This window comes from Onychomys torridus, chromosome 1, assembly GCF_903995425.1.
Source record: "Onychomys torridus chromosome 1, mOncTor1.1, whole genome shotgun sequence".
In the NCBI taxonomy this organism is placed as follows: domain Eukaryota; kingdom Metazoa; phylum Chordata; class Mammalia; order Rodentia; family Cricetidae; genus Onychomys; species Onychomys torridus.
In genome coordinates, this window is record NC_050443.1 from 63,907,640 (window position 1) to 64,195,997 (window position 288,358).

General features: G+C 46.7%; 2 protein-coding genes, 1 long non-coding RNA gene and 1 other non-coding gene across 4 annotated transcripts; 1 reads left to right on the forward strand and 3 right to left on the reverse strand.

The window, feature by feature from the left end:
- Positions 1-18,854: 18,854 nt before the first annotated feature.
- On the reverse strand, positions 18,855-178,737 carry LOC118591108 (cell migration inducing hyaluronidase 1). The gene is made up of 29 exons (XM_036199195.1): positions 178,503-178,737; positions 90,097-90,206; positions 86,277-86,423; positions 85,657-85,795; positions 84,220-84,456; positions 80,846-81,025; positions 77,950-78,020; positions 76,845-76,940; positions 76,287-76,408; positions 73,228-73,360; positions 72,283-72,474; positions 60,713-60,888; positions 58,109-58,318; positions 50,810-51,015; positions 49,765-49,834; positions 48,197-48,325; positions 45,241-45,326; positions 44,335-44,466; positions 42,223-42,258; positions 41,986-42,141; positions 39,391-39,571; positions 38,026-38,241; positions 34,810-35,021; positions 32,964-33,149; positions 29,711-29,915; positions 29,447-29,533; positions 27,968-28,125; positions 23,295-23,395; positions 18,855-21,672 (listed from the first exon to the last, which is right to left on the reverse strand). The coding sequence occupies exons 1-29, from the start codon at positions 178,553-178,555 to the stop codon at positions 21,545-21,547; spliced, it is 4,155 nt and encodes a 1,384-aa protein (XP_036055088.1). The 5' UTR covers positions 178,556-178,737; the 3' UTR covers positions 18,855-21,544.
- Positions 91,246-178,115, reverse strand: LOC118591115. Its single transcript, XR_004945903.1, has 3 exons — positions 177,537-178,115; positions 175,228-175,418; positions 91,246-92,669 (listed from the first exon to the last, which is right to left on the reverse strand). It is a non-coding gene; the product is annotated as an uncharacterized LOC118591115 (long non-coding RNA).
- A 22,231-nt stretch (positions 178,738-200,968) lies between the features above and the next one.
- Abhd17c (abhydrolase domain containing 17C, depalmitoylase) lies at positions 200,969-240,777 on the reverse strand. Its single transcript, XM_036189248.1, has 3 exons — positions 239,934-240,777; positions 206,024-206,203; positions 200,969-202,418 (listed from the first exon to the last, which is right to left on the reverse strand). Exons 1-3 carry the CDS (start codon positions 240,494-240,496, stop codon positions 202,199-202,201), a joined length of 963 nt encoding a protein of 320 aa, XP_036045141.1. The 5' UTR covers positions 240,497-240,777; the 3' UTR covers positions 200,969-202,198.
- Positions 240,778-258,282: 17,505 nt separating this feature from the next.
- LOC118576961 lies at positions 258,283-258,443 on the forward strand. The gene has a single exon (XR_004944147.1). It is a non-coding gene; the product is annotated as a U1 spliceosomal RNA (small nuclear RNA).
- Positions 258,444-288,358: the final 29,915 nt, after the last annotated feature.

Here is a 288,358-nt window from a genome sequence, read left to right on the forward strand (position 1 = left end):
AACCAGACTGATTTGGTGGCTGAGTTGTGACTGGACAGCTAGATGGAAGACCCAGGGACTTCTGTTACAGAGGAGTCTAGACGGGCTCTGAGTTTCTGCCCTGGGTTGTGTTGATTTGGGTTGCTATTGAGTTCTGAGAGTTCAAAATCCATGAGGGCAAATTTGGAGAGGCTCCTGCTTTTCTGACTTCTACTTCCTCCCTGACTTACCCTTCTTTTGTTCAATTCACATGGAGGAGGAGCACACATAGCTTGCGTTGGTCCCTGCTCGTTCCTCGCTGCTAAGTGGCTTCCCTGTTACTTCTCAACTTACAGTTCCTGCTGAAATTAGTCCTCTCATGTTAATTTGGAGGTCACCAAGGCAAAGATGTCTTCTACTATACGTTGCCACTTACATGCCTATTCACCAACCCATGGTGGGAGCAGATCCATCAATCCAGGTGCCCAGTGGGATCAGGCCATATTGTCCACTCACAAAAACAAACAAACAAACAAACAAACAAAAAAACAAACCAAAACATTCTGCCCACTGTGCTGAGTAAAAACCAGTTCCTAGTCAGTGAGATGGCTCAGCTGGTGGAGGTGCTTGCCGCCAAGCCAAACCTCCTGGCCTTGACCTCCAGAGCCCACCTGATAGAAGGAGAGGACTGACTCACACAAGCTGTCCTCTGACTTTCCCATGCCTGCCGTGGTGTGTGCACATTCTCCTTCACCACAGTAAATAAATGCGACATGGTGGCACACACCTTTAATATCAGCACTCTGGAGACAGAGGCAGGAGGATCTCTGTGAGTTCAAGGCCTTCAGGTCTACAGAGCAAGATCCAGGACAGCTAAGGTTGTTACACAGAGAAACCATCTGGAAAAACAACAAAAACAAAAAACCAAGAAACAAAACAAAAGTATGTTTTTAAAAGCCATTTTTTGTTGTGAAATAAATTTCCTTTCCTCCTTCTCCAACATTTATTTATTTGTTTGTTTGTTTAATTTATCTATTTCTTGAGGGAAGTTACTTTTGTTACGGGGTTTTTTTTGGGGGGGGGTTGTTTGTTTGTTTGTTTTGAGACAGGGTTTCTCTGTGTTGCTTTGGAGCCTGTCCTGGAACTCACTCTGTAGCCCAGGCTGGCCTTGAACTCAGAGATCCGCCTGCCTCTGCCTCCTGAGTTTTTGTTGCCTTTTTGAGACAAGATCTCATTATATAGCCTTGGCTAGCCTGGAGCTTGCTATGTAGCCCAGGCTGGCCTTGAACTCAGAGAGATCTGCCTGTCTCAGCCTCCTGAGTGCTGGGATTAAAGGACTATGTCACCAGGCATAGTGGTGGTCTCTGTTAATGAAAAACATTAAAAATGGCAAGGATGAGGCCAGCAGAATGGATCAGCTGGTAGAGGTACTGCTACTGAGCCTGACAACCTAAGTGTGTTCCCTGGAACCATATGGTGGGAGGGAAGAACAATTCCTGCAAGTCTTGGACATCTGAACACTTGGTCCCCAGTTGGCACTGGGTAGGTTTAGGAGATGTGGCCTGAGGTTTCAAAAGCCATACACCATTTCTAGAGCACTCTCTCTGCTTCCTGTTTGTGGTTCAAGATGTGAGCTCTCTGCTGCTGCTCCAGCCACCTGCTCCCTCCACTCCACCACCATGGAATTGTAAACCAAATAAATACGCTTTCTTCTATAAATGGCCTTTTGCATGGTGATTTATTGTAGAAACAGAAAAGTCACTAAGACCTAGCATGCACAAAGTCCTGGGTTTGATTCTCAGCACCACATAAACTGGTGTGGTGTCACGTGCCCATATCCCAGAATGTAGGAAGTGGAGACAGGAAGTTTGGAATTTAAGGTTATTCTAATTGCCCAGAGATTTCAACACCACGTGAGGCCACATGAGACTTGAGATCTGTCTCAAAAGAGGGGTGTGTAGGGAGGACCTTCACTATGCCTACGGTAACAAGGGAAAGAGAGGGTTCACCGAGAATGTAGTGAAGAGAGCCAGAGACTTATAACCAAGAGCAGATGTACAGGTCCGTGAGTGGCAATGACTAAGAGGCATTTGATTAGCTATCAAGGATGGAGGAATTCTTGTTAAGCTGGCTTATGATTGGAGCTAAGGTGGTTTCCACAGGCCAATTGGAGTCAAGAGGAGGCAAGAAAGAGGCTCCGGTGAGCTTGACTGAAGTTCTGTTTTGTTTTTGAGACCAACTATTGCTGTGTAACCCAGGCTGGCTTTGAACTTGAAATCCGCCCCCCTCAATCTCCTGGGTGCTGGGATTGTAGGTGTGGAACACCTTGGTGAGCTTCTAATGGAAGTTATGCAGGGGAAGATGGCCTTTCTTACCTCTGACACTCTGCAATAATGTATACAGTCATTCTTGTACACAGGCATTAACTCTTGACTGTGAGAGATGGTAAAGTAGGGTCCCACAGGGAAAATCAGAATCCTTTAGGATTGGAATCTGATGGAGAGTCTTCTCCTTGACCAACCTTCAGTCAGGCTCCTTCAAGTTCACTAGGCCTCAGCCATTAGCATGCATCTATGGCAAATTTATATTGCCCAGTTTAGCAAGAATCCTGTCAAGTCAGATCTAGAATCCCTTACCCCTGATATCTGACCACACTTCATATGGATTATGTTTTAAATGTGAAATGTCTCCCACAGGGTTATGTAGTCAATACGTGGCCCCCCGAGCTGGTGGCACTGTTTTAGGATGCTCTGGAAAATATAGAAGATGGGACCCAGTTGAAGGAGGAGCTCACTAGGAGGCATGCCTTTGAAGGCTGTATCTGGTCCCCAACCCCTTCCTCTCTAGTTCTGTTTCTATGAACAACTTCCTCCACAAGCTTCCACTGCCATCATACTCCACCCTAGTGCACGGGACCAAGCAACACGGGGCTGAAGCTGTGAAGAGAACAGCCTGTTCAACCCGTCCATGTCAGACACATGTGAAGAGATACAAGAAAGGTGGCATGGTAGCGATGAAGTTTGCATCCCCTGCTGCCCCTGACATGATGTTTTAGCGAGGACCCATTCCTGGTGTACTCTGCCATCTTCATCCACCGGCCATACCCTGCCTCAACTATAAATCCCAGCTGCCCATGCTGTGTTCAGAACACTCTCTTCTGTTGCAATAGTTCCTGATTATAAACCCATTTTTAGGGTTGGGGATTTAGCTCAGTGGTAGAGTGCTTGCCTAGCAAGCGCAAGGCCCTGGGTTTGATCCTCAGCTCAAAAAAAAAAAAAAAGGAAAGAAAAACATTTTTATCACCTTCATACTATCAGGCTTGGTTTTCTTTCACAGAGTCTGAAAGGAAGAGGTCCGGAAGAACTGGGCATGCTGATGGCTTTGTGGAATTTCTGTTGCAGAGCTGTGTGCAGCAGAGAGCATGTTCTTGGCCAGTGGTTCTCAACCTTCCTAATGCTGAAGTTTCTTAGTACTGTCCCTCATGTTGTGGTGACCCCAACCATAAAATTAGTTTCGTCGCTACTTCATGACTGTAGATTTGCTACTGTTATGAATCATAATGTAAACAGCTGTGTTTCCCGATGGTCTTAGGGGACCCCTGTGAAAGGGTCATTTGACCCCCAGGTTGAGAACTGCTGTTCTAGGCGTTAGTGCTTATGCTCAGGATCACAGCAGCCCCACAGCTGAGATGATATAGCTTATTTACAGCGCAGTGGGCTGAGGCAGAAAGGGTAGTGATGATGTACCAAGCAATGAGAGTTCCACCTCCTTCACAAGACTCCTGTCAATCAGGTGGCGGCACACCCCTGAAGTCCATGCACTGGAGAGGCTGAGGCAATAGAAGTGTGAAAACTTATTTTTTTAAAAAAGAGACTCTGGTCTATTAATGTAAACTTTTACATTCTCTCTTCTTTATAGTCTGAAAAACAAAACAGCTCTTGGGAAGCGGTTTGCAGTCACTCTCAACAGTCTTCCTGTTAGGAGCCAATTTGTAATTTGTGGTGAGTCCACTAGGGGGCAGCAAAGACTGTTCGTGGCTGTTGCTCCAGCCTGTGGGCTTTTCCACCGAAATCCTCTGGTGAGAATTCTTTAGTTATTATTCAGTGCTCAGTCGTGTTCAAAGTGTCCTGTGAAAATCTGTCTGCAATTTATCTTTGAAATACAAATGGTCATTTGACCCCTGTGCATCCTTTGGTGGAACATAAATTAATTTAGGTTGGTGAGACTGTTTGGTGGGGAAGGGGACCTTGACACACCATGCTGATGACCTGTGTTTAATCTCAAGGTTCACTCGGTGGAAGGAAAGGACCAACTCCGAAAAATTGTCTTCTGACTTACACACAAGCACCATGGCACGTGATCACTCAATAAATTTTTAAATAATTTATAGCACCCTCAGCAGCTCTATGTGGTAGTAGACACTGTATCTATCACCTTACACACAGAGAAGCCGAGGCCCTGAGAAGTTAACATCCCCCCCTCCCCCGAAAGTCCAACCACAAATAAGTGACAAAGGCAGGATTTGAACTCCTGTGTTTGGCCTCTGAAGTCTGCCCTAGCTCCTCTAATTTGCATGGGGATTCTGTTCCATGGGCCTTTCTGCAGACCCACCAGCTTGCTGGTCCAAACACTTCCTAACAAAGCGCTGGGCACTGCTGATCCTGGGGAAATGAAGGTGTTGGGAATGGACAAGGCAGGCAAGTCCCTTCCTTCCGGCATTTACAGACTTCATTGCGTGATATGACATGCCACTTCTGTACAGTTGTATCCTACTGGCTGGGCATAGGTCTTCAAACCTTGGCTCTCTTTTCTCCCTCAAGGTGGCTGTTGGCCAGCCTGAGGCCTGAGGCCTGCTGGCGCAGTTAGCCCACCCAGCTCTGCCTTCATGAACTGGACCATACTGGGCAAGTCACTGAGGCCCTTGCCTATGACTGCCACCAGGCACTCATGAAAGTTTCTACCTTGGAGAACTGTTGTGAGGGTCAAGTGAGCTAACCCACCCAAATATTTCTATTACCATCACAGCCTTTGTGGTGGTTTGAATAGGAGTGACCCCCAAAGGCTCCAATATTTGAATGCTTGGTCATTAGAAAGTGGTGCTACTTGAGAGAGATTGGGAAGTGTGGCCTTGTTGGAAGAAGTGTGTTACTGGGGTGGGCTTTGGGTCTCAGAAGCCCAGGCCAGGCCCAGTATCTCTCTCTCTCTTCCCGCTGCCTGCTGATCGGGATGTAGAAGTCTCAGCTACCTCTCCAGCACCATGTCTGCCTGTATGCCACTGTGCTTCTTGCCATGATGATAATGGACTAAACCTCTGAGACTGTAAGTGAGCTCCTAATTAAGTGCTTTCCTTTATAAGAGTTCCCATAGTCGTGGTGTTTCTTCACAGCCATAGAACACTGACCAAGACAGCTTTCCTTGTTTTTTGCTTGTTTGTTTTTTATGATAGGAGCATACACAGAGGCTTACAAGAGTTAAATGCAGTTTAAATTTACCAGTCATAGCAGCCCCTCTGCGGCATTCTCCTTTAGAGGATGTGCTGGCTAATTTTATGTCAACTTGACACAAGCTAGAGTCATCGGAGAGGAGGGGACCTCAGTTGAGAAACTGACTCCATAAGATCCTGCTGTAAGACATTTTCTCATTAGTGACTGATGGGGCAAGACCCAGCCCACTGTAGGTGGTGCCATCCCTGGGCTGGTGCTCCTGGGTTCTATAAAAAGGCAAGCTGAGCAAGCCATGATGATCAAGGCAGTAAGCAGCAGCCCCATGGCCTCTGCATCAGCTCCTGCCTCCAGGTTCCTGCTCTGTTTGAGTTCCTGTCCTGACTCCCTTCAATGATGGACTCCAATGAGGAAGTATAAGCCGAATAAACCCTTTCCTCCCCAACTTGCTTTTTTGGTCATGGTGTTTTGTCGAAGCAGCAGAAACCCTAAGACGGAGGGCCAGGACTCTTTTCACTGTGGTTTTAAACCCTGAAGTAGATGGAGTAGCATGACTGTCTGGGCCGCGGAGATTGTTCTAGAAGGATGGCCATCTGCCCAGTGTGTATAGCACAGATTCCTTCCAGGCAGGACCGCGTGCTGTTCCCACTGCTGTGGTACCTGGCTGAGCCTGTGGCAGTGGCTTTCGTGCCCAAGTGAGCTGGCTTTGTTTGAGGGACCAGATTAAGGCAGAGTCCCAGAGTCCTCCATGACTAGCAGGAGGCTGTGGCTGACTGTGAGACTGGCTGACACAAAGACATTTCCAGCCTGCAGATTTTTAAGAGGTCCTACCCAGTGCTATAAAGCCAGATACTCAAGAGGCCTTCCCATTGGGTTCCAGTCTGGGGAGAACTGAGCTGGCAGCTGGGTCCCTGGCAGAGTCTCCAGAGAGTTTGCTGAGCTCACACAAACCTGGCCTTTCTGAACACTGTAGTCCTCAACAGCTTGCTTGGCACATCCCTGCTGGATGCTCACCACCAAACCCAGAATGCTTTTGTATTTTTTCCCCTCTCCAGGAGTCTCCCGAGGTCCCCCAGGTGACATCATAGAATCAATGGCTTAGGGCCTGAGGGGCTGTTCTGAGTAGAAAGCTGGGGATGCCAGACCATGTGGTCTGTTGAGTCTGCCCCTGCCAGCCTGTGTGCTTCCCAACTCCAGGCAAGCCTGACACACTGAGGCCTCTTTGATGCTGTCCTCACTTGGGCCCCGAGCTGGTTACTGTGGCTGCCATTTCCAAAGTTCTACAATTAACCTCTTCTATGAGCAGGGGTGACTAGGCCTCTGGGCTTGAGATTTCTATCTCAGAAGAAATGGCACAAAGGGGCCCTCATCTCAATGCAAGGAGGTCCCTTACTCCTTTAGAACAGACCTTCATTGTGAACTCCCTAAGACCCATGTTCCTGTGCTTGAACCCTAGCAGGGTGAAGATGGACATTTCTGTCTTTGAGCTCTTCTTGACAGTATCTATCACAATGCTTTCTGGGCCAGAATGTGTCACTTGTCTGGGCCTCAGCTGGAGTTTAGCCAAAGGTACAGCTCACCAGGGAGGAGTTTGCCACTTTTTTTTTTTTTTAAAGACTTTTAAAAAAAATTATTAAGACATTTTCTATTTATTTTATATACCAACTACAGATTCCCCTGTCCTCCCTCCTCCCACCCTCCTACCCTCCAGCCTTCCCCCACAACCCACCTTCCATTCCTGCCTCCTCTGAGCTAGGTCTTTCATGGGGAGTCAGCAGAGCCTTGTATATTCAGTAGAGGCAGGGTCCAGGCCCCTTCCCCCTGCACCAAGGCTGCACAAGGTATCCCACCTTAGGCACTAGGCTCCAAAAAGCCTGCTCATGCAGCAGGGATGGATCCAGATCCCCTGTGCCTGGGAAATGGGAGGTTTGAGCTGGAACAGGGACAGAGTGGGAGAGCAAGGAAAGACATACCATGATAAATGAGGACATTATGGGAATAGGGAGGAACAGGGTGCTAGGGACTTCTGTTCTTATTTCATGTATATGGACGTCTTGCCTCCCTGGTGGCCATAGAGATCAGAAGACACTGGGTCACTTGTAACTGGAGTTACATACTTGTGAGCCACCATGTGGGCACTAGGAACAGAACTTGGGTCCTCTGAAGAAACATTCAGTGAGTGCTCTTATCCACTGAGCCATCTCTCCAGCGTTGCCACTTTGGGCCCACCTCTTTAGGGTTTTGAGATGAACAGCTGAGGTGGAGGAGGTGCAAAACTCTGGGGGCAGAGACAGTGGGGTATAAGAAGAGGCCAGAAGCAAATCAGTCCAGCAGAGAGTCAGCTGTGAATGGACCTGGGAAGCTCGCAGGGGAGGCGTTGCCAGGGAAGTCAGGGCAGATTTCCCACCAAGTACAACCCAGCTGAGATGCCACCTCAGGGGAGACTGTCCCAGGGATGTGTGTGTGTGTGGGGGGGAGGTTCCCAGAACAGTCTCTAACCAAGTAGAGAATGAAGCAGGTATGAGTACCAAGCTGTGAGAGGGATGGGACCACAGCCTTAGGTAGAGGTGAGAGAGCTGTGTGTGGAAAAAGTGTGCATATATGTGTACAAGAGTAAATGAGTGTGTGAATATGCATGAGGGAATATTAAGTGAGGTTGCTTATGAGTGTACATATGATTACAAATGTGTATGGTGGTTTGAATGAGAAACAGCTCCCATGGGCTCATGCATCTGAGCATTTGGTTGGTGCCCAGTTGGTGGTGGTGTTTGCCTACAATATGCAATATTTAGGAGGTAAGGCTTTTTGGAGGAACGATGTCACTGGGGGAGGGAGGGCTACTTCCCTGTTGTGGAATAATCTTTTTGTACACTGTGAAGATGTGTCTCTGCCAAGGCACCTTCTGATTGGTTTAGTAAAGAGCTGAATAGCCAATAGGCAGGAGAGGATAAGTGAGATTTCCAGGGAGAGAGAGGAAAAGGAGGAGGAATCTAGGCATGAAGAGCTCACCAGCAGACTCGGAGCAAGTTGGACATACCGTACTAAGGAGAGGTAACTGAGTCATGTGGCACAATGTAGATTAGTAGAAATAGGTTAAATTAAGTTATAAGAACTAGTTGAAAACAAGTCTAAACCAAAGACCAAGCTTTCATAATTAATAATAAGTCTTTGTGTCATTATTTGGGGGCTGGCGATCCAAAGATAGTCCTATAAGAAAACTTAATACATTTCCTGTTCTTCTCACACTCTCTGTCTCTGATTCATGAAATGCGATCTCTCTGCTGCCTGCCTTTGCTGCCGTGCTTTCCCACCCTTCTGGAGTCTATTCCTCTAGAACCTTAATCCAAAACTCAATCCTTTCTTCCCTGCATTGCTTTTGTAAGATTATTTTTATCACCACAACAGAAAAGTAGCTGATACAGTGTGTGTGTGAGTAGGTATGAGTATGGGTGTGTAAATGTGTGTGGGTAGGTATGAGTGTATGTAAATGTACATGTAAGGATGGGTGTGTGTATGTGTACACACCATGAACATCCCTAATGTAAGGAATGCTGGTCCAGCAGAATTTGGAGGTCTTTCAGTCTGGAATATTCCATGACTTCCAGACCTCACAGGCCTACAATTGACTGCAAACAGTAATGTGTTATTATCAACCCTCTGTTTATCATCAATGAGATGTAACAGTGAGACCATCATTTACTTAGTCAACCTGTGTAGCTGAAGGTGTAGGTTCTTTAAATCTATTGAATGTTTAGAAAAATGCTACACATCCTTATACCTCAGCTGTATCACCTTGGGCTAAATTCCCAGATAAGTAATAAGTAATTAATAGGTGAAAGAAAAAAGCTACTTTCTAGGATATTGGTTTGTAATGCTAAATGCATTCTGAATTGGTTATTTCTACTTTTCAAGATTTGTCATGGAAATACTCTAAACGAATACATAAAAAAATGGAGTGAGTGGTGTGATGCGTGTTCTGATGTTGGCTTTAATAGTCACTGACATTTCGATACTCACTTGACCCTTCCAGTTGGGAGGGTGCTGAATTAGCCAGTCTCTGATCACTGTTTGGATTATTTCGAGATGTTCACAACCACCTAAAACATTGCAGGGTGTGTTCTTTTCAAAATCCTTTGCATCACTGCAGCATGTTCTTTGGGAAAAAGCCAAAATTTTGGAGACGAAATCTGCATGCTTTTTTGAAATTGTTTTTATACAATGCTGCGGAAAAGTTGCTCCGAGTGATTCTTCTAACATCACTCTCCAGGAGTGTCTAGTTCTTCTTTTTACATTTTTTTAAGTGTTTATTTTCTAGTTCTTTTCACAGCTTGCTTGTTTAACAGTTCAATAGACGCATCACACTGTTGTTGCAAATAGTATTGTATCGTCGCAGAAGACACAGACAGACATGGAATTTTGACACTTAATTTTCCCTTATGGGAACTGGCCACTCCCTTGAATGCTTTTGGTGGTTTCTTCTTTTATCTTATTGCTTTGTGGGAAATATCTTTATATGTGAAGTGTTACGAGTGTCTAATTGTCCTAGCTATATGGGAAGTTGAGGCAGGAGGTGGGAACACTTGAGCTTACAAGCTTGATACCAACCTGGGCAATATAGTGAGACCCTGTCTCAAGAAACAGGAAGAAGAGGAGGGAAATGGTGTGAAGAGGTGGGGCTTTGGGGAAAAGACTAGACTAAGTCATTAAGGTGGAATCCCTATAATTCACAACTGGTTGCTTTTTGAGGAGAGAGTCCAAGTAGAACCAAGTGCACAGCAACCTCTGAGCACTGAGAGCCCTTGCCATGGTCTACATACACCACATGTTTGAATGGCCACTCATGAGCTACATAAACCTCTTGCCTTAGAAAGTATCTAGCCTAAGGTATTTCATAATACACTAAGGAGCTGAGTAAAACAGTGTGGTATGAGAATGGGTGTGGTGACATCAGATGAGCAGGCATCCAAAGACATCCATCTCCTACTAAGTTTACACATTTTAAATCATTTCCTCAGTACGTTTTTGTTCCGTATTATTCAGTTTTAGTAATCTGACATAATTGTATCAGCTTGCCTTTTTAAAAGACTTATATTTATTCTTTTAATTATATATAGATGTGTGTCAGCATGTGAGTATGTGTGCCATGAAGCTGGAGTTATAGACACTTCTGAACTGCCTGACATGGGTGCTGGGACATAAACTCAGTTCTCTGGAGGAAAAGCAGCAAGTGTCCTTAACCACTAAGCCATCCCTTTAGTTATGTATCAGTCAGTCTTGATGATATGCACCATTGGTAGTGTGCTTAGGAAGACTGTCCTCATCTGTATTAGTTGGGGTCTATAAGGGACAGAACTGATAGAATGAACATATATATGCGTATGTGTGTATATATATGTATATATACATATATGTGTACACACACACACACACACACACACACACACACATATAAAATGTTGTCCAGTCCACATGACTGGATGTCCCAGCAGTCCCAACCTAGTGCTGAAGTCCCAGTGATGTCCTAGAGAGCTGCCAGTTTTCAGTCTACATTGGAGTTCCAAAGAAGAGGATCCTAACCCCAGTGAAGGAGTGAGTGATGGCAAATGGTAGACAGCACCAACTCCCCTCTTCCCCATCCTTTTAATGGGCTACCCACCAGAAGATGTAACCCAGATTTAGGGTGAGTCTTCCAACTTCAAACGATTTAGATTTAGGTTATGTCTTCCATCTCAAATGATAAAACCAAGAAAAACCCTTACACAGGAGTGCCCAGCTGCTTGGGTCTTCGTTAATTCCAGATGTAGTCAGGCTGACAACCAAGATTAGCCATTGGACTACCCCAAAAGTTACCATCATTCAACCAAATTCAGAGTGTTTTCACTCCTGAAGATGAAGGAAGACCGGTCTATGTAGCGAGCACACGGAGCTGGGCATGGTGGTGCAAGTCTGTAATGTCGGGACTTGGAAGGCAAGGCAGGAGGATCAGAAGTTCAAGGTATTCCCTAGCTCCATAGCGAATTTAAGGCTAGCCTAGACTGTTTGAGAACTTCTCTCAAAAAACAAAAACAAACAACCAACCAAACCAAACCAAAACAAGACAAAACCCAAACTAACACACATACATAAGCAGAATCCCATCTTGGAGACTTAGCTCTTTCCTGGAGTGTGAACTCGTGGAGTCCCCTGTGCTTTATGTGATTGCTTGACTTGTGGGCTGATCTTATAGGCGCAGGTAGATATTCTCGTTTTTCTCAGGCTGTGTTCAAGAGCATCTCTGTTAACTCAGCCTTCCGGGTGACTGGCCACCTAGTACCAGCTTGTGAACAGTTTTTACACAGGGATTTTTTTTTCTTTTTCTTTTCTTTTCTTTTTTTTTTTTTGCAAGCTATCCAGCCTTTGCTCACCATGGTGAAGGATTTGCTCTGTGGAAACAAAGAAGTGCTACAACCAAGGACTTCCTTCTGCCCGTCATTTCTCCTGCTCTCTACTTCCCTAGCCCTCTTTCCTGACCACCCACAGATGAGGGTGAGACATTGACTCTTTTTTTCTTCTCCATTGCTTTCCTCCCCCATCCTTCTCCATTGTTGATGGGCTGGCCCAGAGGGAAGAGTGAAGGAAGACGCTTAGGAAGTCTTCAATAGCATATGCTGTAATGTGCTTCTAAGTGGCCTGTGTTATGGCAGGGTCCTGTGTTGGCTCTATGCATAGGGTTTTGGGTTACTGTGAGGACCCACATACTCACTGTGATCTCAGCGAAGAATTTTCAGCTGAATACTGCTGGAACACCCTTTTCCTGCAACCCCTGCCTCTGGAAAAACCCCAGCTACTTTGGGACAGCAATCCCTTCCCGGGCCTTCAGTCACCTGGGACTGATGCCTTTAGCTTTGTGTATAACGTGGACAGACTAGCCTCCACTGGGTGCAGGGCCTATAAGAGTCCTCGCTCTCCCTGCCAACCAAAAGGCAGAAGTTTGTTCACTAGAGGCTGACTTTTTTTTTTTTTTCCTGAGACAGGGTTTCTCTGTAGCTTTGGAGCCTTTCCTGGACTAGCTCTGTAGACCAGGCTGGCCTTGAACTCACAGAGACCTACCTGCCTCTGCCTCCCGAGTTAGAGGCTGACTTTTGCCGTTCCAGGCTTCAAGGGGAGCTCCCACCTCTGCCCACTTGGTCACCCCTAGTGGAGGCACCTTATGGGTCCCCCATCCAAGGCGGCAGGTGGGTTTGATGGGCTGCTAGTTTTCCCTTTGCATGCCCACTATCCCCCAGACCAGTTCTTTTGGGACAGCATGCAAGAGAAATAGAAACTCATGGATTTATGTGCATGTGTATGTGCATATGTGTGCATGTATGCACTACAAGTGTGTGAGCATATATGTATGTGTATGTATGCATATAACTGTGGCATGTGCTGTGGGCACATGCATGTATCCATGTATGTGTATGTGTGCAGTAGGGAGGAGGTACAGAGTTTCTGAATCACAGAAGATTCAGCTGTTTTGTTTAATCACAGGTAGATAAAAGTGGTCTCTGAAAGCTAATAATATGATAACCAATGTTCATAGTAGCAATCCAGTAGCCAGCAAATAACATAATTCCTTTGTCAATGACTCACTAGGTCTTTGTTGACAGGGCAGCTTGTTTTTGTGCTGTTGGGGTTGCTGCTTGGGTTGGATCCCTTCTGCCCACTGCCCACATGCCAGAAGGTCAGTGATTCTTCTGTTCCCTTTCTGAGAAGACTGCATTTTGTTTGCTTTTATCTTCTGCAGTGGTTTAGAAAGGAGACGTCTTATTTTGAGTAGGACTAATTATCATCATTAGTTTTTGTTTGCATTCCTAAACCTGCAATTACAGACCTATCAATGTCTAGGACAACATGCCATGCTTTCCTCCCACAGGGAAGAAGGAGAATCTGCACAGCTTCTGCTACCTGTTCCCTCCCCTGCCTGTGCTCTTCAAGAGTACTACAGAAACCCAGCCTTTCCTTCCGAAGATTCTCATCAGCTCCCTTGGGTACCCTGGCCTTGGGTACACCGGCCTTGCCCTCAGGCTGGCCTGATATCTGCAAAGCTTGTTCTATGTCTCTGTCATTTCAGACTTTGCTGCCAGCTCCTCTCCTGACACCGCTTCCTCATTCTGCAATTCTTAGTATTGTGGCATCTCATTTAGAGACTATCTCAATGGCATCTTTTCAGGAACAGCACCCAAGGGCTACCCATCCCTCTCAAGTGCCTGGATGTCAGACCTAGTTTCTTTTGCTCTTACTCTGGGTGGTGCCTAAGGCCAGTGTTTCTGTAGACTTGTTAGTCCCTTTTCTTTATGAATTTAGTGAGGTGGAGATCTGGGAGATGACAAGAGAGAGGCTGGTAGGGAGGCAACACCTGGACAGCTTCTGGTTTTTCAGCCTTGTTGTCATAATGGCCAAGCAGCTCGTTTATCACATATGGGGCAAGCCTGTTTCCTAGGCTGTAGACCATGCTCAAAGCCTTGCCTGTCACACTTGACCATGCAACCGCCTGCTCTGGGGCTCATTTAAGATGCAGCCTGTGTAGCTGGAGAGTTGACTCAGTGGTTAAACACATGCACCGTGTTTGAAGAGACCCAACTTCAGTTCACAGCACCCATATTAAGTGGCTCACAACAGCCTGAAACTCCAGTTCCAGAGTGATCTGAAACCTTCTTGCCTCCTGAGTACTCATGTGAACATTACAACCCCCTCATATATAATTAAATAGTGAGATAGTTTTATTTTGTTCTATTTATGTATATATCTGTGTGTCTTAGTCAGGATTACTATTGCTGTGATGAAACACCATGACCAAAAGCAACTTGGAGAAGAAAAGGTTTATTTCACTCACACTTCCATGTAACAGTTCATCATCAAAAGCAGTGAGGGCAGGAACTCAAGTAGGGCAGGAACCTGAAGGCAGGAACTGATGCACAGAACATGGAGGGGTGCTGCTTGCTGTCTTGCTCCCCAGGACTTGCTCCTGCTGCTCTTTTATAGAACCCAGGACTACCAACCGAGGGGTGGTCCCACTCACAATGGACTGAGCTCTCCTACATCAATCACAAATTAAGAAAATGCTCTACAGGCTACCTACAGCCTGACCTAATGGAGGCATTTCTCAGTTTAGGCTCCCTTTTCAAATCTGGTGACGATAGCTTGTATCAAGCTGACACACAAAATTAGCCAGCACAATGTGCTACAGATGTGCAGACCTTCAAAAGCCAAAAGAGGCTATGGGTGTTAGACATCTGCTCCCACTCCCCTGAAGAGCTGGAGTTACTGGTGGTTGTGAGTCACTCAACATGGGTACTGGAATCTAAACTCTGGTTCTCTGGAAGGGCAGCCTGTGCTCTTAACCACTGAACCATCTCTCCAGTTCCCGAACTGTTATTTTATTTTGGATTTTTGTTTGTGTGTCTGTTCCTGTGTTTCTGTGTGTATATGTACTGTACATGTGAGTGAAGTTCCCACATAAGCCAGAAGAGGGCATCAAATGTCCCAGAGCTAGAGTTACAAGCTGTTGTCATCTACCCAACATGCTTCCTGGGAACCCAACTCTCAGCAATTTGTCCAGCCCCGACACTGGATTTTACACGGATGCTGGAGATCTGAATTCAGGTTCTCATGTTCACACATATGCACTTCGCAGAGCAAGCCGTCTCCTCAGATACATCTTTTAAAATAAGATAAAACAGAATGCAACATGTGTTGTGCACATGGTAGGGAGTGCTGAGAATTGAACTTTTTTTCAGTGAGGACCAAACTCCTCAGGTCAAGTGTTCTACCTCGGAGCTAAATCCCCAGCCCCAGTAGCCTGCGTTCCTGACTTTGGTGGTAAGCAGCAGCTGCTGCAGACAGAGCTGTGACAGGTCTCTCATGAGGCTTCTTGATTCTGAGAGGAGGCCATAACCTGCAGGGAAGGGTGAGTTCACAGATGCTGCAAACCCCAGGATCCTGGGCCAAGGGCTGGGCTGGGGTTCTTTGTGGAGCCCTGTGGAGTGATGATTCTCATGAGCAAAGTCAGAGGATGAGGGATGGGTGTGCCAGGTGAAGGAGACACACGGATCTTTAAGCCCCAGGGAGAGGAGAAAAGATAAGCGTTCTGTGCACTTGGGACTTAGCTGGTGACAGGAGGTAAGTAAGAAGTAGTGGTGGCGATGCGGGCATTTGCCACCTAAGGACACTTTTGTGTGCAGCCAAGACTGTCCTGTGAGTAAGAGTTCTTCCGAGGACTTGCCAGTGCATTTAAACAGATGCCCTTAGCTGCAACCCCCCTGACTGCCAAGGGCCAGCCCATGTTTCTTCCGAGTGACCCTCCCTCACCGTCTCCTCCCAGCCTGCAGGAAGGCCCCCCATTCTCTTTCCCTCCAGGCTGTATCTTGAGGTCCTTGGGAGGCAATGTCCTCCAGAACCTTCACCAGGGCATCTTGTTCCTTCCATGGAGCCTCCTCTGTGTAGTATGGATCTTAAAGATTCTTATTAATAAAATCAAACCCAAGGCCAGTTATTAGGGTGAGTGCTGGAATATCAGAGAGACAGAACAAGCCACAGCTACCTCACCTTGCTAGTTCCTCAGCTGGTCTTGTTTCCTCAGACTGAATGCCTCTGAGTCCTCGTCAAGAATGGATTTCAGCTGAACTGTGCTGCTCCAAAGCCTAAAACAAGCCTGGCTGTTTCTAGTGTGGCCTTGAACTCAGAGATCCAGAAGTATTTCTGTCTCTGAAATGCTAGGATTAAAGGCATGTGCTACCACTGCCTATCCTCCTGTTTATTATTGTGGCCATCCTGTTCTCTGACCCCAGATAAGTTTATTTTGGGGAACACACAATATTTCGGGGAACACAATACCACCACACCTCTGCATATCCAGCCAGCCAGCCTCCATCTGGGGGCAAGGAGCTTACCTAGTTAGTGCCTTGACAGTGCCTCCTCCTCATGGGGACCTGGTGACTGTGTCAGAAGCAACCAAAGGTCATCAGGGTTCACTCTCATCACATGTTTCTCTCACTTTGGATCCAATTGGCAGTGGTAGTCACCTGTCAAAAGCTTCCCTACAGTTCTTTCAGGGGTCTTTGTTACTGACTGGCCTTGCTGGTTGAGCACTTATTTGTACAGTTATATGATAGTATAAGTTGATAAAGAAAAAGTGTATAGATCTGAAAAATGAAAATGTATTTCACTTTTTCTTCTTCTTCTTCTTTTTTTTTTTTTTTTTTTGGAGCTGAGAATCAAACCCAGGGTCTTGAGCTTGCTAGGCAAGCGCTCTACCACTGGGCTAAATCCCCAACCCCTAAAACATGCTCTTTTTTTTGTTTGGTTGTTTTTGTTTTTTGCTTTTTGGAGACAGGGTTTCTCTGTGTAGCTTTGGAGCCTGTCCTGGATCTCACTTGGTAGACCAGCCTGGACTTGAACTCACAAAGATTCGCCTGGCTCTGCCTCCCAAGTGCTGGGATTAAAGGTGTGTGCCACCACCGTCCAGCTCACCTTATTTTTTAAATAAGCCAAATAATGTAAAACTACTTGCTAGAGTTATAATATGTTTCATTCACAAAACTCCAGTAATTTCCAAAATGCTTGCAAATTTGGTATTTTGCTGTAGAAGTCTTTCATATGACACGGGCATCCCTGCTTCTCTCTTAGCCACTGATTCATATAGGTAAGGGTATCAAACTGTTACAGTGAATCCCCTACTAAAGTGAGGGGTGGGGGAAAGGGGACATTTTTGGCTGGGAAATCTTAGGGTGTGTCCCTCCATCATCAGATCCACCGTTTGTCTGGCCCTGCCCCGCTTCCTACCGTCCCTCTTGCAAGGCAACATGTTTTATACTGAGATGTGCTCAAGTCTTCAAACCCTGGTCACTGCCCCTGCCCAGACTGTCAAGGTCCCTTTTTTGTCCTACATGACTCCGAGGTGAACTCTGGTATCTCTGCCAAGTCCATTGACCTTCCTGATGATTCTAGCTGACAATAATTCCTCCCTATTTAAAGAATCTTGCTACACCCCTCCCTGGGCATGCCCTGACATAGTCTACTGTTTCTTGTTGCTTTTTTGTGCATGATGTCTGGCATAGCACAAGAGTACAACTGTGATTGCTTCCCAATGCTAACATTTCTCCCCCGCTCCCCTGTTCTCCTTTCTCCAACCCCTCTCCTTTCTTTCCTTGAGACTAGGCCTTTAAAAAATAAATTGTGTGTGTGTGTGTGTGTGTGTGTGTGTGTGTGTGTGTGTGTGACAGTACATGGGTTTTGGGGATCAAACTGAGGTCATGAGGCAAGCACTTTTACCCACTGGGTCCTCTTATAGGCCTAAATAGGACCATGCAACTCCCAGGAGGATCCAAAGCAAAAGAAGCAATACATGACCAGAGTGTACCCTGGGCACATTGTGTTGCTCCTGACACAGTCATCAGGAACCCATCAGGAGGAACTGGAGGCATTAGGTAAGCAGTGTGTAGTTCACTCTGCTCTCCACCCTCACAATCTTCCTGCCTCATCCTCCCCAATGCTAGGATTGCAGATATGAGCCATCCTACTCAATGACGACATCCTTAATGCTTGGGTCATGTATTTGTCACTGTATTGATTACACAGTGTATTCATCAATGGATCATGTAATTAACTGTTTACTGACAGCTTTGGCACCACTAACCTGGTACCAGCTCCCTTAAGCAGATTATGTACACCCATAGTCACCCTCTCTTGCTCACACTAGGGGCATAGATTTTTTTTTTTAATGCCAGTGTGTAAGTCTCAGCAGCTTTCTGGACAGTATCAATAGAGGACCTTTCCATGATGGTGAACATGTCTTATATCCATGCAGTCTACAACGGTGGTCACCAGATTTTGATGACTGTGGAGTATCTGCAGTGTGGACAGTACAGACAAGGAGCTATATTGTTCTTAAATTAATTAAATGTCATCCACAAGTGGTCCAGACCAGCTCCCTCTGCTCAGACAGTGTACCTCCTCACTCCTCTCCAGAACCCATTCCACCTATCCCTACCCCTTGTCTTGAGTTCAGGTTGGACTTGTTTGTCTACCTCTGTGCCCATGCCCCCTCTCAGATGTGGAGTTTGTCCTCTGGTCAGAACCTGAGACCAGTCTGAGACCCCCAGTCTGATGCCTTCCCCAGATTCCCTAGTAGGAGGGAATGATTGAGGGCTTCCTGATGGCTAAGAGACCTAGGATGAGGCAAGTACTATCTTGCTTGGTCATATGAAATGGCATCTTCTCTGCCAGTGGACTCTTCCATCTGCTCTTCTCAGCACTCCTGTAGGAAGGGAGCAAGGTGGGATTCTGAAATGTAAGTAGCTCTTGGGAACAAACCAGGAAGTAAGTGGGGCAGACTTGGGTGATTTCCATCTTACTTTCCATAGACAACTGCTTTAATACGAGACTCACTATCCCAGAAAATGAACCAAGCAGACAAGACAATGACATCCTTTGTATGTTTAATATGGTACAGCAGGATTTTTGCCAAACCAGAGCTGATGTCCTTGGCTCTGGCACACCCCTTCCCAGTGCTCCAAAGGACACCCTCTAACATAATACTGCAGATGACTCTTCACCTCTCTGACAGCGACTTCTTGAAGTGCATATGAAATAAATAAATAAAAAATATACCTTTGTTCATGGCGACAGCTACAAGAAACATTTACATACAAAACATGCTGTGCATACAATTTCCGAGAAAGGGCCAGCTGTGTAGCCAACAGGAAGAAGATGAGCCTTTCAGGAGCCTTTGGATCAAAGACACCTGACTCAAGGGCAGTGCTGACGAACAAAGGACAAGAGCAACTTTCTAAGCAAGAAAGACATTTGTTCTACCAAGAAAATGCCTGGGCATGGACTCTTGGTGGATGGTTTAGGAGAGAAGCCTTTCTGCTCAATGTATGTGCAGCCTGGAGAACTTTCCAATAGGTATTTGCTGGACACGAACTGAGCCAAAGACATTCAACATTCACGGCCACCTGAAAGTGATTGCATCTTCAGTGGTTCACAGTGTGAGACCCTCGCATTGAAAATCCAATGAAACTTAGACAAGAAAAATATGAGGTCACTTTTATCCCCTTCCCCCCTCCCACTCATCTCCCCAGAAGAGGTCTTTCCTCTGATGTGGGCCACTAAAGCAACCCCGTCTGAAGAGGCTGAGACCCACAGACACCTCCTAGCATAGAAGACCTATTCATTGAGCAAGACCCCCTGAGAGTTGGCTCAAACTTGAGAGTGGACGCTGGGACTAAGGCTCCTTGGCACAACTGGGCAGAGAGGACCAAGAAAGTCTTGGAAAGAGTTTGTGCTTGGGAAGAAAAGGGGACCCATGCCATTCATGAACCCCAGGGAACCCCCAATACCTCAGAAGATTATTTAACATGGATGGTTTCCACTCATCTGGGCATCTGAGTTATTTGCTCAGACAGGGTTCACACCAGCTGAGAGACCCCGGGCCAGAGCCAACCACTATCAGATCCCCACCCACGAAAAGCCAATTTGGCCCACCAGAAGCACATTGGCACATCCTGACGCTATCCATTGGGCATTCCAGCACCGCTGTGGGATAAGGTAGCACCAAGAGGACTCCACAGTCATGAGTAGCCCATGCCCAAGTGTGGCAGGCAGTGTGAAGAAGATGAAGGTGGCAGGGCTGCTGCCTAGAGAGGAGTGTGGTGTGTGCACTGGGGAGCATGATGAAGAAGCCCTTTATAGAAGAGCATTCTATTTGGCCCACTTCTCTCCTTGCGTGGGATATGCCCCCTCCAGCAGCTACCGCAGGAGCACTGGACACCCCGGGCTCGCTGTTGAGGCAGTGTGATGTGGCAGTGGGTGCTGAGATCGGGACACACAGACCTGGCCGTGTGGCTCTTTCATCTCAGGTCTCATTCTCCTCAGATATAGGTGCAAAGCTCTGGACTTCCTCTCCATCTCTGACACCCCAGATTCACTGTGAGCATGCTCAGATATCCTGGAGTCTTCTGCTCAGCTCGTGGCTGAAGTGCACCGAGGCCCGTTGGAGACCCTGAGATCTGTGAACATCACTCCACCCTCTCTTGGCGTGGCAGTCGGCCAGCTGGAAACCAGCCTGAACTAGGTTCTGTAAATCGCAGCTCAGCCCTTTTCTCTCTGCTGACCCTACCATGCGTGGGTCAGCTGTGGAGGGTAAAAGGTGACCTGCAGTGACTCAGACGCTACAGGTGGTGGCAGGAAAGCCTTCCACTTCTGAGCCATGCCAGAGGCCACTTCATCTCTCTCTACCATCTCTGTCCTTCCCTCCCACCAGCATCCAGGCATCCCCGAAGAAGCCTCCCCCATGTTCCTGGGTGGTGTGAATGTCCCCTCCTCTCATCTACTATTGGTCATCTGTGTCACCTCTTTCTGGCCTCTCAGCCTGGTATCAGAGTGTACTGAGACCCGGCTGCCTGTCATCTGCTGACCCCAGGCCCCCAAGTGTGAGCTCTCCCCTCTCCATCCCCTGTTTCAAGGGCACTCCCAGTGGAGACGTCAGCTACAAGGATTACCTCTACTGCTGGACTCCAGGCACCGAACAAAACACTGTGGAGTTCTGCAATCCCAGGAAGGTCCTCCAGGAGCCACCTAGTCCCCACTCCAATGAGCCAGCTGAAGTCTCTTGAAAAGGGAGCCCCTCCAGAAGAGGGTTCCATCTCCTCCCCAGCACAGCCTGCCACCCTGGCCAGCTCTGTCTGCAGCCAGCTCCTAATCCCAAGAAGCCCTATCCTCGATTACAGGAGTCAAGATGGCCTCCCCGCCATCTGCCACTTAATGTGTCTGCAAGTGACTGTGGAAATCTGTGAGTGGTCCCATCATCTGGACCACCTCCTACCTGGGTTCAGATTCCTGCCCAGGTGGCCGTTTGCTGCCAGCACAACCCAGGTCTCTGTGTGTGGTCCCCATGCCTCTACTGATGAGGCACAGACAGGAGAGAAGCACCCAAAAGGAGGTTGTAGCATCAGCCAACACTGCCCGGGGTTGCCGCAGGTAGACTGGGGTAGGGGCAGGTGGCAGCACCAAGGTCTTTGATATCTGTCCCTTAGCCCAGTGGGGCTGAAAACCAGGGGACCCAGCCATCCTGTCCCTGGCTGCTGCAGGAGTCCAGCCTGGGATGGTAACAGTGGTAGCTGTCCTTACAACTTCTTTTTCCTCACCACGGGGATGGGTACCACTTGGAAGATTTTGGCCTTGTGTTCGTCAGTCTCCAGGGTCACCCAGGTGGGTCGGAAGCTGCCTTTGAAGCCGACAAATGCCATTTTTTCTGTAAAGTGAGGCATCAAGTGGGTGACAATGAGGAAGCTATTTGAGAAGCGCTGTGTGCCACGCCCTAGCACGCCCCTCCAGCATCCTCTGCCCCAGTAGGGCATCCCCTTCCAGCTCCACTGGGCTCTGTCCCTCTTGGGTAAGCTCTCAGCCCAGCTGGTGCTGGGACTGGGCACCTTATTGTATGGGGCTTGCAGGTATCACTTGAACCTCGAGGCCACCTCAGTAGGGTAGAGGCTCTGCAAGTTACAGGGAGCCATGCTCAGCATGAGACAGGGTGGGTGGGGCGGGACGAGCGCTAGCAGGATTCCTGCCTGCCTTCCAGCTGACCTATGGCCACCAGAAAGTCTCTGTAACCTTTGACCCCACCTTTGAAATGGTGGCAGTTTTCTTCGAGATCTGTCACTTTGTGGCTCTGGGAGGGAAGGATCTTCCCAGGACAGGAATGACACACAGTGTGGGACTGAGTAGAACCCCAAATCTTAGGCTTCCATGCTGCATGGTCTCTGCCCTGCACTTGGTGACTTGGAGGCCCATGTCTACACGCAGGACTGGCTCAGGCTGGAAGGCAGTGCCCATCTGTCACCTCCAGACAAATACCACTTGACATTAGTCATTGTATATCTAAGCTTTTTGGCAATAGCATCTTAATTTAACAGATAGAAGCCTAAAAATAGCCCTGGGGACTCAGGGAAATGACCTTGAGTCCCTCTCTCTACTGGCTGCTGTGACAGGCTTGCATCTTTCCAGATTTTCCTCCAGCATGGAATAAATGTCTGCATCATGGGCTGCTGGTTTTGATGCTCATTATCATCAGGACACCAGTTAGTCTGGACCTGGCTCAGGAAAGCAAGGGTCCACATCCAAGCAAGCGCCTCTCTATGGAACTGGTGAATTCTTCCTCTTCTGTGGGGGGAACCATGCCTGCTACTCAAGTTATTTATGAGTGCATGAGATAATTATTAAAAGTTCAGCAAGGTGCAAGGCCGCTAGCTCTCATGGTAGTCTTCATTCACACATCTGCTCTCTCTCACTGAAACCTCTTTGGGGCCTTGTTCTAAACAATCTATGACAAATGAGCATCACATGGATATTTATATCTGGTTAGCTTTATCCAGCATATCTGGGATGTCTGGGCTGGGGTTTCATCACAGAAGAGCTGTGTGACCTTAAACAAGCATGGAGAGTCTCTGGGAGTTAATTCTCTCTTCTTTTCCTGTCTTAGAAGACAAATAAGGATTTTTCAAACTGTAATTGATGCTACAAAAGCAGACATCAGCTGGACTTATGAGGAGGATGCTGGCCCTTGGCCAGGCTGAATGGTCAGACAAAGGCAGTTTCTGATGATGCTCGTACTGCATAGAAGGCCACTTGTGGAGGAGAGGGGCAGATAGCTTTAGAAGTGTTCTTCCAGTGTCTGGTCACAGGGAAAATGAATGTGCAGCAGTGCAGGGTTGGTTAGCAGGCGGCACCAGGCCAGGAGGCCACCGGCTATGCCGAGGATCCTAGGGTTGTACCCAAGCCTAGTGGGAAAGAGTGTCATGGATGCAGCACGGATAACGGCATCTCCACACCATGTGCCTGGGGTCAGAGGTCAGATTTAGCCTCACTCTGACTTACCTTTCAGCTTGAGACCTTTGTCTGCTCCAAGCTTTTCAAGCACTCTGGTCCATGGGCCTCTGGTGATGTATCTGCCCTTCGATGCCATAAGAACTATGGAACTGAGGAAGAAGGGACAGGAAAGAGAGGGAACCGCAGTGAGGGGGATGCAGGAGGGATGCTGGCCTCAGGTAGAACCTGAGGTGGCAGTGCCCAGGCCTGGCCAGGGATTTGAGAAAGGATATTCTTCCTTCTGTCTTAGCCAACATACTCTTTCCTTTCAGTGACAAGTATCCCCCAACATCTGGCCACATCTGGTGTTCCTGGCCTTCTCAAGCCCAGACAGGGCCCTTTGATTTTACATATATGCCCACAAGCAGGACAGAGTATGTGTGAGGAGCATGTTACCTCAGGGTGCTATACCAGATCCTGTGCTAGGACTCATAGTGTGACTTTGCAGAACTTCTCTCTCTCTCTCTCTCTCTCTCTCTCTCTCTCTCTCTCTCTCTCCATAAAATAGTTTTATTTAAGACATTGCACTTCTGCTCAAGATACATTAATGTGGCAGTTTGAATGCAATTGGCTCTCATACTCTCAGGGACTGGCACTATTAGGAGGTGTGGCTTTTTGGAGTGGGTATGGCTTTGTTGGAGGAAGTGTGTCACTATGGGGGTGGGCTTTGAGGTTTCCTATGCTCAGGATACTGCCGAGTGTCTCAGTCAACTTCCTGTTGCCTGCAGGATGTAGGACTCTCAGCTAGCTATATTCCTCCAGCACCACATCTGCCTTCATGCTCCCCACCATGATGATAGTGGACTGAACCCCTGAAACTGTAAGCAAGCTACCTCAATTAAATGTTTTGTTTATAAGAGCTGCCATGGCCATGGTATCTCTTTATAGCAATAAAAACCCTAACTTAGACAATTGCTCATAAAGTTCCATGCTATTTCATTTCTTTGTGTGCATAGTTATGCACTTCTGTTTCCTCCCTCTCTCCCTCCCCCTTTTCCTTCTTTCTGATTTTTTTTTTTTTTTTTTGAGATGGGGTATCAGTATGTGGCCCTGGCTGGCCTAGAATTTACTTTGTAGACCAGGCTGGCCTTGAAACTCCTAGAGATCCACCTGCCTCTGCCTCCCCAGTGCCGGGATTGCCGGGATTATAGGCATACATTATCATGTCCAGATAATAGTGCTTCTCTGTTCAAATAATCTCAACTATGTTTGAAACAGAAGCCAATAAACATGGAGTGATGGAAGAAGCCAAGACAGCTGGAAGGGAGCAAAGGAGGACTGAGAATGGGGACACCAGGGAGGAGGAGGGAGCAGCTATCAAACCACAAAGCCTGATAGCATGAGGTCTTGGAGCCCCGCTGCAGGGCTTCTACTTGGGGTTCCTAAGACCATGCTGCCAACTCACTGCAGGCCTTCCGACCTCCAAGCTCAGTTCCCACAAGACTGGCTGATTTTGTAAGAACTATGCCAGGTTCCCAGTGGAGCCTGTATTTCTTTATCTTTTTCTGTGGATCTCTGTGTGTTGTGTGCATGTAGAGGGCAGGGGAGGATGTCAGACGGCCTGTTCCAACACTCTCCACCTTCTCTCCTTGAGACGGAGTCTCTCACTGAACCTTCTGCTAGGCTGGCAGCCGGCAAACCTGAGCAGTCCTCCTGTCTCTGTCTCCCAGGTCACAGGCACAGGTGTGGCCATGACTAGCCTTTTACACTGGTGTTGGGATCTGAGCTCAGGTCCTAATGTTGGTGCGGCAAGTGTGGAGCCAGGGATGTGTGTTAGTGGTTTCTGTGGATGGCACTGGGCTTTGTACAGCCTAGCCTCCTCTCAGCTGCAGGAAGTGTGTGTGGCCCAATTTGAGAGCATTCTGGGAAGGACACTGTGTAGTCATTGCATTTCCAGAACGGCCTCTCTTGTGTGTCAACACCCTCTCTCATCGGGCAAGATCAGCCTGCTTTGCCAATGGGAGACTGACCAAACAGTCACACATTATTTGTGAAGGCTTCCCAGAGGGGTTGCTCAGGAGGGCAGGGGTCAGGAGCCAGAAGGACTCAATTTGCAGAAGTCTCAGTGGGGAGTGGGCAGTCTGTTCTTCCTGCTTTGGGCTGTATTTAGTCTTCAGTGCTAAGAAAACAGTCCCCATAGTGGCAGACTCATGCTGGGCCAGACATGGGGAGTGAGCACCGGCCTCAGAACAGAAACAGGGTAGAAGCTCCCAACTCAATGGAATTCTGTAACCACAGACCACAGTCCAGACATGGAAAAACTGTATGGGATTCTGGAACTTGCTACTACCCTCAATTTTGTTCCACCGGGAGCAGAAGGGAGGCTTGTGTGCGTAACAGCCAATGGGAGAGCAGCTAGGAGCTATCTTGGGCTCTTTGAGAAGGCTAAAAGGCAGAGGCCCAAGGGATTGGCAAGGTGAGGTCCATTCATGAGAAAGGATTCATTGCGAACACATCCTTGGGGGTGGATCCAGGCTCTGTTCCCAAGAGGAAATTTCCCCATTGTTCAGACTCAGAATAAACACTGCAGGCCTGTAGCAGTGAGCCCAAAGGAAGGTCAGACGCATTGGGTGGCATTTGGTTCAGCTGACTTAAGTGGACAGGGAGACAGGCTTGCTTATCATGCAGCCTCCGTGTATGATTTACTGGTCTCTCTCCATGGTACATTATTCTCTTGACCACTCAGCCCCTGTGCCTGCTGACATTGTCTCACACAGGTGGAAAGTCAGAAGAGGCTCCCAGAAGCTGTTCTCAGTGTCTGTGGTGTGAGCTGCTGGGACCCTAGGGTCAGTGGTGGTCCTGGGGATGGGTGGGGAAGGGAAGAAGAGCCCTAACCTAGGTTTGAGCCACAGAACAGAAGCACCTCCCCAGCCCTACCCAATTGCTGTTTCCCAGGAGGCCAAGGAGGCATTGGAGGATCTCATTCCTGTCTGTGTATCCACTGCCAACCAAAGACTGACTGAGACCATCTATGTTGCAAGGAGTTCCACACCCCACTTCAACAGAAGTCTGGGGGCAATTTCTCACTCCCAGCTTCTGTGCTCTGGTTCATTTCAAGAAAAAGTCCCATGGCCAAAAAAGGCCTGAAACCTACTGATCTCTAGATGATAAATGTACTTTCCCAACTTGGAAAATTGCATTCTTCTGTATGAATCTGCACATGAAAACTAAAAATGTGGGGCTGGAGAGCTGGCTCAGCCCAATGTTAATATGCTTGTCTTGCAAATACAAGGACCTGAGTTTGACTCCCAGAACCCATGTAAAATAAAGCCAGGTGTGGTGGCACCTGTGTTGGTAATCCCTGTGTTAGGGAAATGGAGACAAGCATCAGATTCCTAAGGCTTGCTGGCCAGCCAGGCTCACCTACTTGGAGAGTTCCAGGCCAATGAGAAACCTTTTCTCAAAAAAAAAAAAAAAAAAAAGTGCCAAAAGAATGATACCCAAAGTTGTCTTCTGGCTTCCACACACATGTATGCACACCCATATAAACCTGAATCCATTTGCTTTCACATACATACATGCAAATATGATGTGAAAGGAACACTGAGTAAATGTGGGAAGAACAGATACAAAATGTGACCAAGCAAAACCAAGAATTGCACATGGAGTCCAGTTCCTCCAGGACCACAAGAGGATGTCCAGAAGGGTGCTTCTCTCTACTCCTTAACTATTTATGAAACCCCCAGATGTTACAGGTGCCACATGGATTGCACAGCCTCTTTTCTACCAGCTTGTGGCTACAGAGAGATTTCCATACCCATAGTACAGTTCGGGGACTCAACAAGCAGAGATTAAGTCAATTTTGGAGCCAACATCAAGAAGACTGATTCCTTGAGGGGACATCCATTAAGGCTCCCAATTTTGGTTCAAGCAGTGCTCTAGTGGGGAGCTGTGGATGGATGGAGAAAGACATCGGGGAGGAGGACACAGATATGCTAGATTTGGAAAGAGGTGAGGAGAGACAACTGAGGAAGTTCAAACTCACTTCCAACACGGGAGATGGGAAGAAAAGAGCTGGTCAAGAACCTTGGTCATGGTATTGGTGATCAACAGGGACAGAGGACACCAAGGAGGGACCAGGTGGGAGGGCAATGGGCTGTGTTAAGACTGTGTTATAATTATGGGGTAAAAGAAAGATACTCAGCATTAAGCTCAGAATCTGGTCTAAACATCTAGGGGAGGATGATTTAGAACAAAACAAAAGGAATGGTTGATCTGGAGGATTAAAAGATAAAAAGAAGGGACAAGGGGATGAGAATTTAGTTCCATGAGAGACATCTAGATGGCATCCTCTAAGCAGCCATTGGACAGGAACGTTTGGGGTTTAAGAAAGAGATCCAGGCTGGAGCACTTCAGAAGCCACCAGCATTTGGATCCTATTGGAGATGTGGGTGGGGATGAGATCATTGGGAGAGAGTATTGTGACGGGGGCAGAGGGTCAGGCAGCCTTCCAAGTGTGAGCCAGCGGTCCTCTACGCCTCAGTCTGACCTACATCCACAGCAGCCCTGCCTCTAGCATGAACAGCAACAGGCATAGCGGTCTCCCCATCCAGTAGGCACAATCTGTAGGCGCAGATCATCCCAACTGGCAAGTATTATGCGGGGCTGGGCATGAGGAACAGGGCCCTAGCCAGGAATCTGTTGTGTCACAGGACAGTTCAGAAGCTGAGACAGAGACTCACTTGTCAGGGACAGCTGCCACGTAGTTGAAGAGCTGCCAGGGTATCCCCTGCAGAATGGCATTTCTGAAGCTCCCGTGGCTCACCACATGACCTCTGTTCCCATCAATCACCACGACCTGGATGCCATCTTCTGAACAAGGGTACTTCCTCCCATCCACCTGCAAGGCCAAAGCAACACAGGCGTGAGGGATCCTGGGGGCAGCTGAAGCCCCAAGGTTCTCCTTCCTGTGTGGTTCCTGTGTAGACACTTGAGATAGAGTTACACAGTTACAGAGACTCCATTTATAAGACCCTGTTATGTCATCACTTCCTTATGCTATCTGTAGGTTTGAATAGCGACCGCCCCAAAAGACATGCCCACTAGGAACCTGTGAATTTGACTTTATTGACAAATGGTATTTCTGAAGATGTCTTAATGACATACAGATGTGAGAAAATTAAATATCTCAGGGGAGGAACATCCAGAAAGTTTTGGGCAGGCACTAAGTCCCACAGTGGGGTTCCCTTAGGAAGAAAGGTGAGAGATGTGAGATCTGTACAGAGGAGGGCCTCATGAAGATGGGACAAAGATGTCAGTGAAGTGACTCGAATCCAAAGGTCCTCAGAGCCACTGGAAGTCAGAGGAAGCTTGCTGGCTTCCCAAAAGGAAAGAGAATAACTTCCTTTTGTTTTAACCCACACAGCTTGTGACGACTTATCACAATACCACCTGATATAGCTGAATCTGACATGTCCCTTCAGGCTCACGTTCTGAATGATGGCTCCCCACCTGGTGAGGATGTTTCAGGAGTATGTGGACCCTTTCAGAAGTAGACTCTAATTGAAGGAAGTAGGCTACTATGAGTTGGTCTTTCAAGGTTATTCCTGACCCCTCGTTTCCCCTTTTCTCTTGGTTTCCTGGTCCTCCATGAGGTCAACAGCCTCTGCTACATGTGCAGGTGTGGTGGTGTGAATGGGAATGGCCCCTATGGGTCCATATATGTGAATGCTGGGTCCCCATTGGGTGGGACTGATTGGGAAGGATTAGGAGGGGTGACCTTGTGAGAGGAGGTGTGTCACTAGGGATGGGCTTTGAGGTTTCCAAAGACTCCTACCGTTCCCAATCTCTCTCTCTCTGCCTCCTACTTGTGGATCAACATGGAAGCTCTCAGATGTTCCTGCCTCCATACCTTTTCTCCATTATCATGGTCTCTAGCCCTCTGAACCTGTAAGCCCCAAATTAAACACCTTCATTTATAAGTTACCCAGGTCATGGTGTTTTGTCACAGCAACCGAAAAGTAACCATGACAACGGACCTCTGTGAACTGTGCTGGCCTGTCATACCTTCCTCACTACAGTGGACCAAAACTCTCTGAATCACGAGCCAAAATAACTCTTCCCTCCCGTAAGTTATCGGGTGCTGTGTTCACAGTGAGATAAATGTAGATATGCACCCACTCCTCAGTGAGCAGCCTTGGGTCTGCAGAACCTTGGCTTACTTCGATGTAAGCGAAGTCATTCCACAGGTGGAAGTAGTGCTGCCTGGAACTTTCCATCTTCACTTCCAGGAAGTGGTCCTTTGTCTTCTGAAAAACAAACATGGAACAGTAGTGAGGCTGTGAAGTCTGAGCAGTCATTTGCCTCATGTGCCCTGTGCCTTGACCCGGAACTGAATCGTGGAGCTGAGGAGGGTATCCAGAGAGGAGGTCAGCTGGGTCTGAGCCTCCTGGAGGCACAAGGCCCAGCCTGCCATGGCCACTTACCAGCTGAGCTCCAAAGAGCTTCTTGGGCATTGGTACATCTACTGTGGCCCTCTCGGTGAACCTGGGGTAAGCAGTGGTCGTGCAATCACTGATGCCTGCATTCCTTGGGATCAGGGCTTTGATCTTGATTCTCTCGCAGCCCTTCATGGAGCAGAAGGCAAATTTCTCCCTTTCGTTCTGGGCTTTTAGCTTCAGGAAGAGCAACCTACACACAGGAAGAATCTGGTTGTTGCTGTGGGACACTTAGAAAAGCCCCTTTTCACCCAAATCAAACATGGTGGCATCCACTTGTCATCCCAACACTTGGGAAGCAGAGGTGGGAGGGTCAGGTCACCTCAAGTTTAAGGCCAGACGCGTCTATACATTGAGTTGAAGGCCAGGCAGGTCTACTAGCAAGATCTTGTCTCAAGCAAACAAATGAACAAACAAATAAAAAAAAAAATCTCCTGGTCACCGAGGTTACTTCCCAAGGGCCTTAAATCATGGAACTGTGCCTGTCAGAGAGTCATATGCAGTTGGAGGCATAAAATAAATATATTTATGGATACATTCAAGAAGGAGCTAAGAATGCTGGCAAGTATTTTCTGAGGAATAACTATGTCTTATTTAAATCATCAACTTTGCCCACTGGGTACCATTATCACATTGACTTGCCAGATGGGGAAATTGTCTCAGAGACGTGACTGCACTGCTGGGGAGTAGCAGAGCTGGGAGTTTTCCCATTCCATCATGGGTCCTAACTCTGCTTGTCTTCAAGTCATAACTTCTCTAATAATAACTATTGGGAAGGAAGCTGACCCACGTTCCTGGGAGGCCCATTATGAGGCCGCTGCAGAACTAACTTGGCGTTTGTTATTGTTGTTCCTTCATCTCAGAAAAATGCTCTCAAGTCTGTCTGAAATATCTAATGAGAAGGTCTGACTGTCCATGCTTCTCTTTTGCAGAGCCAGCTTTCAACGAGCCCACTTGGCTTTGGGCCTGTGTGCCACAGTCTACTCTACCCCACTTCTGACCAGAGTAGGGGCTCATGCTTGATTCTCAATAGGCTGTTGATTGACTACAAGGAGGCAAGAGGATGCACTCTCTCGTGAGCTAGAATGAAGTGATTGGTCTTGTTTACTGGTTGGTAACTGAGTTGTAAGGGCATGTGAGTGGTGGCTGCTGCGACGGTATTGTGCCATGGCCTTCCCAGGAAATCAAGAAAAGAAGGCAGCTAGAGAGAAGACCCTAATAACAAGAGACTTGGCATACACATGCACATTCATGTGTGTGAGAGTGTGAGGGAATGAGCCTTGTCTTAGATTTGTGTTGTTTCAAGCCACTACAAATCAAGAACCTTGGTTCTGCTGGGTGTGGTAGTGCACATCTTTAATCTCAGCACTTGGAAGACAAAGGCTGGTGGATCTCTGAGTTTGAGGCAGTCTGGTCTACATAGGAAGTTCTTGGCCAGGGCTATCTAGTGAGACCCCATCTCAAAAATACAAAAGCCAAACACACACCAAACAAAAAATACCCTTGTTCCTGGCATCAAGTGATCCCTGACTAAAATGGAAAATATCAGACACAGGAGCCTTCAGCTCAAGGCCAAACACAGAGCCAGTCTATCTGTATGCTCTGTATGGTGGGGAGGCTGCAGGATGACCCCCTGTGAATATTGCCCAGGACCACATCATACCGGGGCTCCCTTCCCCATCAGGATCCATACCAAGGACCTTGGGGCAGAAGTTGGCATGGCCCCGTTGCTCCTATACTGGACTTAACAGTGTTAAGATTTCCTTGTTGCCAGACGAGAATGAGGGAATCTGGGCGACCATCCATCCCACACTCCTATACAGATGACTGTTCTGGCCTTGATCTATAACCCCTGGGTGTCCCAGGGATCTGAACTAAATGTCAGGGCCTTGGGATGCAAAGAAACTAGGGTCTAGCCTCAGTGGGTCCCATGCTTCTGCAGCAGTGCCACCAATGGCCATGCTTCTTCTACACCATACTTCATTTTTGCTGACATCCCCGCTTGGTGGAAATTGATAAACCCAGTAGTATATACAGAACACAGCTAGAACCAAGCCAGGGCCCACTCCCCACCTTGGAACTCCTCCTCTTAGCCAGCCTGTTTTCATTTTATCCCTAATTATGGCAAATTGATTTTCCTTTTTTTTTTTTTTTAAAAAAAGAGAGAAGCTACTTTGTTTTCTCCTCATAAGAAAAGTAAAATGCCCATTACATGACCTTTCACCTTTCTCTCTAGAAGGCTTCTGTGGCCAGCTTCATCACTCTGGGTCGTATTGGACTTCCTCAGTTATTAGTCTGGAGTGTGTGTGTGTGTGTGTGTGTGTGTGTGTGTGTGTGCGCGTGTGAGTGTGCGTGCATGCGTGTGTGTGTGTGTGTGTGTGTGTGTGTGTGTGTGTGTGTGTGTGTGTGTACAGGGACATGTGTTTATACATGAAAGTGGAGACCAGAGGTCAGCTCTTGGTGTCATCCTCAAGAGCTGTCCATATTAAATTTTAAGAAAGGGACTTGCATTTTTCCCTGAATTTTGCAGACTAAACTAGGCTGGCTGGTGAGCCCAAGGAACCTGACTGTTCCCGCTTCTCCAGTTCTGGAGTTTTAAATGCATGCCACTGTGCCTATCTTTATTACGTAGGTGCTAGTGGACTGAACCCAGGTCCTCATGTTTGCACAGCAAAGGACTTGGCTGACTGAACTAGCTCCCCAGCCCTGGATGTATTGTTAGGGGAAGGGGCTAAAGAGCTCCCTAGCGACTTTGTGCAGATACTGTGCTTCCATTGTGTGTCTGTTGACTAGGACCCAGTGAGGGTCAGCGGAATTTGGGGGACTTGGATCCAGCACAAGTAGGTTTGTGCTGGGGCCCCCAACCAAGTCACTCTTACTTTTCCAGTGTCTTCTTTTCCCACCTTCAAATTTGCAGATTATTTGTTCCCTTTGGGTTTCAGGGGTAACATACCATGTTTGTTTATTTGGTTTTCCTTACTCCCTTTACATTTTTTGTTTTGTTTTGTTTTCTGAAAATTTCCCTACAATCCACTTGCAGATTTAATAGGGAGTTTAGGTCTCTCCCAATGTTTGACTGCTTTAACTGGTTAAGAACATGGTTAGTATTAGGGTCCCAGTGCCTAGGACAGCATCCTGTACTCATTAGTATCAACTACACTGTACTTCCTAGAGTTATGGGAAGACCCGGGATACACAGTGAACTGAGCCCCATTTCTGCAGACCATAGGAGCCTCCTTACCCAGAATCCTCATCCCAGTAGTAGTGGCTCCTGCCTGGATAGCTCTGCTCCACCTTGTCCATCTGCATGGTCCTCACAAAGGTCCCGGTCTTGGATGTTTGCTTCAGCAGACGATTGTGAACATCCGAAAGGATGGAAAAGGTGGTGCCTCTTGGGTAGCAGAGCCCCACTCGGATCCAGTCGCCCCTAGGAAAGAAGGTGGAGTTAGTTCTGGGCAAGGGTGTCTAGGCCCCAGGGCCCTTGAACACACCACAGGAAGAGTGACTAAAGAATTCTACGTGGGAAGGCTTATTGCCTTGGGTCTGGCACCTTAGACTGCTCGGCCAAGTGAGACAATTGAATAGCTTGAACTGTTAGGGAGGCATCCAGGCAGTGGGACCCAGACCTGTCCTTAGTGCATGAGCTGGCTGTTTGGAACCTTGGGCTTACACAGGGACACTTTGCTCAGCCTGGAAGGAGGGGACTGGACCTGCCTGTACTGAATCCACCAGGTTGAATTGAATCCCCAGGGGAGTCTTGGCCCTGGAGGAGATGGGAATGGAGGGGAGGGGCTTTGGGGAAGGTGGGGGTGAGAGCGGGAGGGGGGAGGACAGGGGAACCCATGGCTGATATGTAAAATTAAAACACAAATATAATAAATTTTTAAAAAAGGAAAAGAAGAAATCTACGTGGGAAACTTTGAAAGAATAATTACTAAGTTGCAAAGTGTTCAAGTGGAAAAGGATGGATGGTGACCAGCGGTAGCTGAGGAGGGCCATTGGGATGGTCACCTATAAGCATTCAAGGGCTGATATAGGGTTGCTCTGCATGGGTTTTGGCTGGGAAAATGGTATTCTTTCAACTGGGCTATGATTAAAGAGCACAAGCAACTGAGGGCTAGGTTCAGCCCCTTCCTGATAGAGCATGATCAAAGGACCGGCTTCATCCTCCTTTCTGCAATGGATAAATGTCTATCTCAGGAGTACAGTGATGAGCATATGATGCATGTAGGAAATGCATGAATGGGAATGTACGCAGCTGACCTGATGCCCTCAACCTGACAGCTTCCTCTGTGCAGTGGTTTATACTGATGGACTTGATAGGTTCTTGAACCACCCAGGAAAGGCTGTAATCCCCCAGGGCATGCTGGAAGAGATTATCTAGATTAGGCTAGCCTCTCACCATGCCAGGGAAGGATTTTCCTGATTAGGTTAATTGAGGTGGCGAGACCCGCCTAAATGTGGGTAACACCATTCCATTGGCTGAGGTCTTGGACTAATAAAAAGAAGTGTGCATCTCCCTCTGCTCCCTGACTGCAATGTGACCAGCTGCCTCAAGCTCCTGCTGACATGATACCCACACCACAACAGACTTTAACCTCAAACCCTGAGCCAAAATAAGTCCTTTCTTTCTTAAGTGGCTTCTACTAGGACATCTTACCACCTCGACAAAAAAGTATTTAAGATGCACTCACAGAGAGCTTTGTTCCCTTCTCTATAAATAACAGCAGCAATGCCCTGTGACTTTTTTCCATTTACTGAGCACTTGGTAATGCCAGGAGCTGGGTGGTAGTTATCATATACTCATTAGCTCACTCCACATTCTTTGTTCACTTGGGAGGCAATCATCATCCCCATAAGCCTCCAAGAGGTTAGCTGCTCTGCCCAAGGTGGACCCAGTATGCATCCTGAGCCCGTGTCCTTGGATTCCTAATTCTGGGTAATGAGAACCTCTCTGGGTACCTCCTGCAGGGGTGACAGGGACCAACCTGAGGTCCTCACTAGCCATGAGGAGTTCTCACTATGCCTGCCTGAGCTCAGCCAGTGCCACTGTCCTGGGTCATGCTACCCTGGTTGCTCTGACTCACTTGTTGAAGTTGATGAGCCAGATGGCAAGCTCAGCTGGGGCTGTCTGGTCCCAGTGGATGGTATAGCCCTTCTGCAGGGTGATGACGGGCTGATACTGCTGGTAGTGGGTGCTCCTGGTGAGGGCCCCCTCCAGATAGAGGGGATGGCTAGGGAAGTCATTCTTGATGATTTTCATGCGCAGGTTGCTGCTCTTGTAGGCCTGGATGTACATCTTTGAAAACCCAAAAAGGAAAAGCACAAAAGAGTCCGTTAGAAGGGATTATTTCAGTGTCTGGTTATCATCGGATCACAGAGGGCACTTCCAGAGCTACTGTCTCTTTGCAGAGCCTGGAGGAAAGGAAGACCAAGTAAGAGTCTCTCTCTCTCTCTCTCTCTCTCTCTCTCTCTCTCTCTCTCTCTCTCTCTCTCTCTCTCTGCTGGGGACACAGCCTAAGCTGTACTATGCTCATCAGTCACTTTCTGTGATTTCCAAAAAACTGACCTCTGCTGAGGAGTGACCAGTGGAGCTGCCAGGAGTTGGTTAACTGTGGAAAACGGAGGCACATGTGGAAAGACAAGAAAGGGGAAGAGGGCGGGTAGTTGGTGGCACACACCTTTAATCCCAGCATGTGGGAGGCAGAGGCAGGTAGATCTCTGTGAGTTCGAGGACAGCCTGGTCTCCAAAGCGAGTTCCAGGAAAGGTGCAAAGCTGCACAGATACCCTGTCTTGAAAAACCAACAAAAAGGGGGGGGGGGGGGGGAGAGGGAGCATTCCCTTCTCTCTTTCCCTCCTTCCTTCCTCCTTCCCTAATTTCTTCCTTCTTCATTAACCCCCTCTTCCTTCTTCCTTTTTCTTTCTTCTTTCTGTACTGGGCATTAAACACCACAGGTGTTAGGCAAGCACTTCACCACTGGCCGTATCCCTAGGCCTCTTTTTGCTCTGTGAGTCAAGCAAGGTCTCACTAAGTTGCCTGCCCAAGCTGGTCTTGAAACTAATGAACTTGTAATCCCCCTGCCTCCACCTCCCTAGCAGTTGAGGTGTCAGGACCTGTAGTACCAGGCCTGGTTTGTAGGGATATACTCAAATTCTACCACAGATACAACTGGCCCTTCACTGCTTATGAGAGTTTGTCTGGGTGTGTTGCCTTACGTCACTCTCTGCCCCTCAGCCCGGGGGCCAGGTAGTGTGTGTCAGTACCCACCAGATGAGTGTATGTTGTCTCATTCAAAGAAAGAAAACTGGAAAATAAGACTACCAGCCATTAAGTCTCCAAGGAGCAAAGAGCCGACCTCTATTTGAGACTCTCTTCTGGGGACTAGGGAGATAGCTCAATGGGTAAAATGTCTGCTCTGAAGGCATAAGGATCTTCGTATGGACCCCCAGTATCTATGTAAAAGCTGGCATGGCTGCATGCATCTGGGGGTAGTCAGAATAGGCAAACAAATTCTAGGAATTGCTAGACATCTAGCCTGGTCAAAATAATGACTTCAGGTTCAGTGAGGGAGCTTGTCTCAAAAAATAAGGTAGACAGTGGTGGAGAAAGGCATCTGTTATTAACTTCTAGCCCCTACAGGTGTACATTCAAGCAAAGCACACAGACACAATATATACATAATATATACATATATGTGTGCAACACACCACACACACACACACACACACACACACACACACACACACACACCCCGTGCAGTTCTCTGGCTCATCCCATATTAATAAACTGACATCTCTGCAGCTAAGGTCAAGAGAGACCTTTACACCAAAGTGCAATGATGTGCCTTTGGAAGGAACATGCTCTCTTCTCATCTAGTTTTATTACATAACACACACATATATATCACATGTACGTTATGTAAGATGAAAAGAGAAATTCCAACACTGTCCATCTTACAGGGCTGTCCAATGCATCAAAAGACACATAAAGTATCTTGTAAGCTTTCTGATGTCCACTGTGGTAATAAGAATGCCTGCCTTGTAGGATGGCCAGGAGGACATGACCACCACATATTTCCTTCCTGTCTAGCACACTTGGTCCAGGTGCCTTCTTCCTAATCTGACAATTTTCTCTGGCCTCTTTCCCCTCATTAATTAATTTATTCATTCATCAGTCATTCATCCAAGTAATGGCAGTAATGGTCACAGGGTCATGGCAATTATTTCAAGTTGTTATACTCCAGACAATGTTCAGCGCTATTTCATGTGTTAGCTGTGGGTCATGTGTGCCCACTGAGTCCTGCATTTGAGGACATTGTGGTCCAGGAACCAGTTTTAAAATGCCATTTTAATTCATTTAAATCTCAAAATGCATACCTGATCATGACATCAATCAATCAATAAATCTTAAAACAAGAGCAGTGAGAAAAAGTTTTCTTCTTGTTAAACACAACTTGATTGTTCTGGTAGTTCTCTGTGTTCCTTTGCTGAGAACTGACATTTCAAAAGAAATGGGCTAGTAGGCTAGAGCAATAGCTCAGCAGTTAAGAGCACTTGCTGCTCTTCCAGAGGACCTGGGTTCAGTTCCCAGCTCCTACTTAGTGGTTCACAACCATCCATAACTCCAGTTCCAGGGGATCTGGCACCCTCTTCTGACCTCTGTGGGCATGTACATGGTGCACAGATATACATGTAGGCAAAGTACTCATACACATAAATAAAATAAATAGTTAAAAAAGAAATGGACTAGAAATATACAATATATGTGGAAGCTTGAAGTCTATGAACAGAAAAAATGGCTCAATAATTTTTATATTAACTACACGTTGAAAAGATAGTATTTTGGGCATGTGTAAAATATTATTAAATACATTTCTCATTTCTTTTTTCCTTTTAACATGACTACCAGGAAAGTTATGTCTTGCATTTTATTTCTGTTCCTAAAGAAAGGACAGGAAGAGGAATTTTATTTGTATCATCTGAAATCATTCCTAAAACATCATTAAAGAAGTTCAGCTTTTAGCTCAAGTTCACACATGAGGACCCTGAGGCTCCCAGGGTGTGAGCTGAAGGTTAGCTATTAGTAAGTGCTGCAACCTGATGTAAAGTACTCCAGTGCAGTGTTTGGACTATGAAAACCCTGTGGGATAGGAGTGAGGGTCAGAAAAGGTAAGGAAGGGAAATCCTGCATTGTTCTTGGCCCAACACAGACCTGAGCACACACTAGGCTCTCTGAGTCCTTGTCATGTGAGTGAGCGAGTGAGTGAGCGAGTGAGCGAGTGGCTTAGGGTGGCATCCCCACCTGTGCATAGCGCCCACTGCAGATGGCCCCTCTCCAGTCTGGGACGTTGATGCAGTCTGGGTGTCGAACCAGCCAGTTGTCATCCTTAGTGAGGTAGGAGCCAGGGTACTCTGACACAGAGCCATCCACATCATGGAACACAGACGTCTTGTCTCCATCCATGTCCAGCTGGTTGAACCAGGGTCCTGGCTCTCCGAAGAACACTCTGGAAGTAATCTGAACAGAGCCCAGGAAAATAAGACTGGGCCGGAAGGTGAACGGAAACTGCAGCCGTCATCAGATGAGGGCGAAGTTTCTAATTTCCGCTGACATTACAAAGCAGCCAGAAGGAGGCTGCCCTTGGGTGCTAGAGGAAACCGCATGGACCTCGGAAAACAGAGTGTCACTGTGCCTCTACTCTGAAAACTAGCGTACAATTTTGTCTCTACTTACTGTAGGTTTGGCTGCTGTAGGTGGCCTTGGAGGCTGGTCTGATGGAGGAGGGGCTTAGGAGTGAGTGTTCTGCCAAATGTACTCGGGAAGAACGGAGGGGTGAGTGCTTATATGAGAAAGTGTGTACAAACAATATGTAGGGGGTACCTGTGTGTGAGACTGCATGAACCTGTGAGTGTATGCAGTGGATTTAAAGAGGACAGCCTCACAGTTCAAGCCATTGGACATCTCTGTGACTGACCTCCTACAGGCCCTCAGGGGGCTGAGTGAAGAAATTAAGTAACTTAAGTTCCCTGTCTCCTCAGAGGCCCTACCAGGGATTGGGCAGAAAGGCAAGGGCAGTAGCAGGAAGGAGGAGGAAGAACTGAGGAGAGGGAGGGCAGGGAGAGAAGTAGGAGGAGGCAAAGGCTTGGGAGACGACAGGCTATAGGTAGTGAGAAGGTGCAGGCCCCACAGGCAGCCTTGGCCTGCTCTCCTGACCCTCCGCTCCTCCACTTTCTCCATCCACAGCCAGGAGGCCCCTGTTTACATTCTACTTTTGGGATGAAGTTAAACAATGTCTTCAGAAGACTTCCCTCGGGCACTGCTGGAGTTGTGAGATGCTCTGTGCCAACTCAAGTAGCCTGGTCACAGCACCCAGTGTGGCAAGGGTCTGGAGGACCAGCGTGAGAATCCTGAGTTCATTTCTAGGTTCTCACTGGGGTGCAGATTGAAGGCCAGTGGGTATTCACCCAGACTTGACCTTTTTCTGTGACCTGAGCTTGTACTTTTCCAGTTTGGGCAGAGAAAACTGGGACATGGTCCAGCCCACTTGGAGGAAGTTATTCCACCCTTGTGGTGGTGGCAACAGCTCAAGCTCCAAGCCGTGGGGGGTATGTGAGTCATCATTCAAAGCCTGGCTATGCCAGGAGCCTGTCCTGGCACCATACTCACCGGGACATCCTCAAAGGCAATGTTGGTCACATTGTTGTGGGGGCAGCTTTGCCAGGCATTGTTGAGGCGGAAGGCCAAGGCACTAGTGTGCCGGCCCTCCAGGGCTGCAAACTTTCGGAAGGTGCAGTTTTGGATGTTGATGGGACCATCATAGAACTGAATTCCTCTGATCGGAAAATTCCTGTGCAGTTAAGGAAGTCAGATGTCAGACTCTATTGCTTGCTTCTCTGGAGGTGAATCTTAAGAGCTTTTCTGAGTAAAGCCATTCCCAATCCCCACCTCCAGCAACTCCTTCCACTGAGAATCACTAAGTCAATTAACTTACTGAGAAGGCATGGATCAGCACAGTGTCAATGGAAGAATGGCTGCTGAAGATGGATGATGGATGGTGTGGGATGTATTGGCTGGTTAGTGGAAGATGATGGATGGATGGATGGATGGATGGATGGATGGGTGAATGGACTGATGGTGGAAAATGGATGGATAGATGGATTGGGTTGGATGACTGGGTAGATGGATGCTGGCTGATAAGCAGATGGATGAATGCATGGTGGGTGGATGAATAGATGGAGAGATTGTAGGTAGATTGATGGTGAATGGATGGGTGGTAGGTGGGTGGCCAGAGGAGTGGATGAATGGTATGATGAACTGCTAGTTGAATGAATGAATGAATGAATGATAGATAAATAGCTGTCTATCTAGTTGCTGGCTTAGGGACCCCTGTTTAGACAGTTTCTCTCCTCTTCCCATCAATGTGTCTAGTCACTAGGAAAATACTGTAAATACTTCAAGAGACTGCCAATATTCTGTCCCTTGGGAGAGGAGCACTGTTAGTCATTATCGCCCTAGTTTTGGTTGCTATAACAATTTAATCAGATTAAGATCCAGATGAAACTCCTCCGTAAGCCTATCCACGAGCAATGTGCTGGGCTTGGGAACGGAAGGGACAGAAATACACAGAAGGGGCAATGATAAAAAGAACTACAAAGAACTTTGCAAGCACTGCCAGAGGCAAAGACCACTCTTGCTAGAAAAGCAAGGCTACAGATTGACACAGGGCCCCTGAGAAGGCTTGATACTGGGGGAGCAGCAGGAAGGAAGTGGGAAGAGGTGGCATCCAGGAGGCATGGAGGGACCAGGGAAGAATTAGTGACATCGAAACTTCACCCTTGCCTGGTAGGGAGGAGGGCCTCAGGGGTACCTCTCCCATTTGCTTGAGACTCTTGAGGAGGGCATGGGAAAAGATGGCCCATGAGGAACTGGTCAGACAGCTTGGTGGCCTTTTTCAGGGCTGTTTGCAAATCTAGGCTTGTTTTCTAAGCCTAATGTGTTCACTTATACCCATGTCTCTGCTTCTGGCTTGGTCCCCTCCCTCCCCTTCCATAGGGAACTTAAGGAAGCAAGGGAAGGAGGATAGAAAAGGAAGCATCCAAGTATCTGTCCCCAGCTGTCCCTCATCTATTCAGGCTCCCAGCTGTTGCTTCCCAAGAAAGTCTCCACTCACCCCCAAATCTCCTTGTGTTTCCATGTTTTTGTATTTGTAACTGATGATACTGTCACCTTGAATCTGGTATTCATGGAGTACGTCCATGCATTTTTCTAGTTAAGGTGCTCAGGGTCGGCACATTCTTGCTGGCTCTACACAAATCACGTGCTTCAGATCCTAATCTACTTCTTCTATTCGGGCAGAATATACCTTAACTGCATGGTCCTTTCTAGGTCCCTCCTCTCAAAGGCAGTGTGAGGAATCTGCCTGAACCTATCAGGCTACCATAGACAAGATCACCTCTGGAAGTTACTGGAATATCCTGTCCCTGGAAGTTGGTAACCTTCTAGAAAGAAATTCTAGAAATGCAGACTCAGATTCACTTGTAAATAAAAGGGTCTGCTGTGTCCCTTAAAATGGAAGCAAGAGTTTCTTGACAGCTTGGCCAAAGAAGAGCAAGCACATGCCTCTGAGTATGTCTCTAGGGCATATTTGGGGAGACCCAAGTGTACTCAGGTTGGAAGTTTCAGTCTGTGTACTTATGTACCGATTGTAGCAGCAGAAACCATTATTTTTACAAAGAGAAAGACTAAACTGATTCTAGGGCCTAAGTGGAACAAGCCTTGCCTCTTGTATGCATGGCATCCTTGAGATGTGACCACCTAGGGATGGTCTGTCTTTTGGTGTAAGGTTCTAAACTGTGTGAGATACGGCCGCAGGTTTGATCACCTCTGTTCATCCTCCTCTAAGTGGACGTTGGCCTGGTTGCCTCTCTGCCATACTCAGAAGTGAATGAAAGACTTCAAGTGAGTTGTTGAGGAGAGTCAGAATCCCTCTTCTGGACACCATGTTCCCTTGAACACTCACTAAGACCCTATTATGCATTTGATGATTGTGTACTTGTTGGACTTCTCTCTCCTCATTCCTGATTTCATCCTCCTTCAGGATGTTAGAGAGCAGAAAAATTCAGAGTCAACACAAAGAAGTCTCCTGCTAACTTCTTTCTTTCCGTGGCTGTGACTCAAGCCACACACACACACACACACACACACACACACACACACACACATACACACACACACGGGCAGTTCCCACCATTGCAAACCTACTGGCCTATAGGAAGGGTCCTTCCACTGTGGTCCAAGCCACCTGGGCCCCAGATCCTGTTGTCCATCATTTCTGTGCCCACATTGCCACTCTCGCCAACAAACAAGCTGTTCTTTATCTCCTGCTTGGAGCCATCGTCATATGGGAAGGTTCCGCCACTGCAGAGAGGAGATGCTGGGGGTGAGATGTCCAAATATAAGCTCCCACAGAAGGCCAATCACAATGGCAGTCACTCTTACCTGGCCAGGGTCAGGCCGATGCCATTATCAGCAAACCTGGGGACGAGAGCAGACAGTCAGGACATGCTCTCGCTCCACAGTCAATGAGTTTGTAGAAGGAAAGGCCATTCTCTGTCCCTAGAGTCTAACTGTGGACACTGAGGGGAAAGTTTTGCTGAGGAAATCGTTAACTTTCCACTCTACACAGATTTGGGATTCCTTAGGATGTCTGGTGGAGGGAGAACTGTAAGATGTACTCCACACTGGCAGGGCTCCTCAATGCTCAGCATTTGGGGGCATGGAGCATTAGCTACAGGAGAGCTGGGCCTCAAGGACCTCCCTTGTCAGCCCACTTCTGGCTGAGCCCCCAGAGTCTTTGGAGTTGATCCGGAGAAATGGAGCGTGGGAGGCTTTCTCATCCTCAGGGCCAGCACCAGCTGAAGGTGGGCTGTGTGGGGACTACTCTCAGCCATAGGAAGAAACTCAAATAGCTAATTTCCAAGTTCCCTCAAAGCCAGAGAGGTCTGACCCCAAGAAGGGCAAGAATGACCCTCATAATTACACCATTGCTGATCACAGCTGCTTCCCAGAAATTCTGCATGCTTTTAGGGTCAGTATGACCAGGTATCTGGAGGCAACTGGCCCTGCCTCATGAAGGAGCTGGATCTTGGATCTGTTTGTTCCTCTTTTTCCTTCCAGTCCAGGATACCTCAAGGGGCTCATCTCCCTCAGGTGCCATTTTTACCCACTATCTGGGGCTTCTTGAATCTCCAATGGCTTTGTGCTTCCTATAAGCCCAAGGCCAGTTCTTACCCTGGCACGGAGGGCCCAATCCCCTGCTCCCTCTGTGTCAGCCACACCAGGTGGTCCCACTTTCTACAAGTTCCCTAGTTCCCAATATACTTCACACTCAGCTCCTTCTTCCTCTTTAAAGACCTATCCATTCAAACCAATCTGCAAGGCTCATCTAGGGTACCTCTAGTTCTTTTCTACTCCCTGTCCCCAGCTTTTCCTCCTCCCTGGTATCTATCTCCTGGAGCTTTGCTATTGTCCCTTCATGCTCTGTTGTGACCCTAGGGACCTCACTGGCATTCAAAGCTTCCTTCTCCCCTTATCTGTTAGGGACTCTAAGACCAAACATTTGTCCTATCTTGTTTTTGGAGCTTTGGGGCATTTTCACTGAATACTTTATGAGCATCTCCATCTCAGCATGTCTAAAAACAGTCATCCACCAATGCCTGTTCTCTATGCTGAGGGCTGGGGTTTATCCACACACTCCTTTTCTATGATTCTTCCTCACCTGGACTGGAGCGCGCTATCCCACTTGGTGTTCCATTTTCTCACCTCCAGGAGTACCCTGTCCCATCCTTGCCTGCATCCAGATATGCTAGACCCCCCCACACCACCACCACCACACAAGGTAAATGCTCAAAGTCCTGTCAGCTCTGGACCATGTCAACTCTGTCTATATGCAGAACCTCAACCGTAGTACCAGCCAGACTCTGGGCTTCCTTAGAATATCTGGTGGAGGACAAGAAGATGCCCCTCATTGGCAGAGTGCTTCATAATTTCCCTAGCAGAAGAAGAAGCATGTTTGGCATTAGACTTCTATGGACTTTACATTATAAATCCGTGTTTGGGGCCCTTTTTTGTTGGGCTTAGTCTCCAACAACCTTAAACGTCAAATCTCATTTTTACCACTCATTAGTTATGCAATATGAGAAACTCACTAATTGAGCCTGGGTTTATCATCAATGGAGCTAGGACTGTGTATTTTTTTAAATTTGCATTCTTGAGAAATATAGTGAGGAAGAAATAAAACCAAAGTTTAGGCACACAGTGAGTACCCAGCATTGACTCCTTTTTCCCTTCCTGCACTGACCAGCCATGGACCCTGAAAAAGAGAGTCCTCATGAGTAACTCAGCATTCAGCACTGTGGTGAATCTGTCATGCTGCTGTGGATTTTTTCCTCCCCTGGCCACTGTCTGCTGCCATCCTCTGCCCCTGTCTTTCAGGGGCAGTAGAAAGCTGGATGTCGGTATGTTTAGAATCCTGAGCCTTGCTCACGCTTCAGTCTGGGGAGGAGTATCGAGCCTCTTTTGTGGCAGCGTCAACTTCCTTTGCAGACTCACCTGCAGCTGTCCAGCCACACATCCCCACCCCGAAGCCAGGCTCCGTGATCCTGGTTCTTGTAGGCGGTAAAGTGGCGGATGATGGCCGGCTCCCGGGGTTTCAGCGGGTCTGCATCCTGATGAGGGCTGTACCTGGAGCATGGGGAGACATGGGTGGTATTCCTTCTGGCCTCTGTAAGCTGCTTTCCACTCACAGGTTCACAGTTATCTCTGACTCAACAGAAATCCATTGGCACAGTGGGCTCTGGCGTGAACACTCTGAGCTTTCCTAGAGGCAGGAGATTCCGTCTCTAGGGTCCAGCTCCTTGCAGGACTTTTGCTAATGATCCTGAAGTTTCAACAACAACTCTTCGGTTTTCTTTGAGACAGGGTCTCACTATGTAGTCTCCGCTGGCCTAGAGCTCACTGGGCAGACCATGCTGACATTGAACTCACAGAGATCTTTCTGCTTCTGCCTCCTAGGTGCTGGATGAAATTAAATTTGTGCACCCCCCATCCAGCCTTGACTGCAACCTTTTAAAAGCAGCCTCTGGTCTTCAGCTAAGCTCTGGCTTGACTTATCAGCTTGAACATCAAATTCCTTACCATTGAAGTAGCAGTGAATGCTTTCTCTGATCATCTTTGTATTCCAGCCCAACCTGTCACAGCTCTGGCCATTCCTATTGTTGTATGGTCCTGGCTCTGTGGAGGGATCTGGAAATTGCTAGGAATTTCAGTCTCCCTTTAGCTACTGGAGCCTGTACTCTAATTCAGACTTAGTTTAGTCTTCTAGCACAGTACTTTATCTCAACAACTTGCTCAATGCCAGCTTGCCAGCACTCATTAGTCGAAGGAATGCACAGTGGAGCAGAAGAGAAAAAGAAGCAAGCTGAGAGGTCCCAAGGGACAAGTCGTCCCATGGGTTACCTGGCAGAGATGATGGAGAGGAAGGGCCGCTTGTCCTTGGCTGAGGCCTCAGTAGTCTTGACTCCATTGTCTATGATCATGCCAGCCTGGGGAGGAAAGGACACATTAGCTACCACTGTTGCCCACATCCATCTTCACACACCAGCCTAGACATGGCTTTTGAATATGCCAGTAAACCCAGTGCGATTCTCAGACTGTGTCCATGGGATTAGGATCTACAGTGAGGGATGAAGAAAGCCCGCCTTGTCTCTGCATCTCTCTGACCAGATGTGGGACATGGTGAACTGTGGGAGGTGTAGATAAAGGAATTGAGGTCTAAGACTGTCTAACATGGGGTCATATAGCCAATTCTACATACTTAACTCATGCTAATTTGGAGCGTTTCTATCCCAGACCCCCAAACAAGGGCTACAAGTGTGCACTCAGATATGTCACAGACTTTCAAATGAAATGCTGAACTTGTCTCTTTCCCCTGACATTAGTGATATCCCACAGCCTGTCCTAGCTCCTGCTTGACTTAAGGAGAAAGGTTAATTAACTCCCCTTTTCAAGATGTTTTTGAGTTAGGGTCCCATGTAACCCAGGCTGGCATCAAACTTGCTATGTAGCCAGTGATGACTTTGAATTTCTGATTCCCCTGCTTCAGCCTCTAGAGTGCTGGGATTATCATGTCTAGTTTGTATACAAACCAAGGGCTTCATGCACGCTAGGCAAAAATACTCTACCATCCCCAGCTCTGAGCCTGTTTTGTTTTGTCTTGTTTTAATTTGGTGCCAAAACTGTCCACTTTACAGGCACGAAGTGGGAGGAAATGGAGGTTGCAGTTCTGTAGGCCATCGTCCAATACCTCTCACTCCCAGACCCCCTTGGCCTCTTAGGAGGGCTTGTACCATTTTTTTCTCCAAGCTACTATTTATTCTCTGGCTGGCTACAGTGATGACAGGAGCTTTGGCTCTGGGCTCTATTCTCACAGACTACGACATTGGCAAATCCCTCACCTCTTTGGCTAGTCACATCATTATCTGTAAAGTTGGCTGGTGGCACCTGCTTCACAGAATGGCTGTGGAGACTGAATGAGGTGCCTGAGACATGACTCCATGTCCTCATTGAAGGCTGTGGTGTCAAGCCTTCCTCGGTAGGAGCACCCAGGATGCAGACCCTGTGCTCAGAGTCAAGGTGGCCCAGCTGCAGATTCTCCTTTACCTTCTCCCAGCCTATCTCTGACATAAAGAGACCCTCCTGCCTTCATACATGCCAATGTCCACACCCCACACACACCTGTGTCCTTGACTCTGACTCGCTTTCTATTAGAGATGTTACTCTTTTTTTTTATTTTATTAAAGTTTTCTTTTTTAGTTTATTTATTTTAATGTGCATTGGTGTTTTCGCCATGGTGTTGGATTCCCTGAAACTGGCATTACAGACAGTTGTAAGCTGCTATGTGGATGCTGGGAATTGAACTCAGGACCTCTGGAAGAGCAGTTGGTGCTCTTAACCTCTGAGTCATCTCTCCAGCCCGAGATGTTACTCTTGACTACATTACTCCTCTTCCCAGTTGCTTACTACCCTCTCTTGCAAGTAGGAAGCTTTCTTGAGGCCTCAGGGAATGGTGGGTCCCAATAAGAAGCCAATGTGTTTTCTCTTCTCCCACTGTGACACAGGCTAAGCACCTGCTTCTGCACGGGGAAGCACTGGCAGCCTCATCAACAGCTCCTGCATCCACAAATTCCCCTCCACACCTTCTGCCACTGCCTCTGGAACTGTCGCCTGCTTAGGATCTGAGATGTGATTTAGGAGGTGACTCCTCCTTTCCCATGGCTCTCTCCTCACTACTGGCTTTTGTCCCCTTACCCCGAGGTTCCAGCACAGATCCACTCTGAGCCTATATATTGCTTCTTTTTGAGTTTTCTGCCAGGTTCAGTTTTGTTTTGTTTTACTTTTTTGAACAGGCTTTGTATGTGTGCACATGGAGACCAGAGGTGGATGACAAGTGACTTCTATTACTTTCTATTATTGTTGTTGTTGTTTTGATACCAGATTCTTCACTGAACCTGGAGTTCACTGTCTAACTGGCTGGCCAGAGAGCCTTTGGGATCTGCCTGTCTCTGCTTTCCCATCTATGAGGTTACACTCTTGTTCTTCTGCTTGCACAGCAAGAAATTTAAACACTGAGATAACCCACTAGCTCTCTGAAATACCTTTTGTTTGACCCTGGATGTACCCATGCTTCTCTGGAAGCCCCAATTTCCTTGTCTGCACTGTTAAGAATTGGACCAGACACCATCCCAACATCCCCAAGTCCATCTTGGTGCACAGAGTGTTGCCATCTTTAATTTCAGCCTTGCCCCCAAACTTTCTTGGTGTGTCCAACAGCTCCAGTCTTAACTGCTGTCTATATGGGAAGGTTCTTGACCTATTGAAGTCTAAGTCATGCCAGTCCTTGCCCCTTTTACTCTAGTACCTAGCTTGGAGCAGGGTACACAGTGGTACTCAGAAAGGGTGATCAACGAAGGTGGTCAGGGAGTTTCTTATTTTCCACCTACTGACTTACCCCTGCACAGATGGAGCCACCCACTTCCCAGCAAGAAGGGAGAAAGTCCAGGATGCCAATGCCACCTCAGAACCACGTCCAAACTAGTTTATGTCTAGGGCTTATAGTCAACATCACTGATGCGCACAAACGCCTCACAAAATCAAACCCAATGTCCAACCCAGCATCCTCTAGGAGGGGATGCTGGAGTGAAGGTACAGCTTGTTCCTTTGCTTACGTAGATGCTGTGAATGACGAAGCAGGCTCCCAAAGGAGACTCATGGTGAGTGGTCAGTAATCTGCAGGCCTTGGGAGGCTGCTCTGGACCCGTGGTAAGAATGTAGCTTTTCCACACACTAGTCATCCGCATGTTGGGGCAGGGGAATGAACAGGCTGGCCATAGCAACCCAGCATGGAGAGACTTACCCGGTAGTTCGAATGTGCTCGGTTGTTGTGGAATTTCCCAAGTGGAATGTGCTCAGAATAACCTGGGGAGTACATTCCCACAGAGGGGCCCGTTGGCACATGGTGAAAAATGAACCAAAATCCAGTTTCCTGTTGGGACAGGGCATAGGAGAGAGTCACAGACATTCTTGCAGTGAATTCCTGGTTGAGTGGCCCAGGCTCTGGGAATGGATGCAGTACTGTGACCAGAACAGGCAATTACCAGACACGACCAAACGTATCTGTGTGGTCCAGTGCTTGAATGGACATCACATACTACCAAACACACCCATGTGGTCCAGAGCTTGACTGGACACCACACTCCACCCAACACACCCATGTGGTCCAGTGCTTGACTGGACAAAGGGAAAAGCTCAAGGTTACTGTAATCTGTCATTTGGCTACTTGCCAGCTCTCACTCTTCACATCAGCCCTGCCCTATCTGTCATGCCCAAATTACTGGGTCACTGCAGAGATTAAACTCCTGATGGAGAGAGTTCCAAACAAGTGTTCTCAGCTTTCCTTGGAGATCTGGAAGCTGAGGCCCAGAAAGAGCAATAAACAGGCTCAGGGTCAAGGCCCCAAGACAAACCAGCAGCAAGGGAGAGCTGTGTCAGAGCAAGCTGTTGGAGCAAGGCATGGTGTTTGTTGCCCAGCTACCACCATCTAGCTCTTTGGTGCTCTGGACACTCTTGGTCTTCCTTCTGTAGCTTCCTCCCTAGCCCAGGGTGTAGCCCTGATGTCAGAATCACAAGGTGTTGGCTTACAACACTGATGTATCAGGCACCATCCGAAGGCAAAATAACTCATTCTGCAAAGAATTATTGGGCATAAACTGCTTAGTACTCTGGGATGGTTTGGATACGAAGTGTCCCTGACAGGTCATGTGTTTGAACACTTGGTCTCCAGCTAGTGACTCTGGCTTTCTGTGTGCAACCTTTAGAAGAGGGAGACAGACCGGAGGAAGTGGGTCGTTGGAGCTGGGACTTGAGGATTATAGCCTGGCTCCACTTCCTGTCTTGTCTTTTTTTCTAAAATGGTTTTTAAAGTTTTAATGTTTTATGTGTGTGAGTATTTTGTTTATATGTATGTCTGTGTATCATGTGTGTGCCTGCTGCCCTCAGAGGTTGACAGAAAGCATAGGATCCCTTGAAACTGGAGTTACAGTTGGTTGTGAGCCACCATGTGGGTGCTTGGAATCAAACTCTGATCCTTTGCAAAAACAAGGACTCTTAACCATGGAGCCATCTCTCTAGCCCCTCTTTCTGGTTCTTGATCCACCGAGATGTGAACAAGCCCCCACTGCCGCAGCCACAAGTAACTTCTGCCGCCATGCCTTCCCTACTACTGTGGACTATGTTCCCTTAAGCCAGAAGCCAAAATAAACTACTCATGAACGGTCACCAGGGTTATGAAGTGACAGACAGACTGTCCTTTAAAGCCAAGTCACAGGACTCCCCAGTCTCCAGTCCCATAGAGGAGTAGTACTGAGCTCTGAACACACACATTTCCAAGGCAGCATCTGCCAGCTATAGTTTATTACCACTTACCTCGGACCCGGCAGCTGCACAGTTGATGAGGTTGTTGTTGGGATTTGCCATCCAGAAAGTGGACACAGCACTGCAGAGAGAGGAGAAAGGTTGAACAGTGTCCTGTAAAGGGCTAGCAGCACTCTGTCTGCTGCACAGTGTGAGGAAGAGTCTCTTGTCTGAGACTGAGAAATCGATGACTCCATTTGAGGCTACGTTTTCTCACCAAGGACAGGTGCGTTCAAGCTTGTGCACTGTTCAGGGCTGCAAAAGCTGGATGCAGCTTGTGCTTCTGCAGATCAGGAATGTGAGTCCAAGAAAGCAAGCCTTTCTAGGGAAGGCCATCTGTGCAGGAAGCAACGTGTCTCTGTCTGTGTCTCTCCTCTGTCTCTGTCTCTTCTCTTTGTGTTTCTCTCTCTTTCTGCCTCCACGTCTCTGTATCTGCCTATGTTTTTTCTATGTCTTTGCATCCCTCTATCTCTCAGCCTGTTTCTCTGTTTTTCCTGTGTCTGTCTTCTGTCTCTGTGTCTGTCTCTATTTTCCTATCTGTCTGTCGGCTTCTGTCTCTTTGTCTTTCTGTCTGTATTTTTCTGTCTCTCTTTCTGTGTGTGGCTCTGTTTTCCTCTCTGTCTGCCTACTTCTGTCTCTTTGTCTTTTTATCTGCATTTTTCTACCTCTGCCTTTCTGTGTGTGTCTTTGTCTCTCTCTCTGGCTAGAAAGAGATTCTTGTGGTCAGGCTGATGGGTACGTATTGGGAGCTGATGTGGCAGCTGCTTCCTGTCCACAAGGATGCCATGTGGCATAGAGCCACAGGTGAGCCAGAGTTCTCCAGACTAAACAGTGCTAGTGAGGCTCACAGAGGAAGAAGGGAGGAGGGAGGAGGTGGGGTAGAGAAGCTGCCCTAGGGACCTCATTCTGAGAAATAAGCAGAGGTGAACAGCAAGCTTTGAAAGGCCCTTTTAAAGGTCCTGGGGCAAGACATTGAATGTTCATGCTCATCCCCTCCGCCCTTCCTCCCCCAGACCCAGGTATACGGAGTACCTTACAGTACTATACACACACTTACTTGCAGTCCTGTCTGGGCTTAGGAATGTACCCTGGGTATGAGTCCTCTGTGATCACTTTGCACATCCTGCTGTCCCGATCTGATGGGAGGAGAGTCCCTGACTTAACCAGGAGGCCAAGGCAGTGGTCAAAAGTGTTGCGTTCCTCTGGCCCATCTTCAGTGAAGAAGCAGTGGCCCAAAGAATTATAGCCCACAACATCCTTGATCTGCAGGGTCAAGAAAGGAGTTTCACTCAACACCCGAGTGTGCATGTGTCCAAATATTCAGTCAACAAACATGAAACAGTGCTGAACTATACCAGGCTTGAGTAGACTGGGGCTGGGAGTGGGGGGGTGGAGACCACCTTGACCCCAGGCAAAAGCCTGAGGGTGGACAAGGAAAAGGATGAGACCTCTTCCAGTTGGATGTGCTGGGGATGAAGCTTCGTGGCACAGGGAAAGGGATGAAATATCAGAAGTGTGTAGGTGATTCAAGAGACTCAGGCCTATGTTCCAGAAACTATTCTATTAAGCTTGCCAAGACATCCTGAGGAGGGTCTCCAGGGCCTGAGTAGGGGGCAGGACAGCTCCCCCATGAGACAGCAGGTCTCAGGGACATTTCATGAGCATTTGCACTAATACACTTCTATAATCCCTGGAACCCAAGCCAGTTTGTTGGTCCATGATGCCCACTAAGATAACTTCACACCCCAGGCTGCAAATCAGAGAGGGCTGGTAAAGCCAGCTACTGGGTCACCTTCCCAGAACCAGAGTGAATAGAACACCAGAAAGAGCATTTTGAAGAGACATTGTGAGAGCAGAGTGTGGTGTCAGTATCAGCACCAGGAGGCTCTCACACAAGCCTGCCTACCTTGTCAGTCACTACCACGAAGCTCTAGACTGGACCTCCATCATCTCCAAGGCCTCAGAATCCTTAGAGAGCCCTGTACCAAGCCCCAGTCCACACCAGACTCTGATGACAGCATCTCTCCCATACAGGCTCCTGCTTTGACTCAAACACCCCAGAGAGGAGATGCTCTGGGCTCTCAAGGTACAGTGGGTGAGCATGGAAGCACTTGGCGCACCTTTACTGTGTTCTTCCATCCCTGATTGTCCAGGGACTTCATCCAGGGAAATCTTCCCCGCTTCCCTGTGACCTCACATCAACCCACACCTCTTAAGGCACTGCCACTGTACCAGGAGCTGGGAAATCTGTACGCTATCCAAATGCCCTTGGCACTGACTGAAATACCAAGGCCATGCCCTCAGCCCTGGTGCCAATACAAGTGACTGCCTTTCTCACTGTAGGGCATTCAGTAACTTTGGTCTAGCCCTGACAGATGCCAGTAGCAACCCTACCCCACCCCTGCCCTGCCCCTCCCCCCCCCCCCCCCCCCCCCACCAAGCTGTTTCCAGACTTCCATTACTCTAGTCCACTGATCAGGAGGGGAGACAACAGTGTAGCTGATGGGAAAGCATTGATCCAAGGTGAACACCCCAAGTTCCTCCAGGCTCTCACACGGCAGGTGCCTGCTCCCTAACTGCAGGGCAGACAGCTCTTAGAACCATCCCACAGCAAGCTCCACCATGGCCGAGCACTGACCACACTGCCTGCCTATACCGGGCAAGCTCCCTGCCTCCTAAACAAGCGTCCTTCCTTTAATCTTTAACAACAGGCGAGGGCGTGACCTTGTAGCCCATTTACTCCTTCAATGGACATTTCAGTCAATGCCAAGGGCATCCAGTGGGATGCTTCCTTCTCGTCTAGTCAGTAATGAAAGCTTGTTATAAATAGCCCTGAAAGACAAGCCCGGGAGGGGATTCGGCTGCTGTTGCTGGCAGAGACCTCTAAGATCAAATTCAATGCCTGGCTTTGCAGAGGAGGAAACCATGCCCAGGGAAGGGATGTGGGTATCCCAGGGAATTTGGTATTCTCAGAGTCTCCTATCTTCTGCCCATGGATTCTAACTTGTCCTTAACCATTTGCCATGCACTTTAGATCACAAGTTCAGGAGCCCTGCTCTGAAGGCCAGTGAATGAGTTGGGGACATTTTTCTAACAAAGGCTCAAGGAAGACCTGGCCTCTAAGATCCGTGAGAAGAGGTGCTGTGAACAGAAAGGCTTTGCCAGAAGAAGGCAGAGAAACAGCTACTGCTGTTGGCTGTCCAGTGTCTTACACATGTTATCCTGTTTCAACCTGATTTCAGTGGATGCCACTGGATCTGGATGTCCCAAGCCCATTTCTTTGCAAGGACTGAACTCAGACTTGATCTCCATCTCATTTGAAACAAAAAGCAATCCGCTATATTGAGGAAGCAACGAGTCTCACAGAGGCAGGGAAAAAGGAGGACAAGTGAGAAGGGAGATCTGGGGCAGGAGAGGAAGTGTAATTCACATTTTTACTTAGCCACAGACTGGCTCTGTCACTCTCACTGAGTATCCCTTGTGTGACAGAGGGGATGCTAGGAACATTTTCTGATTGTTTCTCCTTAGAACATGTCACAGAATTGACTATTAGTTGTAATACATGGATGGATAGATGGGTGAGTAGGTAGGCAGATAGATGATAGATATAAATGGGTGATGGATGATAGATAATAGATTAGATAGATAGATAGGTAGATAGATAAATAGACAGATAGATGGATAGACAGATAGATAGTGATAATGTTTACATAGGGAAATAGCTACAGATACTAGGTAGGTGGGTAGGTAGGTAGGTAAGTGGGTAGGTAGGTAGGTGGGTAGGTAAATAGCAAACAGATGGTGGTTGCATGAGTAGATGGATTGCAAATAGAGATAGATAGGCAGCTAGGTAGATGATGGATGCATCCAGATAGACATATTGGTGAAGTAAACGTTCTCTTTCTCTCTCTCTTTCTCTCTCTCTTTCTCTCTTCTCTCTCTCTCTCTCTCTCTCTCTCTCTCTCTCTCTCTCTCTCTCTCTCTGGCTCTCTCACTGGGGCTGTCCTTGAATGCTAACCAGAAACAATGTTTAACCCCTGCCATTCATTGAGAAAACTAAAACTATATTTCCCTTTCTTGCCCACTGATAGCAGTTCACGATTCCTGGAAGCTGTTTTAGGTCCTTTATTGTTGGTAGTAGAGTCTGAGCACAAGACTGGAAAGGAGAAAATATGAAAGACCAGAAACAGCTGCCTGCTATTATTTCAACTAGTCCAACCCTTGGACCTTCTATTTAGTTGTCACTGGTGGTGGGGGCGGGGCGCTGCTAGTCCTAGGGGCAACTAACAGGGAGCAGCTCTGGGTCTAAAGACGGTTCCGTGTGTCAAGATAGTCTATGGTCACCCCAGTCAGAACTGGCTTCCATCAACAAGCTCTATGTTCTAAGAAGAACGGTGCCTCAATTCAGTGAGCACAAGCAGAAATTAGTGATCGGTTGACGCTCCGGACATGCAGGATGCCGCTATAGCTTCCATCAAGCTCAGACCAGAAATAGTTCTTTAACAAACTGCCTGTGAGGAACATGTACAGACTATTTCCCCTTGGCTTTGTTCCCCAGACAATATAGGATGCCAACTGTTTATTAGGCAATTACATGGCAGCATAAACCATCTAGAGGTGATTTAAAGCATGAAGTAGCATGTGAACAGGTTCTTTGCAAACACCAGGCCATTCTATACTGGGACTTGAAATGAAGGGTTTTGGCATTCTCAAAGGGCTCCTGGTACCAAAGAGGATGCTACTTACTTCTGAAGTCTAGGGTGGGTATTATATGTGTGTGTGTGTGTGTGTGTGTGTGTGTGTGTGTGTGTATACACACACACACTTCAGCAAGAAGCCTCATCTCAAATTCAGTCATTTTAAAAAGAAAATTTATTTCCAAGCTTCTGCCATTATAAAAAATTTAAAAATAAAATTCCTGAGGAGGAGCTGGCCTTGGAGCACATTCAAGGGTCATTTCTTTTGCAGATCTTAATGAGTTTTTGAATATGCAAATAGAAGTTGAGGGAGGAAACAGGACAAAACACTACCTAAAAAGGGAAAGAATGCTTCCAAGGCTGTGCAGGGGAGGTAGGAAGGGGTGGTGGGGGCAAGGATAAAGGGAGGCAGAGCTCATAAGGTCAGGGTGCTGCCTGAGAGAAAACATGTGACGTGGAAAGGGGCAGTGAGACCAGAGGGACCTGCCGTTCCCTTCCACACTGCCGATTTCTGCTCTGATCTGCAATGTTCTCTACCCTCCTTTCCTGTACCTCTGTTTCCCAGTGGAGTCCTGGACCAAGGCAGCTTTGTGGAAAGATAAAATCTGGGTCTGGGCTCAGGGGAGAGGAAAGAAGACAGCAGCCGCACACCTTGACGAGTGAGAGAACAGGGTCAAAGGCGCCGGAGAAGGGGTGAGCCAGAGAAAATGGAAGCCTCTTCCACAGTCCACAGGGCTGTGCAGCTGGCAGAGGAGACGCTGCGTTTCCCATCATGGGCTCCAGATATCTTTACTAGAATGCCAAGAGAAGGGTGTGGCCCCAAAGGTAGAGAGCCCGGGGACTGAGTGGATCGGCTGGCACACAGAGCCATATATGGTACAGCCTGTGTGGAAACAGTTGCAACCTGCTGGAGACATCTTGATTTTATACTGCCATCCTTTATCGTAAAGATAAACTGTGAGCAGGTCCCCAGGTGGGAAAGGATGTACTTTCTTCTGTTCAGTCTCCCTGGCTTAAGAATAGGAGATAGAATAGCAGAACTCACCCTGGAGTCTCTTGTACCTTCTGCTATAGGCCAGGAATATATTAATTGCCGTCCAGTCCTAGGAAGGCAATGTTCAAGGTCCTGCCTTAGAGCCTGAAGTACCCATGAAGATGCACTGAGCCCCTTTCCCTGTGGCCCTCCAGAGAGTGTATATAGAGACTCTCCTTGGGGGAAATTCTCCCTACACCTGCTAGCATCTTGGGGATAGTGTGCACAGAGGCTCCTTCCTCTCTGCACCTGCCCACACCTTGGAGCCTTGGTGCTCCATGCTACATTGTCAGAAGGACACCCTCAACAAGTTACTATCACAGGAGATATTATCACAGCCTCACTCTATGGTCTCAGAACTGTGACTTAGTGAGCTGCGTAAGCAGTGTGAGAAAGAGGCCCTGTGACCAGATGAGGGTAGGTATTGCTAGCAGATCAATCAATCTGGTGAGGTTTTACCGAAGACCCTTCCTATGTGAGCATGCATTGGGACTTTTTGAAGTGTCAGGAAGGGAGCACATTCATGCAGTTTTTGCCAAGAGCATCTAACTACACCAGCCCTACTTTTTGGTGGGGGCATATGCTGCTATCTCCCGGAAGCAGAGATGTTTCCACAGAACACAGAGAGATGCAGCGGCACAAAGCGCTACTGCTATTTACTGTCCTCTCAAAGCATGTCACTTGTGTTATCTGGTTTCACCCTCGCAACAACCCTTTGAAGCTGACTCTGTCGGTATTTTTACTATGCACTGGAGGAAACTGAGGCCCAGGACGTTTCTGTCAGTTCCTGCGACTCTATGCTCCTGACTTTTGAGCTTCTGCTGAGACCCATGGCACAGACACTGAGACCCACGGCACAGACACGGGAAAGAGCAAAGAGATGCGTGAGCCGAGGGAAGGACAGAGGTTTGCTAAACTGGGTGGCACTTTAGGGTCATATTGCTGAAAGCTGTCCCCAAAACTCAGAGACAAACAGAAGTCAAAGGGCTTGTGTTTTTGTCAGAAGAGGGAATTGGTTTAAATGTTTAAAGAGAAGGGGCTGGAGAGGCGGCTCAGTGGTTAAGAGCACATGTTGGTCTTGTAGAGGACTCAGGTTCGGTTCCTAGCACCCAGGTTCCAGGGATCTCGTGCCTTTATCAGACTTTTGTGGGTACTGGGCAGGCACATGGTATATATACACACATACCATGGAAAGATTCATACACATAAAATAAAACAATCGTTTTTAAAAAAAAAGTGAGAGGAAGGGGCTGCTGCCTGAGTCAGGCTGAGGCTGAAGGAAGCTGACTCCCAAGGATCGGGATACACAGGCAGAAGACAGGGAAGAGCTGTGAGCAGGCCCCCTGGGGCACTTCGGGACCTGCTGGGGTGGAGCAAGGTGCTGAGACACCTCTTGGCTCCATACAGCTGGGGGCCCTTCTTTCTTGGGAGCTGGGATCTACTTGTCTGGGATCCACCACCTCTGACCAGAGATGATGCTAGTGAAAGGTTTCCAGAACAACCCCCACCCCCACCCCTCGCTCCCCTGCTGTCCCCATGGCCTCTGCAGTCTCAGTGATAATCGCATCTTTGTCTCTGTATTGCCTCTTTTGGTTCTGTTAGCTGAACGCTCTCCCTGAAACGCAGTCACCCGCTGGTAAACTCTTCAGTGCAGGCAGCAAAGGAACACACATCATCAGTGTGAAAGGCCAGCTCCCACAGCAGCCGTCTGGAAGGCGTACAGATGCACATTCCAAGAGCATTCAAAGCCAATCTGTAAAACTTCAGGTCTGCCTGGGATATGGCCCCGCTGCTGCCAGCTTGGCTCAGAGAACTGGAGACCCGGACACCATCTAGATGGCAAGCGGTGCAATTTGATTCCATCTTGGAAAGGCTGCTACGAGGCTGTGCCTCCAGACCTGTCAAGCACAGCTCAGAACTGAGTAGTGGTGGACCCCTGAATGGCCACTAGATTAAGACTGTAGCTGGCACCTCAACTGTGCTGTAGCTGGATAACAAGGGAGCTGAGAGAAGCTCCTTCCCAACTTGGCAGCTGACATTCCCGGGCAAGAGGAAGTCTTAGCTTACAGTGCTGCACACATCTGCTGGTTTAGGCAAAGCTCTCCAGGGTTCTGACTCTACTGTGGATACCACAACTCATCTAATTACCCCAGGTCAGATCTGGGGGACAGGGGAGTGGTGCCTTAACTCACTGTCTTCTTTTCCCTACCACAAGTCTCTTAATTCCTCCCCCTAACAGTCTCCTGGGGATAGCCCCATGCCGGCTCCAGAAGTCTGTATCTCACTGAAGGGTTGGCTCCCCATTCTGTCCTGCTGAGTATCCCGCAAGCCTGCTCAGTTCCCCCAAAGCCAGCCTGTTCTGTGGCAATACCTGGATTCCCTGCTCTGAAAATGGGTTGCTAGGATAATACAGCCAGGAATGTTTCATTCTCATCCTCTACTCAAGCAAACTAAAAGGTAGCACCGTGTTCTGCAGGGCTCAGGGAGGAAATGGAAGACCTGACGGATTCAGTAGTTTGTCCACGTTCACACTGGAAGTAGGTGAGAACACACAGCACAAGATCTCCCCCCTCATCCCCACACACCCTAAGTCCCTAGATAGAATACCTTTCCAGCAGGCACTTACCAACAGGCCATTGGAGCCATGGACAGTGACGCAGCGGGAGAATGTGTGATGGATGGAGAGGTCCCTGATGTACGTTGGTGGGTCATAGCCTCCTAGTTCATCCAAATCTCCAGCCAGGTGGAAGTGAATTGGGTACTGGCCCACCAGCTGCTGCCCCATATACTTTAGCTCCACGCCCTCCAAGTGGGCTGCTTTAAATCCTAGAGCAAACTGCAACAGGAGAGTGAAAGTTAAAAGAGTCTCCCAGGAATCCCCCGATCCCCCTAGGCAATGCCTGCATCCCCCGAGGACAGAGGTATTACCTTCCCAGTGCTTTGTCAGGGAGTACCTCCTGGGTACTCAATAAATCAGAGGCTCTGTACACACGGATGAGGATGCCCGACCCTTCTTACACTACAGGAGTCCAGCAAGGCTTTACAAGATGCTGCAGGATAACAGACTCTTCGAATTGGAAGTGCCCAGGACAATAGCTAGACTTGTTTTGATCTTCCTTTACCATCTCCATAAGCCACCCATGAGGAAGACATTGTCCTAAAATGCTTAGTGGGTGGGGATGACAGGAAACATGCCCTAGGAGTGCTGGAGAGTGGTGGACTTCAGGGTGTCATTGTTTACGGTATGAAACCTTCTCCTGCAAAGGAAGGGGGTGCTGACTCTGGACATATCCTGAGCCTCTGCTCTGGGGGCATGCATATGAGTAGCAGGTGGTCACAATGCAGGGCTGCTCCTGGATGTGCTCAGGGAAACTGCTTGGCCAGACAATGTGTGCAATCCAGGAGCTCAGCAGAGAGCAGAGCCTGGAGTGACATGTGTCAGAAGTAGGCTCTGCCAGTTCCTACCAGGGGAGCTGGAGTTTGATGTGCAGACCATTTCCCTTAGATTCAGGTCTCACCTGGAACGACAGTCCAGCAGCCAATGCCTGGAGAGTTGTGTTGAGAATGATTCTGAGTCTAGTTTGGGCTTCATGGGCAAGAGGGTCATGGGGACTCAGGTCCATTCTCAAGATTGGGAGGGCTACAGTAGCTTGTGCGACAGAAAACAACTGTTTCCTCTGGATCTCATGGTGACAATTGCCAGAAAGTGCTCACAGACTGGGAACTGGAGGCTGGAGGCTCTAGAAACCCTAAAAACATAGATCTGTACCACAGGACTCTCCCCTCGTAAAAGGTCAGCAGAGCTCTCACTGGGAACTGTTTCCTTTCATCAACCTTGTTGTTTACATGATTAAAAATAATTACTCTTGGACTGGGGAGATGGCTCAGTGGTTAAGAGCACTGACTGCTCCTCCAGAGGTCTTGAGTTCAATTCCCAGCAACCACATGGTGGCTCACAACCATCTGTAATGAGATCTGGTGCCCTCTTCTGGTCTGCAGGCATACATGCAGGCAGGACATTGTATATATAATAAATAAATAAATATTTAAAAATATTTTTAAAAAAAGGATTACTCTTACAGCACGTGATTTCAGCCTCAGGAGAACTCTTTTTATAAAACTCGTTTCGATGTTGTTAGCACTGAAACCAATAACCACACGAGGAACACAGAAGAACATGGAGGACATCTATGTTTCTTGGACTATTTACCAGGCCTGATAAAGGCATTTGTAGAGATAAAGAAATTCCTCTTTGAGCTGGCTACTAGGAGAATGTGAGCTCCAAGGAACTGGGTTGCTTCTGATGGCTTTGAGAGATCTGCTGCTTTGTGTGACTGTCTATCTAGAGCAGGTGGTTCTCAACCTTCCTAACGCTGCGACCCTTTAATACAGTTCTTCATGTTGTGGTGACCCCCAACCATAAAATTATTTTCATTGCTAGTTCTTAACTGCAATTTTGCTACAGTTATGAACCACAATGTAAATATCTGATATGCAGGGTATCTGATATTCGACCCCTATGAAAGGGTCTGTGGGGCCCCAAATGGGTCATGACCCACAGGTTGAGAATCACTGTTCTAGACTCTACCAGGACCAGGTAAATTCAATGCTGCACCTCCCTACCTCCTGCTTCACACCCTACTCCCTGCTCCCTGCTGGTTGTTTGGTCTGCATTAGAATGGATCTATTGAGGGTATGTTTTTTATTTGTTTGTGTGTATGTGTGTGTGTGTGTGTGTGTGTGTGTGTGTGTGTGTGTAGTTGTGGGGGGAGTACTAAATACTTGTAAGAAATTTTCAGGAAGGTGGGCATGGTGCTACACATTTGTCATTTCAGTACTTGAGGAAACCAAGGCAGAAGAATCTTAAATTTGAGGCCAGCCTGGGCTACATAGTGACAGCTTGTCTTTTTTGTTTGTTTGTTTGTTTGTTTGTTTGTTTAAAGCAATATAAAAACACTAGCAAAAACAAAAGTTAAAAAATGACAAGTCAGGGTAGAGGCAATGAAGTAGGCCCAGTGCTGCACGTGGCCTCCATCGGAGGCCCCGGCTGGTTCCATCACCTCCCACAAGTACAACTGCCTATCATTGGCAGGTAGACCTCTCCTAGGGGTGTATGCCTCTTTCTACCCCCTGCTCCACCATCCTCTTTCCTCCCATGAGTCTCTGTCCACAGCTGGAACCTTGGGTACCTTCCTGTAGGGCTAAGAGCCTCATCCAGGCAGATTCCTACCTTGATGTGACCCCCAAAGGTGTCGAAGTCAAAGAAGTCGCAGATATGGCTGCTGTAGGGGTAGCACTGGTCCTCCATCTCGCCCATCACCACAATGTTCCGAGTCAGGAGCCCGACCTCAGCCCGCATGTCCACACCATCGATCTCCTCCCCAATGTGTAGGTACTGTGGCTTCCCTAGGGCACAAGAGGGGCGAGGAAGCAGGATGGCAGGTGGAACATGCCCACCATGCTCCCATCGTATACTCCCAAAGCTGTAGCTTGCTCTTCACCAGGCCCTCCCTCATGGCGGGCCCCAAGGTCCTTGTTCCCATGATACAGAAGAACAAAGTCTCAGGTAGTGGAGCTACAGTTCATAGCTACTCATGCTTAGGTCTTAAGACCGTCACAGATGTGGCTACTTGTCCGATAATATTCACTTACTCTTCTTCTGAGTTTTAGAGCTAGACTCTGCCGTGGTTCATCTGACACAGGGCTTCCCAGGGGAGCTCTGCTTCCCCACCTCCCTACAGTGAGGTGTGGCCATAGCATCTAGGTAAAAGTGCCAGGTATGACCTTGAGCTGCCTCTCATCTCGATCTCCAGCCTGGTGGGCCAACCTCACCCAGCAGAGAAAAGCCATGGCCTAGAGATGGCAGGATGGCAGAGCAGAGAGAGAGAGAGAGAGAGAGAGAGAGAGAGAGAGAGCGCGAGCGAGCTAGTTTCCTCAGGGCTTCCACTGTATCTGTCCTCCAGCTGCAATTCTTAGGATAAAACAAACCTCCCTTTCAGACCCCCACTTCAGAGCAGGGCAAACCCATGCTGTGCTCTCAGCAGCCTCACGGAAGGTACATCCACAGTTTGGTGCTCGAGAAAGAACAGGCTGGTGTTCCTGTGTCCAGAGCCGTGGGCTTGTATACATGCCCCTGTGGCACCACGTGGAGCCGTGGGGAAGAACTTCCCTCTACTCTGTGCTGACTTCATCCCACAGAGGAGGCACTCTCCTGGTCCGTGGTTGCTAGCCCTGTCCTGTGGCACACTCAGAAGGCCTTAGCTCCAGTTGGCAATCCCTTCCAGTCCAGCCATCTCATCCCTCATCTGCGTTTCTTATGCTCTCAAGCTTCCCCAGGCCCTGCCATCCTTGAGAAAAATCTAACAAACCAAAGACCCTCCCACACTCCCTCCAGTCTTGATCCTGTGTTGTGTGAATCCTTGACCCTGTGTTCTGTCCATTCTATCCCTCCCACTACCTCACCCCCTTTCTAGTCAGATTCTTTAATGTTACCCTCTGATCTCCTCTCCCTCCATCTGTGTAGAAAGCACAGCTTAAGACAGGCTCCTCACTGAAATGGCTGACAGGGCTTGTGGATATTTTCTGTTTCGTTTGAGGACGCAATTACAAAGAGCACCACTGTCCCGTGTGGACTTCCAGCCCAAACCACACCACCTACACCACTTGGCTTTCACTCCAACCTTGACTCGATCAAGGAGGCCCTTGCCTTGGCCCTGAGATACCACGAGTGCCCATGTGTGAAGGCCACGGTTAAAATTAGCAATACCCACCACAGTGGCCTTCCTTGGCTTTCTCATCCAAAGGAAGAGCTGACCTCTGCCCTCCCTTTCACTTGGCACACATCCTGGGAGCTAGCAGAATTGTTAAGAAAGCCTATGGTTTTGGAATTCTGCAGACTCAGTGAGATAGTGGTTTCTTTGAAGCAATACGACATGAGTACATGGAGTACATGCTGAAGCTGAGAAAACAGCTCCGGGCAAGTGAATGGCTTGTGTTTTCTATTGCATCTGTGACAAATTACCACAGGTTTATTTTTTATGGCCCTGGAGGTTAGATGTCCGAAATTAATTTCCTGGGGCTAGTCAAGGTGCTGGAAGGGCTGCTTTCTTAAGGTGCCACACAGTGGGTTCAGGATCTATCCTGGCCCATGAGCAGGCTTTCTGGAGTCCATTACCTATGGAGGGATGCCTTGCGCCTTGCTTAGCCTTGAGACGGGGGTGGGGGGTGGGCTTGGTCCTGCCTCAACTGAATGTACCAGGCTCTGCTGCCTCCCCTTTCTAGAGGAGGGGATGGAGGGGCGGGGGGGGGGGAGGCTGGGGAGAGAACAGGAGAAGGGATGAGAGGGGGATCTATGGCTAGTATGTAAAATGAATAAAAAAATTTCTTAAAAAAAAGGTGCCACATAGAAACTGTTCCCGAGCTTTTTCAGATTCCAGTGGCCACCTGTACTCCTGGGTTTGTGACAGCCCCCCCACTTCCACCATCTTCGATCGGTCCATCTCCTTCTGACAATCCACAGCTTTTCCCTCTCTAATCTTCCTTATTCACTCTTATCTGATAACCTTTGTAATTACATCGGCCCCACCCACATAACCCAGGACACTCACCCACTTCCAGAACTTTAGTCAGAACCGTAAGTCCTTTTTGCCATGTGAGGCAATAGTCATAGGGACTAAGGGTCACAACATAGACTCAGCCTACCACAGAGTCCTTAAGAGTCTCAGGCAGAGTGTCAGTCAGCTTTCCGTTACTATAATTAATACCTGGGATGAATCAATTTAGAAAGCAGAAAGGTTTATCTCAGTTCATAGTTTCATAGGTTTCAAGTCATGACCTGTGGGCTGTGTTGCTTGGCCCAGTGATGACACAGCCTATCCAGTGACTTTGTGGTCAGTAATAAAACAGAGAAAGGAGGGGACCAGTTACCCATAGCCTTCTTCTGGAAGATATCCCTAATGAACTTAAGACTTCCATTAGGTTTTATCACCTTCCAACCATTCCACACAGAGTCTGACATCACTAGAGGAGATAATTGGAAACAAGTTCACTACAGAATGCTGGGCCTCTTCCTCCCTTGAGCCCACTATGGCTTTCGGTTTGGGTCACAGGCCACATGTTTTTACTGCCTTAAGGTCCTCTGGACATTTATGTAGAAGCCTCTGCTTCGATCCCTGGATGATCTCCCTGCCTGTCTGTTCTGTGGCCTTCACGAGCCAGCTAGTCACAGGGCCTTCCCAGGTGTAAAGGGCAAAGTCTGTCTCTGAGAGTGGTGTGCCCCGCTTCTGGGGGACTCCAGCTTCAGAAAGCCAGGTGGCGGAAATATGGAGCCTGCGTGGTGGCTGAAAAGGAAAGAGACATTCTAGAAGATGACGCAGGTCATCTCTAAGTATGGTATGGTTTCAGAGAGCTTTCTGCCATCCTTAAGCCAGCCTTTTGATCTCCTCGTGAAGATCTGGAAGTTAGATATTGGTGAGCCTGGAGCAGGATGTGGGGGACATGACTATCATGGGTACAATAGGGAGGCTGTTTCTCTTTACCACTGGATGGTGGTTCTGGGGTCTGAGGGAGTGCTGTGAGCTTGGGCCTTGGCCAGCACAGCCACTCCTGTGTGATGCCTTTCTTCTGGGACTTGAGGATAATGCGTCATAGAGGGTGAGAGGTCCTTCTTTCTAGAACCTGTTTATTTCCCACATTCTCTCAACTCTGACTTTCAGGGCTGTGCAAGTCCCTGTATCTCTGTGTCCTTTGGTATGATGCACACTCCTGTGGCATCTCTTCAAGGACTGAACAGCCACCACCCCCCTACTGTTCTTTCCATTCTAGCTCATGCTGTCCTAGGTCACAGGGCCTTGAGAGCCCCTCCCAGAGTTCCCCGTCGGTCCACTCTAGCTGGCCCAGAGTTTCCCAGAGGGAAGAGGTCTGTCCAACTGGCCTCCATCCTTCCTTCCGCCCCTCACATGTGTCAGACCTGCATGGTAGACTTCAGACCCTGCACAGTCCTCACATGCATCTTGCTGGGGGACCACTTTCACATCTACTTCCATCTAGACACATCTTCCTTCTCTATTTTCCTTGTCGGTGGAGAACTTCTGCTCTTCTGTCTGCTCCCCAAGCCACCCCAGCTCAATATGCAGAGAACTGGACCTTCTTACAAAGCTAGGTATCTGTCTCCAAGAGCATCTGGGATCCTGGTCTTCTAGGTCCCAGGCCTCCAGCCATGCTTTCCTAGCGGACACCCCAAAGGACAGTGTTACTGACAATGCCCAGGGAAACTGTCAAAGGATTTCTCAACCAAGTGAGACAATTTGGGGTTTGTGTGAGGGGTTTAGTAGAAGAATTGGCTGCCACTGCCTTTGAAAGGGTCAAGGAAAGTGATGGGCATTCCATTGGGTCCTGAGAGGTACAGCAGAGAGCTGGCTTCCCAAAAGAAGTCCCCAGGGGGCTAGACATGTCTTGGGAATAGAAGGTATAATGAGTCATACTAGCCCCGCCCCATCTAATGGTCCAAGCTGGATGGAGCAGAAACCCTGGCTCCTGGCAGGCACATCACCTTCATCCCCACACATCCTCATTAGTTCCCACCATGCTGGCTGGTCCTGAGGGCCTTTGCTATCTGAGTCTCGGAGTTCCCATCCACCTTTATCTAAGACAGTCATTTCCCACATGGCTCTGAGCCAGGCTGTGTGACTCAGTTTACAGAATAGTCCTAGACCCTATGGTTTAAACTCCCTGAACCTTGGACCCTTTATCTATAAAGCAGAGATAAAAATAGCTCATCCCCCCACCCCCAAGTAGCTAGATCATTAACTTAGTTAATCCACAGAATGTGCTCTGACAGCCCTGGACACGTGGTTGGAGGCCAATGTGACAGAAATGACATGGGCAGTTGTCAGGGCTATTGTCTCCAGAGCCCCACCAGGGACAGGAACTGACGAACAGCTGGTTTCAGAGCTTCCTTTGTTCCAGGGAGGCAGGGAGGCAGGGAGGCAGGGAGGCAGGGAGGCAGGGAGGCAGGGAGGCAGGGAGGCAGGGAGGCAGGGAGGCATGAACGACTCCAGGTAGATAGAAGGCTTGTGTTTATCAGACTCCCAAGGACCAAGAAAATGCAGGTCCTACTGAGCACTGCAGGAATTCGGCAGTGGCAGCCGCCTCCCCTGGGGGCGGGTGAGGCTCCTATATCAGAACCTTTACAACATTGCTGCTGTCTACAGTGACGCCCCTTATCCTTACTTTCACAGGCCACTCCCAACAGCAATCCCAGGGAAGTGGTGTGTGGGACTCCTTTCATCCCTTTCCCATGTGGGCTTCTCCCACCTCTCTCCACTTCCCCTCCTTCTCACAGCACTCCCTGCGCAGGCTGACCAGGTCAGAATTTGTCCCAAATGATCGAAAAGAGCCTTGGGCACACTAGGAAAGGGGGAGGGGACATGGGGCATAGAAGGGCTCTAAACATTGGTATTTTCCTGTGTTTATCCACAGGCACCCCAATACTCTGCAAGCTGCCACAGGAGAAGCACAGAACCAGATACCACAAGACCAAGGGGAGAACGAACACCTTCTCTGGGAGACAGACACCAAGGTACTTGTCGGCCAGACCCAATAGAACCCAGAGAGTTGGGGAAAGTGGACGGTTTTTCTCATACTCAAGCTGAGAGTTTGAAAGATTCTGGCTTGCTTAGTCTACACGGGCGCCACCCACAAGGACAGCCTGTGACAATGGGTTCCATGCTGTTCAACAGGGTAGCCACTAAGCCCATGCGGCTTCTGCACTTAGAAATCTGTCTACTGGAAGGAACGGGGTGAAATTTTATTTAACTTCAATTTAATGGAAGTAGATACCTGTGGCTGTTGGCGGCCACATTGGAAATCGTGGAATTAGACATTTGATTTCTACAACCTCAGACTCCTCTTCAGCTTCACACATAAAACCGCCCCCCTCCCCTAGAAGCTGAGGGTCTCACCAAGAAGGGACAGGTGAACCTGTAAAGTCCTGGGACTGTTGTGGGAAATGGCACTCATTCTGGGTGGGAGGAGTTAAAGGTGTGGAGGTGTTTATAAGGTGCAGTGGGAAGGTAACAATGTGAAGGGGGACCAAAACAAACAAACAAACAAACAACAACAACAACAACAACAAAAACACCAAGGGGGAAGAGTTCAACTGTCATGGCCACATCAGAGGTGCTGGGAATCACACTGCAGCTGGCAGAATTTTGAAAAATATTTTTTAGACGATTCATATATTTGTCACCCCCATCTGTTTCTCATCAGCAAGCCCTTAAAATGCAAAGAGAGTCATTTTCTAGAATGAGGAGGAAGGAGGGTCCAGGGAGAATGTGTCCCTCTCTATAGCAGACCGAGGAGGTGACCCTAGCAGTTGGGGGAGGAATGCAGGGGCAGATGGGGGGTGGGCAGGTGGAGTCGGCACTCTGTGTTAGTAGGGGATGGAGAGCAGAGGACTTTGGGAAGGGAACAATGGGTGCCTGCTCAGGAAAGACATCTGGACAGACAGACATGCATGAATACTCATCCCCACCTGGGGGTTTTGTGACACTACTTACCGGAAGGAAGGAGCTATTTCCATACACAAAGCTTCTGAGCAGAGTGGATGGTCCACTCGTAATAGGCAGTGGGAGGCTGAAGCAGAATCTTTCCATGCCAAAGCGAGGACTAGGAGGAGCCATGAAGGAAGTCTAGCATTGTTTCCACTCACACTTTCATCCTCTGGAACTTGGTCCCCTGAGAGGCCCCCTGATACTCTCGGTCCAGCCTGACCACACTCATGAGTTGTTGGTTGGGTCAGTAACACGCTGTCAGGAATAGTAGCCCTTGGCACAGACCCCCAAACCTTTGCTGTGTGAGCCTGGCATCTCATGGGTCCTTCAATCTCAGGGTTACTTTGGCATCCACAGCTGCCCTGTTGGGACCTGTTCAAAGTGAGATCTCCTCTCTGGCCCTTAGGGTGCTCATTCTTGGAGTTCAGGTGAGGTCTAGGCTACTCAGACCTAGGGGAGCTCTGACTTCTATTTCCATTCCAGCAAGGGCTGGAAGTCAGGCTTCCCCCATCCTGGATAGCCACATGCTGCCTGGAGCCACAAAAAGTGAATTCAGCTCAAAGGATCTGCCAAGGGGGCACCTGACATCCCAGGACACTGTCTACAATGCACTCTCTCATTGGTGATCACTTAAGTGTCCTATAGATGCAGGCGTGGGAAGTTCTTCCCTGCTAGGGGACACCCAGCAGACTCATGGACTTCAGTGGCTTCCTGTGCACTCAAGCAGACCTCCTGGTTGTCCAGCCTCCTCTCCCCTCTGCAATCTAGGGGCTCTCATGGTCTCCCCTGGAGCCTCCCTGTCCTCATGGCTGGAGCACCTCTGCTCAGGTGGTGTGCTCACATGACTTACTTTCTAACAATACTTCTCTTTCCTAGCTACCTTGTCATGGTCTCCCAGCTCCCTGCTTAATCTTGAATTACTCAGAGCAAGCGCTGTGCCTACTCCAGCTGAGCTGAATCCATTCTCCCTGTACCCAGCTCCTCCCGCATCCTTCTTTCGCAATTACTGTGCCTGGAGTCTTATTTTTAAGACTCTCTGATGGATGCCATTCTCCTTGCTGGGATGCAGCTTCCCCAGGGGCAGAGAATGGTGTCCATCTTGCTCACCATGGCACCCAAAAGGCTGATGCAACGGCCTGGTAGATGTTATGTGCTCAGGAGCTCCTGCGTAAGTAGATGATAACATGCCCCATTCTTCTTTCTGTCCCCACAAAGCTAGACCCTAGGGTGCCTGCCCGTCCTCAGGGGAGGAAGGCGCACTGTCATCCACAGATGTGACCCCCACACCTGGAGCCATGGAGATCTCCAGAAGATAACTGCAGGCTGCCCCAAGGCCTGAAAATAATGGTGGCAGAGGTTGTTTTCTCCTCCACAATGCTGTGGACCTGCAGGTCCCGAATGGCAGAGTTGGTGAACAGAAGCACACAAGGTCTGGCCATTTGTAATCAGTCATGTTCCTTCCGTCCTTCCCATACTGAGGAGCAGCTACTGAATCATTGCAGTCAGGCTGTGGAGAGGGCTCAGCGGTCAAAGCACTTGCTGCACCAGTGTGCAGACTCAGATCAATTCCTGAGCCTGTGTAAATACTGGTTGAGGGTAGCAGCTCACCTACAGGGCTCAGAAGGTGGAGACTGGAGGGCCCTGGAACAAGCTAGCTGGTCAGACTGGCTGTGTCAGCAAGCTCTAGGTTCCATAGAGAGACTACCTCAGTTAATAAGCAGGAGAATGATAGAGGATGACTCCCAGTATGAACCTTGGGCCACCACACACATACATGCACATACCCCCACCTGTGCCCAAGCACATGTGAACATCCATATACATCTGCACACCAAACACACACACGCAGAAGGAGGAGAAGGAGGAGGAGGAGGAGGAGGAGGAGGAGGAGGAGGAGGAGGAGGAGAAGAAGAAGAAGAAGAAGAAGAAGAAGAAGAAGAAGAAGAAGAAGAAGAAGAAGAAGAAGAGGAAGAAGAAGAGGAAGAAGAAGAAGAAGAATTGTAGCTGGTGTTAATAGTTAATAGTCAGTGCAGCAAATTAGGTGTCACGGCATGGGCCTTTGATTCTAGCACTTGGGAGATGGAGGCAGGATTGTGAGTTGGGGCCATTCTGGACCATATTAGTGAGTGGGGAAACAACTAATAACTAGTTGCCTGATTCCAGATTTGTACTTTTTTGCCTCTGCCAAACAAGACACAGCCAAAAATGCCTTTTGCGAAATGTGTTCACAGAATATGCCAACATCTCACCCCCTTGTAATATTAGGAGTTGGACTGCCAACGCCCCCACCGAAAGCACATTTGCAGAGTGTCAAGTTCATGTGGCCATGCTGTGTCCTGTGGATGATGACTATGAGGCAAACTCCTCAAGCTTAGGGCTAAGAGAAAGGTGACCCTATAGGTCTGTTGCCTTCCTTTTCCTGAATGCAGGTGATTTCTCTCCTCTGGCTGCCAGGAAGTTTGAGATAACTTGTATGGTTTATGTCAGCCATTTCTGCCTACCTGTTTCTTTTACTCACACTTTTATCACCCAGATTTTTTTCCCACTTCATTTCTTTCTTCTGGGTATCAGATTGATCTGGACTTACTTATAAGGTGCCCCCAAGCCTTTCTTGAAGAATGTGAAGAATGCAGTGCTTCAAACCTTATCATTTAAACAGGAGATCTCTTACCTTGCAAACTTCTCTATCTACACTTGACCTACCCACTGCTACCTCCTTCTCTTTCTCTAGTCATACCCCCAAATTAGCATCTCACTAAAAAGCTGTGCTTTGCAGACTCTAGTCCTAGAATTGGTGCCTTGGGCTTCCAGCTGTGTGCTGTCTGAGGCACCCAACACAACCGGGCCCATTTTCCCCAAAAACAAACTTAGGAGATGGAACTCCATCACGACTTATCACTTCACTAAATTGAGGCCATAAAAGACTGTTTTGAGTTTTAGTTTCTGAAGCCAAATACTAGACATTTGAAATATACTGGATATGCCTTCTCAGTGCTCAGTTTTCTCATCAAGATTGAAATTATTTCCCCAGGAAATTGCATGTGACAGTCTGAACATACAGTATTAAGTTCTTTCCCTCTTAACAGGGCACTCTGGTTTTCCTTTAAGAAATGATCCTTTGGGCTGGAGAGATGTCTCAGAAGTTAAGAGCACTGGCTGCTCTTCCAGAGGTCCTGAGTTCAATTCCCAGCAACCACATGATGGCTCACAACCATCTTTAATGAGATCTGGTGCCCTCTTCGGGCATGCAAGTGTACATGCAGATAGAACACTGTATGTAAGTATAAATGAATGAATGAATGAATGAATGAATAAATAAATAAATAAATACAATCTTTAAAAAAAAAGATCATTTATTGACTTGAGGCAGTCTAAGGATTGCTGGTTAAGGTCCTGACCTCTTTGAGAGGTCACCAGCCCAGCCAGATTCCCTCTCCCTGGACAGTGGTATGTAGCATGTTGTCCCAGTCAGCATGCTTCTTAAATCTAGTGATACCTAGAGATGTTGTCCACTGCCTCCTGCTGCCCAGGCCCTCAAAGATGCCCTACTCTGAGTCCTTTGCAGCTTAGTTCTTTAGAATCTAATTTTTTTCTCTAATGTGAACAGCCTGTCAATCAATTTCTTACTTGTTTCAGAGAGTCAAGTTGCATTCTGTTGCTTACAACTCTAAGATATACATACATATTTTCCAGGATCAACTGACCAACATTATGTGGTTGGTCAGTTACATTATATGTCCAACATATATTGGTTCAACATTATATGGACCAACATTAATGGTTCAAATAGGAATGGCCCCCATAGGCACATATGTTTGAATGCTTGGTCATTAGGGAGTGGCACTATTTGAGAAGGAATAGGAGGTGTGGCCTTGATGGAGTAGGTGTGGCCTTGCTTGAGGAAATGTATCAGTGAGGGTGGGCTTCGGGATGTCAAATGCTTGAGCCAGGCCCAGTGTCTTTCTCTCTTCCTGCTGCCTGCCAACCGGATGTAGAACTCTCAGCAACCTTCCAGCACCATGTCTGCCTATGTGTTGTCATGCTTCCAACCATAATGATAATGGACTAAACCTCTGAACTGTAAGCCAGCCTCCAATCAGATACTTTCCTTTATAAGAGCTGTCATGGTCGTATGTCTCTTCACAGCAATAGAACACTGACTAAGACAGTCTCTTTTGCTAACAATCTGTAACTCTGGTATTATCATAAAACGTAAAATATAGGGCACGTAAGTTAACATTCAGGAGAAGACAAAAGGAAACTTGAAAGCAGTGGAAAGAGGGGATTTAAAGTATTGAGGTAGGCTAAATTATTTTCAAGCGAATGTTCATTCTATTGTTTCAACCTCAGTGAGAAAAATAGGCTCTTCTGGCCACTCACGTTGAGCTTGGCCGTGGGCTGTGCTCTGTATTGACTGTACTTTGGCCAACAGACTCTCATCAGAGTGTGCCAGTTTTGTTTGAGTTTTCAGAGTTCATTTTGTTTTCTTTTGTTTTGAAATAAGGTTACTATATAACCTTAATGCTCAGGTTTGCCTGGAATTCACTATACATCCCAGGCTGGCCTCGAATTCACAGCAATTCTCCCTCCCTGCTCTCCCAAATTCTAGAATCCTAGACATAGGCTAGTATGCCCAGTGTGAGCCAGTTCTAAAACCAGGCCCTTGAGGTTCTCCATTCTCCTGTCACCTCTATAGGAATGTGTCTCAGGAAGACTAAGAATAGTATGGAGCCAGTCTGAGCCCAGCTTCCATCCTGGAGCTAGGCTCAGCCTAGAAAAGCTTAAGGCTAGAGCTATGATAGTGTCCCCCAAAGGTCCATGAGTTAAAGAAAGCATTGCCATGGGCCTGGGATGCTATTAGGGCTAGCCTAGTGGGAAGAAGTTAGATCATTGGTCGCACGACCTTGAAGGGGATACTGGGACTCCAACATCTTCCTCTTTCTTTGCATCCTGGATACCATGAGATAAGCAACTTCCTCCACCACTAGTTCTTGCCCTGAACAACAGGGCTAACAAACCATGAGCCAAAAATAGCCATTTCTTCTTAAGGGAATTTATTTCAGGTATCAGTTAGGCTGCCTGCCTGGACAATGTGTAGATGCATCAAAATGGAACAAATGCTTGCAGTGAGTCTCATTTTCTCTGTTATGAGGCATTCTGAGACTAGCTCACAGATACAGATCTCCTTTTCACTTGAAGTCTACCAGTGTCCAGATTCATGCAGCCTGGGCAGAAGGGAGGCGCCTACCTGCCACTCTGACCTGCGTAGAGGCACATGCTTTGCAGCTGAGCACTTGGAACTCTTCTGCCTGGTACATGGAGTAGTCCGTGCTGGCGACGACCAGGGTGTCTCCAGGCCTCCAGGACTGCACATTGTCCACCAGGCTCAGGATGGTGCTGTTTACGTTGGTGTCAATGCTGACCGTGAGCTTGGGCCTGACTGTAACCCAAAACAGGAAGGACTGAGATACAGCCCTTTGCCCTCAGCAAACACGTGGCTGCCCACCTCTTTCCCTCCCCTCTGGAGATCCGTAAATGCCAGGTGTCCCCTTCCAAAACCCAAATCACCAGGCTCACTCCATTGCAGTCTCAGTACTTACAGGTTTTTGAAGTCAACAAAAACCCAACCAAAAAGACCCATTCATTAGCTCTGGGCAGAGGAATTTTCCACTGACTTCTAAGCTGGTGTTCAATGCGCTGCCTCACCACACCCACTTTGCCCAAGATGTTAAAACAAATATAGACCTTCTCCACTGTTATTTACAGTAGCCGTAAGCCTCCCCCACCCCCACCCCAGTCCATCCCTAATGACTGCTTTCTGGAGATGCTGATTCTAGAACAAACCAGCCATTTCCAATCCTTTCTAAGGAGGACTGCCTGGGGAACAGGGTTCGAAATAAATAACAGTACCAGAAGAGGCAGAAAGTCTGTGTCAGCCCTATCCATCGGCACACAGCATTCCTGGACCATGCCCACCCCTTCTAGAAAGGCTATGACAGGGCAGAGTGTTGCTATCTGCTTCCAACTCCAGGGACTGTCTGGCTGCTCCTGCATTTGTACCTAGACTGCTCAGTGACACTTGGATACTCCACATGCTGACCCAGCCATCCCATTTCACAGTGCAAGCAGCCAGGTCAGAGTTGACCAGTTGCATTTCTAACCCAACAAGGAGCCAGGATATCTGCTTGCTTACCAGATTTTCCACATAGGAATCGCACACGGTAGCTGCGGCAGGCTCGGCCCCGATTGTAGCAAGCAAACCTGTAATCTTGGCCATTTTTGTAGACAACCTCAGTGCTGAGGGCAACTCCATCCATTGTTGTGGCCTGAGAATGGAATGGAAATTACGGAGTCAGGGTACTTTTTTATGAAGAGGGAAAGCGCTGATTAATGTCCACAATTTATATTTACGAGACAAAAATTGTCCTCACTGCAAAACTATTTACAACAGCCCAGGACTATTATCTCAGTTGTCTATTTGAGTTCTGTCATAAGGAAGCTGTGTTAAGTCTTGGAATGGAGGTGGAGTGGCCTGATTTCGGGGAGAGAGTGTGCTGAGTTTGTGATCTAGCAGCAGGAACACCTTGCCTGCACTCCACAGCACTTATTGCTCATCATTGTGTGCACATTTACAAAGCATCCACCACACACAGGCTCTCTTAGAACCCTAATGTGGCCCTTCTTATGACCATCCTGCCACCGTAAGTCCATGAAAGGAGCTGGTTCAACCCACTGGTGCCCAGAAGGTCTTTTACATCCCATCAGGAGTTTTGAGTCTCTGTACCCAGGTTCAACCCTCAGAGGCTGAGATTTGATGGGTTGAGGCTATGGCCTGGGACTTTAAAAGCTGCCCAGGTGATTCTAACAGGTCGGAAAGTTTGGAACCCAGTCTCTCAGCTAAAGAGCGAAATGCTGTGGGTATCCATTGCATCCTCATTCCTCATGGTGGAATTATGAAGTGGTGGTTGGCTCTAGAGAGGAGGAAAATGGTGCTCGAAGAAGATGAGCACCAGATAGGCCAGTAAGTTGCAGAGTCGAAAATGAAGCCCCAATTCATTTAGCGTCAAAGCTGCTCCCATTTCTGGTTTCAGGTGTGCCCAGCCTAATGAATGGCCTCTGTTCAAATGTCCTGCCCCACCCCCCACTGCATCCTTGAAAGTGAGGTTGAAGTTGAATGGCGATGCCAAGCAAGAAGTTACAAGGGCAGGGCACAGTTTAGGAAAGGCTCAAAGGAGGGTGGTTCCTGCCATCTGGGGTTCATCCCAAAGCCAGGGTGTGTCCCTCTGCAGACTGTGACTGTCATTTGAAGACATGCAATTTAGAATAGCGCTGTAGCCATCTTTGTCACAGAAACCATGGAGACGGAGACAGGCTTGGATCAGGAAGGAAAGTATCACCAATGAGAAGAAGAAGAAGGGGGGGGGGGAGCACTAGACTTTTTAGGAAAGGTTATTTGGACCTAATGAAGCCAGTTTTGTCTTTGGCTTGAAAGGAGGTCTCCCAGACATGCATGCTAAAATTCAATTCAAATCCAGCTCTTTCTAAGTCCCACTCACAGCCAGGATTTCCATGGTCTCTGCTGCAGCTGAGACCAGGTTGTGAACTTGTCCCTAAGGGAACCCACTAAGGCCCAAAGGAGTCATCACCAAGTTCAAGGTCATCAACTGTCAAGCCCTGCTCCTCTGATCTCAGAACCCCACAGAGCCAGCTCCATCTTCAGCAGGAGCCCTGTCGCACTGACAACAGTAATGGGCCTTGGCTCATTATCAATTGGAACTGGATATTCATCAGGGGAAAAAAAACCCAGTAATGATTTCAAACGAACTGCTTAATTACAGTGCTTTCTCTTTTAATGACCTCAAGCTTGGATAAGAAGAGTTAAAAAAAAAATCTATCATTGCTAAATGGCAGGCATCTTTAAAGAAACATTATTATTAGCCATGCTTGCAGATAATGAAATGCTTAGTAATAAAATATCATGATTAACAATAAACTAAAATAATTTTGAACAGAGCAGGGTATCACTTGCCTGTAATCCCTGCACTCAGGAAGCAGAAGCAGGTGGGTCTCTGGACTACAAGGTGAGTTCAAGCTGAGAGCCTGTCTCAAACCCCTCCCCCCAATTTTTGAATAAACTCTGTAGAGGGCATTCAGACACTCATGTCTGGCATCAGTAAGTTCATGGAACCAGGTTGTGAGGAGATAGTGATGACCCCTATTTTTGTGCTGAGCCATGAAGTCAAATCATTTGATGGACATCTATAGCCAGACTGTTCATGCAGAATGAGAGCATGGGGTGTAAAAGGACACCCACTCTGAGGGTGGTTCAAGTACAGAGTCCACCCTGAGGAGACTTGCCACCCAAAACCTTGCACTGTGGGTTCTTCACTGGAGACAGCCCAGAGTTGTCACTGATGGGGAGGGGTACCTTTTCAGCTAACTCAGACCTTTCTGGCTTCCAGAAGCATTTTCCTGGTCACCATCTCTGTGCCAGCTACTGTCAGGGGGTGACAATGACAATCCCGTTGCTGCTGTTTACTTCCCGGTGGCCTTCTCCAGTCCTCTGGAGGGCACAGATGTCTGTCCCACCCTGTCCCCAGAGAACCTGATCATGTCCATGTGGAACAGGTACCCCAGAGCCTGTGTCAGATGCAGTACTGGGCAGTGGAGGTGGGACAGACATTGAGAGGGCTTCACGAGAGCCCTGAAATCTGAGGAAGCAAGAGGCAATGGGCAGCTATGGGAGCAAAGACGGGCATATGCAAGAATTTTTTTGTTTCAATGTGTGCCCAATGTGGCGGTCATCTCCTCCTCCAAGTAGAACAGACTCTTGGTGGAAATCCTGTGAAGTCTGAATGCTGACTTTTATATACCTTAGTAGGGAGCAGGGCTGAGGGAATACTCTTCCTCTGGGCTGCTGGGCATGGGCTACACTTTAAATCCTATCTGCCCATTGTGTACTCAAGGGCCCAAAGGACATCAACAGACGTGAGCTGGGTGGGCCAAGCAGGCTCATGCAGCGGGAGCTCTCTCAGCCATGGCTGAAGAAGCAGAGTAACAATAGAGATAAGGAAGTCAGAGGCAGGAGCTGGCTTAGCTTTAGACAGACAGGAACCTTTGTCTCTGAGGTGGGACTAGTACAATCAATCTGCTTCAGAGGAGGAGACAGACATTCATACCACCCGAATGACAAGAAAAAGCTGTGGCCCATAGAGCCCTCTTCAAAGCAAAGCCTGGCTGTGAGGCTGGTACCTGTATGTCAATAGGTCGAGTGCAGATTTTTCCTGGGTGAGCTGCTCGGAGATCTGAAATTTTCTCCCCACCTTTGCTCTGAGGCACCTTATCATGGTTGAACCACTCCGTCCATTCCACATCTAGGCAGAGAGCAGAAACAAGGTCAGACAGGAAAGCGCTCTTATTGACTGTTTCTTTTGTAAAGGCAATATAGGTTTCTTGTTAATACAAAAGTAATGAGTAAGGTGTAGAGAAACAAAAACCAATCCATAAACCTGCCCCCAAAGCCCATCACTACCACGGCTGCTTCCCACAAGCTTCTACGGTCAACACCATGATCCGGCACATGAAAAATTAAAAGCCACAAGCCCCTGTGGAGGAGCCACACAGATCTTAACCACTGGTGAAAGCTTGCCGACAATTCACCAATGTGGCTTGAATAATTAAGGACAACTTCAGTTGCGATTTCTTAGTTGATGCCTAGTAATGTGTCCCTACCGGTATAAGAGAAATTCTTGCTATCTCTAGCCTGGGCAGCTGCCATGAGGTTTCACCAGCCTGTTTCAGACACCTCACCTTGAACCCATTCACTGGTTGAAGAAACGTTGAAGTGTTCGCCATGCTCTGTCTGGAACAGCTTGAAAACCCGGGCGGCAGCGGAGCCTCTGTGACCTGTCATAGTAGACCAGACACTTGAGTGAATAGGGACTCCATACAGCAGAGAGGAAGCCCTCACACCCATAGATCTTTGTTTTTAATATTTGTTTTGTTTTGAGATTGGACCTCAGGTAGCCCAGGCTAGCCTTGAATTATGTAGTCAAGGATAACTTTGCATTAATCTTCTTGCCTCCACTTCTTAATTCTAGGGATTTCATCCAGTGTGCATTACCAAGTCCAGTTTACAGTGGATTTTTGTTTTTCACTCATGGCTCTTGAATCATCTCAAAGAATTTTACCCCCTAAACAGATTATTCTTGCCACTTGGAAAGATGTTGCATCCATTTTCATTTTCTTTTGTGTGTTTCAGCTTTGAAAGTTCAATTGCAGCCTTCTGACAAATGCAGAATTGAGAGAGCCTGTTATCTCTCATGATCTGAGTCTGCCTTAGGATTAGAAGTAGCAGCTCTCACCCCAACAAAATGTGACAGAGAGGCTACACTGTATGATAAAGACTCCCTACAGAGCTGTGGATGGAGCTCAGAGCTTGCCTAGCACACATAAAGCCCTGGATTTATGCCCAGCACCACATAAGGTAGTCATGGTGGTATAGACCTGTAATCTCAACACTCAGGAGGTGGAGGCAGGAGGATCAGAAGTTTGAGGTCATTCTCTGCTATATATTGAAATTGAGGCCATGCTAGGCTATATGAGACCCTGTCTTCAAACAAACAAACAAACAGCAACAAAACCTTTCTATGGCATCTGGTCCATACTGCTCCTCTGGAGGCCTCCCCCGAGCTCTTAGCTTTTCTGTGTCAGGGAATATTTCTTTGGAGATGTTAAAATTCTAGGGAGAGATCTACCTTCCTCCACCATGGACCTTTGTCACTTTGCCTCATAATGTAGTGACTAAAGCCTTGCCGGTGGGCAGCTATGTTCTAAGAGCAGCCAGTCCCTCACAACCTACAGTCTGGTCAGGCAGACACTGGAGGGGACCAGGCCTCTCACCAACCGTCATTACCATGGTATTCAATGTGGTCTTCTACTGAAGAGGAGGGATTTCCTTTCACAGTGATGAAGCTCCAAGGGTGTCTGAAAACAACAACAGGAAGTCAGGTTTTTCACACACTGGAACCTGCTTCTGGACTGGCAGGGTGAAGAAGGCTCCAAGAGCTGAGTCTCCTTAGCTGCTGGAGGAATTTACCATCCACCCATGCATGGGCTTCCTTTACCCATAAAACAAGAACCTTTCTTTGCAAGCACACGACGCCTGCTTCCTCACTAGCCAGCTAGCCTGGGTATCTGCTTTCTGGAGAGGGTTTGACTCAATGCTGGCAAAGAATGGGTATGAATCACAATTAAACAAACAAGCCAACAACCCAACCGTGCCGCCTGCCAAGCCCAGTTAGATCCTGCAGCAAATATCAGAAAGGTGTGCCAGAAGGGGTGATTCCACTCATGCTCATTGCCTCCGAAAGTTGAACTCAAGGAAAATGGCACAGGACACTGTGACTGGCCACTTAGCCACCTGCCTTGGATCTGAGAGAGGAATGAAGTAGTTGGCCTGGTGATGGGGAGGGAAGGAGAGGAAGGTTTATGGTTTGGGAAAGTCACATACTCCTTTCTCTTTCAGAGTGTGTACTGCTCACAGGCAGATTTTCTTAGTGGTTTTTGTCTTCTTAGCGTGCTACATGTAGTGACTGGGGTAAGGGCTCCACCTGAAATATGCCACCCTGGCATATTGGGCATGCTATAATGAAGGGAACTGAGAAGTGGCAGAGATGACTTTAACTTTTCTCCCTGAAGTGGGTCTGAAGCCCTCACCCCCATGAGAGAGGTGCCTTCTCTAGAGCTGAATGAAAAAGGATTCTGGGAAGAGCTCTAAGTTCGTTCATTACAGTTGGCTTATTCAAGAAAGACTCATTGGATTTTCTCATTTATTCTTTACACTTCATGAAACTTAGCACAAAAACACTCAGGTTGAACTATTTGGATTCTTATGGTTTCTGTCTCTCTAGGAAGATCCTGCGTCATGTAAAACTTAACAATGAAATCAGGCTGCTTTTCTTCTGAGAACCAGGCTCTTGCTGAAGACTCTCCCATCCCCTGAGAATGCAGCAAATACCTCTTTATGACAAAGCAGAAGATCTTGGTGTGAGTAGCTTTAGATTTTGCTTGGCCCTCTTGTCTTGGGGAGATATTGCTGAATGATGTTCAGCTGAGGTTGAGGATTCAGCCATGTCATGCTCTTACTTAAATCTTTGGCTCCTCCATTGTCCTTGGAGCTTATCAGCACAGAGCCATTGACCCTCCAATGCCAACCTTTCAGGCTTGTCTCTCATGCACCCCTCTCATACACATCACTGCACAGTCTTCCCTCGCTCCTTGGAGAGCCACATGCTCCCCCTCTGCAGCCACTGGTTTGACAGCACTGTCTTGGCCTCCTCCCAGCTGTGATCCTGCACTCAACTCCCCTTGCCCACCATCTTGCTCTCTCTCATGGGTACCATCCATCTACATCTGCTCATGCAAGCCCAGCAGGCCCAGCCATGCGAGTCCCACCAATACCTCCTCACTAGTTCCTGAACAAACAAATGAAGGGTCCCATTCCAAGCACATCTACTGATTTTAGATGCTCAGCTCTTATCACTCAAACATACTAAGGAGGGGTATATTCCTGCATGCTGGGGCCAGGATGAAATGCGGAGGTTCCCACTGTGCCAACCGGCTCTCGTTTATGCGGGGAGAACAATCACTAACTGTGCCAGCTAGAGTGACAACCATGTTACTCATATTATCCCCGGAACCTCTCCCAGCCAGCACCCTTTTGAGATAGAGCTCGAGATACCCTATTTTACAGATGTAAGAATTAAGCAAAGAGGATGAGTCACTTGCCCATGGTCACACCTCAGAGGCAGTGCAGCAGATTCAAAAACTAGACATCAGGAGCCAGGCCCGGGGCTATGAACCACCACAACCTTCCTCTGCTGAGACCTTTCCGTAGCCACTCCTTTCATAATCCTCTCTCTGCCATTGTAAATCAATAAACCAACTTTTTGGTTTATAATGTGGTGAAATGAAAGCATGCTTGGCGTTTTCTGACCAAGGAGCCCTGCCATTCCAAGATATCCCTGTCGTAATTGGTAGCTTGACTTCCTGCCACCAGGTTCCCTTCCAGAGCTGCATCCAAAGAACACAGCCTGGGACCTGGGGTATTCCTTCTCACCCAGGGGGTCTTTGTCCAGCCAGTTCAATTACTTGGCAGGCTAGAAAAGGCTCTGATCATCTCTGAGTTTGCCCACATCTGAGGAGCTGACAAGTGGGAACCACAATCTCTAACAGCCATGGGACAGATCATCTCACCCTTCCCCAAGCCGAGAACTGGTTTACAGGATCAAAAGATAGATGTGTTTTCTGTGGGCCAAACGGGTTTCTGAGGTTGTCAGTGTGTGCACATGCCAATATCAGGCAGGATGCTACAATCCAAAGCAAGTAGGATACTCACTAGAACCTGTCGAAAGCCTCCCTTTCCTTGGGTGTTTGGCTGCGTAGAGATGCTTTGCATAATCCCTAGAACACTATCTGCCAGTTCCCAAGTGGCAATAGGAACCTTGAAAGGGGACACAGACCTCAGCTGCCCTTCAGGACTCTTGCTCCCCCTTTCTCCCTTAGGGCACACTCAGTGCTTGTGAATGACTGATGGAAGTAGTAAGTGCTTAGAGAAATCTGTGCATTGCAATAGAGGGCTGTTGCCATAAGAAAACCTCAGCTTCCTTTGGCCACAACTACATCCAGTGTGGAGGAGCAGTGTGCCTGCATGCCTCTGCTGTGATTCAGAGTCATGTGGTGCTGGAGACATACACCCTGGTTAGTATGGAAGGCTTCGGTTCACCAGAGAAACCAGTTATGGGCAGTACCTAAATCCAAGGTGCAGAAAGTGCTTGCTGCCCAGTTTGGTCATGGCTTTCCGGGCTGGGTCATCCAGGTTTCTAGAGCCTTCATCATTCACTGCGATGGAAAGGATCCTGCCATCGGGCACCACATTCAAATACTGGACCAGTCGTTCACTCTCCTTCTTGGATCTGTAGGTGTCAAACCTAAAAAGTGTAGAGAGAGTAAAGACATGGAGAGTCTCGGTAGCGGTCAAAAGGATCCCCAGACCTAAGCACATGTCTGTTTGAGCAACCGAGATGTGGTCCACAGAACCCGAGTCTGTAACAAAGAAGCCTCTTCAAAGAGCAAGCAATGTGGCTGTCCGGCTTGCCACACAGAGATACCCAAGAAGGAGGGGTTTGAGTTGGCCATCGGGTAAAATGCCTCAGAAATAACTACAGAGCTGGAGAACTTGGGTTCTGGGATGTAGAATAAATCACACGCTTGGGGCTCAGGCTTTTCATGTCCCCTTTCCTCCTGGGATGGTAGCTCACCTCTCTTGGAAAGGATGGGGACTAGGAGAAGATCCAAACACTTAGAGCAGCAGGGGTTTCTGCCTCTGATCACACCAAAGCAACTCCTCCACAGTCCCCGGAAAAGACGGCATAGCTGCCTCATGTCGTGTCTCCCTCCCTGGAGCACTCTGTGTGTGTTTCAGTCATTAAGCTGACATCCCTGTTTCCTACTACCGTGGTAACAGACTCATGTTCATCGTGAATACTGTCACATGTCTGCCTTCCCCTCATCCATTCTCTTTTTAAAAGCATTTTACGTTACTATAAGAAGAATTCTAATCAAGAAACTCACCCTTTTAAACAAGCCTTTGAGTATATAACACATTATAGTCGGATCACTACAGGAAAAATGTTATAAAATTGATCATCTCTTAACTACAGGTGTGTGTGTGTGTGTGTGTGTGTGTGTGTGTGTGTGTGTGTGTGTGTGGTACAAATTGAGACAGGTGCTCACTCTATTGCCTAGGACAGCCCACAACTCACAATATATCAGAGTCTGACCTTGACCTGAAAGACCCTTCCTCAGCCTCCTAAGGGCCGGAATTACAGGTATGTGCCATTGTACTGGGCTCAACTATGGTTTTTGTTTTTTGAGATGGGGGAGACTATCTCATTATGTTTCTCAGACTGATTTTGAACTCCTGGGCTCAAGTCATCTTCTCTCAGCTTCCCAAGCAGTTGGGACATCAGACACAACCCCCATGCCCAGCTAAAACCGTCTCAAAGTGGACAAACTACCCTCTTACGAGTGAAGTTTCCATAAGGTACGGAAAACCAACAACTATACCCTGCTAGTGAGAGGTCAGCAGGGGAGACAATTGTTCCAGCATCACTAATGTAAAGTGGCGACTCCACGTGAGGGTTTTTGTTGTTGTTAATAATTGTTTTAATTTTGAAATTGTAATTACATCATTTCTCCCTTCCCTCTCATCCCTCCCACCCCTCCCATGTACATCCCCCACTTTGGTCTCATTCAAATTCACAGCCTCTTTTTCTTTAAATGTGTTCAGTGTGTGTGTGTGTGTGTGTGTGTGTGTGTGTGTGTGTGTATCTAAATATATAAATGTAATGTAACCTGCTCAGTCTGTATGATGTTACTTGTGTGTATGTTTTCAAGGCTGACGGCTTGGTGCTAGGTAAGCAGTTGGCGTGCTTTTCCCTAGAGAAGACATTCTCCTCCTGCTCTTAGCATTCCTTGGTTGTCTGTAGTTCTGTGGACAGTGTTGAGGCCTCCTGCCCTTCCCCTCCCACACTGTCCTGTGTATTGGTGTGGTTTTCGTTCTAGCCATATAAAGTGTTGTACAGTTACAATGGAAGAGCTCTGTCTCGGACTTATCAAGCGAAAGTTCTATAATGACTCTAGAGTAACGAGCCAGTAACTAGCGAAGAAAACGGTGAAAAAGACCAAGTACAGCACCACAGTGTGCTAACCGGAGAGGCATCCCCAAACCGCAGAGTCATATCATCTGTCCCAAGGTACTTCTGAAGGCCGGACCTCCCCAGCCTGTCCCCAAATGCCGACCCTTCTCAAAGACCCATATTGCCACATCCACTCACCCTCCAGGAGCCCTGCAGTCTCCCTGACCCTCTCCCCTATCAAAGCCCAGTCACCTGTGAGAGCCAAGGCCAGGTCCTGCTCCTTTAGGCAAACTCCCCATGTGAATTTAACCTGTGTTTGTTTATGTTTATTGACCTCCCCTCAGACTTTCAGCTATGGGATCCTTGAGGTCTCCAGCATTCTTCAAGCAAAGGAGCTGCAGCCAATAGGCTGTCACTCAGCTCAAGCCCTGTTGCCATTGTCCCCAGTCCTGCCAGCACGTTAGCCCCTGCCTGACTGGCCCCCACCCTGGACTGTGGGACACTGATTCTTGCACCTGCCCCCGGGAGGGTCCCTGACTCTGCAGCTACACCCATAGAGCTCTGTCTCTACTTGTCCACCCAGCTGTGTCCTTCTAGGGGCCTTTTCTAGACGGGAGCATAAGAACCTTGAGGAGACAGAGGGCAGGTCCAGCTCTGCACAACGTAGGCAGACCCCAGAAGAAGGGAAGAGAAGAGGGGGAAGGTGAGTGGCTTGCCATCCTGCCTCCCCAGGTGCCCTTGAGTCTTCGGTCCCCACCAGACCACTCTTCCCCGCCGCCACCTCTCACCTGGACCACTGCGAAGGCTTGCCACTCATCATTTTTGCCCTCTACTATCCACCCGTTTTCTTCACAGTCACCAGCATGTTCTTTTCAATGAGATCATGCCTTTCTTTGAGACCTCGGAAGGCTTTGCATCTCACTTAAAGTCAAACCCACCTCCTGACTGCTGCCTGTAACCTCCGCTCCTTCCTCCCTCCCCAGTGTCTACCAGTAACCTCCGCTCCTTCCTCCCTCCCCGAGTGTCTACCATTGAGCCCCTCTCCCTCATCTAAAAGTGCAGCGCTCTGGGCACCTTCGGTCCTTTGCACTTGTGTTGAACTGTTCCCTGACACAGGCTCACCCTGCAGTTCTTAGCTCACAGGCTGTTCCCTCAAAACTGACTTCCCAAGCACCGGTCTAACGTGGCCCCGCTTGTCCTCTATTCTTCCACTATAGTCCACCATGCCTCTTACATTTCTGTCACCACATGAAACTAGTGTGTGTGTGTGTGTGTGTGTGTGTGTGTGTGTGTGTGTGTGTGTACTTGCACACCTTTGTGTTACATTCAGCTTTACTGGGCAAACGCCTAGGAAAGAAGGCACCTCTCCAGAGAAGGACTCCCATGCATACCATTCATGCATGCAGCATGCCAGTCCCCACTGAAGCTCCATCCCCTGGCTGGGAGAGGTCCTGAATAAGTGAGGACATGGAAGTCAAACTTACCGGTCAGAATGGACAACTGTGCCCGATTTGGGGTCAATGACATGAACGATAACTCCACGGTGACCCCAGCTCCTTTCAAAAAAGTATCCTCCCTCCTGCATGCCGCCAGGACGAAGGGTCTTGTTTAGAAATGTCCAGGAGAGCTTCTTCTGTCCATGCAACTCAAGAGTGCCTCCTCTGCCCACTCCGATGTACTTTAGCCCATAGTAAGGGTCCGGCTGGATGCCTTCATCAGCCCTGTAAGAGAAAAAGGCAGTTAGCCAATACTAGATGCTGAGCCCCTAGGGGACTGTCACTGTTCCCTGATTCCCACGGCGGCCTCAGAGAGCCAGCTGCATTATTGGTGATGACATCAGGTCTGTAGAAAAGCATTAGTGCCGGGCAGTGATGGCGCACGGCTTTAATCCCAGCACTCGGGAGGCAGAGCCAGGCGGATCTCTGTGAGTTTGAGGCCAGCCTGGTCTAAAGAGCAAGATCCAGGAAACATTAACAAGCTGACCTTCCCGAAGCAGAGCACCAGGGAGCGCACAGGGCGGCAGAAGTGCTCTGCAGACAGTTTGCTCCCACTTTCTTCAGCGCTGCTTCTGTCTCAGCCCGTATCCGCTGTGGGATCACAGGTACTTTCACTGTGTACCTGTCTCTGCCCAAACATGTGTGGCTATCACTTCTTAGAACCTTCAATAGCTTAAAGAGGGGTCACAGCCAGAAGGGAAAGCCACGTGGGATGTTCCTGTGTCTAGTTGTCCTGCTTCTGTCTTTTCCAAATGGAAGTACCCTCTCCCGGAGAGTAGAGCAGTGCTCATAAGACCTGGAAACCTAAGGGAAGTTGGAAGGCCCAGAAGGGCTCTCCCAATGGTTATTTACAAGCACCAGTAAAGACAGCTGAGGCAGAGGGGACTCCAGATGAGTTCCCTGCCTGTTGGCTGCAACTTTCATGAGTCAGCACCCACGCTGCAGGGGTTTTTAGGTGATGCGGTTACTTTGAGTCACCTACGCTCTTATAAGTAAGCCCCATAAACATATCAGTTCTCCATGCTAGACTTGGGTAGAATTACTGCCATGGTCTGTCATTGGTGCCTTCTCTGGAGTAAACAGATATTTGTTCACACTTGCCCATGAAATATTGCACTCTTGTCCTTTCTAGCACTAAGCAACCTCTTCCAGAGTCTCTCCAAATCATGGAATGACTGGAAAGCTACCGTCAGAGACTTCTCTAACACAGCTACTCCATCCACACCATGATGAGAGAAGTGCCCCGTGGACTCCTGCTTACCCACTTCACTATGTCCATCTTGTTCATGGTTATAGTCCAGTGGGACACAATGGTGGTTTCTTCCCTCTATAGAAGTCTAGACCTCTCGCCTCCCTCTCCTTTGGAAAACCTCTTGCCCATCAGACCCAACAGCAGAGCTTGACCCCTGAGCAAGGTCATCCCACCTTCCATACAGCACAATACTGAAATTGCCCTCAAAAGGGCAGAGGGCACTCCCAGCATGTAGCTCTCCACCATCGTCAATCAGAATATGCCGGGCACGCAGCACGATGTGCTCATGGTGGTCTTTAATGACAAGTTTGCCTGAAGAGAGAGAATGGGAGCGTCTGATTAGACAAGGACCTCAGGTAATGTTAGAGCAGAACCGAGAGCAGATTTCTTTCCCTGCCCCCGTCCCTCTAGACAGGCAAAAGAGCCCATTTTCTCGAATCTTCGATGCCCACTGACTTGCAGAAGTTACTTTTCTCCATCATCTGCTTTGCAAGATATACTCAGTGGTCATCTGGCTCATTACAATTACTCCATGTCCTGAGTTCAATTACCAAGCATGAAAAGGAGAGACTAACAGGTCCCTTTGGAGCACCAATAGGATTTGTCATTTTAAACACTCCTTTTCCCCAAGATTAGACCTTTGACAAGCTATTTCTCAGTGCTCTGAGTTGATGGCCATCTCAAATCTTCAGGTGCTCTGACATGAATCCAAAGCGTGGAACATCTGTCCTGTCTACCTCAGCTCCTGGCCATTTGCAGGCCTCAAAGTGGTGGAATGGACAGGAAAGCTTACCTCCCTGTGAGATGGTGATGGAGTGTACTGTGGCAGAAGAGGTGAGCAGTAGTCTCCTGCCCTGACCAATATGGACTTGATGGTCTCGGTCATGGCCAGGTGTCCAAGGCTGCAGTTCAGGGTTCTGGTCAGGACATTCAGCTGCCACTGCCAAAGACAATGACATGTTACCACTCAGATCCACCAACATCACCAAGCAAAGGATAATGGGAGGGCACAAGTACATCTTCATGAAACCCATTTCTTCTTCACCAGGGTTAAAAGCAAGTCCTTAGACACCAGAGAGATGCTCTAACCTGGGAGGCAGGTACCCTGGGAGATGGCACCACTGTTTTCACAACTGTATCACCTGACTCTGGACAGCTCCCTTCCTTCTCTGATTCACTTCCCCTTTTGTAAGATGTGAGACTTTCTGCCTGGTGGAGGTGTCATGCTGCAGGTTCCTCTGAGGGTAAGAACTCTTATCACTGGACAAGTCTGCCAAGTGACACATGTACCATTACTATAAAAGATACTGGCTCTGGTGGAGCCTAAGGCCACTAAGCCAGAGCAGTTTCTACACTTGTCCAGGCTAATCTTATCTTTCTGTTCTGAGCTGTCACTCCAGGAGCTAAGGAAGAAGGCTTTTTGCAGGTTGTGTGGACTCCCCCAGGCAGGGAGCCACCTGTTCTTGCTTTGAGGTCAGGCTGCACTTCCTGCCCTACAAGCCCCAAGGCAGCCTAAAGCCAAGTGTGGCCATCATGCACGTAGCTATCAGGTGAGCCAGAGTGTTTTAGTCAGACTGGGAGACTCCTACATTTTCACAACATTTGTTGCGATGTGCTCTAGGTCTATGCCGTGGAAGATGCAAAGAAGGACATCTCTGTCCTAGCAGCTGGGAGAACCACGCTATGGAAAGCAAGGAGAGATCCAGAAAAAGAAGCAGGGAAAATGGACAAATTGACGTGAGATTGTTTTCGTTTTCTCAGCAACTAGATTGAAAGAATAAATCAGGAGAATTGACAGTAACAGAGTGGGTGGGGAGATGGAAATAAGGCTTAGGTGAGCCCACAAAGGGGAGGGGTTCAGGTGGGGGACCAGGGCAGGGACCGGGATTGGAAGCAAGCTCCACAGTGCCAGGAAGTGAGAATCGCTGCATCCTGCAGGTAAAGTCAGTACAGGAGCCACATCCACAACATGGGACCAGAACCAGTTCCCATTCAGTACCATGACAGGCAGCTCTTTGGGGGTATTTGATTATTCTTCAGTTCTACATGAACAAGTCATAACTGTCATAGTCAGGTATCCTAAGGAGAGCCTGGAGGGAGACATGCCCTCGTCTATACTCAACAGCAACGCATGGGGACTACATAGGTTTTCACTAAGCCCAAGTTTTCTGTGTGGGTGCTGATCTCCATTCCCTACATTCTCTCCCAAGTGTACAGCACCCATCTTTGGTTCCATTTGCCTCCCTGTTGTTGTGAGCTCCACATTTGTGGGGTTTCAACGAGGCAACACTTTCAGCTCCTGAGGTTCAAGTAATAACACAAGGAGCAGATGCAGAATTCCCTGCTGGCTGGAGGGAGGAACCCCACCAGCCTGTGCATAGGCTGGCCTGCCTTCCCTGCCTTGATACACACTGCTCAAGCTAGTGCTCAAAGTTCTAAGAGCTGGGTGCTGCATCCCACACCTAGGCTTGTCTCCAAACAGGACAGTCAAGAATCCTTTCACCCAGCCCTGGACATGGGAGTCAGTTTCAAGGAGTCAGTTCCCAGAGTGTGGAAAACAAATGTAACCACCTGGAGTCCCCAGTGGTGCAGACCAAGAGCCTCCTAAGGCTAAGTGAGCAGGGCCTCAGGTCTCACGGATTCACTCTCAAGCCAAGCCCACGGTTCTTCCTTATCCAGGAATATGAGTTTGCAGGCAACTTTGCATCTTGGCCTGGCTCTGGTGTGCCTGATCCTACAGGCTTGCCCTTTGTCAGGGCCATGAACCCCACTCTCCAGAAGCTCCTAGACTGTGGCTATGACAGAGTACTTCCAGGACTGGATTTGGTGGACCCTCCTTTGTAGAAGCTGGGTATTCATGCATTTGAATCAGTGGGTAGCTGAAAATCCTCAGTGCCATCCCTGAAACATCACTATGGCAACCACACTGATTTCCCTGACTATGGCAGAGGCCCAGTGAAGCAGACTATAAGGAATGCAGGCTACAGCTACATGAAGCATGAATGGCAAAGGTGGTTTCTTCTTCTCTCAAAGAACACAGACTAAAGGGCACCAGAGAAAGGCACAGCTCCCTTCCAAAGAGTTTGTATGTAAACTGGCATGTTGGAGGAAACACCCAGGAAGTATCTGAATACTCCTCTCCAAGCTGAATCACCCCGAAAGATAAACCCTACTGCAATTGATAGTCTGGCGTCCACACCCACTTTGTGTTTACTAATTGAACGAGCAGATGAATGAACTCCGGCAATGTCGTTAACCCTTGTACTGAACACTGACATATTGCTTGCCTGCTGTGTCACCCAGGAATTGAGAAGATTTTATAAGAAACCACAGTGGAGGCATTCTATGCTATAGAATGCTTCCTTCCTCCAGTGGGCTGGTAAACAATGCAATTCAATGTGAGGTCCTTTATTGTGGAAAAACATAAAGCTCAGTGAATAATAATAAGATTTTAAGATGAGCATGGTGTCAATGGTAGTATCATTAACCATCTGTTCAGTGTCTAAGATGTATGTCTGTGTCTCCCATGCCCTGCCGAAGATGCTGGTTATCTGATGGCTATTTCCTTTAGTCTGGCTGAAGTGTCCTGTGCTTCTAATCTTAATTTAAAATCACAAAAAGATCACTTGCTTGGCACCACAAGGGAAAAAATAATACCACAAGATAAAAGAAAATCACTTAAAGACCGAGTTGACAATATTGAGATAATAAGATAGATCTGAGTAGAGTGCTTTGGCACATGCCTCTAACCCTAGCACTTGGGAGATTGAGGCAGGAAGATTGCAAGTTTGAAACTAGCCTGGATCATACTGGGAGAGAAATTGTCTCAATAACAGACAACTGGGCATGGTGGTGCATACCTTTGATACCATAACTCTAGGGGCAGAGAGGCAGATCTATGAGCTTAAAGCCAGCCAGGGCTATCCTGTGAGGTATATATATATGTACGTATGCATGTATGTATAGTTTGTGAGGTCTTCATATGTATTGTGTGTGTGTGTGTGTGTGTGTGTGTGTGTGTGTGTGTGTGTAAAATAAAACAACAAAAAACCCAATCTAGTCCTTTCTCAGAGCATTGCAGCTGAAAAGACTTCATGGGGCCCAGACCCTGATCTAAAGCCACAGAATAGGACAGGATGCTGAGCCCAGACAGAGACAGAGAGCTGAATCTCATTTGAATCTCCCTCCCTGCCTTGCTTGCCCCTCTCCTTACTCTCCTGGGCAGTTTAAAAATAAGATTTTCTAAAAACAACAACAACAAAAAAGCTCAAATTTCTGGTCTCTTTCGAAAATTCAAAATATCTTACAACAGTGTCTCCCCTTCCCAGTTGTCCAGCATGGAGAGATAGGTACTCCGTTAGGTGAGTCTCAGCTCCACGGGGACAGTAGTTCCCTCCCAACTAGGTTCACTAGCAATGGAGCTCAGGCAGACGCTGAGCTTGCAACCTGGGATGATTCTAGGCCAGTCTGTCATTTACTAAGAAAACTTGGGGCAGGATGAGGCTTGCTAGCAACCAAGGTGTTCAATGAGGACCCTACCCCAGAGACTCCCTGTGATCTCCCTCCCCCAGCAGCCTGGCTGAAACTGAGGTCTGGGTTTTGTGGACTCTCACCTGCAGATGCGGCCCCTGAGAAGTCAACCAGGAGGAGCCAGCCCATGGCCAGCACAACCTTGAGGGAGACATCGTGCCTCCCAGCAGCTCTCACTCCAACAGCATGTTCCCTGAAACATAAGTGCAGAGTGAAGTGCATCTCCAGAGTAAGCACCAACAGGAGACACAGAGTCACCCACAGAGCCTGGGGACAGGGACGTGGCAGGAGAGGCACACCCCACAGGCCCAGAGCAGAGGCCTTGTGAGTAGTTCCTCACCTACCATGACTCAGGGCCAGGCAGATCTGGACAGGCAAACTCAGTCACCATTCTGGCCCTGTCCTGTAGCTCTCGCTAAGTGCCCCTCAAGCTCCTTGCCTTTGAAATGGAGCCTTTCTATGTAAGCCAAGAGACACAAGAGAAACTAAACATAAGTTGGCAATCCAGTGCCACAGGCTTGCTGTGTGATCTTGGCTGATTTGTGGACTTCTCTAGACCTGGTTGCCTCATCAGAGGTGTAGCAGATGAGCTGATTTTGAACTTGATATTGTCAATGTGTATTGCCCATCTATCTGTCTTCTCTTTGTTCAGTAATAGAACCCCTGATTTTTATCTGGGTGCCTGGCCACCTAGAATAGCCAGCACATTCTTCAGTATCCTTGTGGCCTTAGGATTAAGTTCAACCAATAAAGCAGACTTTCATCCAATGCCCGTAAGGGAAAGGAAAAAAGACTTCCTTCCTTCCTTCCTTCCTTCCTTCCTTCCTTCCTTCCTTCCTTCCTTCCTTCCTTCCTTCTGCCTTTCTGTTGGCTGGGATGCAGATGAGATGGCTGGACCTCAAGTAACTCCCTTGCATCACACAGTAGGAACTAAGCACCGAGAATGGCAAAGTAGATGGAGAGGAAATAACTCCTCGTGATGGACTTATTCTTATGTTGAAAAGACAACTTAATTTCTATTTTATTAAAAGATCCACTGTGGTTTATTTATTTTACTTTTGACTCACACAGAAGGTGTCTATATAGGAATCCAGATAAACGTCAGGATGGGAATTTTTAACAACACAGATATGGGATAGTTGGGTTTTTTTGGTTTTGTTTTGTTTTTTGGTTTTTTTTTTTTTTTTTTTTTTTTTTTTTTTTTGTCTTTGTACTCAGAGATTACACCTGGCATTTGGGAGAATGCAGCCCTAGTTTCTGAACCATCTCCCCAGGTCCTTCCCAATAGACCTGTGTTTGTGCCTAGAACAAGCAGACATTATCCTGAGAAGGTGGCTTCTCAAGCCTGCTCAGTGACTAATCTGATGCCCCTGACCTTGGGCTCAGTGAGGTTCTTTGTGCCAGCTCAGCGAACCGAAGCAGGAAGAGGGGACCTTCTGCACAGGTGGGCTGGGAGGGGGGTTGGGAAGGAAGGAGCAGCTCAGAATCTAAGCCCGTGTGTCCTCTTCCAGCACCCTGCCCGACCCAGGCCGGCTCTGCCCAAACAACAGAGGCACTTGTCTCTGGTATCTGGGAGGCCACCTTTCCCAGGGCTCCCAGAAAGGACGGCTCCAGAAGATGAAGAGGGATGGTAATGAGTGGTGCCTCCATGCCTCAGGGGGAATGGTCTCAGGTCTCAGCTAGCTTAGAAAAAAACAAAGGTAGCTTGCCATCAGCTGCCAAAGAGCCTCATGACCTCACTGTGCCGTGTTCTCCAGGGAAGTTGGACCTGGACCCTGGCACCCTCTTTGTCATGGAATCTGGTGGGGCAGCATGAGGTGCGGGGGGCGGGACATTCCTCGGGTCGGAATTATGAGACCTCCTACTTCTGCACAGAGTCCAAGTCCCTCTGAGGTCAGGAGTCAGAGTTCGTTTCGCTTTGTGGATGGATGTAAGGACCCTTCCAACAGAAGGGAGTGACGTCCAGCATCCTTCCCTGACATTAGACCTTCAGCTGTGTCTTCGCCAGTGTCTGAGCCACAGGAGGGAGAGAGGTCGCTGTGCCCGGAGCTGCCCTGCTGTAGAGCACACAGCTTTCAAGCTTTCCTGCACAGAGAGGCTTTTGGTTCTTGATACAGCTCTACAGCAGTGGGTCCTACATATTCTTAAGTGTCTCTTGGGAACTGTCTGCCTAGAAGGACAGTGTTTCCATCTGGCCACTGAAACTTCTGGAGGGAGGCTTGGAATCCAGCTTGTTGGTTGGTGAGACAGGCTTTGCTTGAAGCCGGTTTTGGCTGTGGAAGGTCTTAGAAAAAAAGAGCTCACAGGAGATGATGCTGGGGACTTCTGGGTATAGCCAGCAGCTGGAGGCCAGCTCACCCCACACTGGTCAGGCCACAGGGTTGCTAGGACCTTGGTCATGATGGTCTCGGCTGGCCTGTCCTTTCCAGGGTGTGGGAACCCCATCAATATGTGAGAAGAATCACATGGCTTCCTCAGCAGATCTGCACTCTAGGCCATTACACATCTTCACAGTAACAGGCCAAGCTCCCAGATGTTCAGTGTTCCCAAGTCCAGCTGCCATACCAGCTCGGAGATGCAAGGATCAACAGAAGAGCAAGGGTGTCAGTGGCTTTGCTGATCCTTTCATGGCTGCCCTGGAGTCCCAGGTGGTCACCTGTAGAGCAAGCAGAGTGTTAAAAGATCCAGGGGTGGACTGTGGAGATGGCTCAGTGGTTAAGAGCACTGGCTGCTCTTCCAGAAGACCCAGGTTCAATTCCCAGCACCCACACGGCAGCTCACAACTGTCTGTAACTCCAGTTCCAGGGGATCCAATACCCTCATACAGACATACATGCAGGCAAAAACACCAATGCACATGAAATGAAATAATTTAAAAAAAAAAAAAAGATCCTGTGTCCAGAGTGATAGTACTCATGGATACACTTGTATCCTGTGGCTTCCCAGCTCCTGGGGATGGGAATTCCTGAGCCTCAGAGGCTGCATAGGACAGGACTTTCTACAGAGCTTCCATGAGGAAATAAGGACCAGTATCGAGAAGGGTCTGTTGAAGCTGAGACATCCAGCATGAGCCAGAGCACACTTCTAGGGAGGACATAGCAGGGACTATACCACCTTCCTTGTTACTCAGCCAGACCCTAGACAAGACTGAGTTAACAGATGAGCAAGACAACAAGGTGATCAGGAATGTGATCACCAGAGCCTTGCTTAGGTCCCAGCCACAGGGCTCTTCTCATTTGAGATCAGAGAAACGAAATGATATAGCATCAAACTGCAGGGCCATTATGAACACCAGAATAGACGCACGCCTGGAAGACCACAGAGCACTGTGTTTGACCTGAGGTCGGCATGGAAGCACTGGGAGCCGCTCACAGCAGGGGCACTCAGCAGCTGGGCAGAAGAGCCTGGAAGACTGACTCTAAGAATCTAGGGCTTGAGTTCCGGTTGTAGCTCCCATGGACTATGTGGTTTCAAGCAGGCCGCTCAGCTTGTCCATGCCTTGCTTTTCTTGTTAAAAGGGGGAGCAGTAATACTTCTCCCAATCTGGACTTAAGCTGTGAGGGGTGATTGGGACATAGAGCTTAGAACACACCCGCTCATGAGGCCAGGGAGATGACTAAGCAGGTAAAAGTATTTGCCACGCAAGCACCCCTCAGCAGTGAAGGGGGTGAAGAGATAATCACCTGGAAGCTTGCTGCAGGCCAGCTGACCTGGAGAGATAACTGCCTGAAAGTTCGCAGGTCAGCTGGCCCGGAATACACATCGCCATAGCAGAAATAAGAGAGACTTATGGAAGGAGAGAACTGACTCCTGAGAGTTGTTCCCTGACCTTCGTGTGTGCGCTGTGGCTGTTGCCCCAATAAGAAGGAGTAAACCTTAAAAACAAACAAACAAACCCCCCACTGGTTCCCAGGTCCCTGGATGCTGTCCGATGAGAACTGCAAGACAGGTGGTCAGGTACATTGTATGACTGTCAAGAGGACAGAGGAGAGAGGACTGCCATGCCAAGCAGAAGCTGGTTATGATCAAGTCACGGAGAGGGGCCTCAAGAAAGCCTTGATCTGCCACCCTACCCACCTTGAACACAGGTTCCAGTCTCCAGAATTGTGAGAAAGTGAATTCTTGCAGGAACTTTGTCAGGACAACTCCAGTGGTTGTGGCTAAGCTCTCAGCTTGCCACTACTGTTTATGGAACCTTTAAAAGGTGGAGTTAGGCCCTTGGGGGGTGTGGCCTGGAGGGGGATAAGAAACACTGGTCTCCCCTTCTCTCTTGCGCCTGCCAGCCACCAACCAAGCAACTTCTTACCCTCCGAACATTCCTGCCATGATGTACTGCATCACGACAGGGCCCAAAGCCATGGAGCCAACTGATCATGGACCAGAATCTCCAAAATCGTGAGCCAAAATAAACCTCCCCACTTTATCACTGGATTTTTATCACAGGTACTTGTCAGGGTAACAGACCGCTGACACATACACCAGCATGCAAACACACACCCTGAAGAAATGATCTCGTTCTTTCAACCGCCCAGTTTTCTCACCTGTGTTGATCAGCATCGACATGAACAAGGCTCCTGCTAGGCACGACCCTTGCCTGACTCCCTTTCCATAGTCATCACAACGCTCTCTCACAACCACCCTCTGTGCAGGGTCTACTTGTGGATGAGGAAACCGAGCCACAAAGCACAGTATTGCCTAAGATCACACGGTCCAGATGTGGTACAGTTCAGAGTCAGCTCTCTCCTCCCAGAACTATGCCTCTAATTCCTGAAGATTGGTTGTGTGCAATCTAACCCTGGGCTCTCAGAACACAAGAGCTGGTGGGGACACAAGACATTGTCCAGTCGGTGTACTTCACACCTCGGCATGTCCATAGGTTCCCAGGAGTGCTCAGTAAAAGGCACATTCTTACCCACAGAGCTAAGCCAAGACCAAGCCTCTGCTGAGGGCCACAAAGCTGGAAGACAGCTCCGCTAGGATTTGAACTCCTAGGTCAGACTCTAGCTTCCCCCTGGCACAATAACCACCTCAAGTATCTCTCTACCACATCCACTGATGAGAGTAAGTTCTTGACCTGGGACATCTCTCTGCCCCTTGGAGACAAAATTGTGACCCTGAAGTCAGACTCGAGCAAAGTTTTGGGAGGTGGGCAGGTGACCACACTGTTGAGGTCAGAGAGGGCACTGGCATCAACCTTTTGTCATGAGACCAAGCTTTTCTCTCTGTGAACCCTATATCTCCATCATGGCTCCAGGAGCCAGATGGCCCATATAATATTGGCTGAGACCTTTTCTGGCCAGCCACAGGATATCCCAGTGGCCACCAAAAATCATGGCAAAAATGAAATGCAGAGCCTAGAGAGCTCATCTGAAGAAAGCTCTTCAGACAGATGACAAGGTAGATACCTGTAGAGGGTATTTGCTCTACCTAAGACCTTGGGGTACCAGCCCCTAGGGAGTGGCCTCTTGGCTAGCTTAAGACCTGAGGGGCGCATACACAGACTCCTCTCTCCGTTCTTGGATGGTGAAGATAGGGCCAGGCGGCGTTAAACAGCGTGGGACCTGTTCTCAGCCTTCCAGGAACTCTGCGACTGAAATTGCCATATCCCTTATCAGTAAGTTGACACCCCATATAATCCCTTGATAAATAGATTCATCATCGGTATCCATGGATTTCCTTTTCTGCATTAGATATCTTCTCCAACACATCACAAGGGAGCCACCCCCCTTCTTGAGTCAGAGAACAGGTAGCTGTCTCCTTGGTTACACCTGATCTGTTCCCAGGCCTAGCTTCCTCCTGACAGAGACTTATATCTTCCTGGCCACCTGGTCAGGAAGTAGCACCCTAAGAAAGAAAGAGGCGGGAGAGTGAACAGATTGAGTCCTGCTCTGACTCACCAGTCCCGAGCTCCTCTTTACCCTGTTCAGAGTGCTCTGTTAGTATAATCCACTGCAATGGAATATGTGAGACATCTGTGCAAGGGACCCCAGGCTCAAAGAGAGGTGCACTCAGGGAACCCTTTGCCTCTGATTATGGGCATCCCTCAGGCTACTCCATGAAGCTTGCCTCTCAGGCACGTGCCACTCCATTATGCATGCACCTGCTGAGACCTGTTTCACTGATGCAAAGACCAGAGCCCCGGCTTCCTAAGATGAAACACTCTGCACCTTCATCTCCAGCCCACAGAATGCCGAGGGACCGCGGCACCTCTTCTAACTGCACCTCACCCTGCATGCCTGTTCCCAGGGCAACTCCTCCACCAGCAGATTTTCACCTGGCAGGTCTAAGGAGGCTGGTTTTGCATTTGGGTTTTTTTGTTTTGTTTTGTTTTGTTTGTTTTTTTGGCTTGTGTTGTGAGCTGTTTAAAAAAGTAAAGTCTCATGTATGGCAGGTTGGCCTCAAACTCACCATGTATTGGGGGATGACCTTGACCTTCAAGTTCATTTGCCTCTACCTCCCAAATGAACAAATGTGTGTGTGCTGTCACACTCAGCTTTTTTTTTTTTTTTTTTTTTTTTGAGGGGAGGGTGGGGAAACAGGGTCTATATAGCTCAAGCTGGTCTCAAAGTCATACCCTGCCTTAGCCTCCCAAGTGCTGGATGACAGACATGTGTCACTATATCTGTCTCTGATGGAGCCTTTCTAACAAGCTTCCAAGTGGGGCCAATATGGCTGGGTGGTGGACTGTGTTCTGAGTAGCAAGGATCTAGGTTAATCACATTCTCCCCATTCTACAGAAGAACAAACTGAGACCTCCACAGAGTAGAAGGAGGTTACTTGCATTGAGCAGAATCAGGCTAAAGAAAGCCTAATCCAGTATCTAATGGAGAATTTAGGGCCAAAATTAAGAGACACATACCACCTTCCTACTTGCTTGGGAGGAAGGAGGAGCCAGGGAAACTGGATGTATGGCTTCTCCCTTTTGTTTCCCCTCAAGTCACAGTTTGGATTGTAAACACATCCCGGGTGCCTTGCAGAGGCCCAGATTTCATACATCATCTTCACTCTCTTCCCCAGAGGAACTGCCTTTGATCTGGGAAACTCCCACTGGAGCCACCTGCAGAGGTCATGCCAGGGTGCTGCAGTACACGTCCAATGGCTGGAATCCTCACCATGGACTCACCCACACCTAAGTGCAGCATTGAGGACCCTGCGTGGTCCTCTGCACCACCAGCTCCTCATACACCTATCACCTCATCACCAGCAGTGAGGCTGAGGCTTCCCAGTCTCTGCTGGCACAGCTGGGAAAGGGCAGCCCTGGGACCCCGCTCCCCTCTACACTCTCAGCAGTCCTGACCTCGGTGCCCCATGAGCACTGTGCAGGTGTGGGGAGAAGTAAGCCAGACCTCTGTCTTCAGGGAACCCTCCAATCCCAACACTCTAAGCAGAAAGCCCCGAAACCAAAAGGATGAACTCAACTCTCCAGCAAAGCAGATACCTTACATTAAGAGTAGCGGCTGACTGCAACTTAGCTGCTCGTGAGGCTAAACCTTTACCCTGAATCAGACAACTCTTCTCTTTTCTTCTTCTTCTTCTTCTTCTTCTTCTTCTTCTTCTTCTTCTTCTTCTTCTTCTTCTTCTTCTTCTTCTTCTTCTTCTTTTTTTTGTTTAGAGCTTTGCTGTCCAATTCAGTATCTACTCATCATATATGGCTATGTCAACTTAACAGAAGTGAAATAAAAACATGCAGATTTTCTCTCTCTCTCTCTCTCTCTCTCTCTCTCTCTCTCTCTCTTTGTGTGTGTGTGTGTGTGTGTGTGTGTGTGTGTGTGTGTGTGTGTGTGTGTAAATGTTAAGGCTAGAACACAACCTCAGGTATCATTCCTCAAGCACTACCCACTTTTCTGAGACAAGGTCTGTCACTGGCCTAGAATTAGGCTACGCTGGCTAGCCAATGAGACACAGAGATCCTTCTATCTCTGCGTTCCCAGCATTGGAATTAGAGATGTGTCCTACTATTTCCAACATTTTACACTGATTCTAGGAACTGAACTCGGGTCTTCATGCTTATGTGAAAAGCACTTTACTGACTGATCCATTTCCCAAGCCCCAACTTCAGTTTCTTAGCAACATGAAGGAAATGAAGCACTCTACAGCTGTGTGTGGTGGGGCCTCCACAGGGAGCACCAGACCCAAACAATCTGCTGGTGCTCAGCTCAGGTTTCCAGCCTTGGTGCTCAGTGATTCAGATGATGCACATTGAAGGGATGAGTCTTTTTAGAGCCATGGACTCGTGGTATGATCTGGGCCAGTGTGGGCGCTAGCGATGAGATCTCAGCTCCAAGACCTACAGACCTATCCAATCAGAAACTGTCCTGGTAAGGGTCCCATAACCTGCTCTGACAAGTCCTCTAGGTGACTGTGATATGTGCAGAGTATTGATGCAGTTAAAAAGAGACACTTGTCAACCACCAGTTAAATGTCAACTCTGTGGATGTTTGGCATGGTATTGGCTAAGTGCTGACAATCCCCAATGCATTGCAAGAGAGGTCCACAGAGAGGCCTCTGACAGCCACTTGAGTGTGAACTTAGCCAGTCCTGTGACAGCCTGAGCCTCAATATGGGGAGGTACAGAGCTGTTCGGTGCAGTGAGATAATCCCAATACACTATGCAGCAGGTCCAGCACCTCCTCAGGTGCTGATATGTTACTGTTACCAAGGTCTGGCTTGTGTTCACTGTCTGTCTCAGTACCTGTCAGCCTGGATTAGTAAGCAGGGCTGCTGGTCTGGCCCGTCTCTCAGTGATGGGCTGTTGGTACCAAACCAGCAGCTGAGAGGTACATCTAAACATCTCAGAGCTCATCACCAAGACTGCCCGCAGGAAATGGCAACACGGGGCAGTGTGTTCATGGAAGGAGGAGAAACCATAAACATGACCTAATGGGATCCACACTCTGGGCTCCAGGCAAAGGTTCTGCCTAGATGATATGGCGTAGTGAATGTACCTAATCACCGATGTACCCAGCCTGCTTACAGGAGATAGTACAGGAAAAGGTAGGAGCTGGCCTTCCACCTCAGAGGCTGGGGGTAGGGTGCCAGAGAAGGCCATTTCTCTGGTTATTTACATTTTAAAAATTGCATTTTTAATCTTCTCAGGCTATTATATCCTGGGGTGGGGGGCTTGGCTTGTCCCCTGCAGTCAAGCAAACCCCAACTCCCAAAAGAAGAGGAGAGAGATGAAAATCTAGGAAGAAGATGACCCTGTCCACCCAACTCAGTATTTTAGGACCAGTGTCCTAGGGTCCAGGGGTGAAGGTGTGTGTGAGAAAGGGAACAAAGACACACAGGGCACCCAGAGAGCAGATTCGCTATGCCCCAGCCTCCCTCTCCCTGACCCTCACAGTCTCTGATTCGCCTCCTTGATTTACATGCTCCTCCTTCATCTTCACCAGCCCGGATTTTGTAAGTTGGGGTTGACTATTCAGTTTCTACCTATGAGTTCCTCCTGACTCCAGAGCCCCCAGCTCTTTCTTCCTTTGCATCCATGGGTTACTGAGTTCTCTCTCTCTCTCTCTCTCTCTCTCTCTCTCTCTCTCTCTCTCTCTCTCTCTCTCTCTCTCTCTCTCTCTCTCTCTCTCTCTCTCTCTCTCTCTCTCTCTCTCTCTCTCTCTGTCTCTCTGTCTCTCTGTCTCTCTGTCTCTCTCTCTCTCTCTCTGTCTCTCTCTCTCTCTCTCTGTATTCATGTTCATCTGTACGTGGGTGTGCACATGTGCTCTTGTGTGAGGAGGCCAGAGGTTAACCTCAAGTGTTGTTTCTTACCTTTTTTTTTTTTGACAGGATCTCTCACTGGGCCCTGGGTTTCACTAATTAGGGGAAGCTGGCTGGACAACAAGCCCCAGGGAACACTGGTCTGCTTCTCTGGTGCTGGGATTATAAGTACTCACTGCCCACGGGCTTTTTATGTGGGTGCTGGGATTGAACTCAGGTCCTCTTGTTAGTGTGGCAAACACTTTATTGACTGGCCTAGCTCCCAAGCCCCTGATTACATCTTTCTTTTTAAGTATTTCATTTAACTGTGAGGTTATTGTGTGTTATTGGGGCACAGTTGCCCAAGTGTCAAGACTCCAAAACCCAGTTCTTTAATGGAAGACATCAGCTTCAGGCTGGGCATACAATGGTGGCCCAGCCAACACCAAGTGAGCGATGGATTTGCCAACTCTTCACTGAATGATCAAATCACTGAATCACTTTGGTTCTCTGCAACTTTGGACTCTATTCAGTGTTCTCAGTAAAACAGGTGGCTGTATTTTTTATGTTGAAACTGGATCCATTTAAATAAAAACATTATTTCTTCTCCTTCAGCTCTCCTTCTGTCAATTAAGCCATACTTTCACCTGAGGAAAATAATGTCTCCCCTATTGAAGTTGGATTTGACACACACACCCCTCCCCCATATCATGAAGCAAGAGAGGAAGTCTTGACTGATACAGTTGCCAAGTCCAAGGTCAGCCTGCCTGTCCTACAGTTAGGGCTGACTAGAGGTTGCTGCAGAGAAGGGTCTTGGCCTCTCCCAGCAATTCCAGTATTCTCTGGAGAGACCACTGCATACTATAAAAGTTAACGGAACAGCTCAATGCCTCCTCCTTTTATTTCCCCAATATTTGATGCCTGACACACCCCGAGACTCACTTGCTCCTGTAGGTAGTGCTGTCTTTTCCCTTTGGGGTATGGCTGAGCTACCTCTGGGGTGCCTGCACACATCCTGTTCCCAGCTCTAGCTGCAAATGCCCTGGGACTTCACACCGTGCCTGCTTCTCAGGGTTCCACAGAGCTCTACCTTCATTCCTGCCAACTCAGCTTCAGTTCTGGTCCTGCTATTGCTAGCTCCATTCAGGGTGCTGGGGACAGTCATCCCCGGGTGGAGTGGGGGGAGAGGGGCTGCCTCCTATCTCACAGTGAAAGTTGTTACATCTCACTGGGATGGAGGTGGAGCCTGAGATGGGTTTACATCCTGCTAAGGTATTGGAAAGCTCCTAGAATGCTGCTCTTGGTCCATAGAGGTCTGTGTAACATTAACTTCGTGGATACCTGAGCTCCCTCTGCCCTAAGGCCTTCCCCACAGTCCCTCTAGCCCCGGCATTTTGTCTGCACTGCACATGATAACTTTTTTCACTGTTACATGCCTCTCTCAGGGGCCTTTTGTTCTTGCCTGCATGGGAGCATCTATCTAGTCTTCTCGGCTCATCAAATGGGTATAGAAAAGTGATGATCATCTGGGAAAAGCTGAAGATGCACTACCCAGTCCAGGTTCCTCCACCTCCTTATAAGTCTGCTGATTCCAGTAGAAATTTGGAGACAGGAGCTTCACTTGGACTCCAAGGCAAGTTGCCCTAGACCTCAACTGCAGCTTCCTAAGCTTTCATCTGCAGGCTTTTGTTTCTGGCATGCTGAGGCCAGAACACATAAAGCCATGAGCAGCTTGATCACAGAATGTGGACAGTTCGTGTGGGATAGAGTCAGAGACGCTGGCCTCGTGTCTCCCCTGGCTCTGAAAGTGACAGCTCGGTAAATGCTTCATCTGTTGTTGTTTCAAGTGAAAATTCTAGTGTCGGCCATTGACTCGGTATTCCTCCTGGCTTCAGAGTGCCCTGTGCATGCCCGCTTGTTTCTGAGGCTTGAGGAAGAGCTCTGCCCAGCGCCCCTCCCATCAGGCTGGAGATGCATGCTGCTCATCTCTAGTGTGTGCATGTGGTGGATAGGTGGGTGGGGGCACATAGTTCCACATAGAGATTAGGACGTACATGAAAGGGGTAAGCAGATCGGTGTGGGGCGTAGGGTCCAGCTTATAAAGCACCTCAGATGTGCTGTGCAATGGGAGGTTAACCTGTTGCTGAAAGCTTGCAAGCCACAGGCAGACACAGCTGGAAGCTGGCTAGCGTGTGCTTTATGAGGCACAGTGACAGGATGGGGAGGATTGCAGGAACAGGAATGGGAGCAGATGTGGAAACTTCTAGATCACATGTGCGCGTGTGTACGTGCGCGCGCACAGGCACACACACACACACACAAACTGATGTCTATGAGGTGGTTCATCACTCCATGCAGCAAGAAACACCCTGCCCTGCATCATGTGAAAACTCAGTCTAGCTGGGGTTGAGCCCCAAAGTAGAGCCAACCCCAAACAAGCAGCTGTGACTGTCTGCTGGAGTTGGGAACTGGCGGGATGGGATGGGGGTGGGGAGCAGTGAGAAGGAAAGATAAGGAGAGAGCTGTCTGATGGAGCGACTTGTCGGCAGACATCTAAGAAAGGGACAGTGGAGCCAGGAAGTGCTGTGGGCATGTACAGGTGGAGAAGAGTGTACCAGGCGTGCTATGGGTGGGGCTAGGCTGAGTTGATAGCAAAATGGACACCACTGTGGGCCAAGGAGTTGGGTAGTGAACTCCTGGTGGCTGTCCTGGGGTGGGACAAGGGCCGGGAAAGGAGAAAAAGAGTTTGAGCAGGGCATGCCAGTGGCTGTTTGTATTCTGTGCCTTTGGCATTGTGGTGGCCCGTGCTCCATCGATGGCTCCCATGCTGACCATTATTCCTGCTGGAGAAATGCTCCAGAGGTGGTAAGTATATCACAAGGTCTGAGCAGCCCAGCTTAAAACTGTAGCTAGATCCTGGGGGAGAGGAAGAATGAGGTAGGTCCAGGAGAGGCAGGGTTTTTCAGCCCACACAGTGTACCTGGGAAGGGACAGATTGTCGGAGAGGTGTCAGCTGTGTCTAAGGACTCTGCGTATGGTTCTGTCCTGGGTGTCCAGGCCGCTTTTATGTGACAGAGTATGTGGTAGGTTTCTGTTTGATTGTTTATTTTGTTTCAGATAGTCTTACTCTATAACCCAGGCTGGTCTAAAACTCACTCTCTATCTCAAGTTGGCCCCAAATGCAGTCAATCCTCCTGTCTCAGCCTCGAAAATGCTAAGATTATAGGCATGAGCCACCATGCCTGGGAAGAATACCGTTCTAAAGCTTCTGCTTCCTCAATGAAAGGAAGGACAGGAGCGACAGAGATGAGCATGGAATGTGCTCAGAAGGGAGGTGGGAGGTGGGGAGGTGGGAGGTGGGAGGTGGGAGGTGGGGAGGTGGGAGGTGGGGAGGTGGGGAATGGGAAAGTGGAAAGGTGGGAGGTGGGGAGGTGGGAGGTGGGGAGGTGGGAGGTGGGGAGGTGGGAGGTGGAGGGTGGGGAGGTGGAGAGGTGGGGAGGTGGGAGGTGAGCTGAGAGGTCTTTGGGGTTAAAGATGTGTGTGTGTGCGTGTGTGTCTGTGTGTGTGTGTGTGTGTGTGTGTGTGTGTGTGTGTGTGTGTGTCTGTGTCTGTGTCTGTATGTGTGTAACAAGAAAGAATGTGTGAGAGAGGAGATGTGTTTAAATGTATGGGTGTGTGCATGCGTGTTCGTGTGTGTGTGTGTGTGTGTGTGTGTGTGTGTGTGTGTGTGTGAGAGAGAGAGAGAGAGACAGAGACAGAGACAGAGACAGAGGGAGGAGAGAGACAGAGAGACAGAGAGACAGAGACAGAGACAGAGACAGAGAGAGTATGTCACTGTATAGAGCTGACAAGCATACAGTTCCTTCTTCATTCCCAGAGATCTAGTTCCTGGACAGAACCCAGCCTCAGACCTTCCATGACTGATGGAGGCAAGCTCTCTCAGAGGTACAGTGAAAAATGAAGTGTTTTCTTTTCTACCAAAATAAAGAAAAAAAATTCCCTCTACTAAACCAAGACTACTGGCTACTAAATATGCCAGGGGCTCCACACCAAAGAGATCTCCAGGTTTCGGCACACACTAACTGGTATCCTACAATTCAGTTCAGCCCTGACACTGACATGGGTCATGTGTTTTTAGCCCCCACAGGGTTGAGACCTATTTAAACACAGAAAGGGCTCATGATGGCATTTAGACATCCATACTATGAACTGGGCTTCCTTCACACTATGGCTGGCCAGTCATGGCAGGCTCAACACCTGCAATTCTAGCATTCAGGAGCCTGAAGCAGGATTGCTACAAGTTTGAGGCCAACCAGGGTTACCCATCCAGACCCTGTCTCCAAAAAATATAAACAAACCATCCAGCCAACAAGCAAATGAATCGGAATGCTGCTGGGAGCAGATTGGCTAGCAGCCACATCCACACACGCAGGGGATGGGCAGGTATGAGAGCATGGCATGAAGACTTCCTCAGACGGAGGTCCAGACACAGTTTGGATGAAGGTGATTAACTGGAAGCCTCAGAGGTTGGTGGAAGGACGCACTGTGTTTAGTGTGGAGGAAGTAAAGGAACTGGGCAGGAAGGGGCGTGGCTAAGAGATTACAGGAATAACAGCATCAGGCCACAGGCTTTCCAAGCCCCAGAGCATGCTAGGGACTTGGCTTGCCTGTCTGCACGCCTTTTTGCACTCTGTTCCTCAGTCTTCTTACGTGTTTGCATGGGGCTAAGCCACCTGTGTGGGCTCCAGAGGTAAACCATGAATGATCTATGGGCTGGGCTCGTTGAGAGATGGCTGCAGGCCCCAGTAAAGAAAGGGGGCATTGGCTGGAGTTGTTGAGGATACTGTTCTCATCCCAGTGTGGCTGGCAAGTGCCAGTCTCAACACCGTGAGAGTGAAATGTTCACAAGGTGCATAGAGTCTAAAGGTAAAAAGGGACAACCCTTGGACACCCAGATCCAACTATTCATGAAGCTAGTATTATCCTTGGAGTTTCCAATTACATGAGGCTGTAAAGTTCCCATTTTGTTTAAGCCAGCTTGTATTGTGTTTCTGATGTTCGCTGTGGGAACAGTCCTGACTAACAAGGAGCCAGAGGGAAAGCAAGATGAAAGTTGTTCCAGGTCTCTTTGATCTCGTGAAACAGGCACCAAGGACTTCCCTCCCCAAACTGCAGCATGCCTGTCCCCAAGAGATGCGGGCCACCTCAGAAAGCAAGAAACCAGTGCTCTTACTACGGTTGGTAGGACTGACCCACAGGTGTAGTGGGTAGCCACCCCAGCATTGGCCTGGAAGTTCCAACCCGCATTGAGGCTTCGGTAATGGTCACGCCCACAAGGCAGGGCGGAGGAGGAAGCAGAAGACCAAGGATCGGGAGGAGGGCTCTCTCTCTTGGTTCTGGGACCCTGGACGCTGGAGATAGACCGAGCAGAGTTCTCCAGAGAACACCACCGGACTGCGCTATACTTTTGCTAGACCCTGCAACCTACCCCTTCATTTGTAAGTTACCCCTTTTAACTACATGGAGTGGCCTTAATAATTTCACCAATACACAGGCCTACAAGTTTGAGACTAGCCCAGATAACTTAGAGGCCTTGTCCCCAAATAAAATTGAAATTTAAAAGGTTGGGGCCGGGGGCTGCAGCTCAGTGGTAGAGTGTTTACCCAGCAGGAAAGGCCCTGGGTTCAACTGCCGACACCATTGAAGAAAAAAAAAATGAAAAGAAAAGCAAGACAATAATTTTTCTGCTAGAACCATTTACATCCCAACCCTCACCTCATTACAGCTTCCACAGACCTGCCAGGACAGATCACGGCAGTTGTACTTAAGATCTTCTGGTGGCCTCTTGCTATCTTCCTTGAACACCAGTGTCTGCTCCTGCTATATTGACCCGTTGGACATTTCCTTGACTATGTGAAGCCCAGGCTTCCCTAGGATCTTTTCATGGGCCTTTCCCATGACCTAATATCCTTCCCACACCCCACCCCCAGCCTTGGGGCTCAGTGCATACTCCTGTTCTTACAGAGCTTTTGTGGACACTCTCTTCCCATCCTGCCTGAGGGACCTCTCCTAGGGAAGGTTGCTTTCTTCACTCAGGTGACAATCATCCATTTGATTAGGCTCTGTGAAGTTGATGAGGAGAGGAACCATGGCCAACTGTAATGCTCCTCAAAGTGTGGGTCTGCAGCCAGTAGCCTCCACATCACTCACAAGCTTCTGAGGAATGAGAGGCCCCCAGGCCACTGGCTGGCAGTCCCTAGGGGTGCCTGTGCACACTGAAGTGTCTGAGCTTCCCTCTACCTTCTGTTGTCCCGCAGGACATGCTGTCCTACTGCTGTCATGCTCTCTCTCTGGTCCTCTGCTCTTCCCCCCAAAACATCATGTCTGTTATCAGAGTCACCACAAATGTGACAAGAGAGGCTAGTCAGAGCAGCCCCTCAAGGTGGTGATGAGAAAGGGATCCTCTGAGAGTTCTGAGGTGGGCATGCACCCATGAGGGACTCCTTCTGATTGGGACATAACCAGAGGCCCCTGCTGGCCCCTGTTGGGTCGGGCAGGCAGGCTGGAAGGTCATGAGGCAGACCTGGCAGGCCTGGCAGCAGTTCAGAGAGCCAACCTTCCTCCAGGCTGCTGTTCTCAGGCGTTTACAAACCCAGGAAGGGCTGAGACAGGGAATGTTTGCACAGCAGATAGGCCTCTCCGCGCCTCCCTCTGCCGGTCACAGTGGGTGCCAAAAGGCACGCCTGCTTTGGGCCCAAGCCTGACCCAGAGTCCTTTGATCTGAGAGGCTTGTCTTTCCTGGGTTATTTATTTGTAATAACTGCCAAGGTTTCCTACCACTCCAAATACACAGGAAGCTGGTGGGTGGAGCTCTGCAGCAGAGGCAATTACTTCCCTCAGAGTCTGGCATATTGTGTTACCTGCATCCCATCTCACAGGTGTGACCTGCAGCCCTGGGCTATGCAACAAACACCCACGTTCAAAGGAAGAAAATGAGTTTTGGCAAGGCACACCTGGAAATGGCGAGGCTCTGGGCCTAAGCCTTATCTACATGGGGAAACATGTACTTCAGTACTTAGTACTTGCTTAAGACCATGAGCTGTGACAGGGAAATGAAGACATAGATGCCTGCCTGCAGAAACTCCCTCTCAGTCCCTGGCTCTGGGACCTTTGACTGACCACCAGGAGACCCCAGACCTCCAAACAATTGATTCCTTCACCAATACAACATTCTACTATGAAAATGCTCAAACGCACAGCTAAGTTTTAAGCACTTCAGTGAACCCTTACTGACCCACAACTCACTGCTACCAGCAACACCATTTGACCTACCATGGAATGAACTATCCATGTTTCTACCTATTCAAAACTCCATCTTAATTTTTGGGTGTACTTGCAGGTGGAGTGAAGAAATGGCTGCCTTTCTAATGTGTTTGACGCACACTTTGTACACTGGAGTTCAAGATTCATTCATGTGATTGAGACACACAAAGCTGAAGGATGTGTGCATTGAGTTTGGACAAACACATTATGCCCATGTAACCGAAGTCCTACACAGGTACAGAGCAAGGCTGTTGATCCACTGAGCTCCTTCAAGTCCTTGCTCAGTCTAGTTTACCCATGGAAGGCTTCTCCACTTAACCACTTCTCCAGTTTAGAGTAGCAGAGACCAGCACACATTTTGCCTCACCTAGAACTTCGTACCAAAGAACAGTACAGCATGTGAGACTGCCTGTGCTCAGTGCACTGTGGAGATGCATCTTTGTTGCTGCATATGTCCTCAGGACTTCATGGTAAGCCTTAGCTAGCTGTGAACATATATGCTATGTGGCTTTGGCTGTGCTGGTCTAGACAATCCCCATAAAGTAATGCTGGGGACTAGAGAAGAGTCTCCAGTTGCTCTGAGAAGCCACACAGATGATCAAGATGCTGTGAAAGCAGGTATCCTTGGTTCACATCCCCTCAACAACTTACTCACTGAGCAAGATTGGGCAGGTCTTGGAGAAGTAGCTTCTCATATCTGTGGGAGGCACAGATCAAGTCTCCTGGTGGATACCAGAGACCACAGACAGTTCCAAGATCTGTGTACACATTCCACTAAAGGGAGCTTTGGGGTCATTAGAAATACACTAAGGGTCATTTGGACATAAGCACTCTAATTCTGTGGCAACGGAGTTGTAACTGAGATGGCTGCTAAGAGGCTAACAGGTGGGTAGCACATACAATGTGGATACACTGAATTAAGAGATGTTCTGGGAAAGAATGGGATGTCCTAAGATATCATCACAGGACTAGTGGTGGTGGTGTTCAATTTTAAACATATGAATTATGTATTTCCTAAATTTTTTACTTGATATTTTCGGACCATGGTTGACTGTGGGAAACCAAAGCCACAGAGAACAAAACTACATACATTAGAAGCTTGGAGGAGGGTAAGGTTGGCTTCTGTACCCCTCTGTTCTCCAGCTTCCTCAGCTGAGAGGTGCTGGGAGCTGCAGAACCACCCTCCAATGACTGGGAAGCATCCAGGCGAGCACGTGGAAAAGGTTCAACAGGCTGGGGAGGAGCAATGTTGCCTGTCAATGGGAACTCGCACCCCAGTGTGTGCCACACAGTAGCTCTGAGAGCCTGGGGAATTTCCATGGGCTCCTTTTAAATAGGAGTATTCATACTATTTTATGATATTATCTTGTGGGTTCATTTTTCCTCTCCTGCTCCCCTACTCTCCCCACCACCTCCCTTCAATCATTCAGGCTGAGGCTCCCCTCTAGCCTGTAAGGCTGTAATAGGTCAATGTCTTCTACCTAAGGGAGGGTTGGGGAGAATTTCAGATAACATCTAGGTATGGTGGTTCACAACTAGAGTCTCAGCATTTAGGAGGCTGAGGCAGGAGGATTGCAAGTTCCAGGTCAGCCTAAGCTACAGAGTGAGACCTGATCCCAAAAAACAAGGGGTGGGAAGGGGTCAACTTAGGAAAGTACTTGTGCATGTAAGCACTCTCTAAATTTCACACACACACACACACACACACACACACACACACACACACACACACACCAGCTGTGTTCTCCGAAAGTTCAGAACAATGGCTGGTTCCAGTTCCTGAAAACAGAGATGCTCAAGGAACTGTTGAGAGTCCTGCCTTGTGAAGTCAGCACAGTGAGCCTGCAGCTCAGGTCAGCCTCAGCATCTCTGCCCATCACAAGTACTGAGAGTGAAGTGCAAGGAGAGCAACTACCAAGTCCCCAAAGCACAAGTCCCCGAAGCACCTCCTGTGCCCTCAGGCTTCAGCCTGTGCTGAGTTCCTAGCCAGAAACAGGGGCCAAGCAGTAAGTGTAGTCCCTGTCTCCAGCTCTGGCTACATTTGCTCAGCTGAGCCAAGGTCCAGGATGCTGGCCTGAGTTTAACCCAAGTTGACTGCACTGCCTAAGGCTTCTGGAAAAAGTTATTCCTCACTGAGAGAGAGAGTGGGGGGGGGGGTATTCTGGCAGAGATCTAGGGCTGTCCTCACTGGTTACCTACAGTCTGCAGAGTCCTCACCCAGCCTCACCTGACTCCAGCCTTTTCCTGATTCTGTTTGCCACAGGCAATTCAGTCTCCAAAACTGTGTTGCCAGAATCTCAATGCAAGTCAGACCCTAAAAACCACTGAGAACATTTCAAATCCCCCCCTTGGTTATTTTGACATATACATTTAATCAGCAGTCACCTAGCAATGACTAAAGTATTCCTCCTGCCTAACTGTGGCATTGTGCCTGCTACTCAGATTTCCCTTGTCCCAACTGGGATGCTGGGTCTACTAATTACTGTGCTATAATCATTCCACCATATGTGAGTTCATCAAAACATAACTTTGTGGTCAGGGGGTGTAACACAGTTGGCATACTGCTTGCCTAACACATGTGAAGACCTGTGTTCAGTTCCTAGCACCATATAAACCAGTGTGGTGGCACACATCTATGATCCCAGCACTTGGGAGGTGGAGCCAGGAGGTCCAGAAGTTCAAGGTCTTCCTTGGCTACATAACAAGTTTGAGACCAGCTTGGGCTCCACAAGACCCTGTCTCAAAGCAAGACAAAAAAAAAAAAAAAAAAAAAAAAGAAACATATAGTCACTTGCTAATATAAATTAAGCACAACATTTAAAAGTGGGGCCCACAGACCCTTCAGTTTGATCAGAGTTATCCCAGAGAAAATTCAAAGTGAAGTGAAATCTCAATTCTGGCCAACGCATGTTTTGCATATTAGATTGAATAATAAGAAATGGTCCATGTTCAACTGATAGAAAAATGTGGGACCCATAAAACTCAACGTGTTCATCATGTAGCCACTCAGTACATACAAACACCATTGTGTCTGAGTCTGGGAGGTGCTGTGGGGACCCAAGAATAGAGGAACAGAGCTGCCTACATAGTGTGCATTGGTCTCTACTATCTAATCTCCCTGTCTGCATCTCTTTCCCAAGCTGTCTCACCTTTTTCTCTCAGATCTCTGTCTTTGAAACAGAGCCAGCCACTTTTTCAGGGGTTCTGGGGCACCACAAGCTTGGCCCTGAGCAAAATCCGCACTCTGTTCAGAGTGTCAGTGGCAGACGTTTGTAGGATGGGCCTCCTATAACCAGACGTACCCTGGGGACTCTTCCTCTCCCAACAGTGAAATGACTGCACTCCCTTCTATGGCCTGCTTTTGATTCCAGGATAAGACCCGTCTTCCAATAACTCTAACCTCTGTGCTGGCTGAAGACAGTTGGCATTGATTCTGGTACTAGCAACCAGAAGAGTCCAACTTCCTCACCCATTAAGAACATCCTGGCTTCTGCCTCAGTATCCACATTGCTCCTGTGTGTGTTGTCCTCACTGCCTTTCATGTCCAACATGTTGTAAAAACAGAGGAAGTGATTCTCCTGACTCACTCTGTATCCCAGGGCAGGACCCTAGGGTCACCTGTGTGACCCGGGAGGAGGATTCATGATGAGGCAGAGGGTGTGGACCACAGGGCGATGCCCACAGATACTCAGCCATCTGTAAGAGTGTACTGCAATCCACTTCAAAACAAAGACAGGAGCAAAAACTGAAGTTAACCGTGAAGTTAATTGCACAGTCTTCCTCCTCATTTGGGGTTAAAAATGAGCTAAGCCCCACCTTGTTTGTCTGGTCTCCATGGTCCTGACATAGGACAAGAGAGGGGAGACAACCCTTCTGAATGTGCTGAAATGAACACAGAGTCGAAAAATTACTTAGAACAGGGACAAGTGTGTGTGTGGGGGGGAGGTGTTTGTTGTTTTGTTTTAAGCAAAAACCAAAATCACATCTCAGTTTAAGGAAGGCAGTGCAGAGGAAATGACAGACTGGCTCAGAAAGTTTCCTGTGTTGTATAAATAGAGACCGTGCTTCATAGGAGATGAAGAACACCATCACACTGGCTAGGAAAAAAAGGAAAGAGATTGAAAGTAGAGACTGTTTCAAAGTTCTCGTTCCAACCAAGCAGTTCTCTGGTGAGAGAGCCTTCACTGAACCAGCGGTTGAGCGATTTACTTACACCCCAGAAGTTAAGTGCTTTACACAAACATGGATCCCAGGGTCCAAATCGTTAGCCGTTCCAGCTCTTCCACTGTCTCCAGCTCTGCCACTCGGGGGCAATAAGAATTCATTTTGCACACAGTTAGGACCTCTCAGACATGCTCTTCCTACCCTGCACCTTCCTCATCCTACTTGACCTTTATGCCACCTGTGACCTCTCACCTCCCCAACCCAGGCTCTGTATTCTCATATCCGCAGTGGCCTCCACAGAGACCCCTGCCACCTCTTCGACTACGTCACCTGCACTGCTCTCAGAGAATTCTCAATGGTGGGTCTTGTGTTTTATATCCTTCCAAAATGTCTGTGTGAGTTCTCAGGGTTGTCAAGGGGGCCTGAAGTCATCGCTTCCCTGGAAGAAGTCCCAAGAGGAACTGAAAGCTTCCCTCTCCATTCCCATCCTATGTAGCATTTACCTTTTGTTTCTGTTGTTATTATGGGGTGTTATTGCATGAGATGTCCATGTGGCTAAGTGGGCTCCTAAAGGGTTGGGGGGCCTTTTTTCTTTGTCTCTCTATCTCTTACCTTAGATCTTGCCCAAAACAAGCACTCAGCAAATACTTGTTGGACAAATAACTGAATTAATGTTCCCCAGACAGTGGGCTAAGACCTCACCCAGGGAGGAATGAAGATAGTCAGAGGCCACTGACTCATTTCACTGCTTCCTTTCCCTCTCTTGTCCTGTTGTGGAGGGACTGGTGGTAGACCCAAGATCATCTGTCACCTCCCCTTTCCAGACCCCACACTTTACAGGGATTTCATCCCTGGGTAGTGCCAGCTGATTGGCTGGCCCCAGGTAACCACTTTAGGAAGATGCTGCCCTACACTTTCCGAACATACCATCAAGCCTGATTAGGAAACACTGTCTCCACCCAGCCCCTGCCATAAATACCCCGAATTGACTACCTCTTCCTCTGACTGGACTGGCCCACATAGGTCTGTCCCTTGTTGGACAATCCCAGCATCCCAGCCACCTATCTTGCCAAATGAATCTTGCACAGAACACAATCCAACTCTTGCTCAATTATATCCAACTCTTGTTCAAAAGCCTTGGTACTGTCCCCTCCCAGATGCCAAGGCTCAGAAAAGGGTGGCCTTTCATCTGAGTGCCACAGCTGAGCAATCATTCCTCAGCATGAGGTAAGCAGAACTGGCCTCCCTTGAGGGTTTCTGCCTCTGCCTTGACTCATTTGTCCCACCCCTTGCCTTGTATCTCTTGACATCCATTCATATATCTTTCTTCCTTTGATTCTGTATATACATAGTGGGTTTTGTTTAGTTTTGTTTTTGAGACACAGTTTCTCTGTGTAGCCCTGGGGTCCTAGAACTTACTCTGTAGAGCAGGCTGGGCTCAGAGATCTACCTGCCTCTGCCTCTGCTTTTGGAGTGCTGGGATTAAAGGTGTGCCCCTGCGCCACCCCCACCCCCGACTCTTTGTCCATATTTTAACTGAGCCACATGTTTGTGAGTTGACTGTTAGCATCAAGAGACAACTCACTTCCTGGCTCCCATTCTTTCTCTCAACTGTTTCTACTGAGTGTCACTCTTAGCCACACACAACTTTCACACAAAGAGAAACCCCATGTTGTCCCTGATTTCTTTGTCCCTCACATCAGCTCTGGTTACCATGCTGGAGCTGGGGAATTACTGGCCTAAGAACTCAGTGATCACTAGCAGGGCAGGTAACTGCCCTTGTCATGGGCAAGGTTGATGAAGAGAGACAAGTAAGGATTTGTGGCAGGAACAGAGGACAGGGCCCTTGCTGAGAGAAGGGCTAACAGAGCCATGAGCTTCTGGAAGTCCCTCCTTACTTGAGAACCGTGGAGCAGCCAGTGAGCACAGATGATTTTTAGGCAGAAGGTGGTGGGGATCAGGAGGGAGGGGTAAGCTTTAGATGTAGTTTAAAGAGTCCTAGTTCAAGGCCAGCCTGATTTAAATAGCAAGTTCCAGATTAGCTGGCATTATACAGTAAGATCACATCTCAAACACAGAAACAAACAAAAAAGAAGTCCATGAAGCCATCTGGGGAAAACCAACTTTCAAGACTGAAGCCTGAAGTCACAGAAACAATTAGCCTTGGGCTTGTCTTGGAGCCTGTACCCTGGTCTTGCTTCTGGGTTACAGCAACAAGGTCAACTGTTTTTGGGGTGAGGATTCCCACACCCCTCCTTCTCCTATCTAAGGGCAAGCCCACACCTTTAGGCCAGCAATGTTATCTGAGCGTTTGAAGTTGCTGTCTGGCACTTGTGGGGCCGGCAGTCCACCTGCCACACCTGGCTGCCAGCCAGCCGCACCACCTGCTCAGTCAGGGCACCTTTTTTTGTCATCCACAGCTGCCTACAGGCTCTGCCCTGACAGGCTACAGGCTGCTAGGGTGCTCTAGGTTTACCCTTCCCAGACTGATCCTCACTCGGAAAACAAAACAAAACAAAAACAAACAAACAAATTAAAAAAAAAAAAAAACTTAAAAGATGTAACCCAGCTGGGCAGTGGTGGCTCATGCCTTTAATCCCAGGAGGACCTCTGTGAGTTCGAGGCCAGCCTTGTCTACAGAGCGAGATGCGGGATAGGCACCAAAACTACACAGAGAAACCTGTCTCAAAAAACAAAAACAAAACAAAACAAAACAAAAATAAAAACAAAGGTAAAAGATATATCCCAAACAAGAGATTTGGGTTATTCTCCACCTCCGCAGAGAAAAGTCAGCCCCTGTGAAGGATCTGGAGCAGGAGAAAGGGCTCCAGACACAGGTCTTAGCCCAGGTCTCAAGCACATGAATAAGCTGTTCCTGAGTCCTGACCAGTAACTTCAGCTCATAGGAGGCCATCTACCCACCACAGAAGTTCAGGCAGGGTTCAAATCCAGGCTTTTTTCATCTGCTGCTGGCAGAAACAGAAAACAGTGTAGCTACCTCAGAAACGGACCAGACTTTTGCTCAGGCAGTTACCAGAGGATCCTGAATATCCATTCTTACATACAAACTCAAGAGAAATCAAAATCTTTGCCCATGAAAAAAAATCTACATGTGAAGTTTTACACACAACGTCATTGTTCCTAACAGCCAGGAACGGAAGCAACACAAATGTCCATGAACTGATGAGTGGATAAATAAATAGGGTCTCTCCACACAATGGAATATTGGTCATCCAGACAAAAGGATGAAGTCCTGACACATCCTGCAACATGGATGAGCTCTGAAAATATGCCCAACCAAAGAGACAAGAAAGACCACATCTTGTCTGATTTCTGACACATTCATGAGGTATGTCCACAGTTGGCAAATTTTCAGATGCAGAAGTCAGCTGAGTGGTTGTCAGGGACTGGGAGAAGGGTGAATGTAAAATGACAACAGCCAATGATGGATAAGGGACGGGGGCACATAAAAACATCTTAAAAGTAGATTATAATGGTGCAAGTTGAAAGACCCTCTACAAAAACTACTTAATCACACACTTCAAAAGACGGCATTATAGATGCATATTATGTTTCAGTAAAGTTGTCAGGAAATAAATCTAATCATCTTCTTGGTCTCCCTCAGACAAGGGACTGGACCTCTGTTCGCCTGTGTTCTTGTCTGTTACACCATGAGGACTGGACTGAGAACCATTGGAGACCATTCTAGCTGCTGCCATCATAGAACCCAGGCTCCGTCCATGTAGTCTCCACACTGCGCCTTACCCTCTTGGCAGCAGGGCCTGGTGAGTGACTTTGCTTTGTCTACAGGAGACAGAATGATGCTGAGGATGCCCGATGTCCAACAGCCAGGAAGGAAGTAGCTGAATCAAGATTAAATTTCGCTTGGTCTCACTCCAAAGCCTGATTCCATATGCCCACCCCCCTCTCCCACCCCTCATTTGGGAAGCATTGATGGGATACCTACTACATACCAGCACTCGGTTTGGCCTTAGGGAATCAGTATCTAATGAAGCAGCCATGTTTTCTGTTTTCTTGGAGTTTATAATCTACTGAGTGTGGATAACATCAACCAGTCACCAAAACAAGTGAATAATTACAAGTGACATAGTAAGTTATTGTCACAGAGGCTATGGAGAGTATGACAGACATACATTTCTGCTGGGAAGGGACTGGGTACAGAAGTCCATGTTGGGCTACCTAAAGGACCTAGGTGCTTGGCCAAGGGAAGAGAGGGCTCAGTGCTCAGGTCAGGTATGTGACTGACATGGACATGAAGATGGAGGTCACACTCTAAACCCTGTGATGAATTTATGCAGGTGAGGAGAAGGACTGTCTCCACAGCAGAATGCCCCTGGGTCTGATGCTGCAAAAGGATTAGAAAAAAAGCCCATGTTCTAATGGGCTTTCCCTGATCTTTCCTTTCCTCTGCTACCTGGCCTGGCCTAAAGAAAATTAATGATCTGTATGGGAGCTTGGATCCATGTAAGGAAAGGAAGTCCTGTCCCCTGACTCAGGTGGGTGTAACAGGGTGCGCCCACTCAGGACAGGGTCAGACTGAGGTGCAGCTAGGGTGGGTAGAGGAGTGGATGAGAGAACTCTCCCAGATAGAGGGTGTAGGAGAGCCGGTCTGCTTGCGTCACAAATTATCAGGTGCATCTTTGCCCAAGACTCTGAGGCTCAGTTTTCTCCTGTTTCCTCTGGCTTAGTGTGGCCCCGCCTGTGATTCCGCCTAGCTCACTTGCAGTACTTCCCACCTCAGCCCTGGCCTGTCTGCCCCACAGCCAAAGTCAACATAGAATGCTAAAGTCTGGAACATATGATGTCCCAGACTTCACTAAGCTAAAATCAGTCCAGGAAAATTTTTCAGGAAGACACTTGTCTCCCTAGACAAAGACCATGGAGGGAAGGTATTGAAGGAGACCAGAGAACCAGAACCTGGAGAGAGGTGACTGTCAGCACCCTGTGTAGTCAGGGACTACTGACAGGTCTCTATGCCATGATCTCATGCCACCCATGTACCAGTTTAAAGTCACTTCCCAAGCTTTGCATTCATGCTTCTAGACTAGCTGATTCAGAGGGTATCTCTACTGCTGAGAACTGGCCATACCGAGTGCTGTATTCTGGTGACCTGCTCACACCTACCAGAGGCTGCACTTGTCTGGGTTCCATGCGCCTGCCTTGCTGGATTCTAGAACAGGGGAGAAGTCCTCAGTGTCTCTGAACATCTCTGATGTCTGAGAGGCACCTCATCATCCCACTCTGACCTCTGTCATGGCAGGCCTTGAAGTAGGGTAGGGACACAGGAAAGAAGGGTGGCCTTGCAGAGCAGCTGGCCGGGTTCAACCGGCTTTATAAAGCTTCAGCTGAACTGAGTAGAAATTCCTCTCTAGGCTGCCACAGCCTGTGAGTCACCCTGGGGGTGGCTTTCAGCAGCAATCTCATACCATGGAGGTGGTGGTCATCCAAAAAGCCCAGAGAGGAAGGAACAGGCAGAGTTGTAACCTGCCTAAACTTAGGAAGGGAGGCTGCAGCTGCTCCCGCCCCCTCCATCCTGGCATTCTGCATATTTTAATGACCTGGGCTTCTTTCTCCCAGATGCACTAAGGATCCTAGGACATGGGCTGCCAGAGGACATGGGCTGGTGGGTGGAGGAGACCCGCATAGAAGCCCAGGGCAGCTTCAACTTACCTTTTAAAGGAGGGGGGGGGGGTCCACAGGAGCAGGAAGTCCATGCCCACTGACCAGCTGCTCTCTAGGCGAGAGTGGGTGAGATGAGGACCCATTAGCGTGGTTGTAGGGCAAAGGTCTACATTGGTAGCGTGCCCTCTGGAGATATATGCCTGGCTGGCTTCCCTAATGTTGATCTCCATCCTCACTTGGCCATGTTACATATTCAAAGGAGGCCTTCGGCACTTTGTGTTACTGCCTGTGTTACCTGCCTTTGTTCTGCCATCTGTAAAGTACTCTTTCTCTCTCTCTCTGTCTGTCTGTCTGTCTGTCTCTGTCTCTCTCTGTTTCTGTCTCTCTGTCTCTCTCTCTGTCTCTCTGTCTCTCTGTCTCTCTCTCTGTCTCTCTCTCTCTGTCTCTCTCTGTCTCTCTCTGTCTCTCTCTCTCTCTCTCTCTCTCTCTCTGTCTCTCTCTCTCTCTCTCTGTCTCTGTCTCTGTCTGTCTCTGTCTCTGTCTCTCTCTGTCTCTGTCTCTCTCTCTGCCTAGCATCAAGCCACTGCCATGAGAATATGAAGATGCCCTCCAAATCAACTGTGCCTGGCTCTTGTTAGAGTCTACAACAGGCCCTCCCCCTGAGCTCAGGCTGGACTGCTAGGGACTGAGAGGGCCCCGGGGGGAGGACACCTGCTAGATCTCGAAACACGTGCCCGCTGGTGGCTGCCACCCACACTCTGTATCCTCAGCTGCCACATGCACAAGCAATGGGGACAGTAGTGAGAGGGGCTTCCTGTGGGCAGATGTCTTTGACTTGTAAACTGCAAACATGTAAGCACGTCCAGCCTCATGTGCAGCACGTATGGGCTGGATACAGTCAAGGCTAGATGGGAGAGACAGTCAGACTGTTTCTACATCCTAGTTCCAGGCTCTGGGACCAATTAGTTCCCTCATTCTATACATTCTGACACTCATTGTTCTCCCTACAGCAGTGGGATAAGCACAATAGTGTCCCTGGCAGGTCATGGAGATGCCTAACATACAACATGCAGCATTATTCTGATGGTTCACTACTAGACTTGTTCCGGTTACAGGGCAGTTCCTCCTGCACGTCTCATACCTCTAAGGCCATCTTATCCAGTCCAGGGCATCAGTTCCCACTAGCCAAACTCCATAGTTTTCCATCTCAGGTGGTGGCCTGTGCACTAACCTTGAGGCCCTTCCTGGCTCTCTCCCCAAACCCACATCCCTGCTACCTCCTTGATCCCAGTGTCCTCCACAGGCCTCTGGAATTCATCTCCCTCTTTCCTGTTTCCCTAATCTGATCTTCTCTCAAGTTCCACTCCAGTATCTCCAGGATGGCAACTCTGTCCACACCCAGCCAGAGCCCCGGTTCCCTTTCTCCTCAATCTCCCCGGTCATCCTCTGCCTGTCTGCCTCTCACTGTCCAGCAGAGCAAAGCTCCTGTGGAGAGTTACTGACTAATCAATGGACAGGATGGAGAAAAGGATGAAAGGCAGCGGGGGGGGGGGGGGGGGGGGGGGGGGACGACTGCTTGTAGCACACGGCCTTTACTGACCATGCCTGTTGAAGAGGCTGTGTCAGATGACGATAGCATACTCACCTTACAAGCATGGGGATCCGACCCCTGAGACCTCACATTAAAAAATCCAGGTGTGGTAGTACATTTGAGGTCTCAGCAGAGACAGAGGAGACTGACAGGTGGAACTCACTGGCCACCAGTCTAACCTACTTGGTGAGTTCACTGCCAATTAGAGACATTGTCTCAAAAAACAGGGCAGTTGACACCTGAGAAATGACAGTTAATGTTTTCCTCTGGCCTCCATACTAACATACATCCATAAATACACACATAGAGATACACACAGAGAGACACACAGATACACAGACACACAGACACACACACACACACACACACACACACACACACACACGGGTAAGTAAAGGATAACCGGAATGAGTCTCTATGTGGGTTGTTGAACACCTGGTGTTGTGTTTTCAGGAAGAGGTTCAGCTCGGGAGTCTGAGACCAATTGCAACAACACCAGTGTACTGGACAGTTTTACGTCAACTTCACACAAGCTAAAGTCATCCGAGAGGAGGGATCTCAATTAAGAAAATGCCTCCATAACACTGGGTTGTAGGTAAGTCTGGAAAGCATTTTCTTAATTAGTGATTGGTGGAAGAGCACCCAGTCCTTTGTGGGTGGGGCTATCCCTGGCCTCATGGTCCTGGATTCTATAAGAAAGCCGACTGAGTAAGCAACACTCTTCCATGGCCTCTGCATCAGCTCCTGCCTCCTGGCCCCAGCCCTGCCTGAGTTCCTTTCTTGACTTCCTTTGATGATGAACAGTGATATGTAAATGTAAGTCAAATAAACCCCTTCCTTCCCAAGTTACTTTGGTCATAGCGTTTCATTACAGCAATAGTAACCTCAACTAAGACAACCAGTATAGATTGTAATCTGTTCCAGGAACTGTGCTAGGCACTTCCCATTCATATGTGATTGTCACCGGGAAGGAACTGATGCCTTGTTTTACAGATGAGGGGCCAAGAAGTTTGGTAATTGCCTCAAGGTATACATGGCCAGTTAGGGAGAGCTGCTGGCAGAATCTGACTCTGTCAGATCACAAACCTTATGCTTTCTTCCCTCCCCATGAGATGCTGCCATTGGTCCCTCCTGATAGGGCCAACTGCACTGATTGGCTGAGCTCTCTTGGCCAACACAATTTGGGGCGGGTCTACCAAGGACCTGTGAGAGAGGAAACTATGAGCAGAGAAGGGAGGGAGGAAGCCCTCCTCTCACATAGCTCATGAACCAATCCAACCAGGCAATGTAGATCAAGATTAGAAATGCAGGAGTCTGAGCGAGGGAAAGAAAGAACACGCCACCAGAGCCTCTCTCTGTCCTTGTGCCAAGGCGACAGCAGGAACCAAGACACGTGAGGCAGTCTTCCCCCTTTGTAGAGAGTGGGAGAACACTCTGCTGTATCTTTGGACTTCGGGGGTCTCCCTCAATCGTTCTTCTCCTGCCCTCCATTTCCCGTAATTGACATGGAGACTGGTTAGATGGGACCCCTGGGCATCTGCAAGCTCAAAGCAGTAGTCACTAACTCCCTGCCCAGGGCAGAGTCTGGCCTGTAAATGTGGTTAGTTCAGCCTACACGGTGTTTGTAAGAATTTGTAACAACTGAGAAATTTCACACACATTTCTGGATTTCCAGCTTGGCTGGAAAATCTGCAGCTCCAGCAACCGTCAGCTGGAATGGGCCACAGCTGCTGCCCCAGTCGGGCAGAGTTTCTCTTCTAGGAGATGCAGAGGGAGGGCACCCTCATGCCATCCCTGGCCAAGGCCCCAGGTGCTGGGAGAGAGGCTGTGCCTTCCTCTGCCTGTAGCTGGTGAGGACAGAGAGTGGCTTTGTCAGCTAATGAAGCTAAGGCATGGTGGCCCCACAGTGGGGAGCCAGGCAGCCTCCAAGCTGGCCTGTGTCTTGACCATGGGGCTCAGGCCCTCCAGGAAGACTTCTGAGATTTTTAATGCAACATCAAACACATCTGGCTTCCTGACCTGGACCCACTAGGGCTCTTCCTCAGGCCACAGTGCCTCCCCCAACCCCCACACGCCACAGGCTGGTCTGCCCAGGGCACCTGGACAAACACTTGGGCACTGCAGGCCCGGACTGGCTGCCTACACTTCAGGCTGGTGGCACCCTACAATTTGAGCAGTGTGTCCCAGACGGCTCCCTGGAGCTCAGGCCTGTTTACTTCCTCAGGGAGGCATGATGGCAAGGAAGCCATTTCAGAACCAGCAGGCAGAATTTTCTTTCCGACTTCAAGAACTTTCCAGAAAGCCCAAGCACATATTTCATAACAACAGCCTTGCCATAACTCTAGAGGCTGAGCCAAGAAGAAGGGCAGAGCTGACAAGCCGGTAAGGGTCCAGAGAGGTGGGAGGGTGCCCACAGGCTAGGGTGGCTTGCAGGACTGGACCAAGCAGCTATGGAGAGCCCATCCCTCCTCTGATGCAGCAGGACACTGTGGACAATCATCTCAGCTCCTACGGGCTCCATCCCTCCACCATGGTTCTACTCCCAGGAACCCCCATAGGTCCTCGCAAACATTGGCCCCTTCGGCCTCTGCCTTCCCACAATCACCTCTGCACATGGCCTCTCTTCTGCTGACCACCTGCCACTAGAATTGGGAACTTGTGGAGTTTTTTTCCTTCCTTTCATGTTTGGGGAACCCTAAATGTAACAGAATTCATAAAGACCTCAACTCCAAGTCTCCATCTTGCTCTCCCCACTGGCTATATCATGAGCTCAGCTCACCTGGGACAACTTTGCTCCCAAAAGTGAGCTTCTTGAATAATAAGAAATGTGCACTAGCAGTGTCCCTAAATAAATAAAAGGATGATTGATTCAGATGCTCTGCAATATCCGGGCACTTTCTCTTGATGGAAGGCAGATGGAAGGATGAAGAAAACATATGAGAGTATTTAGCGCAGGAGTCCCAGCAAGCCAGCACAACTCCTTGGCACAGAAAGGCTTGGAGGTTCACTGACTGAATTCGGTGGCTTTCAATCTAGACAACTCTTGCTTGCTTTTCTCCCTTCCAGCAACCTCTCAGGAATGTTTTGAGGACAGACACAAGCTGATGGCCTGCAAAATGTTCCATACCAGACTGGCATGGAGAAATCATGGCATTCTCTTTGGTCTTGCCACATTAAACAGCTCTTCCAGGAAAGCCTGGGGGAAATCTCTCTGCTTAATGTGCTTCTAAGCTGTACCCCTCATCCTTCAACCTCATTTGTCTATCTATCAATCACAGGATCTGCATGACAGCACACTGCCTGATCTATGCATCTTGAGGTACTTGCCTGGCAGTCTATGCTTTCTAGATGGTTCCAGGCAGCCAGAGATTGGCAAGGAAGGCTCAGGGGGAGCTGCAGCTGCTCCAGCTGCTCCTCAGCCTTGGAGGTCTGGCTAGAGGAAGACACATCCCCTGGACCATGCTCCCATGATAACTGCAGGAACTGCTGAAGGTATCCTCTAGAAAGGGTCTTGCCCTGGAGGGAAGGGGCAAACAAAGGCTGGAGAGAGACAAGGGATCATTTTTCTAGACCAGGACCCCATGCATTCAAATACTCAGAAAGTCTTTAGGCCTTTTCAGGTTTGGTCCTCACATTCCTGTATACTATTCTGCCTTGTTATAAAACACCACGCTGCTGTCCTCAGAGAGCACTGTTTGCTGAACACCCTGTTGGTTGGACCATTGAAGTCTGGTCATGGAAGCTGGTGCTAGACCAGATTTTGCAGAATGTGGGAGGAAGGTCTTTGGTTTGAGTGAGGATTCGGTACTAGCTAGAGGGAAAAGGAAGGAGCTGGGGAGATTGGATACTGGAAGAGGGAAATAAAAGATCCGTGTGTTAAAAGAGGGATTTCAAGCTGGGTTTTGGTTCACATCTTGGTGTGTGTGTGTGTGTGTGTGTGTGTGTGTGTGTGTGTGTGTGTGTGTTGATAGTGTATGGAGGTCAGAGGTCAACTTCAGCTGCCATCCACCTTGTCTTTTGAGACAGGATCTCTCACTGGGACCTAGGGCTCACTGACTGAGTAGGCTGGTTGGGCACTGGGCTCCCAGAGTCTACCTCTCTCTGTGTCCCAGCACTGGGGGTATAAGTATGCAGCACCATATCCAGCTTTTGTAGTAGATGCTAAGGCTTGAACCCAGATCTTCCTGCCTTCTGGGATGACGGACTGAGCTAGCTCCTCAGCCCCTCAAGCCATTTTTTTTTAATGGAACATGTGTCATCAAACCGTCTTTATTCCTGAAACCTTCAGCAAGATTGATTTGGTGTGCCTTACATTTTGGTGCAAATGGACAAAATCTCAACACAAGCTACAAGGACAGCCAGAGAGTGGTCAAAACAATTTACTTTAAATTACCACCAAAACCTACTTAAAAAAGGAGACACTTGAGCCTCAGAATTCTGCCCTAGCCCTGTCAGGACACCTCCTGAGAGGCAGAGCTCAGGTACCACAAAGTTCATTGCATCTCCCTCCTCAGTCAGGGAAATAGGAGCCTGTACCAGGGTTCTGAGGCCAGGAAAACCACCAGCAGTGGAGAGGGTGGAGGAATTTTCCAGGCACTTTTTGGTTTAAAAGGAAAAAAAAAAAAAAGCCAAAATGTTACAAAAAAATAAATAATAAGTTTCTTCCCCTCTCTAAATATACCAAGCATGAGGCTCTTTTTATGAGCAGACCAAGTTACACATGACCTATTTTGATGTTTCCCAACAAAGCATTTAGCATTTGAAAAGGCCACTTAAAAATAAAAGTGTGGCTCTTTCCATTCCCACCTAAATGTTATTGTTATTATTATTATTATTATTATTTAAAAAGCGGAAACACAGTTCAAGTTGAGGCATGGGCTCCAATCTGTCCTACCTGTGGACAACAATGGGGTAGAGGACAACAAGTGGTGGGAAGTGAGACAGTAGATGGTCACAGAAGCATCCTCCTTGCAGTCCCTAAGGAAGAGGAAACCTTTAAGAACTGCCAGGTTCTTACAAATTCTGGAAACACAGGTGCACACACAGAGGTCTTCAACGACAACACAAATCCAAAAAAAAAAAAACAACCAAAGTGGCATGTGCTTAAAGACGTCATGAGCCACTCCAGAACTTCAGACTGTTAGACAGCCTGGTAGATTCCACACACTTCCATCAGATCAATCTCTTCTGACTGTCCCCAGGGTGCTCTATGCCACACAGGGCCAACCTGACCCAGGACAGGACAAATGCTAACTGTGAATAAATGCTCATGGAGCATCTATGTTCTTGAGCAGGACCAGGCACTGGTGGGAGGTGGACCTTCCCCTTCTCCGCTAAGGGATTCATGATTGTTCTTCATGACTCGGTTCTGCTGAAACAGTTTGCTGATATGTCCTGCCCAGCCACTGACTCTGGTCCCTCTTTTTGTCTGCCTAGACAATGCTATGGCAACCTGGGTGTGTCTGTAAGAACTGTGAGACATAGCTCAGTGTAGAGTACTTGACCTGGGTTCTATTTGAAGAACCATGAAAACAATCCTGAAGAAAGACAAATTGGAGATTAATTATTTGCCATCGTTTATCTGAGTACCATTTATTTATCCCATCAATAGATGCCCAAGTGCTAATATCTTTTTGTACTCCCTACTGGTGCTGAGGAGAGCCCCAGCTGTTCCGAGTCTTTACCCACATTCAGTATTAGTCTTTTGACTGTACTGTGTGTGGCTCAGTGTGGTCAGAATGTATATGTCCCTGTGAACCAGGGAGCTCTTCCCAGGCCTTAGGGTACTCTCTTCCATGAAATTCTACTCAAGTCTTTGCCCACTTTCTACCAGATTATTATTTTAAATTTTTCTATATTAATTTAGAATAGGGTTTCTCAGTCTTCCTACTATTGACATCTTGGGTCAGACATGCTAGCTAGTATTTTGTTAACTTGACAAAAGCTAGGATCATGTAACACAGCCTTCTAACCTTCCCATCCCCCCATTTATGCATCTGACACCCTGGAAATGAATGGGTAATAAGGGCCATAGTTTCCAGAAAAAAAAAATGAATTTGGGTAAAATTGACCACATTCTGAGACCTCCTCCTACTTTTCAACAAGAGAAGTCCTTGCAAATGGAGGGGACTGCAGAACAGCTCTTACTCTGTGACACTGAGGATCTAGTGGCCTGGTACACACTCGGGAGGTAGAGTGACATTGCACTCAGACAAACAAGAGTTCACAGGCCCTGTGATCCGGAAGCTATCGCTCAGACCCTGCCCCACCAGGTCACTTGACTTTGCAAGGGAAATCAGAAGCAGACCTGTCGGATTTGAGACTGCCCAGTGGCTTCCATGTTCCACCCTCGGGCCAGGTCTATGGATTGGTTTGTGGGAATCTGTTTTTTGACATGGTCTCACTCTATAGTCCAAGCTGTCCTGGAACTCATGGCGATACTCCTTCCTCAGGCTCCTGAGTGCTGAGATTGCAGGTGTGTAACACCACACTTGCTAGTGACTCACTTCTAGCAACCTAGTGAAGGGAAGCGATGCTTTGCTATTTCTGAAAAATTAGAAAGTGTGAGAGCTTGGGGTGGGGTGGTCTTTCTTTTCTCCTTCCTCTTTTCCTTTCTCTTCTTTCCTTATTCCTTCTCCTCACTCCTCCTTGCCTCATTTTCATGTTCTAAACACAGCCACCATACTGTGCAAAGCCAGACAGCCACGTGGAAAGGCCACTGGATCCTGGGGAGATCTCCGTGGGGAGACAGCTTCTGCTGCCAAACACATGAGCCAGCCTCAGATGGTTCAGCCCCAGCTTTTCAACTGAAGCAGAACATGACCAGAGCAGCTGACCCCGTGAAGCTGCCCACATCCTAGGATTATGAGAAAACTATTGCTGCTTTGAAAAATCAGGACTTTGGGACAAGCTGGGCAGCCACTGATACATGGAGTAGCTGGAGCCTAGTGTGAACTTTCCTTACCAGATTTTTAAAACACTCACAGACACCAAGTTCTCCATGAACCTGCACCTTAACCATCCTTGCTCATTCTGAGGTAACTTAACCAAAGCACATGTGATTGCTTAAGATCTCACGAGAAAGCAGGTATTGAATCCTGAAGTTGAGACATGTGCCGTCTCTACCAACTTTTAGACCAGAGCAATCCATTAAGTGGAACGGGAAATGCCTTACATAAGATTCCCTCCCACCTCTATCTCTCTGTCTGTCTTCCTCTGTCTCTCTGTCTCTGGTCTCTCTCTCTCTCTCTCTCTCTCTCTCTCTCTCTCTCTCTCTCTCTCTCTCACACACACACACACACACACACACACACACACACACACACACACACACACTTTGCTTGAACTCAAAGCTACATCAGTTTGGAGCAGTGTCCCGACAGTAACCTGAAGACAACACAGATCAAAGAATTCACTACTTGCAACTAATAATACCAGTGGTCACCCATGGAAATGTGCTAAATGTGGAAAGGGCAAAAGCTTCCAAGCAGATTTTTTAAATCAAAGCAGGCCGACTAGGAAGGACTCTGTGGTGGTGTATGCTAGGCATGCAAGCTCTCCTAAGAGCACATTCTTGACCTGTAGGACTGAGCAGGTGAGGCTTACAACAGAATGACAGCCAGGAAATGCCTTCGCTAGGTCCCTTTTCTCTCAGTTGCTCTGTCACGCGGCTTCTAAAGCTACCTTTCTCGGGCTTCAGCACATAGACACCAGCCTGGGGAAGGCCAGAGGAAAGGAAATTGCCACTGTTGACCTTGAGGGAGCCATAGGGCCAGCAGGTGCACTCAGGGTCTTCTGAGAAGAGTGATGACAAGCTGTGACTTGTGGTCAGCTTAAGGCCACCGACCTTCAGTACTGACATTCGCAGCCTACAACTTTCTGACAGCCAGAATGCAGGTATCTGTAAGGAAAGAGGCCAGGACAAGGAAGCAGAGAGCCAGAAGCCCACAGCTCCAGCCCTGGCGCTTGAACCTGAATGTACAGGGTTATGCCAGGGCTCCTGGCATTCATTGTCTCTGCATGGGACTCCTAGACAGAGGCCATTCTTTCCGGGTCCAGCAGCAGCTGCCTGATGCTGAAGGTGGCCTGCTTAGCCCAGGTTCAGCTGCCCCTTCCAAAGCGCATCACATCCTTGTATCCTGCTGCCTCGTCTACCCTCCCAGGAGAGATCAGTCACTCAGAAATGCTGTGGCGGCCCCTGTGCCTGACTTCACAGTTATCTTGGATGTCACCGGCAGGCCGTTGATGTGTCTCCCCGACCCCAGCAGCCTCTGCTTTCTTTGGCCCTTTCCCCACTGTACCTCTCAGGACCTTGTACCTTGCCCAGGCCTCACCCTCTTCCCAGACAATTTCTTCCACCTCCTGCCTAGGCCTCAGTCTAGTTCTTTCCGGGACTAGTTCCCATCAGCTTCCCAAGGCCACCAACCGCTTTACCATACCTGCCAGATCCTCCAGGTGGGAGAGTGGATCATTATCCCCCAGACCATGCTTCTCAAACCCAGCAGGATCTAAGTCCTCCAATTCCTGACTGCTTCTCAGTGACTTCCCAAGCCTCATGGAAGGCATGAGGGTGGTAAAGGTGGGGTACATTCTGGAGTCAGTACTTGCTGAACATAGAACAAAATTATATTATCCACTCCATAAAGGCAATTTCAGAGGGCCCGATTCTCACCCAAGTTGCCCCTGAGGCAGGGGGGAGGGGCCCCAGCATCCCCAGTGCTGGTCTCAGCTGTGATAGAACAGTCAGGTGAGAGAAATTGGAATTCCACAAGCAGCAGGACACCCCGGCTAAGGGATGCCCCCCTCCTCCTCCTCCCTGCCCTGCCATTCTTAGGCTGACACCTAACAGATAAAGATGACCTTCCAGCAGGCCAGCACAGGGGCTTTGATGATTGCATTTTCAGTTTACACTGAGGGTGATAATTGCTGCAGAAACCCGAACCTGGTTCAACAGTCAGATATGAAAGAAACCAAATTACAGAATGTTGAGCGATTGACAACAGGAAAGCTGAACAAAGAAAGCTTATTGGTGGATGCGAAAGTGACCAGCTGTCAACCCCAGCTAGAAAACCTGGACCACCAAGGGATGAAAGAGGTAAGGAGTATTCTAGGCAGGGTGTTCCCAGACCCCCCAGATCCTCCAGATCTGCTTTCTGGGGTGCTGGGTTAAGATGCATCAGTTCACAAGGGACTCTTAGAGAAAAGCAAGAGCCTGAAGATTTTTCAAGAGGACATTTATACATGGTGGTATTTGGGGAACTTGCAGAAAGGAAGTGGTCTGCCAGCCTCTTCATTTTCCCTGTAAAAGCAGAGTAGTCTTTGGAGGTGTTTAGTTGACCCTTAGAGGTCCTCTCTTCGGCTGTGATGTACCATAGAGCAGGCCTTCTAGGCACATCCACATGTGGAGCAGAGCCTGAGATGTATGACCAATAAGCTCTCACAATATCCCAAGACTTAACAGGTCAAGAGGAGACCTGCTCTGCTTGAACTGGGGTGGAGGCCAGCTGGCCCCTTTTACCTCCAAAACACCCCAGAAACTTCTGTGTTTGTGGTGGGGTTCCACAGAACAGTTGGAGGTCTACAGATCTGAAGTGGGTCAAAGGAAAAAGGGCGACCCAGAAAGATGGAGACCGTCAGTGGCATCTGAATGAACAGTACAGCGGTGAGAGCAAGGGGCTGGGAAATGGAGGAGGGAGGGGCAGATGCAGCCCTGAGATAGAGCTGTGGTTGAGGTGGCTCAGCAACCAGTCCACCCCAGAGGATGCTCCAGTGGCAGGAGATAAAGGAGGGCCCAGGTCACCACTGAGAATGGAGCAAATGCCAGGGACATGCGCAACGGCAAGTATTTAGAGGCAGGACGTGAAGATAATCAGACCTAAGTCCATGCTTTCTGACAGTGGAGCACTCAGGGAATAGAGAAGGCTTGGGGAAGTGGTGGGATGTGTGTGTGTGTGTGTGTGTGTGTGTGTGTGTGTGTGTGTGTGTGTGTGTGTGTGTGTGTGTGTGTGTAAGAGACAGACCAGAGACAGAGAGACAGAGGAAGACAGAGACAGCCTGTAGATCCTGAGCTTAGCTGCCAAGGGACTGTTTGCTCCTGTCGTTTCATCAACCATTCTCTGTGCAGGGCAAAGAGGAAGGGGCTGAGTTTCCCAGAAATAGAACAAAACAAAAAACAATCCATTTCTTTGTGAAGAGAATGTTAAAGCATCTCTTCTAGATACTTTAGAATTCTAAATACTTGATGTCAACTACATTCTCCCTGCCATGTGAAGGCAGGGCTTCTTCCTCCTGTCTCTCTGTAACATTGGCTAATCTCAGCATATACACATGTGAAAACATACTCTGTAAATAAGTGTAATTATTATGTCTCAATCAAAAGAAGATGAATAATCCAGAACCCAGACTGTGATTCCAATCTCTAGATACCTACTCAGTTTCAGGCCCAGCTGGCTTCAACTATCTTGGAAGCATCTTAAGTCTACTGAAGACCATACCTGTGGAGACCTGGGCTCAGTATGATCTATCACAAAGACATTTTTCACAGTGGAACCTGCAACACAGACTGAGACAAACAAGAAGTCACCCATCACCCCACAAGTCACCATCATTATCTTAGTAGATCCAGTTCTACTACGCTCTGCTTTTAGTGAATGAAATTTCATAAATACTCTTTCTTGGGGGGTATATTTATATCACCAGGGAGTTACTGACTGAATAGAGGGATGGAGGGAGGGAGGGAGGAAGGGAGGGAGAGAAAGAGATTTATTCTGCAAATGTTGAAATACAGAAATCATTTAAAATGTGAGGCCTAGCAGTCAAGGTACATCTTTCAAATCAAGAAGCCTGATGATATAATGACCCAAATGGTATATAGCCTTTTTATCTTAAACACTGTGATATTTGGACTAAACCTTCATATCTAACTTTGGATCCAGTTCCTGGAGTCAATGTTCTGAATAAGTCTTAGGGCAAATCTACGTGCTTTTCTTGGTAAATCCTTTTTCTTTTCTTTTTAACCCTCTGATTATATCCCTTTTTACTCCATGCTACCTTCTTGAGATTCTGACAGATGATGCAAATTCTTGTCCACATCTTTCCCAAAGGAAGAGGGGCTCTGAGGACAATTTAGATGGATTGTAGACTGGCCAAACTGGTAATTTGCTATGTTAATTTTGCCAACTTAGAAGCCTGGCGGTCTTGAGGGAATGGAAGGAAGTTTTCGCTCTAACTTCCTTTCTACTAAAGCTTGTCAAAATGTCTCCACAGCACAGACACCTCAATATACCCTTGCAAAGGTACCACACTTCCTGTTAAGACTTGTTGGTTTTTTTTTCTATGAGAATGTCCAAAGAGGGAGGACTAGGGTTTCTAAAGTGCTGCACAGATCACTCACTGTCTTTGACTTAGGACTAAAAATCACCAATCAGGCTACCCCATGATTTCTAGTTCCCCCTCATCTGCTGGTCACTGCTTGGTGGCTCTTCAAGAAAGGCACTTCTCTCTCTCCCTCCCTTCCTCTCTCCCTTCCATCCTCTCTTCACCCTTTGCTGTGAAATAATCTTTTTGTATGCTATGAAGATTTGTTGCTGTGATTGATTTAATAAAGAAGCTGACTGGCCAATAGCTGAACAGGATAAAGTTAGGCAGGAAAGCCAAATTGAGAATGTTAGTAAGGAGAAGGGCAGAATCAGGAGAGGCCAGCCAGACACCAAGAAAGCTTGTAGAAAATGAGGTAACAAGTCATGAGCCATGTGGCAATGCATAGATAAGAAATATGGGTTAATTTAAATGTAAGAGTTAGGTAGTAACAAGCCTGAGCTATTGGCCAAGGATTTACAGTTTATATTAAATCTCTGAGTCAGTTATTTGGGAGCAGGCAGTTGGGACAGGAAATCTCTGCCTACAACCTCTCCTCTCTCTGCCTCCAACCCATCCTTCAGTCTCAGGTACAGAGTCCTGAGTTAAGTATTTTAGGTCACAGAATGAACTTGTCATTGGCATCATGTTGGTAACAGTTTGCTAACAAAATGATGAAAAGTTAAGTTTGCTGTAGCACAGTGGTGTTGAAGGGGAAAGTCAGACCTCAGAAAGACAAACGCCATCCTCAGTCCTGATTCTTACTGGGGGATTCTGGACATGTGACACAACTTCCACTTAAGAATTAATAAGAGATTTATTCATGGGAATATCCCTTAAGTAGGGATGGGTAGGTGATGAAAGAAAGGAGAGATCGAGCAGTGGAGTGGACATTGCCTTGAAGAATGAATGTCGCATTGGGAGGCATTCAAATTGTACTAATATAAGTCAAAGGCAGTACTTCTGTGAGCCAAACTGAGTGGTAACTGTGACCTCTGGTCCCTGCCCTGGCATACAGTATGTCCTAAGCACAGCAGCTGCAGGTGGAGACTCTGTGATCTGAGGCCTGGAGAATTTAGAAGTCTAGAGGCTTCCATGATCTGAAGCTCACATTCAGATCTTGGTTCTCTGTCAGTTCCCTCCTGAGAAAAGGAGCTTCTGCATGAAGTCACAGCTCAGTCTATATACTACTAACCCAGGAGAACCCCAACTACCATGACATAAAGCAGAACCACACAATGTGGTGGCGGTGACATTCATGATGGACACCAAGCTATATGGAAATACCTTCCTGGCTATCCTAAAGCAAGACTCGGAACCCAGAGCCATAAGGGACCAATGTGCATCAGAATATCTGCAGGGTGTATGGGAGCAAAGAATTCCCTGCGGATTCATACCTGAGCAGATACCCAAATACCCACCTGGAAACCTGGTAGCAAATGAATTTTGTTAGAAATGCAAAATGCCTAACATATGCAGAAAACTGCATTGTTATATGAAGTCTTTGAAGATCATGTATACACACATGCATAGATGTATGTGTGTTTGTATATATGCTCATTCCCCTACCAATTACAGGAATGCCTACTCATACAAAAGTTGCTTAGTAAACACTAAGTGCATGAAAGTAACCAGAAGGGCTACTGGGAAAAAGGATATAAGAGCAGACACTAAATTTGCAGGTACAGACCTATGCAATTGCAAGGGAGAGTGTAAAAAGTGAGTCTTTCCTAAATAGGAAGGGAAGCTTGGTTACTGTGGTTCTTTTGATTTGCCCCCCACTCCCACCACCTCTAGAATGTTCCAAGTGTTTGGACAATTCTGGATACATTAAATGCACCTTCAGATAGCCTGCAATGACCAAGTAATGGAGCAACCATACAGCTTCATGGGAAAACTGCCTGCAGATCTTAGTGAGGAAAGGAGCACTCTCAATGCCTGAAGAGTCCCTGTGTGTCCTACAGTTCCTTTGGCCTGAAGGATACCTGAGCACTCTGGCCAGCCAGAAGTCAGTGGCTTGGCTCCAGAGCCAAGCGGCTGATGGAGACTTTTGTTCTCATCCCAGATGCTAATGAAAAGCGCAGTGGCCTTGCTTACTTGTTTGAACCATGGCCATGTGTGCTGTGGCTTGGCGGGTGCTCAGCATTTGGAGTGGTTTAAATAGCAGGTCAGGCAGGGGCCTTCCCAGCCCAGCCTTGTCCTGGAAATTCTTATGAACATTTCCAAGAAAAAGAGGAGAAAATAATAATTGCTTCGCTGAGGGTGGAGCTGAGGGCTCCACTTAACTTTGGAGTTAAGAATTTAAATTTTATTCTGGTACAGGTGAGTGTCCTTCACCAGACCATTTAGTTTCCCTGAGGCTCAGTTCCCCAACTTGCAAATTGAAAGTATGCCAATACAGGTTTGCTGAGTTACTGGATGAGGTTTTTACATGTAACTCATGGTGGCCACCTGCCACATGGTATATCACATTCAGTCATTCTCTTTGTCGACCAGTGGAGGTACCAGGACTATACCATCATGCAGTGCAGATTTGTTCTAGAAACCCATGAGAGAAGACATATAAGCAGTCTGGGGAGCTCATAACTCCTCTTTAGCTGATGAAGAAAACATGTAAATGGAAGTTATTGTTAAGGCTCACAGGTAAATGGCTAGCTGGAGAACATTCCAGAACATTCTGTGTCTTAACCCAAATTGACCAAAGCTGGGTTTTGGATTTTCAGTGAAACCTGCTTCTTGACAGGTTCAAGAAGGTCACTTTCTGAGCTGAAGCTTGGGCCTCTGCCATGATGGGAACCACATGAGAACCTGAAAATGAAGAATCTACCCCAGCTAACTCAAAAAGTTTAGGGGAATCAATGATAAAAACCAAAGAGTCCTTCCTACTTAGAGTTTTTCAAACTATGAATGAAATGTGAGTTAGTAAAACTAGACATAAGGCTTTTGCCACCTGTTAAGAAGAGCTGACCCAGGCTATTGGTATCACAATAAGGATAAGAGCCCCCTGTCCATAGCTCACAGGAGACTGGAATTTGCTGATATGCCCAAGCACAGTCCTGAAGAAAGAGTCAGCAGTGAGTGCTCTGGGGTGGGAGGTTGCTGATCTGGAGCAAATAATAGTGGGACTGTCCTCTTGTATCTGAGGAAGATTGGACCAGATACAATCAGAACTCCTGAGACTGGAATTTGCTGATGTGCCCAAGCACAGTCCTGAAGAAAGAGTCAGCAGTGAGTGCTCTGGGGTGGGAGGTTGCTGATCTGGAGCAAATAACAGTGGGACTGTCCTCTTGCATCTGAGGAAGATTGGACCATATACAATCAGAACTCCTGAGGCCACCTGCAGCCAGTGTGCCAGCTGAGATACCGACAGAGGGGACCTCTCTGGTGCAATTTCAACCAAAATCCTAAAGGATGCAAATGTGAGATTCAAGCAAGTAATGATGATGTGCTCATGGTAAGGGAATGGGAACAGATGGAGATGGCAGCATGGGGAGCTGGGTGGAGAGTTGTGGTGACTAGAGCTGCAGGAAATCATAGCAGAGTTTGCAGAAAGGTCAAGTAAACACCTCTCTTTTCATCCACACGCTCCTGGCAGATACTGTGAATCAAACACAACCTCCTTCCCTGGGAACCCCAAAACAACCTTTGCAAACCTTCTCACCTGAACTGGTGAGACACAAGCTAATCACAGTCCCAGCCTCTGATGCTCCTGTCCGTGAGTCTCAGTCCAATCACCCAGTTCACTGGGCATCACCCAGGTCATTCACATAGTTCACAGTTCAATGGATGCCTCCCTCACCATTGTGACAATCAGTAAAACTGTCAAGAAGTAAACACGCCTGGCTTGTCAGGAACCTATGGTGGGACTGAGTTGGAAGAACAAGCCCCCTCACATCTGATCTCAAGATAGGGGAGCTCCGGGAATAGCATGGGTAGTGTGAAAGTAAAAGGAATACGTCTCTGGGGTCTGTGGGAAGGAGAGGGGCTCTGAGAGAGTTGGCCTGTGACTCCATGGGGCCATGTTAGAGGAGTTCTAGGGCTATGGGGAGTATCTCCAGTCCTCATCCCTGCCCTGAGTTCTGGCCTTAGGCTGTGACAGGAAATTTCCCTGATAGAGTCAATAGCAAAGGTCTCACTGGAGAAGACACTTTGCTCCTGGCCAACCATCTGAGGAATCCCAGTGTGCTCGAAGCTGGCTCTCATCCATGGTTGTACTTTACTTTAAACATCTACAAGAACCCACAAGCTAACACACCCAGGGGAGGAAACACCACATACTCTTATTTCAACAAGAAACTATGACAGCCCTTTCCTCCAGTTCCATCCTGGAATCCTATTCTTTCCCATTCAGTCCCTCAATGTAAAACAGAATTAGGGCTTGCTGTTGCTGCTTTAGTATGTAAGATAGCCTAGCCCAAGAAAGCCATGGTTTTGTCATGACCACACGGTCAGCAGGAGCTCCTGCAAGGCTCAACTCCCAGCCTATGGTCTCACTTGATTTGCCTATTTCCCAAACTTGGCTCTCCCTCCTGGCCATCTGCTCAGGGGCCTGAAAAGTGAGGTGTTCTCTGTGGCAGCAGATGGAAGTCAGTCATAGAGTATGAACCAAATGGCATCATACTGGGGGCAGAGATGTTCTCAGACTGAAAATAGCCTCCGTTTATGCTACAAGTGACATAAGGAGGGAAAGAAAGCCAAGCATTGGCCAAGCAGCTGTACTGTCTCCTCCAAACACTGAACTCTCCCACCCTGCTCACCGTCGCCCAGCGAGTGACTATGTTAAACACAGTTTGGTGCTGCTAAAGGCAGATCCAAGCTTCCTGCTCCTGTCCATAATCTCTTCTGTCCTGTTATGGGAAAGGAAGGAAAGCAGAGGCTTGTGAAAACAGAGTCTGCTTCAGAAACAGATGGTGAAGGGGGAGCTCAAGAGACCCAGGCCAAAGGGAACTTAGCCCCCCTGCTTCAGGGACCTGCTGCCTGGCACAGGCTGGCTTTGGCTTGGAAAGGGAGAGAGCTATGATTGTACACATGAAAGAACCATCAAAACACCATGAGCTCATTACAAACATCCATCACCCTCACTTCCTGCAAGGTCTCTGAGGGGGTTACCCTAAGGGCTAGCAGTAGAGAGGTGCATGCATGCCACCAAAAGACCACTCCAAGAGCTAAAGGGATCTAGCTCTGGGCAAAACATTGAGGTTGATGGGAAACCCATCTACTGAAGAGCCCTTTGCAGCCAGGAGTCTGTGTATAGGGACATTGTCAGCTTGCTGCCCTGACTGGGAACATTCATCAAAATCAACGGATATACCATGGCTTTAGGTACTATCAGATCCCATCCAGGTAAGGCAGGAACAAGATGGCACACTTCCATTACCTCCCTACTTGTAAATGAAATGATCCAAGTGCTGAACTAGGGTCCAAAGTATCCATAAGCAGGAGGGAACAAAACCAGCTAGGTCACTCCTCAAGTGGCAACTGGAAGGCCCCTAATATGGTGGTCTCTAAAAAGTTCAAGACCTTCAAATAATTTCTGACATACACTTCTTTGTAATCCCAAGAGAAGGCAGAAGGGCACAGCTGGGGACCATTTTGGGAATTTGCCAGCTGGAGTTATTTATCCTTTAGTAATGTTCCATCTCCTGTCAACCCTGGCTTTGTACCATTGCTTCATGGGCACATCTAAGTGACAAAGAAAGGGAGGAGATCTAAAGGGTTTGTATAAGTGTCCTGGGCTTCTCAAAGTCCCCATCTCTACCACACACACTTCCCTACCTCACACCCTAAGTAGGAACCTGGCATCCCATCTTCCCAAATAAAACCTTTCAACTTTTCTCCTGAAGATTTCTTGGGTGTGACCCCCCTATTTGAGGTATTTGGTTTTGGTTTTTGTTTTTCAATCTTGTTAGGGGCAAAGCTTCCAAGCCAGCATCCCTGTCCTGGCCTACCTCTTCAACCCAAGCCTCTTCCTGAATGCAAATGCTCTCGTGCTTTTCCCCTGCCAGAAGCATCTAACCTCATAACTCTCAATTATAGAAAGGTCATAATTTCTCATCATGACTCTTCAACTTGAACTCTGCCCTGTGTTTCTAGTCACTGACAACTCTGGCACACGAAACTATCAGGAACAAAATGAAACAGAAGTGAAAGTTTGTGACTACAGTAAGCCAGTGGAGAATGGAGTTTTCCGTGTGCCCACCTGAGTGTGAACCATCGAACTCCTCACTGCGCTGCCAGGGGCTGTCTCCTTAAGAATATATCTGCTCCAATGGGAAAAGGGGATCATAATTCCATCTCCAAATCCTCAGCATCTGAATTCTAACATGTCTTGCTCCTTAAGTTATTCCATAAGCTAGAAAGTGAATTTAAGTATATATATTTAGTGTCACACAACTGACAATGTGCAGACAGTAAGTGACTTTGGAGCATGCAGCCTTAAATGGAACGTCGTTATCAATGCTGTGGGATATCTTTTTGTAGGCTGTGAATATATGTTGCTCTGATTGGTTGATAAATAAAGCTGCATCGGCCCATGGCAGGGCAGGATAAGGTTAGGGGGTACATTCAAACTGAAGATGAGACAAAGAAGGGTGGGGTTGAGGTTGAGGAGATGCCAACCCGCCTCTGAAGAAGCAACAAGATGACAGCAGACTCCTAATGCCATGGCTACATGGGAACATATAGATTAATAGAAATAGGTTGAGTTAAGTTATAAGAGCTAGCTAGCAAGAAGCCTGACCCATAGATCATACAATTTGCAATTATTATTAAGCTTCTAAGTGATTGTTTGTAAGTGGCTGCAGGACCTCAGGGCCAGGTGGGACTGGAGAGACACGGGACCTGAGAAACATGGAACCGTGGAATCAGATGGGACTGGAGAAACTTACAGCTACGCTTCAAGGTTCAGGGATCTATGTGGAAGAGGAGGCAGAAAAATTACAAGAGCCAGAGGTGGTGGATGACTCCAAGGAAACAGTATCATCCAGACACAACAGGACTGATGTACATATGAATACACAGAGACTGTGACAGTACAGACAAGACCTGCACAGGTCCAAACCAGACAAATCCCAGCATGGAGAAGGGGAAATGGACACAGTCCCACCCCTAACCAAGAAGCTATGTGCAAATGATACCTGCTGGGAGAGAGAAATCAGTTTTTTCTACTGGAGTGTCACTGGGTATATCAGCTACACTGAGCTGGGTACCATGCTTAGGTGTAGTTGGCCAACACAAAATAGACTCCATGTTTTTAGTGCACTTTTTGTTTTATTCTGTTTTGTTATGTTTTTTTTCTTATTGTTTTTTGTTTGTTTGTATTGACTTTTACTTTGTCTTCTATTTTATTGAAGGGGGAGAGAGAGGGAGAGAGAGAGAACATAAAATTGGGTGGGTAGGGAGGTGGCGAGGATTTTAGAGGAATTGGGGGAACATAATCAAAATACATTGTATGAAAAACGTATTTTAAAAATCCATGGTTACCATGATACTGAAACCAGATAAAGACTCAACAAAAAGAAAGAAGAAAAGAAATTATAGGCCAGTCTCTTTGATGAACATAGATTAAAAAATTCTCAATGCAGTGTTTGCAACTTGAACTGAGAAAAACAGAAAAAAAGTTATGTGCCATGATCAAGTTTAGCTTCAACATGGGGATGCAAGGATTGCTCAACATATGCAAATCAATAAATTTATAACATCATAGAAACTCAAGAACAAAAATCACATGACCTCAATAGATGCAGAGAAGACCTTTGACACACTAAAACATTCCTTCATGATAAGAGCCCTGATAAAACAAGCAATATAAGATAATATCTCAACATAATAAGAGCTACATACAACAAATCTACAGGCAGTGTTACACTAAATGGACAGAACATCAAAGTATTCCCAAGAAAATAAGGAAGAAGACAAAGGATCTCTACTTCCCCATTTTTACCCAATACAGTGCTTGAAGTCTTAGCCCATGCAATCAGAGAAGAAAGGGAAATAAAAATTTCCCTCTTATTTCCCTTTAAATAGGAAAGGAAGAAGTCAATGAATTATTATTTGGAGATGACATAATCCTATATATGAAATACCCTAAAGGTACCATCAGACAACATTTATAAATGATCAGTGTCTTTGACATAGCAGTAGAATAGAAAATCAGCATACACAAATCAGTAGCTTTCCTATACAGAAATAACAAAGTCTCCAAGCAAGAAATCATTGAAAAAAATCCCATTCATAACAGCCTCTATAAATACCTTGGAATAAACTGAGGAAGTGAAAATCCTCCCTAATGAAAACTTTCAAACACTGAAGAAGGTTCTAGAATATGGACACACTCATGCTCACAAATTGGCAGAATTAATATTATGAAAATGGCTAAATATATGTAAGGCAATCCACAGATTCAAAGCAGTCCACATAAAAATTCTAGTGAAATTCTTCACAGTTATAGAAAAAACCCTCTGAAATTTATATAGAATCAAACTATTCCAAATGGCCAAAGCAATCCTCAGGGACATCATGCCTGATTTCATGTGACACTACAGAAAACAACATGGTTCTGGCACAACAGACAGTGGATAGAACAGATAAATTGAATAGAATAGAAGAGCCAAATATAAAGACACACATCTACAGCCACCTGAATTTGTATCCATATGCCAAAAACATACATTGAAAGAAAGCTTCTTCAACAAATGGTGCTGAGAAAATAGATTGCTGCATATCAAAGAATGAAACTAGATCTATTATCTCTTGCTTTGTACAAAAATAAATACAAAAGGGATCAGAAATCAATGTAAGACCCCAAACTCTGAAATTATTAGAGGAAATTATAAGCAAAATACTTCATAGGCATAAGTGAGAGTTTTCTAAATGGTTTACAATAGCACAGGAAATAGAACCAAGAATTGACAGGGCAGAGACAGAAGGCTAAAAAGTTCCTGCACAGCAAAGAAATTTCTTGAGTGAATAGACAGCATGAAGAGCAGGAGAAAACCTCTGATATCTATTTATCTGATCAATGTCTAGTATATAAAATAACTCATAAAAGCTAAATATTATGAAACAAAATAATACAATCAATGTGGTGGTTAGAATGAGAACGGATCATAGATTTGAATCCTTACTCATTAGTTGGTGGAACTGTTTGGGAAGGATTAGGAGGTGTGGCCTTGTTGGAGGAGGTGTGTCACCTTTGTTGGGGTTGGGCTTTGAAGTTCCGAAAAGCCCATACCAGCCTCCCCATTCTTTACATACTGCCTGGGAATCAGGATATAAAGCTCTCAACTACTGCTCCAGCACCATGCCTGTCTGTTTCCTGCCATGGAAATCATGGTCTACCCTCTGAAACTGTAAGCAAGCCCCCAGTTAAACACTTTCCTTTAGGAGTTGCCTTAGTCAGGGTGTTTCTTCCCATCACTAGAACACTAAAAAAAAAAAAAAAAAAAAAATCAATAAATGGGCTAATGAAATGCACAGGTAGTTCTCAAAGGCCAAAGTACAAATGGCCAATAAACATATAAATTACGTCCATCATCACTCTATCAGAGAAAAGAAAATTCATATTATGTCTAGATCCCATTTTCACCAGTCAAAATGACAACAAATGCTGATGAGGATGTAGACAAATAAAAACCCTTATTCGTTGCTGGTAGGAATGTAAACTTGGGAAGTCACTATGGAAATCCTCAAACTAAAAATAGAACTAGTATATGACCCAGCTAGGCCACTCCTGGATATATATCCAAAGGAACATGCGTGTGTGCATATGCACACACACACACACACACACACAGAGAGAGAGAGAGAGAGAGAGAGAGAGAGAGAGAGAGAGATTTTTTCTCAGCCATAAGAATGAAATTGGGTTGTTTGCTGGGAAATGCAAATGAAGATCATAATGTTAAGTGAATTAAGCCAGGCTCCAAAAGATAAGCATCACATGCTTTCGCTCATTTCTGGATCCTAGCTTTTATTGAGACACATAAAATCTGTTAAGTTTGTAGGCCATGAAAGTGGAAGTGAAGCTGCCCTCAGGGAATGAGGGAGACCAGCAGGAGTGGGTATGGAGAGAGAAAGGGGAGAGCATGGTGTGATCAAAGTACATGGCATGCTTGCATGAAACGTCTTTATATAAAACACAATGTGCAATGAACACATGCCTACAAAAACATATATTGTCATATAGTAAAAATGTATTAATTTATTAATTAAGTCTCAGCAACCAGCACAGAACTTGATATTTGAACAGTTACTTTCTTTTTTTATTAATTATTATTATTATTATTATTATTATTATTATATTTGTGTTTTAATTTTACACATCAGCCATGGGATCCCCTGTCCTCCCCCCTCCCGCCCCCACCTTCCCCCCATCCCTTTCCTTCTATTCCCATCTCCTCCAGGGCCAAGACTCCCGTGGGGATTCATTTAAACCTGGTGGATTCAGTACAGGCAGCTCCAGTCCCCTCCTTCCAGGCTGAGCAAAGTGTCCCTATGTAAGCCCAAGGTTACAAACAGCCAGCTCATGCACTAAGAACAGGTCCTGGTCCCACTGCCTGGATGCCTCCCAAACAGTTCAAGCTATTCAATTGTCTCACTTATCCAGAGGGCCTGATCCAGCTGGGGGCTCCACAGCCTTTGGTTCATAATTCATGTGCTGCCATTCATTTGACTATTTGTCCCTGTGCTTTTTCCAACACAACTCCAGGGAGGCTACCTAGAAACAGGACCCTAGGAAAGACACAGAGATCACCCAATAACAGAGAAATGGATGAGAGCTACATGAACAACCTGGATGACAGTGGGAGTAATGAAGGGCAAGGTTTGAGGGAAAGAAAGCTTAGGGGAGCAGGAGATCCCTGCTGGATCAAGAACAGAAAGGGAGAACAAGGAATAACAGACCATGATAAATAAAGACCACATGAGAACAGGAATAGGCAGAGTGCTCGAGAGGTGCCCAGAAATCCACAATGATACATCCTCTGTAGACTGCTGGCAACGGCCGAGAGAAAGCCTGATCTGACCTAGTCTGGTGATCAGATGGCCAAACACCCTAACAGTCGTCTTGGAACTGTCATCCAATAACTGATGGAAGTGGATGAAGAGATTCCTCAGCCAGGCCCCAGGTGGAGCTCCAGGTGACCAACTGTCGAGAAAGAGGAGGGTCTGCAAGAGCGTGAATTGCTGAACAGTTACTTTCTTATCCCTGCCTTCTCAAAGGCTTCAGGCCCTTTTGTGATGTCTAAATCTGCCAACCCTGGGACCTATGGATTGTACTCTACATCCCACAGTAGATGCTTTTGGGCTTTCAGTGTATTTGAAGTTCAGCACTACTTTGAGAAACAGACACTAATCACAATGAAATGGTAATATCCATTTTTTTTTTTTTTAGCATTGATTACGTGACAAGTTGTCCTGAGTGTTCCCTTGTTTGTGTTCCTTTATCTATACAACAGCCCAGCTGGCTAAGGACTGTCTGCCTCTCCATTCTACAGATGGGAAAACTGAGGCTTAGAAAGCTGAGAGGACTTCCAGCCACACAGCTAGTAAGTAGCTATGCCCGCCCTCTCCAGTCAGTGACCAGCTACCACCCCCTCTCAAGTGGTCCTGACTAGGGTTCGGGGTATCTGAGGCTGAGGAGCTTGACCAATGGGGAAGCAAGGTCCTAAGATCAGAAGACCCCGGGACAGCAAACTCGTCAGACTATAAAGGATGCACTGTGCCACCAGCCCTCTGGAAATTTATGCAGGCCAGAGAAACACTGGGCTCTGCTCACACACTTTGGCAATTGGAAAGGCGTGTGACTAGTGGTATTTATATGGAGCAGACTGCCCACTTTCCTCTGGCCAGTCTGAGTAGCTATACTACCATGGGATACCATTGCCCAGGAGAATCTCAGATCAAACAGAGGAAAGCCAGTTTGGGAACAGACACATGCAGAAGCAAGATGGAGTGCTTTTGCACAGTTCCACACAATTCCAGGAAAGCTCTGCACAGTGGCCAAGAATGGCAGATTAACAATGGGTGAGAAAAAGTCCAGGCTGGTCTTTGTTCTCTTCACTCAAGCTGCTGGGCAGTGTGGGTTGTCTTCTGTTTGATTCTCAAGATATCTGAGGAAACCCAGGTGAGTTAGGCAGGCTCAGCCTTGAATCCTGACTGCCCAAATGAAGAAAAGGGGCCAAAAGTTCCAATTTAACTGAGCCTTAGTTCACCTGGCATAAAATAAGGCCTATCTCTCAAAGACTTATGTGAATTCAATGAGGTTTTATAACAGTGCATGCTCTAGGCTGGTCTCTCCATCAATTTCCCTCTCCTTAAGACAGGCCCTTCCCATCCCTTATAATAAAGAAATACACTGAGAAAAAGTCTAGCCCTTGTCTTAAATGATGCATATCCTCAACCTCTATTCACAAGTGCTCTAGAAGGTACGCACAAGCTGTACTGCCAACTGTCTTGGTGGATACTAATTTGAGGAAATGTACCAGAGTTCTCACTCCAGGTCACATCCTGCCTTAACCCAGACTTAAATGGGTGTGACAAGATCCCAGATGAAAAGCAACTTCTGAACTGCAGCCACTGACCTCCTGTTGACAGCAAACATATGCAAGCCAAACATATTGGAGCATCCTGGAGAAAGTGGCCAACCCTCTGGCAGGACCCAGCCCTGTCATGAGTGAAACAGACATGTTGGCTCTGTGGCTCCACATTTCAACTCTTCTCATGTGCCTCTACATGGCTTCCTGAGATCTTCACCACACAGTGACAGCCATGGCATCCAAGCAAGAAGGGAAATGGGTGAGGCTGCAGGAAGAATTATATAAGCTTCCATTTTTTTAAAACAGACTGGGTATTTTGGGAAAGAACTGGCTGGGTGAGTTGTTTAGCAGTCCTTCTGGATAGCCTGTGGGAAGTTGAAAAACAGCTTCCTCTCTGGGTCTTTGGGAAGTTGGATTATCTAACACCACCAAAGAGGAATGAAGATGTCCAGGCTTGGTTGGACCAACAAAGGAGGACACCCTACAATGGAATGATGTGGACAGAGTTGGATCCTTGCTAAGCTCTGACCAGGCTCACAAATGCATGCCAGGAAGAAAGGTGTTTGTAAATCATTCCCCAGCCAGCTCTCCATAGACAAATCCTTCCATTAGCCGCTTTGTTTCCATCCAAGAGACAAAACTGATAAAGATGACAAAGGCCTGGCTTCTACTCCCCCACTTCCTTTTTCCATGTTAGACGCTACTAATCAACCACAGGTCTTATAGTCTGAGTCCCACATTGAATTCTTTATTCAGTACTACCTGAAACCACAAACAATGGTCAATGGGAAATGGTCTGCAGTGATACATCTTCACTCTCTCTTCCATCACGACTGGACAGCACACTGCCTTCTGTTTGCATTGTGAGGTTAACCTGTTGAAATCTAAATATTCCTCCATAGCCAAGGGTTCTCTGTACCTTAGTATGCAGGGATTCTGTTTAGCTGAAGAGTAGATCATTCACATTTGTTTGGGAAAAATCACAAGTACTTAAAAATCTAGAGCATACAGTAGTGCTTGTATCAAACATTCCCACAAACATGCTGATCATCTAGGAGTCCATGATAAGTTTGCCTTTCTCAGTCTTCTTTAAGTTGGACATGGTCCTGTGTTTTGATCTGGCCAATGACATGTGAGCAGAAGTGGCATGTCTCATACGTGGTCCACCATGTTTCCCCTCCACCTTGGTGATTATGGGAGCACATGCTAAGATGCAATTTCTAGTCCAGAGGGTCCTTGAGTAACTGTGATGGGCATTTCCTCATTAATGATCCATGCTGAGCATGATCACAAATGAGAAAACTTTTTTTGTGTTGGGTTACTGAAAGCTGGGAACTGTTTGTCCTTGGAGCATTGCTTTGTTTAATGTGACTCCTACAAAGTATCTACTACCAGCCATTCTTTCAATCCTATCAACAACCTTCTGCAATGGGAAGCATGTTACTGTTCACAGTGTACAAATAACATTTATGTATAAATGACACATATTAATTACATCCAAATAATGTCTAGAAAAGGAAAACAATTAGCTGGCCACCTGATCATAAAAACAGATTTATATGCTCTGGTCATGTAATTTTCACAAGAGATGGGATATATCAGCAAGACCTCACTGAAGATTAAAACCTGACTCAACCCCCATCCCCCTGCCACCTGTGGTGGGTGGGGGAAGCTAATCCTCCCCCTTACCAGCTACAGCACTTAAGAAAGTGAGCCCTGCAGCTCATGTGGGCTGCACAGCAGAGCTGACCCTATTGGCAAGGGTACTGGTAAACCAGCCCTGAGAATGTGAGCCTGGGAGATCTGGCTCCACCACTCATCTGCCACATGGTGGTGTAGGCTTGGGAGAGATGTCCCCTCCCCTTGATGCCTGTGGCAGGTGGGAGAGATGGCCCTGCCCCTCACCAGCTGCAGCCCTCTCACTTGGGAGAGTGGTCCCTGTGTCTTGCCTGGGCAACACAGTAGAGCTGGCCCTAATGGTCCAGGTGTGGGAGAGCCAACCCTGAAGGCATGAAAGCAGGAGAACTGGCCCTACCCCTTGCTCATTGCTTCAAGGGGTGAACTAGCTGGGGCAATGATGATGAGCTCATCCTGGTGGTGAGGATGGGGGAGAGCTGGCAGGCTGACCAACCCTGTAACTACCCAGGCCCAGAACTGGGGTTGAGTTGGCCCATCCCAACATCCACTCATCCATGATCTGCAAGAGCACTGCTAGTCCTGCAGACCCAAAGCTGCAAGATCTCCATGACACAAGGCAACAACAGGATATCCAGGATATCTTGGAAGAGGAGTCCCAGTGAGGGCCCAGCATCGATAGCATAGCATAAGTCTTGAACCAGACCAATGACTCTTTGCAATGAACACTTGCAAGTAAAGATATATGGACAAATGTGTTTACTGAGTGACTCACTGTGTCACACTACAGTTTCCATGACTAGATTTTTCCTTTTGTTTCTCTTAAATTTTATTCGGGGGGGGGGGGCAGTTTGCAAGGACAGAGGGAGGATATGAAGGGACAGGGATATGCATTGGATTGAGGAAGGATATGAATGATATCGAGATGCATGATGTGAAAGACATAAAGAATAAATAGAAAGTTAAAAACACAGCTGACTCAACACCAAAATCATTTCTTTGATAACCAAATACAACCATTTAAAAATAAAGCTATAACTTACCACTGTAGCCTCCTAAATTAAGGATCACATCCTTCTTTGCAACAGTCACCCAAATCCCCAGACCCAGCCACACCCTACCCCTGAATGTTCCCATCATCCTCTCTCCTACTTACACCTTATTTATGGAAATTCTTTCTTCTAAAGGCAATGCACATTTATTTAAACCATTCTCCCCAGTTCTTTTCTCTCAAATGACAAGATACTACACATTCCAGGGCAAGCCTGCCCAATAGACTTCTATAGACCCTTCTTAGCTATATGTAATTATTATTATTATTATTATTATTATTATTATTATTATTATTATTTTAGGCAGTGTTATAAATTTAACTCCTGATAACACAATGGCTTTCCACTTCTCTTTCTACATAAATAGCCTTATTGCAAATGCTTTCCTGTCAGCCAACTTCACTATTTTCCAGAAGCAGGCAGAGTAGATACCACACACATAAAAACATAATAGATTTCTCTGCCTTTTCATCGGGCATATAAACATGTCAGCAATGAAATACTGAGAGGAAACTATCTCTTTGACTTTGTCTTGGAGGAAGGTGAACAGCCAGTTCCTGGTCACAGGGCCCAATTGGTTACCTGGTTTGTACACATTGTTGAGCTCTGGGTTGCAGATACACAGAAATGAAGGCCCCCCTCCCACCTACTCCCATCACTCCCTGCCCCCATGGCCTGTCCTGAGGCTCCTTCCTACCCCCAACACACAAGGATGCGAGAGGCGAGCTCAAATCCTGCTGGAGAGGAAGAACAAAAATGCCCTTATTTGAAAGCTCTCAAAAAGAAACTTGTGAGATCTGGAGCAATCCGAGAAGGCTTCCAAGTGGAGGGGAGGCAGCTTTACCTGGGCTGGCAAAGGTGGCTCATGTGAGTGTAAGGGGAGGACTCCATGTGGAGCAGCAGTAGCTCAGACAGGAGGAAAGAGGAGCTGAGATCATGAGATTGGCAGAGCTGTACACTGCAGGAGATGAAAGCAGGGACTGGGAAATGTCTGAAAAGCTACCCGTGGGACACAGCCACCTCCTCTCTCTACCACTGAGGATAGGAAGTATGGGCGTTAGGGTTCAGGGTCCTGCTGAGTTGGGAAAGCATGGAAGGGGTCAATCATTCTCTCTCCTAGTGCCTCGATCAGGTCTGCACACACATAGAGCTAGCTCAGCCTTAAAAGAGACCATCTCTGACTTTTCACCACAAAACCCCTGCAAAAGGGTCTGCTGGAGAAAGGCAGTGTCTCTCAACTCCCTTGGATTTTTAAGCATAAATTCCAGTGTGGGGGAATGTTGGAAAGAGGGCACCGGCAATGGAGTCATCCCAGGAAAAGTATTTATTCTCGCCTTTCCTCGGCCAAGGAAAGTTTCTGCTCTGGAAAAAGCACCTCACCGTGCAGTAAGCTGTATGGCGAAGGTTAAAATAGAAATAAAGACCCGGTTCTGATGGCTTGTCGTCCTGCTTTTAACTCTGCTGCTCCCAGGGCAAAGAAGATCAGAATCTTGCCCCTCCTGCTTGCAAAGAAACATATTTCTTTGGGTTTCCAAAGAGTACCCTGCTTTTTAAAAAGTATAGCTTTGGATTCTCTTTATTTAAAAGGCACTGATTTGGAGATTTTTATCCCAGCTTTTTATTTTTTAAACTAAGAGACCAAGGGAGGGAGGCAGTGGGGGAAGGACCAGAGGAGGACAGAGTGGGGAAGCAAGGGAAGGGAAAGGAGGGAGAAATGAAGGAAGAAAGGGAAGAGAGGGGGTGAGGATACCAGGGACCAAGTTACCTTATTTAATCCTTGTGGCCAGGCTATCTGGAAAAATACTCTCCATCTCAACTTTATAACCAAACCATTCAGAACAAGTCAATGGCTGCTTTTGTAGCTATAAGCTCTCAAAGGGGAAAGGTCACAGCCATTGGTCGTATCTACTAAGGAGGATACAGGAAACCAAGAGCAGATGTCAGAAGGCTGTTCTGTTGGTGGAGAAGAAGAGAGAAGTCTCCCTGGTGGAGATTGACCTAGATGTCCCCTGAGATGGCTTTCATTGTCAACTTTACACCTGGGAGTGTGTAGCTCTGAGTGTAGCTGTGAGGGTGTTTCTAGAGAGGGTTAAATGAAGAAGGATAACCCATCCTTTAGGGTAGCACTGTTCCCTGGGCTGAATAAAAAGGAGAAAGGGAGGTGAGTGACAATAGTCATGTCTCTCTGCTTCCTGGCTGTGGCTGGACCACGCCAGCTGCCTCACATTCCCGTCTATTCCTCCCTTACCGTGATGATCTGTGTCCCTTTGTAAACCATGAGCCCAATTCAGTGTGCATCATCCCATGAGTTATGTCTGCACTACATCTTGTCAGAGCTATCAGCTGACACACTTCCTGTTCCCTGAAGCTCATGGAGTCGCTGAACACATCTGGCCACGTTCACAAAAGGTGCAGAAGAGCGCAGCTTCCTGCTTCAGTCCAGGCCTAGATAAGACCATCTAAGTCTACCGCTCAAAACTGCCTTTTAGAAAATGAAGCAAAAACCCAAACAAATTTAAGAGGTGCCTATGAAAACAAAACAAAACAAAAAAACCCAAACAAACAAACAAACAAACCAAAAAACCTGCTGACATTGAAAACCATAATAACATCACCATAGGCTGGAAACACGAATAAACTCAACAACGAATCTCATTCACAGCCTCAACCAATATTCAGAATACACAGCCTTGAGGAAACAAAATAGAACTAAAGTCACAGGCAGTAGCTATCTAGCATAGAGGGGAGAGACCACCTCCAGCGGGTAGGTAAATTAAAAGTGTAACATGGAATTTAGCTCTGCCCTGGGAAGAAAAAGCAGCTCAATTAACTTTGGAGAAAATACAGTTTTCAAGTGTGGGGTCCTCGGGAATCGTGTATATTTTTGCCCTGATTTGTGCTGTGGGGCTAAGATGCCCTCATCTACACATTCCCAGAGCACACCTATCCTTAAAGAGCCCCTTGAAGGCCCTGAAAGGGGATGATACACACTGAAGCATCGGCATGCTCTTCTTGGAGTAGAAAGCAGATAAAGGAAGTCTCTATGGGGTGGCAGAGTGGAGCTGGGACTCAAAGATTGCCAAGAACACCTGGAACTTGACAAGGGTCTTCTGAGGCAAAGGAGTCTGTCCAGGGCACCATCCCAGCTGTAGCAGAGAAAGATCTGCCGGGGACCAGGCTGAGCTGAGGCCAGCAGCTAGGCTGATTCGTACCCAATAAGAAGCCAGCAAGTCTGGGCTTTACCCTGAGATGGTAGGAGGGAGAGGCTCAGCGCTGACCAATAAACCTTGGCTGCTGGCAGCTCTGAAGCTGGAGCTGGAAAGAGACCAAGTAACGGAAGGGCTCTCCCATCCCTAAGAAGCCCAGACGCTGGAGAGTTTAAATGGGAGAAAAACAACCAAACGCAACATTCACACTCTCCCTTTACTTCCAAGAGACAGATAGATGCATGAGGAGAAGCAAAACTAACCATTCCCTGAAGGAGGGAAAAGGCGACGTCAGGCCATAGAGTCTGTCCTTGGCAATTTCAGTGTGACTCTAAGGTAGAGATGCTCAGCATAGATCTTGAGAAGCCATGATTGACACCCGAGCTCCCGCCCCACCCACCCCACCCCCACCCCTCTTCCATCACGGCATCTAAACCTTTCAAGATACAGAGCTGTGGTCATTACTTGGCCTCTGCTGTGTTTATGAATGCTTTCATTCCAGCATCTTCCCAGCCTAATAAATTAGGCCTAATGAGTTGCTTTCCTGCAGCATTAAAAAGGACATGACTGCATGTTTTTCATAAACATGTTTAACCATAAATCTGCTTCATCTGATCAGTGAGCCAATTCTGCCTGCAGAAAAATATGAGATTCTTCCAACAGAGCTTAAAATATCAAATGTCCCTGTGAGAATGACACAAGCCACTCCTGTTACCAATGATGTTCATTTGCTTCATGCTTCGCATTATATACACCTTTGCGCATGTCTTCACAGTAAGCCCACATTCAGGTGACACTTACTCTGCTTTACAGGTGAGAGACCTGAGCCCCAGCCCTGAGGCTCAGATTCAGGGCCATGCAGTTGATGGCTGAGGCTCAGATTCAGGGCCATGCAGTTGATGGCTGAGGCTCAGATTCAGGGCCAACCAGTTGATGCAGCTGATTGTCTCCAAACTCCCTGCTCTTTTGCACCAGCTTGTAATACAAATAGGAGACTGTGGTGGCTAATTTTAGTGGCCAAATTTATTGGATTGAAAAATGCCTAAAGCATTAATGTGTGTACCTTTGAGTGTATTTGTGAGGATGTTTCCATAGAGGACTAACTGGAAGGGAACATCGGTCCTGGATGAGGGAAACACCATCCCATGGGCTACAGTCCTTGACTGGAAAAAAAAAATGCAAATATCAAAAAGCAAGTTGAGCCCAGGCATTTCCTTCTCTCTGCTTCCCAAACCACCTAAACATGGGCAAGCAGCAGCTGTGAGCTCCTGTCACCATGCCTTCCCACTATGATGGGCTTTATCTCCTCAAAACTTGAGACAAAACAAACCCTTATTCCCTTAGGTTGTTCCTTGACAGGAAGATGGTTATACCAGTGAGAAGAGTAGTTGATAGAGGGAGGTTTAAGAGGAATCTGCAGAAAGGACCTCCAAAGTCCCTGTTTGAAACTAGCTCCAGGTGAGCATGAGGAAAAGCATTTCCATGGTCCCGGATGCTGCCTATGCAGGTAATCAGAACCCCGAGGAACACTGTGCTCACAATGGATTTGCTGAAGCTCGCTACCAGCAACTCAAGTTAAGGCTGTGGTTGGAATAAATGAAAACTGTGCTGTCGTGAGCCTCTGATCACAGGGACAAGGCAGTGGGCACTCACCATTGCTGGCCAAATAATGCCAGCGAAATCTAGATGTTTGTGGGCCGTGGTGATGATTGGTGGATAGTGAGTGAGTGGACAGAGGTTGAACAGGCAAAGGGATGGGGACACACAACTGGATATGTTGTTGGGTAGGTGGAGGTGATGCCAGGTGGATGGACAGAGGGAAGGGAGGGAGGGAGGAAGGGAAACTGGGTTAGTGGAGAGATTAGTGGGTGGTTAGATGGACAAAGAGCAGACAAGTTCTCCAGCAGCCAAGTCACTGAGTCATTTTAAGCACAAGTTTTAAAGTCACAGATGACTCAAGAAAGAAAATGGGGGTTGTTTTTTCAACCCAAAGCTACTCTTACACAAATCGAACCAGAAAATAACTTTAAGCTATTTTTCTTAAGCTATATTATTTATTTCAGTCGTCTTATTGAGGCTGGGTCTCAGCACTGTCACAATGTTGTATATCCCCATCACTATTAAAAGAAACAAACCCGGGCTAGGGTGTAGCCCAGCTCTCCTAGAATATGCAAGGCCTAAGTTTGATCTGACTTCCCTTCCTCTCAAAAAGCTGAAGAAGAGAAAAATGAAAACAGTTCATCCATTTGTGGGACACGGGGTTCTCCGATCCCCTACCAAGGTTCTCAGTACCTGGACTGAGGGCAGTCATACAAACCAACACTCCAGGTTTCCCCAACAGTTTCATTAGGAGCTTCAGTCTGGGTAGACAATATGTCACTGGATTTCTTTCTAATTGACTGAGGAAATATTCAACCACAACATTCTTTCTCAGAGTGATTCAAATACTGACTATATGGCATGAATATTTCCTCCATGTAATTAAATGCCATTTTATAAAATTTTCAGTGGCCACACACTATTACACTCAATAGAGGAAGAATAATAGAGTCAACATTTCTCCTACTGCTAGGCATTTGGCAATTTCTAAGTTTTTATTATTATGATCATCACTTGATTAAAAATATCTTGTTGATGAAATTTTGTGTTCTTCCCTGGAAACTTTTCAAATGAAGTCCCAGGGACTAGAGAGATGAGTCAGCAGTTAAAAATACTTGCTACTCTTACAGGGGACTTGAATTTGGTCCCCAGCACCCACATAGGGTGGTTCACACTTGTAACTCTAGCTTTAGGGGATCTGACACCTTCTTCTGGCCTCCTCAGGTACCTACACTCACTTGCACATACACATAAATTTTATACATAATTAAAAATAGATATTTTAAAATCCATTGGATACATTTAAAAAATAAAATTAAGGTCTAAGAAACTACATTCATTTGCAAAATTTCCCAACAGTATTATATGACCTGCTCAAGTCGCCACACCTGGCTGCAGGGGAGACATTGAGAACACCTCACCGGTTTGCCCTTACATCTTTACTCGCTAGCACTCACGGGTTTCACGGACAATTCATGACACGTCTCTGCATTTTGGACAACCGAGTAACCAGCTAGATTTTTGGTGAAGTCGGTTCTTGCCTGTGCATTTCATCTCTTATTTACTGCGAACTGTCCAACTCTGCTGTTGACTTCCTCCTCATTCATGCCTTACCGAATGTTTCCATTTCAGCCTGATGACTCTTCACTTACAGAACCGACTTCCTTTATTACAGAGTCCATAACAGATGCCTTCAAGGCTTCAGCCCTGCTTCCTCTGGTGATTGTTTCTTTGTCTGTTGGATGCTGGCACCATGACTGGCTTTCTTGTTGTGTAACATGCACACAGCTCTGGGTTTGGTTTTGAATTTTCCAATTTATTCTTCTTTGGTGATACCACCCTAACCACATCTTGTGTTTCGTGGCCACAGTGTAGACAGATGCTCTGTATCCTGCTGCTGGCTATGTGGGTGCTGTTAGAATCCTGCCTATAGAACTGAAGTGAGATAGGAGGCTGGGTTTCATTGACCACTTGATTGGATTAAGAGACCCCTAGGGCACTAACGAGGCACAGCTGTGAATGTGCCATGAGGACGTTTCCAGAGAGGATTTCATTGGAAGAGAAAGAATACCCTAAATGTAGGTGGCACCATTCCATGGGCTGGGGTCCTGGACTAGCCAATAAAGATGTAAGGGCAAACTGGTGAGGTGTTCTCAATGTCTCCCCTGCAGCCAGGTGTGGCGACTTGAGCAGGTCATATAATACTGTTGGGAAATTTTGCAAATGAATGTCATTTCTTAGATCTTAATTCTATTTTTTGAATGTATCCAATGGATTTAATATCTATTTTTAATTATGTATAAAATTTATGTGTGTATGTGTGTGTATGTGCAAGTGAGTGTAGGTACCTGAGGAGGCCAGAAGAAGGTGTCAGATCCCCTAGAGCTAGAGAGCACCAGCCAAGCACCAGCATTCCCATCTATCTGCCTAGAGGTGAGCAGGCAGCCTCATGCGCCAGACCTTCCTGGCCGTGATGTACTGTACCCTCAAGCCACAAGGCAACAAAATCCTTTTCTCCTTGAAGATCCATTTTGTCCAGTATCAAACTTTGTAGATGATATGTCACAATGTCAAGTGGCTGGGTATGCCTAAGGGCCTTATCCTACACCAAAGACCTTCAAAATAAGCATCTGAGATTGCTGAGAACAGTTTTTAAGAACAAGGGGACTGGATGTAGATTTGGTATGTGATGTGGTTGGAATGTCCCTTCCAAAACAAAATTTATTTCAAAATTGTCATAGCAACAGTGATGCATGTAGGACCACAAAGAGTTAGGCTGTATGGGGTCTGCTCTTACACACACCCTCTGAAGGAACTAAGGACCTGCTGTAATGTAGTTCTGGAGGGACAGGTTTTCAAAGCCTGCTGCACTCTTGAGGCTTTCAGGGTTTAAACTCAGGATCCTTGTAATTTAACCCTCTGAGTTTTAGGATTATAGGTGTGTGCCACAATGCTCAGCTTGAGGTTAATATGATCAGTAGAATATTTTTAATCCTTCCTAGGATATACTTACTGGGAATGGGCAGACAATACTTAAAAAGAAAACTAGACATAAGTGAATGAGCAAAAGATGGCACTCCAGAAGTATTTGGTGACTGGATGAGCAAATGTATCCCCACTTCCTCTTTCTTGGGAGAAAATTGTTCTCCTGGGTCATCCCACACTTCAGGGAGAACTTTTTCCTCTGAGCACTCACAATGCTTCTCTGCACAGAATATTTTCCAAAACCAGGATCCTCTAGCCCCTAAAGACATGGTCTCTGAGTTTTGCAGTGCAAGAACTATGTGAACTGGCAGGGTGAACACGTTGCCATGATGAAGTGGCGCCTATGTTCCACTGCCCACACCTGCCTTAGTGAATGCCTTGGAGCAGTCAAGGTCAAATGTCTAGGAGCATCTAACAAATGCTGAAAGTACAACCATTAGTAGGTAAAGTCAGAACAGTTGTCACATGGCACCTGTGTTGTGAGCATGCCACATTCCTGATTGTGAATGTCTCAGAGGCTATTTTGCTGACTTGAGGATGCATTCTTCAGACTCTGTCTTTACCACACCAACATCTCTCATCAATTGTAAGTAAATACACACTGAAGAATATTCTATCAGCCAGAATGTGAATTTTTTTCAAAGCATCAGATGATATGTAATTTCACGGCTACAGACATGCCTCAGTAGATAAAGTGATTGCCATGAAAGCGTGAGGACCTGAGGGTGATATCCAAAGACATAAGTTTGATGTGCATGAGAGGTAGGAATAGCAGGATTCCTAGGGCTTGCTAGCCAGCCAGCACAGCCAAATCAGCAATGGAGAGACCGTGTCTCAAAATATAAAGTGGAGACAACCGAGGAAGACATTGGACATTAACCTCTGATATTTACATGTATACCACATTCACCTGCACACATACACACACACACTCATATGACACAGCAACAATTGTGGTATTTTCTTTTACTGCTGTTAAGTGGGCTTAATTAAATAATGGATCTGTGGCTCAGCCCCACGGTAAAAAAGTATACCTGGCCCATGATGACTCAAACAATAGTCCTTATGTGAAAAATCAAATCCAGACACTAGTGAGTGAAATATGAAATGGAGAGATAAAGTGTTTCCCACTAAACCCGCCATTAGAGAGATAAACTTCATGTTGCCGTTTGGATCTTATTCAAGTTAGATTTTTGTTTGTATAACATTTGTAAATTTGTTTTAGAGTTAAGATTGTATAAGAACTTATATAAGCTGAAGGATTTGTACCTAGTCTTATGTTTACACACATTTAAATAATATAATAATAAAGGTAGCCTGAGTCAACACTGGGCATCCTCGGGAATGTTTTCCCTTATAAAGAGGCTGTATGCGGCAGGGGCAAGAACAACACTGGTCCTGAGCCTGATAAACCACAGCTTAACCACTGAGGCAAAGGCAGCAGCTGGCTGGCAAACTCACTCTCCAAACCTTCAACTGGTGCCGGGCATGGCTGGGCACGGGAAGAACCTGCCTTGGTGGGTGATTTTTAACCTGAAAAGAAGGTCTGCTTGTTTGTAAGTCCTCTTTGTAAATATTGTCCCGGGTTGGGCAGGAAGGGGCAGGTTTTCAAAACACCCATAATCATCTTCTTCTGTGTGTTCCTTCTGCCTTGGATCTGCCTTCCAGAATCCAAACAGCCTCCAGTAGGCTTGCCAGGCAGTGGGTGAGAGAGACCAGCCTTCTCCAGGACTGATGGGATCTCTGATTTTTATCGGGGTACAAAGCTTGTTCTTTGTGCTATTTAGGGATAAATCTGCCACTCCTGCTTTACTATGGTGTGGGAGCTGAGGGGAGGAGAGATGTAGATACAGGAATTGCAGCCTTTGTGCAGGCAAACCCACAGGAGGAAACATGCAAGACCAGAGCTGCCACGGTGGCTCTGCACACAGCCAGAGAACCTTCCCCAGCCTTGGCTCCTCTAAGACATGGCCTTGTTTCCTCCTAAGTCAGAGAGGCACTGAAATCCTTCCAACAACGGTGGAAGCAACAGCCAGCCCGTCCCTTTTGCTTGTCCCTGGGTTTGGGTACTAAGGTGAGAATTCTGTGCCAGTTTGTTAACAAGTGGAGAGAAGATCTTGGCTTCATCATTAAAGGGAAGCATCTACTCTGACATCAGAATCTTTCCCTGGGTTTTTAGTGTTCACCTGAAGTGAAAAAAACAATACAAAAAACACCCAGGGATCTACTGAGAAAGATACATGCACTTCAAGCAAGTCTGATCCTGCCTGGAAATTGGACTCGAGATAGTTAGAAAAAAAAAGACTGTGAAGAAATCTGGTCTCCTCAGCCTCCTGTCAGAGCTGGAAGGAGCTCAGAGATAATGGATTGTAAGTTGTTCTTGTTTCATAGTTTGAGGATAGGCTCAGAAGAACCACCTATCCCAGCTCACACAGCACTTGGTATCGAGGCTTAAAATATTGGACTCCTGACCCCTACTCCAGGACTCTCCCCAGAGAACCACAATTACATCTTCCCCACAAGGAAGGAGGCACAGTTTAACCCATTCCCTGGCTAAGCAGTGCCATCATTTACAGTCCTGAGAAGGCACTGACTCCTTCAGCCAGATGCAAGACAAGGAGATCAGAATTTTTTTTTAAGTCAAAAGAAGAGCTTGGGTGATGGTGAGATAGCTTAGTGGATAAAGATAAGTTGGTGTGCAATCCTGACAAGCTGAGTTTAATCCCTGGAACATGTGTAATTGACTTCACCAAGTTGTTCTCTGACCACCATGCATGTATCCTATCCCAACACATAGCTAACATAACACAATAATAACAAAACTTTGTAAAAAAGAGAACTCTTGAGATTCAACTGATTCCAGATAGGATCTTAGAGGCTCAGAGATATAATTTATCCACAACAGAAAAATGAAGCAGGGGCAGAGAAAAGACCTATGGATCTGGAGCCCAAGAGAGTCCCAAGACTGTACACCACACCTCCTGCACCCCACAAATTAGCTGGGAGCCAAGCTCATAGACTGGTCAGAGATCAGAATGGGATGATGAATGTGAGTACTTATCCAGTGTTCTGGTAGCTACCACCACCATCACCACTACCACAATCATTGTAGTGGTTTGAATAAGAATGGCCTCCATAGGTTCATATATTGTCCTTCTACATCAAGATAACAGTAACTAACACAGAAGTTGGTACCAGGAGTGGGGTACTGCTATGATAGGCCTGGCCATGTTTTTGTTTGGAGGAATATAGAAGACGTTGGGACTTCGGATGAGAAAAGTGGTTGAACATTTTGAGGTTTAACGGGCCAGTCTAGTAGGAGGATGGAAAACAGCGCCGAGAGCTCAAGAGGTTTCAGAGAGGAAGGATATTAGTAAGTGGCCTGAAGGTATTTTGGTGAAGGATGGGACAGCTTTTTTCTATTGGCCTAAAAATCTGCCTGAGGCTAAATTAGAGAGTTTTGGATTGATAGCATTGGCAAAGAGGATTTCAAGACAGCCTAGTATGGACTCTGTTGTGTGGTTATTAGTAATTGCTCTTCTACAAATCTATCATGAAATGGAGCAAACAGGACAAAGAGAAATACGAAGTGTACAGTTCAAGGAGAATAGGAGCATCAGCATTTCAGTGCTCAAGGAGATAAAAAAAGTTTGAGGAAAAGCCTGATGCCAAGTGGAATAAAGGGAGTGATGAGCTTAACGCAAGATCCCATTCAACTAAGCTTCCAACTTGTGGAAAGGAATGGAAGAAAAGCTTACACAGTGAATGAAACCACCACCAACAGAAAGCTGATGCAAATGTAATTGAATGAGGGGGCCAAGTTCCAGCTCCATTAAACAGCAGAATTTGACCCCTTTGGCTTGTGGTTCTGGCTTTTGAGTCAAGGATAGAAGAAAAGGGTTATGGAATCTTCTTCTGTGACTAAGAAAAGCTGCTGAGACTAGGGATGTGTCATGAGTGTCTCTGCATGGAGGCCCAGAAAGCTCTTTGCTTGGAGCTGTGAAAGTAAAGTCTGGATTACACTGGAGACCTCAAGATATTGAAGATGCCAGAATTGCGTGATACCTGTCAAGGAGAGCTGTTAACAGGTAGGGAACCAGCCCAAGAGAAAGAAGTGGGTTGCAGTCAACAGAGCTGAAAGGAGTTGGAAACCTGAAGACCACTTTGGCATCAGATATGGAGATGCAGAATTTGGAGCTTCTCCTGTTGATTTTGGACTTGCTTTGTCCAGTATTTCCTCACTATGCTCCCTTTCCTCTCTTTTGGGATAGTAATGTATATTCTGTCCCATCATATGTTGGAAGTATGGGATCTGCTTTTTTTTTTTGGTTTTTTGAAACAAGGTTTCTCTGTAGCTTTGGAGCCTGTCCTGGAACTCGCTTTGTAGACCAGGCTGGCCTCGAACTCACAGAGATCCACCTGCCTCTGCCTCCCAAGTGCTGGGATTACAGGCATGCCCCACTACTGCCTGGCGTGACCTGCTTTTTGATATTATTTTATAGGAGGTTACAATAAAAAAGATTGTCATGAATGTCAGAAGAGACTTTGAACTTTGGACTTTTCAACAGTGTTGAGACTGTGATAGACTATGCAGACTTTTAAAGTTGCTCTGAATGTATTTTTGCATTATGATATAGCTGCAAGCCTATGGGGGCCAGGGAATGGAATCTGGTGGTTTAAATAAGAATGGCCCGCATAGGCTCATAGATCAAATGCTTGATCACCATGGAGTGGCACTATTTGAAAGGATTAGGAGGTGTAGCCTTATTGGAGGAAGTGTGTCAATGGGTATAGGCTTTGAGATTTCAAAAACCTATGCAAGGCCCAGTCTTTCTCTCTCTTTCCCTGCTTGCTGCCTGTGGATCAGGATGTAAAGCTCTCAGCTACTACCCAGTGCCATGCTGGTCTGCTTTCCTCCAGGATGATCATGGACTAACCCTCTGAAACTAGTTGTAAGCAAGCCTCAAATTCAATGCTTTCTCTAATAAGTTGCCTGGGTCATGGTGTTTCTTCACAGCAATAGAACAGTAACTAAGACCATCACCATCACCACAACCATAGCCACACCATCACCATTACCACCACACTACTCTCACCACTATATGATCTTCATCATTACTACCATTGCTACCATCGCCAACATTATCATCCCCACCATATCATTATTACCAGCACCACCAGCACCATGTTTATTACCTTGTCTCATAATTCAGGACACTTTGCACTACAAGAATTTTCTTCTTTTATTATTGAAATAAGTCTGAGAATTAAACCTTCTTGGTTTGGCATTTCCTAGCCCACTGCCTACAACTCTAGGTCCAAAATGAACAAAATACATTCCACAAATCTGCCAGGTATGTAACACCCCTGGTTGGTTCTTTGATGACCATCTCAAGGTGCTCACGGTCATGTTAAGTATGCATACTCATTCTGGACAATAGCACTATCCTTTTGCCTCCATGCAAAAAGATGAGCAGATTTAGGCACCTGTGGCCCTCAAGAGTTCTATACAGCCTTGTGGGGATCATTAGGTAATAAAGTCTGCTTTATATCACCATCTGTGGAGACTACTCACTTCTTTTCTCAGCAGAGGTGAGAGCCATTTCTGACCACTAATTGAGAATACAGAGTGACAGAAAAGAGAGGAACAGTTAAAATCAAACTAGGGGCTCAGTCTCTCTTACTTTGAGCTCTGGAAGGATTTGGCAGAGAACAGCAATGCTGAGAAGCTATTCTGCAGAAGATCTTCACCCCATGCACCTTCCCAGTGGTTCATTCCTGCAGCAGTACCTCGGCAGAGGTGCAGACACAGATCGTCTCCTTCCATGGAAGCCCTTCTGCTGCTCTCTTCATCCCAGCCAGGCCCAGCCAAGAACAGAGCTAGAACAAACGACCCACTCAACTCATTGCCTTTTCTTCCACTCTAGCAAGGGCTTGCTCCAGCACTTTCTAGGCATTGTCTCCTTTAACTATCAGTGACCAAAGAGGCTGTGACTATGACTGGTCCCTGTTTAACAGCAATGTCCTCTCTCATTGATGCTAGCTCAGGCCTTTCTGTGAAGTTCACAAACCCTAGCAATATATCACAGACTGAATGCTTAGGTCCCTCCAAGAGGTATGCTGAGACCCTAACCTCCAAGCTGAGGCATTAACTCCTATGGGAGGTAACTAGGCAATAAGCATGAAGCCCTCATAAAAGGGATCGACACCCTTACACAAAGACCCTGGGAGATACATTCTCTAGTTCTTCTGCCAGATGAAAAATATAACCAGAGGATGGTTGTTTACAAACCAGAGATGGTCCTCATCAGAGCCCCCATGCTGCCATCCTGACCTCAGACTTCCAGCCTCCGAAAGTATAGAAAGCCAATTTTATCTATAAGCCACCCAGTACTTGATTGCAGAAGGCCAAAGTGATGAAGACAATGACTCTGAGAGGAGAGGCCAATTCATTTTTCTTATTTCTCCAACTAAACAAGACTTGTTACCCTCACTGCGCACACAAAACTAGGGAAATCAGGCTGTCAGTGACTGTACCAGCTCCCACACAAATCAGTGCCAGAACTAGAACACAGGACCTCTGACTTGAAACCTCAAGTCATCTTGATCACATCCCAGGACAGACACGTGGACATGTGAGGAAGCTCCCAGAACACATATCAAACCAGAAAGATTTATTTCAGTCATTTAAAGATTGAGAGAAAAGCAGTGAGAACTGACCCAGAATCACTGGAAAGTGATTCACTACTCTAGTTAGCCCACACCCCATGGTCATTATTTTAAAATGATGAAACCAACCATGAAATGGTGCTGGTGCTGGAGCTGTGCCCCTGTCAACATCCGGTGTGTGGGCAGGCCCTGGGGGCCATACTGCTGATGCAGTGGGTTAGGGCAGAAGCTGCCATCTGGTGAGGTTAGTGTGCCGGTCTGGAGACAGAGTCAGGGCACTGAGAATGGTGAAGGGACCACTGGGTTTTCTCTGTTCTCTAGCTTTGCCCTGTAGCCACCAACAAGTTAAACTAGGTTTCAGGATCTGCAGCTGAGATGCTGGGCATGCAACCCACCCCCCCACTCCCATCCTGCCTTGCTACCACATATCCCAAGGAGATGAGCTGGCAGCTAGATGTCATATGAAATGAACTCAAGGCCATGTTGGCAGAATTAGGGCTTGGGCAGATAGCAATGCAGTGTAACATGTCACTATACCCAGTGCCATAATAGGAGAGAGATTCTATCAACAGTGGAGGGGCAGGGAAGGTTGACCTCAGAATGCCTACCCTCCTGCCTTTCTTCATATCCATCTATTCTCTAATAGCACTCCAGCTTCTCCCAACAAGAGAGAATCTAAATCTCTTCTTTATAGAAACTGACTTTGTTTCAGCTCAAAGGAAAGGTAAGAAGGAAGGAAACTGTATTAATGATGTTTTGTTGCATTGATAAAATACCAAATAAAAAGTAACTTATGGAAGAAAGAGTATGTCGGTTTACAGTTCCAGGAGGATATGGTCCATCATGGTGGGCAGGCCTGGCAGCTGGAAAGGGAAGCTGAGAGCTCACATCTTCAAATGCAAGAATGAAGTAGAGAATTAATTCGAAGTATAGCCAGACCTTAAACTCTAAACATACTTCCTTTAGTGAGGCTGCACCTCCTAAATCTCCCCCAAACAGAGCCACCAACTGGAGACTCAGTGTTCAAATGTCTGAGTCATGTGTGTGTTGGGGGGAGCGGGTAATAGTTCTCATTTAAACTACCAGAAAGAAAAAGAGCAATGTAGCATTAAGCTGAGAGGTATCTCAAGGAGATAATGCATGCTGTTTCTACCTCACAGAACTTTATTACCATGGGGACAAGTCCAGACTCATTTGCTGATAATGACAGACATATGGTCCCATCGCCCTCTTCCCTCAGTAGATAGCTGACTCTAAGGCCAGACATGTAGATGAGGCTGTTCTAGACCACCCAATTCCAAGTTGTCTGCCAACTAAATGTAGACCTAAGAGCTCATTAGGAACTGAAAACCCTGTCTCCACCAGTAAAACCAGCTGGCCAATCCACAAACTGAAGATATGATTATTGTTTAAACCACAGACCCAGGGTTTGCTTTGCTACACAGTAATACTATAGATTGAGAAGGAGTGTTGGGAATGCCTCACAGAGAGGATGATGCCTAGAGAGGGTCAGGAGAAAAAAATAATGGGTTGTCGAATGGTTGGTTAAAGAAAACAGCAAATATAGTGAAGAAAAAAATGACAAGAAAACAGCATTATGCCCAAAGGCCCACAAAGAGCCCTAGTGTGTCCCTAGAATCTAAGCTGGGAGTGAGGCATACCTGGACCAGACTCTGGAGAGAAGGATATTACCCAGCCATGATATCCTCCCCCATTGGTCCCAGACTGCTGATTCAATAGCCTCAATTTATCACAGATCATTGACAAGGTATGAAAAGGAGCAAAGTCAACGCATTTGCCCCTGTGCTGAGGACTGGAATATTTCAAACATGTCCAGAGACAGTGGGCATGTCAATTACCATGCAAGTTTCCTCTCTAGCTCTGATAAAAAGTTTTTAAACCTGTGGTGAGCACAGACCCCCCTCAAGAACATGCCCGTGACAGAACGAGAAAGGAGTCCCTGCGTAAGATGAGAAGATGAGGGAAAATTCCCAAAATAAGATGAGATGAAAGCCTGTTTCCCAGGACTTGGTGCAGGGGGTGGGGGTGGGGGGCGTGGAGGGGTGTTGAAGGGAGTGTTGTTTGAGACAATGTCTTCCTATACCACACACCCCGCCTCAAAAACTGGAAAGGGCAAACATGCTCAGAGAACAGTAGGCGATTTCAACTGCCTCTTCCACCATTTGTGAATTAAATCCAACATAAACTCCCATCTCCTGAGAATCCGCCAATGATGCTTAGAACCCTGACTCCTGAAGTCTGGGGCAAAGGTGAGAGGAGTTCCTGTGGCTGCTGATGAGACACCTAGGGAAGGGATATCCAGCCAACTCTGCAGAAGGACTTCATGGCTCCAGCAGCAGGCAGCCAGCGCCCCAGCACGCCACAGTCTAATCCTCACTTGGCCAACCCTCAGAGCGGAATCGCTGCAGGCTGGCCCCGGCCTTCACTCCCAGACATATCCAGGTTTGGTCGGCTGAAAGGCACTCACTGAAGTTGGCCCAGATGGTCAGATCAAGTGTCTGCCTGAATTCCTACTGAGCTAGCTTTATCGCATTCCTGTTATCTCTGTGCTGGTAACTGGATCAAATATACTCTTCCTGGCAGCACAAATCAATGGATAAAGAAAAGATTGTCCGATAGGATTGTGCTGGGCTAACAGGTTAGTAAATTGAAGGGATAATGGAGTTAGCTTATCGTCTTGCACCGTGAACTGAAAAGGAATGCCAGACCGTCAAAGAGCTTAAAAATCAACGTGAGGATCCAGGTAGCTCTAGAATTTTCCTTGGTGAAAGAGATCAAGATGCAACTAACTGATAGGTTGGGCTGCATGAAAATATATCACATGCCATATATTTATAAAGTGAAAAATAGAAGAAAGAACTTTACAAATTTGTAGGCATTGGAGATGTTTTAAGAAAAAAAGCAAATATTTCAGAAGTAAGCATGTAAGAAGAGACGCTGACTTGAAAATGATTTTCAACCTTACCAGTAGTAACTAAATACAATTAGGTGTTTGCAAACAATAAAGAAATATCACTATGATTATCATCTACTAAAACGAATTTTTAACTCTAGTAAGATGGACTGTTGATGCACCTGGAACTGTTATAAGCAGTGATGCTGAAGATTTGAATAGATATTTGGAGGTGCCTTGAAAGAATAATCAGAAATAGCTGAACACTTTGACCCATTCCATCTCTAGGAATCTTTTCTATGTGAATATATCAAAACTGAAGGAAATGCAACATTTTTTAATAATGAAAGATTTAGCAAGGAATTTGAAGTCCTTAAAAGAGCAATTAAACTGATGATTTTTAAAATTGAGACAAAAGTTTAAAACCATGTATGTACGTACAAGTTAAAGTGACATAGATGCATTACAAAATCCCCTAATAACACCAGAAAATTATTCATCAAAACTCCTATTGTGGCTCTTGGGTATTAGAGCTAGAATTTTTTCCCTGTAATTGCCAATGGATAAATTGTGTTGGTTTGTCAACCTGACACAAAGCAAAACGTATTTGGGAAAAGGAACCTTGATTGAGAAAATGCCTCCACCGGAGTTTCTATAAATAAGACTCTAAGGGTATTTTCTTAATTAAAGATTAATGGGAGAGAGCCCAGCCTACGGGGAGTGGTGTCACCCCTTGGCAGGTGGTCCTGAGTTGTGTAAGTAAGTAGGGTGAGGAAGCTATGAAGAGCAAGCCAATAAGCAGCATTCATGGCCTCTGCTTGAGTTTCTGCCTGCAGGCTCCCGCCGGGACTTCCCTCATTGAGAGACTGTGACCTTGAGCTGTAAACTGAAATAAACTCTCCTCCCCAAGTGGCTTTTGGTCATGGTGCTTTATCGCAGAAATAGAAAACTAAATAGGACATAAATATAGTTATGTAGTGGTATTAGTTATATAGTAGGAGCCTGTTAAATGTGTATACATATGTAACATTCATAGTCTTTAAAAAAAAATTAATCACATATCTTTCCTAGTCACCTAGCTCCCGGTTGTTGCTTCTTCCTCCAAAAACTTTTTGTTTGTTTGTTTGTTTTGTTTTGTTTTTTGAGACAGGTTTTCTCTGTGTAGTTTTGGTGCCTGTCCTGGATCTCGCTCTGTAGACCAGGCTGGCCTCTAACTCATAAAGATCTGCCTGGCTCTGCCTCCCCAGTGCTGGGATTAAAGGCATGTGCCACCGCCGCTCGGTCCAAGAACCTTTAAATCAGATTGATTCATTACAGTACCCAGAAGATACCCCTAAATGTTAGTGTGATGGATGGATGGATAAACAAGTAAGCAGGTGAATGAGTGACTCTGTGAGGGAATGAATGAGTAAATACATAAATAACTGGACATTCTCTTTCTACACGGGGGCTTTAAAACCTGGAAACATCTTGGTATTGCACACTTGTTAGTGAGATCATGTTCTCTTGCAGTCATGAAAGATCTCCAACCCCTCAGGTCCCTTCTGCTCATGGATCCCTTAATGGACCAGGTTCTCTGATTTCTCTTTGCCTAGAATGCCCATCTCTGATCAACAGACAGATTCTAACTATATTTGTTAATGTTCAAATAAGCATCAGCTTCTTCAGGAATGAAAGAACCCTTCCTCTTCGCCTGCCCTCTGCATCCTTTATGAGCATATATTATTGTCATTTGTTCATACAATTGCACCCCACTCACTTCCACCACTCCCTCGGGGTTGTAAGAAATTGGTAGTCTGGTTTTATGCCCTCCCTGTCTGGTGTACAGTTGACTACTAGATGCATTTAGGAGAAAGGGCCTAAGCAAACTCAGTATCTCATGGTTTTATCAAGCTCCCTGACACTGACTCAGAGCTTTCAGACCCATCTAGCTTTTTCAGCAAACAGGTCAGACCGACAGATGAGTGGGTGACTTCTCACACCCCTTAAGTGGGACACAAGGCACGCACCAAGAGTCCTGTGATAAGAACTTCTCATCAAGAACTCCATAGTCTGTTCATTCGGTTCCTGGCCATCTCCATTGCCTCAGGTTCTTAGAGCTCTCGAGGATAAGAATGGGAGTGTCAAAGGCACACGGTGGTGGCCCTGGATCTCAGCACAGCTCACCATTTATGACTCACACTACCATTCTGAGAGTGACCAACAAAGAAGATAACCCAAATCTCTGCTTACTTGCTTAGTTTTATGAATAATAATAATATAATAAATTGCAAAATAGATCAAAAGTAATCTTGTAACATTCTTAACGAGAGCTAACTGGAATTCTACAGTATTTTAAAGAAAGTGATTTTATTTTTGAGCAATGGATAATGCTGTTGAATTTTTAGGGTTCCTTGCTTGATCAACCAGTGGCCTAGCATACACATGTCTAGCCCAAACCTTCTCTAGTCATCCTCCTCCATCAGCCTGTGTTCAGTCCACCATCAAATGGCGTTCATTGTATCTCCTGAACTCCACTCAGACCCATCTGTACTCTTTTTCTCCCTGTCTCAGACTCCATTATCCTGTCTTGACCCCAGCTTCCCAGCCTCCTGTGTCTCTTTTCTTGCTAACCAGTGCCTATCAACACCCACCCCCACTCACATGAATATGAATCTTCTGAGAACTACCAGAGGGATCCATTTAAAATTAAAACAAAACTTGTCCCTACTCCCACTTCTACATCTACCAGCCAGCTGCAGCCAGATGCCCTGACTTTTGTCCCTCCTGAGACTTTGCAACCTTTGATTCAGGTCACTGACCACAGAAGTGTGTGCATGTGTGCTGTGCAAACTGTCTCCCTCTGGACCACACTGTCCTTCTAGCCACACACAGCTGGAAGATGGAAGAGATGGAAGAGCAGGTAGGGTGATTGAGATGCACCCTAAGTGAAAGATGCACACTAGTTTTGAAGACTTGTTATAAGAAGATGCAACTATCTCAGTATTTTTAGACTGACTATCTATGGACTATTGTTGAAGTTCCAATATTTTGTATGCGTTAGACTATAAGAAAGTATACTGTGAAAACTAATGAGCTTTTTATATATAGGTGTGTATGTATGTGTTTGTATATGTGTCTGTATTTGTGTGTGTGTGTGTGTGTGTGTGTGTGTGTGTGTGTGTGTGTGTGTGTATACACATGGAAGCCAAAAGTTGATGTTGGATATTGGTCAGCCATACTCTACTTTATAAATGTTGAGAAAAGTTCTCTCACTTGAACCCAGAGCTTTCCAGTTCAGTTAGTCTAGCTATCCAGTTTGCTCTGGGAATCCCCTATGTCTGCTCTCTAAGTGACGGCTGGGATTAAGGGTGGGCCGCCACACCCACCGAGCATTTACACGGATGTGGGAGCTCTGAGCTCTGGTCCTCATGCTTATGATACAAGCACTTTACCTGATAAATCTATCCAGTCCTATAAAGATTAATCTTGCCCACTCTTTTTCACTTTAAGGGGTGGTAAGAACACTCTGATTCTGTCTGTGGCTCCCACTGTACTTCTATGGGACGGCAGCAAGCAAAGGATATGTTTTGGTTGAAAAGACATTCTATGGCAAAGGTAGAAGCTGAGCATCACAAGAAGTTTTGAAGAATCAGGAAAAACTTTAAACATCATTGGAGGCTACAGGATGAATACGCTGCACCTGTCCTAATGTTGGACACAGAAAAACCAGGATTCCTCAAACAGTACAGGGGTATATTATCAGGCAATTGAGATAAATGTTGAGTCCAGAAACATTTCCTCAAAGCCTTGAGAGTCTTCTGCATGGCAACCAAACCCATGTCCCAGGGAGTCAGCTCTAACACTCCGGGATGCTTTGTATGCAGAGCTCCCTGTGAACTGCCTCACATGGCTCTGGTGCCAGTGAGTGAGCAAGGCACCCTCAGGGCTGGGAGTCTGCTCAAGGCTGGGAGTCTGCTCAGGGCTGGAACCATTAGCCTCTCCATGGGGATTCTGGAACACATTGACTGCCAGGAATACCACAATCTTTGCCTAAGCCACCTGCACCCCCAGCCTCCCGGAACTAATGCCTGCCTCATGGTCACTCATGTCTCCATTCAGAGCTACTGAGGTTAAAGGCTTAGGCTTCCAGACTGAGCTTTTAAAGCAATCTTCACCTGCTCCTCCCTCAGGGTCTCATTCCCAGTCCCAGGAGACTCAGAGACCTTCTCCAAATACCCATTTTCTAGCTCCTCTTCCCTTGGCCAAGGTTCTTCCTTTCTTCCTAACCCTCTCTGGCCTGCAAACTGTGCTCTTCTTTATGAGCTGATCACTTCCTCCAGGATGCCTGCAGCCCGCCTCCAAGAAGCCTTCCCTGAGAAGCCTTCCCCGCCGAGCTGTTTGTGCTTTCTCTGCGGTGACACTCCATATTGCTTTGTTCACACCTTCTTACAGCCCAGATTGTAAGAGGGCTGTCTGTCTATCTCTCCAGCTAAACTGTGAGCTTCTCCATTGTGGAGAGACAATGATACTATCCTTAATCTCTGGTGTCAGAAAAGATCCACACTTAACAGTGACTGCCTTAGGGTTGGAATTCCTTTCAACTTGCTCTACTGAGAAGGATAACAGTCCCCTAAACACATTTTGCCAAAACTCAAGATTCAGGCCACAGCAGTCATTATTAAGAACATGGCCTTTTAGGTCATGTGACCCTGGGTCCCAGTTTTCAGCTCTACCACCTCAAACTGGGTGATCTTGACTAAATCATGCCACCTCACTGGGCCCCCTCCATCTGCAAAATGGAACGAAGGTTTGTCAGTTAGATAAAGTGATGTGCTGTGTACAAAGTGTTTCACATGGATCTAAATTTTTTGTAAGTGCTCAATAAACCCCAGATAGTTGGCATATGCCTTTAATCCCAGCACTTGGGAGGCAGAGACATGTGGATCTCTGTGAGTTTGAGGCCAGCCTGGGCTACAGAGTAAGTTCCAGGAAATGTGCAAAGCTACAGAGAAAAACCCTGTCTGGAGGGAAAAAAAAACAGATAGTAATTTAAATGTTGGGTATCAACCTAGGGCCACAGAAGCACAGACATCTCAGAAGGTTCTCAACAATTACTACCTTTGCCCCACTCCCAGAGCAAAATATAGAAAAATTAGCATTGCCAGCCCTGGTGGTCCAGGCCTGAAATCCCAGCTACTCAGGAGACTGAGGCAGGAGGATTGAAAGGCTTGCTAGGGCTATGCAGTTAGTTGAAGGCCAGGCTGGCAACTTAGTGAGACGCTGTTTCAAAGGAAAAAGGAAAGAGTATGGGGGGCAGAAAACAAAACAACAACAACAACTGCCATCATGACATGACTGCTCCATGATATGGTTAGGGTTTTTATTGTAAATATTAGAGAGCAGAGAGAAAAAGTAATGAAATGAACATGGCAGCAGACTGAACATGACCAGAGTTAGGGAAGCAGGAGAGCAGGAGAGAATAGTAGAGACAATGAGATAGCAAGAGATAGAGAGTAGAGGAGAGGAGAGGGAGAGAAAGGGGAGATAGATAGATGATAGATAGATAGATAGATAGATAGATAGATAGATAGATAGATAGACAGATAAAGGGTCTGAATAGTAGGGAATAGAATAGCAGGTTATAAGAAGGGTGAGTAGCTGAGGGAGGAAAGGCCCAGGAGACTGGCATGGAGGGCTTTGATATACTAACCACAGGTAGATAGCTACGGAGCAATATGTCCCTTCTGCCAGAGGTAAGGGAAATGACTCCTTTTGGCAGCTGGGAACTAACTGGTTTCAGGAGTTCCTGAGGAATGCTGACTTTTCTCTAAAAGAAAAGCCCCCGATATTCCAGATTTGAGCTCATTTCTAGATATTTGGACAGCCTGTGAGAACTAACAAGAACTATATGAGTTCCTGCTACATGCTAGTCATTGGCAAAAATTGCACACAAGTCTCTGCTCTGCACCAGCTAGGCATTCTGTTTCTGAATGAGGAAAGGGCTAGGGACTGCATTCTTGGTGGTGACATAGAAGTCATCTCTAGCTGAAAGAAACAACATTCTCCAGAAAGAAGCACACATGCTGTTCAAATTACGACTCCCCTTCCCATCCCCAGATCCCAGTGTCCTCAGGCAACCTCCCCAAAGCATGGGTTCAAGTTCATGCTTATAAAGCAAGATTTGAAAGAACCATCACCTCTGCTTTTATGTCAGGAATAGCTTCTTATTTAAAGCAACAGTTATGAGTACGTTTAAAGGAAAAAATACTTTCATTCCATGATCATTCTCTGAAAATTCCAGACGTTGATACGCTGCCATTTGCACCAACCATACCCTATGATTTTAAAATCTGAATCATATGTAAACTCCTCCTCAGCCACCTGAGAAGCCCCAACATACATACAACCCACAATTACGTGGTCAGCATCATCGCCCAACTGTTGGAGGCTGTGATGCCTTTATATACCAACGACATGGCCAGGCCTTTGTGCTTTTGCAAAGTCATTTCAGTAAGAAGGAAACCAAGCATCTGGGAATCCCAAAGCCCAAACCCTACAGCTGCTTTTGCTCTCACTACCTGGAACAGAACAGAGGAATCTGTTGGTTGGTATCAAGGCCTTTTTAGAAAGTCCTGGGATATGGGCTGGGAACATAGCTCCATCAGTGGAATGTTTACCCAGCATGCACAGGACCTTGGATTCTATCCCCAATACCACATTCATTGGGCCTGGTGGCATATGCCTATATTCCCAGTACTTAGGAGGTGGAGGCAGGAGAATCAAAAATTCCAAGTTATCCTCAGCCACATAGTAAGTGCTAGGCCAGCTTGGGATGCAATGCAGTCCTAGAGAAAGGGGGTAAGGGAAGAAGTCACAGGCACAGTTGCATTACAGTACAATGAAATCACAATGAAATCTGCAGAAGGTTCTCCTACAGGTTATTAGTTTCTTCCTTAGCCAGAAACATGGGTGAACAAGGGGAGAGGGTATGGGTTCCTGAATCACGTGCCTCTCGTGCCTCAGTTCCAAAGAGTCTCACATCTCAACAGAGTCACAAGTGCCCTTAGCATCCCCAGAGGCTTGTTTGAGCCACCATGACCTAGGGTGAGGCAAGTAAAATACTTACCTTAGGTAAAAAAATGAAGAGTGTGCCAGGCGGTGGTGGCGCACGCCTTTAATCCCAGCACTCAGGAGGCAGAGCCAGGTGGATCTCTGTGAGTTTGAGGCCAACCTGGGCTACCAAGTGAGTTCCAAGAAAGGCGCAAAGTTACACAGAGAAACCCTGTCTCGAAAAACAAACAAACAAACAAAAAAAAAAATGAAGAGTGCACGCATGTGTGTGTGTGTGTGTGTGTGTGTGTGTGTGTGTGTGTGTGTCACACACACAAAGCAAAACAGAGAAAACCTCGGGAGGGTCAGAAAGCTCTGTCCTTAATATATAAATGACACTGCAATCCAACATTTAAAAATCCAGTCAAAACACCCAGGAAGAAGCAGGAATGAAACTCTAAGTAAGAATCGAGCCGGTATAATGGATGATTTCCCCCCTTTGCCTCTGGCTTCTGTGCTTCCTAGTGTGCAGTGAACGGCTGTAGAGTCACTCAGCTGTGAACTGTGAACATGAGTCAGGGCAAAGAGGAATGTGTGACCTCACTCAGGCTTGAGCAACAGGAGAGAAATGCAGCATTTTGCTGAGTAACCTGGAAATGGATCTGAAATGTATGCATTTAATTCCTCTGAAAACAACATGGTTTTTCAAGGAGGAGGAAAGGAAAAGTACTTAGCAGTGGGGTCTGAGTTTTGTTTGGTTTTTTTGTTTGTTTGTTTTTATTTTGTTTGTTTTTTGAACGTTATCCTTTGGAAAATGAACACACACACAGATTACTTAGTGCCTGCAATCCAGCTTTGAAATGTGCTTGCCACAAACCACCAGCTTGTTTAAAAACAGGGTTTTTTTTTTTTTCCCACTCAAGCTTGCTCTCTGTGCACTCCTTTGGGGGCTGATCTCTACTGTTCATTAGAGGGAGAACAGCTGTGTCCCATCACACAGTGAGACAGGGCAGGAACAAGTGTCCCACCAGACAGTGCAACAAGTGTCTTCTCTGGGAGGCGGGCCACAGGGCATGGCGATGGGTCAGCTGATGAAGAGCGTGCTGTACAAGCATGAGGGCCTGAATTTGATCTCCAGGAAGAGCAGCATGTGTTTTTAATCCCAGCTCTGGGGTGACAGGGACACAGGGCTCTCTAAAGTTCACTGACCAGCTGACAGTTGAAGCTGTGAGCTCTAGGTTCAGTGAGAGATGTTTTCTCAAAACAGCAGAGAAAGACTGAGGAAGACATCCACCTCTGGCCTCCACATGTATGTGCAAACAAATACATGCACACACACACACACACACACACACACACACACATTTTTGATAAAGAAGGCAGGAGAGTGATTCCTTGAGCTAAAATCTGGGCAGAAGTACCACACAGGTCTACACTTGTGTCCTCAAATCCCACCTGCAGATAGCATGGCCCCTTGGGAACATGGAGGGAAGAAGAGGTGAAGTTTAGTTACAGCCGAGCAGTGGCCTCTCTACACCCATGTCATGGAGGATTCAGGCTTGTCAGCTAGTCTACCAGATAGTTCCATGTGGCTGAGAGAACCAGGGGCTGTGGTCACCTCTGTTGAGACACCAGGACAATGCAGAAACTACCCTGAGTGTAGCCCAAGGAAAAGCCTAAAAAGGAGGGAAAGGCGAAGACTCCCGGCTTCGGGAGCCAGTCTTCATGCAGGGTTCCGGCTGCTGTGGCAATGTGGGGTGAAAGCCAGATGCTCCCCCGAGAGTAGAGTTACAATCACCTTTTTCTCCTGCCTTTTCTGAAAGTGCCAGTCAACAGAAGGAACCCTAGGCAACCACAGATGCCTATCCTATGTGCCAGCATGCTGTTTGCCTCTCACATACCCAATAGGTTCTTCTGAAGGGTGAGTGTTTTCTAAGTTCTCTGGACTAAACAAGACTTGTTTTCACCATCTTAAATAATTCATATGGTTATGTTGGAAGAGCTAGTACCAACTCCAGAAATGGCTTTCCTGATCCCCTTTAAATGACTGGGACCACTCGTCAGGGATGGTCAGGTTTTATTCAAATGGCGTCCCACTCAGGGTATCAATTTTCTCCTTAAGAGAGAATTTTGCAGGGCCCACAAAAGCTTGAACTACCTTGCTAGTCAAAGTCTTCTATACCCACCTATCAGCCTTATCTCCCTTCTAGGTCTCCTCCTTCAAAAACACTTTGCATTCAAATTGGGCTGTCTTGCATTAATGAAAGGAGATCCAAGGTCCTCGGTAGAATGTGTTGACATTTTACATCCAGGAAATAAACTATTTTTTTCATTACCAGCTTTTATAACATATGAAAGTCTTAGGAGGTTTAAGACTGATTGACAGGTTTGAAAATAAACAGCCTATTTTTGCAGATAGCTCACAGCTGTATTGCTTCCTCCCATGGTAAGCTCAGCTGGAGTTTTCTGTCAGAGAGTCTTTGCCAGTAGTAACCCTTATCCTCTGTATTCTTTAGGTTAATACATGCAAAAGGACTCTGGTCTTATTTCTTTGAAAATTGATGGCACACACATACACACACCATTAAGGAAAAAACAAAACAAAACAGCAAGACATCAAAATATTTAAAAGACAGAGCAAGATAGACTATACTGAAACTCAGATAACACCATTAATATGGCTGCCTGGAGTAAAACACAAAAATCTTAGGAAAAAGGCTTTTCAACTGTGTGCCCGGGGACACAGAAGGATCTTAGGAACCTCCTGTGGGCCTCAAGACAAACACTGCTCCCCTCCTAGCCATAGATACTTTTTTTAAACCTGGTTTGTGAATGGGATTTAGTCAGATTTTATAGGAATAAAACATCTTATAGTTAAAGTCCTTTTTTAAACCTCTAGTCCAGGAGACAAAAGGCCCCAAGATCTACCACTGTTTGACAGGCTTGCTCTTCTCCATCATGTAGCCCAAGGTCTGGGCATGTCAGGGAGCCTGTGTCCCAGAGTCAGATATGCACCTGAGAGTTGCAAGAAGTGAACCATTTAGGACTGTTGGTGCTTCTGAATCTTTCTCCCTGCCCTTCTCTCTCTGTGGAACATTTCAGAGCTTCCCTCTCAGAATCCCATTATTATCTACGCCTATTAATCCTTCCATACTTCCACAAAGCTTCCTGGCTTCACCTCCAGCTGAGTCAATGGCTCCACTGATTCCCCCAGCTTAGTCCTCACCTCCATCCTGTGAGCCATCTTTCCTGGTCCCCCTCACTCTGTAGAGCAACTTCTGACCTGAAGGTCTGTCCTTCCTCTAGACTGTTAACTCCTAGTGATCTTGGAGCATGTCCTCAAATCCACCTCCCCAGAAATTAATTCAAGGCCCACCACACAGATGATCACAGACTTCTCTGTTTTCAGTCTCCAGATATGGTGGTGGATGACAGAGTGGAAGAGCATACCTGCATCTGCGGTACCCAACATGCACCTGTTGTGTCCACCCTACTCTTGCAGGGGCACTGCAAGGATGGTGGACTGAGGATGACAATTGGGGCTTTAAATTTAATTTTCACATTTATTTAAAACCTTTTAGAGTCCAGGAAAGTTGTTTAAATGTAAACATGCATTCTCACTGTCTGGAACCAGAGTTAGATGAAATTCCTCAATGATCTCTTAATGCCACCAAAATTGCATTCAAATGCTTCTGCCAGGCAAAGATAAATTGCCATTTACACAATAATCTTGTGCTTAAAAGTGACTTGGTCCAGAGAATTTGGGGAAATTTATTATGACAGGGAAAAGGGGTTCAAGATATTTAGTCTGCTGATAAGACAGCTTAGGCATGACCATAATTATCTCCGGGAATTTGAAGGGTCTTTATAAGGTCACTAGGAGGTCATGGGCCAGCTTGGCTCCATCTACTTTGACATCAGATATTGACTTAAATGACACCAAAATGAGTTAGTCTGAGTCACAGAACGTCAAGGGGAGTTTCAGAACCAGAAGCATCCCACCCTCCACAAACGTGTTAGTCCAAGCTGACCTCCTAAGTCCACTCCTCATCTGCCAAGCCAGAGTTGTGCTCTCTCAAGCCTCACTGTAGCTTATTTACATGTTCAAGCTCAGGAAACTCCTCTAATGTAAGAAAGTAAGAAAGCAGAAGATTGGAAGAGCCAAGGACCCTGCCCCAAATCTGACAGCCAGTCTAGGTTAGGAGCAGAATGGCAATGATCATGGCCTTCTATCCAGTTTCCAAGGCTTGCTCTAGTGCCCTTCATCTTTCCTGATCAAAGGGAGTCTGAGTCCTGCCTTCATGTTCACTATAATGTCTTCAGCACCCATGCCCTACAGCCATAAAGACTCAGGCAATAGCACAAACCACTCAGCTCAAGGCAGGGTAGCTTGTAGTAGGCTGCTAAAGAAACCTTCAGACTTCCTGTCCCTAGAAACAGGATAGACACTCTGCATGGTGAAGCCAACAGCCTCTGTTCATGACTTCCCTGGAATAGAAAATGCCTGATGGCTTAGTTCCTCACAAATGGAGAAAAAAAAGCATAGCTCTTTCCAAAGCAGTGTTTCAAGGACTCTAAAGTTGTGGCTAATCCCATGGTCTCACTGCCCTTGCAGAAGATTCAGAGAAATGCCTTACAAATGCCTCATGAGTTCCCAAGGCAAGAAGTCTAGGGTGGAGAGAGAGATACTTGCTCAGAGTGGGCACCTTTGCAGGGAAAGCCTGCCTAGGCTTCCAAAGGATCCCTCCCTTGCAGGGCTGGGAAGAGAAAGCCCTATTAGCTTCCTGGAGCCAAGCAGAACCTAGAGGAGCCAAGCAGAGTCTAGGGACAAGCCCTGGAAAAATAATGGGTAGGAAGGAGCTCCTCTGGGTGGGTTAAGTGTGTTTCCTGGCACTAAGGGAACTGAGAAGCAGTATAATGTATATTTGATGACATTCTCAGCAAGGAGCCTCCCTGCCAGGGACCTAGGCTAGAATAAAGTCTGGCACCAGGGCAGACAGAAGATAAAGGGAAAACTGTGGAACCTGCCAGAGAGGCCAGGATGGTCCCAAGGGAGTGGCTAGACAGCAAGGTGTGGAAACTAATAAAAGTCACCATGGCAGGCACCATCCTATCCAAATCTGCACAGTTCCCATGTGTAAAGCTTTGGGGGATGTGAAGACCATGCCGAGAAGCTGGTAAAGCAACATGAAGAAACACATGGCCCTGAGCGTGTCCCCACTGCCCACTCCCAACCAATGCCAACCTAACCAAAGTCAGGCAAGCAAGATCCTCCTAGTCCCCATTCAAAGGAAACTGGAGCTGCCATCACAGTGATGAAAACCACGAAAGACAGCTGCCAGATTACTCTGCTAAAATCAAACATCTGTGTATTTGCCACCATGCGCAAAGATACATGTCACTCAGACTGCCACAGTTGGGGAATCTTGTAGATGAAGCTCACACACATAATTTTGTTCCCTTTGGGCAGCCAAGCTCCATGCAAGCATGGGCCTTTTGAGCTATAGATAAAATGCAAAGTGCACGTAATCTGCATGATGGTGCTGATCTGCCTGCCAACACCACACGAGACTAAAAGGGGTCACTTATGCCACAGGCTTCCAAGGAGCCAATAAGAGTAACTAGAGATGCCTTTCCATCCCACTAGCCCTTCTCACCAAATGTCACCCCTGCCATCAGATCAGTCTGCCCCAAAGACACAGCTGCCACAGACAGACAGAATGTGCAACAGAACCAATGATGAGTTCACTTCTTCCACCCATGCCTCTTCCTCCTCTCACCGGCCTTACCTCCCAGGAGTGTTCTATGGTTCAGTCATTTTCTTACCTGGAAGCTGCAGGGACAGTGAACTCTGTAGTGCCCAGAAGATGGCCCAGACTTCAGGGTGAGTTGGGGACCCAGATCCTTCTTTTGTAGTAACATCATCAGCAGAAAAAAGTTACAGAAAGACTCCCAGCATCTGTGGGCTGCTCGGGAACTCCTTTCAAGTGGAGGAAACAAAGATTCCTTCTGATCTACTGAGAAAGGGAACAAAGGAAAATCTGAGCACACTAGAATGGACAACTGGCAGAAACAGGCACATGTATATGCACACTCCCAGGGGAGGTCTGACCCCAGTACTGTGTGCTTAGAGCTCCATCATCCATTTCTTCAGCATGTCATATGCTAGTTGTTTCTATCAGATAGAACCCCAAAATGAAGAACCTAAGGGGATCTCCAAATCTAGTGAGGACCAAAACATTGTGAGCAAAGTATCTTGACCAGATTGTCATGTCCCAGCAAAACTCAAGCGTGTAAGAGGGTGTGTGGTGTGACCCCTTGAGGTCTGACAAAGCCAACGTCTCTCTTCTGCAGCTAACTAGAACTTTATCTAGAAAGAAGGCCTTGGAGATCCTCCATACCTGTACCCCAAGGGTGCCGTGCCTCAGCAAGATAGTAGGGCTCCTTAGCAGATTATGTGAGGAAAAGTGCAGGAAGAAACAATCCTCTAGAACCAAGTGCTGGAATGATGTGCTAAAAATGACTTCTTTAAAAAGAAAATGCTCCTCCAAGTGGTACAGGTGGAGAAGCAAGGTACTGATTGGCCTCTCATAAAAATCCCTCCACTTATCTTCCTTCAGCACTTTCTTCAATCCCCTCAGTGAGTTGTCAAACGTGACAATAAAATGGCAGCGTCACTCCCAACCAGTTACTGGGTTAGGAAAGAGGACACAGGGTTGGGAAGCATAATTCAGAACATGCATAGCACTTTGAAATGCACCTGTAACTGTACCATTTTAGGAGTTCTCTCTGCTCAGCACTAGACTTAAATGCTTTGCTGTATGGCAGCAATTTCCCTGACCACTTACTGGTGGAGTCCACTTGCCCCCACTTACAGATGAGGAAACAGGTATAAGTTTAGTTGACTTTCCCAAAGTCACAGATTTCTCTGTCTCTCCCCTCCTTCTCCTTCTCTTGTTCTTATTATCTATTATACCTATGCTGCTGCCACAAACAGAAAAGACCTTCTCATTTCTTGTAATTTTTAAAATAAAGGAACACACACTACTGTATTTTGGTATAGGTAAGTGGTTCTCAACCCTTGAGTCACAACCCCCAAATTCCATCAGAAAACATAGATATTTGCATTATGATTTATAACAGTAGCAAAATTACAGTTATGAAGTAGCAACGAAAGTAACTGTATGGTTGGGGGCCAGCACAACACAAGGACCTGTATTAAAGGGTTGCAACAATGGGAAGGTTAAGAACCACTGGTCTAGGTGGTGCTCACAAGAAGAGCCCATTCAGCATCATTTCTTACTAGAAGAAGGAAACAACCCCTCACCCCATTCCCAAGTAATCAGTTTGAACCATCATCTACAGGGGTAAGCAGAGCCCTTGGAAGCTGCCTCCAGAGCCCTTCTTTAGAAGGCACTGTTAGGACCCAAGAGTATACCTGATTTTGCATACCCACTCAGACAGTTCCTTGTAATTTTGTCTTACATGGTTTCTTCTCCATTCTATAATAAACTGTGAAACTAAAATACTGATTCATTATCACATTTATTAAATTGTTTTTTTTAAAAAAAAACATGACCTTAGCCCTACACTGAAAGCATTTTATTTCTATATCTAATTACATATACTTTTATCTCACTGTCTGGCTCATATAACAAAGGTTGCACACCTGCCACACCTCTGAGGGATCTCCATGGTGCCACATAAAACTCAGGTGATATTAAGAGACTATTCAGAATGCAAGTTCTGCTGGGACCTGGTTGAAAACCACAGCCCCTGGCAGGGTAGACTCCCTCGTGAGTGGTTAGTGCCTCCAAAAAGAACACCTAAGTCCACAGGTCTTTTAGTCCCTTTCTACCTTCCCAGTGTCTCAACACCTGAATCGGTGAAGGAGGCGCCTGACTGCTCCAGACTCACGGCCACATGCCTCGAGTGGCGGAAGTAGCTGGGAGCTGTCCATGGTGGCGCCGCGCCTGGGCACGCAGAGCCGCCTGTTCCCCGCCCGCGGGCGCGCCTGGGGTCCCTCTCCAGACCGCTGACATGGAGACGACTCCCTGGCTCACTGTCTCCTGGACAGGGCTTCAGCCAGGCTGTGGCTCTCACATCAAAACTTGGCTTTAAAAGGGAGTTCTTACCTGTGGGCAGAGTTGGCTGGTCGGAGCAGGACTGAGAACCTCAGACGGGGCGCGGGTGGAATGTCCAACTCTTGGGGAACACGGGTGTACCGCCCTTCTGGTCAAGAACACACGCATTCTCAAGGGTCCATTCCGAAATCTCCTCGGACCTCATTCCCAGAGAGGCGAACTGGAGAACCGTGTACGACTCTTGTGCCCTGATGAGACCTTTGTTTCCATGTCAATCTAGCGCGACCCTTCTTGCAGATGACGTCCGTTGCCAGGGGCCAACAAACATTCCTGCAGTGCTGCCAGGCTTCGTGTTTGCTTAAATATCAGCAGGGACCATCGAGGTGGTCTAACATCAGATCATCTCCGCTCGCCCCGTGCCAGCGCATCGCTGGGACTGCAGAAGGAACCCAGAAGACCTTGCCAAACGCGGGAGCGACAAGGTGCAGAGTTGTAAGGCTCGCGACCACAAGCCACAGGGTAAGCTCGCTCACTGTACTGAGCTCCTTCTGAGACCTGCTTCGGGGCCATTCCTCTTCGGTGAGACACTGTTGTTTGTGTGAGCATCTAGTGCCATTCACAGGAGGACAACCTAAGCAAAGCAGAGATCTGCCTCCCGTCGAATGCGTTCCTGGACGTCGGTATCCCCAACACCTGCCGCTTGTAAAGACCTCAGAGACAACCACGGAGGACGGTGACGGGGACGTGTGGCCACCAATTCACTCACAGAGAGACAGACGAGCGGGCAGGCAGACAGAGAGACACATAGGCAGACGGGCAGACAGACAGACAAGCAGGCAGGCGGTCAGACAGAGGCAGACAGCACAGAACAGCCGGACAAGAAGGCCGACGGAGGGCAATGTTTTTCCCTAAACCGAGGCGAGGCGCGGGATTCCGACTGTCCTCTCCCCTCCAAAACTAAATCCGTGCAGCCCCCGCGCCCCAGCCCGGGTCCTCTTACCTCCGCGGTCCTCTTACCTCCGGTTGATGACCGAGACAGTGCCACGCCTCGGGGACCTGGAGTGCAGCATCCCGGAGTATGATATCTGATCCCACGCGTCGAGCTCCTGAGCGAGAGCCAACTGGACGAGAGCGCGCGGGAAGTGGGGTGCAGATCCGAGCCTCACACAGCTCAGGGAGCCCCCAGCACCAGACCACTGCCACTCTGCGCCCCAGGCGCTCCTCGCTCGGCTCCGCGCTTGCTGGCTTACTAGCTAGCTCGGAGCTGCCAGCCCGAGCCGCGGCTTTTTATAGCCGCCTTCCGGGGCTGGCTCCTCCTCCCGGAGCCCCCGGCGCCCGCACTCATCCAGCTCCCCACCGTGTGCAAACGCCCCCCCTCCCCCCGTCTCGGGGCAGCGTCCTCCCACTCACTGAGGTGGGCGGCCTGCCGGGCTGGACCCGGGCGGGCTCTGGCGGCAGCTCCGGGAGCCGCAGACCCAAGCCCGAGAGCCGCCGCTGGGACAAGCCGCGGCCACCAGGTGAGGGCGCTGGAGCCCAGGACGAGCGCGGCCGACCTCCGAGGGCTGTAGCGGTGGAAGCGCGCTTTGCACCCAGTGGCCTCCCCAGGGGACCGGCAGGCTAGAGAGAAGGGCCTGCGACTTTGGAGTCACCACCACTCTACATTCCGGCTGTTAGACTTCAACCCCCTCCTCCTTTTTGTAAGCGGACATAGCAACAGAATCCACAGTCGCCTGGGTCTAGAGGTCCCTTGGAGGGGAAGATGTATCCTTTTGCAGTCAGAGACCTTGGTTCGAAGAGGGCTCATTGACCAGGGAGGTGGCTCAGTCACTAAGGTGCTTACAGACTTGAAAACCAGAGTTCAATCCCCGGAATCAGTGTAAAAAGGCCTTCAGTGATGGCCCTGGTTTGTAATCCCAGCTCTGCAGAGGTAGAGACAGGGGCTTGCTGGCCAGCCAACCTAGCCTACTTGGCAAGTTCAAGGTGAAGGAGAGACACCTTGTCTCAAAAAACAAATAAACAAGATGGGCAGCTCCTGGTGGAGGACACCCCAGGCAGCTTGACCTCTGCCCTGAGACATGCATACCCACCTATCTTCCAGAAGAAAGGAAAGTAGAGTGACGTCACACGTGCCAGTTTTCTGCACATGCTAGTTACTCGATCATGGATAAGGAGCATCACCAACCAGCTTCCTTGAGCCCGGGAAGAGGGTTTCAGTGAGATTGGAGAGTATAAGTACTAATTCATAACAAGTGCTTGCTATCCTGAATGTAGGGTGGTGGGACACTGAACTCTTGTCCTCACAGGCCAATGTTCTCGGGCCAAAACAAGAAGGTACCACCCACCGGTGAGCTATTCCCTGCCACAGGAATCAGCCCATACAGAACGTGGCATCTCCTCCACACTGGGTGCCCGGAGCACCGGCTACTTAACCACTCTGAGCCCAGCAAGAAACAGAAGGTGTTGGAGGGTTTTCTTTCCACTTCATTTTAATTCTAAGATGAGGGCTTTGATTGCAATTGTACACCCTGTCCTCCTTTGGGAACTCGTTACTCAGCTCCCTCCTCTGGTTAAAGGGCGTCTCCCAATACACATTTCTTTCTTCCTGCCTGCCAGGGTCCTGCGAGGAGCAGCAGCACCGCTGTGCAGGAGGGGCTTCACTCCAGGCAGCGCTGGCTAGTTTGGGGAATCTAAGTCTGGGCCTTGGGGCCAGTCTATGGAGAGACTTTGGAAGTCTTTGTCTAGGTCCTCTGGGCAGAAGGCCTGGGGCACTTGTTGGAACCTTGGGAGCATGTCTCCAAACCTTCCTAGAAAACTGGAAACAATGGTCAGGAGTCTGTGACTGTCCTTGACATGCAAGTTCACCAGGAGCTGGGTTCTGTGGCGGCTTCCTTTCTAGCAGAAGAGAACTGGGACCTAGCCCCTTGTAAAGTGCCTATCCATCCTCACTTTGTGAGTACCCACTGCATCCCTTTCTTAAGGAACCCATTCCCCAGGCCCACAAACACTAGGGCGTGAGCTGGGTATCTGAACATTGTGCTCAGTGGAGAAAAGTATGTTTGGGTCAGCCTCTTCGGAGCCATGTGTGAGACTCCTCCTTTTTCAACCAGTGTAGCACAGAGCTGAGGCTGCAAAGCAAGAGAAGAACTCCTTTCCACAGGCCTCTGAGAGATGAAGTCTCCTGCTTAAGGGATGGGCTCTGGGAAGTGCTTTGTCATGCTTTCTCCAAGATCCAAAGTGCCCAGCTCATTCCTCTGGTATCTAGTTTTCTGTATCATTGGCCAATGCCTGAAGTGTGGAAAAACGCTGATGAATTACAGACAGGCTCCGTATGTCTAAAACCAGACTATTCAGCCACATCCACTCATCACTTCTACTCAGTCCTCTGTGACAGACAGGATACGATGGGTAATTCTTTTTGGGTGAATACAAGCAATATGAACCTGATGGATTTCCTAGCCACACTTGTCTAAATTCAAGGACTTACAAATGCAGAGATGGGGGCTAGCTACAAAATGAATTGTTAGCTTTCTAGTTCTTGCCAGGATCCCCCCTACCCCCACCCCTGAGAGAAGAGTGGTTGTCTTGGCTGGGGGTATGGAGTTCCGCCCAGCCTCCACACCCTGTGATGGGTTCCCACCCCCTTCCTGAGATATGCAACCCCCATACTGTGTGTTGTGACATCCTGCCTGCCTTCTGCTCCACAGGCTGGGTGAGCCCCCTGTATACCTGGCAGTTTTTCATCAGCCAGCCAGCCATATTCCACATCTGTCCCTTAAAACAAAGGTCACCTCACTCCACCTATTGACCACCACCAAAGCTGCGACGCTCTCTACATGTCTGTGTGAAGCTGGAAGGGCTGGCCACACCTGTAGCTCCATTCTACAAGCCTCTAGTCCTGGCTTCCCGAGACTGACAAGGGACGGAGAAAACAATTAGAAATGACAAACATGGTGAGGCTGGGTGAGCCGCCTGTAGACCTCAAGAATTCAAGCCAACAAGCAAAATGGTGATAAATCCCCATAGCCTGAAAAGCTCATGTAGGGGAAAGAGCGAATTTAAATCCCACCAACAGGGGTCGCCCTTGTACGCAGAGCCTGAAACTGGCATCCGAGAAACAAAATTCTGGGGTCTGCATCCTGAAGCCAGGTTCCTAGCACTTGGAGTTGCTAAGTTCCTGTTGGAGGCAAATGAGGTCCAATAAGGACAGATTGTGAAAAGATATCGCCAGTGCTTCGGGAGAGTTCCCATCTAGCAGGGAACTTGGGGCAGGGAGTCAGTCCTACGACTCATGTCAACCTCTCAGGAGCCATGGAAGTGGATTTCTGCATTTCTCCTTCAAGGTGGTCATCATCATAGAGAGGGAAATAAATATTAAATACATGCAAGCTTGTGTGTATGTTTTCACATTTATTTTCCTAACTGAAAAAAATTTCTATGTGCACTATTTTCAAAAAAAAAATTCAAAATAATGAACACTGAGAGGGTCACCTGACTTTTAGTACAATGTACCAATGAGTTTACAAAGTAGAAAATTTTTGTTATTTTTTTGGGGGGGTGTTGTTTTTTGTTTTGCTTTGTTGTTATTGTCTTGTTTTTTGTTTTTGTTTTTTAGAGACAGGGTTTCTTTGTGTAACAGCCCTGGCTGTCCTGGAACTCACTCTGTAGTCCAGGCTGACCTCGGACAGGCTATGATGTAGAAAGGTTTTAAAGATCAGGCACAGTAGCTCACATCTGTGATTCAGATTCATAGGTGGAGGAAAGAGAATCTGGAGTTCAAGGCCATTTTCAGCTACACAGGGAGAGTGTTGGTAGGTTTTAGACACAAGTTCCATTGTCTGAGAAAAAGGAGCCTGAATTGAGAAAATGCCTATCACACTGACCTATAGGCAACTCTGTAGAGCATTTTCTTGATTATTGATTGATATGGGGGAGTCCAGCCAACTGTGGGTGGTATCATCCATGGGCAAGTGGTCTTGGGGTGTATAATAAGCAAACTGAAGAAGCCAAGGAGAGCAAGACAGTAAGCAGCCTTCCTCCGTGGATTCTGCTTCAATTCTTGCTTCTAGGTTGCTGCTGTGAGTTGCTGCCCTGACTTCCATTCATGATGAATTGTGATCAGGAAGCCAAATAAACACCCTCCTCTCCAAGGTCATGGTCATGGTCTTTATCACAGCAATAGAAGCCTAAGTAAAACAGAGAGTTTGAAGCCAACTTGGCTACCTGAGGCCATGTCTCAAACAAGTAAAGAGCAAAACAAAAACTTGAAATAAATAATATTTATTTATTAATACGAAATAAATAAATAAATAAATAAATTGAAGCACAAAGCAGGAAAATATCTCTTTCAGTCAAAGCCATCTCTGTCAGTCTCAGTGTATAGCCAAACATTTGCCCATGTATGTTACATAGAGAGGTACAGAAATATGTAAATGTAGGAAGCATTTAACAAATAACTCCATAGCTCAAAATCCTTCTCCTCCACAGCACATGTCCTGGGCTATGCCTCTTGAATGCACACATCTACCTGCTACTCCTACATCGTCCAGCATAACTGGTTATAAATGAATGAGCATATGCATAAATGTTTCTTAGAAAGGCAATGTGAGCTGGGCGGTGGTGGCTCATGCCTTTAGTCATAGCATCAGGAGGCAGAGGCAGGCAGATATCTGTGAGTTCGAGGCCAGCCTGGTCTTCCAAGTGAGTTCCAGGACAGTCAAGGCTGTTACACAGAGAAACCCTGTCTCGAAACAAACAAAAAAGAAAGACAATGTGAATACAGTAGAGATGGGCCACCAAGACACGGTACAAGAAGACAACCAACTCCCCCCAAGTCATCCTCTGACTTCCATATGCATGCTGGTACACACACACACACACACACACACACACACACACACACACACACACACACACACACACAAATAAATGTGTTAAAATATTTTTTAAAAGAGAAGACACAAACACTGAAAAGATGCTCTACTTTGTCTGTTAATAAAGAAATGCAAGTGTATCTGGTTAGCCAAAAAATAAATAAAAAATAAAATAAAATGTGATAGTATGCTTGCTGGTGCTAGGCAGTGAGTGAGGGTGGGGAGCAGCTCACATTCCTTGTTGGTGTGAGCCTGTGTCCCTGCAACGTGAGGACAGTTTGACAAGGCTTATGAAATGTACATAGCATTTCACTTAGTAATTCTATCTTCAGGAATTTGTCCTACAGATATGATGTGGAAATGATTAACACCAGATTTACACTACAGCCTTTTATCTGTGTGTGTGTGTGTGTGTGTATGTGTGTGCATCATCCACAGTGCGGGGATGAGGTCAGAGGACACCCTTAGGTATCAGCCCTTGCCTTCTATCTGTCTCAGTCAGCGTCTCCTCACTCCTGTGTACACCAGTCTTTCCTGGATCATGAACTCCTAAGGAATCTTCTGCCTCCACCTGTCTGTCCTCTCACTGTCTGGGATTAAAGCTAGTTGCACACTACTGCAACTAGCTTTAAGTGTCTTTTGAAGATTCAAACTCAAGTCCTCAGGCTTACGTGACCAGTAAGTGTTTAACTAACTGAGACATGTCCCCAGCTCCTGCAGCTCTGTTTCCAACAATTGCAGCAAAGCAAACAGCTTAATGATTGTTAAGGATGTTAATCCACGGGATAGAGTATTGTGTAGCTGTTGATGGGGGTGGGGGAGAGTACAGAGATGCATGCCTGTAATTCCTGCTACTTGGTTAACTAAGGCAAGAAGATTGCAAATTCAAGGCTAGCCCAGGCTACATAGCAAAACTATATCTAAGAAAAAAAGAGAGAAAGATAAAGAGAAGGAAAGAGGGAGGGAGAAAAAGTCATTGTTATTTTATTAGATTTATTTTTAATTGTGTTATGTGTCTGTGCATACATGCACATGAAGTCCTCCAGTCCAGAAGAGGATGTCAGATTCCTTGGAGCTGGAGACATAGGGAGTTGTGAGCTGACTGACATGGATGTGGGGACCTGAACTGCAGTCCCCTAGAAGAGCAGTATATAGTCTCAACCACTGAGTCATCTATCTAGCCCCATAATAATTATGTTAGTAAATGACTTTAGATAAAATGAAAAATTAAAATGTTCAGCAATGAATACTACCAGCTGTGTAGACACAGGGATGGAAATGTACATTTGCAAATTTCCATTTATTTCTGGGGATAAGTGACCTAGATGATGCACAAAAAGCTAATAACATGATTTCCTCTGTGTGTGTTTAGTAGTATCTAGTATATTTATAATGTTGTGTAACTGTGGGAAGGGAGGGCCCAAAACAGCTTGACCACACAGCTGCCATGATAGGCCTAGAGGCCCAGACACAGCTATTGTGACAGGCTTACTGGCAGGCAACACCCAGACCCAGGAAAAGCCGTAAGCTGACCCCACCCAGGGATCCACCCAGGGATGGGCTAGGGATGGGGAAGTAAGTACCTAGCATCCCAAACATCCCAACCATTAGATAAGATAGTCCGATGTCCTTGAGCCTAGCACTCACCTATTTCCCCTTCTTACCAAGATACCTCTAGACAAATGTCAGCTAATAATGGTCCTGAACCTTGGAAACCCCCTCACCCCAACCTCTGTTATGATAAAAACCCTACCCCACCTGGGATCAGGGCTTTCTGCTCACTGCTGCATCAGACAGGCAGAGAGACCAAGCTTTTTATGTGGCTGCTGGGGATACAAACTCAGTGCCTTATGCTTGTCTGACAAGCACGTTACCAACTTAGCCATCTCGCTAGCCTCTCTAGAGCACACTTTCTTTGCTTTCAAAGAAGAAACAGGGCTTCATGGCACCTAAAATCAAACATGATGCTGTATTATCAGCAGTGAAATCATGAGGGGAGTGTACACCATCTCAGGGCATCTCCACATTTACTTCTTCATTCTGCAAGAATGACAAGGAACACCCGAGACTTTCTCTTTGGGAGGATTGTAGGTGTTTGTTTATGTGTTGATTTGACGTAGCATCTACTAGGCCCCTCCTTGTGCCAGCCTGTGGTCAGAGATGAATCACTGTGTCAAATTCACCACTGGAGAGGAGCAGATGGATGAGGCCCCCATGCACACATGCACACCTCTGGGACTCTATAAAGAAAGTTGGCATAGGACACCGCTGAGGCATCATGGACAGACAGGGGAAGATTAGGGGGACATGTAAGAGAAAGGAGCCCCTCACCCTGGAGTCTGACTGAGATCTCTTCCCAGTTGAGAGTCAAGAATTCCAGCACAAATGATAAAAACTGCTTTGAAGAATACCTACATGGAGATAGTATCCCTTCTCTATAGAGATATTTTCAAATCAGAATGGAAAATTTGTAATGCACCATGCTACAGGTCTACATACATACAGACTTACTCTATTCCCAGCACTAAACCAGCAGTTTTCCAGGAATTTTACAAACAAGACTATATATTTTTGTTTACAGTAAAAACATTTTAACTTCTCCTGTAACCCTCATGACCTAAGGATTTTTACCTTATCAGCTATATTATGTGAAAGGATAAATGGCGCTGATCGGTTGGCGGAAGAGTCACGAGCCACGGTTATCAGAGTTGGAGTGGGCTTTATTAGAAAGAAGAGAGGATAGGATGGAGAAGCCAGGCCTGGCAGAGGGAGGGAAGTGGTACAGAGCAGACAGCCGAGAGGAAACGGAAAAGGGGAGGGTGGGGGTACGTGTGTGGCTTTTTAAGGTGGAGATTGCATGATCACGTGGCGGTACACAGTCGCCCCCAACACACTGATGACCTAGGACATTAAACCCAGAAGAGGGAGAGCAGGATACTAACAATATGATCCAATGAGCCCCAGGAGCATCCTATAGTATCCTTTGAAACTCTTAGCAATGCTTTGAGTTCAGAACTTCAGAAGCCACAAAAATCAGAGGTATGTCTATCATAAAGTTCAGCTCTTCCCCAGAAGCCCACAATTGTCTCTGCCTTGTCTTTTCTGAGTGCCTCTCTTAAATATATGTTAAAATCTCCACCCAATACACTCCAGCTCTGCTTCATCCTGGGTCTTCTGAAATTCGTTTCTGTTGTGAAGTCAAGAAACCCAGTTCCCCCTGAATGGAGGTCTCTGAAAATAACTTATCAAGCTGCTACTGGTGGCAGTGTGGAACTGTGTCCCCATGCTGTGCTCCATGGCCACTGACACCTTGAGAACTCAAGGTAGGGAAGATCAGAATTTCTCTAAATGATGGTGGCATTTGAGGTTTAAGTGTTGAGAGTGGCTTCATGCTTGCTGCCCCTCCCCCTCCAAAAAAAATGGGACTAGGAACTGGTTTTTGTTTTTGTTTTTTGGTGCTGTGCCTAAATGTTTCTGAAAAGTTAACTCGGAGGTGCCAACCAGACATACACTGGCCCCCAGTGTGGATTCAGAAATGCAAATAAGCTATTTGACATCTGAATAAGAGCCAATATACCCAAATATCCAAGATACATTCTGTTAGACTGTATCTACTTTCTATGAATGGTTTTTGATACAGTGGATGCTAGGGCTAATAATTGAAAGATGTTCAGTCATCCAGCAAAGACTTCTGGAGTACCTACTGTCCTAGGCACTGAGAACACAGCCATGGATAAAACGACAGTATTTTTGAGCCCTTGATACTAGGGAAGGGGATGACTGTCTGTCATCGAGGGGTCCAGCACCATTCAGCTATCCGGTTATGTCTCCCCATGTCGGGTGCCCCACAAATATTTTATGCAGTCAAGTTCTAACCCAGCCTATGGGGTCCAGGCAGTTTGCAAAGGAAGAGAGACACACGTTGGATAAAAGCTCAACTGGATGGATAAAAGCTCAAGAAAACCAAAGGGAATCCTGGCCGAACCTGCTCCTTTTCTACCAAATTGGAAAAAAGTTGAAAACTAACTAACCAAACCCACAAGAATGGCAAATATTAGGATGGAAAGAAAGGGGTAGTGATTGGAGCAGACACAGGTGGAAGTTTTCAGGAGGAAAGCTGGGCATAGACAGGAGCACCCAGGAAGTTAGCCAAACAATTGGACGAGTCGTGCAAAGCTGCTCAAAGCCAAGTCTAGAATGCTGACATCAGCAATAAGATAATGATCATACAAAGCTTTTCCCCATCAGGAAATCACATAGCACGTTCAAATAACTTTGAAAGGCATTTTAGACATGGGAGGACATTTATGAGCTATTGTTAAGGGGAAACTTATTATGTATGATATAAAATTTGGCATTTCAAAGTCATTTAAGGTTTTAACTGGGTTAGGAATTCACATGGCTCAAAAAGGAAAAAAAAATAGAGTGAAAAGTGAAGGAACAATTGGCTTCCCATTGTGTGGCTGTTTAATGAAGGAATAAGCACAGAGGTTTATTCCTGTAATTCCAGCTACTTGGGAGGCTAAAGGAGGAGAATTGCAAGTTCAAGACCAGGCTGAAGCCATATCTAAGAAAGAAAGATTATTTTATTAGATTTATTTTTATTGTTTGTTATTGTGTTATGTGTATATGTATCTTTCTCACTCTCTCTCTGTCTCTCTCTGTCTCTGTCTCTGTCTCTCTCTCTCTCTCTCTGTGTGTGTGTGTGTGTCTCTGTGTCTGTGTGTGTGTGTGTGTGTGTGTGTGTGTGTGTGTGTGTGTGTTTCCCACCTTCCAACTCCCTAAACTATCAATAGTACAAAGCAAGAAATCAGGCCAGGCAGATAGCGCAGCAGGTAAAGGAGCTTGCCACTTGCTTGTCTGAGGATCTGAGTTTAATCCCCAGGACCCACAGGGTAGGAGAGACTCCCAAAAGTTGTCCTTTGTTGTCTACATATGTGCATGGCACAAATACACATGCCCACATACCCCAAAACATAAATGTACAAAACTTTGAAAAAGAAGCAGTAGTTATGTTATGCCCAGATCACAGGGACCCCCAAAAGACCACCACGGTGACTGAATCCCATATGTAACATGCCTGTCACCCCAGTGCAGGGCAGGAGGTAGAGACAGCAGGAACCTGGGACTTACTGGCCAGCTAGTCAAGCCAGTCAGTGAGCTCTAGGCCCAGTGAAAAAGACCCTGTCTCAATGAAAAAGAGAGAGAAGTGACTAAGGAAGAACGTTGACATCAACTTCTGGCTTCCACACACAGGTGTATACACATGCACACACACAGAGACACACAGACACACATACATACCACTACCACCTCATAAAAAAGTGCACTCCCCAAAGAAAAGGCTTTGCTTAAACTGTCTACAGATCAACCTCAGACCCTGGGAAACTTCCTTCCCCTGACTGGCCTAAAATGAATAAGATGTATGTAAACAATGGAGTTAGACTGACACCCTACAGCCCAGGGCCGCAGACAGGCATAGGCATGGTTTGTTGGTATAGGAGAACACCTGAAGTTTCCCACCTGCATGGCCCACTGGGTGTATTTATAACACTTGTCAATCCCTGGGGGTCTCAAGTTGTCCCCAGTGGACTGAACCCAACTGTTCGCATGGGGGATTCCAGAAAGAGGCCACTTCTGCACATCTTGAGCTAAGCAAGAGAAGGGTTAAGCATGGCAGTGAATTGCTAGGCTCAGGGAAGTTTGTGCTTCATCTCTCAGCAGAGGATGCTCAGGAATAACAGACCTGTAGGAAACATGGAGGCTGGAATGCTGCTCACAAGCTGGCTTCCAGAACCTCTCTACTGATGGATGTTGTCACTGAGATGCTGGAACTGGAGTTACAGGTGTTTGTGAGCCACCATGCTGGTGCTGAGAACCAAAGCCGGGTCCCCTGCAAGAGCAGTAAGTGCTTTTAACCTCCGAGCCATCTCTCTAGCCCCTACGTCTTAGTTTTTGGAGAAACCTCCAGATTCAACTTCATAGTGCCTGTACCAATTTGCGCTCCCACAAACAGTATAGGAGGGTCCTCCCTTGCAAATCCACACCAGTATTTGCTGTCAATTATTTTCCTTGATGATGGTGGTTAATGCAAAGACTCATGGCTGGTTAGGGTGCTAAGACTAAGTACTTTCAGTACTCAGTCCTCAATAGAATATTCATATTACCCCTGCCAAAGCTTAGGGACTCTCACTGAAGAGGAGGAAGAAATAATGTAAAAGCCAGATCATGGGGAGGATGACCTGGAACCCTATTTTCTGAGCATGACGTGGCCATTGCACTCACGTACTCACATGCAGCTGTGGTTACCTGCACAGGGCCTGAACAGAACAATCTGTCAATATTCAGTCATGGATAGCAGAGGGGCTCATGGGCCCAGCTCATCTCCACAGGGCCAGTGGCAGTTGATGGCTTTTGGAACAGGAGAAGTCAGTCATTGTCTTCGGAGGTGTTATCACTGGTTACATGTACCCCAGTCGATAGCTCCACGCTCCTGCCAGTGAGGGGACCCTGGTTAAACCCAGATGTCACAAGACCTAAATAAAGCAAAAAGACACAAAGAGGGCTTGGCTCGGGGAGGGTAGAGTGGCAAAGGTCACCAGAATGTATATTTACACAGATAAGATTGTCGAAGAATAAATAAGTCAAATCAATAAATGAAACCAGTTCTTCTGGTTTCTTTTTCTACGACCAGAGAACAGTATATCTTTCTAAGAACAATCACCAGAGACTTTCAAGAACCCAGTGCTCATGAGAATCCCTTTTGTAATTAAATAGAAAATAATCTGGTTTAGAGGTTCTCAGATTTACTGTGGGTGAAATGAGATCACCGGGCTGGCTGGCTGCTGAAACAGATACACTCCACCCTTCCCCACCCCACCACCCCACCCCACCCCAGCCCACCCCCTGAGCTACACACCCTGCCCAGCCCAGACTCAGTCAATAGGCCTGGACTGGAGCCAAGATTCTGCCTTCTGAATTCTCCAGTTCCAGTGAAGCAGGGGCTGCTGATGGCCCAGGATTCACTCTAAGAACTCCTGGGCAGTATCAGCAGTCACAAGATTACAACAGGATTTCCTGCAGCCTGATGGGCTAGAAGGATGCGGAAAGACGGAGACAACATGAGACAGGAGAAGGCTGCCTCTCCCACCTGTGTAGATCTGGCTTATGCAGCTTCCTGGCTAGAGAAAACCAACCACAGGCACTACTCCCTAAAATATCACAAACAGGACTGCCAACACAACTGTGAACCATGCTCTGACCTCTTTGCATAAACCATGTTACAGCAAACATATTTCAATTTCTAACGACTTATCCATGTCCTCATGTTTGTTACATTCTTCCTCATATGTAAGCCTGTGCAGGACACGCATACATCACCCTACAAAACAAACAAACACACACTTCTTCTGGGCTAGCAAGATAGTTCAGTGGGTAACGGCACCTGTTGCCAAGCTTGGAGACCTGACTTCAGTGCCTGAGACCTACATGGTAGAAAGTGAGTACTAACTTCTGCATGTTGTCCTCTGACCTCCATACAATAAGTAAATAAAATAATTGTTTAAAGCATTCTTTGTGATAAAATAAGCAAATCAACATATTCTTCTTCTTCCTCAACCTTTGCTATATGTCACCTCCTTTGAACAAGGAAACTGCAAAGACCCCAGGTCACTGGCAGGGCAGCTTCTGAAGCACTTAGGTGGGTTCCTCTCAACGTTAAAAAAGTGGGCTGTCCTTTCTCCTGATCAATCAAATCTCTGGCTTTGCTTCACTCCAGCTCATCCCAAAATTCTTTCCTGTACGTTGTCAAGGACCCAGTTGTGTCCGTGTCCGAGGTGAGGCTCACAGGGCTTCTTGGTCTCCATGGAGGCAAGGCTGGGCTCTCTGCCGTGGCGACATACATACAGGTGAAGTGTGATAACTCCCCCATCTACAGATTATGGTTGGAAAAAATGGGTTCTAGGATGTTGCAGTAACTTCCTCCCTCCCTCCTCTCTCCCCACACTTTCCTCTTGGAATGTGGTCCATCTCCTCTTAGGGAATTCGCAGACCAGGCACTTCCAAGGACTTGCCTAGGTTGGTGATTCTGCTTGAGAAGGTCTATGTTGGTGCACAATGCAACACTTACATCAAAGGGGATGTGAAGTAGTTTACTCTTGAGCCAAATACAGGGGACTGTGGCCCAGGAATAATCAAGTTGCCTCCCATGTCATTTGCCAATGTGCAAACAGTATGATGAAGCTTTGTAGTTATAAAAATAAAATAAAACTGTAATCAGGATACTTTTCAAATGCACTGGCAGGAGCCTCCAAGAGGTGGATTCTAGCAAAGCGGCAAATCTCTGCCACAGGTGTCAGATGCTGTCTGATTACTTTCTTAGCTTTTCCATTGATGGAAGATAGTGGTCTCCTACATTCAGACAGCCCAAAAGATTCCACCCGATTCTTAGAAGGCTGTTCAGTCAAAAACTACGATGGGTAATGAATGGCTGCTAAGGGGCTGAGAATAGTCCAAAATAATTTTGGCTCTGGATCTGCAACATTGGAACTCTTCACAATTACAAGGTTCTCATCAATCCGCCTTGAAGGATCTTTAGCATGGACATAGCTTTTCTCCTGGGAACTCCTGCTCACATCCTGAGATCTGGCTCATGAACTCTTCAGGTTAAGTCACAAAGCAATAGCTGATGTCATGTGAGCATGAAGGAGGCAAGCAAGTTTACAGAGTAAGTGGTAGGGGGTGTGTGTGTGTGTGTGTGTGTGTGTGTGTGTGTGTGTGTGTGTGTGTAAAAGGTGGGGTAGAGACCAGAGATCCCCCTTTAAATAGCACAACAGCACAGGTTAAGCAACTCTCATTCCCAGGAGCAGCCTGGGTGACTTCAGGCCCTTGAGTTTTTGCTGTGAGAATACTCAGTCTTTTGTTTTGTTTTGTTTCGTTGTTTTTTGCTTGTTTGTTTTGTTTTGCTTTGTTTTATTTTGTTTTCGAGACAGGGTTTCTCTGTGTAGTTTTGGTGCCTGTGCTGGATCTGTAGACCAGGCTGGCCTTGAACTCACAGAGATCCGCCTGGCTGTGCCACCACAGTCTTTAAAAGGGAACCTGGGACGGTCCTTAGCCTATGGAGCCAACACTTACAAGAGAAGTAAAACCACTCCCTGTGGTTCTGAAGGTAAAACAATTTTTTTTGCAAAGAAAATTCTTACTCAAGAAACAAAAGTTAAAAAAAACAAAAACAAAAACAAAAACCCAGGCAGCTCTTCTATGCATAGAAGCCACCACTATGGGAGAGTAAACGTTCCAGATCTGTGGGGCAGGTGGAGCCATTTTCCCACACATTGTTAACACACTTCCGATCTATGTTTGTGAGGGATCTCCTTTCCGTGGAGAAAACAGTGCTCTGGTTCTCCAGGTGTTGTGAGCTGGTGTTCAGAGTGCAGCAGCGCGTTCTGGCCTTGTGGAATCCTCACCGACAAGGAAGGACCACCAGATCATCCTTATTTATCAAGTGAAGGAAAAGCATCACAGAGCGGTTAAACAGCATCCCTGTGACACACAGCTGGGGATAGACTCCACCGGTGCATGTCAAGTCACTGCTCTACCTCTCTAGGGCCAAAAGATGGGAGGCCTTACCCCTTCTCAGATTTAGATTTTTCCACTGTTTATTGTCACTTTTCTATCAGAACATACGCTCCAAGAAAATGGGCCTTCATGACTACAGATACCAACCTCATTAAAATATACTTGCAAATGAAAATCAAAAACATTTTAAAGGGTCATACAGCATGGTCAAGTTGGTTTCATTCTGGGTGAAAAGTCAGCAAGAAAGAAAGCAAAGAAGAGAACAAGTTAAGTCAGAGAAGGTCTGTGTTGGGGGGTGGGGGAAGCTAGAGATGGGCTCTCTGTAAGAACCAGAGCCCTCTTCCGCTTATGGGGAAGAAAGTGGAAGTTTCCTTTTCTGGTCAGCAGTTGGCATTGCTAGGGGGACCCAGTGAGCAGTGAGTTAAAGAACGTTAGTGATCAATAAGCATCTTGCCCGGCTGGCCATTGCTTGGGCTCCACAGAGCAGGGCAGTCAGGAGTCTACAGCAGTGGTTCTCAATCTTCCTTATGCTGCGACCCTTTAATTACTACTTCATAACTGTAATTTTGCTATTATGAATTGTAATGTAAATATCTGATGTGCAGGATATCTGATATGCAACCCCTGTGAAAGGGCCATTTGATCCCCCCAAAGGGGTCACAACTCACAGATTGAGAACCACTGATCTAAAGCAATAAAGTTAATTTACTTTTAAAGACCAAATTGCTGTAGTTATTGGAATTGTCACAGTTCAAGCAAACTACAGGAGCTATACACAGTGGTGAACCCTGGCTAGGCCCAATAATGGTGGTTCAATATTGTGATGGCTAGTCTGTATTTTCAACTTGACTGGATCTGGAACAACCATGGAAATTCATGGAAATTTCCAGGGAGGTTTAACTGAGGAGGAAAGACTTACCCTGAATGTAGGTGGCACCATCCCATGGTTGTGACCCTGTACTGGATGAAAAAGGAAGAAAGGAAAAATACAAGCTGAGCTTCTCCGTGACTGTGGATGCTTACACTCAGTGTTTCCAAGCATGGATGCTCACACTCAATGCTTCCAACCATGGATGCTCACACTCAGTGCTTCCAACCATGGATGCTCACACTCAGTACTTCCAACCATGGATGCTCACACTCAGTGCTTCCAACCATGGGTGCTCACACTCAGTGTTCCAACAATGGATGCTCACACTCAGTGCTCCAACAATGGATGCTCACACTCAGTGTTTCCAACCACAGATGCTCACACTCAGTGCTCCAACCATGCATGGATGCTTACACTCAGTGTTTCCAACTGTGGATGTTCACACTCAGTGCTTCCAACCATGGATGTTCACACTCAGTGCTCCAACCATGGATGCTTACACTCAGTGTTTCCAACCACAGATGCTCACACTCAGGGCTTCCATACCCTCCCTGCTGTGATGTATTAAACCCTTAAACCACCAGCCAAAATAAGCATATCCTTCCTTAAGCTACTTTTTATCCTCACTCCCCCCCCCAAAAAAAATCACATGGTCACCTTGAAAGATGCAGAAAAAGGTCTTTGACAAAGTTCATATTTCTTCATAATGAAATCCCAAAAAATCTGGGAATAGAAAGTTCATACTGCTGTTGTAGAATATTAGTTGAATATATATTACATTTGTTTATGCTGTGGAACATTTGTTTAATGAGCAAAGATGTGTTGCATTTTTTATGTTGCATTTATTTAACTCTGTGAAGCTGAGTTACTTTGCCTGCCTAAAACACCTGATTAGTCTAATAAAGAGCTAAATGGCCAATAGTGAGGCAGGAGAAAGGACAGGCAGGGTTGGCAAGCAGAGGGAATAAATAGAAGGAGAAAAAGAGACAAGGAGGAGAGGAGGACACCAGGGGCCAGCTACACAGCCACACAGCCAGCCACAGAGTAAGAAGTAAAGAAAGATTTATAGAATAGAGAAAGCTAAAAGCCCAGAGGCAAAAGATAGGATAATTTAAGAAAAGATGGCTAGAAATAAGCCAAGCTAAGGCTGGGCATTTATAAAAAAGATAAGACTCCATGTGATTATTTGGGAGCTAGGCCCCCAAGAGAATCAAGAGTTTAAAAAAAAAAAAGCCAACTACATACTGCAACATAGTAAAGGCTATATATGACAAACTTACAAGCGATATTATATTGAATAAGGACAAATTTAAAACCATTTCTTCTAAAATCAGGAGTGGGACAAGGGTGTCCCCTCACTGCTTTCATTAGTTAGCTTTTCATTGCTGTCAACAAAATGCCTGACCAAAGGAGCTTAAGGACCGAGGGATTTATCTTATGATTTAGGAACATCGTCCATCAGAGCAGGGGAAGGATGGCAGCTAATATGGCTTGGTCTCAGATGGTGGTGAGTGTTGGTGGCAGCTGCTTGTTACATGGCATCCACCAGGAGGCAGGGAGCCTGGGCTGGAAGTGGAGTCTACTCTACTGTGACTCACTTGTTCCAGCCTGGATCCACCTTCTATGCTAAAGGTTCCACAGCTCCCAAAATAGCACCACCCACTGGGAAGCCCGTGTTCAAACACAGCCTGTAGGGCATCTCACGTGCAAACCATGACCGGGGGAAAAAAGACTTACATTGGTTAGTGGTTTCAGCGAGATCAACCCTTAGCCCTCTGGATCTGTGTGCTTAGAGAAAGACATCATGGTAGGGGGAATAAATGGCGGAGGAGAGCTGTTCCCATCATGGCTGACTAGCAAGCAGAAAGTGACCAGGGATAATACATCCCCAGGAATCTACTTCCTTCACCTAGGCCCACCTCCTGAAGGTCTCACAAGCTCCCAGGGTAGTGTTATGCAGTGGAAACAGAGAGTCAAACATGATCCTGTAAGGGACATTTCTTGTACACACTTCTTATACACACATACACAGATGCATGCCTAGGCACATCACAGCATGCACATGCCTGTAAGAAATAGAGTGTGAGTCTACTTTTAGATGCGTGCTTAGAGTTCATCAGGGTTACAGATGAGTAGGAGGCAGTGGCAGCTCTTCTCAGAACTCTGAGAGCTGCGAATTACAGGTTGTCTACAATGCGACTGAGCCCACAATGAGAAAAAGGGAGCAGGTTCAAGTTCCAAATTATTCATTAAACAAGGCTTTGGATCCTAACCAATGAGATGGGGGATTTGGAGAAAGGGCAAGTCCCAGCCTCTGAGAGAAGAGGACAGGAATTTCTTCCAACCAGGAGGCTTCAAAAACTACCACTTTGTGCCAAATTCTCTATGCCGATGCCCTGTTTGCAGAATGGCATGTTAAAAACTGCTTCATTTTCACTCATCTCTTGAATCTGTCATCTTATTTCCCACATGTCCCCATATTCTGCCGCACAGACATGTGAGCAGGTGAAAAGGTGGTGTTTACTCTGGAACATGAGAGGACAGAGGATGTGACAAGGAGAAAGTAAGGCTTGACAAAATGGTTTTCTAAGGTATTGGCAATATTTGTTTTTTAATTCAATAGTAGGAATGTAGGTGTGAATATTTGGGAAGTTGGTTTAATTTTTAATATTATTTTATGTGTATGTAAATTTATTTTGCTTGTATGTGTGTCTGTGCACTACGTGCATGCCTGATGCCCTCAGCGGCTGGAAGAGGACATTAGAACTTCTAGAACTGGAGTTCCAGATAGTAGTGAGCTGCCACATGGGGTGCTGGGAATGAAACCTGGGTCTTCTGGAAGAGCAGCAAGTGCTCTTCACCACTGAGACGTCTCTACAGCCCATAAAAATTATGGTTGTTTTGATTTGTTTTTTAGAAAAAACAAAAATTAGGTGAGTCAAAGGCTCAAAGTTAGTCTGAAGTAGTCTGAGCCCAGCCTGGACTATGTACAGCCAGGTCCTGCCTGGGCCAGGCCCACCTTGGGAAGTGCTAGGTCAACTACCTGGATAGGGTATAGATTCAGGCTGTTGACTGTCTGTGTAGGTCTTCAAGGTGGGGGCCACTTCCACATACATTCAGACAACACCAGATAGGGCCAGGTGTGACGAAGCTGGCACCAGGCAGATGGGAAATCATTCGGCAGCAGAGCAACGATTAGGTAGCAGTGCAGCAAGGTCAGTGTGTCATTTTTTTAAGTGCTTTGTTACGTTCTAAACCCAGACTCTGTGCCTCTAACTTAACTGGACGCAAGCTTCTCTCCAGGCATTTCTACTTGCAGAGTTTCATTCAATCCTTTCTTGACTGTGGCTGATAACTACTATCACTTCAGAAAAGGAAGGGATTCATTTAAGGTCACAGGCTCACTAAGGTGTAAGAATTGCGAGCCAGGTCTGTTGCACACAGCATTTCCAACTGTCTAATGCTCACTGGGCCTTCTTTACTCAGTTCTTTTACCTCCAACACTCTTACCTTATGCAGAGCCCTGACAAACCCCCTGGGGCTCACTGAGCCCACAGAGTAGATCCCGCTCCTCGACCCCTTCATGACCTTTAGACAGTCCTCAAAATCTGCAAGTATTAGTGGGGTTTTTAGTGAGTGTGGGGTGGCTTGGTTTCTTAAGACAGAATCTCATATATTTTATAACTCATTATTATTAATAAATTTGGTGGCAACTGATTTTTTTTTTTTGTCCACTTTTAATCAGCTCCTATGCTGGTTGGTTTTTGTCAACTGGACACAAACCCAGATATGAATGGGAAGAGGGAGTCTTAATTGAAAAAAAAAAAAAAAGTTTCCCTAAGATGGGCCTGTAGGCAAGCTGTGGGGCATTGTCTTGATTAGTGAATGTGAGAGCCCAGCACACTGTGGGTGGTGCCATCCCTGGGCTGGTGATCCTGGGTTCTATAAGAAAGCAGGTTGGGCAAGCCATGGAGAGCAAGCCAGTAAGCAGCAGTCCCAGGTTCCTGCCTTGGTTCTCCTGAATGGACTGTGACCCAAGATAAATAAACCCCTTCCTCCCCAAGTCACATTTGTCCAAGGAGTTTTACCACAGTAATAGAAACCCTGTCATCATCCTTTGGAATCTTACATCTTTGTGCAATTGCTTCTCTTGAGTTGGTTGCAATCTCTCTCCCTTCCCTGGCTGAACACATGGTTAGAATTCTTGGCATCATACTGTAGTGTTGATGGCAACATTAATCCTTGATTACAGAGCAAACAGCTGGAATATAACCAATATACGTTAACCAATGACCTAAGTTGTTTTGTTTTTTCAATGACTTAGAAAACTGTCTTAGCAGGCATGATGGCACACATCTGTAATCCCAGCTGAGATTCAGAAGTGGGAGGAAGGAGGAATTGATTACCTAAGGCTAGCCTGGGCTGCAGGGTGAGACTATCAAAAGAAGGAATCATCCTTCTGTACCTATTTTACTAGAATTTCAAGTCAGAAGTGAACATCAAGTCATTATTACTGGGCTGGGATGTAAGACAGTAGAGCATTTGCCTAGAATGCTCAAGGCCGTGTGCTGGATACTCTAGCACTGAAACAAAACCAAACCATTACTGTGGAGAAATAACCACTGAGATTATGCCTTACATATTAACATGTATTTACATTTTGTTTGTGTAATCAGAATAAGCCCAGTTTGACCATGCCGTGTTACCTTGATAGAACATCGAATGTTTCACTCCACATTTGCTTCTGCATGTGAGTGCTACTCTGGTCTATGTAAGTGTTTATCGGAATGAATGTACCTTTAATAGTCTACAGATGATGGAATCCACTGTTCCTCTTAACAGTATGAAAGACTTTATCTGTACAATTGCCTGAGCCTTACATATTTTTGGAGACAGTTTTACACTTTTAACCATCCTTCCAATGTCATTGCCCAGGAAGCTGCATCTCGATTGGTATCTCTGCTGTGAGGCTTTGCATTCTGTTCCAGATTAGAAAAGCTGTTCCCTGTTTCTGAGACTCAGTCCCCAAGAGCACTCGCCAGTAGCCTAGACCAAGGGGAACATGAGAGGAACACATGTATGGCTTTCAATTTGAACCTGATGCTTCTGGCTTCATTCTTAGACACAGCACACACATCAATGACTCCTTTCCCAATGTTTCAGAAGTCTGTGGACTGGCATTCCCTTACTGAACTCCAAGAGTCAGGGCCCTGTACCCCGGAGTGAGTATCTTGACAATTCATTTGCCTTTCCAAGCCTCTAATGGTTCTCACAATCTATTTGCATGTATCCCTGCAGGCCAGAAGAGGGAGCCAGATCTCATTACAGATGGTTGTGAGTCACCATATGGGTGCTGGGAATTGAACTCAGGACCTCTGGAAGAACAGCCAGTGCTCTTAACCTCTGAGCTTTATTTTGAGAGGATACTTTTTCTGAGATGATAGCCACCTCGTTCTCCAAGTTTACGAAGAATGTGACAAAACAGTGTTTTACATTAGGATTGGAAGGTTTTTTTCTATAACAAACCCCCCCCCTCTGTCCAAATCTTATCACTAACTGGTGATTTGGATGAGAATGGTACTCACAGGCCCTGATGTCTGAGTGTTTGAATACTTGGACCCCAGTTGGTAAAACTGTTCAGAAAGGTTTAGGAGAGGGCCTTGGAGGTGTCACTAGGGGTGGGATTTGAGGTTTCAAAAGCCCACACCAGGCTGTTTATTCCCTCTCTTTGCTTCCTGGTTGTTGATCAGATGTAAGCTCTCAGCCATAGCTACAGTACCATGCCTGCCTGCCACCCTGCTCCCCACTATGATGGTACTGGACTAACCCTCTGAAACTGTAAGCCGCCTATTAATGTTTTTCTAAGTTTCCTTTGGTCATTCTGTCTTCATAGCAATAGAAAAGTAATTGACTTCTTGATTTCAGGGATAATAATCATCAGAACAAAAGTGAGTGTGGTTACAGTATCTTACCCTGGATGTGATTTCTATGTCCATCTTTTAATATTTAAGATGGGCTTTCCTAAGTGGAAAGCACCAATTCATATATTAGAAACAACTCACTCAATCCCCAGTCCATGAAGAGATTTTTCAGAGACTCTTGATTTCTTTTGTTAAATAAGAGAAAGGCAATTTAAGTCTTCCAGAGAGAAGCTTCTGTACCCAGAGCAAACCCAGTGGGCATCCATCAGATTAGGGGTGGCGCACAGCTCAGGAAGGAGCCCGCCGTCAGTGTGGCCAAGTCTCAGGGGCTCAAGATCCCCTGTGGGATTCCATTACTTCATGAGCCATGCTCAAAAGGATGCTGCTCTTCCATCACGTCCCTTGGCTCTGGGAAAGCATGAGTTGCTTTGAATGACTATGAAGCAATAATGAAAGAACAGGCCTCTCAGTTTCTATCTGCCCTGAGTTTGTTAATAACAACTGCTGAAATTTAGATGATGGATTAGTAACTTCGCTCAATTGTTTAGTAGGTAAAAACAAGGAGGTAAGAGTATCAAAATCTAAGCACTCCCAAAAATCAGGATGAGAAATCGGGTGTTTAGAACTCCATGTTAGCTTCTCCTCAACAGGCCTCTGGGGTGTTTCTCCCCATCTAGTGCTCTGGATTTCTGGGCAAGCATACCCTGGAAGCTTTTAATGCATTTGTAGGGGATAGACCTTCGCACCTCTTCCCAAGGCTCCCTCATTACCAGCACTGGTTTAAGACCAGGACACAGCCTGCTCATGCACGCATACACACATATCCTTTACCTTCCCCAAGAGCTGGGACGAAAGCATGTGCCACATCAGGTAACTACCATATCCTCTTAAAGGGCCGCTCTAGGAGCTGAAAGCTGGCATCCTTCCTCTGGTGCTCCAACGGCTGAAAAGACCCTATGGTATCCCCACGACTCACCCTTCCCAGAGAAACAGATACTTTTGTCTTTTGCCAGCTGTGTGGTGAGGAGACCACTCTCCGTTTTGTGCATTTACAGCAAGTGCTCACTGCATGTCCCACTTAGGGCCCTTCTGTGTTTACTGCTGCTTTGTGTTTCGGCATCTCACTGAAGTTCTTTCAGGCCTTTTACCAACAGCCGTCCCAAGGATCCTTTTTCAGTTGAGATGAATGGTGCACGATCTTACCATGTCCTTTGATGGCGAGATGAAGGAAGAAGCACACAAGCCTACGTGTTCTGATCCATGCGTCCTTTATTCCATTACCAACCACCGTGCCACATTCAGGCAACAGCACACAAACTGGCAACCAACGCAATCCAGTTGTACAACGATCTGAGGCTTACAGTACATTTAAGGCTTTTAAATTTGAAAAAAGGAAAACCAACTAAAATAAGACCAAAAGACCCCAAACCCAATGCCCCAACCAATACACAATAGTGTAGCAATTTTAAGCATCTCATTTCTGATGTTCACCTGGCACAACTCCAGTGTCAAAACCCAAATAACTCCTAAACTAAGAAATCAGCTTAGGGTAATTTTAATTACCTAAATTCTTCAAAGCAGAAACTTGGAATTTTTGTCTTGGAAATGTTATAAAAATTTTAATAGCAAAACATAGGAATAAAAACATATTAACAAAATGTATTCAATCATTTACAATACAAACAAGGAAATCTGCAGTCTGTTGTTGTGGCCCGACAAAAGAAAACTACCCATTAAGAATCTGTGCACAATGTCATTGCAAATATGTACAGGACTTTAAAAAAGCCGACAAGGAGGACTTTACAGAAGGAAAGTCGGCCAGGCTTTATTAGACCAACCAGACAATCAAAATATTAAAACTCTTGGCTAGTAATAAATTTACACTTAAAAAAAACCCAGTTTCCTGTTGTTTACGAATATTCCAGTTGTATTTATACAGTTACAGTGGATGAAGCTGTTGGTGAGAGTTCCAGGAAATTACTCTTCAATTCATGTGTGTGGGAAAGACTGGCATGTTAACACAAGTTAATGGAGGATTTCTCACAATGTTTTTCCAGTTACACTACCATAGCTTCACAAATGGATCTCACCCACGGCAGGCACCGGGGCCGAGAGTGAGTGCCGGGCGCAGGTCAAACACTGGCACATGGGTGAGAGGGTGATCCTGCACCAGGTGGGGAATCAGAGGTGACATCGAGGGAGACAGACTTGATCTCGATTTAGTCTATGACGCTGTCCCCACAGTCAGCTCTTGTTCCCACTCCTGCAAGATCATGCAGCTGAGACTCCAGCTGCTCAGCCTAATGGAAGGTGGAGATTAAGTACAAAAGACAGACTTTGTTAGTTCTTTAAGGAGAACACCCCAAGGGCTGGACCCTTCTCTGTGGTTATCGGGTATCACTGTTAAATCCAGTCAAAGCATGTGCAAACAAGGATCCTCGCTTCACAGTAATGAGGTAAGGTCAGCTGCCATCTTCAGGAGTTGGGAAGCTCGTGAGATATGAACTGTTTTAGTCGTTCTAGGTACTGTGCATACAGCTCTATGTCATTGTGCCCAGCCCCCTCAACCCACAAGGGCTCCACAGCGCGGGGACAGCGCTCATACATCGCCAGGCCATGGGAGAAATCGATGACCTCATCCTCGGTACCGTGAATGACCAATACAGGAGAGGTAACTTTAGATATCTTGTCAATGCTGCAAGACAGAAATGGGAGGGGAGAAAAGGACTCCTTTAGTCACACTTGAAGGAGAAGTGCTGTTCTAATAAGCGGGTCAACATCACAGCTGGACAGTACAGAGCTGGGTCATGCTCTCTCGACTAAGAGTGGCGCCCGGGCACACTATAATGGCTCAGCTTTCTTTTCCCATTGTCTTTCTGGTAATATTTTTTCTTAACCTGTTTTTTATTTGGAATCATTTATAGCAAAGGGAGATGTTACAGGTTCCCATAATTCCCAACTCATTTTCTATTGGGCTAACAGCAGCCAATTACCATGCTGCATTTGTCAAAACCAAGAAATCAACTTTGGTACACATATTAGCTATCACCCCCCACCTTTATTTGGATTCCACTTGTTTTTCCACAAATGTCTCTTTTCAATTCCAACATCTCATCAAGAATACTGTACTGCACTTACTTTTTTAAAAAGTGGTTTTATTAAAAATGTCAGACCAGCAAACCAGTCCCTAACATTTTTTTTTTAGATATTCATGTTTTAAGAAAACTTTAAAATGTAACAGGACAGCCCTTGATACATCTGAATGAATATCTCTGCAAAGTGGGACTGGATGTCCCTCTAATTCTCAGAACTCTTCTTTAAGAAGCAAATCCAGGCCGGGCAGAACGCCTTTAATCCCAGCTCTCGGGAGGCAGAGGCAGGGGGATCTCTGTGAGTTCGGGGCCAGCCTGGTCTACAGAGTGGGTTCAGGGCAGTCAGAGTTACACAGTGAGACAAAATAAACAAAGAAGCAAATCTGGGCTGGAGAGATGGATCAGTGGTTTAGAGCACTTGTTGCTCTTGCAGAGGATCCAGGTTCAATTTCCAGAATCCACACAGTGGCTCACAACCGCCCATAACTCCAGTTCCAGGGGATGTGATGCCCCCTTCGGGCTTCTTCGGATACCAGGCACACATGTGGTGCACATACATGAAGGCAAAACATAAAAATAATCTAAAAAAACTTTTTTGAAGAAGCCCATTTCATAAAAGCAGAGGCCTAACTTTTTGATAAAAAAAAGTATCATTTGGCTCAAAAGCTTAACGTGATGTTTAGATTTTACTCCAACTGCCTTCTGTTTATAAAAACCAAAACCACTCTTACAGGATGAATTCTCAAGGATCTTCAAAAAAACTGTACTTTAGGCTCTGAAAACACATCCCAGGGAGGAGCTGAAAGGATTGTCAGCATTTGTCAGGCTGGGTGCCTGGGCGACTGCTCTGATGCTCTGATGGTCCATTAAGCCATGAATAAACATATCGTCCCATCTGTCCTTTTGCCCAAGACCTTCTTACTGCTGACTCCTTTTTATAGTTAATCCTAGTCAGCCTTGTAAAAAGACACAAATGGGTCTATTTGTGGGAGTCTTTCTGATAAAGTAACAGCTAACATTCATCACAGCTGAACACTTGTACAGTCCACACGAAATCTCATTTAATCCTTATGAAACAGGACCCATGAGGAATTGCCTTCTGTTTGATCAGGGAGGGACCTGAAGCTCAGAGAGATTATAAAATAACAGGCACCAGGCCAAGGAGGTAATAAAGAGGGTTAACATCAGTTATATATTCCAAAGGTCTTCAAGTGACTGTCACAGTCTTTATGAACAACTCATGAAGCTGCCAACTGCTTGAAGGCACCCCAGAAAGACTGCAAAACCCCAGCAGCCACAGAGTCTGTGGAGATCAGAGCCTCTGTGACCTGTGCAGTTTTGCAGAACATGAATCTTACCTGAAACCTACTCCTCCCCTGGATTTCATTTTAAAGTGCTTTCCTTAAAAAGCCTTCAACTACACTCAATTCAAAAAGATATTTACTCATCAGTTATGATAGGCCTGAGACTATGACCCACGCTGCTATTTATGGGAATCTCTTACTATCTGCAGAGGGCATCCGAAGCTGAAAGCCATTGTCTGATCCTACATGCAAAGGTAGAGAATAACCAACATTGAAGTATGAACAGGACTCATTCACCTTATCTTTTTAACAATGCGAGGGACTGTGGAAGTGTCTTCCCTTTCAGAAAGAAAACATTCTGCCATTTGATTTGGTAGCAAGTGACACTATATTAAAAAAAAAAAAATGTTTGCCAATCCAATTAATGATGAAAGCCAGTGCAGCCATTAATGGCTTGAAATATATTCCATCAATAATTTAGGGTGCTGAGTAGGAGCAGTGGTTTCTTTGTCTCAAACCTTATAAAGCCAGTGATGTCACTGCTCCTGGCCTGATCTGTAAAGAGTACAGTGACAGGACCAACTTTTTAAAGCTGCTGGGAAGGCAAACTGGAGGGACAGGCACACAACACCTGGTGGGATCAGAAAAACGTTTGTTGCTGGTTTGTTTTTAATTAATAAAGTGCAATTAACTACAATGGAATTAGTTTCAATAGCTGCATGTTAAGGTATAGGCTAATCTCATCATTTTATTTCCAGGGTAACTCCTGGAATTGCTTCCCACAAACATGCAAAATATCCATCTTTAAACAAACTGCCTCTCATTACCAATTCAGCACAAATAAGGCCACATTTGCAAGGCACATCAACCCTACTTAGCATTCGCAGCCATGCCCCAAGAAATGCACAGTGTCCCATTCCCAGGAAGCAGGGTTTCAATGAAGCCTGGTATACGCTCCACAGCTGAGGGCCAGCCAAGATGCTAACAGAGTTTCTTCCTGTGAAATGAGACAGTGGAACGCAACCTTATGTAGCCAAATGCTGTATTCTCTTCTCAGCAAGAACAGAATGGGGGCAGTTAATAGGTCAACCTTGAGACCATGCATTACTCCTGCTGACCGTTTTCCTGGAAAGGGTAATACAAGCTGGCTAGCTTCTGCAATGTACTGAGGAGAAAAGCTAGGGGGCAAATACTCTAAAAATACTTCTCACATTATCACTTCATTAACAAAAAACAGGACAAATAGCCAAGAAGGAACTTGCACAGAAAGCTCTTTGCTTCCAGCTTTCATATTTCCAGTGGTTCTCCCTTCCATTAAGGGGAGCTAGAAAACAGCAGGGTCAGCTAGCAGGAGGGGCCTGGGCTGGCCTCTCCTGGGCAGGGCATGTCCGCTGGGACAGGCTCAAATTCTAAGACTGGAAATAGGAGGTGGCTTTCTCAACCATCCCCAGGAATACCTCCTATTCTTTACACAAAGACTACTTGAGCATGTAACTTTCCCCTTACCCACACCCCGACTGAAAGAAGAGAAATCCATATATGTGCTTCTCTTTATTTCAGGGTCTAGACCAGGGATAATTGCTTCTTTATACCCTTTATACCTCTTCAGTAATTGAGCAATACTGGTCCCTCTGAATAAATCAGCACTGAACTGGAAGTTCCTTCAGGTCATGCTGCATGTTATAGCTTAATCAATTAGTCCTGGGCACCAACACACTCAAGGTCCTTATCCATCATCTGGAGACTGGTATCTCAGGATGCTACATCTGCCTCACATCCTCAGTGCTGCCCAGTGGGCCTGACATGGGGGAGGGGGGGTGACAATACTCAATCAATATTAGGAATTGCACAGATGTGGACTCTGAGCACTGGCTGACTTCTCCCTCATCCAGCTGTAAGCTTACCTGGGGAAAGCATCAAAACAGTATGTCTTCCTGGTATCAGGAAAAGCAACCCGCAAACCAGACATCAGGGGGGAATGGAGGATGACGGCTGCACACTCATAGCGCGAGGCCAGGTCCACAGTGGGGACGGTCCCAATGCTCTGTCCATAGAGGATAATGTTCTCAGGACTCACGCCATACCTGAGGAAAGCAGAGGTCACACACCATTAGATGATGGGGGGGGGGGCAATAATAACACTATTTTAAGCCCACAAAAGCTCCCACATACATTAGCTTAAAAAACTTTTATTGTCTAACTTTTATATTTTAGCTTAACATGACTTTTATAAAAACAAACAAGAGGTCTGCTTCAGAATAAATGACTAAGAACCTGTTTTCTGCGGGACTTGGTTCCTGGCTGATCATCTAAACAAACACACTATAAGCTTCAGGTAAGGTTGTACTCAGTCTTCACATTTCCTATTATTCCTTTTAAAACTGATAATCACAGTTCTGAAGTAAAAATAAAAACAATATCTGGCAAACTAATATTAAGAACTCTTCCAGTGAAGTTTTAATGGTACGACAGACACTGGCACTTATCACAGAAGAGTTCACTAAGAGATAATTAATTCGAAAGCAATCACATCTTAAGCCTCTTCTCAGGGCTAAATGCTTCCCCGAGTTTCAACTCAGCAGCCGTCTCCTGATCTGCTTCTGTAAAGGTTCCAGAAATGCCCACGTGGAACACTGACTACACTTCCCAGCCTCCCTTGGGGGTGCTCATTCTTTCTCCCCTCCCTCCATGTTGGTGGAAAGAGATGTCAGGTGAAGGTGTGAAAGAAAGCTACATCCTCCTACAAGGGCAGAACAAATGAGGGGCAGACAGAAAAATGCACCCCTTACTAGCCTACAAAAGATGGGTGGATGAGAGAAGAGAGCGATGGCTCATGGGTAAAATGCTTATTGCCAAGACAAAGGACTTGAGTTCTTATCCCTAGGACCCACATAACAGAAGGAGAGAACCTATTCCTACATTGCCCTCTGACTCACACATATGCAACACACACACACACACACACACACACACACACACACACACACACACCCCAAAATAAATACATGGAAAACATTTTTTTAAAAAGTTATCAAGAGTATACTAAGAGCACCAAGAAAGGACAAAAAGAAGGACAAATGGGTGGGGGGCCGAGGAAGCACAGACACTTACTACAAATAGAACCCACAGTCCTTAGTTTTGTTATCACATGAAGATGCTCATTAAAGCAGCGAGTATTATTTTATACCCAAGAGACTGAGGAAAACAAGAAGTAATAAAAACCTCAGGGTGACATGTGCTGTTTAATCCCCCTGCCATCTTGGCCGAATCTGGAATCCTCTGGGAAGCTCTACCCATCTCTGCACATGTGCAGGTTCTGCAGAGGCTCTGGCTGAAGAAGGTGCCGTCTCTCTCTGCTCCTCCCTGACCACAGACCCAGTGTGCCCAGGCACCTCGTACTTTGCTGCTGTCCTGCCTTTCCCCCACGCACTCCAACTGCAGTCAATGAAAAGCCTGTCCTTCCTCCAGCTGCGTTGGTTACTTTTGCCACAGTGATGAGAAAAGCAATAGGGATGACAAGATTGAACAACAGAATGTGTAACCTTATTGAAGGAGTGTAAATAGCTACAAAAAACTTGGAAAACAATCTGGCAATCTGACATTAGCTGGTAACACTAATGATACCATGTGCAAAGTGTGTAAACCCACCAAAATGAAATGTTATTGTTCATTGTTCACTTGGCCACAATATTGTTACTGTTAACTTGATGTAAAACTGAAAAACAAAGATGTGAATCTCTACAAGTCAGGATAGTGGTGATGATGGGACAGGGAAGGTTTCATCTGGGAAGAAGTGTGTCACTTGCACAGGGTGCTGGCAACGGTCTATGTCTTGTTACAGTGTGTGTACAGCTTGTTGGTCATTAAACTGGACATCTGCCAGCTTTTGATCCTCAGAGACTAGAGTTAGTGGTTAGCAGTCATGTGGGTGCTGGGAACTGCACCCAGGAACTCTAGAAGGGAAGCAAGTGTTCTGAACTACTGAGCCATCTCTTCAGTCTCTAAAAAAAGACAAGTTTTAAAGAAACATGAGGCCAATAAATAGTTACTATAGAAAAGCTAATATCATAATGTTCAACCAAAGCAGCCTACAAAAATAGGGCTGTGCTCCTTTAAAACATAAACATAAGGAAAGGGACCTTGAGAACAGAATGTGAAATGGCAATGATGGTGTACTTTCAGTTGGTGAAATTCACTGATTTTTTTTTCCTTCCTTCAAAGCTCATTGAAAATAGAATCTGTGGTGCTTCTTTGGGAAGTTCACAAGGAAAGGCTCAGAGCCCATTCTCTCTGAGGGCATGGAACTTCAGATGCAGCACAAGGAAAAGGGACAACTTCATGCTACAGGCCAGCAGGGAGACTCCACAAAAGGACATGAAGGAGCTCAGAAAAAACTGAAGAGGCTGCTGCACCCAGTACCAGAGTCAGTGGTGGAAATGGGAAGCGTGCATGTGTGGAGAGGAGAGGGCCAGAAAACACACACAGGAAGCGAACCTAGGCACCTGGAGGTGGCAACCAGGATGAGAGACACAAGTATGTTCAAAGGTTAGGTCACCTGCCATCTGCTGAGTAGTTACCTGGCACCATCAGTTTGAGAACAAGAAGGAAGAAAATGTCTAATAAACCAAGAAATTATGAAAAGTAACTGGCAACAGCTCGTGCAAGTTCACAGGAACTCAAAGGAGCCAGCACAGGCCAGTTCCGCCTAAGGCAGCCTCAGGGAGCTGATCTACTGGGGCCTGGGGGCTCAATGCAGCGTGTGTTCACCGTCATGAAGACCCCTGCCATCCGGAGGATGGGTAAATGACATCTCTTCTGCAGTGGGGAGGGTACTGACCAGACTCACTGTGGAGAGCACAACCCCGGGAAAATGTTCTCCTGGGACTGTTTCACACCAGCCACATTTCTTCTTCCCTGGGGTTCCTTCTGCTCCCTTGCTCATTCCTGTTTCTCTCAGGCATCCCACAGCCTCAGTTCTCAGTCTTTTCTAGAATCTCTTCATAATTATTTCCATGTAGAACTCTCCAATGTCAGCTGCCATCAGTAGCAGATGTGCTACAGATGTGCAGCAGCCATTGCAGAATGGATGAATAGATAGCCTGACTTCAGCCCCTCGTTGTGCTGCCATTTTCTTCTCAGCGTTCAGCACTTCACACTCAGCATCTCCCCAGGCTGACTCTTCATACTGTTTTCCCATCTTTCTATTTCTCTCCAGTCCCATACCTTTCACCCACGGGCTGGGAACCAGGGGGAATTCTCCTGCACATCCTCTTCGTCACTAAGCCTGACCCATTCCCATCTTTGAGATGTTTTCCAGACTGACTGCTTCCATGGCACAGGTTGCTGCTCTCTGCTGGTGGATACACCTCGTGGCATCTTGTGTGCAACTGACCAGGGGCTGCCTGATGAGTCAAGTGTAGGCAGCTGCGCTTTCAAGGTGATGAGCATCTCCGTTTCAAGAATCTGGGGTCAGTTGCCAGAGGTCATTCTGGAGATCTTATCGGCACTGCCTCTACATCTTTCCCCAGGAGGCTTAGATGGACCCCCCAGGGGTCCTTCAATGCTGACTTCTAATCTGCCCCATTCTGTAAATCATCCCATGACTATGGGAAGCAGGTGTCCTAGTTTCTGGATCTCAGCTGGATTTCATGCCCCCACTGACTCATGTTAATGACACACAGGTCTGATAGCCTGCCAGGACTCTGCTCTCTGTTCAGGGCAGAACTTGGGTATCACAGACCCGAAAATGCCCATGTCAAACCTGCCCTTCTCTAACCTGCCCTTCTCTCAGACCTACCTTGCTTCCAGTTCTATTTACATGAACTTCCATGTCCTCATTCCAGCTCATCTCTCATTCTCACTACATAATGTACCTGTCTGGAAACAAAGCAAAGCAAATCACCTTGTATCATGTTATTTTCTAATCAAACCCTTCAGTAAGTCCCTACATCCAAGCCTACATACCCAAAGGAACCACTACCTGGCCCCAGATAACTATTCCAACCTTTACTCTCCAAGTGCCCCTTCTGCCATAGAAAGCTTAATTTCTTGCTGATCACAAACACCCTGTGCCTGCAAGTCCTCGATGCCCTTCATCACCGCCAACCACTGGACCCTGCAGACTCCTCCCACACTTTCCTAATGCCTCTAGTCCACCGGCACTATTGTTCTGCCTGAGCTGTTCATTCATGTTTACTGAAGTGAGGTGATGGGTATGTGATGAGCCATTCAGCTGCATGCAAGCCCTGCACTGCTTAAGGGGTGTAAGCCCACAACCTTAGGCATATCCTTTAGGAAAGTTAGGGACATCCATGTCCAGGGATCAGTTGAAGGCATCTCCAGCTTTGAACTAAATGTAATTCCTGCCAAAGGCTACTTGTGTAAGATACAGAAACACACACACACACACACACACACACACACACACACACACACACACACGGTACTGCCTACCTTTTTGTTGTTGTTTTTTCTGGCTGCTTCAGATAAGAGTTTCTCTGGCCCAGAGCTTGCCCAGTAGGCTAGGCCAGGCTGATTAATAAGCACCAAGAATCCACCTATCTCTGCCTCCTTAGCTCAGGGATTACATATGTGTACCAACATGCTTGTTTTTTCTACATAGGTTCCACAAGACCAAGTTCAGATCCACAAACAGAGCCATCTCTCCAGCCCCAAAGGCTGTTAAAAAAACAAAACAAAAAAACCTAAAACTGAATTTTATGCATACTTAATATCCCTATGATATAAAACTCTCTGAAGCCTGACATCTTAGAGATGTTGGACAGGAGCAGAATCTCCCATTTGCAGGAGAGTGAAAACGAAAGTTGCATTAATACCCAGTAAGCATATAAACTTTGGTCTTACGGGTATGACCTAAGGTTTTTTTTTGAAACAATGCTCAATGTCTCAGAGTCAGTGTATGAGGAAGCCATGGACCTGGTACAGCTCTCCGTAATCAACAGCGTGGTGTACTGACATATCCTTGCACGTCTCCATGTTTTGCTCTCAGCCTCTCCAAATGCCCACCATGGTTTTGTAACCCACGCTATATAAAGTCCAGAAGTGGCCTGAAGCCAGAGGCATCGACAGGTGTTAGACAGGAAAACCCACCCTGGAGGCTGAGAGTACCAGGAGCCCTGTCCCATGAGAAGAATCACCTATTACATTAAAGACTTTGGTTTTGGTTCAATGTAAGGCTTTCTTCTCTCTACAGCAGAGCACAAGCCCAGCCTCCGTGAGAAACCCTGCATCCTGTGTGAGTTAATGGGCCTTGACTTTGTCCTTTGTCAAGAGCGTCCTCATTTATCTTCAGAAGTGTGCTTGGCACAGTTCCGCTGACTTTGAAGTCAACATTTTAAATATTTCAGAGCTAGAATTCCTAGGGGAAATTCTTCAGTTGTAGGATGAAGACAAATACACAAGGTAGTGGGAATGTTAACTGAAGGACCCGGGTCTGAAGATAAGGAGAAACCCTTATCTACCGTGGGGCAAAACTGCAGAGAAAACAGCAGACAGGCTGGAGTGGGAAGCAGGTGCATACACAGGCCAGCCCCAGCCAGCCTGGGTCCTTTGCCTGCAGGCAAAGTTATGGAACAGAAAGCGTAATCAACATGAGCTATACATTTTAAGTATGAGGAAGAGGGAAAAAAAAAAACAAAACACCACCTATCACATAAAACACGTTGATCTCCCCCTTTTCAAGGTACACCTTGGTATGTCTGAAGAGGTTTTGGCAACTGACTAATCAAAGCCTCATGCACTGGCTTCCCTGGGTGTTTATTCTAGTGGTGAACAGGAAACATTCAAAGAATCTGCTGCATGGTGCTGCTTGGGAAAGTAAAACATTTACGGGTTATTGGCATGGACTATATTTCTTTTATTTCTAATTTTCAGTTTACTTAGTTGAAAAGGACATTTACTTTTTTTGTAAACTGTCCCCTCTCAAAGCTTTACAAATGTGAACACAATCAGTGTTCCATCCATACCATTAATAAAATCCAACAGGCCAATAAACCGTGAAAAGTAGCTTTGTTGGCTCCAAGCTATGGTGGGGGTGGGGTGGGGGGTGGGGAGTGGATTATGTGCTCCTGAACCACGTGTCTTTGAAGGAATAAAAAGTAAACAGATTAAAACTGAGAAACAGGTACGAATGTCAGCAACACCAACAATACAGTCAGTAGGTTGAGTCCGAGCTGAAGGTAGAGGATGGGTATGGGGAGCTGCGTAAAGGTCTGGGAAGCAGGCAAAGTTAGAAACCAGTCAGAAGAGGCAGAGCTCCAGGGAGGGGAAGGCAGCTCACACAGGAACCTGGGGGCCAGAGGGGTGCTATTAAAAATCAGGAGAGATGCAGCATGGAAAGACTTGAGGGTCAGGCACAAGATCCCCAGAATAGGGAGAGAGCGTGGTTACAAAGTGTGGTCTGGAGAAGGCTGGGTGAAGACAACTGTTTACATCAACGTGTACATGACAGGAAGGCTCAGGGAAGGGGGAGGAGAAGAAGAGAAGGGCTGACAAAACTGGCTAAACTGAGGAGTTACAAAAAAGGTCAGCTAGAGCTAGTCAGAATTTTGTTTCACTAAGAAGTTCAGTTTGGGAATATATCGAGTTTCAAGAAACTAAAAGTCAACCTGTTGTAACACATCATCTTCCAAGCCAACTGCTACAATATCCATGAGTTCAACTGTGGCCACTGGGTACAAACTTCCCAGTGTGGCTGCTTCAGGCCACCTATGTATGCCCTGTCTGTAGCCCTGCACCCACTGCTCTGGAAATAAACCTACAAAACTCATTGGTTCCCACAGTGAACTTTGGTAGAATTGTAGCCTGTTTTGTCACTGGGACCTCAGGAAAAAGGGTAGACATTATTTAGCCCCATCCTCCACCCAAGGAATTTGAGCAACACAACCTGCCAGGATTAACTATAAGGAGAAATCTGTCTGCTGTGTGTGCTAGAAAGGCCATCCTTGAGTACAAAGCTTTTATCTTCTGCTACAATTCAGAAGATGGCTGCTGAAAGAGGCAGCCTGGGGCATGTCTGTGTATGTGGACACAAACTCAGCTCATCCTTTAATAAGGATGTCTCCAGAACCCTTGTGGGATGTTCAAGCCCCTTATGCAAAACAGTGTAGTACCCATGCATACCGTGACACTTTAAATCATCTCTATACGGTTTACAATACTTAACGCTATTGTTTATGGTGAAATGACAAGAAAAGGAGCCTACATGTTCAGTACAGGGACAGGCATAGTCACAGCAGGCCTAATTACAGCCCACAGTGTTCAATGGGTGCTGGAGAAACTGGCATGAGAGGCAGGAGGCCACACGCATGCATACATAATACTCTGTTCATATGGATTTGGCATGTTACTCAACAAGCAGCAAAGTCAAGTTTTGCTTTGGGAAGTGTTCTAGAATCCAATCTTCCACCTCCCAGATATTCCCAGGTTGTAGTTGGTGGAATCCACGAATGCAGAACCTATGGGTAAGGAATGCTCAGTTAAGTGTCTTGCTAATGGCAGAGACTCTGGGAAGGATCAAGTGCCCAGATCCCATTTGCAGTGATAAAATGAAATGCACAGGAACAAAAGCCTCTAAAAATATACAACTTCCAGGAAAGCTTGCAGTGGTGGTGTGCAATGCTGATCAACTCAGTCTTTCTTTGTGTTTATCTAAACACCCATGAGGCCGTGCATCTTCCTTCCTTTCACAACGCACTATCCACCTGTTTACAAGGAGTCCTTCTAGCCTAGCTGTTTGCAATTTCCTACTAAACAGAGATTAAGGGAGAGGTTCTCTGACAAGTCAATTTTTTCTGACATTCAAAACTGTTCCCTACTCCAACTCTCTGTCAAAGCAAAAATAAATAAAGCCTGACATGACTTAATTTTAATATTTTAAAAACCATCTTTCAGAGGAAAACTAGAGTTCTAAAGAATATAGAATTAACTGTCTCTGGATCTGTTACAATTAAAATAGAATCACTTGAATTCATCTAAATATAATCGAGCATGAAATTATCCCAATGATAATCAGACTCTTGGCATTCTGTAATTATCTGACATGCTGGAAAAGCCAGAAAATGCTGCCTCCCCTCCCCCACAAGGCTGCAGTTACCTCCTAGCAGGTGAGAGCACAGCTGCCCCTTGGTCCGGAACTGGTTTATGCAAAATCCTAGCCTGGGCACTCACAAGATACCAGTGACAAGTGTTACCTCTGTCCACAGGAAATACAGTTAAACACAAATCCCACCTCTAAGAGACCCCAACGAAAGCTAAAGCACAGAAGTCAGGAAAGCTCCCCCTTGGGAAGACAGAGTTAAAACCCAACTTCATGGACCCTTGACTGTCAAGGCAGAAAGTTACTTCTTAGAACTAGAACATCTGGAAGTACCTGACCTCACTCTAAGCACATTCTCAGAGGAGCTGTGGGAGACCCGCAATGTCTGAAAGCTTTCCTGTGCGACACTGCCTTAACAAGACAGGGACACTACAGGTCACATCAGCTCCTGCAACTAAAAGGTTTCCACCAGGAAGTTCTCAAATGATGACAGAGGAGACAGGACACCTAAGACCTACTCTCTTTGAGGAGTACCACATCTGGGATGTTCAATGAGGTCTGGACCCCTGCAGGGTAACAGAGCGACTTTTCAGGGTAAAACACAGGACTGCAGCACAGCCAATCCAAGTCTTCCAGGGTATCTGTACTCTTGTCTGAATCACGTCATGGACTGAGGAGGCAGGGGAGCTTTGTCACCAGACTCCTTGGCAATTACTACCAAGAGGAAAGCCAAATGGGGAACAAATGGCCCTGGTTCTTAATGCCACTGCCTGAGGCCTCATACCCAGTCTTGTACTTTGACCATGATGGTTCCTGATGAAGCTAGGTCAACGGCATTCTCTGGAAAGCAGTGAGGCACACATGGTCATGACTGGTGGTAATGTGCAGCCAGGGCAGGAGGAAGGAAACCCAGGTTTGGCAATCAGCACTCCCAGGTCTGCACCCTAGCTTGCCACTGCACTACAACAGGAGAAGTACACCATCCTGCTCCTCTGTCTCCTGGACTGCAGTGATGAGTAAAGGAAGTGAGAGGAGAACACGGGGCACAGGCCAGGCCAGCCCCAGTTCTCAGACTCACTTCCACAGACCCAGAAGTGAGCCTCGCTCTAAGCTCTCTCCTTCACAGTCCCGTCTCCCTCCCCTGTGCCTTCCTCTGAGCTGGGATTTACTGTGGCCCCAGTCACCACAGAACACTACACAGGCCGAGGCCAGCACACTGGTTCACTTGCCCTGCTGTCCTGCTCTGCTCAGGACTCATCCAGACTATGCTCCAGACATCAGCAACACACCTCTGGGCAGATACAGCAGCTGGCCCTTCCTCAGTGGCATTTTCAGCTCCATTCTTCCAGGCCAAATTCTCAAAAGTGTGCCTTGTGGTTTTCTCCTTGTGTTCTCCACTCTCCCTTTTGCTTCCAGAACTTTCTATCACTCTCTTTCTTAAAAAGCCCCAAAATTCATATCATTAATTATGGAAATAAATCAAACCACAGGACAGCTTGGCAAGGTCCTTAGAAACTGCAGATGGATGACTGCATTTTACAGATAAGGAAACACTAGTTCTGAACAAGGTTACTGAGTTAACTCAGAGTGTGATTACCAAGACAGCTGTCTAAGGGAATCAGAGCCAGAACAGGGACCGAGCAAGGGAAGAGCCCCAGATCCTGTGACTACAACCTCCCTGGCAGGTGTAACAACTGAGCTGGTATCGCCACAGCTTTGAGGTCAACAACTGCTTGTATTGCGCCTCTGCCATGTCAGGGGCATGCTTTCCAATGCTGCACTGGATTCTAGTTTCCATTGTGTACCAGGGTCTTCCCTACCAGAGGTGGTGGGTGAATACTCACCACTGTGGCATTAGCACATGCACATTCATGACTCAAAGATGCAGCAGTCTGTACCCAGGGCACCCTGCTGGGTCCCCATCATTAGAAAGAGTCTGGGGAGAGGAGGCAGGAAGGCTCCTAGTGATGAACAAAGGCAATAGCTACACAATGTCAAGGTGCTCAGTGCCAAGGGACCATCTACTTAAAAGTGGTTATAACTAGAACCAAGTATGATGGCGCACTGCTGTGGGATGTTCTCTATGCTGTGAATGTATTGCTATGATTGACTGATAAATAAAACGCTGATTGGCCAGTAGCCAGACAGGAAGTATGGGCGGGACTAGCAGAGAGAATTGGGGGAACAGGAAGGCGGATTCTGGGAGACGCAGGCAGCCACCGTGAGAAGCATGATGTAAGACAATGGTAAGCCACGAGCCACATGGCAAGGTATAGATTTATGGAAATGGGTTAATTTAAGATATAAGAACAGATAGCAAGAAGCCTGCCATGACCATACAGTTTATAAGTAATGTAAGTCTCGTGTGTTTACTTGGGGGATGCTAGAGGGAGAGATTTGCCCCAACTGCCGGCAGGCTGGGACACAGGAAAACTTCAGCTACAGTGAAAACCTATAATCCCAGCATTAGAGAGCTCAGGTTTAATAGCAGCCTAGCAAGTTGCAGGTCACCCAGGATATACCAAGACTTTAACAAAAACCATTTTTTTGTTATTGTTATTTTGTTGTTATTGCTGTTTTCCCAAGTTAGGGTTGCTTCGTGTAGCCCTGGCTGTCCTGAAACTCTGTTGTCCAGGTTGGTCTTGAACTCAAGAGATTCACCTGCCTCTGCCTCCAGAGTGCTGGAATTAAAGGCATGTGCCACTACACCTCACCTCAAAAAAAAAAAAATAATAAATAATTTTTTTTTTTTAGGTGATAAATGAAAAGTTGTAAGGGCTGAGCACAGTGATACATACCTCTAATCCTAGCATTTAGGAAGTAGAGGCAGGAGGATTGCTCTGCGTTCAAGGCCAACCTGGTTTACATAGCTAAGACTGTAAACTTTGGTGATACCAAAGCTGAGATCCTAAATACTGCTGTGTGGACATCATTTACCTTCTTTGCCATGAAGGGCATCCATAGCCTCTTCTCCTTGAGAAGGTCTAAGTCTGCCATGCCTCTTCTTGGAGAGGAAAGTACTCTGGGGACCCCACACAAGGCAGCTATGCACTAATGGGAATGCACTGTAGAGAAGCACGTCTTTCAATGGTGTATTTCAGTTGAATGGAACAGTATCAGAACTCCAACTTCTACACTTGAGCACTCAAGGGCAGCTGTTCCAGGGCTGCTTTCTAATGTTCACCTCTACCCCGTCAAGGCCTCTGGGATTAGCTGTACCAGAGTCTCGACAGCCTGCAAATAGCACATGAGACTCTGTGACTCTGATGCCTAACCCACAGAACTTCCCATTTCCTCTTTCTAGTTGGCCTCAAACAAAGCCTTGAAGTAACTTCAATGTTCTATTTTAATTAAAATACTATGTAGGATACAAACTTAATGAAGCAAGTCCTACATCCTTATTTATCGTAAACAGGAAGGCTTTCCCGGACACTAAGAACACTGAGTACCTACCATGATCAATAATTCACAATACCCATCTAACCACATTCCATTCCACACACTTCACCATAACCAGTTACAATGTCTTATCATGCAGTCTTTGGGAGTAAATGTGTACTGGAGGCGTGGCAGGCAAGACAAGCATGCAGGGTTGAGTGCTCAGGAGAAGACATTCACAACCTTTCTGTTGTTGCTGCTGTTTTTTGGTTTTTGTTTTTGTTTTCTTCAAGACAAGTTCTCACTATGTAGCTCTGAAGCTTACTATGTAGACCAGGCTGGCCTCGAGCTCAGAGACTCACCTGCCTTTACCTTCCTGGTGCTGGGAGTAAAGATATGCACCACTACACTGGCTATGTTCACAAGCTTTTAAGCAGCAAGTCCACACCTGTGTCTTACATTGTTCTGCCATGGTAATCATGGCTCTCCTTTGGCAGGACATAAAAGGTAACAGATCTGTTTTCAGTTACTTCAGAAATGGTGATGCCTTCTATAAGCTACATGCTAACAATGCCTTGGACAGCTCCAGATGCAGTCCTGCTTCCTACTCTGAAACAAAACTGTTCTGTAACTGTAAAACCTTCAGACTGTAACATCTGGATGCATTTATCATCCACACGCAGGTGCCTGGTAGAGGGGCCCTCTTCACCCTGAGAGCCAGCAGGAACTGAAGAGGACAGCACACACAGGCTGGCAGAAGTGGGATCCATGGATTTTGAGGACAAGGGGCATTCAGGCCAGTACCCTGAACTGAGCAGTTAAACAAAGGCAGGGAGATGAAGGCAGTGTGGTAGAATCAGACATAGACAGAGCTGCTGGTCATCCCCTCTATTTTGAGCAGAGAATTTATTATCTCGGAGCACATGCATCTGCTCTTAGGGACTCAAGAGCTTCCCCTGCTGGGTTCCTCTTCCTAAATCCACCTAACTTCAAACCCTGGTGAAATCCCCTCCAAGATGCAGCTGGGGCACTTCAACACATCAAACTTTTAAGTCCAACCTCAGCCTAGGAATGTCCTCCCATCATTATTTCTAAGACACTGCTCCCTTTTGCTAATTTTGTCTGTGTCTGAGCTCCCCTCAAAGCAATGCATTAAAAAAATCACATCAATCATAAAGATGTGATCTTACAAGTAGTAAGTGGGAGTGTGTGTGACATCAGAGAAATCAAAATGATATAAAATCTATAAAGCAAGAACAAATGCTTTCCACAATACCTACTTATATGCATGCTTATCCTGAAATAAGCATATTTTCTACAATGTATTAAAATTCCTAAGACTGAAAAAAATAGGAAACATATGGCTAAAGAATTTAACAAAATACGAAGATTTTATTAAGAGTTCACATCTGCTGTACTCCAGTACAAACCAAAATTCCTAAGCAAGGTAATACATGAATGGATGGCAAATGCCTGAGTTGAGCACCCCTCTCTCTTCCTGACCTCTTAGGAACCCAAGAAAAAGGCAGCTCCGACCCTCTATGAGAACTGTGACATGGCTTGTAGGGACTGCCCCTAGAGGTTGTTGGACTAGCAAGCTGATGAGTGTCATCTGCACTCAGTACCAGAATACCCAACTTCTAAGTATAGCCAATCTGTCTCCCAGGGCTGACACTCAGGGGCCTCAACCCAGGCTGGATGTACCTGGCAAATCTGTGCTTTTAGATAATCCCTTTGGTCACCTAGGTGATAAAGTTTTATCTTCTAAAAACAGCCTCAGTTCTCTTCACACCTTGGAAGACCCTGGAACTTGCTTACCAGGTTTCACTGACTTGGACGTACCAAGTGAGGTAGAGGACCCCGCACTCAGAAGTCACTACTCCGAAGGAATGCCCTACGCACGGACCTTATGTGGAAGGTCAGCACTGAGGTGAGTTAGGCTGACCTGTCCAGTGACAGGAATGGACAGGCCTGGACCTTGCCCACTCCTTCTCACTCTCTGCTAGAAGAACTCGTCACTGCTCCCTACAGGCTCAACCTTACTAGGTGCAAGCAAGTAGAATAGCCTAACACCTAGGTGTTACTACTAGTGAGTGGCTCAGGCCTGATATGAAAAAGAGTCTTGTTCTTTGAGAATCTCTGCACACCATGGCAGGCAAATTCTGTTATAGCAGTGGCTTGATCTTGTCATTTGCAAATGCCTAGCACACAGCAGAACCCATTCTTGCACACCTTGTCTCCAATCCTAGCAACAATCTGGCAATGCCAGTTCCATTACACAGACCAGGACACTCAGCTCCCTCCAGTTGGGTAAACTGAGTCCAAGTCTGGTGCCTGCTGCCTCCATGTCTCCACAGAAGACCAGTAAAGGCTGTGGTGAGGGCCAATAAGGCAGCCTTGCTACACAGTGATATGAAGTCAGGAATGCAAGCCTCCCCAAGTACATAAGGAAGTCCTTGGGCCTTTCCCATAATGTCACACTCATGATTCTAAGGATGAACTACAAATCTTAGGAGGAAGCCCCAGAATCACAGCGATTTAGTCAAAACTGCCCATGAGAGCAGTATGGCCACCGGTCCATGGACCACAGGCACACTCAGTGACATGGCCACCGGTCCATGGACCACAGGCACACTCAGTGACAGGCCACCAGTCCATGGACCACAGGCATACTCAGTGACATGGTCACCAGTCCATGGACCACAGGCACACTCAGTGACATGGCCACCGGTCCATGGACCACAGGCACACTCAGTGACAACTTTAAGCACCCACTTTCCCTCTCTCTCACCTAGCATTCCCAGTTACTTCAAAGACACTTTATTTTCAGTCTGGCTGTGTTCTAATTTTAAAAGAATGCAATGCTATGACAATGATGGTTAGCTGAAGGATCAAGAGAACCTCCAAAAAATGTGGACTATTCACAGCCCCAGCACAGCAGACTGGCAGGGCACAAAGAATGTGCTTTATCACATGTGCAGTGGAGCTCTGAATGCCACCTGCCAAACAGCCACATAGTTGGAATTTCTCACCTTCAATTTCTCAAGTGGCCAGATAACTTCACATACCCTCCCTGAGCTGGAGGCCCCAGTATTCAGTGATTCAGAGTTCTGTCGTGGAAGGAAGGGAGTCATGGCTCTTAAGAACTAACCATGCCCACTACAGCGTTTACAAGTGAGCGAATGGATGTTTTCTCTGCACTTTCAGGTGAACATTTCTCTCTTCCTCTGCAAGACTGGAACAGGGCTAGCTGTGACCTCAGACTGAACTTACTGCAACTCCTAGCACCAGATAACTATGAGAATACCGGAGCAGACTATCAGAAGGAAGCCACTTAGACATGTGCAGTCTATAAAGTGCTGAAAGGGACTGAACTCAAGAATCACAGTAAATGCCATGGGAACGATTCTTTCTCACTGCATTGTGAACGACCAGCACAAGAATAAAGAAGTGGTTAACCAAGAACAGGAGAAATCCTTGGCATTTTAGAAAAATGTAGCATTAAGAAAAAACTTTTCTGAACAATCCTGAATCAAAGAGAAATCTCAATGATAGCTAACATGCAAAACATGGAGAGCACCAGCTGCTGAAGCAATGGCACTTACTAGCCATCATCCAGACCATCCACATAACCAAAGCCACCGCAACACTGAACTACTACAATATGAAGCTCGATGCACAAAAGACTCGGGGATGGTGACATGTGCCAAATGCATGGAGCAGGATTCCCAGCCACACCTGCCTGTAGCAGCCCAGCATCCTCAGGACATCAGAGAACAAGTTAGGTCATCTCTACTACAGAGGTCTGCAACAGCTTAGAATAGGAAGAGAAAACATTCTGAACTACTTGGGACAAGTCTGGATGAGTACAGTGGCATTCATTTTTAGATGGCTGCCAGTCTGGAACCTAATACCCATCACTCTAGTTTTTCTTTCTGCTGCTGTGATAAAACACTGTAAGCAAAAACAGCTTGTGGAGGAAGGGGTTTGTTTGGCTTATACTTCCAGGTTACAGTCCATCACTGAGTGGAGCAAGGGCAGTAACTCAAGGCAGAAGCCATGAAGGAAAGTAACTTGCTGGCTCTCTCTCCATACACAGCCCAGTATTACCTGCCCAAAATGGGATGGGACTTCCTACATTATTAACTACCAAGAAGTCCCCCAAAGACAGACTCACAGACCAACCTGACAACTGAGACTTTTGTACCCCTCTGGTGAGTCTAGGCTGTGTCAAATTGTCAGTTAATTCAACCTAGGACACTCACAGATACAAGCATCTCTGAATGAAATGTTCCCCCATGCTACCATGCCTTTCCCTGTGATTCCTGGACAAGTTGACTGGTTATTCTGCAAGGTTCCAGAGCATAAGAACATAAAAATGGGGATTATATAACTAATGCGGAGAGAAAATACCATTGGGTACATGCTGCTGGTGGTACTTGTTATAATCAAAACTCTGTTCTCATCTAGTAGAACTCACCATAGACAAGGATCCCAAGAAAAACCTGGGCCAGGAAAACTCTACCTTCAAGAAAAGTAGTCATAAGAAGGCTGAGGAAGAAGAGAGAAAAGATGGGGAAGACAAGGGAGCACTCCAAGGTACTTTTGTGTAGAAACACCATCAAGCCAACAAACATGACAGCTCCATCCAACACACTTCAGGTCATCACAGAAACACTTCTGAACTTCTTGTATGGCTCCATTTTGTTTCCGGTCACCCTTCCCCCTCTTACTGTCATTCATCCCCATTTATAACAGACCTCCCACTAGACAACATATTAAGTCAGCAATCAATCAAAAACTACACAGTAGAATACCCAGTTTCCTAATGACGATCGAGTCATTAATAAATGATTACACCATTCATTTTCTGCTTAGAATGGAAAGGAAGCACATAAAGACATTTTAGACCTGTTTTATCACAAATTGCTCTTAAGTTTTGAAGTTTAAAAGGGCACACACCAGCTCTGAAGATCTGTAAGCTACAGCCAGACTTCAGTTCCTCAGACAAAGATCTGGCTACCTCTTCCCCGTAACTGTCTGCCCCCAGCACAGTTCTCTGGAACCCTCAAGTAAACAAACCCTTGAGAGCCCTAGACTTTGGAACTCTACCCTCAGTTCAGCAGAAAGTCCAATTTACTTACATGCCTATCTGGCTGGGCAAACAACTTTCTCTAACAGCTGGCCACAGCTGCCTTGGAGGCTCTGACTGCAGGGAAAGCTTTTCACCCTCCCCTGCCTTTGAACATGCATCTGAATCAACTCAGTCCTGCAGGCTGTCTCCCTCCCTGCTCAGCCAGGCTGCCTTGCTTTTAGAATCCTGTTGGGGAACAGGAGGAACACACAGGATACCTGGAAGGTGCTGGCTCCTAACACTCCACACAAATACTCACATCTGAGGCTTACAATTACCAAAAATATTAACAAGATCAGTGAAAAGGGGATATGGAGGAAGCAGCTGCTCAAAATTACAAGAACATATTTACTTGTTTTTTTTTTCCTTTGCAGACAGGGTCTCATTGTGTACCTCTGGCTGGTCTGGAACTCCCTAAGTAGACCAGGCTGGCCTTGAACTCACAGGTCCTCCTGTCTCTGCCTCTCTTGTGCTGGAATTAAAGACATTTGCCATCATGTCTGGCCTTCAAGAAGGTATTTAATATTGGTGTTTGGAAAATACTCAAAGCTGGTTTTAAAAAGTTAACACTAAGGTAGAGACTTGTTCTGGCAACAGGTCACACAGGGAAAACCATGTGGGGATAGTCTCACCACAGGTCTGTGCACAATGACACTGCTCAACGAACACAGTACCCAAGTTCCTAAACAAGCCTGATTCCTTCCCCACACCTGACCTTCCTGGCATCCCACTGCTGTGATGGATGATCCTGCCACTGGCCAGCTGTGTCCTCAATCAGCAGAACCCCGATCCTACACCTGTCTGCTACAGGTGTTCCAGAACTGGAGTGTCTGAGCTCCCAGGAACCCAACTAAGGGAGAGCTTTGGGCTCCTGTTAGGTGCAACATCCACCACTTGGAAAGACACATAATACCAGGTGCCAAATAAGGCTGTCAGGGTCACTCTACCGCTAAAGCTGGCCTGAAACTCCTCATCCTCTTTCTGTCTCCTTGTGCTAGAATTCCAGGCGTCGGTCACTACGCCCAGCTTATGCAGGACTGAGAATTGAGAATTGAGAATAGGCAAGCACTCCAATAAGAATTGTATGAAAATGGGTGAGAAATGAAAAAAATGAAAGTGCTAAAACTAATAATATATACAAGACACTCGTGTTTGAAATGTTTTTGGTGAAGATAAAAAGGATTCAGCACACCAAGTTTGGATTTTTTTTTTCTGTACATACACTAAATGATCACTAGTCTCTGGATGAGTGCATATTCAGTTATAAAGGGAGAAGGGACACTTAAAGAACACTTATAAGAAGGTACACAATCACCTTTAAAAGTCAAGACATGCCGGGCAATGGTGGCGCACTCCTTTAATCCCAGGAAACTACAAAGCGAGTTCCAGGAAAGGCGCAAAGCTACACAGAGAAACCCTGTCTCGAAAAACCAAAAAAACAAAAAAAAGAGGTGGATGACCACTTCCCTAGCTTTTGTCCAAGGCAAACCTAGTGCATTTTAAAATAACCAACATAAACTAATAGATGAGGTCATAAAAAGTATCAACCACCTGGTAATTCCATCAACCAAATCTCATGTCGGAGTGTGGCTCAGTCCTGGTGCACTTGCTGACATGAACAAGGCCACAGGCTACATCTCCAACACAAGTAACTCCAGACTTGGCATGAGGACTTTTTGAGAGGACTTAAGTCCTGCATCAAGATAAGTACTTCCTAGTTGTGTGGTCTTCACACTTGCCAAACTGCTCCTTTCCTCCCACAAACAAAATAAGGGTTACTAAGTTTGCAAAGATTCAATAGCAATCAATGACTGCAGTAAAAAGCAGAAAGGCCGTGGTTCTGCATTCGGCTTTCTAGGAACAGGCATCCATCGCCTTCCCTTCTTGCTTTCCCACTTTACCGTGAAGTCAAAATGTCTTCTTGTACCAATGGCATTAGGAGTCTATAGGATCATTCCCATTCTCATGATTCCACCAAGGATCATGTGACTGTCACAATAGTTTTAATAACAGAAAGGCCAAACTCTTAAAACCCATTGACAAGTACCAAGAGTTTTACAGGACACAGCCTTTTTCATCACAAGTGGCCATGCCTCTGAATCTCTCTGGCTAATTTAAGACTAAACTTGAGTGGGATGAGGAGGCTCCATTCAGCGCAGCTGCCTGCAGACTGTCTGGATGGGTCTCCAGAGTCCCCTTGAGGAGGACTAAGAGCCACCACCACTTTCTAAACTTTGAGAGCAATGTGCCAACAGCTAACAAGCTATGAATCATACCTCCAACTGGGTTCCTGTGATCGGTAAACAAGCCTGTCAGGAGAGAAGTCCTTAGGTCAGGAAATCATCACAGAATTGCCCAGTGCCAGTCCTCTGAGCAGCTGCTGCTGAAGACCAGCATTCTACACCCTGAGTCCACACGACTTCAGTAGGGAAGGTACCTGCATGCTAATTTAAGCTCCAAAAAGACATCAAACTGATTTTTTAAGTATTTCAATGTCCCTGATGAGATTGCAGGGAAAAGTTGGTCCCTATTTAAATGGTATTGTTCCAGCAGTGGTTACATTACAGGTTCAAAGTCTGAGCGAAATTAGAGCATTTCAAAATAAAAAATAAAAAAAGGAACTGAGTTAATCACTAACCACCATCCATTACAGGCGTATCAGTGAGAGAGGTGGAACACTCAACTGCCCTAAGTGGGGCGGGGTTAAACACACAAGACACTACTTGGAAGCAATTGCCCACAGACTGACTGAGGCAGGTGGTCATTGGAATGTTTAAAGGGCAACAAGAGAAATGGCAGCTGACACTGACTCCTCAGCCCCTGGCTCAGCTAAACTACTGCTCACTAGCTCCCCCGCTGAACTCCCCAAGTGGAAACAGCACCTCTCCTGCTGTTCCCACAGAACTGTTCTCAGGATCAAAGGTTCAGGAGCACTTTGAAGACTGCAACCCCTTTAGAAACACCAGGTTGATCTCTTTCAAATCTCTGAGGACTATCTATACTCTGAGCTGACTCCTTTCTCTTCCTTTCAGTTTTCTTAAAAAAAAAAAAAAAAAAATCAAACTTTGGAAACACTCTTTAGGAACAACAACTCTTCTTTTGTTTGTTTTTCAAGACAGGGTTTTTCTATGTAGCCCTGGCTGTCCTGGAACTCACTCTGTAGACCAAGTTGTCCTCCAATTCACAGAGATCCACCTGCCTCTACCTCTCGAGTGCTGGGATTAAAGGAGTTCGCCACCACAGCTGGCAGAACACCACACACACCCACACACACACACACACACACACACACACACACACACACACACACACACACACACACGATGTAGAGCATCACCTGATCTGAGAACATAGAACAGGTCAGCCCACCTGGGATCAAACTCTGCTTTAATGTTTATTTAATATGTGACCCAAGGCAAATCAATCATTTTTCCCTAGTCTTCAGTTTCTATACCTGTGAAATGGGTTACCCACAGTTCCTGCTTCATAGATGTGTGTGCTAAAAATATATAATAGGTAAATAGTTTCAGCACAAAACTGCCACTTAACCAATGCTGCCTCAGAATGGGTACAAAACTCTTATTACAACAAATAGAGGCACTGAGGCCCCAAGACAGGACCCGCCATCTGCGTTTTGGTGGTCACCCAGAAGCCGCTGCGCCCCTAGGGTTCTGACCAATTCTCTGTCACAGATCTGTCTGTCATCTTTGCATGACTGACGTCAGAATAGTCAGCTATAGCCTAAAGCCTTCCTTCTCAATCTGTACTGCATCTATCTCCATGTCCCTTCAGGTCATCACACATCGTCCCTCCTCCAGCTGCCGTCTAGCGCTGTGTCTGCTGTATGCTGAAGAAGGTGGGGTGCCACACGTGCTCACCACCAGACCAGATAATGAGATCCTGCCAGGAGCCAGATGGCCAGCATGGCTTCATTTTAATGCTTTTACACTCTTCCTTTGAAAAAGAACAACCTACACAAAGTACTGATAGCAGCCCTGAAGTGTGAGTGGAGATGGCTGCTGCATGGCAGAGTGTCAGTAACCACCGAAAGATGAACACTAATATCATGGGGTTTATTCCCATATTTCCTTACTTTGCTTACAATTGAGAGTTTCCAAATCAAGTGGCTTTCCATAAGTAACATGGTACGGGGGACAGGAGTACGATCTCACAGACCAGAGGGGATGAAGCATCAGTCAGCAGTTAGTGAAACCACATTCTCATCACTGTCAGCTGACAGTATTTGGAATAACCACAACCATTCTTACAAGTACTATAAAAATGGAACGAGAAGGCAGCACATATACATATTGAGGATGATAGTTCTCTGATAGTGGCTAACATGCACACACACACACACACACACACACACACACACACACACACACACACACACCCTGTCCCCTCCCTCTAAGCAATCTGGTCATTTTTTGGAATGCAGATACGGAGGTGCTCAGTTTTTCTAAGAAAGCAAGCTTCACTTTTCATCAGGACTGGTTTAAGGAACTGAATCACAAGCTATCAACAAGACCTCAATTTTTAAGTCCTTACACCCAAGACCCCTGTACCTTCCCTGGGCTGAGGTACACTTCCACATTCAACCCTAAAGAAGGACTTCACAGAAAAAAAGTCTAAGACTGCACCAGCTACCTGACTGATGCTTTTGTGGCTGGAATGAAGGCGATCAAGACCTATGGTCTTGAATCTGAAAGGGAAAAGGCCCTAACCATAAACCCAGTGCTTCAGATTGTCTTGCTCATCCACTAATGCTACCAGAGCAGGTAGGACCAGCTCTGCAGGAAGAAGGCATCAGGCACCCACTAAGTCTAAGAACAATTAGTTATGGCTGCGTCTTTCCTCAAGGAAGTTACATTCCCAGGAGAAGGCAGACACAGACAAGCTATTCAGAGGACTAGGGAGGAACCAAACCCAGCAGAGGCAAAATCAGAGCGATCAGAGTGGAGACAGGGAAGTCTGCTATGCTGGCAAGGTGAATGTAAGGGTGGCAAGGGGCCAGAAGCCAGAGGATTCTAGATAGTACATGGCAGCCAGAAATGGGCAGAGAGGAGCTGAGGCTTTGGGATGGAGGGAGTCCCACTTCCCACTTCAGAAAATACAGGGAGCAGTCTTTCATTCTACAAAAGACAACTCTAACTCCTATCAGATTTAGATTCCAATTGTTTGGGGTGTTAATTAACTTTGAAGTTCTCTGGCAAATGTTAAGAGGCTAACTCAAAAATAAGAATGGACGTGAGAAGAAGCTTGTGAAAGTCCCAAGAAACACTTGTCCCATTTTCAGTTCAGAGGGGAAATAGGAAGACAGGCAGCCAGCACTGTGGAAATGAAAATGTTATCCTTCACCAACTTGTGGGTCTCCGGCACTTCACACATCAAAAGATCAAGGGCACACCAGGCCGGGAGGAGGAGGAGGAGGAGGAGGAGGAGGAGGAGGAGGAGGAGGAGGAGGAGGGCTTTTCCAAATGGATCCAGTGGAAGCCAGCAAGCATGCAGTCATGGAGACTGCTGTCAAAGCTGCAATGCACAGCCAGCACTGCACAAGGGAAAAGGTGAACACAAAGAACCTTCTAGGGCTTCAGGGAGCTCAATGGGACAAGGGAAACCAGTGATGGCTCCACAGACAGACAAGCTAGGTAGACAGAACACACACAATCTGACTCCAAGAAGTTCTCTCCCAAAGAAAAAGAGGCCAGCCATGAGTGATCTGTCCTTCAGCACCGGTCTCTTCTGGACCTGCAGAAACACCAACCACAGAGACCCTGGAAGGAGAAAATGGACCCAAGAGAGCTCTTGCAGGGTTACCCTGGCAAGGACAGTGACAGAAGCATGGGATTCCAGCAAAAATGGCAACTCTTTTGTTTTAACTTTCTAACTTTACATTCATCCATTCATGTGCTGTGTGTATTGCAGGAGGGTGTGCATCTCGTAGGAATTCTCTCCTTGCACTGTGCAGCTTCCAGTGCTCGAACTTAAGTTGTTGGGCTTGGTGGCACGTACTTCCACCTACTGAGTCATCTTGCTGGCCCCAAAGTGACAACCCTTTCATGTGTTATCTTGGGCAGTTTCTATTGCTGCAACAGAACACCATAGTAAGTTGGGGGTGAAACAGTTTATTTGGCTGACAAGTCCATATGGCTGTTCAACATCAAAAGAAGTCAAGACAAGGCAGGAACCTAGAGACTGGAGCTGATACAGAGGGCACAGAGAGATGCTGTTTACTGGCTTGCTCCTCATGGCTTGCTTAGCCTGCTTTCTTCTTGAACCCAGGGCTTCCAGTCCACAGATGGCACCACCCACAATGGGCTGGGCCCTCCCTCATCAATCACTAATAAAAAAAAAAAAAATGCCCTGCAGCTGAATCTTAAGGAGACCATTTCTCAACTGAGGTTCTCTCTTTTCAAATGATGCTAGCTTGTGTCAAGTTAACATAAGACCAGCCAGCATAGGTGGGTTTGTTTTGTTTTCTTTCCCTGTTTGTTTTCAATAGATCCCTTTCTTAATTCTCAAACTTAGCTCTAACCCAGACAGCTCCTGAATTCCACCTGTGTGCTCTACTGCTTCTTCTCCATCTTTATCTCCATGTCTGATGGGCACCTCCCACTCAGAAGTCCAACTCCTGTGTGTCCTACCACCCTAGCCCTAGCCATCCAGCTCCACAGAAACAATGACAGCTTGCCTACCCCTCAAGCCTCATCCTAGCACCTATGTATACATTTATTCATCTATTTACTTGAGACAAGATGTAGCCTAAGCTGGTCTTGGACTTGTGATCCTCCTGCCTCTGCTCCATGTGCCAGGATGCCAGCAAGAGCTGGGATTACAGGAGTCTATCCCCCGGCTCTGCTGTCATTTCTGACATTGCCATTCTCCTTCCTGCGCCCATCCTGGAACCTTATCACGAGCACACCCCTAAGTGGCTAACACCTACATCAAATCCCATCACATCTTTACCCAAAGCCCTTCCACAACTTCCACGTCCTACAGGGGTGCTCATCTACAGTCTTCCTCCTTGGAACCCTTAACTTTCCCTTCCCAGCCTCTCCGTATTCCTTGATACCCTGCATGTGCCAGGCACACTCTAACCCTGGGACCTCTCCTACATACAACTCTCGCACTGCTTGAGGCCACATGTCCCTCCTGAGACCAAGCAAACCCTAGGCACCCTTCTCTAATGGTTGCCACAGCCCCACCCTGCAGTTCTCGCAGCAGTGTGCCTAGCTGGTTTTTCCACAACACTTGCTGTGCTCTACTACGTGGCCATCATTATCATGATCAGTGCTTGCCATCAGCACTTATGAACAGAAACATCTCCAGGCCAGGATTTGCTTTGTTTGGTCAGAATGCCAGGCTCACAGAGGACACTTAACACACCTGTCAGTAAGCAGACCCAACAGGATGTGAGGTGAGCCACAAGGGGGTGGGTGTTTGAGAACTCACAATCCTTGAAGCAGCAGTCCAGGCCAGGTGTGCACTGTGCAGTGGTGCCAGTACGAGAGGGTAAAGTGAGTAAAGGGGTCACGAGGCAGGCTGCTGAAGAGTGCCTGAACACCACACACTACTGAAACTGTACGGGCTGGCCTAGGTGGGCGACAAATAAGAACAGGGTCAAAACGTATTCACCGACGCCTAAGACCAAGGCCACAATGAGCTTTCAAACCAGCAAAAGTGCGCATTTATTGTGTAACAGCTGAGTATGGTGGCTTATACTCAGAGGCTGAGGAATGCCAGGAGTTCCAGGTCAGCCTGGGCTAGAGAGAGACTCTATCTTTATTTGGGGGGGGAGGGGTGTCGAGACAGTGTTTCTCTGTAGCTTTGGAGCCTGTCCTGGACTAGCTCTGTAGACCAGGCTGACCTCGAACTCACAGAGATCCACCTGCCTCTGCCTCCCAAGTGCTGGGATTACAGGTGTGCGCCACCACCTCCCGTGAGAGACCCTATCTTAAAACAACCAAGCAGTATATATACTTCAAAACAAAATGTCAAGTCTGTCGCACTACAGTGACACGCTTCCCATGCTTCTCCACCCCAGCGAACAATTGCAGCAAACGTCAGGGAAAGGATGATAGCTAAAAAAAAACCCGTCACTCAGAAGGTTCCTCCATTGCCTACTTCACAAGCTTACAAGTCCCAGTGTCCTCAGGTTTAGATCACACACCCTCACAGCAGCCTTGGGACTGCCAACTCCAACATGGCACGCCAGACCGTTCTGTTGCAGCTGTGTGAGAAGCACTAGCACACCAAGAGAACCACACAGATTCACGCCTGACCCAGGATTGCAGAGAGACCTCTAGAGAGCAGACGGGGACAGGGCTGTAATGGGAAAGAGGTGGCAGATCGGGAAAATGGTTGACTGTTCAAATACATGATGAAGGCGGAAAGGGGCCAAAGGGCTCTCCAGCTTGAAGCCATGATGGCAGAGGGCTCTCCAGGCTCGAACAAGGGTGGACCGTGTTTATGGAACACTGAGCCTAGGTACAACAAAAGAAGGCCAGTAGGTGCCACCTGAGAGGGTGAACCCTCAGCTGCAGGAACCCATGATGATCTGTGCGACACACCCATTACAGGCCCAACTCTTACCCCTCTGTAAGCTTATTTTTAGTTCAGTATGTTCCTAATCTCGTAGAAAAACTAATGTCTTCCATTAACTCCAAGTCGGTATGTTCATTTCTTAACTTACTTCATCTAGCCTAATTATAATATAAAATGTGCACAGAAGCACATTAGCATGTGAATAGTCTTCTCCTAACAGGTATATAAAAATTAAAATAATATGTGCTGGGAGAGATCCCACAGCACAGAGAGGGCTTGCTGCTCAAGCTCTACCCCGAGTTCAATCTCCTGGAACACACATCGAGGTGGAAGCAAGAACCCGCTCTGTATAGTTGTTCTCCGGCATCCACCCACATGCAGTGGCACCTATCCTAACATACACATAATAATACTAATCAAACTGATCTTGTTCTGGCACCGTGGACCTTTCCAGTCAGTCAATACTGCTATCTATCGCTGCACAGAATTTGGCTGCATCTCGGACAATCACTGAAGTCAACTGGGGCTAAGCTGGAACTCTCTTCTGCGTTCCAACCCTAACACTACAGTGGCAGCCAGCAGTCACACTTCCCATCTGTAAGCACATTCTCTGATGGATATATTCTGAATATAGGTCTGCTTTCCACTCTTCCCCCAAAGCAACTGCCCATACTTCACTCTAAGCATTTAAAATGTCAGGTGAAGCAGCGCGCAGGGGATCTTTGTGTTCCTTTTCGTTTGAAGATATAAGCAGTCCTGTGCTGAGAGGCAGCAGCTCAGTGTGGAACTGATACTCAGCTAACTGTCGCCTGAGCCCTGGGCTTGAAGACTTCCTGGAAACAGGTTTCCAGTTTCACCATGGTGCCACGGCCCTTTAGTTCTACAGTGAATCAATATCATGGAACTTATCAATGAGCTCTGTTACACAGCCTTGAAAACACTCCCTGAATAGAAGGTGCAAGGCATTATGGGAACATTCATATTTTAAAAGGAAACATGATTCAAGTCCCATGGCCAACTTCAGCAAATGGGCAATGGGCAAGTGACTGCTTATGGTTGTCCCCTTAGCAAAAAAAAAAAAAAAAAAAAAAAAAAAAGCTAGAAGGTTAGAAATGGCCAGAAGAGCCAAGGTTTCACTTCTGTCCTGGCTTCCCTCAAAGCCTGGCTCCTGCTGCCTCTGAGAGGGCTCCTTGTGGCTGCAGCAGTACAAAGGACAGCCTGCAAAGTGACTGAAGGTGTTGGGTTACAGGTAAGGCTTCTGCTCCTGGAAAGAGCTCTTTTGGGAATATAGACACCCTGGTAGGAACACAATGCCACTGCACACTATTCTCCAAAGCAACAAATCCTGAGCCCCCCTCTCTCTTCTCAGCTCTCACTGTCTCACTGTGTGGAGCTTGTATCAGGACCTGGGGCGGGTATTATCATTTACACAGCATTATCACTTATGCTACTCAACGGAGGGAGGCTGGAGAAAGCCACAGCATCTGAATGGCATCAAGCAACTTGTAAGTGGCACAGCCAAGACCTAAATCCAAGTCTGTTATTCTAAAGTCTGTTTCCTTTATCACAAAACACCTGAAAGCTTAGGCTGGCAGGAATGTGCCTTTCCAGGCTACCCTTACAAACAACCCTGCCTGTGTGATTCTGACAGAAGCTGGAAACCAGTTGCAGCTGTTAATCTCCAACGGACCATCTCATGCTGAGGACCTTTAACCCAGGCCACACAAGCCCATCTGCACTGTGCAGCTTCTGTCCTCATCCCTCTCCTGCCTTCTCTGCCCTACAGATTGTTCACATCCACACAGCAGGCTCTTCCAGCAACCCCTCAGTGTCACCTGCTGTCTGTGGAAAGCGCCCCATTTCCCTTAGCTGTTCACTACTATCACACTCAGGTTTTCATCAGGTACCCACACATGAAGTCACTGAAGAACAGTGACATTACTGTCCCACTGACCAGGTTTAAGAAATTAACTGTGCTTCGTTCTTCACGGCCAAGATTCTGTCACACACCAGAATGAAGGGAAAGCAGAGCCTACTAGGAGCAGGACAGTAAGTGTGGAACAAGCACCGGCACAGTGGGGCTATGCATCTGCCACAGCTCTTCCCAAGACCAACACTGAACCAGAGTTAAGAGGATGGACCTTCAAGAGGTGATGGAGCAAGATGGCCCCACCCCGAGAGGAAGGATACCTTCTATGAGAGTGGCTTATCGTAAAAGGACCCTTTCTATGCTGAATAGGATAGAGAAACCACAGGGAAGAGGAGATAGGGGAGGTAGGGTTCAGAAACACTCTATAGGAAAGGGCACTGTAAGCAAGCACAAGATAGTGCAGCACCATCCACCCACCAACTCCAGCCCAGGGAGAAGCCTTCCGCCCCTCTAAAGATGGCCAGCATTCAAGGAACCTTCCTGGAAGCCATGACAGGGTCCTCAGCACACCACAGAACCTGGTGGAGCCTTGATCTTAGACTTCCCAGGCTGCAGAATGAAAAGGAAGAAATTACTCTTCTTTAGAAATTACCTATTGCTACTACAACAGCACAAAGGGACAAAGTGATAGAAAGTTGCGGTGCTGAATTAGAACGGACTGCCAAATCCAAAAGGTTTGACCTATCTACTGTCTATAAATCCCATCTTTTAATAAAAATCAAGGAGCCTGTTATTTAGAACACTGTACAGAAAAAAAAAAAAAGTTATTGTTTGGGTGGGGAGTGGAACAGACCTCCAGCTTCAGTATGGGGTTAGCAGAAGCCAGTGCGGATGAGAAAGCTGTGATCAAGTCAACACCGCAATCTCTACAGCCAGACTTGAGAGTCTCCCCTGGGAGTATGACTGCTAAACAGAGAAGTTCAAGGTGGAGGGAGAAGAGAGGAGGCAGAGGGAGCAAAGGGACCCTAAGGGTAAGGTCTGAGTAGACTCAGGCCAGCCAGCCAACCTTCTTCCAGACTCGAAGACTGAACGCTAGAGAGGGAGTCTTCAAGAATATCTTAAGTCAAATGCTGAGAGAAGAGCAGGCCCATGAAGGAGTTACACATTACCAGAGAAAACAGCATTTCTCCTGCAACTGGATCACAGAAGTTCAAGGTCCATGAGACAGAACCAGTCAGGTTTCTCTGGGATGAGGCAAGAACTCAGAGTCTGTTCCCTGCAGGGGCAAAGCAGTAAGCCTAAGAGCCAACTATGGGGAGAAAGAGGGAGCAGCCAGAGGAAGAGCTCTGTGCAGACAGGCAGACAGACCCCCGACCCTGACTTTCAAGCTGACTTGCCTGAACACATCTGCTCTGAGGAGGAGCCACCTTCTTCTAAGGGGAGTGTCCCACTGCTCCCGGAACTGGAGCCAGCACTGACAGCTGGCCCTCTATGTCCACAAGTTGCACACCTGCAGATTCACCATCGAAGTATCGAAAATACAAACTGTGTACTGAACAAGACCTTTGCCTGGTCATTATTCCACGAATAGTAAAACCCAACAACTATTTACATAGCATTTACATTGCATTAGATATTACAAGCAATCTAGAGATGATTTAAAGGACACACGTGGGGTATATGCAAATTCTGTGCCATTTTCTACTAAGAACTTGAGCTGTGGATTTTTGTATCCACGGGGTCCTGGAAACAGCCTCCCATGGATACCAGGAGACAAGTACATTTCCTTTCCATAAATACTACTCTGCTTTCTCCTATCAAGCAGTGCTCAAAGCAGGTTCTGTCTTCATACTACTGATCAAAATCAGGCGGAAATCCTAGGCTTTTTCCCCTTACTGATTCACAGTATTCCTTCTGAGAACAAAGAGGTTATACTACCAACTTCACCATGCTCAGAAAAGGCAGCTGTGTTACCATTCTTAAGGACAATTACACCCTGTGAGTGCCAATTTTAAATAGTATTCAAAACTAACCGAAGGTGCCTTTCAAGTCCCTACCACCTATGTTAGCACAGCTTTACTGTCTGTCACAGGATTCCCCAAATCACAGATCCTCTGAATGGCAGACGTTAAAGTTTGGTAATAGCAAGTGGATACAGGTTCGGCTACTTCTAAATTCAGTTGTCAGAGAGAGAAGCAGACAGACAATGGCTAATAAATGGCTTGCTGACTGAGTCAAATATTGGGTCTTATCATGGCACAAAGCTCCTTTCTCACCTCCCCTCTCTGCATCTGCTTTCTCTGTTACTAAGTGATTTCTCCTCCACTGTCCTTGCCACCTACATCAAATAGAAGGCTCAGAGATGACTTCTGTGGATGACATCAGTGAACCCCACTAACAAACCAAATCATGAATGCCACCGTCTGGGTCTCTAGATCAGAACACTCAGCTAAAATACTCTGCCTACTCTGCACCTCATTCTTGAGGGTTGCTTATTTCGGTTCATTCTCGCTAAGTCACAGTCAAACATCTACAGTGTGCTATTGCTCTTGCCAAGAGATGTCTCCTTAAAGGGCATGCATAGAGTCTACCTAGATCCACCTATCCTACCCTGCCCTGTACACATCAGCCACTTTCTTCCCTCAACTCAAGCACACCACAAGCTCCATCAAGACCCCACAATTTACAGTGTCCTCTCTACAAATGCTTCAAACCCTGCAGCTGCTGCAATTCACTTGTGATGTCCACCACAGGATGCAGAGATGATGCATCTGCATTCCTGGTATTCACCATCAGGCTCAAGTTGGTGGCTACTCCCTATGGTCACATGCCAACTTTCTTCTTCCACATTGGGTCACACTTTCTAGCTCCTTCAAACTCTCCCTCTCTCCAATACTTCAGAAAATGTTAAAATCTCTGAAACAATAACCTATTTCCCAAAGAGCACATCCCCTTTTTGCCTCTGTACCCTTTTTTAAAAAGGGATTTCCTGCCTTTCACCATGCAAGTGGCTCTGCATGCTGGGGAGAACTCTGACAACATCACAGTAATAACACAAAGGTGCTGCACAGACAGGTAGTGGATGAAAACAGAAGACAAACAAGGAATGAGAAGAATCCTTTTGTTCAACCAGACACCACAATGTCAAGAACAGCTTGAAAGCGGTTGAGACCACTAGCCAATGCACTGAACTCCTCCCCTCCCTTTCGGTGGATGGTTGGACCCACAGATACTAAACTCTGACAGTAAAATAAGACCTGACCCGCAACTCTGAGGCACTGACTCAGTTCCTCAAGAGTGCACTCACTCAGTATATAAATGAAACACCTTGAACAAATATTTAACCAGGATCTGAGTTTTAAGGCCCAGTGCCAGAGTCTAGGATGGAGAAGGCGGGCCTTTCCCTCAAGGAACTTTCAACTAAACAGCAGCTGTGACAATGCCATAAGAAGCACAAGTCAAGGAGTGAGTGCTAGCTGCAAAAGTGTGTTAGATACTTTTCGTTGCTGTGACTTCAGGGTGGATTTACTTTAGCTCATGGTTTCAAAGCCTTCAGTCCATCCAAGTTCAGCTGGCCCTGCTGCTTTTAGGCCTGAGGCAAGGCATAATATAAGGAGAAAGGCATGAAGGAGAGAGAACTGTCCCTCCCCACCCACTACCACTCCCTGACAGCCAGGAAACAGGAAGAAGAGAGGAAGAGGCCAGGGCAAGATAGAACCTTCAGAAGCACAATGGTGAATCAACTCCTCCAATCAGGCTTTCTTCTAGGTTCCCCACCTCCCAATAGTCCATCTGACTAAGAACTATAACAGATTAATCTGTTGGCTAAGTCAGGCATTTGTGATCCCATACTTCTCCCAAAGCTCTACTTCTGAACACTGTACTGGGGACCAGGCCTTCAACACATGGGCCACAAGATGGGGACACAAAGGATTTCCTAATGTAACTAGGATCTGAACATGAAGGGCACGGTCCTGTGCCTGGGACACTGGGGCTGCCTAGCTCTGACTTATTTCTCAGAGAATAATCTACGGGCCAGGACAGAGACAACTCGGGAGGCAGCAAGCGCTCCAGTCATTATCTTGCAGTATGATTAACCAGGAAGTCAGAGGAAGAAAGCCACTCACAAAAGACCTTGGGTTTGGAAGAGGGTTTCTGAACCAGACCAAAAGAACTGGTACTGGGAGTGGTACTGGGAGTGGAAGATGTCCTTCCATGGCAGTGACTTCAACAGAGCTGGGAAGGGGCAGAACTGGCCTTAGCCCAGAAGCCATTACTGAAGGGCCACACAGCGTAAGAGGAAAGACAGGAGTCCAGGCTAAAGGAAGGTGGTCAAGGAACCCTGACCAGCCTCCGAATCAGCTAGTGTCTAGATTACCGTAAGATTCACACCTTTTGAGAAATCCAATGACGACAAAAATCAGGGTGGAAGCGCTCCAAAGGATCAGTCAGGAGACCTGTTGGTTGGCTGAGATTGTCCTCCTGTCAGGATGGGGTGGGCAGATGAAAGCAGCACCCACACAGGCTCTGGGAAATACTCTCCACATTTCACACCCAGCACTTTTTTTTTTTTTTTTTTTTTAAGTCAAATAAAACAGAACACATTCTGCTATGTAAAGCACCCGCTTGGGGGAGGGGGGAATGTTTTGTGAAACATTTGGTTCAGATATGCAGCCACAGATGAATGTGTTCGTGAAAGCATGATCAACATGTAAAACGAGCGTCCTGCTGTAGGCAGGCTAAAGGCTGGGAAAGCACAGGTCAAGAGGATTTGTAAGATAGATGTCTTCAAATTCTAAGATTCTGGGAGGCAGAGGTGGGTGTTACACCTGTAACACCAGCCCTTGTGAAGTAGAGGCAGGAGGTGATGGTCTTCTCAGCTGCATTGTGAGTTTGAGGCCAGCCTATGATTCATAAAGCCCTGTCTCCAAAAACAGGTTTTTAAGAAACTAAAGACTAAAAACAAAATTCACACTTAATTTAGATATGAGTTCTAGTTATAACGTTAAATAGACCACAAGCAAAATTTAGAGGTATCATCAGGTAATCAAATTTTAGCTTACCCCCAAACAATGCTTCTTATATACAACCAACTGCAGAAGGTAGCTATACCTCACCTATGTGGTAAGACAGACCCATACACACACTCAGAGTTAAGGGGCAACCCTACAAAAGGCTTTCATTTCAATAAAGACAGGGCCACATAGGAGGAATGTTCTATAGGAATTTTTATAGAAATTCTAAACATCTAGTACCAAATTTATTTTTAATACCTACACTATTGGCAGATTCTAGTAGTTCAAGATTGTGCGACATGTGCTTTTAAAAAATAACTGTGAAGAAAAAAAAACCCTGTGTTTGTATATATGAAAGGCGTGTGTGGGCACAATTACTGAGGTGACAGGACAGCCTTGGAGAGCCAGCTCCCTCCTTCACCTATGAATTCCACGGATGAAACTCTGGTCTCCAGGTTGGCCCTGCAAAGCAGCCTCTCTACTCAATGAACCATCCGGCTAGCCCATGTACTTCTTTCAGGCAAGGTTTTACTATGGACCCCGCCAACCTAGAACGCATCATGTAGCTCAGGCTAGCCTCAAACTTTCAGCAAACCTCCAAGCCTCCAGAGTGCTGTGGCACATCACACACCACCACTCCCTGCTAGTGACGCATACTTCTGAAACCCTTTCCTGAACAGGTGGCATGTAACTACTTGTGGATTCTCAGCCAGTCCGTCAGGACATTTGCAGCCTCGTCTACCTACATCATTTTTCAAAAGCTCCACTCCAATTGAGGATATCTCCTCCAAGACCTCAGGAGAATCTGAGCAAGCAACACACAGAGGAGATACTAAGTACTTCTCTATTATACAAACCATTTCCCCAGAAGCACAAGGGATAATTTAATTTATGAACATATGTGCAACACATATGGAAATAAAATCATTACTGCTGGCCATGTACTTGAGCCCAGCAAACAGACTTTTCACAAGAATTATACAAAGGTCTCTAACAACAACAGTGCCTATTGTCCTTATTCTGGGGACTCGTTCCTTTTAAGAAATCCAAGCTCATTACAGACACGACCTCAGGTACGGATGCCACCTGTGCTATAGGGATTAAGAGGGAAAGGTCACAATTACCAAACAGGTCAGGTCACTTGGCTTTCCCACAAACCAAACATTTGTCTAAGTTCAAAGTAAAACTCAAGAGTTTTTCTGTCTTCTTTTTTCTTTTCTTCATGTGGTCTGTCCTCAGACTAATGACAATTTGTGTCTGGCATGTAAAAGACCCTCAATAAACACTTTCCAGTTCTATGAACGCTAACTCAAGGTCAACAGATTCCCTCAGGCCTATAAGACATCCTGTGCTGGTGGTGGGGCTTTGGGAAGGTGCCAACATCAGCTAACTTCCTAATCTCCTGGTGCCAGCTACTCTGCCCCACCAGGAGGCAAAGTCCTCGCCACACCCGACCCTCCCCTGCCTTAATGGCTGTTCAGACATCGCCCCAGGGATACTTTCTACTCGGAAAGTCTTTTAGAGGTCACCGTCTCACCCCAGCTTTCTCAGGCACTGAAAACCCCAAGGTCACTTCCATCAGACCTTTGGGGGTCTGAGTAGCTCATCACACAACTCAACCCAAACCAAGTTGGTTTTGCCTTTACGTTAGCACCCCCCACGGCGGCCACGTGCGTTTAACCGGAGCCACAAAGACTCCAGGCCGCGCGGGCCAGTTAAGTCTGAGCTCTCCAGCCCCGAGGGCTGGCGGTTCCGAGCGAATGCTACGATCCAGAAGCACAAGCCCGCACCCCACTCGCAGCTCGGGGCTCACCGGGTGCGCAGCGCCTGCCACGCGGCGTCGATGTCGGCATAGAGGTTCTTCTCGGAGGGCTTGCCGGAGCTCACGCCGTAGCCCGAGTAGTCGTAGGAGAAGATGTTGCAGTTGATGCGCGAGCCCAGGCCGATGTAGAAGCTACACATCTGACCCAAGTCCACAGCGTTGCCGTGCGAGAAGAGCAACGTGTAGCGGCTGGAGGGCGCGCAGCGCACGAACATGCACCCCAGCCGGTTGTCGCGAGCCGTGCGTGAGAAGAAGACCTCGACGGCGTCCAGTTCGCGCTGCGAGTACTGCCAGTCTGCGCGCTCGCTCAGGTGCAGGCTGCAAGCGCCGGGACCCGCGCCCTCCTCGGCCGCGGCGGGCTGAGCCGCCGGGGCGGGCGCGGGGGTCGCAGCGGGCGCGGGAGCGCGCTGCTCGGGCGCCAGCACCGTGTAGGTGGGTTCGGGCGGCAGGAAGGCCAGCTTGGCGGCGATGCGGCTCGGACAAGGAGGGCAGCAGAAGAGCCAGCACAGCTCGCCCAGCGAGAAACCGTTCATCCTGGGACCGGGCTCGGGCATCGGGGCGGCCTGGAGCCCGCCGCGGGCGGGAGGGAAGCGCAGAGAGCGCAGAGGGCGCGCGCCGGGAGCCGGAGGCCGGCCGAGGAGGCGGAGAGGCCAGGGGCGGGGCCAGGCAGGCGCTACGCGGCGAGCGGGGCGGGTCAGCGGCGGCCCCGCAGCCCCGGCGAGGCGCGGACGGCCGGGGCTTGCGCGAGGTACACAAAGCCGGCGGCGGCGGCGGCGGCGGCCATGGCCCGCTCGAGCGCGCCGCCCCGCCCCCGCACGCTGCCGCCACTTCCGGGTTACCGCGCGGCGCGCCCCCACAGGTGGGCGGGACAACCCATCCGAACGGACGCCCTGGTCCGAAGCAAGACTCCCACATCTGGGCGGGGCTCCCTCCTCTGGGCGGGGATTAGCGCGTCTGGGCGGGGCTACTTGTTGGAACGGTCTCCGGGTCTGAAGTGAATCTGGGAGGGGCTTATCTTGTCTGGGGCGGGGCTCTGAAGGAAAAAAAAAAAAGGAGTAGAGGGGCGGGGGACGGTTGGGATTATCCTGGAATAAAAGAAGATAGTAGGTCTGCAAGTACCTAGGGATTCGGTTCTCCAAAACCAACTTCTGTCCTTGTGGGGATTATTGAGAATTTATGGAAAAGAAAATTATTGGGAAAGAGAATTGAATGAATTAAAAATGCCTTGTTCTCGTCTATTCAGTACTTTTTTTCTTTTCTCTTTTGGTTGTTTTAGACAGTTTAGCCTAGGCTGGCTTAGAACTCCTTGATGCTCCCCGCCTCCACCACCGAGTGCTGAGATTCCAGACTGTTTGAACAGCCTCTACCATAAACCTGCCGGACCATCTCGCGCATGTTCCCGTGTTGCGGGTGGCTGTTGCGTATGTGTGTATGGCTACAGTGTCTCTCTGTGACCACTATTACAACAGAGCCTGGTGGTTTTTCACAACAAATGATGTTGATGTGGTCCTTCCTCCCCACCTCACACACCTTACATCACCCTCTGTGGTCCATATCTATCCTTCATGATGTTAGTTTCTCTCAAATTGTTTTGGTGCCAGTTTTAATATTGAAAGACAACACCAGTTTTAATTCACTGTGGTCTTGGCCATCAGCTTCAAGCGGTTTTTCCAGATATAACGCTCAGAGCTTTTGAAACCGTGTGAACCGTGGTGTCCACTGGTCAGAGCCTCTGCCCTTTCCCATGGGCGTTGGCACCATGCTTCCCTTTCTGGGACAGAGAGACAGGCATCCCAGGCTACCTGCAATGCAACCAGAGCCCCAATGGGCAGTCACCACTCCAGACCTGTTTTCCTCACAGATGGCCCAAGAAGGATTACAACTTTTTTTTTGAGCACCCTAATATAAACTAATTTACCAGTATCAACTTCAGTAGTAACCTTGACTGAGTTTCAAAAGGCCGTGTCTTCACTAAATAAATGGTGTGTTTGAATTATCAAACTGTTCCCAAAGCCTGCCCAAAAAGCCTCTTCAAGTTTGCTGGGCAAAGCTGTTCTCCCCAGAAGGCTTTAGCTTCTGGCCTTGAGTTTCCTTTTTCTCAAAAAACTTTGTGAATTGTTACATGTTGTTATATTCTGCCTGCTTGTTTCTCATATTCAGTAGATGTGTGTGTGTGGTGTTTTCATGCTGTTGTACCCACTAGGTCAGGTGCCAGAGGTACAGAAGATAAGACAATCTCTGCCATAGTCAGGAAGCTCTGAGAAGATTAAAAACAGTTTTGCATGTGCATTAAACAAACTATTAACTCAGAAATGGTGACAGGAGGGTCAGAAGTTCAAGGTCATGCTCAAATACATAGTGAGCTGAGGCCAGACTGAGCAATGAGACTAAATAAATGAATAAATAAATAAATAGTGGATTTGGGGGATTGAACTCGGGTCCTCAGACTTGAAATCATGCAGCTTTACTCACGGAGTTGTCCTGCAGCCTTAGGCAGTGGTTTCAGGTTCCAACTTGGTGATGGTATTTCTGTGAGGAACAGATGTGTCGTATGTTTCCCGCAAATCTAATATAGAACAAGAATAGAGGACTCTGAGAACTGAAAAGAGAAGCATGCACTCTCTTCTTGGTCAGTCTTTCTCCAGCCTCCCGCCTCCCACCTACCAGAATGAACTAGCACAGAGCCCACAAAAGGACAGCTAATGATTCTTAAGTCCACATCTTTGTGCTGCAGATGGAAAGGACAGCGATCAAATTCCCGAGGTTCTGGTAGCAATCCTTAGACTGTTGGGAAACTTCAAGTTGTTTATTTAGTTTAGTCTCTGTCTCCTTCCAAAAAGGACTTGTGTGATATGATTTGGGACATTACCGATAACTAAATAAAAAGCCTAAATTTTTGGATCATTTTAAGAGACTATACAGAGAAAGACTTCCTAGAAAAGTAAGCTCGTTCATATTTATGTGAATATTAAACTTAATCCCTTATGTTGTATGCCATAGAGAGCAAGACTTGCTCACCCATACCACGAAGAGTTTGTGTGGTCCTCCAAGATGAGATGTGCTACCCAAAGATTGGACAAGTTCAGTATCTTAGCACATTTGGCGTGTAAAAAAAAAAAAAAAAAAAAAAAACTTCAGCAAACACTTTCTGGTTCTTTGGATGCTAACCTCTCTGTACCGCCATCTTCAGGTCTGAACAGCCCAAGGTGAGACTGTGCATATTGAGCTGGGGGAGTTTAGCATCCCTGGAGAAAAGCTGTGCCCTACAAGATGCCAGAGCCAGTGTAACTGCTGTCTAATTTGACCTTAAAGAACCCCCGTGTGATTCTTAAATGTTCTAGCAGAGTGAGGTCTAACTTTGAATTCAGGTCAGCAAATGTATTTGTTGGGTCCTTCGCATGAGTCAGGTCATGAATTGACCTGGAACATGTGAAGGAAAAAGTTCATGTCCCAGCCAAGTGTAAGGATTGTCCATTGCCACTGCTGCTGAACCAACTCTATCCCCACCCACCAGCTGGGGCTAACAAGCTAAACAACATGCAATGTAGCTGAAGGCTTTGGTTTCTACTATTTGGTAGTAGAAACATTTATGTGTTTGATATTGTCTTTCTTGTTAGTCTTCTACGTGCTGAGCTGCTGAAGACTAACTTGATTTTTAAAAGCAAAACCAGCCAGGCAGTGGTGACACATGCCTTTAATCCCAGCACTCGGGAGGCAGAGCCAGGTGGATCTCTGTGAGTTCAAGGCCAGCCTGGGCTACAGAGTGAGTTCCAGGAAAGGCGCAAAGCTACACCGAGAAACCCTGTCTCTAAAACCAAAAAAACAAACAATAAGAAAAGCAAAACCTTATTAATATGGAAAAATGACCCATGTACTATGACCAGAAGAGATGCATGGTTAAATACTGCCTTGTGAGCTAGAGAGATGGCTCAGCCTTTAAGAGCATATACTGCTCTAACAGAGGAGCTGAGTCCAGTTCCCAGCACCACCTACACTCATGTGTGCACACGCACACAATTAAAAATAATAGAAAAATAAATAAATCTTTAAAATACAAAACCTGTTTCATCTGTTAGGGTGGGTTCAGATACATTGTCCTGTTCTACTTCTTACTTTTATTCATTTTGACACCAGAGATTGTGTGAAGTCAGGACCAGGAACCATGTGTATTTTGTTCATCACTGTTCTAGACAGAGTGCTTCAAAATGTTAGTTAAGTTGCTAATGAATGAAAGATTTGGTGAATAACTTTATAGACCAAATCTGTTCCTTTTGGTATAAACAGTATTAATGAAATGTGACCTGGAGGAAGATCAGTGCTGCTAACATCACACTTGATGGGCAGTGTCCATGGGCTCTGTAGCTTAGCTGTGCAGCCACCCCACCTTTCTTAAAGGCAACACACAGATTTTGACCTCAGTAACAAAGTTTACAATGAAGACAGTCACCCAGCCTCCCTTGATATAAGGAGAGCCACATGTCGTGAATCTGCTCAGTAGTAAAAGACATCCTGAGGGTCTCCCAGAAATACATTCTTTCTTTTCAGGACTGTGAGCAAGTAGAAGTGAGACAGAGTCTCTGGGAGGATGGATAATAAGAGAGGGGCCATGACTAGGTAATAAAGATGGCGAGCTTCCAAGGTGGCTGGCTTCTTCCTCATCCTCTTCTCCTGAGACAAAAGCCTGGCATATTAAAAACTTAAAGGCCTTCCTCCTGCCAGCAGGCCCTCTGCTGAGGGACTGGCCCAACAAGTTTCAGGATCAGGACATGTTACACAACAGTTGTGGGCCAACCATCCTATCTTTCTCCAAACAGACCAACCCTAAATCAGAGGGGCGGGGGAGGGGGCACTCTTCAGAGACTTAGAAAACCCCAACCCTCAAGATTTCTCAGCTTTCAGAGGCCCCCTCTGCTTTGTGTGTCTGCTGCATGGATGTTTCCACACCCCTCATAAACACCTTTCTTCAACTGTTGATTTTGTAAGCTCCTGTTTGCTGTGTTCAAGATTTCTCTACTGCTACCTGTCTCAATTGAGATGTTTTCCTACCTTTTAATTCTTCATCTGGCAGACAAAATGAACCAGATCAAGGCCCTTACACTGTATCACTGGGGTTTGGATGCAGAACCTTGTGTACGCTGGGCTCAGTGGCAGAACCACTAAGCCACACTCCCAGCTCAGAGCCAGACTCAGCATCCCCCCCCCTTTTTTTTTTCACTTGGGTGACAAGCTCTGTTGCTACAACTATAGCAACCAAGAGATCGAATTTCATACTGGAAGATGGTGGTGTTACAGGGAACCCACCAGAGATGACCACTCAAACATAGTTTATAGCCAATTGAAATTTATTCCAGCTGGCTGGGACTACATCCAGGGACTCAAGTGTAACTCCAAACCTTTAGAGCAAGAGGCTTTTAAAGGTAAAAATCACATCCTAGTATCTCACTTGACAGCTTCAGGGGGAAGGTTTTTACACAAGCAGGCAGTTTAACAGAAGCTAAGTTAGCTGGGGCATCTTAACCTTGGGTTCCTAGAATGGAGTTGAATAATTTTTCATGGGATTCTTCATCAAAATCAGATTCCAGTTAAACCTTAAATGGCCTCAGCAAGAATACAAGATGGAGAACCCTCTGTACTCTCCTGTCACTTTCCTCACTGGTTCATGAGCATGAGTCAAATCATTTATTTCTCCTGTTCTAAAGGGGGACCAGTACCTTAACTGAGTTTATCCTCTATTTGAAGTAGTTGGCCATGCAGTTGAGGATGCAGGGTTCCACCACTAGCCCAATCAGAATAAGAATTAATGGTCTGGCTAACACTGACAGCAAGGTGGTCAGCCGTGGGGCTCAGGTAAACAGAGACTGATGCCAAGTATCTGATCTGTGTGTCCTTTCTTTACTTTGAGGTTTTCTCTGATGATGGCAAGTTTTTCCCTAATTACCACTGATTGGTTGGCAGAGAAACAGCGGGTTTCTCCCAAGGCCATGCAAAGTCCTCACTGTCTCGTAAAAAGTCTAACCTCCTTCAGTTCTGTAGGACTATCTGTGAGGGAATCAATTTAGTTCTCCAAATTCTATCTCTAGCATGTAAATAGAATTCTTCAAATGACATGGGTCTAAGTCTGTCTGAGAACTGAGTTCTCTAAAGTTTTGGTTCCCAACAATCAAGGCTGAGGTGCCTATGGCAGGTGCACCAGCTCTTCCTGCCCCTACTAGGATCAAGAAAAAAAACTGGGGCCATTGACCTTCATTAACACCGAGTCAAAGCCATTATGAGCTCTACTCTCTTCTTCATTATGAGCAGGTATGTGGGGGATACCATAGTCCAGTATACGTGGAGTAGGAGTATAACCTTGTGAGTCAGAGGAGGCACTTAGTCAGATCATTAGACAAACAAGCCAAGCCATCTGAGGACATGATGCAGGTACCTTGTCCTTGGCAGGACGACTCAACATTGTCAGGGCATGCATGAAATTGTAATCCCTAAAGGTCTTTTTCTAGCCAAACTTTCCCACAACCTGATTTACTGATCCTCATCTTTCTCCCATATTTTTCCACCCCTGGAAGGAACATAAAAGAACAGAGATCCACCCAAAAGACAAAGTTTTTCCATCCCTGAGTTTTCTGAACTACCGTGTCCAGATTTGGGGCTGATGGGGAGTGTGTGTGTCACAGGTTAGTAAATTCTGCTCAGTCTTATCTCTAAGGGGTCCAAGGTCCAAGTGACAATTCATCTATCATCATCAGTAGCCTTTTTTTTCAGGGGATGACACCAGCTTTGACAGCAATTGGGGTGATGAGGATGACTGGGTAGGGTGCCTTCCAGATGGGTTCCAGGATCCAGGCAGGGATCTTCTTTATCCAAATCAAGTCTTCTGGATGGAACTGGTGAGTAGATCCAGGGGTGGGAGATGGCAGGATGTCGTTCATAGTCTGGTCAATGGCCTGGCAAGCTTCCTGCAAAGCCTGATATGATTTGAGAAAGGAGTGGTTAGACATTTCTGCCTAGGGAATATCTTGGAGTTTGGGGAGGATGTATGGTAATATATTGTACCCTAATAAAATTTGCCTGAAGATCAGAGGACAGAACAAGCCACTAGATTAAACATAGAAGCCAGACAGTGGTGGCACATACCTTTAATCCTAGCACTCGGGAGGTAAAGATCTGTCTGGATCTCTGTGAGTTCAAAGCCACCCTGGAATGAGGTTGACTCAGTCTAGGAGAGAAAAAGAGCCAGGCAGTGGTGGCACACACCTTTAATCCCAGTACTTGGGAATCACAGGCCTTTAATCCCAGCTCTAAGAAGGAAGTGATGGCTGGGCAAGAAAGGTATAAAAGGTGTGAGGAGACAGGAACTGGAGCTTTTCAGGCTGAGAAATCCTAGAGGTGAGACGGGGCAGTGCTTTGTTCCTTTGTCTCTCTGATCTTTCAGCATTTACCCCAATATCAGGCTCCAGGGTTTTTTTTTTTATTAATGAGATCTTTTAGAATTCAAGCTACAAGGATGGAAGGTTCTGGTGGTTTGAATAAGGATGGCTCTCATAGGCTCATGAGTCTGAATGCTTAGTCACAGGGCAGTGGCACTGCTTAGAAGAATTAGGAAGTGTATGGCCTTGTTGGGGTAGATGTGGCCTTGGTGGAGGAAGTATGTCCTTGTGGGTGGGTTTTGAGGCTTCAGAAGCCCAAGCCATGCCCATTGGCTCACTCTCTTCCTGCTGCTGGAAGACCCAGATGTAGAACTCTCAACTTCTCTAGCACCATGTCTGCCTGTGTACCACCATGCTCCCCACTATGATGATAATAGACTAAACCTCTGAACCGTAAACCAGTCCCAATTAAATGCCTTCTTTTTAAAATAAGAGTTGCCATGGTTATGGTGTCTCTTCCCAGCAACAGAACACTGTTGAAGACAGAGGTGGTCTTCTAAATACAATTTCAAAAGGAGTAAGCCCCCTCCTAGTAAAGAGTATATCGGGTCCTGAAAAGGGTAAAGGGGAAGAGGTTGACCCAATTTTTCACCAGTTTCCAGGACCAAGCTGGTCAGACTCTCCTTAAGAGTTCTATTCATTCTTTCTATCTGTCCTGAGCTCTATGGTCTATATGCACAGTGTAATTTATACTTAACACTTAATACCTTTGACAGATTTTGAGATATTTTGGTCATTTGTTATACCCCAAAGCTAGGGGCAGTCCAAATGTAGGAACTACTTCCTGAAGAAATTTCTTAGTAACTATTGGAGCAGTGTCTTTTCAGGTGGAGTAAGCCTTTACCCATCCTGAAATGGTGTCTACAAACACCAGAAAAAAAAAAAAAATATATATATATATATATATCCCAAAACAGTAGGAGAGATTTCAGTAAAACCCAATTCCCAATGTTCCCCACACTGGTTTCCTCAAGCCTGGATTCCTTGTGGAGTTTACCTGAACACAGATGGCACATCTAAAAGTGGTATCTTTAATCAGGCTTTCCAAATTTGAAACATAATAGTTGGGTGTGAGGAGTTCAGCAGTGTCTGTGGCTCCTAAGTAAGTGGCTTGGTAGAGGTCCAGTTGCCTTCTCAGACTCATGAGAAGGATGGGTCTGCATCTGGCAGCATCCACCATCCCTGTTTATCCTGTGTGGCCGGTCTTGTTTCTATGTCAGTCTCGCCCTCAGGTGCATTGCAGGCAGTCCAGTAAACTGGGCTCCAGCAGGGCTACCAAGACTTGGAGAGAACCGACTAGTTCTAGGGCCTCTTCCCAAGTGGACAAGTCAGCCACACTCTTGCCTCTGCCTTCTGGGGGAATCACCTTTTTGGTGTCCTTTGCAATGGACAATGTACACCCTCTTGGGTAACTAGATAGATTCCAATAGAACTAAGATTTCTTCTCTATTTTTGATTTCTTTTCCTGTTGAGGTTAGCAATCCTCTTTCCCTGTATAGAGCCCATGGACATGGGCCATGGAGAAAACATATCAGCTATCAGAATATATGGTCATAGCCTTGTCTTTTCCCCAACCCAGAGAGCTTTAATCAAAGTTAAAAGCTCAGCTCCTTGAGCTGAGGTTCCCCCATTAAAGACTGTGCCCAGATAATCTTATCTTGGGTCACCACTGATGCCCCTGCATACCTGATCTTGTTTTGGGGCAAAACTCTTCCCATCTGTGAAAAATACCTCATCTGGTGTTGCCAACATGACACCAGTCAGATCATGCTTGACAGACTGGTTCAGGTCAGTCACTTCAAGACAGTCATACAGTGGATCCATGGGGTCTTATTTGGCAGGAGACTGGTGGGGTTGAAGGCTAACATCTTGTGACCAAAAGCAGGGCTCATCCAGAAGTAGGACTTGGTATTGGGACACCCAGGCATTAGACACACTGCCATTAGAGAGGGGCATTAGCAACTCTCAGGTGCTTCCCTAAAGAAGACCTCAACAGAGTGAGGGGCAGTCAGGAACAGTTCATGCCCTGAAGTTAATTTGTCAGCTTTTTGTACCAGCAGAGCAGTGGCAGCTGTGGTCCTTATACATGCTGCCCATGCAGGTATGACAGGTTAAGTCTCTTGAGCAGATATGCTACTGGTCTTTTCCAGGGTCCCAGGGTTTACATGAGGACCCCTTAGCTACCTCTGGCCTTGTCCTTCCTTGTACAAGTAGAATGGCTTAGTAATGTCTAGAAGAGCTGATGTAAACACCAGGGCTTCTTTCAAGGCATTGAAGGCCCTCTGCACAGACTCAGTCTGTTCCAAAGGCTGTGTAGCCTTGGTGCTGGCATCTCAGCAAATCCCACCATCCATAGCTGGCAACATCCAACTGCCTCCAGGAATTCCTGTACTTGTTTTGTGTGTGTGTGGTGGGGGTGGGGGTGGGGTTTGTAAGATAGCTGAAATATGGTTGTGGGAAAGCATTTGCTTTCCTTCCTCTAGATTGTAGCCTATTCATGTGACCAGAGGGACACACAGCTTATACTTTTTGGCTGAGACGTGGTACCCTAGAGTTTGGAGGGCCTCTAAAGGCCTTCTGTTAGCTGTCCACATTCTTCTTTGGTGGTTGAAGCTATGAGGAGGCCATTTACACACTGAAGCAGGGTACTTTGTGGATATTTTTGTCTAAATTCCATAATTTCTATACTTAGGGCTCCATCAAACAATGCTGTTGAGTCCCTGAACCCCTTGTACTGGTCTGTTCCTCCCATTTCCTCTCTTGTCTGTTTCCCCAGGGGAACAACCACCTCACAGAGTTTCCCTGCCTTTCTTGGGCTTGTAAGCTTTCTGAGCAGTTTCCAAAAGGTGAGACATATTCATCCCCTTAAATCCCTGTAATTTCTGGAGCTTTCTCCTTGTGTCCGGAACCAACTGCATGGCAAAGACATTAGTGGCTTGCTGGTTTTGGGGGTGCATCTGGGTCTATGGGAGTTATTACCCAACATGTCTCACAGAGCTGTTCCAGAAACCTAGTGGCAATTTATCTGGTCCTTGAGTAACCTGACCTACCTACCTTGGATACATTGGCAGATTTTATGACTGCTACTTTTAGCCATTTTTTTATTACTCCAATAATGATTGGCGCAAAAAGACATCCAATTCCCTCTTACCTTGAAACAGTTTCCAAGAGGCTGAAAGGGCCTGTGGCTTCTCTGGAAATGGAGGGTTTGAGGGTCTTCCAATTATCCAAGTCACTGGTAGAGAAGAAGCTATAAACTGTGAAAGATGGGGGGGGGGGGCGTTAGAACTTCCACTCTCCTGCCCCCATAGCTCTGCTGGGAGAATTACTTCCCTTTCTCTGGGTACAACCAGCTGCTTGGAGAAGGAGGGGGAAGGAGCAGAGAGTGCACTGCCCAGGGACCTATGTCTCCTTCCTGAACACACTCAGGCCCTCCCCCCTCCGCACAGAGAACAGGTCCAGGACCCCAGGACTACAAGTGGAAATAAATAAAGCAACGAAACAAGCCAGAAGAGGAGAGAAGGGCAATTTCCTCCTGTGGAGCTGAGAGAATAGACAGAGGTTTGGTTATCTATGAGTCACCAGGGCAAACCAAAAGGATTCAGGTCCCCAACAAGAGGGCACAGGTCTTAAGCCAAGGGTGTGTGTGTGTGACTGGGGAACCACTGACATCACCATAGCAACAAGAACAGCTGGCTGCCAAGGCATGTCTTCAGTTGCCACCCAAAAGAGGGGTGTCACAGCAAGGCTGGGCAGCTCTGTGTTGGTCCATGAGCCTGTGGGAAATCAGGAAATTATGTGATGCCTTGAGGGCATTGGTAACTGTGTCTAGGACATCTCACTCCCCTTCCATTTTAGACCTGTTTCTCCAAACAATAGAACTGACAGAAACACACAGAGACACATAACCATCCATGCAATAAAGACAACCAGGGGTGGCCACCATACATTCACACCTGAACAGACCAGGGGAATCCTGTGACACCTCACACTGATCCTAGACGCAGGATCTACAGCTGCGACAGACCACCCCCGTGTGTCCTCACTAGATGGCACCTCTTACAGACCAAACTTACCTCCCAGGTGTTCAGACCAGATGGCTTTTATCTTTTGGGGTGCTGCAACAGACTGCCTCTGGGGCACTCGTAAGTGATGGGCTGGGGAAGATTTTCCTAGTTCCTTGGCATCTCTCAGTGTGCTCACCCCCTAAGAGTCCTCTCCAGCTGGTGTGTGCTTCCCCAACCCTGGAGGTCCCAAAGAACTAAGTGTTGGGGTCCAGTCTCTGGGGATCTCAGTGGGGAAAATGTTACAAAAAGCCCACTGGAGATGACCACTCAGGCACAGTTTATAGCCAATTGAAAGTCTTTGTTCTAGCCTGCTGGGACTACACTCAGGTGTTTGAGAACCCAGTGTAGCCCTGAACATTTAGACCAAGAGGCTTTTAAAGGCAAAAACCACATCCTGCTGTCTTGCTCTGCAGCTGCAGGAGGAGGTTTTTGCACAAGGAATCAGTTTAACAGAAGCTAAGTTAGCTGGGGCATCTTGACCTTGGGTTCCTAGAAAAAAATTGGCTAATTTTCCATGGGATTCTCCATCAAGGAGGTCAAATTCTAGTGAAACTTGAAATGGCCACTGCAAGAACATAAAATGGAGGAACCTTTGCACTCTCTTGCCTTCTCATAGTGGTTCAGAAAGATAAAGTATAGCTTCCCCACCCCATTTACTCTCTCTCTCCCTCCCTCTCTCCCTCCGTGTGTGTGTGTGGTTGTGTGCTGTTTGTGTGTGTGTGTGTGTGTGTGTGTGTGCGCGCGCGTGTGGTGTGCAGTGTGTGGTGTGCGTGTGTGTGCGTGTGTGTGGTGTGGCGGTTGTGTGGAGTGTGTGTGCGTGTGTGTGTGCAGTGTGTGTGTGTGCGTGTGTGTGTGCAGTGTGTGTGTGTGCGTGTGTGTGTGCGTGCGTGTGTGTGCGTGCGTGTGCGTGTGTGCGTGTGCGTGTGTGTGCGTGCGTGTGTGTGCGTGTGTGTGTGCGTGTGCGTGTGTGCGTGTGCATGTGTGCGTGTGTGTGTGCAGTGTGTGTGTGTGTACACGTGTGTGTGTGTGCAGTGTGTGTGTGTGTGCGGTGTGTGTGTGTGTGAGTGTGTGTGTGGTGTGTGTGCGTGTGCGTGCATGCGTGCGTGTGTGTGTGTGTGTGCGTGTGTGTGCAGTGTGTGTTCATCCATGGACATCTGGAGTTGGCTCTCTTCTTCCACCATGTAGGTCCAGAATGGAACTCAGGTCATTAGGCTTGGTGGCAAGTGCCCTTCTCTGCTGAGCCATCTTGCTGGCCCCAAAGTTTACATTCTTCTGGTATTGTTGAATTAACTGCCAGCTTTGGCCTTAGTTACAACACAAAACTGAGAAACTTTTCATTTCACAGTTGATTTTGTATTTGCTTTGTGACCTGTGATTTGATGAAGCATGAACTGATACAAGAATCAGAAGCAACAGATTTTACACAGTTCTCAATACTGACAAAGAGAACATTGTGTCTATCAGTTGTGGAATAGTTATGCCTAAATCCTACTTGTTCCTGAACAGAAAAAAAATATGTAAATATGACTAATGATGGAGGAAACTTTTAAGGATGTATCTGTTTAACCAACACATCTAAGTGGGAAGAAATGAAAGGTTCATCATTTCTAAATTAGAGCACGGGATACTTTGAGATGACTGCCAGGGATCTGTGTTGGCATTAATTCAGGGAGGGCCTACCACTCAGCGGAAAGCTTTTGGAGGCAAAATACCTTTCCCCTCCACCCTTCTCATTCTGAGGCCTTTTATCTGATGTGTTGAAAATGATGTCACTGGAACACAGAGAAGGGGAGTGAGGGTGGGGGATGGGAACTCCAGGAGCTGTAAAATGCTGAGAAAGCACCTTGGAGATAAGAATTGAGAGAAATAAAGCATAGGGCCCTAAATCTTCCTACAGCTGAGGTCATCCATTCCACAGACAAGTGAGTTCACCTTCCTACCATCCTCTCTGAGGAGAATCTTCACAAGGGGCATCTGAAGTAGATCACAATATTTGGAGTTGCTCATCTACTTGAAGGTGGGATCTGCCTCCCCGTGTTTTCCTGTGACATCAGAAGGACCAAGCATCATGTCTTAATCCCATCCTGGGAACTCAAAGCACATCTGTCAACTGATTGGAATTACATTTCTGGTGATTTCCAGTCAACTTGTTTTTTTTTAATTTGTGAAGATATTGTGTCATGGTTGGATTGGGTTTGATTAAGTAATTAGTAAATTTTTACTTAGTAGTAACTTAAAGCAGAAAATAGGGAGGGATAGCCTGTGTCTGCTGAGCTTACAAATGTAACTTCACGGTAGAATGACTATCAGAACATCATTTCTAAAGTCTTCCCTCCACCTGGAATTTGGAAAGTAGTGCATTAAAATAGTTGTATGAATGACTGATGATTAGTGTTGTTCCAGGGAATTTACAATAATAAATATTAAATGTATACTTAAGAAACAAAACAGTAAGGTTAGCATAAGACCAGAGAGAAAAAAAAACATACTGCTCTAGCGGCCGGAAAGCATTTCTCTCAGGAGGAAGTTGGTGTTTCAAACCTGTGAAGACCCAGAATATTTTGTGGTGATATTTTGTTTGTGCTTTAACAAATAAAGCTTGCCTGGAGATCAGAGCGGGGAGCTAGCCACTAGAGGCCAAGCAGTGGTGGCACACACCTTTAATCCCAGCACTTGGGAGGAGGAAACAGGAAGTGATAAGGCGGGGTGGAGACAAGAGCTCAGCCCCTTTCAGCCTGAGGATTTGGTAAAGGTAAGAAGTCTCTCTAATGGCTGGCTCCTTTACTGATCTTTCAGTATTTACTCGGACATCTGGCTTTGGGTTTTTATTATTAAGACCAATTAGGATTCGTGCTCTAGGAACTTACTCAGCTAGTTACACATTTGAAAGTTTTCAGTCCTGATGGATCCAAAGTTCAAAGCTCTGTGTGTGTGTGTGTGTGTGTGTGTGTGTGTGTGTGTGTGTGTGTGTGTGTTTTCATGTGCTCTTGCACAGGTGCAAGTTTAGTTGTATGTGCATGGGCAGACCAGAGGTCCATGTCTCCACCTTAAGTTTTTGAGGCAGGGGTTTCTGGCTGAGTCTATAGCTTCCTGATTGGCTAATTGGCTACACTGGTTGGTGAGTTCAGCTTTCATGTAAGTGCTGGGGATCCAAAGTCAGGTTCTCAAGCTTGAGCACTGAGCCTTTTATCAATTGTAGCATCAGCCCTGATTAAAGTATTCTTACTTATGAAACCAAAGTCAACTGAAAAAACTATAAATAAAGAGAATTAATACTTTTTAATGTTCTTTTTTAAAATTATGTCTTTGGATATGCATGCAGGTAGGGGTGTTAGCCCTGAAGAAGGGGTTGATCAAGCGAACTGTACATGGGTGTCTGCGATATCCTAGGCGGTCATTGACCTGCTAAGGGGTCAGTCCCCTGGGCCAAGTCCACATCACAGCCAGAGCCCTCCCAAATGCAGTGCAACCAGCTCAAGGAAAGAGTAGCAGCCTTCTTAACACCAGTGAATTCATGGACCTAGAAGACAATCTCTTCCCTTCTATCTTCCACCCCCCAAAAAAGGGGATGAGGGAACTTCCTTGCCCTGGGGGGTCTGTTCAACCCTTCTGTCAGCTGTGACAACCATACCTTGTTCGCCCAGTCTTCTGGACTACGGCACGTGCACCTACTTGAGTCTCCTCTGCTGTGAGTAGAAAACCTACACCTGCCCCTCCCCCCAGCCCAACCCTGTTAGAGTGCTCTACTTATTCTCAAGCACCAGCATCTGGAATCCTGTAGGGGTTCGATTCCTGGTTCCCTCAGGTAACTTGTAGAACCAGAGGACAGCCTCTGCTATCTATCCCCCACCCAGAAAAAGAGATGGGTTCTAGACGAGCATTACTTGTAATGGGAACTATTAGTTGTTTTGGTTAGACTTTTTGTTTGTTTGTTTGTTTATTTGTTTGTTTTTGTTTTTTATTTTGTTTTTTGAGACAGGGTTTCTCTGTGTAGCTTTGCGCCTTTCCTGGAACTCACTTGGTAGCCCAGGCTGGCCTGGAACTCACAGAGATCCGCCTGGCTCTGCCTCCCGTTTGCTGGGATTAAAGGCATGTGCCACTACCGCCCAGCTGTTTGTTTGTTTTTTGAGACAGGGTTTTTCTACATAGCTCTAGATGTGTTGGAACTCACTATGTGGACCAGGCTGGCCTTGAACTCACAGAGATTCACCTGCCTCTGCCTCCTGAGTGCTAGGATTAAAGACTTGTATGACCACACCCACAGCACTAAACTATTCTTATGCCATTAAAAACAAACAAACAAACAAACAATGTGTATGGGGACCATAAGTGCACATGAGTCAGAGATACCCTTAGAGACTGGATACCCTGTTGGATACCCTGGAGTGGTAGTTACAAGTGATTGTGAGCCACCTGACAGGAGTAGCAGTTGACCTGTGTGCTGGGAGCCAAGTTCAGGTCCTCTACAAGAGCAGTATGGGCTCTTAGCTGCTATACCGTGCCACCAGCCCTTGATATTCTTTTGAGCATAATACTACAAGCAGAAGCCACAAAAGAAAAAGGGGGAAAGTGGATGATTTGACGGCATAGGTTTTCAATTGTCTCGTACTGAAATATTTGCAGATGAAATGATAAGATGTTGAAGATGAACTGCCAAAGAGAAGTCATAGGAAGAAGATGATGGATGGGAAACAAGACTGATTATCTGTGAGCTGATAATTGTTGAGTCTGGGTAATGAGTTCATGAGTACAGGGGGATTTTATATATGCTATTCTATTACTGTAAATGTCTGAAGGTAGTTTTCATAGTAAAAATTAGGTTGTTTTAGTCCAGTATTTCTGCAAACTGGGCAAACTTTTGTCACACACTCATTATTAAAAAGTCAGGGTGAGGAGGCCAGGTGGATGGCTCAGAGAGTAAATTGCTTGTTGTGTAAGCATGAGGATCTACGTTTGATTCCCAGCACCCATAAAAAAGAGCCAGGTATGGTGGTGAGTTCTCCAGCATGGGGTGGGCAGAGACAGGCATATGGAGGTTGGGCATTGCTAGTTAGCCAGTCCAGGGAGCTCCAAGTTTAGTGAGAGACTTTGTCTATGAAAAGGTGGAATTAGATAGAGAAAAGGACTCCATATCATTTGACACCCCCACATACTAATGAGCGCGCACACGCGCGCACACACACACACACACACACACACACACACACACACGCACACACATGCACACACACACACATCTTTATTCAATGGGAAGAGAATAGGCTGATTATAGGCATTTTATTTTTTAATTTATTTATTTGTATTTTATGTACACTGGTGTTTTGCCTGCATATCTGTGCGAGGGTGTCAGGTCCCCTGGAACAGGAGTCACAGACAGCTATGACCTGCCATGTGGGTGCTAGGAATTGAACCCTGGTCCTCTAGAAAAGCAGCCAGTGCTCTTCACTGCTGAGCCATCTCTCCAGCCCCTAGGCATTTTATTTTAAAAAGTACAAAAATACTGGCATTCCAGAGACCAAGGCAGAAGATTCAGAGGATTGCCCCAAGTTTGAGGCCAACCTGGGCTGCACATTGAATTTTAGGTCCACTTGGGCTCCATAGTGAAGCCCTTTTGGTGTACAGAGAGAGTTCCAGGATGTCCAAGGCTACACAGAGATACCTTGCCTTGAAAAAACCAAAAGGGAAAAAAAAAAAGAAAGAAAGTATAGAAATGACCAATGTACATATGGAAAATATTTGGAGTGATGAGTTCCAAAATGAAAACTTGAAAAGCATCTAGGGGCTGGTGAGATGGCTCAGTGGGTTAAGGGGCTCACCACCAAGCCTGAAAACCAGATCCTCCAGGACCCATGTTGTAGAAAGAGAGGACCCATTCCTGCGAGTGATCTGTGCATGGTGGCATAGTGACTACGCTTCCCCTTCCCACACACAAAATAAGATTACTTTGATAAATGTATTATTATCCATGAATCGACTCAAACACTGCCAACAAGATGAGGAGCACTCCACAGGGCATGGTGTGGGGAAAGTGACCATCCCCATGGTTTTCTGCCAAAAGTGCTCATTGGAATTGGTTTCATACCAAGATGCTTAAAAATATAGCACAGGTCTGTAATCCAGCCATTCAGGTTGGAATCTGGTTAAAAAAAAAAAAAACCAAAAAACCAAAACCAAAAAAAAACCCCAAGGGCATTTTCATCACTAGGATGCCTATGGCAACATACTTCCAAGAGAAAGTGAATGGAGGGCTTCAAAGGCAAAAGGAGCAAGAAGCCATCCATTCATGCAATGGGCTCATAAGGACCACTAATTCTGGAATTGTAACAGGGCCAGGCTTCATGGCATAGGCCTGCAAGCCCAGTTTCTTGGGTGGCTGAGACAGAAAGAGCTCAAGTTCAAAACCTGCCTGGGTTACAGAGTGACACCTTGTCTCAAAAGAATGAGCAGAGAGTCTGGGAATGGATGTAGCTCAGTGACAGAATGCTTCCCTAGCATGTAGGAGTCCAGTCTTAGGCCCAGTCCCTAGTACTGAAGAAACAAAAGTACCAATGGAATTATGTGATGTTTAGTTTGATTTGATTATGGCTGACTGTTTCTGATATGTGTATGTATTCTATGTTTCAACATTTTCTTAGTTTTGTAATTAAGAAAACAATAAAGTTCATTTCATGCCAAACATACACAAATGGAGAAAATATTTAAAAAATAAAGATGTTTTCTAGTCATTAATTATATTTAATATGTTTTGACACCCTAAAGGCAGGTGTGAGGAGACTGAAGCAGGTAGGTTTCAGGTTCAAGGCCAGCATGGGCTATGTAGCCAGGCCTTGTCTTACAAACTAATCAGTAATGTTCACCTGCCAGGGAGATGGCAAGGTCAAGAAGATGGCATTCTCAGGGTAAGGCCCATCTACTGTAGTCTGCTGTGCTGACCCTGAGATCTCCTCACATCCAGGAAACTCAACTGTATGATTTGTGGTAGTGGGGGACTGCATTCATGTTCTCCCCTGTAAAGAAAAAGAAAAGCAAGAATGAACAAAAATAGTCCAAAGGAAAAGTAATTTTCTGTTAGCACAAGGACAATATAATGTTGCTCCCAAGACCTATGCAGTAATTTCTGCAGGAACTATAGAAAATGGTCAAGAGGACAGTCAAGATGACTCAGTGGGTAAAGGTGCCTTTGTGGCCAAGCCTGACATTCTGCCTTTGATTCCTGGGTTCCATGTGATGAAATGGAAGGAGAAAACCAACTCCTCAAGTTGTTCTCTGATCTCCATGTGAGCACCATGGCACATGCACTCTCACCCCACAAAATAAATAAAATGTAATCTTTACACGTCCTTTAAAAGAATGAACAAGACAGCCCATGGCTCTCCCTCAAAGGCCTCTCTCTCTGTTTCTCTGTCTCTGTTTCTGTCTCTGTCTTTCTCTCTGTCTCTCTGTCTCTCTCTGTCTCTCTGTCTCTCTCTCTCTCTGTGTGTGTGTGTGTGTGTGTGTGTGTGTGTGTGTGTGTATTCTTTATCAATCACCATTAGTAAAGAAGATGTGGGCAGGATCATTCAATCCTTTGAGGACCTGAATAGAACAAAAAGGTAGAAGGACAAAGTCCCTCCCTTGGGCAACCTCTCCTAGCCCCAGACATTGGCCTCAGACTGAGTTCAGACCTCTGAACTGAATGACATCACTGGCTGCCAGCCAGCAGGTCATGAGATGTCTCGGCTGAGCCCTATTGTCTGCCTGCACTCATCCACTTTACATCATATGACCTCTGATTCTCTGAAGGATCCGGATATATGCTTTGGTGTGCTAGGAGGGGCAGCTTTGCAACAGGTCTCTTCCCTCGCTCTGCTCCCTTCTCTGAAGATGACTTCCTTAATTAAGGGCCTGACCTCAGAGTTCTCTGTTGCCTAGTTTCTCCAGTGTTTCTGCTTCTGCTCTCCTGAACTACCCATACATTTCTCCTTGCATCCTGTGGTTACAGAACACTGTGCTTTCCTCAGGAGGGACATGCCCTTCCCTGGCCACATCAACCTTATTCTACCTCAGACATGTTTCCACAGGTCTTCATCTAGTGTAGTCTTCCTGACCTTGGTCTTTGGCGAATACCGGTATGGATGCTGTCATTGGCCCCTAGGTATACAACCTGCTTTCCCCTCATCCTTGTGGTCTCTCTACTGTGTGCATTCTGCTAATTTGTGGGACATCATCTTTACAAGCTCTGTTCTCATGGATAAGCTTCACAGACAGGCTTGCTTTAGTAGGGTAACCCAGCGTGGAGAGTAGGGTAGACCTGGAATTGAATCCTCGTTTTAGGAAAACCACTTCTGAGATGCCAGGTTTCCCATCTGTAAAAAGGTCTAGCAACACATCCTGGAAGAAAGTACCTTGTAATCCAAGGATGATGCCCAAGCTGTTCAGCACCACATGACCAATTTCCAGTACATAATAAAAGGTTCACAGAGAATTCCTATAAGGCTAGGGATGTAACTTAGTTGGAGTGTTACATGCTTACTGGCCATGCACTTGCAACCTAGCCTTCAGGAGTTAGAGGCAGGAGAGTCAGAAGTTCAAGGTCACCCATGGCCACATACTAAGTCTGAAGATAGCTTGAGCTATATGAGAGAGATCCTGTCTCAAAAAAAAAAAAAGATAAGGCAGGGTGGGGACTGGGCGGAGAACAAAAGAAAACAAATATCCCTTTAACCTTTGATAGACCAATCAGTGATGAAGAACTTGGGTTCAAACTCTGGCTCTGCCAGTTACAAACTGGGTGAACCTGGACACAAGGCTGTCCTGCCTGCTGTAAGAGGGGGGGGGGGGTGATCAAGAACATGTTTACTGGATCAAGCACCTGGCACTGGGATGGCTTGCCATGGGTCCACTTCTGTCCTCCTTTTAAACCTGTGAGGTCACATCAGACAGGCACAGACCACAGAAGTTTTGTCTGTTTCAGGAAAATTCCTTTGCACAAATGCTTTGTGCTCTGTTTGCAAATCATAGTGCCTTGAATATAATGATTACAGTGGGGCTAGTGGTGATTATAGAAATGAGCACTTAGGGGTAATTACTATATCGATACAGGCACTTTACATGTATTGACTTAGTTTGTTTGCCCAACCATCTTTATGAAGAATATACTATGATTTTCTTCAATTGTAGATGAAGAAACTGTCAGAGTGATGTTAACTAATTTCTAAGCTTACGGTCCTAGTAAGTAGAAAAGTCTAGATTCACCATACTCTACTGATTTTCACAGTGTATGCTCAACCACTGTTTGTCAACGGAAACCAAGTATTTGTGAATGCATTATTGTCAAAGGCTATGCTGAGAAAAGATAAAAGAAACAGTTGCAGAAGATGACCAGATAGGCCGTGGTTCCCTCTGTCCCTGCACAGCTTGTCCCCTCACTAGGAGGTGGATTCGATCTCCCTACCCACGTGAAGCTGGGTTTGCCTGTGGTTGCATCTCTATGTAGCCCCAGGTCGGCATAGAACTCACTGTTTAACTGAGTCCACCTCTAATTTACAATCCTCCTGCCTCTGTGTCCTGAGTACTGGGATTACATCCAACTAATTACCACTAAGAGCAGTGTGATTGTTCTTGTTCTTTTTCTGGTTTGCTTGTTTATTTCCCATTGCTGAGGATGGAGCCAAGGGTCTTCTGCATCCTAGGCAAGCGCTCTGCCACTGAGCTACAGTCCCAAGTCTCTACGTGGCTACTCTGATTAATAGATTAATAGCCTTGTACAAGTGAATCTGGGAAACCTTCAAGCTTAGGTCTTAGGGAAACTTCCAAGTTCCTCCCGATTCTTTGGTTATGTTTCCTATGGGGATAGCCAGCTGCTGTGATGTGAAGAAACTCAAGCTAGTCAAAAGCAGGGTGTATGTGCAGAGATAGGGTCTATCAATATCCACTTCCTCCAACGGTCCCAGCTCAGACTCCATACTGCCAAGGGAAAACAAACTTCTGACAACATTGTCATCTTCCACAGGGTACCCATGGGGAGACCTCTAGCCAAGCCCTTCCAGAGAACCACAGGGAACGGTAACACATTGTTTTTACTGCCAAGCTTCCCTGCAGTTCCTTGACTAGCGGTAGAAAACCGGTTTCATCCTGCCATTACAAAATCCTCTGTACCAGAAGCACAAGGGAGAAATTTCCACTTAACCAAGAAAATCTGGGTAATGAAGTATCCTCTCCCTGCCGGCCATCCAGCCATATTCACGAACTGTGAATTGTGTGTTCTAGAAGAGACCCTCTCTCTCACTTTGGCTGGTCCAGGGCTAACTGCCAAACGCTTCCCCTCCTAAAGTCGGGTGATAGCCATCATTTGCAATTGTAATTGACTTTTCATTTTACTTTGAGGCTTCTCCGTTTTCTTCCTTTACATACACCTATCTAAGTTCTTAGTCTTGCCCCCCCCCCCTGCACCCTCCCTCCCCCCCGCCCCGTCCCCGGCCATTTCCCCCTCCTTCTATCCCTCTCTCCCAACCTTCCTCCCATTCTTCCTTTCCCATCCTCTGTTTTTTTGAAACAGGCCCCTTGTTGCCCAGGCTACTCACAGATCTACTATGTAGCTGAGGATGACCTTGAATCCCTGATCCCCCTGCCTCTACCTACCAAATGCTGGAATGACAGGCATGTATTCCTTTCTTAAGTAATTTCTGGCAAATGATAGGACATAATTCATATATATATATATAGAAAGTTTTCCAGAGAGAAATGGACAGAGTTTTAAAAAAATGAAAAAAGAAAGTCACCAGTTTGGGCTAGACCATGGTCTTATCCTCCAGGAGAGAGACCTTGAGACCCATGGCTATTGTGTTATTTGCACGGTGGCATTAACAGGAGAGATAGTGGACACACTTGGAGAGGACAGAATGAGTCAGTATTGTGGGGCCATGGGGGATATCCTTTCCAGCTGGGTCTTGTGGGGATGCAGGGCCTGCTCTGAGGACAAACAAAAACCAGTGCAGAACCCCAAGGCGTTTTGTGCTAGAGCCAGCAGATGATGTATCTTGTACTGTGTTCAAGGCCACTTGTTGGCTGGAAGTGGAATTAAATCAAACACTGTAGCTAAATTATAAAGGCCTTGTGGAAGTGGGGGACTCACTTCCTCCTCTAAGGGGCTTCACTATCAACACAGGAGCTTAGATTCCAACTCTACATTCTGCAGGGGAGTCTGCCCTCTTCCCCTGGTGAAGTTACATTGCTGCTTCCTGACCCTGCCCGGTTCCTTAAGCAAGGCTGGGTGGCATAACCCTAGACTCACAGAGGGAAAAATGGAACCATGGCTGCTGCAGCAATGTTTGGGGCTAAGACTCTGGGGAATGTTTACTTTGCATTCTTCTTCCCTTATGCTTTCCAGAGTTCCTATAACGAGCATTGTTACTTGCAGAATGTTGGAAAATTAAAAAATAGGCTTTATTTTCGCAATGCCTTCTGTGCCATACTAAAAGGACTTTAGCTTATTTTGTAGGCAACAGAGAGACATCAGACTGTTTAGGAAAGAAATATTCCCATCTGGTCTTGGAGGGGTGCCCAGTGCCTGTGGAGGTGTGTCTCTCTAGAGCATCCACTAGTGCCGTGCCCCAGAAACACCAAGGACCACAGGATGATTCTACAAGCATTATGGACGGGCTGCAGTGTAAGGCCCACTTAGCAACCTCTCCATTTCTGAGTCTGCTGTTGCTTGGCAACCCTCTCAGTGACACCCTTTCTTTTCTGCCAACAGCTCTTCCAAATCTGCCATTTCTTTCCCAGCTCTACCTGGGCTCTCTCTACAGGTGATGGCAGAAGGAACTCATTATAGTTAGGATGCCATGAGGATTTTCTCCTGCCTTCTTTCTGCTGCCTTTTAGGCCTGGTGACTCAGTAGCTAGGTCCCAATAAATGTTTGATATCTTCTCAAATCAGAAGGGAAGAACTTTTGTTGGAGGTAATATTTTCATGTAATGTATTTTAATGCACGATATTTGCCATTGTTATAGGAACAAATCTGAGTTTGCAGGACTCCTGATGAGCTTTTCAGATTCTTGTGTTTCAGGACTATGACATGTACCAGGGACAGATGGTTAGAAACAGAAACAAGGATAATTTATTAAGAAAGGGTAAGGCATTCCCAAGACTGGGAACAAGCTTGTGAGCTCATAGGTAGCAATTTCCTCCTACACAAAACCTTCCAACTTATGGGGTGGGGTGGGGTGGGGGGGGGGGTGGGGGACTCTTAAAACATAGGCTGTTCTAAAAGGAGCCAGAACATTACCTCCTACAGGGGACCTTGTTAAGTTCAAGAAGCAAGAAACTCAAAGGCTTCAGGAAGTCCCTAAAACTGAGCAGATCCATTGGGCCCCTCCTTCCCTAAGCATCTGATGGACACGGTCAAACAAACCAAGCTGCTGTAGAGCAGGCCTAAAGTAGCTGAGCTGCCTGGAAGAGGCAGAGACTGAGTTGCCCAGAAGTGATGCTCTTCAAGTTGTCAAGCACTGAGCTCCAGGTTTCTGGCTTTTGTGAGCCACCATACCGGGGTGGGTGTGTGTGTGTGGTGGTGGTGGTGGTGGGGCTTTTGGTGATGCAGCTGTCTTTGGGTCATTTGGGTAATCTCTTCCCCATATTCCTACAAAGAACCTCAATAAAACTCACCAAGTAGGACTTTGGCAATTTCTTTACTTTAGTCTTTCATTGGTTCCCTGTCTGGATGAGTAGAGATTTGTCCACATCTTCCCAGGAATAGCTGAGAAGCACACACACATAGACACAACACACACACACACACACACACACACACACACACACACACACACACATGAAGCTCATGACCTTTTACAGGCACCGGTTTTCCCTATGTTTGTATCTCAAGGGCTTTTTTTTTTTTTAAGACATACTCTGTTACCTGCAGCCCAGGTGGGAAATGGGTTCCAAGTCTTCTACCAACTAGCTTCTTTCATATGCTAATCTTGCTGATGCCACCTTGAATCCCTACCCCCCACCCTCAGCTTCAATTTCTATAGTCACAGACTGTTTTTAATGACAGGAGACCACAAGGCTGAAGTGCCCATATTTCTGTCTTACAGAGAGTGTGACCTTTGTCCTAAACAAGCCTTTCTGTTGGAGACAGTCATTCCCGTCAACAATCACTGTGGAAACTTTACTCTCTCAGCTTCAATCTCTTCCTGGAATCTCCCCTCACCGTGTAAACAAATGGACAAACCTCACCTTCCTGCCGTCCCCCTGCACAAGCTTCTGTATGCTTGTCACTGAAGGCAAGGCCACAAGAAGGGAAGGATGGTCCATGCTCACTAGCTCTACTGTTTCAATATCCAAGAGTCCTCAACCCAGTGGCGCTGTGTACCAAAACTTCCTAAGCCAGTCTCTGGAGGAAGGACATAAGGCTTAGTGATGTGTGTTCCCTAAGAAACTCACTGCCACAAGCCCTTATAGGCTAATACTCCCTGAGAGTCACCAAGTACTTCCTATCAACTAAGTCAGTTTCCAACTCCATGGTCCACAGGAATAATTGCTTATGCCCAGGCATTAGAAATAGTAGCCCCACATTCAAATGTTCATGGTTCGTAGCTTTTGCCAATAAGTCTTTGACATACTCAAGCAACTGTGCTTCTTCAAATGAGCTTCACGGGCTGTCATAAACACAATGGAGTGGAGTCTGGAATCTGGAAACAAAGGCATTCTGATTCTGGATGAGCGAGTGGACCGGCAACCATTCATGCCTACCCTGTGCCAGCACAGAGAGGACACTGCTAAGAGAGGCTCATGGAGAGTGTGCCACACAGTGCCAAGAAGCTTTCACCCCACATCTTGGAAAAATAGGCACCAGCAGAGGTACCCCAGAGCAGAGAAAAGCATCCATCCATAGTACCTAATTAGAGGTTCAAAGCAACTCCCCTTCATGGGGCCTGCCTCTGTGCCAGGCAGGGCAGAGTACTGCCATAACATGCTCTCTAGGAGGCTGGCACACAGGAAGTTCTCCAGGGAGGGCTGTTGGCAGCAACATCTGTGGCATAGAAGGAAGAGAAACACCCTGGCAGGTGGAGAGGTGGATGGTGAAGGGGCCTCAATGAAGGTCTCGGCTGCCCAAACAGGGAACTCAGGAGACTCGGGAGGTTGAATAATTCTCCATGGCCATGCAGGTGGGAGTGACGTGGCATCTCATAGCATTAAAACTGATTTTGGAGAAGCCAGAGAAGCTTAGAAGCCATGGGGTTAATGGTTCCCCAAAGTGCCATAGAACGCTAAGTACAGATCCAGTACACCTGGGCTATTACAAGTACACAGGGAGGACAGACTAAGGAGAAAACATCTGGAACAGCTGGAGGGAGGAACAGTGATGCAGAGGTTGAGAACCTATTCTAGAGAACGCTTAGGGGAAGGTATGTGTAAGCCTAGGCAGTGCCTCAGGCTTTTAGTTAGAAAGGAATGAGGAAACATTCCTGGCCTGGAGCCAGCTGGTTGTCTCTTTGAGGAAGAAATGTCCCTTTCAGAGACAAGGCCGTAGCAATAATGTGAAGGATGAATTACAAACAGGAACCATCACAGATAAGAGGGCAGCAATGATGCAACAAACCAAGAGAGAGGACAGTGAGAGTCAGACTCAGTAGATAACAGGGTGGACAGACAGAGAGATTTGCCGGCGATTGCGTCAGATAGATTGGAAAGGTTCAGAAGCTGACTTGGGAGAAGCGGGAAGGGAGTAAAGGTAACCTTGAGCCTTGGTGCTACTGGTTTCTGGGCAGAGCTGGTCCCATGGGTCAGCTGGTCAATAGTGTATGTGAGGTCACTGCAGGACACTTGGGGGGTGTTCATGAAGAAGGAGATGACCAGGCTGATTGGAAGCCCACATACAATGTGTGTGAGGTATAGGCAAGTTATGGAACAAGTGATGGTCGAAATGACGGGGGTAAAGAAAGGCTCCAGGGGGCCAAAGCAGAGGTGAAGAAAAGGGAAGAAGTAGAGAGGATGGAGAGGGAAGAAGAAGGAGGAGGAGGAGGAGGAGGAGGAGGAGGAGGAGGAGGAAGAAGAAGAAGAAGAAGAAAAGAAGAAGGAGAAGGAGAGGAGGGCTGCATTCCAGCATGGCAGCTCATATTTGTTTTCCCAGCATTCATGAGACTCAGGCAGGAGAACCAGAAATTCAAGGCGAGCCCAAGCTACCTTGTGAAACCTGTTTTAAAACAAAGCAAACAAACAAACAAAAATGATTTGCAAGTTGGAGAGGGTCAACAAATCAGACATGAAAAGTTGGAACGTAAATCAATCATTTTTGAGAATGGGTGTCATATATCCCAGGGTGTCTTCCAACTTGCTGTGCAGCTGAGCATGACCTTGAACTTCTGATCCTCCTTTCTCTACCTCCTAAATTTGGGGGTTACAGGTATAGGTTACCCTTCATGCCTTATCCAGCACTGAAGGCTCAACCTAGGGCCTCGTGCATGCAGGCAGACACTCTACTGCCTGAGTTACATATACATCCCAAGACATTTGAGTTAAGTATTGAAAGATCCATCACCATCTTAAAATGTGTTCAACAGAATGAAAGCCACCACCAGGGACTGGAGATCCCAGCAAAGAGTTTGGACTCAAGAATCTGGTAGGCCCACCTGGCCCCCATTACTTACTGGGCTTATATTGTTTAATGAGCATTCTGTTTCATTAACTCATCTGTACACATTTGGGAGTCATCTTTAGTGAGACTAGAGATCAAGTAGGTTATATGTTGGGAGAGCAAGACATATTAATTGCTCAATAAAAATCCTGGTGGGGTGTGTGTGTGTGTGTGTGTGTGTGTGTGTGTGTGTGTGTGTGTGTGTCTGTCTGTCTGTCTGTCTGTCTGTCTGTGTCTGTAGGTGTATTTGCCAAGGATCACACCCAGGGCTAATGCATGCTTGGCAAGCACTATCCACTGAGTACTACCCCAACCTTTGGTTTATGTATGTATTTGAGCTTTTGGTGAGGAAGAGGATAAAGTGGATTGCATTAATTTCTTTGCTGCACAGTAGTAAATGACCACAAACTGGGTGCCTTGATGGGTGATAAACCAAGTCTGTCATGATCCTAGAAACCACAAGCCTAAAATTGAAGAGTTATTGGGGCCAGACTTCCTGACAAGGCCCTCAGAGAGATCGTTCTCCTTGCCTGATCCTGGCTTCTGGGGATCCTAGATGGTTGGAAGCACACAGAGGCAGTGGTCACCTCTGCTGCTGTCTTCTCATGACCTTCATTCTCAGAACATGCTGACTGGGACAAAACTGATTTCACCCAAGCTGAAAGGCCCCTGCTTTATCTTTTGCTAATGTCAGAACAGGGTGCATCGCTGGAGGCAGGGTCAGTGGCTGTAGCATGCTGTGCACACCCCACTGTGAGCCTCTGTTACAGTTTGCTGAGAACCTGTGAGAAAAAAAAAACAACTAGGATTAGTCTGGGGGCAGTTGTGGTAAAATGGTAGCAGTCATGTCCAGCTGGATTTGTACACAATGGTCGTCCGTAGGCCACACATCTCCAGTGACTTTTGTCTAGTTGTTCTGAATTAAATCTTCAGAGACTGTTTCCAAATGATGACATGATCTAAGTTTGAGATGGATACCAGTCTGGGTCAAATACACTTCCATTACATGAGAACAAGGCTTGGTTTAGAGACATCGGTGGTGCTTGTGTTGAGGAGGGGAGAAACGTGGATGCATCTCATGGCCTTGGGAAGGCCAATTCTTTACTGGGATGGAAGACAGAAATTTTGGTGGGCAGAGGGATCCAGTGGGGGGCAGTTGAGGACTTGAGAAGCATTGCCCATGCGAATGGGAAGAGAAGGAGAGCTGGAGAGGTACAAATGTGTCAGCGCAGGGAAGGGGCAGGGCAGCTTGTCCAGAGGCAGCATCATGCCTGCACAGTCCAGTGTAAGCAAGAAGAGAAAGGAGAAGACAGTGTGTAAATTGGCTTCACATCACTATAACAAAGACCAGAGACCATCAGTTTATAGAGAGGAAAGGTCTATTCTGACCCATAGTTTTGGAGGTTCAATTGACCTCTGAGATGAGGCAGTGGATCGGGGAAAGAGTGATGCCATAGCCAGGAAGTGGGAGTTCCTTTTGTGGGTAAGCCCCCAGTGACCTGAAGGACTCTCACTAGGGCTCACATCTTAATAGATCCACCAATTCCTAAGTGCACCACTCTGGGGAACCAAGCCTGCAACACATGCACTTTGGGGACCCTTAAGATTCAAATACTGTCAGAGCATGTGGTGAGGGACATGGACTTTGTCACCTGGCTAGTCAGTTACATGAGCAATTCTTTACTGAAAGTTGTGGAGGGAGAGATGATTGCATGGGCTAAAGAGGAAATCGTAGGCTTCAAATATTACCTTGGTGTGTGCAATCCTGTGTGTGGTCGTGTCTCAAGCAGCAGTGAGGACTCAGGTGAGCTATTAGGATCTAGCTACTCATTAAAAAAAGATGTTGCAGGGTTAGAGAGATGTTCAATTGGTAAGGTGCTTGCCCTGGAAACATGCATATCTGAACAAAATGCCTAGCACCTATGTAAAATGCCAGGCATGATGCTGCATGCTTTTAGTGCCAGCCCTGGGGAGGTAGAGACAGGCAGATCTCTGGGTCTCTCTGGGTCTCTCTGGCCTAGTTGAATCAACAAGCATCAGATCCCATTGAGAGTCCCTGTCTCCAAAAACACAGGGGAAAACATTTTGAATGATTCCTGACCTCTGGCCTTCACATGCATGCAAACATACAAAGAACTTTGATGAGTAATGACATGTACAAAATCATGCCTGGCTCTGTGAGGGAACTGCAGGACAGGTTGTCTTCCTTTAAGATTGTTTATCTAAAGCCTCTGTAAGGCAAAGGACACTGTCAATAGAACAAAATGACAGTCCACAGAATGGGAAAAGGTCTTCACCAACCCCACATCTGACAGAGGGCTGATCTCCAAAATATATAAAGAACTCAATAAATTAGACATAAAAACCCAAATAATCCAATTAAAAATGTGTACTAACTCCAGGGAGGCTACCTAATAAAGAGGACCCTAAGAAAGACACAGGAATCACCCAACGACAGAGAAATGGATGAGATCTACATGAGCAACCTGGACATGGGGGGGCGGTAATGGAGGGCAAAGGTTGGGGGAAAGAGAGCTTAGGGGAGAGGGAGGTCCCAGATGGATCAGGAACAGAGTGGGAGAACAAGGAAAGCGATATCATGATAAATGAAGACCCCATGGGAATAGGAAGAAGCAGAGTGCTAGAGAGGTCCCCAGAAATCCACAAAGATACCTCCATTCTAGACTGCTGGCAATGGTCAAGAGAAAGCCTGAGCTGACCTACTCTGGTGATCTGATGGCTGAACACCTGACTGTCGTGATAGAACTCTCTCTCATCCAGTGACTGATGGAAGTGGATGCAGAGATCCATGGCCAAACTCCAGGTGGAGCACCAGGAGCCTAATCAGTGTGATAGAGGAAGGATTATATGAGCAAGAGATATTGAGACCATGATTGGAAAAAGCACAGGGACAAATAGCCAAACTAGTGGAAACACATGAACTATGAACCAATGGCTGAGGAGCCCCCATGGGACTGGATCAGGCCCTCTGGATAACTGAGACAGTTGATTAGCTTGAACTATTTAGGAGGCCCCCAGGCAGTGGGACCAGGACCTGTCCTTACTGCATGAGCTGGCTTTCTGGAACCTAGGGCCTATGCTGAGACATTTTGTTCAGCCATGGTGTAGGGAGGAGGGGACTGGATCTGCCTCAACTGAATCTACCAGGCAGAGCTGAATCCCCAGGGGAGACCCTGCCTTGGAGGAGGTTGGAATGGGGGGAGGACTGGGAGGGAAGACTGGGGGTGGGAGGAGGGAGGACAGGGGAATCCGTGGCTGATATGTAAAATTAAATTCATTATAAAATAAAAAGGAAAAAAAATGGGGTACTGACCTAAACAGAGAATTCTCAACAGGAATCTCAAATGGCTGAGAAACAAAGAAAAGTTCAACATCTTCAGCCATCAGGGAAATGCAAATCAAAATGACTGAGATTCCATCTTACACCTGTCAGAATGGCTAAGATAAAAAACACAAGTGACAGCTCATGCTGGAGAGGATGTGGAGCAAGAGGAACACTCCTCCACTGTTGGGGGGAGTGCAAACTTGTGCAGCCACTTTGAAAATCAGTATGACAGTTTCTCAGAAAATTGGGAATCAATCTACTTCAAGACTCAATGATATCACTCTTGGGCATATACCCAAAGGATGCTCAACCATACCACAAGGACACTTGCTCAGCTATGTTCACAGCAGCTTTATTCCTAATAGCCAGAAACTGGAAACAACCTACTTGACCCTCAACTAAAGAATGGATAAAGAAAATATGGTACATATACAGAATGGAGTATTACTCAGCTGTTAAATACAATGACATCATGAAATTTACTGGCAAATGGATGGAACTAGAAAAGATCATCCTGAGTGAAGTAGGCCCAGACCCAGAAAGACAAACATGGTATTGTACTCACTTATAAGTGGATGTTAGCTGTAAAGTAAAAGTTAGCTATGCTGCAATTCCCAGAAAGCTAAGTAGCAAGGAAGGCTCAAGAAGAGACACATGAATCTCACTGTGAAGCAGAAATAGAAAAGACATTTCTGGTGGAGGTGGGGAGGGGTCTGGATCAGGGATGGGCATTAAAATAATAGGGATCAGGTGGGGGAGAGGATGGAGGGAGTCCTGGGAGAGACAGTGGAATCAGGGGGCATCTCTGGGATGAGCTAGAATCCTAGAACAATGGGAACTCCCAGGAATCTATGAGGGTAACCCTAGCTAGCTAAGACTCCTAGCAATGAGAGATACAGAGCCATCTCCTGTAACCAGGCAGGATTTTCCAGTGAAGGGATTGGGACATTAAGCCGGCCACAAAACCCTTCCAACTACAATTTGTCCTGCTTACAAGATATGCTGGGGTAAAAAGGGGAGCAGAAATTGTGGGAGTGGCCAACCAAAGACTGGTCTGGTTTAAGACTCACACCGTGAGAGGGAGCTCACCCCTGACACTGCCTGGAGGACCAAGGCAGGATAGCCCAGAGACCTGGAATAGAACCAATCATAACTGGGGAAAAAAAGTCAATGAAATGATTCCTAATGATATTCTGCTATACTCATAGATTGGTGCCTAGCCCAATGGTCATCAGAGAGGCTTCCCCCAGCAACTGATGGAAACAAATGCAGAGACCCATAGCCCAACATTAGGCAGAGCCTGGGGAATCCTGTGAAAGATGGGGAGAAAGGATTGTAGAAGTCAGAGGAGTCAAGGACACCACAAGAAAACCCACGGAATCAACTAACCTGGGCTCATAGGGGCTCACAGAGACTGAACCATCAACCAGGAAGACTGCATGGGACTGACCTAGGCACTCTTCTTATATGTTACAGTGGTGTAGCTTGGTCCTCTTGTGGGACTCCTAACAGTGGGAACAGGGGCTGTCTCTGACTCTGTTGCCTGCTTTTGGGATCCTTTCCTCCTACAGGGTTGCCTTGTCTAGCCTTAGTAGAAGAGGAGGTGCCTAGTCTCACTGCAACTTGATGTACCATGGCTGGTTGATATCCATAGGAGGCCTGCCCTTTTTTGAAGAGAAACAGGAGGAGGGGAGGGGCTTGGAGGAGAGAAGGGAGGGGAACTGCTGTTGGGATGTAAAAACAACAACAACAAAATAACAAGTACAAAAAGGATAGTTTATCTAATTACAGAACATAGGACTCAAGTCTGGCGTTCACTATTAAAGCAACAGAAGGAAACACCACACAATTAACATGTATCTGGGTTCATGTATAATCCAGAAATCATTTAAAGTAAATCCAGCACCCATGTTAAAATCATTTCCAAATCTACAACAAACATTAGGGGTGCAGTTTATGATTTGCAAAATAAGAAAGAATTACTGGGGCGGGGAAGAGCCCCTGTGTTCCTTGAAATAGAACAGGGAATGGCAGAGAGATGCCATTTCTTCATGGACTCTTTCTCAGGTGTGAGGATGGCTATGTGAAGAAAATCCTGTATTATAGCTGCGTGCAGAGTTGTGTCAAGTTAGACATGACTGGACGTGTCAAGTTGGCCGATGTGTCTAGTATCAGGATTTTTTGGGGGCTGATGAGGAGTCAGTGTGTAACACTGTGCATGCATTCACACACAGAAGATAAAACTCAGAATCCAGGCAGAGTCTCACTGGAGCCTTTGTGGACCAGATTCAGATAAGGCTCCCTCCTTCCCACTCTGAAGTCAAGAGGCCAGGAGGGGGCTGGGGATGTAGTCTAATTGGTATGGCGCTTGAGTAGCATTTAGGAAGTCCTGTGCTGAATTCCTAGCACCCCATAGACTGGGTGTGGTGGCACACACGTGTACTCCCAGCACTTGGGAATTAGAGGCAGGAGGATCAGTTAAAATATCACTGGGTTATTCTCAGAAGTATAGCAAGTTTGAGGTCAGCCTGGGCTAATGTGACCTTGCTTCCAAAAACAAACAACAAATAAAGAATATAAAAAGCAAAGAAACCAGAGGTGGTACTGCTTAGTAGATAAGTGGCGGTCAATGGTAGCTCTTGCTTTGATACCCTGATCATGCAAGTCTTATCCTCAGACTTTTGAACTTTAGACAATGATATGCCTCTAGTCCATTGCCATAGCATCTCAGTCACCCATCACTTCTGCTTCAGGGAGAATGTTCATCAGCCACTAGCTTCCTAAGTGCCACATAATTCTCATACGCTGTCATTACACAACTGGTCCATGCCTTCCTTAGCCGTCTGGGAGGTCCAGGGGACAGGTACATCTGATGTCCCTCATATGTTGAGAGACTTAGATTGTCAGCCCACACACAGTTTGATTAAAGAGCACTGTGAGTATGCCAAGGGCTGTAAATATGGGTACGATGATAATAAGTGAGAGGCAGCTTGGTTAATTGATGTTACTCGACAGATCAAGGCAGTAATTATGGAATGATCCAGTCTGGTGTGTCCCAAAAGAGTGTCAAGGACCTTTTATGCAAAGAGACAGGTCAGAAAATTTGCATCCCACTCACTTCTGAGACCACAGAAAATAATATTAAGCCTCGAGTTCTGGTAAGTGGAGAAAACTGCTTGGCATCATCTGCCTACTTGTCTGTGTGCTTCTTTATCTATCCGTCTGTCTGCCTGTCCATCTATCTTTATAATCTTTAAACTTTCCAGCCAATTGGCAGTTCCAAGATACACTGGGTCTCCATGCCCCACCAAATCTCAGGCCCTTTTCAGATCCATCATGTATGACATGCCTGGAAAGCTTTTCCCTGGTGAGACAAGGAATAACCTAGGGCTACCATATCATAAGGGTGCAGGACTTAACACAAGGACATCACTGCTGCTGCGGAATTGCCTACTCTATCCTTATTAGATCCCAATGCTTTCCATTTGCATGTTCAGTTGCCCATTAAAGCCCCCAGATCCCTGAACTCGTATAGATTTATTTCAAAAGAGCTGTCGTGAACTGACTGTAAAAGGGAATGGTGTGAAAGTGTGTGCATTTCTCTGCAGTTTGCTTTCACAGCTCATTTCACAGATGGCATGCAGATGTGCGCCTGCACTCTTGGGTCTCTCCCGGCAACCTCAACATTTGAATCTTGAACACCAGCCTGCTTCTTTCCCTGCATCTTTCAGCTCCTACTCCCCCTGCCTTGGAGACGTTGCTTCTGGGATGGCCTGTAGCCCCTCCACTCCAGGTACCCATCCCGAGCTTCCTCTCTTTCTTGCTCATCCAGCCATGTTCTCAACTCAGTGGTTAACAATGCCAAAAAATCAGAAGCAGAAAGGCTGGCATTATCTTTGAAAGGATTAAGAGGTGTATCACAGAGTGGGTGGGGATTGGGGTTTTCAAAAGTCTGTGTCTTTTGAATTTAGTTCTCTCTGTCTTCTACTTGTGAATATGATGGAAGTGCTCGGCTGTTCCTATCACTATGCCTTTGCTCTATCATCATGGACTATAACTCTCTGTAACTCTGAAATCTGAAAATTGAAGACCAAATTAAATGCTTCCTTCAATAAATTGCCTTGGTCATGGTGTCTTATCACAGCCATAGCAGAGTAACTAAGAGAGCTACTGTTTCCAGTGGACTCAATCACAAACTCCTACTATTTGGAGATGCTGATAGATACAATTTTAATAAACCATTAATAAGCCTCCCTTTAATTTTTCCAGTCTTTTCTTTTGGAATGAACAATCTAGGAAGGAAGGTTTGCACATGTTCCCCCCAACTCCCAACTCAGCCCCCAATTGCTTCTGAGCAGAAAACTAGATCTCTGACCATTCCCATCTCCCATGACATCAGAAAGAGCATTGGCGGTACTTAATGGAGAGCTTACATGTGAAAATCTACTGAGGTAAGCTTTATTTAATTTCCTTGTGTAACCTTTATTAAAGTCTCTAATATCAAATGTTAAGCAACATATTATCAGAGGAATAATGTGAATCGTGTCTGGGACTTTCGCAATACTTTGTGGAGAGAAATGGTAGACAAGAAAGATCAATACATTCTGAGGGTGGCCAGGAAGACAAATGGACAAACTCACATGAAATGTCTTCAGAGAGGAAAGGGACTGATCTGAAATGACATGAGGATGGTATGACTCGGGAGAATGAGCTTCCGAAAGGTTTCCTTCTCTAACATCTGCCCTTCCTTTGCCAGTCCGGGCCCTGGATATGAACACCCTTTGTTCTTCGGCATGGGCGGTGAGCTTTGCTAAGGGAAACGGTGCTGTTAGGCAACACCAGCTGCGCCCTTGGTTCTGTTCCTGACTCCTTACTCATCCCTTTTGGTACTTTTCTTCTGTTCAGGCCCCACCTTATACTGTGTAAAACCCTAGCACCATGGATCCAAAGAGACTGGGGCAGGATGGAGCATGCCCAGAGGCTTGGCCACTCCAGGCCATGCCCAGTGAGGAATTCTCGAAAGAATTCTAGGTGTGTCACTGAAGCTGGCTTCAGAAGTCAGAGAGTCCTCTGAGAGATTGAAAGGACTTGAACTTGAACTAAGTGGCAAGCACTTCAGGAGCAAAGGGTTCATAAGACCAGGATAAGGAAGAGAGCTGCTCAAGAGAGAGTTCCCTTTCTCTGGATCAGTGCTGAATCTTCAATTGCTGATGGAACTAGAATCTGGGGGTCCCTAATAGTCAAACAGACCATTATCCTTTTACCGTTTCAGATTTATTTTTAATGTTATCTCCACATTGCTTTCTGTGAATTCTTTGTGACTAAACCAGCTTCTGCTGGGAAGAGAATAGGAATGTGAAAAGATAATTGCTGCACGGTATTAGACGTGCCACACTAAAGGCTGTCTCCAACAGCACAAAAGAGGGAGTGGAGGCTGCTGCAGAAGCGGAGAAAGTTTTCTAGAAAGGAGGTGGGATTTAAGATCCAGCTTATACAATTAGGCCAACGTGTTCACAAGGGAGAAATAGCGTCTGCAGAACACTGTGTTTGTATTCACATGGCAGGAAGCATTTAAGAACAGAGTTGATCCGATTTTAGAAGAACTTGAGGTCTTTGTGCCTTTAATTATGAGAGAAACTATGGAAGATGGGTAGTGGATGAGGGAAAAGAAGACTCGGTTGTTCTAAAAAGTTGTGAAATGTCCTATGAGGTGGTTGGACATTGAGGCCACTGAGGGAGACTCCTTGGTATAGGAAGTTGGCCACAGGGAACAAGTGTGGGACAGGTAATCATTTTACTGTGGAAAACTGATACTGGGATCAGGAAGATACACGATCAAGGAAGAATGGTTCAGAGATAACGGCTCCTGCGGCAGGAACAGGAGATGATTAGAGCTGGATTTTGGTCATGGTGATTTCCAGACACTCGTGGAGCAGCAAGTTGGAATGGTCTGATGAAATGAAGCCCAGTAGAGAGAGGTGGCAATATCATATCATGAGACACTGTCGTGATTCCTTCTCAGGAACTTCTTCCTTAATCTAAAGAAAATTTCCCAAATAAGCTGGTGTGACAGCACGTGCTTGTGATCCCAGCACTTGGGAGGCAGAGGCAGGCCGACTTCAGTGAGTTCTAGGCCAGCATAAATAGAAAGATGTTGTCTCAAAACAATTACAACAAAAGTTATATATATATATATATATATATATATATATATATATATATATATATATATATATATATAAAACAGCATAGGAAACAACCATGCTGCTAATATCAGGCTTCAATAATGATTACCAACTATGACTCAACTGTCCTTCTGTCTCTTATCTAGTTTATCATTTTAAATATAATATTTTAAATAAATTCTTTTAGATTTTCATATATGTTACAATCTATTTTGATTGTATTCATCCCACACTTCTCCTCAGCCCCCTCCTAAGTCCCCCTCTCCACCTCTTCACTCCCCTCCCAATTTTATGTCTGCCTTAGTTAACATTTATACTATGATAAAACACCATGACCAAAAGCATCTTGGGCAGGAAAGGTTTATTTCGGTTTTCAAATCTCAAGTCATACTCCTTCACCAAGGAAAGTCAGGGAAGGAACTCAAAGGAGGAAGCTGGATGCAGAAACTAAGGCAGAAGCCATGGAGGAATGCTGCTGACTGGCTTGCTCCTCTGGCTTGCTCAGCTTGCTTTCTCATACAACTCATGACCACTTTCCCAAAGTGGCACCGCCCATAGTGAGCTAGTTCCTCCCGCACCAATCATTAATAAAGAACGTGTCTGCCAAATGCATCTACAGCCCATGCAGCCCAGTGTTATGGGGGCATTTTCTAAGTTGGGAGTCCCTCTTCCCAAATGACTCTGGCTTGTGTCACGGTGACATAAAACTAACCAACAAAATGTCCTTTTTAAAAAATAATAAACCACTGATTCCAATTTGCGCTGCCCCCATACACATGGGTGTGGTGCTTGCTTGTCACGTTGATTCAAATACCCTGTGTCTGGGATTTCCCTCTCAAGTGTAGCCCTTCAGGTTTGGCAGTCACGTTTCTATCATGCCAAGAAAGCCAGTTAACAAAAGAGAATGAAACAGACATAAGGAAAACACAGAGCAGAAGAGTCTCCATACCTAGAGTCGGGGACTCCCAGGGTTCTGAAGGCTTCCCTGTAGTGTGGTTATTTGACCTGTAAAATCTTTGAGCCAGTTTATTCTTTACCACCAGACATTCTGACTCTCGGTCAGTCTTCCCCAGTGCTGTGAGCTAAGCTGGGGAGCACATTCTCTTCTGAGGACAGCTTTGCTCCACTGACCTTTGACACAGAGCACATTTCCTTAATGACAATGTCCTTAATCCCAGTAGCAGGGAGGGATGACCACTCCCATCTCTGAATCACCAAGCCCTCTCATGGTGCCCTCACCTTCCTTCTCTGTTGTTCTAGATCTATTGGGGCCACGCAGAAGCTTCTCACACAATAAAAAAACTCTGAAAGTCAGCAGTGTGGGTTCCCTGTCTCACTGTCAGTATCGACATACACAGTCCAGGGTTTCCACAAAGGTCTGTATTGTATAAAGAAATAAAGGGAGTCTCCCTGTGGTTAAAGGAAGGCGAGCCTTAAAAAGCTGAGAAGGTAGTTGCAAAGACTAGGGCAGTATCTCAGAGTTTCTAAGTCATGAATAGATAATAGAAAGCAAGCATCAAATTTTTTTTTCCAAAATATAGTCGTAATAAAATCAAGAAGCCAGAATTTATTGATATATTATTCTTTTTGAGACTATGTAGCCCAAGCTGTATCAGATCTCATCCTATAGCCCAGGTTGTCCTCAAATTAGTGGCAATCCCTGTGTCTCAGTCTCCCCCTGGCTAGTGTTACAGGTATGACCCAAAATATCCAGCTGCTTATGTACTAATTTAACAAAAATAGTAAGGCTGCCCACATGAAGCCATAGTCATTGCACATTCTAACATGCTCCCCACCCCCAATCCAACGAAGATGACCAGGACTAGAAACAGAGCATGCCCTAAATCAGAGCTTCTCAGATCATACTACCCTAGAAACATCTGGGGGCCCTGTTTCAAGACAGATTTTCACTTCATAGATCTACAGTGACCTGAGATGACTTCTGACAGGGCAAGCTCCTGGCAATACCAATGTCTGACTCGAGAGGGACACTCTAGAGTACAAGGAGCCAGGTGGTGGTGGCGCACGCCTTTAATCCTAGCACTCAGGATGCAGAGGAAGGTGGATCTTTGTGAGTTCGAGGCCAGTCTGGTCTACAGAGTGAGATCCAGGAAAGGCACAAAGCTACACAGAGAAACCCTGTCTCGAAACAAACAAACAAACAAAAGAGTACAAGTATGGTCAGCAGTGGTCTCCAAAGGAAACAGCCAAGGAGATTCAGAAGTACACAACCTCTCACCCCTGTCCCACCTGTAGATGTTACGACTTGATTCATCTGGGCTGAAGCTGGGCCTTGGGAATGTTAAAAGATCTCCAAGCTATTTAAATGTGCAAACAAGTTAGGAACCTTTTTACACACAAAAATTCGAGATATTTGTGGCACTGATGTTTCTACAGAAGCATCATATGTTTTAATATGTAAATACAGACAAGCAAAGAACACACAGAGAAAGCTTGTGGTTTTACTCTGAGATTAATAATCACTAACACATTACCGTACTAAGTCATTTGGGTCATACATATGTATATGTGCATATGTATGTTCAGATCATTATTTCTGCTGAAGGAGATCAAATCCATAGAACCCTTTAATTCATCATAATTTATTTTTGGAACCAACTCATTTGGGGACACCCATATTGGGGACACTTAATTTCTATGTTATGCTCATAGGTTTAAAAGTGTGTTCTGTTTTTCTTTAGCCTTTTTGGACATATGACTGTTTTTCCTTTTGGGGGAGTTTATTTTATGTGCATGTGTGCCTGAATCTGTGTGTCTGCCTGTGTGTGTACACAGGTACACTTGAAGGTCAGAAGAGGCCATCAAATCTCCTGGACCTGGACCCTTCTTTCTGCTCCTTGATCTCCTTCCTCTTCCATGTCTGTGTCTTTTTTTTTTTTTTTTTTTTTTTAAACAACTTAATGTGTTTCAGTAGGTGTTTGCAAGATCGTGGACAACCAATTAGTGGCTATGGTGAAGAAAATGTCTCTCTTCCAGTAACCGTTAGCTATGTATAAATCCTCAGGGAGGGGAGGAGCCTTGTGAGCTCCTCCCCTTTCCATGACATTTTGTTTGCAGGCTCTGTCTTGGGCAGTTCATTCCATTCCTATGAGATCAGGAGTGAATGAATGGCTGTGTCCTGCTCAGAAGTCAAGTGTTCCACACCACTCTTCTTCCCTTCCTCTGGCTCTTACAGTCTTTCTGCCCCTCCTTCCATGATGTATCTTGAGCTGAGTCTTGGAAGGGGTAAGACAGAAGTTCCAGCCATGGCTGAGTCTTCAAGTGTTACTTAGTCTTATCACTGTGACCATTTACGAGCCTCCGCAGTGACTGCTACCCGCTGCAAAAGGAAGCTTCTCTGGCCCAAGCTGGTAGCATCACTTATCCTTGGCCATACCATAATCATTGCAAAAGCAATTTGACAGATTCATCATTTCCTTTTGGAAAACAGCAGCAGTAGTTCCCCCTACTAGGATCTATGTCCTTCCCAGTCATGGGCTTTTGACTGGGTTTTCAATACCAGAGGTGGATTCCTTCCTGCAGAGTTGGCCTCAAATCCCATCAAAAAGTGGTTTGTTGCCCCTATAACAGACTTGCCGTGGGTACAGCTTGCTTGGGCTGTGAGCAGTGTTGCATTCAAGTTCCATACCTGAGTTGATGACATTAGTCCCCAAGCGGTCTGCATAGTATTTTCCAGTGCTGTGATAGCTAGTCAGTGGGAAGGAAGCTTCCAGCCAGGTTTCTGTTTGATGTTTGTGTTCCCCTGCAGTGCTTTTAGTAACTGCAGTCTCCTCGCTGTTTCTTAGGACTTTTCATGAGCTGATGCCATTTTCATTGTTGTGGTCCTGCATTTGCTGCTAAATCTTAGGCTGAGGCCAAGTATCTTTACTTTAGAGAGGAATGGCCTCCCCAGCACCCCAGTGTTTTCCTAGGCTTGAGATAAGTAATTAGCTCAAGGTACTGAAACCTTTTCTAAGTCTAGGTAGAGCCTTCCATCTTACTTTGGATTGGAGGTGGTTCATAAAGAGTTGATTCAGTGGGTTCGGGATGTTCAAACTCCAATCCCCTCTCCCGCAGTGTTCCAAAGAGCAGGCTGGCCCTGCACATGCTTCTCGAGTATGGCCTCTGATGATCTGTGTTTCTGAATCAAGCTTTGGAATACTCCAGAAGGCTTGAACTAACACAGATTTCTGAGGAAGACCTGCTACATTGTATCAGTTTGATCTCTGGCGCAGCCAGAAACAAAGAACAAAGCCTTGGCCATCAGATGCTGTGGTTTGAGGGTGTTTTATCTCCAAATGTTTCCTAAGCCGGAATCTTCCTCCCCAGAGTAGAGGTGTTGGGAGGTCAGGAGACCTTTAAGCAGGTGTGCGTGGGGGGCGGGAGGGGGGACCAGAGGGAGGTAATTAGGTCAGCAGAAGAGTCATCCTCAGAAGAGATAAAAGCGGTTCTCACAGGAATTGTGAAGAGTGGGTTATTATCAAAGGAGCAAGGCTGCCTCCTGATTTCTCTCATATCCTGTCTTGCCATGTGATCTCTCACTTTCACGCAGGCTCCTACCACCATGTCGCCTGTCGTGTTGTGACACAGCTATGGTGGCCCTCACCAGAGGCCAAACCAATGGCTTAGCCTGACTTGGACTCTGTCTCAGAGTGGTGACCTAATCACACCTTTTTTTCTTTATCTGCTGTTCAGCTTCAGAAAATGGAAGAAGTTACCAAGACTCAGGGAGTTCTGTGGGTGGCAACACATTGTTCTGAGAGAACTGAGTACTGCCAGAGGACTGGAACGTGAGCCTGGTCTCTTTTCAATTTTGCCTTTTGCTCACTGCTTCTCAGGCAGTTTCTGTCTCTGTCCTTTCACTGTTGTAAACTGTGACTGTAAGCCTTCCAACTTTTCTAAACTATTGCAGTGATGAAACACCAGGACCAAAAGCAGGTTGGGGAGGAAAGGGTTTATTTGGGCTTACACTTCCACATCACAGTGCATCACTGAAGGAAGTCAGAACAGGACCTCAAGCTGGGCTGGAACCTGGAGACATGAGCTGATGCAGAGGCCATGGAGGGTGCCTCTTACTGGCTTGCTTCTCATGGCTTGCTCAGCCTGCTTTTTAAAGAACCCAGGACTACCAGCCCAGGGATGGCACCCCCCACAATGGGCTGGGTCCTTCCACATCAATCACTAATTAAGAAAATGCCTTACAGAGCAATTGTAGGGACACATTTTTCTTAATTGAAGCTCTCTCCTCTCAGATGACTCCAGCTCGTGTCACGCTGACATAAAACTAGTCAGCATACCTTGGTAGTTCCTAACATTGGACCTACAGAATACCTATATAATATAATAATATGGTTATTCAAAAACTCAAATCTCAGAAAATCATAAAAAGTTAATGTAACAAATATCCACATATCCATCTCCCAGAAGGGATGAATGTCACATTTATTAATTTTTCTTTGTCAATAAAAACATCAGGAGTCAGCTATTGTGGTAAGAACCTGAATGATCAGAGCAGTGGAGAAGAAGTGACCAGTGACCCCTGATCTCTTCCATTCCTCCAATGAAAAGGACTGAGATCCTCTCTAAGCCCCACTTTATTACTTCCTGTCAATTGTCCTCAGTCCCCCCAAACCTCTGATCCAAAGCAAACATTGTCAAAATGTGATCAAAAAATCACACAACAGATGAATACTTTTTATAACATATGCTTCAGTTTTACTTTTTGATTAAAAAATAAAACATAATATAGACACACCAAGTCTCCTTTATATATCCACTCTGGTCCTGGCCCATGTGGTGGGGGGTGGAGAGTTGGGGTGTATTTTGGGGGGGATTGATACTGTCTTCTTGGATACCTGTGTACCCTTTCATGAGTCACAGGAGAGCCTTGCTGTTTTCTCCTCACTACAGTTTGGACAATCTAGTGAAGCTTTCAGACTTACATGTAACTCAAAAAACACAAACTGAGCTGTGTTCACTGGATGTCAGGTTGTACCAAGGGCTGTGGAGGCCACAGTGTCAGTTCTCTACTCTCAGGGCAAATGTAATCCAAGCTTGCTGAATTTTCTGTGTGCTTTCTCTCTAGTTCTAGAATGCCATTCCTTAATACAGTGGTTCTTAACCTTTTACCTAATGCCTTTATTACAGTTCCTCCTGTTGTGGTGACCTCCCCCCAGTATAAAATTATTTTTGTTGCTACTTCATAACTATAATTTTGCTCTTGTAATGAATTATAATTTAAATATCTATGCTTTCTTAGGTGACCCTGTGAAAGGATTGTTTGATCCCCAAAGGTGCCACGACCCACAGGTTGAGAACTGCTGCCTTAATAACTGAACATTCTTCTATCATAGCATGCATAAATATGGCAAGAGGAGAAAGAAGATCAGGCCCAGGGAATACTCAGAGCTGGGCACTTCTCAGGCTTCAGGATGCCCTGTTCAGAGTGTTGACAGCTCAGCAGCAGAGGGGAAAAGCATTGTTCTGCTCTTGGCTTGTTCATGACACCTCTCACCCTGCTGTTCCCTGCACATCAGGCTCAATCAATCACCAAACCTTGCTGCTTTAGAATTTACAGACCTTGCAATGTCTGTACTCAAGAGAGGCACAAGTGAGACCCAGTGCATCGGCCATCAGCTTGTCTGGATGAACTGTTCTGTGTAGGCCTTTGTCTCTCCATCTAGAAGAGAGATGACTTTAAAAGACTGGTTCATCTAACTCTCACCCTATAAAACAAACGAACAATTACCACAGAAACACAACTTAAAATGTGTCAAAGGTCTGAACGTAAGACCTGGGATGTTAAAACTGTTAGCAGAAAACAAGAAGGGGCAATGTTCAGTTAGCCACTGAGATTTCGTCTTTTATTTTATTTTCTTTGTTTTCTTTCTCTTCTTTTCTTTCCTCTTCTTCTTTTATTTTTATGGTTTTTTTGAGAAACAGTTTCTCTGTGTAACAGCTCTGGCTGCCCTGGAAATCACCCTGTAGACCAGGCTAGATTCAAATTCAGAGACCACTTTGCCTGTGCCTACCAAGTGCTGGTATTAACAGCATGTGTCACCACCATCTGGCTGAGATTACATCTTAATCTAGTCAGAATGGTTATCATCATGAAAACGAACTACAACAAATGCTGACCAGGAGATGAGGAGAGAGGAACCCCTGTTGGCTTTTGGTGGGAATGTGAGCTGGTGCAGCTACTATGTAAACCAGTGTAGAGGGTCCCACAAAACTAAAAAGAGCTACCATATGACTCTGTGATAGCATTCCTGGGCAGGTACCCAAAGACATATAAGTTAACACACTACAGAACCATTGCTACACCCATTTATTGCTTCTCTGTTCACAAAAGCCAAGATATGGAAGAAATCAACTTTGATGTCTATTAGTAGATGATGAGAACAGTGAAAATGTGGCCTATATACACAATGGAATGCTATCCAGTTATGAAGAGAAATGAAATTATGACATTTTCAGGAAAATGAATAGAATTTAAGACCACCATGTTAAGCAAAATAAACAAGACTCAGAAAGACAAACACCATATTTCACTTGTGTATAAACTATGTATTTATAATTAAAAACTATAAAAAGGATGACTATTTCATCTTTCAGGTCTTTACAATGTTTGCATCCTACCTACACTCAAAGTAGTAACAAAAACTGATTGTTCCATGAACCTCCCTTCTCAAAGGAAGGTGAAGACACCACACAGATGATTCTGCATGAGAATCCATGTTCCCCCAAGAATTTTCAGACTGCTGTGCTTTCAACAGAAGGAATAAAAACTATTCTGGGCTCAGAGTGGAGAGGAGGGTTCACTCTGTACTACTGTGGACAAACAGCTCCATTTCCTGCCAACTTGTATTCTATGAGCACTTCCCAAGTGCCAAGTAGAGCCACAGCCAGGGGACAGAAAACCTTCAGAGAGGCACAGTGTGTGTGTGTGTGTGTGTGTGTGTGTGTGTGTGTGTGTGTGTACTCACTCATGGGGATGCCTTCTAGGATGGAAGGGTCAGGATGCCTTCACAGAGAATGTGTCCTTGAAGGTTGACTCTTTTCACACACAGGTATTTGTTTTTATTTGATGTGTTTACAGAGCCTGCACCATACTAAGACCCTGGAAAACCAGGGTGAGTAAGACAATGTCAGATTCCTTGGCTGGGCACAGAAAGATGCTACAGAGGAGCCTATCTAAAGATGCCTACTTGTCTGAGGGAGGGGCTTATGCCAGTTTCCAGGAGAAAGGGGTAGGATTGAGCAGGGCTGGGAAGGATGTAGAATGTCCAGGTGATGAGAGCAAAGGCCTTCTTCTTGAAGCCAACATTGTGGGAAAGGCATGGGGAAGGGTGCCTGGAGGACGATGAACACTGTATTACATCTGAACAAATCCTTGTATACAGGACAAGCATCCAGATGAACAACGGGACCCACTTGCAAAGAACACAGCCCTCAGTGAACAGCCATGCCCATTCATGTCGCTCGTACTTATTCTCTGGTGAACTTGAACTCAATGGCCTGGGAGACTGACATCATCAAGACTGAAAGCAAAAACATGCAAACATCCCCTGATGCTCATGAGGCATGGATTTGGAAAGTCTGGGGTTTCAAGCATGACGATCTCTCCTTGCAGGTGACTGAAAAGCTCATTTTGAAAACAAGCTTTTTTGATAAAAGAAAGAGGAAATAGACTTTATCATCTATTGAACAACTGGGTTTTCCATTTTCTGCTAAAGCAGAATTGACTCTCTCCCGGAAAACCACAATCCACAGAGGAGGAGAATAAGCAAGACACAAACATAAACAAGGGGGAGGCAGCAGACACAAGCTTCCTTAGGAGATGAGTCCTTGATGGAAAATTAACTCAGATAAAATGACTCATCGCTAGTAAACTGGTTAAGCAGGGAAAACCCAGGAAGGTCATGGATACCACACTGATTATAAATGACCCTGGCTAAAGCCACCATGCCAAGCACTTTTTCCTTATGCTATGATGATAATCAGGAAACTCTCTTCTGGAAGCTTCTTGTCCTTTATCCCTCCTCCATACCCCTCTGGGTAATGGGTATCTTCTGACTGCATAGAATCTAAGCCCAGAATCCCAGCCACACTTGCTTTCCCCAAAGCACGAACTGCTAGTGTGTTTCTTGCTCCTGTGCCCCAGCTGCTGGCAGCACCGCTGCCCTGGGATGGGATACTATGTACTCAGCTTTCAGGGCCCTGCAGACACCCTTCCCAATTCCATCCTTGCAGAGCTCTGCAGATGAAGCACCAACATCTCCTCTTGCTTTCTTTCTGAGCCTAATCACTCTGCTCTGAATTCGCTCCAGCTTCTCAATGATCAAAGAAAAGAAATGTGACTTTAATTTGAATTAGCAGACATACAGGACCTCCCTACATAAAGACAGGACACCTGAGGCTGTGGGAATTTGACACAGAGTTCAGCTCAACATTAGGTACCAAGTGCGACATAACATATAACTCTCAATAGTTGTTTCATTTATGCTCTTCTGCTGTAGATTGCACAGTGTCAAACTTCTAAGCCATATGCTCTAGATCTCTGAGGCTTACATGGTCAAGATCAGGCACAGAGAGGCAGTGTTTCTACTCTCTGGGCATCTACAATCTCCAAAGGGCCTGAGAGCGGACCTAGCAGGGTCAGAGTCTGAGAAGAGCTGAAAGGTTAGACCTGTTGTACAGGTCTGGTAGGCCACATGTTTAGAAATCTGTCTGAATTGGAAATAAACTATCATAATTCCATTTGGCTTCAGCTGTAAATGGTTGCAGAGGGAGAGTTTCCCAGAGCCAGGCCCCGTGGGGTCCTGGGCAGTGGTGAATGTCTGCCTAGCCACAGTTCAGGCTCATTTCTCTTTCAAACATTCTTAATCACAACACTGGCTTCTTCGCCATGACCTCGGCTTGTTCGTGATTTGTGGGGCTCAGTGGACATATTCAGAAGCAGAGAGGGCAGTGGTGCGTGTGTGGCTGGGGCTACTCACTCATTACTGGCATTTGCGTCATCACAAGCCAATGACGTCCTCAGGTTGTGAAAAGAACTCAGGAAGCGGATGGTGATGTTGCACAATCTTGTGAATGGACTTATAGCTACCGAAATGTACACTTGAAAGCAGCCAAGGTGGTAAATTTTATAACAATTAAAGACAAAGATGATAGCAAGTGACCGTGAGTCAGCCTCCAGGAGGAATCCCGGGCTTCCTTTGGAAAGTACAACTTCAGCTCTGGGCCAGCTGGCATTGCCTCTCACCTCTGGTGTTACCTGGGCACATTTCTTAATGGCTTGGCATTGCCCATGCTTATTTGTGTGAAGCAAAGAGAAGGTGGGATGCTTCAATGAGATCAGCTAAAACTCTGACTCTACTTGGATGTCCAACCATTATACTTTGCCTGGGACTGAGGGATTCCTAGGACATGGGACCTTCAGTGTTAAATTCACGATGAATTCAGACAAACCATGATGTCACCATTTTAATCCTATCTCGGATGGTTAACACTTTCAACTCGATGAGACCTAGCTAGAATCGCGGAGGAGACAAGCCTCTGGTCATGCCTGTGAAGGATTATCTAGATTAGGTTTATTGCGGTGAGAAGATCTACCTTCATTGTGAGTGGTACCATTCCATAGGGTGGAGTCCTAGACAGACTGGAAAGGAGAGAGCAAACTGAGCACTTGCACTCTTTATCTCTGCTTCCTGATAGGGAGGAAACGTGAGGAGCCGCCCAAGCTCCTGTGGCCATGACTTTCCTGCTGTGACAGACTGTCCTCTGGAACCAGGAGCCAGAGGCAACTCTTCCTCCCTTAATTTGCTTTTGTTAGGTATTCTGTCACTAACACAGTTCAATAGAACCGATCACCCGAGACGGAGGATATTGATAGAGAGTACTGCTGCCCCCACTACCTCATGGAGAATCTAGCACCTCACGGCTATAGATCAAGCCCTATTCTATCAGTCTTGTGTTGATGACCTCATGTCATCCTCACAGCCCCCCCCCCCGGGGGGGGGTGGGGGGGGGGTAGAGGGGGGGGGGAGAGGCAGGGAGTGGTTACTTCAGCTTTTCAGAGGAGGAAACTAAGCTGCTTACAGCCGGAGTCCAGGCAACATTGGGTTAAGATCTGATACCATGAGGTCTTTATCAATAGGCTATTCTCTGGGATAAGGGGGACTCTGTGGTAAAGCTCTTGTGTGGCACACACAAGGTCCTGGTCTCCATTCCCCCAAAACCAAAAACCATATGTGTTTCCTTTTTCCTCAAATGTGTGCACTCAGTCCCAGGCAGGGGTTAAGTGCTTAAACTATGACATTATGTAGAATGATCTTATTGCCCTGTACAGGAGATAAAGGAAAGAAGACCCACCTGGAAGAGCTGGAAGGATTGATTAGTAGTAGATTGATAATCTATTCTATCACAATGTGTTACTTATCTCATCGCCAAGACAAAGGACCAGACACAAGCAACTTCAGGGAGGAAAAGCTTAATTTTTGGCTCAGGATTCCAGAGTACAGTCCATTGTGACAGGAAATTCATGGCAGCCGGAGGCTAAGGCTGGCAATCACATTGCACCAAGACCAGAGTGTGCAACTGCCAAACCCTGCCAAAGACGAGGCAACCAACTTGCCTTGGAGTTAAGACTCCAAATGTATTCCTCAGACTTGAGCAAGCCCAGCTGCTTGGAGAGTATGCCGGTCCGGGAAAGCCAGAGAAACCAGGTAGATTAACCCAGACAGGAGGAGCTGTGACTGGTAAACAAAAGAGTTGATG

What these genes read in the sequence shown, in the direction of transcription:
- LOC118591108 (XM_036199195.1), bottom strand. Translation starts at nt 178,555, where the DNA reads ATGCTGCACTCCAGGTCCCCGAGGCGTGGCACTGTCTCGGTCATCAAC. An exon ending in GTGCAGCTGCCGGGTCCGAG is followed by an intron (nt 48,326 to 49,764) that starts GTAAGTGGTAAT and finishes CTGTCCCAACAG; the next exon opens with GAAACTGGATTTTGGTTCAT. An exon ending in CAAAGGTCTCAAGCTGAAAG is followed by an intron (nt 21,673 to 23,294) that starts GTAAGTCAGAGT and finishes CTCACTTTACAG; the next exon opens with AAAAAATGGCATTTGTCGGC.
- Abhd17c (XM_036189248.1), bottom strand. Translation starts at nt 240,496, where the DNA reads ATGCCCGAGCCCGGTCCCAGGATGAACGGTTTCTCGCTGGGCGAGCTG. An exon ending in TGGCAGGCGCTGCGCACCCG is followed by an intron (nt 206,204 to 239,933) that starts GTGAGCCCCGAG and finishes TGCTTTCCTCAG; the next exon opens with GTATGGCGTGAGTCCTGAGA. An exon ending in TGTTTTGATGCTTTCCCCAG is followed by an intron (nt 202,419 to 206,023) that starts GTAAGCTTACAG and finishes TCTGTCTTGCAG; the next exon opens with CATTGACAAGATATCTAAAG.